The sequence below is a fragment of the Carcharhinus amblyrhynchos genome, chromosome 11 (assembly GCF_965287045.1).
Source record: "Carcharhinus amblyrhynchos chromosome 11, sCarAmb.v2.hapA, whole genome shotgun sequence".
Taxonomy (NCBI): domain Eukaryota; kingdom Metazoa; phylum Chordata; class Chondrichthyes; order Carcharhiniformes; family Carcharhinidae; genus Carcharhinus; species Carcharhinus amblyrhynchos.
This window is the reverse complement of record NC_137334.1, coordinates 47,148,859-47,392,321: the sequence shown is the minus strand read 5'-3', so window position 1 is coordinate 47,392,321 and position 243,463 is coordinate 47,148,859. Positions and strand designations below refer to the sequence as shown.

The 243,463-nt window shown below is 40.9% G+C and overlaps 6 protein-coding genes across 13 annotated transcripts; 2 read left to right on the top strand and 4 right to left on the bottom strand.

Moving 5' to 3' along the window:
• Nucleotides 1–13,464: 13,464 nt before the first annotated feature.
• LOC145349705 (putative phosphatase phospho2) lies at nt 13,465–17,770 on the bottom strand. Of its 2 annotated transcripts, none has more exons than XM_080198238.1 (2): nt 17,609–17,770; nt 13,465–15,381 (listed from the first exon to the last, which is right to left on the bottom strand). In XM_080198238.1, the coding sequence occupies exon 2, from the start codon at nt 15,362–15,364 to the stop codon at nt 14,636–14,638; it is 729 nt and encodes a 242-aa protein (XP_080054364.1). In that variant the 5' UTR covers nt 15,365–15,381; nt 17,609–17,770; the 3' UTR covers nt 13,465–14,635. The 2 variants fall into 2 exon arrangements, with proteins under 2 accessions (XP_080054364.1, XP_080054363.1); XM_080198237.1 differs by having other exon boundaries at nt 17,661–17,770.
• Nucleotides 17,771–17,956: 186 nt separating this feature from the next.
• On the top strand, nt 17,957–62,167 carry cfap210 (cilia and flagella associated protein 210). The gene is made up of 10 exons (XM_080199017.1): nt 17,957–18,161; nt 28,476–28,553; nt 34,797–35,020; nt 38,768–38,941; nt 43,300–43,505; nt 47,707–47,863; nt 51,946–52,085; nt 53,640–53,832; nt 55,206–55,370; nt 61,385–62,167. The coding sequence occupies exons 1-10, from the start codon at nt 18,095–18,097 to the stop codon at nt 61,745–61,747; spliced, it is 1,767 nt and encodes a 588-aa protein (XP_080055143.1). The 5' UTR covers nt 17,957–18,094; the 3' UTR covers nt 61,748–62,167.
• A 22,856-nt stretch (nt 62,168–85,023) lies between these two features.
• Nucleotides 85,024–141,944, bottom strand: ppig (peptidylprolyl isomerase G (cyclophilin G)). 2 transcript variants are annotated; one of them, XM_080199007.1, is made up of 13 exons: nt 141,834–141,944; nt 124,055–124,136; nt 123,256–123,330; nt 111,896–112,003; nt 110,865–110,909; nt 109,768–109,855; nt 109,151–109,180; nt 108,912–109,051; nt 107,688–107,889; nt 96,011–96,160; nt 94,700–94,787; nt 94,035–94,177; nt 85,024–88,677 (listed from the first exon to the last, which is right to left on the bottom strand). In XM_080199007.1, exons 2-13 carry the CDS (start codon nt 124,113–124,115, stop codon nt 86,763–86,765), a joined length of 3,045 nt encoding a protein of 1,014 aa, XP_080055133.1. In that variant the 5' UTR covers nt 124,116–124,136; nt 141,834–141,944; the 3' UTR covers nt 85,024–86,762. The 2 variants fall into 2 exon arrangements, with proteins under 2 accessions (XP_080055133.1, XP_080055132.1); XM_080199006.1 differs by lacking the exon at nt 141,834–141,944 and adding an exon at nt 141,018–141,183.
• fastkd1 (FAST kinase domains 1) lies at nt 141,293–181,028 on the top strand. Of its 5 annotated transcripts, XM_080199010.1 has the most exons (17): nt 141,293–141,451; nt 144,252–144,397; nt 145,680–145,769; nt 148,402–148,868; nt 151,965–152,033; nt 161,800–161,925; nt 162,592–162,990; nt 165,375–165,485; nt 165,617–165,748; nt 167,490–167,976; nt 170,935–171,049; nt 172,696–172,824; nt 173,937–174,068; nt 175,424–175,537; nt 175,890–176,034; nt 179,593–179,707; nt 180,628–181,028. In XM_080199010.1, the coding sequence occupies exons 4-17, from the start codon at nt 148,420–148,422 to the stop codon at nt 180,718–180,720; spliced, it is 2,616 nt and encodes an 871-aa protein (XP_080055136.1). In that variant the 5' UTR covers nt 141,293–141,451; nt 144,252–144,397; nt 145,680–145,769; nt 148,402–148,419; the 3' UTR covers nt 180,721–181,028. The 5 variants fall into 5 exon arrangements, with proteins under 5 accessions (XP_080055136.1, XP_080055135.1, XP_080055137.1 ...); XM_080199009.1 differs by lacking the exon at nt 145,680–145,769 and having other exon boundaries at nt 141,294–141,451; XM_080199011.1 differs by lacking the exons at nt 144,252–144,397; nt 145,680–145,769 and having other exon boundaries at nt 141,294–141,451.
• On the bottom strand, nt 180,776–194,168 carry klhl41a (kelch-like family member 41a). Its single transcript, XM_080199014.1, has 6 exons — nt 192,848–194,168; nt 192,385–192,542; nt 190,185–190,292; nt 189,911–190,096; nt 183,047–183,193; nt 180,776–181,782 (listed from the first exon to the last, which is right to left on the bottom strand). The coding sequence occupies exons 1-6, from the start codon at nt 193,973–193,975 to the stop codon at nt 181,671–181,673; spliced, it is 1,839 nt and encodes a 612-aa protein (XP_080055140.1). The 5' UTR covers nt 193,976–194,168; the 3' UTR covers nt 180,776–181,670.
• A 9,349-nt stretch (nt 194,169–203,517) lies between these two features.
• Nucleotides 203,518–236,186, bottom strand: bbs5 (Bardet-Biedl syndrome 5). 2 transcript variants are annotated; one of them, XM_080199015.1, is made up of 12 exons: nt 236,057–236,186; nt 234,285–234,367; nt 224,586–224,651; nt 220,785–220,834; nt 218,852–218,979; nt 212,317–212,452; nt 212,088–212,183; nt 210,906–210,968; nt 208,101–208,235; nt 204,596–204,679; nt 203,883–203,906; nt 203,518–203,778 (listed from the first exon to the last, which is right to left on the bottom strand). In XM_080199015.1, the coding sequence occupies exons 1-12, from the start codon at nt 236,116–236,118 to the stop codon at nt 203,677–203,679; spliced, it is 1,029 nt and encodes a 342-aa protein (XP_080055141.1). In that variant the 5' UTR covers nt 236,119–236,186; the 3' UTR covers nt 203,518–203,676. The 2 variants fall into 2 exon arrangements, with proteins under 2 accessions (XP_080055141.1, XP_080055142.1); XM_080199016.1 differs by having other exon boundaries at nt 203,518–203,772.
• Between the last annotated feature and the right edge of the window lie 7,277 nt (nt 236,187–243,463).

Below are 243,463 nucleotides of genomic sequence, written 5' to 3'. Positions count from 1 at the left end.
CCTGAACCCCCTGATGGTCTGCAGTTTTGGCACCTCTAGAATGCCTTTCTTTCTGCTGGGATTCTCTTCATCCGCTGTGAGATGTGGTAGCCTAAATATACAAACTTGATCCGTCCCAACTGCATCTTCCTATGGTTGATCTTAAGGCCAGCTTGCCGTTTGGTTGCTAAAGTCCAGGTGAGGGCTATTATGTGGTCTTTCTTCCCCCTTGACGCTATCTGGAAGTCATTCAACATAATGGAGCATGGTGCTTTGTGTCTCCCTAAGGTCATTATGGGCTACTATCTGGGCCATGTATCTGTGGAATGTGGCCAGATTGTTGTGAAACATTTGGGGCAATCTAGTCCAGGTGTATTGGTCCTCTCTACTGTAAATGCCAATTTATCCTGATATTCCTCGCATACTGGGAGAGACCAGAATCTAATACCAGTGTCTAATACCAAAAACACATTCTGCTCTGAGTGAAGGTTATTCCATATCGTGGTTGGGTTTGCCACTATGGGATATTCCCTTACTGCCTGTTTGAGGCTGGTGTAGTCAACTGTGAGTGGTAAGAGACGTTTGGTTTTTTCACTGGCCAGCTCAGGGAGTTGGTGGATGAGAGGATTCTCTTCATTATTTCCTGCTCCTGGAGTTCCTGCACTATGACCTGTACTGCTCTATGGCCTCCTTTTTAATAGGGTACTGCTGGTGAAGTGAATGTGCATCTCCCTTTACAGTAATGGGGGCACCTCCAACCTCCCACAATCTTGCTTGCCTTGTGCCCATGCTGCATGGTATGCCTGTGCAATTATTCCCACATTCCCTGTTATTCCTATAGTAACATGCGATATTTCAGACATAGTGTCGGATTTTCCTTCCCTATTGGTGCACTGAATAAGGCTTCTGCCACTCAACGCAATGGGTTTTGTTTTGATTACTACCTCCAATTGTCCTAGCCAGTTTATCCCGAATATAGTTCCCTGAGTGGTCATACCCAAATTTGGACTTTTACCATGAAATCCTTAATTTCTCACTCAATGCTGCCACACAAACTCCATCTCCTACTCACCATATCGGGTAGTTATATAGGTTAAAGGCAGGTCTATATCAGTTATGGATATTGAGGCCTTTGTGTCTATTAACATTGTACACTGGCCCCCTAACAGCTTGTCAATAAATATCCAAGAGTCCCTCTCCTCCCCTCTAAGGGCCAAGAATTATCACTGCTTCACCATGCCAAACATCTCTGTCAGGTCTTCCGCTAAGGCCTGTATCACCGACCTGGGGTTCCAAACCCTCCCTGATATTCTTTACGGTGCTGCATCCCTGACCTTCCTTGCCTCCCCCTTTTGACCGGCAGTCCTTCTGACCATGCCGACTTCTGGCAATTCCAGCATCTCAGCGGGCCCTGCTCCTTCTTGGCCCTGCATTCTCTTGCAAAATGCCCTTTCTTCCCACAATTGTAGCACTGCCTTTCTCAGTCTATCCTTTCCATAGGGCTCACCTTGTGCCCCTTCCCGGAATTAGTCTCTGCTTTCATCGCCCAGGTGAGAACGTGATTATAAGTATTCCCTACCCATCTCCGCAATTCTGGTCAAATGTGGACCCATTTTGTCAATTAGCATTGTAAAAAAAAAAATTTTGTTGTCCCGGTGTGGGACGGCTACCCCAAATGGTGTTTGTATACCTCGAACTTCCTCTCTGCATAGTCCTCTACCCTTTCCTTTGGCTCTTGCTTAATCAGTGATCAGTGTCCAGTTTGGACTGCCCCTTTCCAGGGAGTTTTTACTGCTAATTTAAAAGCCGCAAAGTGGGCATCTTTGTTCCCCCCTCCCCTCTGGGTGATCCACGTGCAATCTCTAAATCATTATAGCATGTCTGCCCAAACCAGTGCAAGGACATTTGCCCTCAACAATAAATGAATGTCATCATTAGTCAACCCATGGGCCTCGCGTAATTCATCTAATTTATCCCAAAAAGGTCCATTGTCATTCTGTCATTTCATAGGGGGTAGTTCGTTTAGAATCATCTGCTTTTTCCCCTGCTGTAAATAGTGTTTGAATCTGTTGCTCGGTGGTCTGTCCGTCCGTGGTCTTCCTTACGACGAGCAAAGTGGCAATGGACTGTGACTCACCTTCATTCTTGTAAAGAGGAGGAAGCGGGTACTTGTGCCTATAACGTCCTCCCCTGTATATCCCTTCCTCTAAATTGTCCTATTTGGCCTGGTTGTCACTGTCCTCAACTAAATCTGGCACTGTTGGTACCACAGCCCCCACCAATTGTCCGTGTGGTTAGTTCCTGTTCCCCTCCTGCGCACGTCTCACAGCTGCTACTCTCACTTCATGATGCTTTCTTATTCATTGGTTTTTCAATATGGCTGTTACAACTATTACTCTCTTCTCATATTGTTTTTAATTTGCCCCCTTCACTAGGCCTTCTGCTCAGCCATGGAGGCATCTGGATCAAATCCTTTCCCTATCATTTTCTTAATCAATTTTACATTATAATCAACTATAGTTTGTATGATAGATCCCTTGGGTCCCCATTGTAAATACCACTGTACCGGCGCCTGTTTTGTTACATCCGGCCATCTCTCAGCCACTTTTGCACTCTCACTCCTCTCGCAGGTTTGTTTTTTTCCCTCCCTCACAGCTCTACCCTCTCGCGGTATTCTCCCTCATTGTTACTCCTCCTTGTTGTAAGCAAGACCCATCAATCCTTTCTGAACGTTCTTCCCCGGTGTGGGTTGTATATCCAAACTTCGTTAAAACTTCTTTTTTAAGTTTTCTTGTCAATTCTATGCCCCAGCACACAGTTTTACCCTTCGATTTTCTTCAAGCTCACACAGTCAGACTCTTCCTCTATACAGTTCTTAAGTACTGCAACTCACAGCCAGCTAATGACTAGCGTGGAATCGCTCCCCTAACTATGGGTGGTACTCACCAGATTTGGAGCCACATAGTCGCTGGTCGTCTCGTATGGTACCCTGCTCGAAGCGCCAATCTTAGGGAAATAAAATGAGTTGAGTCTTGGAGACCATGTCCAACTTCATGAAAAGTTTTTATTCCACATGCACGAGGGAGAGCTGGACTCCAGCCTGAAATCTCAGATTTCCTGCAAATCCTTCTCTGCCCCTGGTAGGTTGGTATAGATTAATAAACTTTTGAGTCACAAAGGTTTACATTGGTATATTCATTCCTCAAGTTGGATACAGGATGGTTCTTCTAATCTTGTTATGTAGACTGCATTCACATGGATCTCATATCACAGAGTCCTACAGTGCAGAAAGAGATCATTTGGCCCATCGAGTCAGCGCTGACCACAGTCCCACTCAGGCCTCACCCCATAATCCCACGCATTTCCCTAGCTAATCCCCCTGACACTAAGGGGCAATTTATCATGGCCAATCCACCTAACCCACACATCTTTGGACTGTGGGGAAAAAAAACCGGAGCACTCGGAGAAAACCCACACAGACACAGGCAGAAGGTGCAAACTCCACACAGACAATGACCAAAGATGAGAATTGAATTTGAGTCCCTGGCGCTGTGAGGCAGCAGTGATAACCACTGTGCCATCATGCCTAAGAGATTGTTCACTACAACTTTGTTAAAAAGTTCTTGGATAGTTCTGTTTAGCTGCTTATAATGTTAAAGCGTTGTATTTGCCCAACCGATTTCACTGATTTTATTCATTTATCCAATTCAATTCACTCAAGTCCAATTCAGAGTCTCAACAAGTCAAGATATTCCCGACACAAGCTGACAAGACAGGGCTCTCGTCTCCTTTTCCTGGCTTGATCTATGTGAGTGGGGAGTTCTGATCACAAACAGGGCATGTAAAGGCACACACTCAGTTTATAGGATACTGATTAGAATGTGAGTCTTTACAGCTATTCAAGTCTTAAAGGTGCAGACAATGTGAGTGGAGATAGCATTAAGCATATGTTAAAGAGATGTGTATTGTCTCCAGACAGGACAGTTAGTCAGATGTTGCAAGCCCAGGCAAGTCATAGGGGTTACAAATAATGTGACATGAACCCAACATCCCGGTTGAGGCTGTCTTTGTGTGTGGAACTTGGCTATCAGTTTCTGCTCAGCGACTCTGCGCTGTAGTATGTCGTGAAGGCCTCCTTGGAAAACGTTTACCTGAAGATCAGAGGCCGAATGCCCGTGACCGCTGAAATGTTCACCAACAGGAAGTGACCTTCAGAGCACCCCCTGTGCTCTCATCCCACATACTCCCTGTGTTGGAGATCTCTACTACCTCCCAAAGATACACAAGGCAAACACACCCAGCCGTCCCATCATATTGGGCAATGGGACTCTGTGCAAGAATCTCTCCGGCTATGTTGAGGGCATCCTGAAACCCATTGTACAAAGAACCCCCAGCTTTTGTTGTGACACTGCAGACTACCAACAGAAACTCAGCACACATGGAGCAGTTGAACCAGGGATACTCCTCGTCACAATGGATGTCTCAGCACTCGACACCAGCATCCCCCACGATGATGGCATTGCTGCAACTGCCTCTGTACTCAACGCCAACAACTGCCAGTTTCCAAATGCAGTTTTACAACTCATCTGCTTCATCCTGGACCACAATGTCTCACCTTCAACAATCAGTTCTTCATCCATTCACATGGAGCAGCCATGGGGATCAAATTTGCACCTCAATATGCCAACATCTTCTTCAGCACAGGCTCGAACAAGACTTCTTCACTGCATAGGATCTTCAACCGATGCTATACACTAGATATATCGATGACATTTTCTTCCTTTGGACATGGTGAACAATCACTGAAACAAATATATGATGACATCAACAAATTCCATTCCACCATCAGACTCACCATGGACTATTCTTTGGAATCGGCTGCATTCTTAGGCATACACATCTCCATTAAGGACGGTCACCTCAGCACTTCACTGTGCCACAAGCCCAAGGATAACCTCATGATGCTCCACTTCTCCATCTTCCACCCTAAACACGTTAAAGAAGCTATCTGCTATGGACAAGCCCTCTGTATACACAGGATCTGCCCAGATGAGGAGGATCGCAACAGACATCTCCAGATGCTGAAAGATGCCCTCATAAGCCCAGGACATGGCGCTCGACTCATCGATTGACAGTTCCGACATGCCACAGTGAAAAACTGCACCAGCTTCCTCAGAAGACAAATACGGGACATGGTGAACAGAGTACCCTTTGTCGTCCAGTACTTCCCCGGAGCGGAGAAGCTATGACACCTTCTCCAGAGTCTTCAATATGTCATTGATGAAGATGAACATCTCGCCAAGGCCATCCCCGCATCCCCACTTCTTGCCTTCAAACAATGTCAAACAGACTATTGTCTGCAGCAAACTACCCAGCCTTCAGGAGAACAGTGACCACGATATCACACAACCCTACAGCAACCTCTGCAAGACATGTGGGATCATCGACACGATGCCATCATCTCACGTGAGAACACCATCCACCAGGTATGTGGTACATACTGTTGCAACTCGGCCAACATTGTCTACCTGATACGCTGCAGGAAAGGATGTCCCGAGGCATGGTACATTGGGGAGATCATGCAGGCACTACGACAAAGGATGAATGAACACCGCTCGACAATCACCAGGCAAGACTGTTCTCTTCCTATTAGTGAACACTTCAGTAGTCATGGGCATTTGGTCTCTGATCTTTGGGTAAATATTCTCCAATGCGGCCTTCACAACATACTACAGCACAGAGTTGCTGAGCAGAAACTGATAGCCAAGTTCCACACACATGAGGACGGCCTCAACTGGGATCTTGGGGTTCATGTCACACTATTTGTAACTCCCATGACTTGCCTAGGCTTGCAACATCTCACTTATTGTCCTGTCTGGAGACAATACACATCTCTTTAACCTATGCTTAATGCTATTTCCACTGCACCTTTTAAGACTTGAATAGCTGTAAAGACTTGCATTCCACTCAGTATTTTGTAAACTGAGTGCGTGCCTTTATATGCACTGTGTGTGATCAGTACTCCCCACTCACCTGACGAAGGGGAAAAGCCCTGAAAGCTAGTGGCGTTTGCTACCAAATAAACCTGTTGGACTTTAACCTGGTATTGTGAGGCTTCTTACTGTGTTTACCCCAGTCCAATGCCAGCATCTCCACATCTTGATCTACATGATCCAAGCTGATTGGAGTAGGCATCGCACCTCCTCCAAAGCTTGATCTCATTTGCATCTTAGCCAAATGATGCCGCTTTTAAAAATTGCTTCAAATGAAGCTAAAACGTAATCTAATGACTTCAACCAAGTACAGGCATGTCGATACTATGCTTGATCTTAGCCAAAAGGCCGATAAGTGATGTGTTAATCGTTACTCCCCTCTGCTAGATGATCGTGTTTTACAAAAGACTATACTCTCCCTAGACTGGCTGTCTTAATGCTGGTTGTCCCAATGTCATGATAATTCAGAACGATCTGCACATCAGAATTTGATAGCATGTGTTAATCATTATCTGGCAGAGCAGCCTGCTAGCTGTCTGTATTAACCCTTTCCTTCTGTCTGGTGAGGCCTGGCTCTCTGCGTTTGTTCCATGTAGCTCTGCACATATTATACTGAAATTAAATAAAATATGAATGGACATACAAATTAAAATATAAAAGATCCGATTCCTGGTGTTTCCTCACAACAGTCCTAATGGAGGCGAAGCCTAATGGGGCACAGCCTCTGGGGGCAACCAATGGGGTGGGTGGGGGGCCCCACTGCCACTCTGCATTTGGGTTGAGTGACAGTGAGGGAAACCAGTGATCGGGGCTGGCCATCAGGGTGGAAACAGTCAGCCTGCTGGGGGGCTTGGGACTGTAGTGGGGGCAGTGATCAGGGTGGGAGGGATCAGGGTTGCAGGGGGTGTGGAAGGATATGCTCAGGCAGCCAGTGTTCAGGCTGGGGGGGAGTCCGTTGATGCAGGGGTTGTGGGGCTGGCCAATGATCGAGCTGACCAGTGATTAGGAGGCTGGCAGTGTGGGCAAGCTGTACATGTGTCAATTTCAGCGCTAACAGTTTGGCACATGTGCCATGGCCTGCTCTGCGCTATGCTGTCGGTCTCTCCAGTGGGAATAGGCCCCACCCACAGCCTTTTAGACATATTCGCGCTAATGCATTCTGCAGTGCATGGCGTGTGGGAGTTTCATTTTCAAACTCAACTGAAAAATCTTTTTGAGAGAATCACCCCCGTATTCTTTGCACCAACCTTTGAGGAGTACCAATGTCTACCATCCTCCTAGTCTGAAAAAACAAACATTTATCCAGTACTTATTATTTTCTGGCCTCAAGCTGACACTGATCTTAATATTCCATGAGTCTTGATTTTGTTAACCAGCCTTTTATGCGATACTTTGTCAGACACTTTTAAAACATTCACATAGGCAACATGCTCTGCATTCTGTTCATCAACCTTCTATGTTACTTCATTAAAAAATTCAATTAATCAATCAAATTCATGCTGGCTATCTGTAATTAACTCAAACCTCTCCAAGTGCCTTTGATTTTTTCCCCCAATAATTGTTTCTTAAACTTTTCCCACCATTGATGTTAAACTCACCAGCCTGTAGCTACCTGGAATGTCCTTGCATCCTTTCTTTCACAATGGTGCCCCATTTACTGCTCTCAATTCTTTGGTATCTCCCACATATCTAGGTACAATAAGTAGTCTCACAACACCAGGTTAAAGTCCAACAGGTTTATTTGGTACACAAGCTTTCGGAGTGCTCATCAGATGAGTGAAAGGGCAATGCTCCGAAAGCTTGTGCTACCAAATAAACCTGTTCGACTTTAATCTGGTGTGAGACTACTTATTGTGCTTATAAGAACATAAGAAATAGGAGCAGGAGTAGGCCATCCAGCCCTTCGAGCCTGCCCCGCCATTCAATAAGATCATGGCTGATCTGTCGTGTCTCAGTTCCACATTCCCGCCCTCTCCCCATAACCCTTAATCCCTTCGCTTATCAAAAACCCATCAACCCGCGTCTTAAAAATATATAGCGAGGCAGCCTCCACCACCTCAACGGGCAGAGAATTCCAGAGATTCACCACCCTTTGAGTGAAGAAGTTCCTCCTCAACTTCATTCTAAACCACCCCCGCTTTATCTTGAGGCTGTGCCCCCTGGTCCTACTGTCCTTTCTGAGCGGGAAGAGCCTCTCCACCTCTATCCTATCCATCCCATTCATCATCTTATACGTCTCAATGAGATCTCCCCTCATTCTTCTAAACTCTAACGAGTACAAGCCTAGTTTATTCAGCCTCTCCTCATAGCTCAACCCCCTCAACTCCGGTATCAGCCTAGTAAACCTCCTCTGCACTCCCTCCAAGGCCAAAATATCCTTGCGTAAGTACAGCGACCAAAACTGCACACAGTACTCCAGCTGCGGCCTCACCAATGCCCTATACAGTCCAAAACCGGCAACTCCACATCATGCATATCTAGAGAAGTTTGGAAGATTACGGCAAGCCATTGCTCTTACTCACCCTTCTTTATCAATTTTGGATGCAAGCTATCTAGACGAGGCAACTTATCTATTCTAAGCAGAGATAACGTTTTCAGTACATCCTGCTTATTACTTTCATCTTGTTCTTTATCTTTACCATGTCCACTTCCACTGATATTTTGTCAGCATCTTCTTCCTTGTTAAACATCAATACAAAGCACTCTAAGTATTTAAAAACCTTTTCAAAGCACATCTTTGACCAAGCTTTTGAATACCTCTCAATTTTAACTGTTTGTGTACTGCACTTAACATTATGCCTGACTCTTGCCAGACATCATGATCTACTTCCTCTGGTGAAGAAGCCCTGAAATGTTTAAAAGTAGGTAGATTCTATTCATTTCATGCAGCACTACTTCTGTTATGCCAGCTGTCAAAAGGCATTCCATCATCAGCTCACGTATTAGATTTAACACAACGAATGAGCAAGGTTATGGGTATTGCTGGCCACTTTTTTTTTGCCCTAAACTGTATGTCGTAGCATGAATATTTTGTTTAGAAATTAACAAATTTTACTTTATTTCAGCATATAGAAAATGCACTTTAAATACTGACATGGATGATCTCCTACTTTTAGATAACTAACCGCATCTTCTCTGTAAAACATTTTCAATTTAGAATTCCAAAGACAGGCTTATAAATGGTGTTGTCAATGGAATACTACCAACAGCCCAAATGGTACCTGAATAGTTATTATAGCCACCCCACTACCACCCCCATCCTCACCACCACCAGTTGAGTAAGTTTTTAGAGACAGTGATGCCTTCCGAACTAGTTCTTGTTCAGCCATGAGTTGAAGGAGTTATTGTCCCAAGTTATTGTTCATGAAACTAGGTTATCCAACTGTGTTTTCCTTCATGTTTGGAAATCTGAAGGTATTTGAGAGATACTTGTGGATTCATGCTTGTCGGTAGAAATCGAGAGATGCTCTTGCTGAGGTCTCTCAATTGTTGGGCTGGGACCCTGACATGTAGCATCTGAGAAGAGGGAGTACATTTATTATTACTGAGTTTCCCCTTTACAGGAATAAAATGGATAGATTGTTCCATTTGTTGATGTTGGCTTGAATATTGGCCGTGGTGGAGAGGAGTATGTGTTTCATAGGTTGAATTTGGGATTACATTTATCTCCTTAGTATTTGAAACCTAATTGTGAGCACTCAATGTTAGCAACAGGTCGATGGGTAACACCCTTCCTCTGAATCAGACGTCTGTTAGTTCAAGTCTGCTTCAGTGCCTTAAATTCAAAAATCTTGCTTGATGTTTATGAGGGAATACTGAGGGAGTTCTGCACTAAGATGTGCTGTCTCTTGGATCAGACCTTAAACCAAAGCCCTCTCATCCTTCAAGTGGTACTATTTCAAAGAAGAGCAAGGGAGTTATTTTCCTAGAGTCCTAACCTAATTTACCCCTTAATTGACATCACCAAAACAGACTATCTGGTCTTGTGGGAGCTTGGTGGGTGTAAATTGGCAACTGGAACTTTTTAAAATTTGTTTTTAGGATGTGGGCATCACTGGCTAGGCCAGCATTTATTGCCCTTGAGAAAGTGGTGGTAAGCTGCCTTCTTGAACTGCTCAGAGTGCTGTTAGGGAGGGAATTCCAAGATTTTGACCCAGTGACAGTGAAGGAACAGTGACACAGTTCCAAGTTAGGATGGTGGGTGGCTTGGAGGGGCACTTCCAGGTGCATTACACAGTCACTACATTTCAAAATGCTCTTCATTGGCTGTAAAGTGCTTTGGGACATCTGAGGCTGTGAAAGTCACTCCATAAATATAGGTTTCTCTTTCTTTCAAAGTATAATAGTGCTTGGAGGGATTTTTGTGCAAGGCACATACCCAGTGTTTTGCAGTATTTCAGTATGCACTATGACAATCAATCAACTTCTTGATCTTCTGAAAAATGTTTGAAAATTAGTGAAGTAAATGACATAAAGTAAGATTTTATCACATCAACAATATTTTGTACTAAGTGCTCCCAAACTGAATCTGCCACGGCAATGTCTTGAGCAATCATAGTTGACTTGTCAAATAATCAACATCCATTTTCTCAAGTGGTACAAGTTGTTTCTTCCTTTGAAATTTGGCATTCTTGCATCTGTCCTCATGACTGCATAACTAAATGCTTTGATAGCATGTCTCTCTTTTTTAAAATCAATATTCAAGTTCTGTACTACCAAGCAACTAAACTGAATTCTGTGAATGTTTTACATTCCTATGACACTTGTTGCAGGGCTCTTGGGAGAAAGAAAAGAGAAAATAAGGGTACCTGTGGTTAAATTTCCATTAAATTGGGAATGCTTGAGAGCTAAGCAGTGTTGCACATGGTGGATGTAACTTTACCTTGTATAGGATTATAATTCACTTCCTAAACATAGTGACAAAAGCTATTTGCTTGCATCATGAGCTGAAAATCCCACTTCTAAAGTGAAGCATCACAGAAGGTGTCTGTTTCTTCCATACTCATAGCCACTCATTGGGGTCAACAGACCATAGCCTTACTTGGACATGTGTGACCATAGGTGCCTCAAAACATAGATCTAATTTATACATTTAAGTGCTTGCAGATTGCTTTAAGAACAGATCACATGATTTGACAATTATGTCATTAGGATGTTGCAGAGGCTGCTGTTCTACTTTCAGTCTGTCCTCTGTACAGACAAGAATTTCTAGAATAAATCTGTTGTTGTTAGTTTGAATTTACGAATGCAAACCACATCTTTTTTTTGTTAAAACCCACAACCCCTACCACAGTTAGGACAGATAATACAGTCTATTAGCAAAATATGATAATTGCTGGCTTTAAGATCTGCAGCTACCAGGAGAACAGTACTGTCTGAACCAGTCAAGGCCACCAGTACCTCAAATTTCTTTGCAACTGGAACTTTTTAGGCAATGGCAGGTAATCTTTACCACGCTAACAGTTTCTCACCTCAAGAAGATCACTGATTTTGATTCAAGAGGACTGTGCAGTGGAGACAGACAGGGGAAAAATAGCTATCCAATTTCACATAGGTCCCAAGGGCAATTCACATATTTCTTGTGCTATTTAAATTTCCATATGATTTTTCAGTTTAATGAATAGGCAAGATCTTCATTCTATTAATGTGCAACTAGTCATAAGTGTTAATACTAGAAATCCAGGAAGCTACTGTGGCATTTTCATTGTGTAATAATATATCATATAAATCTTCAGAACTCCACAGCCATGTATTCAGATTTTGATTGGTGTTCGAGGTCAGGCTTTTACACAGAGAAGGGCATCATTCCATACAGATATAATAAGGACCTTTCAGAAATAAAGGTATGGATTTTTATCACCGACCTGGGTAGTGGCAATTGGTAAAATTCCCGACTTGGCCTACCCATCTTGGAAGAAAGTGCCCACAAAGATAGGATCATCATTGTGAGGGGCACGCTTGCAAGCTGGAATTAGGCCCGCTGACCCAGAAAAGAGGCTGGAGGTAGCCCCCACAGGGCCTGCCATGTGCTGAGGAGGGAAGTTGTAAAAGGCTGCTGTGGGACTTTGTCCCAGTTAAAATGATAACAGGAAGGCAATGACCCAGCACTCATCGCCGCCCCCCCCCCCCCCACCCCCACCCCCACATAAGCCCCATGTTCCATCCATGACAATTCATGCCAGACCCATCCTCTATGGCCCTTCATACCCCAATACCAATCTATGCTCATACACCCACTCACACACATGATCCCTCATGCCACCATGCCAAGCCATGGCACTTCCATGCCCATTTATTCACTGTACTGTACAGAACCATATAGTTACAATTTCCACTTGTACTATACATAAAGAACAGTGACATTTAGAGCAGGCTGAAGTTGTGCCCTCCAACCTGTGTACCCATTGAGAGCAGTCTAGGGCAGTCAACATAATAAGGCTTGGATAAGAGCTCAGACATCCATGACTCTTATTAAAACAGCTGTCCCACAAGGAAAACATCGCTTAATTAACAGCTCTAATTTGTCCTTATGTTTTACTATCAGAGAACATATCTTTGTTCTACTATTAACATATTCTGTTGTCCGTTAGGTGTATTAGCTATGCCACGTTCTCCCTTAGTGTACCCAAACAGCTGCTGGAGTGTGGGGACTAAGGGATCTTCACAGTAACTTCATTGCAGTAATGTAAGCCTACTTGTGACTTTACTTTTATTTACACCGTCCTTAGTCTTTAATGCTATCATTAACACTCGCTTTGTTGTGCCCATTATATCTTTGTCAAATTTCTCCGAGCACCCACCTATCCCTGACCTTCTATTTTGCTCCTCCTCTTCCAGAGTACAAAATCCATCACATTTCTACTTCTCTTCAGCCCAGAAAGAGTTACACAGACTCGAAATGTTAGCTCTATTTCTCTTCCACAGATGCTGTCAGACATGTTGAGTATTTTTTTCACAGCATTTTCTGTTTTTATTTCAGATTTCCAGCATCCACAGGATTTATTTGTGATTGTCCTTGCTATTTGCCCTGGACAGCTCTCAATGGGTACACACAGGTTGGAGGGCACAACTTCAGCCTGCTCCAAATGTCACTGTTCTTTATGTATGGTACAAGTGAAAATTGTAACTATATTTGATCACTCCTTTAGTTTGCAAAAATTGGTCTAATGTTCTGCTACCTTTTCTCATTAGCTTGAAACAACAGGAAACCTAGATTCTCCAGTAAGGAATTGACCAAGCTTGTAACTGTCAGATTTGGGCTACGTTCAATCAATGTACTTTCCTTCATAGAAGATGTCGTCTGCTTTCAAGAATATTGTCAAACCATTTAGATACAAAAAAGTGTGCTTTCACAAAGCAAAGAACCAAATTATTATAATGTATTGTTACAATGTATATGATAGAATTAGCATGTAATATGAAACTGTAACACATTTCTGTTATTCTGTAACACAAAATCTTATTCTGGAAGCAAAGCGTAAAAGTAAAAAAAAATCGACATAATTTAAAAAATTTATTAATGATCTCTCGTGCTATGGACCATTTTCTAAAATCCAGTGCATCATTTTTAAATGGTAAACAATGTTGAAATATTTCACTAAACTGTGCTACCCATTTAAAAAAATAAGCCATTTGTAAACTCAAGTTTAAAGTTTAAAAGACAAAGGTATCAAACACACAAAAGAAGGACGTTTTAGTTTTGCATGGGCTGATTTTAGCTGTGGTTCCCCTTTGAATTCAGTGGTTATAGTAATTTAGGAGTATAAAAGTATTTTTTAAATCACTAATACACAAGTTCATTTAGGGAGTAAGAGATTCTCCTCTTATGCATACAGAATGTAAATTTCTGCCCGTCTGAGAAACACACCATAAAACAAACCAACAGAAAACTCACTGTAAAAACTTCCTACAAATTGCTTTGCCAATTCGAAACACAGCATTAATTCTTTGCAACTCCTCAGCAATTATGCAATAGCCTCCCATGCTTAACTGATGTCCTAATGTAATTTGAGTTTGTCTAGTTGGTTTGACCTGAAAGAACCCCCCACCCCCATGCTTAACTGATAACAAACTTACATCATTAAATACACATTTATGAACAGTTGCTATGAATGACTATTCTTAATATGGAAAACAAGACAGTCCACTAAAATATATATCTACTTGTTTCACAATGGTTCCAAACTGTTCCACGATGCTGATTGAAGTAGTTGAAATTTAGTAGAATTGTGGAACAAGTCCTGAGTAATGCACCATTTTCTAAGTGCAAGGTCAGTCTTAATGTGAGCAACAAGTAATTATATTAAAAAGTACAATCTCATTATACATTGGTGTGTGTTCAATTTACATATTGTTCCAGAGTATTCAGGGGAAATATCATGAGGCAAAATTTAAATAGCAAACTTGACTAATTCAACTTGTTAACTTTTTAATAGTATAAAGGTCAGATCTTCTGGAAAGGATGCAATGGCTACACTGTGGGAAAGCTGTCAATCCACTGCTTAATCATTAGCTATTGATAGCTTGCTGAAATTATAGTGTCCAAGAAAAGTGTTTTTAATTCCACAATTTTGCAATAATGTTTTTGGATTACAATCAAATGAAAATAAATAGTTTTTGTTTGTTTGCACAGGTTTATAAACAAAGCTGTGAATGAGATTTTCTTAAATCTCCAAACATTTTTTCAAATAAGACAAGATTTCTTCACCTGATGACCATATCACAATTGATGCCTGCAAAGAACCAGAGTTTTCATCAACCAATTTCTGAATCAGTTTTTCTAATTTGTACCCTTTTCTGACCATAGCAACATCACTCTCTTTCAAACCTGTAATGGGGCACAAGTCATTCGCTCCATCACCTGTATAAACAATTTTTTTATACTGCACCCCTGCTTTAAGTTGATCAGTAACAAAGTCATCCAACGCTTTCTTTTTGCAGAGATTATCAGGGCAATGCGGACAGTGGTGAGAATGAAAACTCTCAATTGTAAGATGATTTTGATCCACAAAATTTGCTGGGTTTGTAAGAATGCTATTAAATGCTAAGTTGCTATTTGTTACTTCTAAGATCCAATTGATGAAAACTATATTAGAATCAGAAAGTATTATGCAGTCAACTTTATCCTTGTTTTGGCAAATGAACTTCAGGAGATCAACCATCCCTGGAGTATATGGCATGGATTGCATAACCTGCTTCATTTGAGATTCCTTGATTCCTTGGTCTCCAATGTAGGAAAAGACCTTTTGCATGTATTCATTCCAGTGTTGTCCATCATATGGTTTACGAAGCCAGTCTGGACGTTTCTTTTCAGGTACACATTTCACAACCCAAGTGTCACTGTTCCCATTTACAATTGTGTGATCAAAATCAAAAACAAGCAAACTCTTCATTCTCTGGATAATTTATTCTGTTTCAAAAAAAAATGTATAGTTTAGCATGACTGAAACTCTCATGTTGACTATAATAGAAAATTATGGACAGGTCCAAAGATGTGTGGGTTAGATTGGCCACATTAGGGGGATTAGCAGGGTAAATATGTGGGGTTATGGGAATAGGGCCTGGGTGGGATTGTGTGGTCGGTGAAGACTTGGTGGGCTGAATGGCCTCCTTTTGCATTGTAGGGATTCTAGGATTCTAGATCCCCTACTCACACTGAATTACGATGTTGGGGAATTTCACAATCAAGAAGATAGATAACTTGATGCACTCCAGTATTTTTCCTCTGTCAACGAGCTCACACTGGAAATATAAAGTTGAGGTCAAACCCATATCCTACTTTGCTTTTGTGTACTGCAGAAGCAAACTAATAAATTTGTAATCTATGACAGAAACATATCTACTGTGCTTCAAATTTCTACATCTGAGTGTGGAATTATAGTGAAGCTGAGAAATTGCAATTTTTAAGATGGGATCATAATTGTTAGGTTTTTCTTTCTGACTTGTGGGTCTATCAATAATGCCAAAATACAGATACCAGAGTACAGGTGTCAGGAAATCCATGATAATATGAAAATTAAGGAAATACAGTAATGGAAATGTTTTCTGGTGGTTGTATGTTTTTAAAAAAAACTACTTAGAAATGGAAGCTGTGTAGTGGTAGAGACAGCTGATGGGACTAGTGCTTTTGATATGTTGCTAAGTCTAGCAACACTGCAAACAGATGGTTATCTAAGATAAATTGATAACAATAGAGAATAGAATATCAAGGGTTTGAGTAAAGATATTAGGGTTTCAAAGGAGGAGATGAGATGTAGACTTCACAATTACGTTCTAAAAAGTAGACTCACAAAATTAAGGTAATTAAGAATGACTTCATAGAGTTAGAGATTTACAACATGGAAACAGGCCCTTTGGCCCAACTTGTCCATGCCACCCCTTTTGTTAACCCCTAGTTAGTCCCAATTGCCCATGGGGTTCTGAGCAGGTTAGTTCAGTTAAGGGAATATCAAAAGGATAAATGGTATATCAGGAGCAATTTCCACCTATGCAAATGAGCTGTTTTGAAAACATAGCCCACAGCAGAGAAAGCTGCATTCAGTCCCAGCAAGCTGTGTCTATAAAAAAAAAAGTTTGTTTGAACACCCAGTTATTCTACCCTGTCAGAAGCAATCCCAAACAATAAAAGGGCCAGTAAAGTAACTATTACTGGATTTGGCCTGCTGTTCTGAGGAGGTTTGACCTGATGGATGCTGAGAATATGTTTCCTCTTATGTTTAAAATGTATTTAGTGTCACAAGTAGGCTTACATTAACACTGCAATGAAGTTACCGTGAAAATCTCTTATTCGCAACACTCCAGCACCTGTTCAGGTACACTGAGGGAGAATTTAGCATGGCCAATGCATTTAACCAGCATGTCTTTTGGACTGTGGGAGGAACAGGAACACCCGGAGAACACCCACATTGACATGGGGAAAACATGCAGACTCTGCACAGACAGTGACCCAAGATAGGAATCAAACTCGGGTCCCTGGGAGAATCTAGAATTAGGAGGCACAGTTTAAAAATAACTGGTCTCCCATTAAGATGATCAGGAGTAACTTCTCCCCTCAGAGGGTCTTTAAACTTTAGGATTCTCTTCCTCAGTGAGTAGTGGAGGCCGGGTTATGGACAGGCTGAGTTAGATTGACAAAGGAAGCAATGGTTATTGGGGGTAAACAGGAAAATGGAGTTACACCACAATCAGTTCATGCATGATTTTATTGAGCACAGCAGGCTTAACAGGCTGGCTGGCCTATTTCTGCTCATATTTCCTGTGCGGTATAATGAACCTTTCCATGTGTCTAGTAGACTCATACATTGTTCCCTGCACATGACTGCAGCGCAGCACTAAAACATGGCACTCCGGGATACATTCACTTTACAATTAGTTCCTAGCTCTCCACGAATAATAACAATAAATCGCCCGAACAATTTCCACAAATATTTGAGTGGATTTGGTGACACACATTTCTCTCCCAGCCGCTGATTCTGGGTAGGCGCAGACAAGGATTTCCTTGTATAGTTTTGCTGAAGAGATAGATCCAGTGTAAAAATAGACCTGTGCAACTGAGGGTAAACTATTAATAACCCGGCCAATGCCCTTCCATCTACAGCGTAGCCTTTATCTTTCTGAAATATTTTTAATTGCTGTACCTGGGGAGGGATCATCACCGCTTAAAGGGCCGGCAATCCGAGCATGCAATACCTGTTTGAAATGTCCACAAGACCTTCATTGAGCAGGGATTCTTGGCTCAGAATCACCACACATTCAATTGCCAGCCTCCACTCCCCCACAGCGGCGAACGGCTTGCAGCGCTCCAGTCGCCGCTTCCGCCACGCTGGCTCCGCCCAGCGGCGGGTTGCCCTGGTAACCGAGCAACAGTCGAGTGGAGGGGGCGGAGCCTCGGTCTCACTTCCGGCGTGGTTGCTCCGCCCGGCGGCTGGTTGCCCTGGTAATCGAGCAACATTCGAGCGGAAGAGGCGGAGCCTCGGCCGCACGCTTCCAGCGCGGTTGCTGGGCAACTTTCGAAAGGGAACACAGCAGCCCCGGGGGTTACGGGGTGGTTGAGTGAGATAAGCCCACCGATATGGGCGCTCCGGAATTAACCTCTTGATGCATGGTTCCCGCTTCCTCGGCGAATGGCGGCAGCGGCAAACCTCACGCCTTCGAGCAGAAGACCGAAGAGTACCAGCAGCAGCGCTTCCAGTGAGTTTTTACTGAAAGGGACCAAACACTCGTTGCTGCATTTGATACCGGGCACTTTCACTCGGCGCCGATCCTATCACTCCAAGAGTGATGATAACGTATTCGGTGCCTGAGATATGGGGCATAGAAACAAAGAAAATAGGAGCAGGAATATACCATTCGGCCCTTCGAGCTTGCTCCGCCATTCATTATGATCATCAAATTCAATCATAGAATCCCTACAGTGCGGCAGGAGACCATTAGGTCCATCGAGCCTGCACCCACAATGGTCCCATGCAGGTTCTATTTCTCCCAACCCTGTGTATTTATCAATATGCTGATCCTGCTTTCTCCACCCCATACCCCTTGATCCCGTTAGCCTCAAAAGCTATATCTAATTTGTTCTTAAAAATCACACAACATTTTGGCCTCAACTACTTTCTGTGGTAGAATGCCCCTCCCCTCCCTGCCCCATGATGGGGCACAGATCTGGGGCTGGCACACACTGTAATGGGCACTCTGCTTTGAGTTCCCATCCTTTCACTGGCCTCATCAAGGTCCTGAAAAATATCTCTCTTAATTGTACCATGTTTTGGTGGTTAATGATTGCAGGCAAAATTTTCTTCTTTCTGGAGACACAGGGAAATGGGAATCAATGGGAGGCCCAGGAGGAGAGACTGTCTGAGGCCTAGGGGTGGCTTGGAACATCCATGGAAATCTCTGGCCTAGAGACTGTTACCAACTATCAGAGCAACAAACAGCCCCAACTAACATCAGCATTGGGAAGAAAACCCTCACTCCAAAATCTCCCATCATTCCAAACACCTGAACCATTCCTTCAGCCATGAAGCAACACCTTTTGATCTTGTGGGTCAAACCAAATAAACTAACTTAAATTACGTTCGGACAAAGAAAAAGGGGGCAGCTCCCCAAAAGGAGGGGGAACGGCCCGAACGGAAACAAAAAGTACAAAGGAAACTTAAGACACGTCAAATCAAAATGTGATTATCAGGGTCTATAAGGCACCTCAGCCCCTGCGGTGCCCAACAGGCACGGAAGGCCTCGACAGTGCCCGCGGACACCGTGTGCTCCCTCTCCAGGGACACCCGGCCGCGAACGTAGCCGCGGTAGAGGGGCAGGCAATCGGGACGGACGGCCCCGTCGATCGCCCGCTGCCTGGACCTGTTGATGGCGCGTTTCGCCAGGCCCAGGAGCAGGTTCACGAGGAGATCGGCGTCCCGACCCTCCCCTCTCTGCACCGGGTGTCCGTAGATCAGGAGCGTGGGACTGAAATGCAAACAGAACATCAATAAAAGGTTCTTCAGAAAATCAAAAAGAGAGTGCAATCTATAACACAAAACATAGACGTGGTCCACGGATTCCACAAGGCCACAGAAAGAGCAGTCTCGGGAGCCCGCAAACCAGTGAATCCTACTGTTGTGCGGAACTGCCGCGTGCAGCACCCTCCACCCCAGGTCCCCGAGGTAACTGGGGGAGACCCCTCTGTAGAGGGACCTCCATCGGGGACCTCCGCCGCCCGGCGGAAACAAGGCCCGCCAAGGTGTGTCCGGGCGACGGGCGAGGACGTGGTAGTGGAAGGTGTGCAGCAGCAGCCTGTACAGGAAATGCCTCCGCGCGCTGGAAAAAGGCACGGAGGACATTTCCGCGAGGCGGCTCGTGCTGTGGGGCACCTGACCTGGGGAGGGGGGTCTCTGCTTCGGGCCAATGTGAAATTCCGTCCGAACAGGGGACCGCTCGGACGGGATCCCACCGCACGCCCGAGCCGCCTCGAGCTGGCGTGTGCTTTTGGGGCCGAGCACGACCGTCCTAAGGTCTTGGATGGCTTTGGCCGCGTGCCAGACGGACACCCCCACGCACTCAGCCAGCACGCTCCTCTGCCGTCCAGCACGTCCCCGATCCTGGTCACCCCGGCGTCCACAGCCTCCCCCTCCGTCAGCCACCTGAAGTTATACGGCTGGAGGTGCGGATTCCTGAGCAACGGCTCTCGCACGAGAGCCGCTACTCTTGACGGGGGAGAACTGCGTCGCGAGGCGATCGCGTTCCAGACGGTGAGGAGGTCCTGGTAAAAGACAGGCAGCTTCTGCAATGAGGTCGGAACGCACCCCAGATTGATGTGCAGGAGCTGCACGTCGTAATTGAGGCCGCGCCACTGGCGGAAGAAATACATCGCCAGGGCGCACCATTGTGGAGGAAGCTCGACGTAAAGGTATCTCTGCAGGGTCTGGAGGCAGAAGGTCGCTATCTGCGTGCGGAGGCACACCAGACCTTGGCCGCCCTCCTCAATTGGGAGATGCAGAACCTCGGCAGCGACCCAGTGTAGTCAGTTATTCCAGAAGAAACGCATGAGGGTTCTCTGGATATTGGCGACAAAGCCAGGGGGAGGGGTCAAAGTGACCAGCCGGTACCACAACATGGAGGCCACCAGCTGGTTTATGACCAGAACTCGCGCCCTGTAGGACAGCACTCGGAGCAGTCCTGTCCAGCGAGCCAGGCGGGCGGTGACTTTGGCCTTCAGCTCCCGCCAGTTCTCTGGCCAGGCTTCCTCGGCTGGGCAGAGGTGGACCCCCAGGTAGAGGAGGTGGGTCCTGCTCCAGGTGAAAGGCCTGAGCTCCTCCGGAAGGGGGTCCGTCTCCCAAGGACCGACCAGGAGTCCGGAACACTTGGCCCAGTTGATCCTGGCGGAGGACGCGGCGGAGTACACCGCCTGGCATTCTCGCATCCTCCGCAGGTCAGCTGGGTCCGTGAACACGAGGAGCACGTTGTCGGCGTAAGCTGACAGGACCACCTCTACGTCTGGGCCGCGCAGAGTCAAACCCGACAACCTCCTCCCCAAGAGGCGCAGGAAGGGCTCCACGCATACGGAATAGAGTTGGCCGGACAAGGGGCAGTCCTGCCGTACCCCTCTCCCAATGTGAAGGGGCGCCGTCAGCGACCCGTTAACCTTAATCAGACACTCTGCGGCAGAGTACAGTAATCGGATCCGGGCGACAAAATGCGTCCCGAACCCAAATGCCCGCAGAGTTCCGAGTAAATACTCGTGCTCCACCCTGTCGAACGCCTTCTCCTGATCTAAAGACAAGAAGGCGCTGGACAGACCAGCCCTCTGGGAATGATGGATCAGGTCCCGGACCAGATGGATGTTATTGTGGATGGAGCGGCCTGGGACCGTGTAGGACTGGTCAGGGTGGATCATGTGGTCCAGCAGGGATCCAAGGCGCAAAGACAACGCCCTGGCAAAAATTTTGTAATCCGTGCTGAGGAGGGAGACCGGGCGCCAGTTTTTCAGCAACCGGAGATCCCCCTTCTTGGGCAGCAGGGCAATGACGGCCCTGCGCCATGAAAGGGGCATCTCCCCGGTCGCAATGCTCTCCCCCAGGACCCCCGCGTAGTCGCTCCCCAGGACGTCCCAGAACGCCCTGAAGAACTCCACGGTCAGTCCGTCCATTCCCGGGGTCTTGCCCCGTCCGAGGCCGTTTAGGGCGCCAGTCAGCTCGGCCAGGGTGATATTGGCCTCCAGCCGACCGACGCCCTCTGGGCTGACCTGTGGCAGGTCCTCCCATAGAACTCTGCGGGCATCCTCGCTGGACGGATCCGGAGAGAAGAGGGAGGTGTAATAATCCCGGGCGACGGCCTGGACGCCCTCCGGATCCAAGACGGGGGAACCGTCGTCGGCCAGCAGCGTAAGGAGCTGCTGACGGTCAGCCCGCCCTTTTTCCAGTGAGTAGAAGAAGGGAGAGCCGTGGTCCAGGTCCACTCGGAACTGGATCCACGACCTCACGTACGCGCCGCGGGACCCAACGAGTTGCACGTCCTTCTTCCCCCTGTACTCCAGACGCAGGGCCGGGTCCGCGTCGGGCCGACCGAGACGTGCCTCTAGGTCGAACAGCTCCTTCTCCAACTCCTCGAACCTGGATTTCCGCCTCTTTGTCGACCCCCTCGCATACTCCTGACAGAAGGTACGGACATGAGTCTTGCCCACGTCCCACCATCGCCTCAGGGAGAGGAAGCCTCCCCGCTTCCTTCTCCAGCTGGCCCAGAATCGACAGAACGAGTCCAGGAAGTGCTCGTCCTCCAGCAGCGAGTTGTTAAAGTGCCAATACGCGGACTCCCGCCGGATGCGGGACAGGACCAAGTCCGCCCACACCAGGTGGTGGTCCATGCTCGGCACCTGCCGCACGGAGGCCGAGGAGGCGCCGGACACGTACGCCCTCGAGACGTACAGGCGGTCGATTCTAGACGCTCCAGCCCCAGGCCTCACGTAAGTGAAAGCTCTGGAGCTGGCATGGAAATGTCTCCAGACGTCCACCAAGTCGTGGGTCCCGAGCAGGTCCTGCAACTTCACCATCGCCGGGGTATGCCACCAGGGGCCAGCGCGGTCTCGTGCCTCGAGGGTACAGTTGAAATCTCCCCCGAGGATGATGCATTCGCCCCCCGCGATGGTGTCGAGATGAGCGGACACTTTCTGGTAGAAAGTCGTTTGCTGCAGTCCGGCGCTCGGGGCGTAGATGTTCACCAAGTGAATGACCACAACCCCCTCACGGACCGTCAAGTGCAGCAACCGGCCTGGCACCGGCTCCTTGACCCCCAAGATCTCCGGCTGAAAATGCGGGGCCAACAAGATAGCCACCCCGCTGGAAGTGAGCGTGAGGTGGCTTATGTAGACCCCCCCCCCTCGCCATTCCAGGAGCCACAGGGCTTCGTCCCGCGGAACGGTATGGGTTTTCTGCAGGAAACAGACCGCATACTTCCCGTCACGGAGGACCGAGAAGTTCTGGAACCTGTGGCCTGGCTCACTGCTGTCGTTGATGTTGAGGCTGGCTATGGTCACCTTCATGGCAGAAGCACCGTGCCACCGTCACCACTTATCTAATTATCTAAGGGGGCGCTGGTGCAAGACACGCCAGTCCGCTCCCCGCTGAGCCCGTCGAGGAGCTCCTGTTCCCGACGCTGCTCTTTTTCAGTCAGGCCCGACGCGGCCTGGGAGCAGGCCTGCGCGGACCGAACGAGCAGCACCGGGTCCGGCCGACGGTCGAGGGCCAGTCGGGCACTGGCAGGACGACCAGAACAGTCTTCAAAAAAGGCCTCGAGTTCCCCAGTGGGGGTGAGGGGCGACTCGGTGGTGGGCACGAGGGAGTCCCCCGCCTCGCTCAGGGTGGACTCCAAAACAACCCCCATGCCCACCATCGAGCAGCTTACCTCCTCGGGGCTGTCGCCCTTCGACTCCGAGTCCCCCGCCGCAGGGTGCGCCCGCCGACTAACCCCGGCTCCTCCCCAATCCCACCCCCAGGATCGACGGAGGAGGGGCTCCCCCCGGGCTCTCTATTTTGAGCTTTTGGGCCCGTGGGCGACGGCGGCTCAGTCCCCCCCCCGCCCCAGACGCCTGGGCACCCCACAGGTCCGGAGAGTCTCCCGGTATGAGGTCAGGGGTGCCCAACATCAAAGGTTGGGACAGAGGGGAGGGGCCCTCCTCACCGCTGCCATCTAGGGACCCAAACAACTGGGTGCCACCGCAGTCCCCCAGGAGCTCAAGGAAGAACTCCTCGGTGTTGGTGTAGGATACCGGGTGGAACGAGACCGCGGGGGTCCCGCTCTCACCCAGCCCGGGGGAGCTCCACCTGGTGGACTGCGGCAGCACGTTTAAGGCGCAAAGACAGGTGGGGGTGGGGCAGGCAATGGTACAAATTGGGGGAGGGGTGTGGGCGCCACAACCTCTGAGCTGGGGGAGGGGGTGTGGGGAGTCCCACCGATCTCAGCTTCTCCCTCCCTTGAGGCATGGCGTCTCTTCTTGAGGGGCAACCCCTTGGCAGGGGATGCCCCTCGCACTCTGCCCCTCCCCTTCCTGCCCCATGATGGGGCACAGATCTGGGGCTGGCACACACTGTAATGGGCACTCTGCTTTGAGTTCCCATCCTTTCACTGGTCTCATCAAGGTCCTGAAAAATATCTCTCTTAATTGTACCATGTTTTGGTGGTTAATGATTGCAGGCAAAATTTTTGTTTGCACGCAGTCATCCAAGGACAAACATAGGTATTGCATATTTTTGAGGATGCTTTCAACCTGCACCATGAATAATGTAGATTTCACCCTGTTAGTTGATGATGGCAAGTGAAACTCAAATTAACAATGTTATGGTCAGTGATCATAGCCTGAATGAGGCATTTGAGGAACCCAAATAAGATGAGATTTGTGTTTGTAGCCTATAAACAAAGTGTTAGTGGAATGAAAATTACAAAAACAAATAAACAAAACTGATTTACCACGAAGGATTTGCCTGTTGCAATTTCCAAGCAAAAATCCATTTCGCGGACCAGCTTACTGCTGGAAACAAAGTTTGTTGGTGGCTGCTGAGGGGATGCAAAAAGCAGTCAAGTATCACTCTTATGACATTGTTCATTCATGGGATGTGGCCATTACTGGCAAAATCAACATTTATCACTGAGTTGCTCTTGAGAAGCCTTCCTGAACAGCTGAAGTCTGGGTAGTGAAGGTACTCTCACAGTGCTGTTGGGTAGGGAGTTCCAGGTCTATATTCATCAGTGTTAGACCAAACCTTGGTCTAACACTAATGAATATATGTCAGATGGTGAATAGGTGGGGAACTTGAAGGTGATGGTTTTTCCACGTACGTTCTGCACTTGCCCTTGGTTAAGATTATGGGTTTGTGAGGTGCTGTCATGGAAGTTTCTGCAGGTCAGTGTGCTTGTTTTAACTTGCAGTTCCAACAGAAATCACTTTTACTATTTTCCTCGTGTGTAGTGGCCTCTCCCACATGAGGACCTGATGTTAGTAAGATAACTAAAATGGGACAATCTCTAAAAAGGCATTGCTCCTGCATCTGCTACACGTGGGTTACATGCATGTTGACTTTTTGTGAATCATGTACAAGGGCAGTCAGATCATTCTGCACTGCAGCATTTTGCAGTCTCTCTCCATTTAAATAATATTCTGCTTTTCTATTGTTTGGGCCAAAGTGGACAACTTCACAATTTCTCACATTATACTGCGCCGACCAAAGCCCAGTCATTTAATTTATCCGTATCCTTTTGTGGTCCTCCTTACTACAAGCAAAAACTGTGAATATTTTCTTGTATGTCTTTGTATCATGAGCAAATCTGACCACAATATAGTCTGTATTTTTATCCCATTCATTAATATAGATTGTATATTAATCTATTACCTAACAGTAATTCTACTAGCTACAGTTTGCCAACCTGAAAATTAACCATTTATTCAACTTTCTGTTTTCTGTTTAAACATTTTAATATATCACCCCCAACATCATGAACTTTTACTTACTAAAACCTTTTATGTGGCACTTACCAAACACTTTTTGGAAATCCAGAGGCACTTTATAAACCCTGCTTGATATATCCTCAAAGAATTCTAATAATCTTGTCAAACACAATTCTTCAATCAGGCTTGTTCTCAAGCAGAAGTTGGAGCAGGTCACATGATCCCTTTCTCTATTCCATTTTACCCTAAATTAAAGAAACAGACCCAAATATATCAGTCTTACAAACTTTATATCAAAGACAGTTGGAAGGTTAATGTAATTGTGCTATGCAGCTATGGGATGAAGATATAATCAAATTTATCTTTGTTTTTGTAGTTAGTTAGATAATTCGTGCTTAATATCACCTTTTGCATTGTTGTTGACTGTAATCACTGATACCAAAGTTTAGTCTCATTTGCATCATTAAATAAAGCAGTTATCTGTGGCAGTGGTGACCCTGCGGAACCTATCCTCCAATGGGCAGCTGTACATTGTGTTCATTAGCGGAGCCATTGTTCAAGATTTTCTTAAGATTAACGTGCAAATTCAGTCGGCAGTTAGGAAGGCAAATGCAATGTTAGCATTCATGTCAAGAGGACTGGAATACAAGAGCAAGATGTACTTCTGAGGCTGTGTAAGGCTCTGGTCAGACCCCATTTGGAGTATTGTGAGCAGTTTTGGGCCCCATATCTAAGGAAGAACTTGTTGGCCTTGGAAAGGGTCCAGATGAGGCTCACAAGAATGATCCCTGGAATGAAGAGCTCATCATATAAGGAATGGTTGAGGACTCTGGGTCAGTACTCATTGGAATTTAGAAGGATGATGGGGGATCTTATTGAAACTTTCAGGATACTGCGAGGCCTGGATAGAGTGGACGTGGAGAGGATTAATTTCCATTAGCAGGAAAAACTAGAACCAGAGGGCACAATCTCAGGCTAAAGGGAAGATCCTTTCAAACAGAGATGAGGAGGAATTCCTTTAGCCAGAGAGTGGTGAATCTGTGAATTCTACCACAGAAGGCTGTGGAGGCCAGGTCATTGAGTGTCTTTAAGACAAAGATAGATAGATTCTTGATTAATAAGGAGGTGAAAGGTTATGGGGAAAAGGCAGGAGAATGGGGATGAGAAAAATCTCATGAATGGCGGAACAGACTTGATGGGCCAAGTGGCCTAATTCTGCTCCTATGTCTTATGACCTCTTCTGAGAGAATGGACAATTGTGAGGCTTACATTAAGGTGCAGTTTTCTTGTATGGCAGTGGACTGCGCTGGAATCACTGTTATAGTTTACTTCTGGAAATGAAGGAAGAAGCTTTTAACTTGGATTTAAAGGTTAAAATCTTTAAACCTTATCAGGTTTTTATATTTTTGCAGGTGAGCTAAATTCAAATGCTACTTCAGCTTATATTATATGACTTTCCAGTTGATGACCAAACTTTGGCTTGGTATTTTATTTGAAATTGATCTATGTTGGAGTGGAGCACCAGATATAATAATCTGTCAGGAAGATTTTCAGCATCTCCTGCAGTAGAGCTGGTACCAAACAGTACTAGTTTTGTCTTTTTCTTTGGACGACACTGCTGCAGAAAATGGGCTGCTCGAGTGGACTGCTGGGTATAATTTATTTCCATGGAAAAATATAATTTCATTAGTTACAATGAAAACTTCCAAGATCTTTCAAAGTAAAACAGGGCTGCTTCCTGGTGACAAATCCCTTTATTCTTTGCTGCTATTGCATGCTTTCAGTGACTCTTGTGTGAATATCTACCTGCATGCCAGAGCTGGTGGCAAGCTGTTCAACTTGGCAAGATTGTGCACAAAGACCAAAGTATGTAATATCCTATTTTGTGAGTTGTTGATGACACTGCACTGACATCCCATACTGAAATTCACTTGCAGTAGCTTATAGATCAGTTCTCCCAGATCTATAAGGGGCTTGGACTAACAATCAGCATCTGGAAGACCAAAGTGATGGACCAGGATGTAGACGTTCCACTTTCCATCAACATTGACAGTCTTATTCTGGATTTTTTTGACAGTTTTATATATCTTGGATCAACAATTGCCAGCAAACTGTCTTTTGATGATGAAATCAGTGACAGGATTGTCAAAGCCACAGCTGCCGTATCAAAGCTGAGAAGCTGGATATCGGTCAATAACAAACTAACAAAAATACAAAGCTCTTGTGTACCAGGCTTGTGTTATCACCACCCTCCTTTACAATAGTGAGACATGAACAAATTATAGAAGCCAAGAAAAGTGGTTGAACAGCTTCTGCCTCCACTTCCTCAGAGAAATGTTAGGTATATCCTGGCAAGACAGAGCACAGAATATGGAAGTACACCATTGTGCAGGGATCCCCAGCGTGTTTGTCTTCTTGATTCAATGGCGATGCCATTGGCTGGATCATGGAAGTCAAATAGATGAAAAGCACATATCCAAAGACATGCTCTGTGGTGAATTTGCAAACAGGTCATACACGTCTGCGATACAAGGATGTGTGCAAGCAAGACTTATAGTTGGCTGAAATCTGAATCAATGCACGTTGTTAACCTGGATATCTGTAAAACAAAAAGTAGTCAGAAAGGGGATTGAAAGGTAGAGAACAAAATAAATAACCAAATGGTGAAAAAGATCTTGGGCCAACACTTTTCATCTGTGCCAGCTGCAGAACAGACTGCTACTCATAAATTAGCCTCTGCAGCCACAATAGACAGTGTTCAACACAGAGGTGATATGCATCCTTAGTGCAGTCCATTATCTCCTGAGATGGATGGATGCAAGTTGGACAATGTTGGACAATTCAAGGCTGTGTAAAGGTATTGAATACAAAACAACAGATATAAATAGAATATTGTGGGTTTTTTCACTAAAAAAAATGTGTTTGATAAAATTCGTGACTAAAATGATAGCTTGCAGGATTAAACTAGTATTTGGAACACTGACAGGAGCCTAAAGATGGTAATTAATGGTAATTATTATAATTATGCAATTTTGAATAGTCTTGTCCTACTATTTATATCTATTATATATGCATTATAGGTAAAATATCTTCAGTTCAGAACATCAATGCATGTGTGCCATGGTGTCAAGAGGAGAGTGATCTTGGGAGAGTGAATGGTAAGTTGCATTTAATACTGCAAAGTATATGGCAATACACATCTGCTAACTTACAGAGTAACTTCAAATTGTTCAATAGAATGTAACAGTAAAACTGATTTTGGGTAATCATAAGATTAGAAAAACATACATTCAATGTCAATTAATGAGTAACATATTGAATTGTTACTTGATACTACCTGATTTTGGATAATGTCTGAATATTCAAAAATAAGTACATTCCAGATCAAGTACAGACCAGGAGGGACCAAAAGGGAAAATGCTGGAAAATCTCAGCAGGTCTGGCAGCATCTGTAAGGAGAGAAAAAAGCTGACATTTTGAGTCCAGATGACCCTTTGTCAAAGCTGGAGATTCTCCAGCAGTTTCTCTTCTGGTTTCAGATTCCAGCATCCACAGTAATTTGCTTTTATACAGAGTAGGAGGAGTTAGAAGTATAGAGATTTTTTCTCAATGCTGGTTTAGATGAGGAAAGTGGTGTACAGCACACAGACTATACAGCCGGTTTTTCACTACATGGTGACACAGTGGTTAGCACTGCCGCCTCACAGTCCCAAGGACTCGGGTTCGATTGTTGACCAAGGGTCACTGTCTGTGTGGAATTTGCATATCCTCCTATGTCTGCATGGGTTTTCTCCAGGTGCTTTGGTTTCCTCCCACAGTCCAAAGATGTGTGTATTAGGCTGATTGGCCATGCTAAATTGATCCTTGGTGTCAGGGGCATTGGTGAGGAGTTCTGGGGATAGGACCTGAGGAGAATTATTGTTGATGCACACTGAATGGCCTCCTTCTGCACTGTAGAGACTCTATGATATTTTCAAGCACTTTAGTGAAAAAAAAATTGGTGGTGTTTCCCACACCATGTCACTGGTGGGCTGACTCTGAAACAGCCCACCTTGCCAGCAATGTTGACATCAGGATGCCATTTTTAAAGGATGCCCTGATCTCTAAAATAAAAGTCCCCCCCATTGTCATGGAGAACCTCCTCTCATGCACAGCAACCTCCCCCATGCACATGGGAACAATCACTGCACAGCCCACCCCCCCGCCACCCTTATGGATCTCCCCAGAGTGTCTCCCCAGCACTGTCCCTCTACAAAAGCCCCTGTGTGATCATTGTGGTGATCGTTCTTTTGAGGTCAACAAGACAGAAGAGGATCTGGTTTGAGGGACCAATTCTGACAGAGTGGGTAATCACCCAGGGAGTGGAATCCTATTGTGGCCAGAAGACAGACATGTAGGGACTGGGGCAGCCAGTGGGTTTCCCTAGAGCAGCCAGTGGTCAGGTGGGGGCTGCAAGCCTCTGTATAGTTTTACCTTATTAATAAATATTCTTTGTGTCCCTAACAAAATCTGAGTGTGCATCATTATGTTGACGATGAGGATGGGACAGATTATGACTGTAGCCCAGCATGCGTGAGCATGCTGTTTAATCTGTGACGTTGGTATATTTTTAAGAAATGTCTTTTTTTAAAATCATGTTCTCCCAGCTCACAGCCTCAGCTGAGCTGTCTATCAGAAGTCCTTTTATTGCTCCTTAAGAGGCTTATATGGTGTTGTTTGTTTTTACTGTGCAATCTTCTACGGTTCTGCATTGTTAGAAGAAAAACTGGTTGGCAGGTCAGGCGACAGGACCTCTTTCATTTTCAGTTCTGAGCTGTAGGTTTGAGTTTTTAGAAGGAACAGCAATATGAAAAGAAATGTTTCTCTCTCCCCCTGTTTTATTTGGAAATTCTGATGGTTATCTGAAAACAATCTTCTGCCTTTCTGGAGTAGAAAACCTGCTGTTAGCTTGTCCAGAGTCAAGGTCCTGGGTTTCTGGGAAGTTGTTCTGACTTCAAACTGTTGTGGGAGTGTTAAGAGGACTACTAGAACTTACAAGACTGAGAGTTTCCAATTCTCTAACCAAAAGACTCAATTCCAGTATCACATGAGCATTACACTTTGCTGGTTTGAACTTGTTTAAAGAGCTTTGTTTATGGGATTCGTTTGATTGGAACATCTTAGATATATTCGTTAAGGGCTATACATTATCATGGTTGTTTTGTTTTTGTTTTGTAATTGATAAAAAGTATTGCTAATTTTCTTTTCATATTATGTTAACTACATTCCTAAATAAACTTTGTTTGATAAAAGCTCTCTAGTGGATTATTTGAATCATACTGAAGTGAAACATATCATGCCTATCCTAGCCAAATTCAAGATGCAAAATTTATGATCCAGACGATCTCCATAAAACACTTTAGAGCTTCTGACCTGAACCATAGCAAATCAAAGTCTGAAAAAAAGTGCTCAGCGAGTACCTGTCTTTGGGTGAATAGACCTGAATAATTTCCAGACCCTGATGATTGGATGCAGAGCACATCTGAATTGATGCAGTCAAAAGTTTAGAAACATATAAAAGAAAAACAATCAAGCAGATAACCCTCAGATGCAGTGGCTGTGACTTTGATATTGGAAAAAAAGTGGAACTTAAAAAGAAGTTGCTGCAGAGACTGTTTTTGGAAGAGCAAAAGAAAGAGAGCACAGAAAGCTGTGTTTCAAGTGTGAAAAACATGCCCCAAGGAGCTGCAGTACCTGTTTCAGATATGAGAGTAAATATAGAAGCTAAGATTGTTGGGCTCTGAAGTTTTAAAGTAAAAGTTTATTAGTGTCACAAGTAAGGCTTACATTAACACCTCAGTGAAGTTACTGTGAAATTCCCCTAGTCGTTACACTTGGGTGCCTGTTTGTGTCAATGCACCTAACCAGCACGTCTTTTGGACTGTGGGAGGAAACCAGAGCATGTGGAGGAAACCCATGCAGACACGGGGAGAACATGCAAACTCCACACAGATAGTGACCAAGCCGGGAACCAAACTCAGGACCCTGGCACTGTGAGGCAGCAGTGCTAACCACTGTGCCACTATGCTGCCCTTCTGCCACCATGCCATCCTGTGGCATGGTGGAGGGATCTGGGTATTAGTTCCTACACTGAGGGACTGCACAGCAAAGTTCTGGCATTTTGCAGAATAGAGAATTTCCCAATCTGTTTACAAAACAGTTCAGGGCTTTTTTAAAAAGGTCCTGAGTGTAACATGTTGGATCTCCCATTGAAGTTGACAAGGGAAACCAGCACACTGGGGAGAGGAAGGATAACAGACTCTCCATGCAGCCAAAAGGGGAAAAAAAGCTGCATAGATTGCTGGAAGAGCTTTCTACAGTAAAAGAGAAGTTTTAAAAAGGTTCAAAAAAGAAGCAGCCAAAACTTCAAAAGAGTGAGAGAGAAGCACATAGAAGGAATCGGCAGCTGCTGACAATTTTAAAAAGTTGACAGTCTTAAAGAAGTAATGCTTTTAAAGTGGTAATAATTTAAAGTAGCAATGCACCTAAAGCGCAACCACAGGAACAACCAAAGGGCTATGGACTAGAAATTTGGAGAAGACCTCAGAAAGAGGTCAACTCTCAAAAAGATCCATGAGCAATGAAGACCTCAAGGAAGAGGCAACACAAGAGCTTGCAAGAGGCAGTGAAAATCACAGAGGAAGCAGTGAATGACCCTAGAAAGAGGGCAATGAAAGACTCCAAAAATAGAGCAACAATGAAAGGCCCCAAAAAGAGGGCAGCGAAAGATCCCAGAAGGAGGGCAAAAAAGACACCTGAAGACTAAATGGAGAGCAAAAAGAGAATTGCAGAATAGAAACAACACTTCATTGGAGACAGACGCCACCCCCACCCCCAACCAACAGTGAAGCCAAACGGATTTAGTTGAAGTTAAGACAAGTAGAAATGAAGATTCGAAAGATGTGTGGGTTAGGTTGACCATGTTAAAATTCTCCTTATGGTCAGGGAGATTATCAGGGTTAATACGTGGGGTTACGGGGTTGGGGCCTGGGTGGGATAGTTGTTGGTGCAGGCTCAATGGACCCAATGGCCTCTTTCTGCATCTTAGGAATTCTATGATTGTGAAATGTATATGTTGAGTCAGAACGTGGTGGATTCACCTCGGAATAAATGCAGGAATTAAAAACTTTAGAAAGATAGGAACTATTGAACCTAAAGGGGAATCAGCCAAAAGTATTAAAACTCTAGAGAAAACAACAACATGAAATGAGTGGCAGCAAATTTGGAAAAAAAAGTTGCAAAAATTGACAAAATGAAGCAAGAAGGAGAATTAATGAGACAATGGGGAATAAGCTGAACTCCATGAAAAGCAACCAGAAAATAAGAATGTGTCTAGTGAAGGATGGAATCAAGAGAATAAGAACTTGAAGAAAGGAAGCTTGACAATGAGAAGTTAACTGAAGGGATAAAAACATTGAAATTGACAGCACAATCAGCAGTTCTGACAGAGAAAAAACTGTAATTACATGGCAGAACAAGATTGCTGAATTGGCCAAGCAAATGGAAAGGCAGCAAGCCTGCAAGGAAGAGTTCCATGCAAGACCACATTTTGGAAATGTACATAGTTAAAGTCTACCAATAAAAGTATTTGTTTTAAAAACATGCAAGCCAAAAAAAAGCTATGAAAACATAACATAAGAACATAAGAAATAGGAGCAGGAGTAGGCCATCTGGCCCTTCGAGCCTACCCCGCCATTCAATAAGATCATGGCTGATCTGTCATGGCTCAGTTCCACATTCCCGCCCTCTCCCCATAACCCTTAATCCCCTCTCTTATCAAAAACCCATCAACCCGCTTCTTAAAAATATTTAGCGAGGTAGCCTCCACCACTTCAACAGGCAGAGAATTCCAGAGATTCACCACCCTTTGAGTGAAGAAGTTCTTCCTCAACTCCGTTCTAAACCGCCCCCCCTTTATCTTGAGGCTGTGCCCCCTAGTCCTACTGTCCTTTCTGAGCGGGAAGAATCTCTCCACCTCTATCCTATCCATCCCATTCATCATCTTATACATCTCAATGAGATCTCCCCTCATTCTTCTAAACTCTAATGAGTACAAGCCTAGTTTATTCAGCCTCTCCTCATAGCTCAACCCCCTCAACTCCGGCATCAGCCTAGTAAACCTCTTCTGCACTCCCTCCAAGGCCAAAATATCCTTGCGTAAGTACGGCGCCCAAAACTGCACACAGTACTCCAGCTGCGGCCTCACCAATGCCCTATACAGCCGCAGCAAGACCTCCCTACTTTTATATTCAATCCCCCTCGCTATGAAGGCCAGCACCCCATTCGCCTTCCTGACCACCTGCTGCACCTGCAAGCTGGGTTTTTGCGACTCATGCATAAGGACCCCGAGGTCCCTCTGCACCGCCGCCTGCTGCAGTTTTTCTCCACGTAAGTAATTATCCTTCCTACCATTATTCCTACCAAAGTGGACCACCTCGCACTTGCCAACATTAAATTCCATTTGCCAGTTCCTAGAAACAACTTGCTGAGAAAAGAAAAACACAGAGTCATAAGATGTGTAATAAGGTGAGGATGTGGGTTACTGGCTCATCTCCTAGATTCAGGGTGCTTACTCAGTCCCCTTACCCATTTGAGAGTCAATGCAAGTGTATCATGGTATGAGTTGTTGAGGATGAATGAGAACCCTGATACTGGGAGTGAACCAGACTTATGGAAACACTCATCCAGTGCTCTCAGCACACTCAACATTTTTCATCATCCCATCCCCAACAGTCTCTTAATGTCCCACACACTGTCTACCTTTTCATACACACTTTTTTTTCCTCTCCTCTCACATTGTGTGTGTGTGTCTCTCTCTCTTACACTCTCTCAGATGCAAGATTGTCCTGCTCCTGCTGCTTTATTCTCTGGTCCTTCATGCCTGGGCCCTGCTATGGAAGCCTGAGCCCTGCTGCAAATGCCTGGGCTACACTCCCTGGCACTTGTGTTCCCTGGGCCCCATGATCCAGTCCCAGTTCCCCAGTTCACTTATCAGCCACAAACGTGGGCAAGAAATGACCTGTGATTGTAGGAGCAGTTCCATGTAGATTCTTCCATTCATACTTACCTGTTTGATTGGCATTTTGAAAACTGGTTGCAGGCGCCGCTTTGAGAGATTTTGAGGGTTGCATTTGAACTTTGGGCTGCACATTGGACAAGCCTGGTTTTAAACTATGCATATTCTGTTCCTGATCATAAATATAAGAAATTGACAATCAGTTCTTACAGAATGAACTGAAGATTGGTTTTACCCGCCACCATTTGCAGCTGGTAAATCATATTAGTAACAATGGTTTTGCTATAAGGCTGTACTTAGCTTTTATGAAACTTTTATGACATAATTAATATTTTGGGAATTTTAGCACAGATTTATGAGAAACCCAGTGACCCTGGTGACTTACATTTTCCAAATTTGGTGGACCTTCGACAAGTTACAGTACTTCCAAAAACAGAATGGCAACGAATCCAGGATGATCTGAATGGCATAAACAGAGGGGCAGACTTTATACGTGCCCAAAAAGAAGAAAGAGAAAACTTACACTTAAAATCTAAAGAAGTGACTAAACACTGGTCAAACACCATCGCAGTAAGCACATTTCAAATATTCTCCACTTTTTCCTATTTTTATCATGTTATACAACATTATACCACTTGACTGTTTGTTTGTGTTTATCCATTATTAAAGTAGAAACAAAACAAGTGCTTATATTCCTAGAATGTTACTATACATACTATATTGTAGAACTTCATTTCTACTGCATTCCAGACTATTATCAAGTTATTTATTCAGTCCGTTATGCCTGACAAACAGATGTAAAGTGAATATGACCAATCAGAAATAGAGAGGGGAGAATGTGACATTTATGACTTAATTCTGCAGTATACCTAATTCCCCAGTAACAATCTTGAGTATCATCCTCTAGTTTAATGCAAAGCAGTCCATGTGACATCACCGAGATGTGCATGTGATTTCCAGATTGCTCAGGTTGTGTTGGAAATGAGTGCAACTCATTTCATTTTAAATGCCCTCCACCTGATTTCTGGCAGATGGGAAAGTTGAAGTTGAACCCATTATATGATACCTTGACTGTGGACAGATTGTCAGAGAATTTCAGCATCTGATTCAATATTTGAGGAAATTACTATTTTAATGGATGTGGGTGGCCTGGTTGAGACTATACTTACATTTCTTAAATCTTTTGCAATACTACATAATGATACAGACTAGTGGCATTAGTAGGCAAATTTTGGATTGGATGAGAAATTAGTTTGGTTAAAAAAATGTTCTTAACTCCAGTGGTTCTGCATAGAAACCAGTTATTAATGCAACCTGTAAGGGGATTTTCTTGGTTGTCCCATTGGTGGGGAGATATTATATTCAGCCAATCTCAGCAAACACAAAGACTTGCGAAAGACAGTATGTAATTGAAGATATTCTTTCTTTGACCAACACATTGGGAGAGAGATAGTGAGAGGGTTCCAACTTCTCTCTGACCTGACCAATCTATCAAGCAATCTGGATGGTCCAATTACATTAATACTCTTCATTTATTTTTGCCAACAGCATTATACCTTCCAGCAGAATTAGGAATCCATTGGTCAACTGAACCGAGAAATTCTTCCCCAGTTGCCTAGTTACCTTACCTACTCAAATCCAGTAGGTTCAAGGGCCATCCCTAACACCTGCAGTCTTGGGAACCAGAAGGGAGTCATCTTTTTCTCTGGTCTGTTTTCTGTCCCCTTATCAGTGGTGGTTAAATTTAAGTTATTCATTACAGCTAGAAGCTGAATGCTTCAGTACATTTCAATAACCTTGGTTGCTTATAGTTGCTTGGCCTACTCTTGATAATAGGATATACACTCTATGCTTCATTGTTCCAAAAGAATGTCATTGAGTCATAGGGTTTACAGCATGAAAACAGGCCCTTTGGCCTAACTTGTCCATGCTGCTTTTTTGAAACCAGTAAGCTAGTCCCAGTTGCCCATGTTTGGCCCATATCCGTCTATACCCATCTTACCCACGAAATGGTCTAAATGCTTTTTAAAAGACAAAATCCGCCTCTACTACTACCTCTGTCAGCTTGTTCCAGACACTCTGCACCCTCTGTGTGAAAATTGCTCCTCTGGATCCTTTTGTATTTCTCTCCTCTCACCTTAAACCTATGCCCTCTAGTTTTAAACTCTCCTACTTTTGGGAAAAGATGTTGCTAATCTATGCCCCTCATTATTTAATAGACCTGTATAAGATCACTCCTAAGTCTCCTATGCTCCAGGGGAAAAAAGTCCCAGCCTATCCAGCCTCTCCTTGTAGCTCAAAACCATCAAGTCCCGGTAACATCCTAGCAAATCTTTTCTGTACTCTTTCTAGTTTAGTAATATTCTTTCTTTAGGGTGACCAGAATGGTACACAATATTCCAAGTGTGGCCTTATCAATGTCTTGTACAACTTCAACAAGACATCCCAATGTTCTAGTCAATGAATCCAAGCACACTGAATGCCTTCTTCGCCACCCTGCCCACATGTGACTCCACCTGTATCCCTAGGTCTCTCCATGCTATAACTCTCTTCAGCACCCTACCATTAATTAAGTCCTGCCCGGGTTCAATCTACCAAAAAGCATCACCTCACATTTATCTAAATTAAACTCCATCTGCCATTCATCAGCCCACTGGCCCAATTGCTCAAGATCCTAGTGATAACTTTCTTCACTGTCCATTATGCTACCAATCTTAATGTGTTCTGCAAACTTACTAATGCCTCCTAAATTTTCATCCAAATCAGTAATTCAAATAACAAATAATAGTGGTCCCAGCACTGATCCCTGAGGCACACCGCTGATCACAGTCCTCCAGTTTGAGAAACCAACCATCTACAACTATCCTTGGTCTTTTTTATCAAGCCAATTTTATATCCAATTGGCTACTTCACCCTGGATTCCGTGAGATTCAACATTATGCAACAACCTTTTATGTGATATCTTGTCAAAGGCCTTGCTAAAGTCTACACAGACAACATCAACTGCACCGTCCTCATCTACCTTTCGCTTACCTCTTCAAAAAACTCTAACAACTTCTCCACTACAAACATTAGGCTCACTGCTCTGAAGTTCCTTTTCTCTGCAGCCTTTCTTAAACAAAGGCACAACATTTGTTACCCTCCAATCTTCAGAACCCTCGCCTGTGGCTGACAATGATTCAGATACCTCTTTTTGAACCTGCAATTTCCTCCCTAGCCTCCCCCAACGTCCTGGGATACACTTCATCAGATCCCAGGGATTTATGTACCTAGATGTGCTTTAAGACTTCCAACACCACCTCCTCTGTAATATGTATACTCCTCAAGACATCAGTATTTATTTCCCCAAGTTTGCTCATAAATTGTTCAATTAAATTGAACAACCTTACACTACTCTGTTCTATAATTCTATATAATGTCAATGGTTTATTTAATAATCCATATGTGGCTATCCTTGTGCATATTTAATAACAGGCAATGTCTTGAATCTTGATCACATTGATGGTGTTGATCTTCAGTGTTCTGATCATATTTTCCAGAAAAACTGTAAATACTATAAAATTATCAGATTATTTATTTCACTGTTACAGGTTTCAGATAAGTAGGTAAATGAAAGTGCCACAATTTGTAATCTTTTGTATCCCAATGGCTAAGGTAACAAACTAAGTGTTTTTATATCAATTTTTTCTTCAAGTAATCAGCATCATTGTGATAAAAACAATACATACATACTGGCTGTTCTTTCTCCTCAAACAAAATAAGTTTACTAAATATTTTGAATTTGTAATATTATCAATCAACGACTCGGAACTTAATCTTCACTAAAAGGTTGCTTGAAATTTTGTATTAGTTAATTGTAGAATACTCATGCCCAATATTGGATTCTTGGAATTGCTGTAAAAATCATTTTACATTTTATGCAAAATTACTAGATTGTCATTCTAGAACAAGACATTGTTGCTTAGGATCACATTACATGGAAAGTAGATGGAGTGTTCTGTATTTCAACAGTGAATATGTTACATTAACAATGTTTCAATCAGCATCAAGTACTAAGTAAAACATAAATCACACAACACAAAAATAAAAAATGCCGGAAAATCTCAGCAGGTCTGACAGCATCTACGGAGAGAGAATAGAGCCAACGTTTCGAGTTAGGCTGAAGAGTCATCCAGATCTGAAACATTAGCTCTGTTCTCTATCCTCAGATGCTGTTAGACTTGCTGAAATTTTCCAGCATTTTCTGTTTTAGTTTCTGATTCTAGCATCCGCAGTATTTTGCCTTTACCTTAACAAATCACACAATCTGTATCCTAGGGTCAAAGACAAAAAAGGCTTGATGCAGGAAAACTACGTAAAGCAAAGGAAGAAGAGGAGAAGAAACAAATTGATATAGAAGAAGCAAAGTATATGGCACAGAAAAGAAAGGAGAGCCTGGAACGAGCTAAAACCTTGCTTTTCTATCAGATTGATAGAGTGAAAGGATTTAATGTACTGTATGATTTTTTTTGTTTAAATTTTATTTAATTCTTCTGAATTTAAAAAGTCTTTAGTGATAGCATTACTATTTATTTAGAGATAATACAGATAATGGATTTGTATTATATTCTTTAAATTCTGCTTCACAATTGCAATATGATCCTCTTCTAATAGTCTGTCACAACAATATCAAACAATAATAATGTAATAACTGCTTGCCGTCTGCAACTGATTTGATTTCACTTAACTATCATATGAATCATTTTCATTTATTTAAGGAAACAATAAGGTTACATATCTTGTGCAGCCTTCCTCAATTTCGATCTCTGGTATCCTCCATGTAATGCACAAGGAAGCCTAAGCTGCCAAGGATGAGCACAAACACAGTTTGATTCTTTGCATGTTTTTAGCTGTCATAAAGCTGAGACATATGGGGCTGTAACTTCTGAGCTCCAGGACAATGTATCTGAGGCAGTATTCCAAAACTATGCTGGGGAAGCACCCCCAGAAATTCCTAGGTAAGGATTGCATTACAAGTGCCCAAGAAGGTTCAGACTTCTAATTGGAAATTGCCCTCCATTGGGAACTATCTGAAAATGCAACAAAATTACAAACTTTAAATGCTTCCAACTTTGGGACAGCAATAGTTACCCAGAAACAGTTCTTAAAACCATTTCCAGCTCCTGGGTAACTAAGCACTGAGCATCCATGACCCTTATCAGAACTCTCTGACCATTCTTTCCACCCCCCCCCCCCCCCCCCCCCCCCCCCGGAGAGTCTCTCCCATGCCCCATTATCACTCCAAGACACCATCCTTCCCCCCCACCTGGCCACACATGCAATTACATCCGCAGCCCCCCACATGCCTCCAAAACATTCCAATATCCTCCCTCAGGTCTGACCCTACCCAACCCAAAATCCCGCTCTTCCCATCTTCAAGCTGGACATAACAGCCCTGCCTCACTTCCCCGACGTCAACTCAGGGCCTAATGCAAACCTCTTTCCCAGACCCTCACTTCACACTCCGACACAACTCCTGACTCTGTCCCCCCAGCCTTTAAACCTGGTTAGTAAAATAGACAATGCAGCTTCCTTACCTGCATTTGAGCTGCCTTCAATTTGGACCCCAAATATGCACTGCAATATACAGATCTTGCCTACCTTGAGTCGAAAGCTCAGGTGAGAAAGGAGTGGCTGGATTTCAAGGTATGTAACGACTAGCACAGTGGAATTTTAACTCAATATGCTACTCTGCTTGACGTTATAGGCCATGATGTTTCCTTCTTGTGACATAAAGGTATAATTCCCAGTTAATTAATTGGAGGAATTTAAATCTAGGGTAGCAACTTACTGCCCCCTGAGATTCTACTGCCAGAACAGAATAGGATGTAACATTCCATTTTCAGCATCTGGCAGAACACCTACCAGAAGGCAGCAGCGTCTTGCTGCAATTGTAGGTTGGATTCCCGTGGTGCCCTTAGGCATGATCTTGCAAAAAACATTCTGAGCCCAGGACGAGCATGAAGACTGGAGAGTTTTTGGTCCCTGATCATGGAGAAACAATGGTGCTTTGCCGGCCAGACTGGATCTGTTGGGGCCTGTTTTGATGGCTAACAGTCGCATGGTAATGTTTTTTAAGGGTTGCTTATAAGCCAGGAGGAGCAGGGGTGCCCTTTGGGCCCCACAAAGAAAACATGAGTCACTTCTGGCCTGGAATTTCCTTCTTAGTTTTGTTAACTCTCTCTCTCCGTAGAAGTTACTAGATCTGCTAAGATTTCCAGTATTTCCTGTTTTTATTTCAAATTTCCAGCATCTGCAGTGTTCTGCTTTTATATTACCATTTATAATATGCTTTCTTTTCATATTAGTCCTCCCTTAGTTTCAAATCATCTGCAAACTTCATAATGTGTCTCTGTACGATCAATTAAAACAGAAGACTATAATTGAGTCAAAACTGGCCTTCAAGGCAAGCTACATTTCTGTCTGAAAAACATTTGTCCATCGTGACCTTTTGTTTTCTGTCTCTAGACTAATTTCATACCTGCATCTCCATTTCCCCCTACTTGCATGGGGTTTCATCTTAATAAAAAGCCCCTTACATGGCACTGAGAAAAGGAGACCAAAATACTCCAGGTGCAGTCTTACCAAGTGTCTATATAATTGCAGCAAAACATCTTTCTTCCTGTATTCAACCCCCTTTTAATGAAGACCAACATACCAATTTCTGGCCAATAGTGGACTACCAAGTCAAAACACACCATTGGGGTGGGGGGAGAAAAATCCCATCTATGGATTGTGAACAGCTGTGGACCAAGCAATGATCCTTGCAGTACCCCATTAACAATAGCCTTCCATCCTGAAAGTGACCCATTTATTCCGACTCGGTTTTCTGTCTGTTAACCAATTCTCAACTTGTACTTATGTTTTTCCCCCAATCCCATGTGCTCTAATTTTATTTATTCACCTCCTGTGTGGGACCTTACCAAAAATCTTCTGAAAATCCAAATACACAAAGTGCATCCACTGGCTCTCCTTTATCAATGCTGCAAGTAATATCATCAAAAACACCAACAAGTTTGAGAGACATGATTTCTTTTCATAAATCCATGTTGACTCCACTTTTACCATTATTTTCTAAATGTCCATAATATGGTTGATTGGTAGATGAGCTTGAGGGACTGAATGACCTACTCCTGTTTCTGTGTACTCATGTCGGAAGATTATTTTTTCTTCTGTGACTAAATCCACTCTTTCCTTAACTATTCTTTCAACTTGCATTTAATGCTTTGCTATTTGTCTATATTAATTGATTTCCCGTGGCATTGCATATTGCGATTTAAGAAAAAGTATGGTTTTCAGGTAACTCATGTTTACTGAACTGGGAATAATTGGATTGACCATACAGGCATATTTTATCTCCATTTTAAAACCATTCATTCTATCCTTTTTTTTTATTTCCACTATAAATTTTATCATGAACAGGTACAGGAAATAATCCAAAAAGCTTGTGGCTCTCATATCGAAAAGTCTAGAATACAAATGGATATTATATAAACCAGAGTTGTATGCTATGATATTTAGGACATTAACATTGATGTGATTGAAATTTTCAAAATATTAAGGGGAATAGATGGAACATATAGAGAGAATCTACTTTTGGTTGGAGTCTCGGACTTAGGGGCATAATCTAAAAATTACAAATTATGAAACGCTTCTATATGTCAGGAGTAGCAGAAGTTTGGAACTCTCCTAGAAATGGTAATAGATGCAGGATCAATTGTTAATTTTAAATCTGAGGTTGATAGATTTCAATTAACCACATGTAACTAAGGGACATGGGGCATGGAATTGGTAGGTCACAGATCAACCATGAGTTTATCAAATGATGGAACAGGCACAAGGAAATATTGGCTTTTCCTGTCCCTATGTTTCTAATATTAGCTTTAAAAGTAATTTAGGGAAAGAAACTGAACAAAAACTGCTGGGAAAAATTGATCTGTTCTTGAACTGTACTGGACCAATTTGCACAATCCGCATCCAGTATGTGTCAAAACTTTGAGTACAAATATCCATTCTGAGCCCAAGCTTTATGGGAAGGTTGAAGTCTCCAAGTAAACATATTAGCTTTACAAGATTCAGTGGATTCATTTAATCTTGTTATTATGAAATATGATATTTGTGAGGGAATTATACAACTAAACCATAAACTGAAAATTTACAAGTATCTTCTTGTCTTCAAGCTTAATTCCAATTGGGTGCAAACTTGGGCATATTTACAGGAATTGAATTTAATGGTCTAAAAGGGACAGATTATCTTTATCACAATTCCATCTCAATAGCAGAATAATATATTACATTTTTAAAAGTTCATTTATTAGTGTCACAAGTAAGCTTACATTAACGCTGCAATGAAGTCACTGTGAAAATCCCCTAGTCACCACACTCTGGCATCTGTTCGGGTACACTGAGGAAGAATTTAGCATGGCCAGTGCACCTAACCAGCACATCTTTTGGACTGTAAGAGGAAACTGAAGCACATGAAGGAAACCCACGCAGACATGGGGAGAACACACAGATACCGTACAGACAGTGACTCAAACCGGGAATTGAACATGGGTGCCTGGCACTGTGAGGCAGCAGTGCTAACCACTGTGCCAGCATGCCTCTCTGTCTTGTGTAATATAGCACTACTGATATAAAACTGCTGGGCATCCAAATTGCCATGTACTAGTAAAATGGGTGATCTGTTTGTAATTTAGAATTAGAAGTGATGAAGCTAGATTTGAAAGCTGTAATTCAGTTTTGGAATTCAGCAGATATTGTGATACATTAGCATTGATTACTTGTTTTAAACACATATTCTTTTGTAGGCTGCACTAATGCTCACTGAAGCCATGAAAGAACAAGAAGCACAGATTGAACTAAAGCGAAAAAAAACAAATCTTCTAGAAAGACAAGAAAAAAGCCAAATGGAGGAAATGCAACGCCGAATAAACATGGGTGAGGATGAAGAGTATAAAAAAATGGTAAAACAAAAGGAAAAAAGAAAGGCTCTTGCTGATTTTCATCAACAACAGTGAGTATATATCTCTGTTACATTATTGAAATAAATTTCTTTCCTAATACAATATGAAACCTCAGGTAAAGTTGGATGCAGACAAGGAATATGAAAATAAACTTGCAAGGTATGCAAACTTGCAATGAGGAAAAAAGATAGATGAAAAACAATGTACAACCCTTGAAAACTGAGAATGGTGATACTGTTAATGAAATTAAGGAAATGCAAATATGTTCAGTAAATAAGGGAGAAAAGAAAGGAGGAGGGATGTCAACATTGAAAAAGGAAAAATATTAAAAGAGAGGATGCCAATGACAGAATCTATTTGATTAGATTTAAGAAATCATAGTGGTCCCATTATACAACTGGATATATTCAATAGGCCACCGAAAGTTGAAAAAGATATTGAGGTGGAAATTTGCGGGGAAATTGTGTTGTAGTGCAACAATAGAGTAATAAGAAGAGAATCCCTATAATGCAGAAGGAGGCCATTTGGCCCATCGATCTACTCCAATGGAGCATCTTACTCAGGCCTCCCACCCTAGTCCGTAACCTCACACATTTATCCCATTAATCCCCCTAAGCTACACATCTTGAGACACTAAGCAGCAATTTTGCATGGCCAATCCACCTCGCTTGCACATCTTTGAACAGTGGGAAGAAACCAGAACACCTAAGCAGACATGGGGACAATATGCAAACTCCACAAAAACAGTCACCCAAAGTTGGAATTGAATCAGCATCCCTGACACTGTCAGGTAGCAGTGCTTACCACTGTGCTGCCCTTGAAGGACCTCAGTTACCCTAATGGGACAGTAATAATGTAATAAGCAGAGAGGGTAAGAGTTTCTGATTATATGTTCAGAATTTTCTTGATCAATATATTCCTTGCTCAAAGAAGAAGGAGGCAGTGCTGGATCTACATCTGGGTACTGAGGTCAGTCAAGTGAATCAAGTATAAGTGAGAGAACATTTAGGAAACAGTGATCATTGTATCAAAAGGTTTAGTTTAGTTATGGAAAAGAACAATGTGCGATCTAGAGTAAAAATACTTAATTGGAAAAGGGCCAGTTTCAGTGGGACGAGAACAAATTTGTTCAAGGTAAGTGAAAGATTGGCACCCACAACTGTAAAGGGATAGTTTACTTCCTTTAAGGAGGAGACGGTTCAGGTATACTTGAGGTACATTCTCAGGAGGGGGAAGGTAGAGCAACCAAAGACAGGGCTTCTTGGAAGACAAAAGTGGAGGATAAGATGAAGCTGAAAAAAGGATATGTATGACGAATGCCAATTTGATCATTCAAATGAGAATAATGCAGAGTATAGAAAATTCAGGTGGGATGTGAAAAAGGAAAATAAAAGAGGCAAAGAGAAAATATGAGAACATATTGGGAGTTAACATAAAAGGGAATCCAGAAGTTTTCAATAGGCTTTATAAATAGTAAAATGATAGAAACAGGAGGTGACGGACTGATTAGAGACCCAGAAAGAACATGTTCAATGTACTAAATGAATACTTTGCATTTGTCTTTACCAAAGTCATAGTGAAAAAGAAAGCAGTTGAGATACTGGATGAGCTAAAAATGGTTAAAGAGGAGTATTAGGCTGTTTGAACTTAAAGTTGATAAGTCATAAGGATCAAATGGAATTCATCTGATAATGCTGAGATTAGTAAAGGTTGAAGTCAGAGGTACTGGATGTAATCTTCCAGTCTTTAGAACCTTGGTTGGTATCAAAAAACTGGAAAATTGCAAATATAATGTGCTTATTCAAAGAAGGGTGTAAGAATAAATCTAGCAACTACAGGTCTGCCAGTATAGACTTGGTGGCAGGAAAGCTTTCAGTTATGATAGTTTGGAACAAAGTTGATAGTCACTTGGACCAGTGATAATTAATTAAGGAAAGCCAGCACTGATTTGTTCAAATTAAATAGCATTTGACCACCTTAACTGAATTTTTTGAGGTGCAACAGAGAGATTTGATGAAGGTAATGTGGTGAATATAATGTGGACTTCCAAAAGATGTTCAATAATGTGTCATATAGTAGGCTAGCCAGTAAAATTAAATTTCATGGAATAAAAGAAACAGCATAGTTACCAGTGGAATGACAGGAGCCAGAAGGTAGTGATGAATGGTTATGAACTGGGTGTAAGTGGGCTTTGATTTGATTTGATTTATTATTATCCCATGTATTAACATACAGTGAAAAGTATTATTTCTTGCTATACGGATAAAACATACCGTGCATAAAGAAGGAAACCAAAGAGTGCAGAATGTAGTGTTATATTTATAGCTAGGGTGTAAAGAAAGATCAACTTAATGCAAGGTAAGTCCATTCGAAAGTCTTAACAGCAGCAGGGAAGAAGCTTGAGTTGGTTGGTATGTGACCTCAGACTTTTGTATCTTTTTCCCAAAGGAAGAAAGTGGAAGAGAGAATGTCTGGTATGTGTGGGGTCCTTAATTATGCTGGCTGCTTTGCTAAGGCAGTGGGAAGTGTAGACTGATTCAATGCATGAGAGGCTGGTTTATGTGATGGATTGGGCTACATTCATGATCTTTTGTAGTTCCTTGCGGTCTTGAGCACAGCAGGAACCATACCAAGATGTAATACAACCAGAAAGAATGCTTTCTATGGTGCATCTGTAAAAGTTGTTGAGAGTCATAGCTGACGTTCCAAACCTCTGAGAAAATAGAGGCATTGGTGGGCTTTTTTAACTATAAGGTCGGCATGGGTGGGGCGGGGCGTGGGTACCAGGATAGGCTGTTGGTGATCTGGACACCTAAATACTTGAAGCTCTCAACCCTTTCTACTTCGTCCCTGTTGATGAAGACAAAGTCATGGAGAGCAGATGAAATTGGCAGACATATGACGGATGAAACTTACTGCAAAGGAGTAAGAAATGGTATATGTTGCAAGGAAGAATGAGGAGGTGCAATATTAAATAAAAGGTATATTTCCAAGAATAGAGACTGAAGGATAAATGTGCACTAATTATTCAAGATATAAGGATAGGAGGAGAAAATGGTTAAAGGTACCTCTGGAATCTTGGGCTTTATAAACAGAGGTAGAGATTACAAAGCAAAGAGGTCATGATTAACCTTTCTAAAACACTGATTCAATCTGATTCTGAGTCTGAGCACCACCGCGTAGGAAGGTCATGAAAGCTTTAGAGAGTGTGCAGAAAAGATTTATGAGAATGGTCCAGGCATCAGCAACTTCAGTTACTATGTGGATAGATTGGAGAAGTTCATGTTGCCCTCCTTAGAGAAGAGAAGATGGAGAGAAGATTTGATGGAGGTACTTAAAATCGTGACAGATCTGGACGTAGTCTGTCCCTATTGTCTGAGGGTTGAAAACCGGAGGACATTGATTTTAAACTGATTGGCAAAAGAACCATAAGTGACATCAGCAAAAATCCTTTTTGCATAGCTTGAGTCAGGATCTGAAATGCACTGGACGGCAGACTCAATTGTGAATTCAAAAGTGATAAATACCTGAAGAGAAAAGTGAAAGGGTTTGCACAGCTATGTGAAAAGGGCAGGGGAGTTGCTTTTGTAGAGATCTGGAACAAACATGGTGGGCCAAACCACCAGCACCTCTGCTTGTAACCATTCTATATGGATAACTATTTTCTGTTAGTATTTACAGTGGAAGGTATCATGCCAGACATGCTAAGGAAACTAATATTCAATTTGGGACAGGGACCCACCAAAACTAATGTAGGCAGAAAATCTGCACTAAGTAATGACAAGTCCCCAGCATCAGATGATTTTCATTTGATACCCCAAGTTCTCTTGAATCAGGAACTGTTCCTTTAGTCTGGAAAACTATGCATTTCATCCTACTACTTAAGAATGGTGAGACGAGGGATTGGATTTTACTCCCTTTTCGTCCAGTGATGGATCTACAAGAGTGCATTGGGGGAGTACATAAAATGCATGGGACATCATGGGAGTGATGGTGCAGGCATCTGAGAGTGGTATTAAAATTAGAAGATGTATCTTCTCCTGACACCACAAACTGTCAGCAGTTATACTCCCCACCTCTTTGACATTTGAAAACCTGGTTCATTAAAGTATCTTAATGTTTCCATTGAACTATATTAACATATTCAATACCAACCATTCACAATGTTTGTGAAGGGATGTCTGTGAAAGTTGTGCACGCTTCTAATTTTATTTAAAAATGATGGTGTTAACATAATTTTTTTGATGCTAGGATCAAGGAAAATGAGCGTTTAAGAGAACAGGAGAAACAACAAGATATAAAGGAAGGAGAAGAAATCAAGAAATTAGCCGCACTTTATCAATGGGAACTCAATAAAGTTGAACAATTAAAGCAGCAAGAGAAACATAACAATATGTTGAATCATAGGGTATGAATCGTATATTTTTTGACCAAAGGAGTTGAACAACATTGGTTACAGGAATCTGGATGGTTTGTTATTGTGAGAAACTTTATTCTTGATTTATGATATGCATTTTTAGTTTTACATTATTACCTCAAGTTTCGTTTGATGAAACTGATTCTTATATGGATTAAGATTACAAATATCCTGGTTGTTGCAGATATTTTAATTGTAATTAAAAACAGTGGTTCAACTAAAAAAGAAAATTCCTGCATATCACATTCAGTCAAATACTTTCACCAAATATAGACCTAGATTTTCTGCTCAAATGTAGGTCCAAGGGAAATGTGGTCAGCTAGTGGTGTACTGGCCTTGCTATATTTTGGGGTCAGTTTCATTATCATGATATCACTGAGCACCGGTCATGGAAAACCTTTGTATTCACGTTTGTTGCTTAAAATCCTTCAGTAGATGAAAGGGGAAAGTATTTAGATACAAAATCTCAATCAACTGAAGGCAGTGCTAGTGGAGCCAAACGTCCTCCTGGGGGTGTGTGCTATCTGCTGGCTACATCTGGCACATGCACAATCATGAAAAAAGTACTTGCACGGCTGGCCTTATGAGCTGGAACTGGCAAGATCATGTTGTCAGATAGCCATATTGAATTTACACCGTGCAGATTCATTCAACAGATTTGTATGTCACTCAACAATGATCAAACATTCAGCTGTGGTATGAATCCTGCATCAATGTTATTTAAAGAACCTAGTAACAGATTGCAAGCAAAATGGTTTTTGATTACTGCTATTTGACAAAAAATCATTTTTGGAAGGGGGAAAGAGAGTTTTTTTGTTCCCTTACAGATTCTTACAAATTTTCTGGAAAGATGCAAGATAGCGGAAAAGGATCTTTCTGGTAGTGAATATCCTAGAACAAGTAACTTGATAGAATGGAAAATGATGTATACCAATTACAATGGCATGCACAGCATCCTGCTTTCTTGGAGACAATGCAGGAAGAACTTTACTGACCTGTGTAAAGTCAGCTAAGATTGAAGAAAATATGTTTATTATGAAACAAGGTGCACTTTGAATCACCACACTTCAAATCTAACTGTTCTGTCACTAACATCCTTACATTCTTTCAAACCAAATGGCCCCTACTATGTAATATAGCTACATGGTGCATATAGATCTTCAAGTAGCCACATTGGCTTTTGTACTTGGGAATAACTGCATGTCATCATTCTACTTCTCAGCAAAGAACAAAGAAAATTACAGCACAGGAACAGGCCCTTCAGTCCTCTAAGCCTACATCAACCATGCTGCCTGACTTAACAAAAACCCCCTACCCTTCCGGGGATCATATCCCTCTATTCCCATTCTATTCATGTACTTGTCAAGATGCCCCTTAAAAGTCACTACCGTATCCGCTTCCACTATCTCCCCCGGCAATGAGTTCCAGGCACCCACTACTCTCTGTGTAAAAAAAAATCTGCCTCATACGTTTAGACCTTGCCCCTCGCACCTTAAACCTATGCCCCCTACTAATTGACTCTTCCACCCTGGGGAAAAGCTTCTGACTATGCACTCTGTCCATGCCTCTCATAATCTTGTAGACTCCTATCAGGTCTCCCCTCAACCTCCGTCGCTCCAATGAGAACAAACCAAGTCTCTCCAACCTCTCCTCATCGCTAATGCCCTCCATACCAGGCAACATCCTGGTAAATCTTTTCTGTACCCTCTCCAAAACCGCCACATCCTGCTGGTAGTGTGGTGAATTGAACACTATATTCCTAGTGCGACCTGTGTAAGATTCTATAAAGCTGCAACATGACTTGCCAATTTTTAAACTCAATACCCCAGTCAATGAAGGCAAGCATGCTGTATGCCTTCTTGACTACCTTCTCCACCTGCATTGCCACTTTCAATGACCTGTGTACCTGTACACCCAGATCCCTTCGCCTGTCAATACTCTTAAGGGTTCTGCCATTTACTGTATATTTCCTATCTGTATTAGACCTTCCAAAATGCATTACCTCACATTTGTAATTGCAGTTGCATAGAAAACAAAAGCGAAATAACATTGTTAGGAATCTTCAAGCCTCTTGAAAGCCCAAATTATTGAGTGGCTTTAGAGAGGGGTCAATGAGAAGACTGTCACCAAATTAAGGTTCATGATTACCTTCTTCTAACTTGCCTTCTTAACCTATTCTCTCACTTACTGACCAGGCAGCATATAATAAGTCCTTTACACTGACATATGAAGGTTGTTTAGAAAAACGTAATTTTAACTTGTATTTTTCTCTTTAGGTTTACCATAAATAGTAGATCCAGGCATTTCTAAAATTTATTTCTCTATGGAATATGGGCATTGTAGCTATCATTTATTGCCCATCCTGAATTGTCCTTGAGAAGGTGGCAGTGGGCAACCTTCTTGAACTACTGTGGTCCCTGTGGTGTAGGTACATCCTCAGTATTGTTAGGGAAGGCATTCCAGGATTTTGACCCAGTGACAGCGGAGGAACAACAATATGTTTTCAAGTCAGGTTGGTGAGTGACTTGGAGGGGAACATTTTTGTGATGGTGTTCTCATGTGTCTGCTGCCCACATACTTGTAGATGGTAGCTGTCATGGGTTTGGAAGCTGCTACCTGAGGAGTCTTGGTAAGCTGCTGCAGTGCATCTTGTAAATGGTACTTCCTGCTGCCGCTGTTCGTTAATGATGGAAGAAGTGAATATTTGTCCTGGATGGTGATGAGCTTCTTGGTTATTGTTGGAACTGTACTCATCCAGGCAGTTGGAGAGTATTCCACCACACTCCTGACTTGTGCCTTATAGATGGTGGACAGGTTTTGGAGTGTAAGGAGGTAAGTTATTTGCTGCAGGATCCTTAGCCTTTGGCCCGCCCTTGTAGCTACAGCATTTATATGGTTCATTCAGTTCAGGTTCTGTTCAATGGTAACCACTCCCTAGGATGTTGATATTGTGGTATTCAACAATAGATCATAGATCATAGAACCCTACAGTGCAGAAAGAGGCCCTTCAGCCCATCGAGTCTGCACCAAACACAATCCCACCGAGGCCCTACCCCCATATGCTTACATATTATCCCCACTAATCCCTCTAAACTACACATCCCTGGGCACTAGGGGCAATTTCTTAGCATGGCCAATCAACCTAACCCGCACATCTTTGGACTGTGGGTGGAAACCGGAGTACCTGGAGGAAACCCATGCACACACGAGGAGAATGTGCAAACTCCACACAGACAGTGACCTGAGCCAGGAATCGAACCCAGGACCCTGGAGCTGTGAAGCAGCAGTGCTAACCACTGTGCTACCGTTATGCCATAGAATAATGCCATAGAATGCCAAGGGATGATGATTAGATTCTCTCTTATCGGAGATTGTTGTTGTCTGAACTTGTGTGGCATGAATGTTAGTTGCCATTTATTAGCCTTTCTCTCTCTGTCAAAACAGTTGAGATCATTTGCACTATAAAGTCTCTTCCCTTCTTCATGACATGATTCCTGCCCCAGTCAGAAGCCTGTCCAGCTTTCTCTTGTAGTCTTGCAGGCAATCAGTATCCACTACACTAGCTGTTAACATATTCTAAATCTTCACAATTCCCTGGGAAAAGAATAACGGCCGAACACCCAGTCTTCTCCTACACATAACATTTAAATTAATATCTTCTGGTCCTCTCCAATCAATAGTTTGGTCCTATCAATCAGTAAGAACTCTATCCAACCCTTATATTGGACTGTAGATTCCTATCAGGACACCTGCAAGTCTACACTGCTCTATTACACCAAGGTCTTTGATCCTATCTGGGTGGCTGAGGTTCTTTTTAACTAGGATCTTTCTTGTAGCTTTTCTCTGTACCTTCTCCAAGATCACTATGTCACCTTGTGGGTATAGCAAAATTGGGCACAATACCCTAGATACTGTCTGAGCAGTAACCTGTGCTGCATCGGTGTCCTTTGATTTATGCTGACTTGCACTTTTGGTTTTCTCTGAACAATTAAGCTGAACTAAATAGATGATTGAAACTTTGGAGTAATGTTGATGTTAATATATTACTGTAAATGTGTGATATTCTATTTCAGGCATATGTTGCAAATATGAACATCATTAAAGCACTGGAAAAGCAAAAAGAAGAATTACAAGATGAGGATATCAGGTTATTTGTTTCAGCAAAACAAAAAATGTTAAAGCTTAGGAAACAAAAACAAGCAGAAATAGACAAGTAAGCAATTTTCTTTCTATTTCTTTCTACTGCTTGGGTAATTTGCTGAAGTGCATGGGTCCTTTAAAACTTTCTGTGTATATTACTAAACAACATCTCCCTAACCCACAATTACTACCATCTAGAAGGACAAGGGCAGTAGATATCTGGGTTACACCACCACCTTGAAGTTCTCCTCCATGTCACTCAACACCCTGATTTGGAAATATAATCGCGCAGGCACCATAACCTAGTTGGGCCGAATGGTCTGAATCATAGATTTGTTACACTGCAGAATGAGCCCCTTCAGCCCATCATGTCTGCACCAGCTCTCTGATGGCACTAGGTGTATTGTTTATTCTCCAACCTTCTTTCTCCTTTACAGATAATTCCCTTAAGAATGCCTCAATTGAACCTGCCTCCATCTGAGTACTCCCAGGCAGTGCATTCCAGACCTAACCATTTGTTACGTGAAAAGTGTTTTTCCTGAGGCTAGTTTTTCCTCCTTTTGCCAATTTACTTAAATCTGTGCCTTCTTATTCTCAATCATTTCATGAGTGGGAACAGTTTCCACCTATCTACTATGCCCAGATCCCTCTTGATTTTGACTATTCCATGAAGTCTCTTATCTGTCTTTCTCCCCAAGAGAAACAGCCCCAATTTCTCCAGGCATCTACATAACAGATGTTTCTCATCCCTAGAAGCATCTTGTGAATCTTTTCTGCACTTTCCAATATCTAGTCTTAGATCTTCGAGATTGCTGCACAGTTTACTGGGATTGGGAACATTGTAAGCAGTGAAATGGACTTAGAAAGTGTGTTGAGAGTAGAAATTCACAGGAAGTTAATTGAATCCATTCTATTTTCTTTTTTTTATATTGGCCTGAGATCTGTGCAAGATTCCATGAGTGAGATAGTTTTTCTCCTTCCTTATGAAGAAAAAGGCTCTAAACAATCATGAAATGTGTTAATATGTTTTCAGCATCAAATCTCTGTATTCTTTTTGTAGAATTGAGTGGTGTAACAATGGAGACAAAATAAAATTGTCAACCAACATATTAGCTACAGATTTAGCTGAAATCAGCTATTACACGTCTCACGGAAGTGCCATGATGTAATCGAGCCAATCAAATCAGACACAAGGAAACATCTTTGTTTTTCACAGTCCATACTTTCAATCATTTCATAAGTTTTTGAATTAACAAAGCTCTACTCAAGTAACTATTTTCATGCCTGATTCACTTCGACACTCAGGAATTTGTGTGAAACCTTAGGTATAGTGCTATCTGTTTTTCTGAAGTAATGCCAAGATAGTCAATACCTTGAGCCTATCCCACCAATCAGTGAGATCATTAACTCTATCCACCTGCCTACTTCCACATTCATAAGTATTATTTGACAAAAGTAAACCAGTGCATTACAGACTTTTATTGCCATTATAAATATTATGGCTTATTCATAACCATTGATTACCCATATTTTATACGTATTTGTTTATTAAAAGCTTTTCATTAAATGGCAAAACTTGAAAATATCTGCTATAATAGCTGATTTTGTGCTTATCTCATCACTCTAGGGAGAAAGAGGAACATAGAAAACTGATGGTAAAGATTATAAGTGAACAGATGAAAGAAGAAGTAAAGGATGAAATGCACCACATTGCCAAGGCTGAAGCAGAGATTGAAGCTAAAAGAGATATGGCAATAAAAGAAAAGGAAGAAAAAACAATGGCAGATTTGAAGGCAATAGAAGAACACAGATTAATGACGGTAACCTGCTTGTATGGTTTGATGTTACAGATGATTCTGTTTTTACATATTCTGTGTTTTTCCCATTGCGATAACTCACCTATCACATAACCGTACAGGCAAAATTCAATTTGGGCAGGAGCCAAAATGCGCATTGATCAGCCTGCCATCTGCTAAGCTGCTGCTTCTTGAGTTTTCTGCCTGAAGACAGGCTGATTCTTAGCGCCATAACCTCTTCATAGGTAGAGCAAAGAAGCAGGTCCTGAATTAATCCCAGTCAAAACAGAGATCAAACCCCATGCTGTTGCCACCAATCTGACCAGCCAATACACACATCCCACCTCCCCATCTGATTCAGAGTCAGAGATACTACCCACTACCTCACAAGGCCTCTACTATCTATTATACACCATACTCAAGTTACTTTTAAATTATTTGTACCACAACATTGTGCTTATCTGTACAATACCAGGGGAAGCATTTACCTGCACATGTATAACTGACAGTGCGTCCTTGGCAGCTTCCTGCATCAAAGGTGACAAAAAGTGAACAAAGAGAGAAGAGAAAATTCCGTTCTGGTTCCCTTCCACTTTGTCACTCACCCTCACTCTTCTTTGCTCCCTTGAGCACTTGCCTCAGTTCTCCCCTTGTTGCCTTCACCTACAGCCCATTGTCCTGCTCTTTGTTACTAGCTCACTGCCCCCTTCTCTTTGCTTCCCTCACCACCTTACACCAACGGCTTTTCCCTACTTCCTTTGTCATTCCTTCGCATTACCCTGTTTCCTCCTGCTTCCCTTGTGGCTCCTCGCCTCACCCTTCACTGTTGGCTCACTTTCCTCCTCCCATTTCCCATTGCTGCTCCGTCCCACTTCTGTCACCTCTCCTCTCTACTTTGTCTGTGCCTTTGACTGCTGGCTCACTTATATTCCATTTCCTACTCACTCTTTTTGAGTTCATGAAGGGAGTACATGGTTGATTAGCTACATTGACTTTCTCACCAAATGCCTGTTCTATTGCCATCTTGTGTACTTCATTCCAAACATTTACCATTCTGAATCATTTGTTTACCTTCCCTCATCTGAGCCATGCCTATTCATTGTTAATTTATCAAAATGTATCATGATATGTTTGCTATTATTTTTAAATTAACCACATAAATATTTCGGCCTTTATCAATTCACAAGTTTTGCAAGAATATTTTCAGAAATTTGAACATTATATTTGACTAAGGAAAAAATAGAAATGAGAGCAACTTAAAAATGTATTATGTTACATTGGAGAGCATAGTGATGATATTAAAATATAATGGATCAAAAATGACAGTTGATTAAATTTATGATCTTTTATGAATCTACTGTGGTGTAAAGTGTCTGAATTAAACAATGTGAATTCAGATGAAAGAGCACGAGGAGAGAGCAAAGGAAGAAAAATTACAAGCAAAGGAAATTCTTCATGCCAAGATAGAAGCAGATTATTTACACCGTGAAGAAGAAAGAAAGAAAAAGCTAAAACTCCGAGGAGAGCATGGGAGTGTGCAATCCTTCCTCATTGAACAAATGGTAAATGTTTTCCTTGCAACTTCCTGATTGCATTTCTTCCCTTGCTGAAAGTAAGAATCATTACAGATGTATCATTCCATTTCTTCATCAAGTGGCCATTCTGCACCTGTGAGTTTGGATAGTAAGCAGCAAGATCCCAGGCTAAGACTTTTCCCTTTCCTTACTGTGGTGCTTCCACAAGTGTACTAAGATTACAAAGCACCAAAACATTGAGTAAATACACGCTTAAGGAATGCTAGAAATATGTGGAGCAATGTGGTTCTCTACTGATTAAAATACCAGTTATACTCTTTTACACAGATTGCCAGCCAGCACAACAAAGAACTAAAATTACCTTGCCTAATCGCTGGCAGCACAACTGAAAATTCTTTATTAGCAGTATTCACAGGCTTGAATACTGTTTCCAACAGATTCTTGGGGGGGGATTTTTAGCCAAATAAATGGGCAGTTTGAGCCATGTGGGGAATTAAAATTCTCATAAATTGTAAACCCTACCCAACGCTTCCAACTAGTCTACATAAGGCTTTAACTGAAGACAGGTGGGTGACAGACATTCCCCCTAGGTGGCAGATTTGTAACACTTAAAATCTGGAGCTGTAAGCCCAGCTTTTACTCAGTTTTTAATTTAACTGTGGGATCTTGTTGGGATCCAGCAACTGAATCCAGGTAAGGCCTGGAGATGAGTGCATTGCCCATACTTGCTGAATCCAGTATGCCTGCCAGGGCAGTCCCTGTGACTAGACAACTTCCCCACAAGACCAACTCTCTCCCTTGCCCAGACTCCCAACCCTATTCTCAGCTCTGTAATCCATCTTGCCAAGCCTCTGATTTCTCACCATGTCCAAGGCTTCCAGTCCCTACCTGGGCCTCCAATTCTTCTCCACTGGCCTCTGCACCACTCATACCCCTCACCCTCTTCCCACCCCGAAGGCATCAGCCTCCCCAGCCAAGTAATTGGCAGCACCCTATCCGGCCAAGATTGTACCCCCACTGGACTTTTCCATCAGTTTCCCTGAAGTGCATCAATATCATTCCTGAGATTGATCAGATTCTCCCATTCTCCTCGCCCCAGATCAACTCCCTTCCTTCCTCACAAATTGATTCGCCCTGAGATTGATCCCTTCCCTGCAAGATCAGCCCCTCCCATGTCCTGGGCATGGAGTTCAGCTGTTGCTTACTGTCTGACTGGAAGCCAAGTTTATCAGTATGGTTGGGTTTTGGGTGAGGAACATTCTGATGATGCTCTGCACCTTTCTCACCATTTTCAAACCCTGCCCCCCCAACCCCCCATCCCCCCCACCGCCCCTCCACCTGCCACCACTTTGATGATCTGTTAACTAAATCAGTTATCTTTAGTCAAGTTTTGTTATTCTCAACCAGTATATTGGATTATGCAACACATGGTGGTAGAATACTCTATCTGGAAGGTAAAGAAAGTGACAGGAATAGGAAAGCTGCCTTACTTGTAGTGATTAATATGGAACGACATTAAAAGCAGCAGTGAATAAAATAAAGTGATAAAGGCAGCAGATTCTGGATGTAAAAAGGAAAATTGATACTTAAAAAAATCTCCGCTCCTGATTTTTTATTGTCAAGTAGCAGCTGTTTGACTCTTGTAAAGAATATGGATTTATCTTATAAATGACAATCATTTGAATGGTCAACTAGAAAATTTAAGTAACTATCAATAGAAATGCATAATTGATAACCCTAAATAGATGTGTTGGACTTTATTAATTATAAGCTATTTTAAAAGTACAAATACTGGGAACTTTAATGATATCGATATTATGATATCGAAACAATGAACATCTTGAGAAGCAAGGGACTACTTACGTTGATCATATAACCTGATGCTTTTACTATTAAAGATTGAGATTATGATTATTGCAAATTAATATTTAATGGTATTGATCCAGATATTCTTCATTCTTATAAAAGGAAAGGACAATATATTAAACTTATCTAACAAATTAGTACTTTCAAAATATTATTCTACAATAATATTGTAGACAAAAAGACAAAAATTCACATTCATTAGAACAGACAGGGATGAGATTTACTTAATTCTTTAACAACCTCATAGGACCAGAAAACAGCAGAAAGATATTTTCTCTAATGCCAATTTTACAAGAACTGATTGTTGTACAAGGAGAGATTGGGTCAACTAAGCCTTGTATTCACTTGGGTTTAAAAAAATGAAAAGGGATCTCATTGAAACTGGAGGGGATTTTTCAGAGGTGAAGTATTGATCTTAACTTTAGCCACTACAAAGACTCGCGACTACAGTATCCTGGTGAAAGAGGTTTCTTTATTGACCAATACATGCTGGGAGAGAAGGGCTGGGCAATCCAACTCTTCTATGAAGTTACATCACAGTGGCAATACAATTATACAACTTCCAAAATACATTTTACCTGCCTTCTGGCTCACCATGAGCCAATCATCATTAGTACAGGTTAATCATCAGGAGTAAATGTCATATACCTTGGCCAATTACAGATATTCTCTGACAGCATGGGAACAATAAGTTTTAGTGGTTTTTGCCTGACTTTCCCTTGGCCACCTGTCCTAAACACTCATCTGGCATAATGCTTAGCGTATTCATGAGCTATCTGGAATCACTAGCTTGTCCTTGTTCAATTAATGTCTTGTTCACTGAACTGTCTGGTACTCATGCTGATAACAGCTATGCCTCTATGGGTGTATTGTTATAAGGAATGTGGTTCACTTTACTGGCCTATTTCCCATCATGCCTTAGAACCCTGTGCCTTTAGCGAAGATCCATGCCTGTTCAAAATACATTTTCAAAAATGCATGTTTAAATTCTCTAACTGTGGTTTATGTGTTTTTATGCAGACAGTACCTCTGTGCCATAGCCCAGTCACAGCTCCCATGACAATTCCCAGCCTGCCCCCACTGCCCCTGCCAGAGCACCCTGATCTCCCCCTACCACAGTAGTGGTGATTTCTCCCCTCCTCCTCACTACAGCAGACACCCCCCGCAATGGCAAACCAACCCCCCCGCCCCCCCCCCCGGCCCACCCCTGGGCAGAGCAACCCCCCTGCCCGCCCCGATTGCTGGCCTTCCCACCCCCACTAATTACCCTCTAGGCCCCGCACAATAAGCCCTGTCCTCTTGGCACTGCCCGATGCCTGCTGGGCAGTGTCAAGATGCCCCCTGAGCTTTGTCAGGGGCACTTTGACACCCAGGGGCTCTGATTTGCCCCCCCCCTTAACTTCAGTGGGGTCTCCTGCTAGTTCCTTGAACATGGGGACCTACTCTAAAGCCTGCCGGAGTGAAATACTCTTGGCGGGATGGAAGATGCAAGTTCCATGCCGGGTCCAATAATGACATTTAAAATAGATTAAAAATAATTTTAAAACAGATTAAAATCACTTACCTCTCTTCCCACTGGTTTCCAGCGCGGTCCTGACTACACCTGTTCCTCTGGCGTTGGGGGAAGCGCATGCGCGAATCCTGTGAAATGGCCAACACGCACATTTCCTGACCATCAGAAAATCTGTGGGTTGCGATGGGAGAACCGCCCCAAATGTTAGTCCTGGTTGGAGAGTCCAGATCAAGGGATCACAGTCTCAGAGTACAGGGTAGCTAGTTAGGAGTAAGATGAGGAGCAATTTCTTCATTCATAGGGTGGTGAACCTTTGGAATTCTGTACCACATGAGGTTGTGGAGGCCAAGTCATTGAATGTATTTAAGAAAAAAAGGATAGATTTTTAAACATTGGGCACTAAAGACATCAAGAGGTATGGGGAAGGAGCAGGAGTATGATGTTAAGATAGGGGATCAGCAACAAACGCACTATATTGAAGAACAGGCTTGATGGGCCAAATGACCTACTCCTGCTCCTATCTTCTCTGTTTTTATGTATTGTAACATCCATTACTTGGTGTCCTCAAGAGACCTTACAAATAGTAATTTTTTTCTAAAAGTCCTGTATGCTGATAATGACCTTTGGAACCATAGCATGAATTACATAATCAAACTTTCCTTCATATCATTTTATCTTGTTAAGTGAACATCTAAATAAGGATACAACACCACTCATTATTCCAGTGATGAAAATGTCAGGTATATATCTATTTGTAGTTATTAGTTAGGAATCATTATGCTTCCCCTTTCAAACAGCTTTCTTTAATCTCAGATTTGAAAAGGATCAGTGTCACCCTCGCATAAAATAATTTAAAATTTAAACATCAGCTCATACATGTAACATTAATCAAAGAAACATTCATGATGATCAGGACATCATGTAAAACACACAAAATGAACTGACCTCTAATAATAGCCCATTAAGTGACCAGCCATTCTACTTAAAAAGGGAAATAAAAAGGAGCAGTTGGAAATTAATTTTCACTTCTAGTCAATCTTGATGATGATCATTAGCTGCTAAGATACCAGCTGCAATGACCATCATTATGGTTTTGGTGGCATTGTATCTTTCCTGTCCTTTGTGACACATCCATACATTTTTCAGGGTTGACTGTGCCCTAATCACATTGTTTTTCTACCAGGTTGTTTGTTTCACTTTGCCTTTTAATAAATTATCTTAATTGCATTGAAATTCATACTTAAATGTTAATCATCTTAAATGAAAACATGAGTGTAATTGATCATCATAAAGATAACATTGCCCCAATGTACACATTGCTGTTTCCAGTGACATACATCATAATTAGCAATTAGGGAGTGCAAATGGCATGTTGGTATTTAATGCAAATGGATTGGAGTAAGATCTTGCTACAATTGTACAGGGTTTTGGTGAGGCTACATCTGGAATAGTTTTGGTCTCCATTTTTAAGAAAGGATATATTTGCATCAGAGGCACTACAGCCACATTTTACTAAATTGGTCCCTGGGATGAGGATGGGAGTTTTGAGTTGGGGGTTGTTATATGATGAGAGATCGAGTAAATTAGACTCATATTCTCTGGAATCATTCACTTCGGTTAGTAATGGAATAACAAGAAGCAAGAAAAAAATCACGTGTTTGAATCAGTCCTTTTCCAAGATGCAATTTTGCAGGCTAGGATGGGTTCTCCCACATGGTTCTTTAGAGATGAATGCAAGTTGAATGTCTCTGAGTTTCCAGGCAAAACTGTGGCTGAGTTTCTGTAAAGATCAATCCTTGCAGGTGAAGCTAGCCCCTCTTTTATTGCCTCGATCGACTGGTTATATTAAGCAGTGTTCCTTTTTTTTATTGGAGGAATGGTCCCTCTTTTGTCCAGTTGGTTTCCAGACTGATGTGTCTCTGGAATAATAGAATTTGTTACCTGAAGTCAGTTTCAATCATACATCCAATGATCAGTACTTCTATTTTCCACAGAAATTTTTCTAAACTAGAAGCCATGCTACACAGGGGAATGAATGGTGGCAGTTCACACCTGCTAATTGATTTCCCCACAACTCGCTTTGTTAAGTTTCAAACTTGTAAACTCTAAATCTGGGGCATCGATTGAATTTGAGTTTTGGTAAATACCCAGACAATAGAAGGTGTAAAGTCACAAGTAGTTTTGTAGCAAGCGTGCCTATTCAAGGGAGGGCACTCAATTCACTGTACTTTACATTTTAATCCCAAAAGATCACCTTACCTTCGGAGACCATCTTTGCAGCACATTTTCCACTTTTTAAAGGAAAAATCTCTTTCATCAGGTCCACATTGAAGTGCATATGTTGAAAGTTAGAAGTGTCATATATCCCTCCTGGGCATAACACACTCTGACTGTTGTCAATTTTCATCCTTAAAGTAGTGTTGGGAATACTAAGCATTGCACGAAAATATAATAGAATAATTGCACAATTTGAAGATATTTTAGAGCAACTGAAATGATCAGGTTAACATGATTCCTGCGTAGCTACTTGAAATGGATCACTCTTGCAGCTTAGTTTTTATTTTTTTCTTATTTGCTTAATTGACAACAATGTACTCTCTATTTAGCAAACCATAATAATATCAAGAGGCATCAGGCTTGATTTTTCTTGCTTCATTTCCAGGCTGAAAAGAAAGCCAAGGCTTTACATAATCGTGCTGCTGAGCTGGAACATGAGCAAAAAGGCATGGCTTTACTTGAAATCGAAAAGAAGCAATTCGAAAAGTATGCACAGGAAGTTATTGATGCAGCTGCAAAAAGAGGCCGAAATGTCTATCCACTTATTAAAGCAGCTCACCAAGGCATTGGTGGTGGACGCGGTCCTGTGTTTACTGAAAAAGGTGGAATTAGACCTAGTTACCAAGCCAAAGACACCTTTGGAGTTCAGCTTCCATATTATAAACGTAGTACAACTGATGAAATTAAGAACATACATGATAAATGTGACATTGAGAGATCTAAGAAATCGCTAGGTTTTATATGGTAAAAGCTTTGAAAATTACTAAGGTACAAATTGATTTTAATTTTTGCAAATAGTTTACATTAATGAAAACTAAAATTAACCTTTCTATATTATCATCTACGTACTGGCAACTGTGTACTGTCTAGATTTGATAGAATCATTCTATTACATGTATTTGAAACAAACAGAATGTTTGAGTAACCATTCCAGTAGCGTGTTTCACAGAGAGAGTAAGTAAAATATCAAGGATTGAAGTATAATAGCAAATTGGAAGAGATTAATAAACTCCATCCGAAATTCTCTACATCAGCACAAATAGATTCTGAACTTTAATAACAAAGTGCTGACAAAGAATATATGGTAATTGAATGAAATAATAAATCAAAAGAGATTAAATTTGATGCTCATGTATCATTCTTATACTATGCATATACATAAAGGGCCAATAGTGTTATTAACTTTTGACATTAACCACAATAATATAGAATCTTAGTCCTTAAAAAATAAAAACAGACTGAAAGAACACGTGCAAATAACTATTTTTTTTCCCCCATCTGGGACCTTTGCATACGGGAGACAAAACAGGGCACAGAAAGACCAGTTAGACTACCAGACACAGATGAAAGCCTTTCTTTGAAAAAACTACAATATACAGTTGATTTTCCATAGTTGTTTTGATTGAGTAAATTTATCTGTAGTAAACTCAAGCAAATTCAGATAAATCAATCTCCCACAAACTACAAACTACAAATGAAATAGCACTAGTTTTGAAATGAAATTGGCCAATTTACCAGAAAAGTTTTAACTTTTTGAACTCGTGGTATAAACTTGTTTGTTTCTTCCTCAATTGACAGAGAGAGATGCCTATTACTTCACCTGAAAGCTGACGTCTCGGACAGTATAGGACATCTTCCTTAATGCACTAACATGTCAGTTCAAATGAAGCTTCCTTAGCTTCTTTCACAAAGGAGCCGGCCTTCAGGGTTATCCCCCACAGCAACTCACAACTCTGTTAAACTTCCTTTCCTTAAATATCTTTTTTCCCTATCATCTCAGGTTCCATTGTCCTTAAACACCTATTTGAATTCAATTTCTCCAAATACAAAAAATTTTCACGTTTCCTATTTTGCCTTTACTTTCATGACAATGACATGTTCCCTTGTTTACTCATTGAACCCCTGTAAGATGCAAATGTTCCTTATCATCTCTGAACTCCATTTGGAAATTCAACTGCTGAAAAGCCAACTTTTCTACTTATCTCCCAATGCAAATTTCAGATTTATTTGTAACTCAAACCCACCATAATCTTTCATTACAAATGCATAAACTAAACACCTCTAATCTTTCACCCCTGAAACCTCCCAGACAAACTGTCTCAAGTAATCTTGCCCTGTTCAATTAACTTATTTGTAACTCAAACCCACCATAATCTTTCATTACAAATGCATAAACTAAACACCTCTAATCTTTCACCCCTGAAACCTCCCAGACAAACTGTCTCAAGTAATCTTGCCCTGTTCAATTAACTTTAATCACATACATACAAACAGTTTTCTTAAAATACACAAAATATAATCACAAAAATATGCAAGCATATCTCATCACACGAGGTCAGAATATTATTACATTTAAAATAAATTTATATTAAATATACAGTAAGAGAATATCTTCAAGACAATTTTAAAAGGTGGATAAATTTATTTTTGTGCAACATACTTAAATTTTAGAGCATAATTAGAAGTTAAATTTGACATTTGATCTTTACAGATTTTATACTTATTTTGAAGATGCAGAACTTTAATAATAACCATTGTAACTATAATTTTGATCATCATTTTAAAGTTCAGGGATTCAGGGAGGCAATGGCTTAGTGCTATTATCGCTAGACTACTAATCCAGAAACTCAGCTAATGTTCTGGGGACCCGGGTTCAAATCCTGCCATGGCAGATGGTGGAATTTGAATTCAATAAAAAAATACCTGGAATTAAGAATCTACTGATGACCATGAAGCCATTGTTGATTGTCGAAAAAACCTATCTGGTTCACTAGCGTCCTTTAGCGAAGGAAATCTGCTATTCTTACCTGGTCTGGCCTACATATGACCAGAGCCATGGCAATGTAGTTGACTCTCAACTATCCTTAGCAAATAGGGATGGCCAATAAATGATGGCCAGCGAGCGGCACCCATGTCCTGTGAATGAATTTTTAAAAATTCAAAAGTATAAGCTGGATAGGGATATGGAGAAAAAAGGATGTTTTTAACATTATTGACAAATGAAGTCTCTTTTTTGTTTGCAATCCTATTTGGTGTGGATTCTGGGAATCTCTTGTCTGTAAGCTAATTTTTCTCATCTGGGCAACTAATTCCAGCTGCTTTATCCTAATGGCAGAACCATAGACCAAGGGTTATGTTTTCCGGTCTCATGTGTTACAGGTGGCGTAGCGGGTGAGATAGGTAATTTAATAGGCTAGCAAAATGTGCTTTGACTTTGGGTGGGAATTTCTGTTCCTGCAGCAGGAAAATCCTGCCCTTTTGTTATTGGCCCACATTCTGCTTTTTTTTTAAGAAAGGCAAATTTAATATGTAAATGCAGGGCATTGGCACACTGATGCCAGCCTCCTGGAATCAAAATTAAACAAAAGACTTTATAAAAGACATTTTAAAGACTTCAGATTTATTGCAAAACAACTAATCTGTGTAATACAACAGCAAGATAATATAGATTTTAGAAATCAGATTCTAGAAATCAGAATCTGGAAAATTTCCCAATTATGTCCTTATCCACAAATAACAGAACAAATCCAACCTGGTCAATTACTGCTCCGTTGGTCTATTATTGGCCATCAGTAAAGCGATGGAAGGGGTCGCAACAGCGCTATCAAGCAGCATTTACTCAATAATAACCTGCTCATTGACACTCAGTTTGGGTCACTCTCCATTAGTTGGAGTCATACCTGGTACAAAGGAATATGGTTGCAGTTGTTGGAAGTCAATCATCAGTCTCAGGACATCGCTGCAAGAGTTCCTCAAGGTGGTACCACAGACCCAGCACCATTGTCTATTTCATCAATGATCTGTCCCCTATGATAAGGTCAAAAATGGGGAGGTTTGCTGATGACTGCATAATGTTCATAAAGATACAGATATTAAAGAAGTCTGTGTCTAAATGTAGCAAGACCCAGACAACATTCAGTATCGATACATACATATGACACAATGATAATCTTCAACAAGAGAGATCTAACCATCTTCCCGTGATATTCAATCCACTACCATTGTAAATCTCCCAGAATCAGCATCCTAGGGTCACCATTGATCATAAAGTTAACTATTTTAGCCGTATAAATAGAATGGCTACAAAAGCAGGTCAGAGGCTGGGAATTCAGTGGTGACTAGCTTACCTCTTGACTCCAGAAAGTCTGTCCACCATTTAAAAGGCACAGGTCAGGAGTGTGATGGAATACTCTGCACTTGCTTGGATGAGTGCAGCTCCAGCAACACTTAAAAAGGTCAACACCATCCAGGATCAAGCAGCCCCACTGACTGACATGACAACACCGCCTAAACCTGAGAGCTCCAACACATAGATTGATAAGGACAGCAAATGCATGGGAACATACCAAATGCCCCAAAGCCATACGCCATCCTCTCTTGGAACCATATTACCGTTCCTTCACTATCACTGAGTCTAAACCATGGAACTCCTTTCCTAAAAGCACTGTGGGTGCATTTATATCACATGGAGTCTGAATCATTGAATGGTTTCAACAGAGAGATTGACACATTTCTAATAAAAAAAAGGGAAGGGGGATATGGGGAACAGGTGGGGAGGTGGACTTGGTGACCAGGGAGAGATCAACCATGATTTTATTGAATGGTGGAGCAGGCTCGAAGGGCTGAATTTACCAATTTCTGCTTCTAATTCCTATGGACTACAGAAGTTCAAGGAGGTAGTTCAGCATAATCTTCTCAAGGGCAATTTGTGATGGTGAGAAAATGTTGGCCTAGCTAGCGATACCCACATCCCATATAATAACAGGAAAAAATATAAAAACATTAAATGTTGGAAATACTCAGCAAGTCTGGCAGCTTCTGTGGAGAGAGAAACAGAGTTCAGGTCGATGACTGATGAAAAGCCATTGACCTGAAATATTAACCATTTCTCTCTCTTCATTGTTGCGGCCAAATTTGTTCCACATTTCCAGCATTTTATGTTTTTTAACTTCTAATTGATTGTACTCCATGCTGAGGAATTTTGATTTTGATCCAGTTTATTTTCGCTCATGTTATTGTGCTGTGCCAGATTACCCATTTTTATGTATCAAGTGGGAGTTTCAGTCATGCTTCACTTCCAACACTTTGATTTATCTCATCAACTAGCACCAGCATATCTACTGCTTGGCTCTAACTTCTTTCATCGGCTGTCAATACTCTATACCTAAAAGCCCAGTAAAACACAATGGGGATGAATTTCCTCAACGTCCCAGTACATTTAATTCTGCTCAAACCCTGTAGGAAACCTTGTTGTAAGAAAAATCGTGAAGTCTTTTCCATCTGATTTTCACATTTAAATGAATTCCTCTAGGTTTTCTTGTACTTCTACAACTTTTGCTATCTCAAAGTGAGAGCCATTGGTAAAGGAGTGCAGCTGTGGGCAAAATTAAGGTGGGTAAGGTGCAGCAGCTGGCAGGATTTGATATTCAAGATGGAAGTGGACAGTTCCTGAAACAGAAGGGACTGGAGATCTATAAATTCAGCTTTCTGCAAGTAGGAAATGATTCATCCTACACTTGTATTGGGTTACTCCTCAAAGGGAAAATCTTTGGTCTCTTACTCCCCATTAGCGCTTCTCAAAAGCAGGGTATGGGCACCTATTTCACCTCCTTGGAACTGGGGAGAGAGAGAGAAGGAAGTGGAAGATTCTGACTCTGTAATGCATAACAACAATGCCAGAGCTACTTTTGTGTAGGTGCATAGTGTGAAGTCTTTGTAGGTAATGGAGTTTAAAATGAGATTGTTAGTTAATTAAGTAGATTAATTCAAATTATCTAAGTTTAGAAACCAGAAAGATATCAACTTGATTTTATTTGAAATATCAAATTACAGATCAGTCTTCACAGCTATATACTTGCAAGTAGGATATTTAGAGGCAAGTTCAAAAAAATTTGGGTGAGCGCTCAGTGCAAAATGTCAAAGAACCACAAACAGTTATCTTACAAATACAATGTAAAAGCTGTTTCTTTGCAATGCCAAGAGACTTGTTCTGAACCAGATAATTATCTTTGTTATATGCTCCCTTTGCAGCAGATGGCAATGTTGTAATGACATAAACTTAATTCTCACTGTGGGTAGTATTTCATCTGGAATATAGATGGTCTTTGTTAGGGTTTCCTTTTGATACACCTTGCCAATGATTCATCAGTAACCCATAATAGTGGCAGCAATTAATTTAAACAGTACAGGCAAGACTTTATACATTACTGCATCAAAGCAGGAGTGTACAAGATATAATTGAGTGATATATTGCTCCATTTATACCTTGAATAAAAATTGTGGTAACAAACTAACAAATGCCTCCAACCCCAGTTTGGCTCATCCTCTAAGTGTCTTGGCAGCACTCACTGGCCTGGCCTTTTCATGTCTGCTGACATTTCTGTTCAGCTGTCATTTTATACCACTTTATTAAACAATATCTCAAGATTACACAAGATCAATTATTGAATAACAGTCAACAACTTATTGTCTCATTGATAAAGTCCCACATAAGAGGTTAATGTCTGAAATTAAAGCTCATTTGATTGGGAATAATTTATTGGCATGGATTGAGGATTGGTGAGCAGAAAGAAACAGAGTAGGAATAAATGGGTCTTTTTCAAAGTGGCAGGTGGTGACTAGTGGGGTCCCACTGGAATCAGTGCTGGGGCCTCAGTTATTCACAATATACATCAACAATTTGGATGAGGAAACTAAAAGTAATATTTCCAAGTTTGTTGACAACACAAAACTTGGTGGGAATGTAAACAGTGAGGAGGATGTTAAGAGGCTTAAAGATAATTTAGACAAATTGAATGGGCAAATATGTGGCAAATGCAGTATAATGTTGATAAATGTGAAGTTATCCACTTCTGACAGAGAAGCAGAATGGCAGAGTATTATTTAAAAGGAGATAGATTGGGAAATGTTGACATACAAAGAGAACTGGATTCCTAGTACACCAGTCATTGAAAGCAAGCAAGCAGGTAGAACAAGCAGTTAGAAAGATAAATACTATGATGGTCTGCATTGCAAGAGAACGTGTAAGGATGACCTATTGCAGCTACATAGGGCCTTGGTGAGACCACACCTGGAGTATTACGGGCAGTTTTGATCTCCTAATCCAATAAAGCATATACTTGCCATAAAGAGAGTGCAACAAAGGTTGACTAGGTTGATTCCTCGGAAGGCAGGATTGTCATAGGAGGAGATATTGGGTCAACTGGGCTTGTATTCACTGGAAGATAGAAGAATGAGAGGGTATTTGATTGAATTGTATAAAATTCTGACAGGTTTGAACAGACTTGAACATAGAACACAGAACATAGAACACTACAGCACAAACAGGCCCTTCGGCCCACGAGTTGCGCCGATCACATCAACACCTACCAATCTATAGACCTATCTATAACCCCCGATCCCATAAAACCCCATATACTCATCCAGAAGTCCTTTAAAAGACCCCAGCGAGTTCGCCTCCACCACCACTGACGGCAGCCGATTCCATTCACTCACCACCCTCTGAGTGAAAAACTTACCCCTAACATCACTTCTGTACTTTCCTCCCCGCACCTTAAATCTGTGTCCTCTCGTAGTGACCATTTCAACCCGGGGAAATAGCCTCTGAGAATCCACCCTATCTATTCCTCTCAACATTTTATAAACTTCTATCAGGTCGCCTCTCAACCTTCATCTCTCCAGGGAAAAGAGACCCAGCTCCCTCAACCTAACTTCATAAGGCATGCCTCCCAGTCCAGGCAACATCCTTGTAAATCTCCTCTGTACCCTTTCAATAGCTTCTACGTCTTTCCTATAGTGAGGCGACCAGAACTGCGCACAGTACTCCAAATGAGGCCTGACAAGACCCTTGATGTAGGGATGTTGAGTCCTCTGGCTGGTGGGTGTAGAACAAGGGCTCACAGTCTCAGGATACATTTAGCACTGAGATGAAGAGAAATTTCTTCATTTAGAAGGTGATGAATCTGTGGAATTCTCTACCATATAAGGCTGTGGAGGCCAAGCCACTGAATATGTTTAAGAAGGAAATATGTAGAGTTCTAACTATAAAGGTGTCAAGAGGTTTGGGGATTGTGCAGGAGTATGGCATCGAGATAAAGGATTAGCCATGATCATACTGAATGGTGCAATAGGTTCAGAGGGCTGAATGGCCTACTGCTGTTCCTATTTTCTATATTTCTATGTATCATGATATTATGCACAAGATCATGACTTTGCTCAGGTCTAATCCCTGGAATGAGTTGTTTTCCAATTGCTGAAGTTATCAGAGCAGTTGTAGCAATAGAAAGGAGCATCTCTTACACTGGTCTGACATTTTTAACAAAAGTCTTGAATCAAGAAACCAGTCTTACATTGTTCTGATTACATTTTAATGTACACAGTCTATATTCCCATGGGAATAAAACCACCTCTGCTTCTTAACATAGAAAATAGGAACAGAAGGAGGTCATTCAGCCCTACAAGCTGCTCTGCCATTCATTAAGCTCATTATCCAACTCAACAACCTGATCCTGCCTTTTTCCCATATCCTTTGATGCTCTTCGCCACAAGTGCTGTATCTAACTGCTTCTTAAAAACATTCAATGCTTTCACCTCAACTACTTTCCATGGTAGCGAATTCCATAGACTGACCACTTTCTACTCATCTCTGTCCTAAACCACATATGCTGTATCCTCAGACTGTGACCCCAGTTCTGGATATCCCAACCATCGGGAACATCCTTCTTGCATCTACCCTGTCTAGTCCTGTCAGAATTTTATAGGTTTCTATGAGGATCCTCCTCATTCTTCTGAACTCCAGTGAATACAAATCTTATCTCTCATCTCTCCTTATACGTCAGTCCTACCATCTCAAGATGGTAAAACCAGGTTGGGGGATATGCCGGTTCCTAAACTTACAGATTGCAGTTGAATACAATTCTGCTGCTGCTGCTGCTGATGTCCCACAGTGTCTCATGGATGTCCCACTTTGAATTGCTAGATCTGTTTTAAATGTATCCCTTTTAACACAGTGGTGATATCACATATTGAGGGGATCCTCATTATGAAGACAGGACTTTATATTCACAAGACTGAGAAGTGGATATCCCTCCAGTACTGTTATGGATAGATGCATCTGCAATAGTGGAGGATAAGGATTAAAACACTTCAAGAGAATCAGGCTGTCTTTTTTAATTGACATCCACAAAATAGATCCTGGTTTGTAGGGATTATCTTAGTCAGCACATTTTGAGGAGGAAACAGAAAAGTTTCTGACTGTGTGGGACCCTTATTTAAAACTGAAACAGGATATAAATACCTTTGAACTATCATGGATTTGTCTATGGGATTTCCAGAAATGATTCCCTTTAGAAATATTAATTTAACTATTGTAATTGAAGGGTTAGATCCATTTTTCAGTAAGTACGGGTTGCGTGAAGAACACAAGTAGTGTCACATAGGTAGGGTCCTTACTTCTGGGCCAGAAGCTCTGAGCTCGAGTCCCACTTCAGGACTTAATAGCCATGGAAGAGGTGTTCATAATGTGCCCAAACAGGTTCTCAGCTTGTAAATCCTTTTGACATAGCAGGGATTAAAGAATGGGAATGTTTCCTGGTCAGCCATGCTGTACAAGGAAATGGCAAACCACTACAGTACTTTGCCAAGCGTAATCATGGACCAATTAAATGGAAACCTATTCCCCCTATAGGCACGGTAACTGCAGGAGGAGGATGGATTGTGAGAGATTTAACTTAACAAAGGGTCAAATTTTATGTCATTGGTATTCCAGAAAGCTATGTGCAATTTAGAAATGAAATAAGCAACTGCCTATCAGTCACATTTACAAGGGCAAAGGTGCCATCAAACCATAATTGTTATAATCATGTCTTGAATATCCAGAGGATTGGGACAGTGTAATTGTATTTTTATTGTTTGTAGTTGGGGAAAAAACTAACAAATCAACAGATTTTAGTCCTTTTGAGTTAGCATATGGACACGAGGTAAGAGGACAATGTAAATGTATTGAAGAAAAATGTATGGATCAGGAATAGGAAATTCATTTCTTTGAGTAGATGTCCAAATACTGAGGCAGGCTGTCAAAAGCGTGTATAATTGCTCAAAAATATTTCAAGGTTTTTGAATAGGTAATGACGAAACATGTCGATAAAGCAGCTGAAAGAATCTACTTTTAAACTGGGGGGATAAAATATTGGCACTGTTACCTGTGCCAGATGAATCATAGAAGATTGGATTTACTGGACACCATTCAGTTTCATGAGGAAACAATGTCATTAGCACAGCAGAAAGAAGGAGAATTCAATGAGTTTGTCACATAAATAAGCAAAAAAGGTATCACGGGGCTAGCCAACCATGGAAGGTACTTCAGAAGTAGAGAAAGAAAAGAGTGATATTACTGTACCTGAGGGTCCAGATAATGAGACAGAAATTGAGTTTTCAAATCGAACCCCCAATAATAAGACTAGCCAATAAAGCAATTCCATAGAATTTGGATTAAATGTTACATCACCTTCCAGAAAAGTCTCAGGGTGACAAAGTCAAATTGCTAAAAGAATACGAGAGACTGTGAGGAAATAGATCAAGATGAACTTCTGAAGCTATGCACGAAGTACTCCATATGTTAAACAACATTATTTTAGATTGAAACCTGGGAAATTGGCTTATGTTCATGTTGAATAATGATATAAGTGAATGGAGTCAAAGCAGTTGGAATTCATCAGTTATATTGGTATGAAAACCTGATGGAACGCAAAAATTTTGCAATGATTATTGTAGAATCAATGCCATAATAAAAATGGATTCTTATTCTATACCACAAATTGAACATTGCATCAATAGAGTTTATCAGCAAGATTGACTTATTAAAAGGATTTTGACAAGTAGCACTAACAGACCGAGCTAAGGATATTTCTGCTTTTGCAACTCCACATAGAACCATAGCATCCTACAGCACGGAAGTGGCTATTTGGCCAATCAAGTCTGCACCAACTCTCTGACAGGATATCTTACCCAGACCCCCTCCCCTGCCTTATCTCTGTAACCGCACACATTTATCACGGATAATCCATTTAACTTATACATCTTGGGACATTAAGGACAATTTAGTATGGCAAAACCACCCAACCTGCACATCTTTAGACTATGGGAGGAAACTGGAGCACCCAGAGGAAACCCACAGACATGAGGAGAATGTGCAGACTCTACACAGACATCCAATGCTGAAATTGAACCCAAGTCCCTGATGCTGTGAGGCAACAGTGTTAACAACAGTGCCGTCCCGACATGGTCTACATCGTATAAAGTGATGCTATTTAGAATGAATGTACTACTTTTCAAAGGTTAACGTCAAGTTATTATTGCAGTATCAAACCGTTGTCTATATTAACAATTAATTGGTCTTCAATGCCACTTCAGAAAAGCATGTAAAACACATTAGTAAATTATTTGAGAGAGTACAGAATTTTGCTTTAATTATAAATTTGGTGAAAAGTGAATTTGCCAGGGACAAAGTCATTTATTTGAGACATGTCATGGAGCAAGGCTGAGTGTTGCCCAGAGAAATAAATGTTCAAGTGATTATATGGATGGTTTGATGATGCAGTGGTTAGCACTGCTGCCTCACACAGCAGGAACCCGTGTTCAATTTCCGGCTTAGGTCACTGTCTGCGTGGACTTTGCATATTCTCCCCGTGTCTGTGTGGATTTCCTCTGGGAGCTCCGGTTTCCTCCCACAGTCCAAAGATGTTAGGTTAGGTTGATTGGTCACAATAAATTCTCCCTCAGTGTACCTGTACAGACACCAGAGTGTGTCAACTAGGGGATTTTCACAGTAACTTCATTGCAGTGTTAATATAAGCCTACTTGTGACTAATAAATAAATGATAAACTTTACAGACTTACCTGTTCCTAAAACTAAATGAGACATAGTGCTGTTCCTTGGAATGTATGGATTTCTGAATTGCTCTGAATTTCAGTACAATAGCCCCTCAATTTACATGCATAATGAAGAAGAAAGTCTTATTTGACTTGATGGAATCATTTGCCTGGCTGCCTTTGAGATATTAAAGGCTGCCTTAATAAGTGGAGCACTGACTATCCAAATTTTAATAAAGCATTCATGATAGGAATTGATGCTAGTGATATCGGCATCAGAGCAGTGTTGTTACAAGATAATGATGCTAATTTCAAGAAAACTTAATCCTTGTCAACAAAAGTACTTCACAGCTGAAAAGGAAGCATTAAGTCTTCTTTTGGTTCATCAGTTCAAAATATATGTTTCCTGAAATGCCAAAGAGACTTATTTACACAAACTATAATCCACTGGTGTTTTTGAAGAAATAAGAATGTTTGTTTTGCTGAAGTCTAATACTGCAACCAATTACTTTAAAAATCATTCATGGCGCAGCAAGTAACAATGTAAGGAGGTGTGGGATAGAAGGAAATTTGGGCGATTGGATAAGTAACTGGCTGTCTCATAGAAGACAGACGGCAGTGGTGGAGGGAAAATTTTCAGACTGGAGGCCATTTACCAGCGGTGTACCACAGGCATCAGTGCTGGGTCCTCTGCTATTTGTGATTTTTAACAATGACTTGGAAGAGGGGCTGATGGGTGGATTAGTGAATTTGCTGATGACACCAAGATTGGTGGAATAGTGGTTATGGTGGAGGGCTCTTGTAGGCTGCAAAGAGACATTGACAGGATGCAAAGCTGGGCTGAAAAGTGGCAGATGGAGTTTAACCCTGATAAGTGTGGGGTGATTCATTTTGGTACGACAAACTTGAATGTGGATTACAGGGTCAATGGCAGGGTTCTGAGGAATGTGGAGGAACAGAGAGATCTTGGGATTCATATCCACAGATCTCTGAAAGTTGCCACTCAGGTGGATAGAGCCGTGAAGAAGGCTTATAGTGTGTTAGCATTTATTAACAGGGGGTTTGAATTTAAGAGCCATGGGGTTATGCTACAATTATACCAGACCTTGGTGAGACCATATTTGGAATAATGTGTGCAGTTCTGGTCACCTCACTATAAGAAGGATGTGGAAGCATTGGAGTGCGAAGGAGATTTACCAGGATGCTGCCTGGTTTGGAGGATAGGTCTTATGAGGAAAGGTTGAGGGAGCTGGGGCTTTTCTCTTTAGAGTGGAGGAGGATGAGAGGCGACTTAATAGAGGTTTACAAGATGATGAGGGGGATAGATAGAGCTTTCCTCAGGTGGATGAGGCTCTTACTAGGGGGCATAACTATAAAGTTCTTGGTGGGAAATATAGAAAGGATGTCCGAGGTAGATTCTTTGCTCAGAGAGTGGTTGGGGTGTGGAATACACTGCCTGCTGTGATTGTGGAGTCGGACACTTTAGAAACTTTCAAGCGGTTATTGGATAGGCACAGAATGATAGGGAGTGGGATAGCTTGATCTTAGGTTTGGGCATAGCTCAGCACAACATCAAGGGCCTGAACTGTGCTGTACTGTTCTGTGGTCTATGTTCTATGTAATCGCTGACACTTTATCCACAGTTTGACTACTCATTTAAATAACTCATGATTGCAAAAAGGAGCTTATAACCTTTATTGGCAAGTCAAAGAATCTCTCCATCTGTTTAAATGCCATCATCATTAGGTCAAGGACTTGGGATCGCAAAATGTTGGACATTTGAATTTTGACTGAACTATGGATGAGGGATTATTGTGGGTGTTGTATGCAATAAGGTAGTTACTTAAGTGTGCATAATAAGAAATGGTGTAGCATTTTGAATGGTTGTGAAAACAATCCTTCCTTTAGTAAGGAATTTTTCTTTTGAGAAAGAGCATATAATGATCCATGTGCTTTTGGGGGGAAAGCTGTGTCCTATTTGGGGTGATGGTGCTTTTAAGTACAAGGATGTGATGTGATTTCAGGCAAAATAAAAAGAACCTCTTTTCGAATAAATCATCATATGATCAAGTTGCGTGGAAGATAAATGATAGAAAAAGGTCAATACGTTAATTATATGCTGTGTAGATTGAGGTTGTGTTTGTGTTCAGAGTTTTTTCTCACCTTAGCGCTGTCTAGAATGAAGGAAACATCTGCATCAAGGATTCAGTTGTAATCTGGTGCAATGGCTAAAATAATTTAAAGCTCATGTTAAATTAAGGACTGCTCATGGTGAGTTGCGCTTCTCTTATAGCCAAGTTATAACTAAGTATAAAGAGAATAGCATTTATTGTACTTGCCACTGTCTAATTAATAATGCTCCAATTTTCACACACACATGTACTCAAAGTTCACACACACACAAAAGGGGAGGATAGGTTAGGTAGTCTGAGCCCAATAAAAGTTAAAGGGGTCTTCAAGATTGATGATTTGGATTGTTTGAGGCTGAGCTTGATGGTTCCTCTGGTTTCAGCATTGAGGTGATTTAATTATGTTGACAAACAACTAATACTCGTTCTTACGAAGTCAGCAGCTTTTGGGTTGATTCTTAAAACGATGTGTTGTATGGATAGCAGACAGACTCAGCCTTGCAAGTTGGACGGAGAGTGAGATGAGGTCTTGTTGTTTCTTCAGCTTCCGTCATGCAGCCTGTAGAAATGAAATTTATTAAACACAAAAGAGGGTTAATGACATGATCTGTTCTCTCCAACTGACCAGTTACCTAAATGTGGTTATGGCCAGTGGATTCCATGTCCACAGTTTAATGAGTAAATTATAGCTGGGTGAATTATTTTCTCAACCAGAGTTCATTGTCTGAGGTGATTGCGATTCATGTTTGATTCCCCACCCTGATGAATACACAAGTGATTGTCTGGGTGCCTTGTGAATGTGTCAGGAGATAGTCCATTCACACTCCTTTAAGGTGATTGTTTCTGATGGGGTTTTCTAGACAGGTTGATTCCACTGTCATTGTTTTGGAAATTAAACATACAGTCATGCAAATGTTTAGCCATCTTAGAAATTGCTGTTTCAGGTCACTGGAATGCTGCTTTGGTCTTTTAGAGCTCAGTTGTTTTCTGCTGGTAAGTATATAAAGTAATTTTTGATATAAAGCATGGCTTTAGAATAAACTATGCGACAGCTGAAGGGAATTTGGAGAGTCAATCACTCGGAAATAAAAGAAGGCCCAAGAAATTTCAGCACGTATACAAATTTTTGAAACAACACTTAGATCAAGTGGTTATCTTCCAATATATTGAGGGTGTATCTTTAATGGGTGTAGAAGGAAACGTGATTTAAGGGATTAAGTTTAGAGTATAAGGAGTTCATTGTACTTTTAATATTTTTAAGGTAAATTACTATTTAAAATAGTGTATTTATTACATGTTCTTTGATTTGAGTAGGGTAAAATTATTTCAACTTATACCATAAACTTTTTGGCTTCATTCTTTTAATAAATATCTTAAGTACATTGACCCGAACAGGCACCAGATTGTGGCAACTAGGGGAATTTCACAGTAACTTCATTGCAGTGTTAATGTAAGCCTTACTTGTGACTAATAAATAAATTTTAACCTTGGAATTAGGATTTTTAAAGAGCTACTGGTTTCTACAGCGGATAAATGTGAGGTTATCCACTTTGATAGCAAAAACAGGAAGGTAGATTATTATCTGAAAGGCTATTGCGGTGATTGTCCCTTTAAGATCATCTGCAGACTATGGGTCACATGATTGAGTGAATCGATCGGGGAAAAGGTTGAGAGTTTGGATTTCTGTTCCAGAATATTCTTGGAAGCTGACTGGCAACTATAAGGCTGCAAGCTTCTATTATATAGTTAAATGTAAATAAAGATTGCAGTTATTATTTAACTTACTGGTGAAAAGAATTGGCAATGAAGAGATAAAAATGCGGTCTCAAGATCATGAGTATAAAGTCATCTTGAAGTTCAGTTCAAGTTAAGAAACAGGAGAGTGTTTGTAGATATGCCCCTATTTGGATGGATAGACTCTTTTGATGCTTCTGTGGAGGATTGGACACAATTTATTGAATGTTTAGGTTACTATTTCCAGGCCAAAGGAATAGAGGAGGGGAAGAGAAAGGTATTCCTTCTGAGCACATATGGGACCGAGGCCTACAATATGTAGCCTCACATCCCCAAGCAGCTTGGTTCCAAATCATTCACTGAGATAACTGAACTGATAAAAACACACTACCACCCATAGCCATCAATAATATTGTAGTTTAACTCTACTGGGAGAGCCCATGGGGTAACTATTACAACTTATATTGCCAAGTTAAGACAGATCTCAGACCACTGTGACTTCAGAGTCATTCTCAATGATATGCTACAGGACTGTTTAGTCTGCGGGGTAAGTAATGAGGCCATCCAAAGGAAGCTATTAACAGAGGCAGTGATAAATTTATGAAGCTGCTGGAGATAGCCCTCGTGATGGAGAGTGCTGAGAAAAGCACACAGGAGCTTCAAAGTGTGCAAAATGGAAATTTTGAGTGGGAAGTTAGAGTAGGAAGCTGCAGTCAGTTGTGGCACCAAAAATCAAGATGTTAATTTTAAAACAGGAAGCAATTGCATCCATGAATTGGGCAAGAAGATTTAAAAGTGAAAATCAATCACCTAGGATTGAACAGAGTGTTAGCAGTGTGGGGATAATCATGCTCCTACAGCCTGCTGGAATAAAGAGGCTGAAAGTTTTTTTCTGTTTCAGTAAAGGTAACTTAAGGCAACAATGTAAAAGTAAGTCACCCAGTAACAGAGTTACTGATACATCACAAATGTATAACATGGAAGAGTTCAGTACTAAGGATTTAAATGTTCATTGCGAGGTGAGCAAAATAGCCCCTATCATGGCGATGCTTTTGGTAATGGCAGGCCCTTAAAGATGGAAACTGATAGGGGAGTCTCTGCCATGGTGATAGGAGAACTCACATTTTTACATTCACAAGGAGTCCAGCCATTGAGTCTGATTGGGTATTGCAGCAAAACTAACAACTTACACAGGAGAAGCCACCAATTCCACTCAGCTCCCAGTAAGAATAGTGTCAGGCAAAGAGCCAAGTTTTTTGGATCATGATTGACTCAAGGTAATTAAATTCAATCAGATGGAGATCTTCCAGTTTCAGAAAGGGGGACTGTTTGAGTTAATGAAGAAGTACGAGAATGATTTTTGTGACAAGTTAGGTAAAATAAGGAGCCTCCAGGCAAAGATCTACGTAGATCCACCAGAGGCAACCTCTCATTTCTTTAGAGCAAGACCAGTACCATGTGTCTTGCAAGAAATGTTGGATGTGGAAATGAAGAGATTGGAAGAACTGGATATTATCTAGATAGTTCAATTCACAAAGTGGACAGCATCCATAGTCCCCTTGATAAAGCCTGACAAGATTGTCTGCATCTGTGGAGACTACAAATTAACAGTTAATCAGGTAGGTAAGTATCCAATCCTGTACGTTGAAGACTTGTATACAAAGTTGGCCAGATGTCAGTTTTATACAAATCTGTATATCAGCCATGCATATCAGCGACTTGGGTTAGACAATGCTTCCTGAAATTACGTTATGATGAACACTCAAAGATTTATTTCAGTATACTCTTTGATGCGTCGTTGGCATGTGCTATTTTCCAGGGAACAATGGAAGATCTATTGCAGGGACTCCTATGAGTTGTAGTATAACTGGGTGATGGTTTAATAATCAACAGAAACTGAGCACTTAGCTAAGTTACAGGAGATGCTAAAGAAATTTCAAGACGCTGGGATTTGCCTCAAAAAGAAATGCACTTTTGAACTACTGAGGTAGCCAATCTGGGGTATTGTGCAGCTGGATAAGGACTGCACTATGCAAGACAAGGTTAGAACAATATAAGAGGCATGGCCTCCAGAAACACATCAGAGATCAAGTCATTCTTATGACCCCTTAACTAGGGTCATTGTTGGAGGAGTAGAGGTAAACCTTTTAGAACTGAGATGAGGAGAAATTTCTTCACTCAAAGAGTGGTGAATGTATGAGATTCATAACCACAGAAAGTATGAGGACAAAACATTGTCTGATTTCAAGAAGAAATTAGATATAGCTCTTGGGGCTAAAAAGTTCAAGAGTTATTGGGAGGAAGGGGGTAATCATGACTTTGCATTTGATGATCAGTCATGATCATAATGAATGGTGGAGCAGGCTTGAAGGGGCGAATGGCCTACTCCTGATTCTAGTTTTTAGAAATGGTGAAGTACAATGGTTGTTTTCTACCAAATTTGTTGACATTATTGGCTCCTTGCATGTACCGCTAAAGAAGCATCAACATGAATTTTGAAAGAAGGCCCAGAGAGAAGTTTTTAACAGAGTAAAGCAATTGTTACATTCATCAAGTTTATTGTTGCATTTCCATCTGAATAAGAAATTGGTATTAACCTGTGATGCTTCTCCATTTGACGTTAGTGCAGTATTGTCTCATAAAATGGATGACGGCCCTGAAAACCTTATAGGGTACAACTTGAGAAACCCTCTGAGGCTAAAAAAGGCTTGCCAATAATGTATGGAGTTCTACCAGTACATGGATGGGAGGCATTTTACCATTGTTACAGACCACAAACCACCCTTGGGAGTGGCCTGGTCGGCTAGGTGTATGAGTCCACATTGATTATGTTGGTCCATTCATGGGTATAATGTCTTTGTTCCTTGTTGTTACACATTCAAAATGGATGGAAATGTTTGAGGTGGAATCTCTGACACTGCACCATACAGTTGAGAAATTATGCCAATGTTTTTCTATCCACGAAATACCTGAAGTCATACTGTCTCATAAGGAATGCTGAGTTTGAGAACGTCACACCCTCAATGGTATTAAGCACATCTAACAGACAAGCTGAATGAGCTGTCCAAACCTTTACGTCTGGTCTAAAGGAGCAGTCAGGAGGGATACTGGAGACCAGAATCTCTCAATTTCTTTTGGGCTCTTGGACCACTTCATATGTAACAACGGGAGTTCCGCCAGCTGAACTGTTAATGAACCATTGTCTCAAAATGAGACTGAGCCTCGTGTTTCCAAATTTGCCGTGGAGGGGAGGGGCCAGAAGACAAATTCACGCAAGTCAATAAGGTACTTTTCAGTGGATGAAGCCATGAATGAGACGAATTTTGGAAGTGGGTCAAGTTGGATTTCTGGAGTCGTATCCAAAACTATATCGTATCCCCTATATTATCAAGTGAACGTAGAGGAAGAATTGTCTGGAAACACATAGACCATTTTGGGGAGTGAGAGTTGCTCTCACAATCAGTATTGCCACCAGGAGCTATATTGCCAAATAGAAATGTTGTCGACTATCCAAATACAAGTACTGTAGAATCTGGTCATGCCTATTTTCTATGCTTCTATGTCCTGGGGCAGGCACAACCAATGTTCCCATGGAAATGGATAAAACTGAACTGCCTGTGCCTGACAAGGCCCCGTTATTGCGAATTTGACTGATAGCAATTCAGTGGAAGCACCTAGATAGGAGTTACACTGTTTCACAAGGGTTCTGAAATTTATAATGGACTAAATGTTAATTATCTTAGACTGTGTAAATTGAGTATTGATGTTAGTAAAAAGGACAGGGCTCAGGGGCCGGGGTGGGGCGGGACACAGTGATGTGGTGATTGTTTCTTTAAGGATCCATCTGAAGAGTGGGGTGTCATATGACCTGGGAAACCAACTGGGGAACAGGGAGGGAGATTACCCTGGAAATTCTGTTCCAGAATCTTCTCGGAAGCTGACTGGCAGCCATGAGGCTGCAAATCTCTGTGTGTTATTGTTATATGTAAATAAACTTTGCAGTTATTTACCTAACTGGTGAACAGGAATTATTACAGCTATAGATTGAGCAGGGAAAATGTGCAACGAGACTTGATTGTGATGATCTGCATCTCAGAATGAGGTGGCTGTAGTGATGGACAATTTTTCAAAATTCTATAGACTCTAGAATGGTTTCTGCAGATTGGAAGATGATAAATGTAACACCACTATTTAAGAGAGGGAGAAGAAACAGGGAACTGTGGACCTGTTAGCCTGACAACAGCAGTAGGGGAAATGCTAGAATTTATAATAAAGGATGTGATAACAGGGCACTTGGAGAATAATGGGGTAAAGTTAACATGGGTTAATGAATGGAAAATCATGTTTAACAAATCTGTTGGAGTTTTTTTGAGGCTCTTACTACCAGAATAGATAAAAGTTGAACTGGTGGACACGATGTATTTAGATTTTCAGAAAGCTTTTGGTAAGATCCCACATAAGAGGTTAGTAAAAGAAAAATGAGAGCACATGGGATTTGTGAAATACGCTGGCATGGATTGAGAACTAGTTAACTGTCAGAAAACAGAATGAGAATAAATGGGTCATTTTCAGGCTGGTAAACTGTGACCAGTGGGGTACTGCAAGGATCAGTGCTTAGGTCAAAGAACAAAGAAGAACAAAATCAGCCCGGGAAACAGGCCCTTCGGCCCAACGAGCCTGCGCCTTCCTATAAAGGCTAACATACCATAGGCTTTCTTCACCACACTCTCCACTTGCACTGCCACCTTCAAAGACTTGTACACTTGCACCCCCAGGTCCTAGTTATTCACAGTCTATGCCAACGATGTGGGGTTAAATGTAATATTTACAAGTTTCCAGACCACATAAATCTAGGGGGAAGTGAATTATGAGAAGGATGCAAAGTCGCTTAAGTGATTTGGAGAGACTGGGAGAATAATTTGGCAGATAGAACACAATGTGGAGAAATGTGAGGTTATCAAATTTGGTAGGAAAAACAGTATTTTTTAAAATGGTGAGAGGCTGGGAACTGTTGAATTTGTTCATGAGTCACTGAAAGGTAACATGCAGATACAACAAGCAATTACGATAAATGGCATGTTGGTCTTTACATCAAGAGGATTTGAATACAGGAGTAAAAATGTCTACTGCAATTATATATAGCCTTGGTGAGACCACATCTGGAGTAGGATGTGCAGTTTTGGTCTCCTTACCCAAGGAAAGATACTTGCCATAGAGAGAAAAACAAAGATTCACCAAATTTAATTCTTCGCATTGAGGGTTTGCCTGATGAGGGAAGGTTAGATTTGGCTTTTATTCTCTGCAGTTTAGAAGCACAAGGGGTGATATCATTCAACCATCAGGGCTCAACAGGATAAATGCATGAAGGATGTATCCCTTGGCTGGGACATCTAGAACCAGAGGACAGAATATCAGAATAAGAGGTAGGCCATTTAGGATTGAAATGAAGAGGAATTTCTACACTCAGAGGGCAGTGAATCTTTTGAATTCTTTGCTTTAGAGTACTGTAGACTCGGTCACTGAGTACGTTCGAGGCTGAATCAATAGATTTCTACATATTAAAAACATTAAGGGATATGGGGATATGCAGGCAAAATGGGTTTGAAGTTAATCTCACTGAATGGTGGAGTGGGATTGAAGGGCTGAATGGCCTAATCCAATTTTTATGTTTGAAATCTGTAATCTCTGGCCACTGATCTTTGTCAGAGGAAACGTTTCTCCCAACTTTTTCATAATTTTGAATATCTTTAAATGTTCTTTACTCTTAAGAAGAACAATCTCAGCTTCTCCAGCCTATTCACGTAACTAAAAAAACTTTAGCATCATCCTGGTAGTTTATCTGTGCCCTCTCCATGGCAATGACAGCACTCCTTAGATGTATTGTGTTATACACAATACTTTTGCTGAGATCCAAATCAGTAATTTGTAATGATTATATTTATAATGCTTAATCAAGCACCTTATTAAACTGTTCTTCATCCTTCACCTCAGAGAATTGGTCATACACTGCATCTCCTCAGATTCTACTGCTCTTTCACCCCCTCAAAATACCATTTCATTTGCAATATGCTACCTCTTCAGGTTGTTCCTACCAAAGTGCATCACTTATCCACATTAAACTTCCTGTGCTACATGTCTGTCCATTTCACCAGTCTATGTCCTCCCGAAGTCTACCACTATTTACTATATTGGTAAGTTTTCTGAATCATCTGTAAACTGGGAAGTTGTACTTCTCATATAAACATCCTATATATTTATAAACAAAAAAGGTAAATCAATGGTCCACCTTTGCACATTTCTCTATAGTCAATGGGGACAAAGTAGAAATGATCGAGAGCTTCAAGTTTTTAGATGTCCATATCACCAACCTGCCCTGGTCTCCCCATGCCAACACTATAGTTAAGAAAGCCCACCAACGCTTCTATTTTCTCAGAAGACTAAGGAAATTTGGCATGTCTGCTGTGACTCTCACTTTTACAGATGCATCATAGAAAACATTCTTTCAGGTGTTTCACAGCTTGGTATGTCTGTTGCCCAAGGCCGCAGGAAACTATAAAGGGCCGTGAATGAAGCCCAGTCCATCACGCAAACCAGCCTCCCATCCATTGACTTGTCCACACTTGCCGCTGCCTCAAAATAGCAGCCAGCATAATTAAGGGCCCCAAGCACTCCACACATACTTTCTTCCAATGGGAAAAAGATACAAAGATCTGAGGTCATGTACCAACTCAAGAACAGCATTTTCTCTGCTGTCATCAGACTTTTGAATGGACCTACCTCACATTAAGTTGATCTTTCTCTACACCCTAGCTATGACTGTAACACTACATTCTCTCCTTTCCTTCTCTGTGAACGGCATGCTTTGTCTGTGTAGCATGCAAGAAACAATACTGATATGTGACAATAAATCAAATCAAAGAAACATCCATTGACTACTACTCTGCTGCTGAAACATGCATCTAAAGTTATGGCATGTTTCAAACAAATCCTAACTTTTTGTTCAGCAACGAATAGTCTTTTAATTTGAGTGATAGCTGAGAACATTAACTCACCAAAGCGATATACCAAACCTGTCCATGTTCTTCCATCCAGGACGTGGTTGCATGCTCCTTACCCACACATGACATGCCCTACTGGAACAGCTTGTTGTGGTCGTGTTTACTTTCTTTTGATCCGAAATGGTTGTTCCATTGATTCAGCTGATCATAATAACAGCTTCCATGTTCCATATAATGTTGTTGGTACTTCCATGGTGTTTTCATCCATTTGTTACAGACATTTCAGTAAATAACCAATATGACGTAACCAAAGTAAAGCAATCTCAAAAAACACGGACTCTGCTTTTTGCATGCCCATTGGTAAAATAGAAAATTGTACATGTATTCACCATACAAATAGAAGCATCACCATCATATGCTGAATGACAGAATCTTTTACTTATTTTCCAATTGTGTGTATAAAATCCAATCAATCACATCTTGACTCGCAATTAGCCAGGTGGCAACTGGCTAATATACTGGTCAACATTATTTCTTCAAAAATTGAGGCTTCCAACTGCTGCTGAATATTGCCTTTAGAAAAAACAGACTGATTACAATCTGTGCAGCAGACTTCATAGCAAGTGTAATGCACGTTGTGGCAGAGCAGAAAGATCCCTGTCACAACATTTAATCTCACTGGCTTCAGACTTGGGAATGATTCTCACAGATGTTATAAGGATAGTTAGGCTCAATACTTACGTAACCTCCCCCCCCCCACTCCCCCTTACCAACATTTGCAGAACTGTACCTTAGCATGAATACCCAGCTTTGCTGCAAATAGGAGGAGGAATATAACAAAAACAGAACAAAAAAGTAGCAAAATAGAGAAACACATAGTGCACAAAATAGAAATCTGGACTTAAACTGGACGTACAAAGGTAGAAAAGTGGCAGTGTAATACTAAAGCTTGGAGGGTGGGCAACACACTAAAAACGAGCAGAGGCATCAGTTCCAGTAGGCTGTCTCATAACTTACATTTGGCATCAACTGGAATATAAACTCTAGTGCACAACAACAGTAATGTTATGTAGTCTGTTTCTTTTCTTCACCAGTTAACACTGGCAATCCAAATTCCAGTGAGCAATTGGGCGATGCCCCAGATGAATCAGTAACTGATAAGTAGCATATGTCAATAATGTTTGTGCTCAATGAAATAACTCTTCAGTTTACAGAGTTAGTATCGAGTACTGCTGTTTTAAATAATCACGAAATATACTAATAAATGATTCTCATTTATAAAATACCGTTTGAAGATTTTAATAATTTTATTGAAAGGTAGAATTTGTTATACGTTTTACAAATAAAATGTTTGCAATATGATTTTATTGCATGATAGAACTTTGTAAAAAAAAACACAAGGGCCGTACACTGATAACCATACATCTGTTGAAGAAACAACCTCTTCCATAAATTTACTACAGAATTTAATTACGTGGAGAAACAAACCTGCTTCCATGAGTTCAGAAAAAAAGATTTTAATCTTTATCTTTTCATACCAATTTAAATCAGAAATATTCAGACGATCCTTGAAGACGGAATCTGAGTAAGACAATTTTCAAACAATTGCAAGAAAAAATATGAAATAAAACATTAAATGTTGCCTGCCCCAAACATTAAGACTCCTGAAAAAAAAGGAATCAAAGCCTGGTTGCACAATTGGTGCATACAACTAGAAACATTTGTTATGTCTTAGACAAAATATTTAGCGAAGATCTGTTAAGAAATTCCATTTTGCCAAAAAGTTTAGAATTACTAAGGGACGAGGATACTAGAGCATCTGTTTCTCCAGATTAAGAGCCTCACCAGAATAAGAAATGTTTGCCCAAACAGAAAAGTTTAGGACATGTCATAGCATGACATTTCACTTTATGAAGCATGTTTGTTCGGTGTTGTGGTTGCAATGTGCAGAATATACAAACAATCACAGAGAGAAATAAATTCCACAGGAGTCTTCAGAAATACTATCTTTGTACTGGTAATTTGGTGGAGCTCCCTTGATTAATGACCGAGATCCATTACTACTCTGTATTAGATCACACAAACACGTGTAATTCTCAGTCTAGTCCAATTTAAAGAATTGATAACAATTCGTGGTGCTTGTATTTATGGAAATTGAACACAAGGGAAAACATGAAATTAAACCCTTGAATAAGACCCTACATTAAGTGAAAATTTCAAAGAATCTATTAGAATTTAAACTTGAAACCGTATTTGTCTTTTGTCATTTGTCGTAGTAATGTTATTACGACATCATAGCGGAACTAAAATAAGCAACTTTAAAAGATCCTGCAATACTTCGACCTGATAAAGGAAAATCAAATTTATATGTACAGTCAAGCTGAAAATAAAATATACAATATTAGTAAATTTCTGCACTCATCAAGGTGAGGCAAAGTCTTTACTATGATATGAGTCACTTCCAGGTCATGTGTAATGTAGGCTGAATGCAGAATATCAGTTTCAATACAGTATCCCCATCTCCCAGCACCAACCATCCAAATGGTCTCGGCCAAAAATTGGGACTGTTGCATTATGCTGTGAATTCAACACACGAGGAACTGGTCAAATCTGCCATAACTCATATAACAGAGGATCTCAGCTACTCAGATTTCTGTGAAAAAGCAGCAATTATCCCGTTCAAATATACTATTCCCACCCAAACAGAAAAACGTTAATGGTAATTATCACTATTGAAAACACTAAAATAAAACTCCAATAAAAAGTTATTTATTGGTCTGCTTCAGAAATGTCAAAAAATAAAATTAAAAACCATATGCTCCAAAAACTAAAACATTAAATGAAACCATCTTTTGCACCACTTTACAAATTTATTAAAAGTCCAGTAGTACAAATAATCCAGGCTGCAGATTGTCGAAAAAAAAAACAAACTCAACTTAAATTCAGGTTTAAAAGACATGTCCCAAACATGTCTCTGAAAAAAAAAATCACAGAAACATTTATTGGCAATTGACTGCTTGTCCATAAAGCACAGTTATTCACTTCTATCTTCATCTGAGCTAGGGGCTGAATCACAGTTTGAGTGCTGCTCTTTGTCATGGTTCCGATTTTTTATTCTGCTGTTTGACTTCTTAATTTTGTCATCACGTTCACACAATCTGCTTCTAGACGCAGACTTCTCTTCAGGCATTTTGCTTTTGCTATTCTCTCTTTTCTTCTTTAAACTGGGACTACTGCTTTTTTCCTTCTTATTCTTGCCCTCGTCCTCTTTATGACTCTCAGAGCTACTGCTACGATCCCTGCCCTGGCTCCTAGTATGGCTTTTCAGTTTTTCATTCTCCCTGTTGTGTACTATTTTCCCATTTGAACTTTGATTTTCAGCAACCTTTAACTCTTTCTCCTTATTTTGATTATCTCCAGAACTTTTTGATTTTGCTTCCTTCTTTGAATGGTCATACCTCTCTTTTTCAGGGGTTTTTTTGTCTCTACTCCTTGATCGTCCTCTTTTTTTCTGTTCTTTATCTCTGTTTCTTTGACCTTCTTTGCTCTGACTTCTATCTCTTTCCTTGCTTTTGGATTTTGTTCTTTTTTCTTGATCTTTGCTCTTGCCGCGTTCCTCATCATTACTACTGGATTTAGCCCAGTTTTCTTTGCGTTTTTCCCTGCCTCCACTTCTTGAGTTTGCATGTTTTTCTCTGTCTTTACTTTTCTCTTTTATCCTATCTTTACTCCTAGATTTGTCTCGCCTTGATCTTTCTTTACTTCTACTCTGTTGTCGATCTTTGCTTCTGGATTTGGCCCTTTTCCCCCTATCTTTGTCTTTACTCTCTTCTCGATCTCGGCTTCTAGATTTTGATTTGGCCCTTTTTTCTCGCTCTCTGCTTTTACTTCGTTCTCGACTTTTAGATTTTGATTTGGCCCGTTTTGCTCTCTCCTTGCTTTTACTCTGTTTACGATCTCGACTTCTGGATTTCGACCTGGCTCGTTTTCTCCTCTCTCTATTTTTACTCCGTTCTCGATCCCTACTTCTTGATTTTGCCTCTTTACCTCTCCCTTTGTTGCTACTCTGATCCCGATCCCTACTTCTTGATTTGGCCTCTTTACCCCTCCCTTTGGTGTTACTCTGTTCTCGATCCTTACTTCTGGACCTTGACTTGGCTCGTTTCTCCCACTCTTTACTGTTACTCAGCTCTGGGTCACGTGTGCTGGATTTTGACTTAGCTTGTTTCTCCCATTCTTTCCCATTACTCTGGTCTCGATCCCTGCTTCTGGATTTTGACTTGGCTTGTTTCTCCAACTCTTTACCGTTACTCTGTTCTCCGTCCCTACTTTTGGATTTGGACTCAGTTAGTTTCTCCAACTCTTTACCGTTATTCTGTTCTCGATCCCTACTTCTGGACTTGGACCGTTTCTCCCTCTCTTTACTATTACTCTTTTCCCGATCTCGAGTTCTAGATTTTGACTTTGTATATTTTCCTCTCTCTTTACTTCTACTCTGCTCTCGGCTTCTTGATTTTTCGCGCTTTCCTTGCTCTTTATTTGATTTTGTAGATTTATCCCTCTCTTTGTCTTTTGCATGCTCCCTATCTTTATTTCTTGAGTTTTCCCTCTTTTCTTTGTTTGGTTTTGGCTCTCTGTCCTTGCTTCTGGTTTTGGCGTGTTTTTCCCTATCTTTGCTTCGGCTTTGATTCCTTTCTTTACTCCTTGATTTGTTTCTCTTTTTAGATTTGTTTTTATCAGATTTGTCATCTTTGTTTGTTTTCTTCTGTTCTCTTTCTTTAGTTCTAGATCGATGACTCCTTCCAGTTTCTCGTTCTGTTTTCTTATCCCTCTCTCTGCTCCTTTTTGGACTGTCCACTATGTCCGGTTTGTAATCTGAAGTCATTCGCTCTCTTCCTCTGCCTGGGCTTCTATTGTTTTGGTTTTCTCGCTTTTCATTCACTTCACCCCTTTAAACAGCAGTTGGGGGGTGGGGGGGGAGTAAAAAAAGGAATTAGCAAACACCAAACTAAAAAATTGAAGCAAAATAATGCAGATGCTGGGAATCTGAAATAGAAATCGAGAATGCTAGAAATACTCAAGTCAGGCAGTGTCTGAGAAACAGAATTAATGTTTCACTAGAACGGTTCTGGTGAAATGTTATCACTGTTCTCTCTTTGAATAAGTATTGCCACACTTGAGTATCTCCAACATTTTGTGTTTCTATTTAAACAAAAGTACTTTTGAATCTAGCTGGAGTTGATAACTGTTGATATTTAGTGCATACAGAAGAACATTTATTTAATTTCATTCCTTGAATTGGCAATTAAAAAAACTTAAGAATGCAAAAATGGATGGAACACTATCCAGAATAAAAATATCGGCAATATAGTCTACAGTTAGTCTGCATAGATGCAGCTATTATATGTCACTAACAAATGTACTTTAAAAGGAACAGGCAGCAGTAACATTTCCCATTACTTGTAACTGAGTAATATCAACTACTTAGATTGTCTCAATGGATTTAAAGATTTGAAAATGCAAGCAATTCCTGAGAATTCAGGTGATGAAAAGTAAATTGAAGACAGAACACCGTGGATCAAGTTACATCATATATTCAGTAAACTTGTATGAACAAAGTGTATACAAAAAAAATTATCAAAGAAAGCCAATGCATGTCAAAAAGGGATAAAACAGACAAAACATGTTGTAGATAAACTTCTATTCTCAATTGATGCCCATCTTTTTGTTAACTGTTCCAGAACTCTTTGCCATACCACAAAATGAGCTTTATTATTTTTTTACAAGTTCAGAAAATACTTCTATGTTCATCATTAGGCATAGCAATTTACTTAGCATCCTCATTTGAATTTTTCCAAATAACATAGTATAAAAATTAAGGAATACAAAAATATCACATAAGTTTAATCTAATATTTTGCTTTTAAACACCTATTTGATTCAATTCCAGTTTAAAACATTGTTATAGCAAATTGCTTGACTGAATATTGACTTTGCTAAATAACTTCAAAATGCTTGTAATTAGTATTCTTTTCAGTATTTCATAATGAAAGTACTTCAAGCGTACAGCTACACTTGATTATCAGGAGTGGATTTAATTATCATTACAACAATAACATGTTAAACTCAATCCAACATTGTTTTAGAAGGGGATGGTCCTGTCCTGTTGATCACCTGGACTTCTTTGTGAAGAACTATCTAAGTGGGCTGTTGGGAAACTGCAAAATTATAGATCTGAATTTCCAAACAGCAGTTGAGAAAATTCCACATAGAAAGGCTATTAACTATGATCAAAGTTGTAGACACAAAAGTTAAATCCTCAAAATAAATAAGCAACTGTCTGAAAGGCAGGAAACAGCAAGTGCTTCTGTTGGTGTGAAGCACTGAACATGGTTTCCAGAGCTGTGTCTAATTTACATAAATGATGAGGACACATAAACAATTAAACTATCAGGGGTAGTGAAATCCATGTGATTGTTCAGAAATTACAGAAGGCAATATTTGAGGTGCAAACTCTGGAATAATTCAGGAAGTAATTAGGTGCTGAGCAAGGTGTGCGGAATTGTGGGTTTTTCAGGATGAATTAAGGTAGACCTTATCTGTAATGGTTGATATTAAATATTTCACATAACAGGGAAGGAATTACTTTGCTTCTTATTAGAAAGCATTCAAAATCAAAAGATAACCAAGAATGAAAGTTAATGGAAGGCAAAGATATGCTGGGAAAGTTGCCAAGAGTTCTTTTCACTTTAAAAAAAGTCTATTTTTTCTTCCACTATTTTGCTTGTTAAGCAGTTTATTGTTCCATCCAGGTCCCCTATTAGATCTGCTCAATTTCTCTTTGATAATATGACTGCACCATTACAACAACAATCAATCATGATCAACCAAGGCAACCTGTAGCCTCACAAGACATTATTCCTGATACAAATAGCCTATGTGACTCATAATCAAAAAATGAAAAATTCTGCCCTAAGTGTCACTCAGGTGAGAGAAGCAGAGTATACTCGCTGGTTTCACTGCTGGCTTTTCCCGGCGTATTTTCTGAGACTCGTAAAAAAGAATCCTGGAGGTAGATCCTAAGATGTCACACTGACAAGGCAGGCTCTAAACGAGCATGCCCCACTATAAACTTTCGCAAGCAACAGATCAGGAAGTACACATATGTGAAATCCCACTCACCTCCCCCCCAACACTTCTTGGACCTCGAAGGGTCGATAAGTCCTAAGTGATGGATCAACATTGTACCAGGCAACTGTTTTTCACTAAAAGGAGAAATTGTTTGGGGTATTCTTGCACACTTTATTAAGTTGAATTAACAGAGATCTACTTCCTCTCTCAGCAAAATATGTTCATGTGATATGGAGAGCAAGAGAGGGCAAGTGCAGAAAAAATATTATTGGAAGATAAAGTGAGATGAGAAAAACAGGAAAACAGAAATAACAATCAACAACTGGAAAAATCAATTTCAATGCAAAAAGGTGGATAGAGAAACTTCTCTGAAAAGTTATTTTCATAATTTGTTTTGAGTAAAACATTTTGTGCAGAAGGCCAATTCTGGGATTTTCTGCTCCTGATCATGTTGGATAACAGGAACAGAAGATAACACAACAATCAAATTGTATTTTACATTGGTTAAGTTAATGATTGTCTCTTCACCCAGTCAGTGAACAACATCAGGAATATCATTTACATTCATGAACACATCATCCTCAAGTTACTAAGTTCCTAGCGAAGTGGGTGAATCAGAAGCCAACTCACTATCAATATACATTGTGGGATCCGGAAGCATGAATCACCAATGGAGCTCATTAACTTTAAGTATAAATAAGCTTTACAACAATGATCCTACAGATAGGCTTTTGAATGTGTAATGGAGCATACTACCTTCACTGAAATCCTCAGAATTACAACTGCATTTGAAGTGAATTTTATTGATCAATAAACGTCTGAATTAATTTTGAACTTATTTTTTGGTTTTCAGATAATTTGCTACAAAAGGAGTACACCCACAAATCTCTTTAATTTGCATTCGCTATAGAAGGCAGTTTCCATAGGAGACCCACATTTCATATAAAGTAGGACTTATAATCTTCCACATATCATGAATGCGACAGTGTGCCACAGACCCGTGTGGGTTGCTGTCCATGGCTGTCAACACTGAATGGCAGAAATACCACAAAACCAGACTGTGGTGTCCAGCTATAACTATTAAAGCAAACTTACTTACAAGAAAAATAATTGCATAAAAGCAAAGGAACGCCATATGTGGCTAGTTTATTCAGCCTCTCCTCATAGCTCAACCCCCTCAACTCTGGTATCAGCCTAGTAAACCTCCTCTGCACTCCCTCCAAGGCCAAAATATCCTTGCGTAAGTACGGCGCCCAAAACTGCACACAGTACTCCAGCTGCGGCCTCACCAATGCCCTATACAGCCGCAGCAAGACCTCCCTACTTTTATATTCAATCCCCCTCGCAACGAAGGCCAGCATCCCATTCGCCTTCCTGACCACCTGCTGCACCTGCAAGCTGGGTTTTTGCGACTCATGCACAAGGACCCCAAGGTCCCTCTGCACTGTCGCCTTCTGCAGTTTTTCGCCACGTAAGTAATAATCCTTCCTACCATTATTCCTACCAAAGTGGACCACCTCGCACTTGCCAACATTAAATTCCATTTGCCATTTCCTGGCCCATTCGCCCAGCCTATCTAGATCCTTCTGTAGACTCTCCACACCCTCCGCACAATTTGCCGATCCACCAATCTTGGTGTCATCAGCAAATTTCGACACCCTACACTTGGTTCCCTCCTCCAGATCATCTATATAAATGGTAAATAGCTGAGGCCCCAGCACCGACCCCTGGGGCACTCCACTAGTCACCAACCGCCAATCCGAATAGCACCCATTGACCCCCACTCTCTGCCTCCTATTTGACAACCAATCCTCTATCCACGCTAACACCCTACCCCCAACTCCATGTCCCCTGACCTTCTGCAATAACCTCTTGTGAGGTACCTTGTCAAATGCCTTCTGAAAATCAAGAAAGACCACATCCACCGGCTCTCCTCTATCCACCGCCCTAGACACATCCTCATAGAACTCCAGTAAATTTGTCAGACACGACTTCCCTTTAACGAAACCGTGCTGCGTCTGCTCTATCAAGCAGTTCCCCTCAAGATGCCTCGCTATTTCCTCCTTGATGACGGATTCTAACGTTTTACCTACAACAGACGTTAAACTAACCGGCCTATAATTCCCTGCCTTTTGCCTGGCACCCTTCTTAAACAACGGCATAACATTAGCCGTTTTCCAATCTTCTGGCACTTCCCCGGAATCCAGCGACGTCTGGAAAATAACCACCAAGGCATCCACTATCACCTCCGCCATTTCTTTCAGAACCCTCGGATGCATTCCATCCGGTCCTGGCGACTTGTCCACAATCAGCCCCTCCAGTTTGTCGAACACCGCCTCTCTAGTAAGAGTAATGTCATTAAGACCCTCCAGTCCTACCACCTTTCCATCTCTAACACCCGGCAAATTATTCACGTCCTCCTCCGTGAAGACAAGTGAATTAATCCAGAATCTCAACAATTCACCAGTTCAGTGGTGAATGTTAGAATGAGACCCAATCAATGCAGGTAACCTTGCCATGTGCTTCCTACCATACCCATTTGGAAACAGGCATGAAAATACAAACAGGAAATAAGAGTTTCCAGCACATATACCATTAAAGCTGCCATCAGTACATCGCAACAAAAATGCTCATTCTCATTTGGGAAAGCAATCATACTATAATCAATTCTACCTTTCAAGCAGATAAGAGCATGAAAGCATAACTCCAGCTATTTGCTGGACTTCATTTGTTTTTGAAACCTGTCTTACATTTCAAAGTTTTCCCTTCCCAAAGGGCCAACTGATTCTGAGAATTTCCAAGTATTAACAATTGGAAAATATTAAAGGAATTTTTGATGCAATTAACATGAGAACAGAGGGAGCGGATTCCCTTGAGGAAACGATCCTACCTAATCTTCAGAGAATTAGAGATATCTTTACATTTGGGCATTATCTCTTTCCCCGCAAAATTAACAGAACATGTACGAGTACATTTACTTTGTCATCTTTTTGAAGTCAGTAGCATATCACGTTTCATTTAAAAGATGTCATTTGAATTTTACAGTTAATAAGCGTCCATCAACCAGCTAATAACCTAATAATTTTCATGAGATACTGCGAGCCTATAAATTAAATGACATTTAAAATACTCTTTTCTGTAGACAATACAGAACACATTCACTTTGTAACGCTTACTTGTCTCCTTTGATCCATCGTTCTCCACTTGAAACCCTCATTCTTTGTGCTCGTTGCATTTCCTGTCTCCAGTGTGGTGGGGTTTCACTGCGCCTAAATCGATCTCTTGACCGAGACCTTGACCTCGAAGGTGTTCGATATCGCTACACAAAATAATTTTTAGAATGCATGAATGTGTATAGACGAATTATATATCTTATAAGAATGAACAAATGTGTATCTATATAGCATCATTCACAATGTTAAAGTCCCAAAACATTTTACAACCAATAAACTCGTTATTGAGGTGCAATGTGGGAACATATGGCTGTCAATTTACACATAGCAAGGTCTCACAATTAAACAAATGGTTCATTTGTTTAGTAATGGTGATGGTCAACCAGGACACAGAGAACTCCCCTCTTTTATTCAAACACTACCATGGGAACTTTTATATCCATTTCAACAGGCAGATAAAGGTTCTGTTTACAATTGATCCCAAAGGTGTTCTCACTTTGTACTGGGATGAAGTGTCCAGCCCATTCCTGAAGTGTCTTCTGGAACTTGACTAAGAATTGAGAATGTTTTCACTCAGTCAAGCCTGTCAGTCAAGAATTAACTTTCTAACTTCTTTCCATTAATAGCTTTAGAGCAAAAAAGATTCTTTATGTAAAGCAACTACATACCCGAGGTCCTCTTCCTTTAATTTTTCGGCCTGACCTGGTTACTAAGAGCCGTCTTTGATATGTAGACATTTGAGAATTTGATACATTGCTGTTAAAAATAAAGACAATTATTTCACAGCAATATTTACTCATGACTGAAATCAAAAGCATGGGCAAAAGTTAATTCTCCAACTTTAGTTTAACCTCACAAGCTCAAAATGGCCACTTTCAACATGATATATATAGTTGATGTAGAGCTGGCAGAATTATTGAGATAGAGGCCAGAGTAGAATTTTGGATGAGCTCAAGTTCACAGAAGGTGGAGGTCAGCCAGAAGAAGACTGGGATTCTTAACTGCTTGGAAATATTAAAATTCATACAGTGCTTTATTAGTACAAATTTCGGGTGACATAATTTACTTCCTGGAAAGCAAACAATTAAATACTGACACAGGACTGTCATTTCTTTTCATAACCAAATAAGATGGTTCCACAGGCCTCAACACAAAACTGAATAGGCCACGCTCTTCTATCCAGTCACGGTTGTTTCATTTTAGGGATCACTCATCAGGAAATGCTCTTTGAAGTTCTGCCGAACATAAAATTGATCTCCAGGCAAGACAGCATATATTTGCCATTTGTAGTTGTTCTAAAAACAATAAGAGTCAACCATGAAGTGTGGGACTGGAGTCACATGTTGATCAGACCAGGTAAAGGTGAGAAGTCATCTGCTTGAAGGACATTAGTGATTGTTAGATTTACAGAAAGTTAAGCAGCTTTCACAGCTATTTTATCTGGTGTCAAGATTTATTAAATTGAATTTCAGAACTTGCCAAGTGGGATTTGAACATAAGAACATAAGAAATAGGAGCAGGAGTAGGCCAACTAGCCCTTCGAGCCTGCCCCGCCATTCAATAAGATCATGGCTGATCTGTCGTGGCTCAGTTCCACATTCCCGCCCTCTCCCCATAACCCTTAATCCCCTCTCTCATCAAAAACCCATCAACCCGCGTCTTAAAAATATTTAGCGAGGCAGCCTCCATCACTTCAACGGGCAGAGAATTCCAGAGATTCACCACCCTTTCAGTGACTATCCTGGCAGCATCCAGAGTTTCTGGTCTAGTAGTTTATCCAGTAGGCCACAGTACCTTCTAAACTGCATTCATCAGCCATTCGCAGAATAAAAGTGTGGATATAAAATCTGCACGATGAACGGGTGTCCATGAAAGCAAATGTCATGTAATATCTCACAGACCTAGAGGTGGATGGGAATTAATTTCACCTACATAAAATCTGCTGAAAATTGCTCCACAGCCCATACAATCATACTAACCTCTCCTTTTTCTTCTCTTTCTCTTTTTCATCTGTCTTGTGAGGGCTCTTTCGCATTAGGAATCTGTTCTCTGGTACAGGAGGGATTTCTTCAGCACGGACAGTGGCAACTGTCTGCAGTGTGGTACTTTCTGTACTTTCATCTGATGAACTTCCAAAACAAAGTTAAACAAATGAACACTCTAATTACTGAAGAAAGGGTATACTTATTACCTAAATAAACAAATACCTAATTCCCCATAGCATTGTACACAGGGTTGTGAAAATGAGGGTTGATCAGATAATAAAATAAAGTTGGGGGAAACGAGGAAACGGCTGAGGAAACAGAGGTAAAAATGGGGGATTAGCAAGGGATAAAGTAAAGTAATGGTAGGGTGAAGAGACTGGGAGAGACAAATCAGTAGGGTTAGTGACACTGAAACATGGAATATGTGCACTTGCTCTGGATGGAAAATGCAGCTATATGCATGTACACACAGGATGGGAAAGGCAATCATGCATGTATGTGTTTTAATGTTAAAATGGAATTCAGACAAGGAATTGGTAGCTTGAGGCTAAAAACATGCCCAGAGAACGAAAGGTATGGGGTGGAATTCTCCCCCAAAACATTCGAAGTGTCAAATTCACGTAAAAGCTGGAGTAAATCCCACTGGTTTTCTTAGCAGGACTTTCAAAATGAATCTCCCACACTCTGTGCATCAGAGTGCCCTACTGTGAATCAAACAAAAAATCTGTGGATGTGGCCTACTCCCACTGAAGAGCATAGTACTGAGCAGGCCACTGCGCAGATGCTGATCTCTCAGTGCCAAAATCAGTGCACATGCATAGTGGACCACACTGCTGGCTTTGCGCTCACTGAGCAGCTTGACTACTGGCCGTGCGAAACCCCACTCAACGATCGCTGGCCTCCCGGATGTATCCGAGCCACACTCGACACCCCTCCCACCTCCTCAGTCCTGATATTCCTGCTCCAACCCCCGGCAGGTTGACCACCTTCTCCCACCCCGATGGCCAGCCCATCTGTCGACGCCGAGTACAGAGTGACAGAGGGACCTCCCCCGATCCCCACCATCCCCATAGGCCCCTCTGCCTCTGGCCCCTTGTCACTGCCTGACGCCCAATGGGCAATACTAGGATGTCCCCTTGGCATTGTCACTTTGCCCCTTGGGCAGTACCAGGGAGCCAAACTGGCACTGCTAAACTGGCTCCCCCTTCACTCCAGCGTGGTCGGACCACCAACTCCCCATTTTTGGGGAGCTGTTGTAAATCCCACCAGGGTGGGACAGTCCTGGCAGGGGGGTGGGCTCGTGGGCCCGGAGACTTCAGCCCCGGCCCACTAACTAAATATAAATGATATTAAAATCGCCATTAGTATAACTTATTCAACTCTGCACCAATTTAGTCAGCAGAGCCAAAAATCTGGCAGCCGATGACGTGCTGATGCCGTGGTGCCCGGCAGGAAGCCGATTACACAGCCTCCATGAGTCTCCTGGCCCCCTGTGCTGCTAGAGCTGGGAGAATCGCCCCCATGATGTCTTTGAGCTGGGGATTTGTTCAGTGTGATCGGTGGTGGGAAAGTGAAGAGTTTTTCTCGATTCTGCGTTTTCTACATTCAAATGAAATACGTGCATAAAAATAAGTATTACACGGCGGTAACTAGTTACCGTTATGTGTGAATATTACTAATACACACTTTAACCCTCCATGATTCCATAATCACCTGCCAACAGACTGTTATTTTAGCTTTCGCAATGTTTTCATTTTCTCAAATAGCCAACTTAAAAGCTGGAAGTATTAATAAATACTAATTAGTTAAAGCTGAAACTCCACTCAATGGTTTCTTTCCATGCCCACAGTTTTCCACTCTGTACCCAATTCCTTCATCTTTTTATTGCACATCTGCAATTTCCCTTGAGAAGGTGGTGATGAACCATTTTTTTGAACTACTGCGGTCCTGGTGTATAACAGTAGTGCTGTAAGGGAGTTTCAGTATCTTGACCCAGTGACAGTATAGCTGCTGCAATGTATTTCCAAGTCAAGATGGTGTGCAATTTGGGTGGGATCTTGTAGACAGATGCATGTTGCTTTTGTTCTACTAGGTAGCAGAGGTCAAGAGTTTGGAGCCTTCTCCAGTAGTTGTGGTGCATCTTGTAAAATAAATGTTGCATAATGTGCCATCTACATCAACCTGTCATGTTTTACAATAAATCTGATTTTTTTCCAATATAGGCAGCTAATGTTGCAGGCTAGGAACAGCATTGGGGTGCTACATACAACCCTTAAAGGGCAGTTTGACCTATCAAGATCGATAAAGCATGTTGCTCCAGACTTCGTTAATAACAGAATTGAACAGAATATTAAGGGTAATTAAAGAAACATCGAACGAAAGTAATAAAACATTAGGCTTTACAAAATAATTGAGTTACTGATAAAACAGATTTTCAAGTAAGTGAAACGTTATTGAGAAATGAACAGTAAAAGTAGTAGAAGCTTACAACAGGTAGACCATTGCAATTGGTTAACCAACGTTAGTTATCAGAGAACACCTACAGCTGCAAAGGTAAAGACTAATTTACTTAAAGAATTATTTCTACTGCAATAAATTGCTTGAAACTCAAAAGGCCACTGGACATCATATAAGAAATTTAGTGATACAGAATGAATTTGTATCCAAAGAGACACTGAACACAGGGAACTTGTTAAGTTATTGCAAAAAGAATACAATGCCAAGGTGTCAATAAAATATCTAAAAATGCTCCCATTTGTCCATTGAAAAAAGATAAACCTGTCCTTCACATATCAGAAACATAAACAAATCTGGTCATACAATGCCATGTAGTTGGAGAAATCATTCTTTTGATCATTTCAGATAAAGTGAAGTTCATAATTCACTTTATTTGCACAAAAAAGTTATCTTTACAGTCTTTTTAATGGTTTCTGACCTTTCAGTGCCATTAGTCCTCTTTAATGATTGGCAATTTACATGGTGTACAATCTTGGTGTCAATCATTTAAAGAAAATCCTGGCATGCACTGTATTACCCCAGCTCCAAAGCATGTCAGAGGTTGTTTTAATTTACATTCAGGGAGATGTGCGCAGATGGTTTGTAGAGCAACAGTGATACTTTCCAGGTGCTGCAATTTTCACAAGTTGTCATTCAATTAGTAAAGTGATTGCTTGGGGAGGATTCACAAACTCGCTTTGTGAAGATAAATTTTGAACTGAAATGTAACTGCAGATCAAAGCTTATTAACATACTTGACAACGCCGTAGATTTTTAAAATATTTCTATATTAGAAACTTTACTTCAGTATTAAATCTCCACATTTGGCCAAATCTGTTCACTATTCCGAGATCATTCATGAGTGGAAAGATAGTTCCTAGCTTCTTTCCTCCCATATAAATTGTTCTTAAGCTCCTCTCCTTGAATCCTCTACCCTTACCTGCAGAGTCAAGTGCAAAGATCTAACGGCTTGAAACTGGATACAGCCGCACGGCTGTATTTCAATTACAATCTGTAACCTCAGGGCCAAGCATATCCTTCACTCTACCATTACTATCAAACCCAAGGATCTTAACTCAATTCAATGAAGGGCGCGAGCCTGTTGGGAGCAACACCAGGCATTAAAAATAACGTGCTAACTCTAGTGAATTCTTAATGGCAAAAAGCAGAAGCAGCATGCAATAGACAGAGCTATGAGATCCATAACCAATGGATGAGATGGAAGTTCTGCACGCTGCCATATCGAGTCGTGAATAGTGGTGGACAATGAAACATTGAAGAAGGGGATTTCGAACCAGCTAATAAGATTCATAGGCAGAGTGCAGTCTTTCAGACGACAAGGGATTGGTAAAGAGTTAAATGATTATTAGGCAAGCTAACACAGTTTACACATACCTGAATGCAATAAGTGAACCAGAACAAGTAGTTATGATTTTAAAACATATATGCTGATATTTCAAATGTGCTGTTCACTTTAGTCGAGCAAAGTTACCGAAAGTCATGATGGTAAATGTTATTAATTTAAAACGAGCGGTCTGGAAACCGGCTAGTCAGTGTAGAGATAATGGGAATTTCTATGAAGGAATGTATTCTGCAACGTTAATGAACAGATGTATTCACTGCCAGATACAAGGGTAGATATGTCCCTGGGCGCAGGAACACATGTCTATTCCACTTGGCTATGAGCAGTGGGAATGTTCACTTTGGCCTTACGGTAATGTCTGCTGTTATCAGGAAACAGAGATTCGGTTAGAGCCAAGAAGGGTGGTCACAGCCGATCTGAAGGATGAATAAAACTCACTATGCTATTAAGTATCATATGGTTGGCTGAGGTACTTGACAGAGGGATTTGTATTAATGTATGCTTACTAAATGAAATTGATTTTAACCTAATGAGAGACAGAAATATTGATTAGGAAAAACTATAATTGATCTGTATTTGATGATGTGATTCAGATTTTGTAGTTAGCACTGCTGCCTCACAGCACCAGGGACCCGGATTTGATACCTGGCACGGGTCACTGCTTGTGTGGAGTCTACATGTTCTCCCCATGCCTGCAAGGGTTTCCTCCAGGTGTTCTGGTTTCCTCCTACAGTCCGAAAGATGTGCTGGCTAGGTATATTGGCCATGCTAAATTCTTCATCAGTGTACCCGAAAAGATGTCCGAGTGTGGTGACTGGGGGATTTTCACAATAACTTCATTGCAGTCTTAATGTAAGCATACTTGTGGCACCAATAAATAAACTCTAAAAAAATCCTAAAACATCCTGACAAAACTCTGCATCCTCTTAAGGAACTTCACATCTTTCCTGATGTTTGGTAAACAGAACTGGACACAACACTCTAGTTGGGATGTAATCAGAGTTTTATATAGGTCCAGCATAATGTCTTGCTTTTGTACTCAATACCTCAAAGCCCAGTTACCCATATGCTTTCCTAACCATTTCTTTGTCATGTCAACGGACACACACCCCCAGGGTCCTTCTGTTTCTGCACACTTTTTAGAATTGTGCCAGTCTGTATTGCCATTTCCCATCCTTTCTGCTCATATGCATAAGCTCATACTTCTCTATTAAATTCCATCTGCCACTTGTTTGCCCACTCTGCTAACCTATGGTCTGCCACTCCTCTTAAAATTGGCATCATCGGCAACTTTGGAAATTTTACTCTGTATTTCAAAATCCAAGTCATTTACATATAGCAAAAACAAAGCTGTCATCCTTGCACTCACCCTTAGACATCACTGTCTACCACTTTCCAGTCCAAAAAACAACCATCTACCATAACTATGTGGCCTTATGTCCCACCCAGGACTAGGAGGATAATTAACTACAATTTACTGCTTTCTGTCCTTAAGCCAATTTTTTAATCCAATTACACTTGAACACTGGAGCCCATAATGGAACTTGGTATAATGTGGGTCAGTCTTGGGACTCTAAAATTTTAATTTAAATGTATTCTTCCAGAATGTCTTTCTCACGAGGTATCAAACACACTCAAGTTGTAAATGCTCCACAATGCCAATCCTCTGCCAGGTATTACTTAGAACCATCCAACAAATGGAAATATGAATTTAAATGAGTATGATTGACGTTCACAAATATGTTCTTTATTAATAGCTGGTTTATAGGTAATGCTTTTGTTGTTATTTCAATACATTTTTTGTAATAAAGTGCATGGTTAGATTTAGAACCAACCAAATGAGATGCAAGCCTTGTGCCTAAGTAAGAAGCTCATCTAATGAAATGTTTTCATTGTAACTGAATGCCATTTTCTCTGTACAACTGCAAGTCAAATTTAGAACAGGACCATCTGCATAAACAACCTATATGAAATCACGTCTATGAATCACAAAGGAGAAAACCTTACACCATCACAGAAAAACTGAAAATCATCGACTATATCAAGGAAGGTGCTCTGCAAGCTTCCATTTTGAAAGGAATAATTGCTGCATTAATGCTTAGTGAGGGCATAAAGATGAAGCTAAGGAGTTTGTCAATCAAGATGATTGAAGGAGGTTCTGTGGGCAGAGGCGTGACTCCAGGATGGTGGTCTGCCTCCCTGGAGCAGGGGTACAGGACGTAACGGAAAGGGTAGAGGGAATTTTGAAAGGGGAGGGGACCCAGGCAGAGGTAATAATACACGTAGGGGAGAGGGACGTAGGAAGGAGGAATAGGGTAGATGTCTGTAGGCAATTTAGGGAGTTGGGGTCCAAACTGAGGAGCAGGACCTCCAGGGTGGCATTCTCTGGGTTGCTGCCTAGTTCCAGCAGGGCTAGGAATGACGAGATCATGCAGCTGAATGCATGGTTGAGGGATTGGTGTAGGGTAGAGGGCTTTACTTTTGTAGACCACTGGGAGGTATTTATGAGAGAAGGGCAACTGCATAGGAGGGGTGGGGAGAATGTGAATGGGAGGGGAACTAGCGTCTTAGCAGGGAGGTTAGCTGGTGTGTTTAGGAATGGTTTAAACTAATAAGGAGGGGGGGTGGGGATGTGGCTGATAGCTCATTAGACGCTGGGGCCGGGAGAGAGTTGGGTGAAAGGAAAATTATCAGGGAGAAGGAGGTTCCGAGGGACACTGGTGGGTTGAACTGTGTCTGTTTCAATGTGAGGAGTGTGACAAGAAAAACGGATGAGCTTAGGGCCTTGACGTTTGTGAGGAAGTTAGATGTGGTGGCAGTAACGGAGATGTGGTTACGTGAAGGGCAGGACTGGCAGCTGAATGTTCCTGGGTATATGTGTTTTAGGTGTGATAGAGGAGGGTTAAAGAGAGGTGGAGGGGTGGCACTGTTAGTAAAGGAGAACATCACAGTAGTACAGAGGGAGGACAATATGGAGGAGTTAGGGATTGAGTCGCTGTGGGTGGAGTTGAGGAATAAGAAGGGAGAGATTACGATGCTAGGGGTATACTATAGGCCACCCAACAGCACGAGGTCAGTGGAGGAAGGCATTTGCAGGGGCATTTTGTATAGGTGCAGAAAGAATAAGGTGGTCGTAGTGGGTGGCTTTAATCTTCCTGGAGTGGATTGGAAGGTGCCTAGAGCTGGGGGTACGGAGGGAGAGGAGTTTGTAAAATGTGTTTTGGAAGGGTCCCTAGAGCAGTACGTAACTAGCCCGACTAGGGAAGGGGCTATACTGGATTTAGTGTTGGGTAATGAGCCGGGGCAGGTGGTTGAGGTTGAGGTAGGCGAACGTGTGGCTAACAGTGACCACAAGTCCATCTACTTTAGGATAAAAATGGAAAGGGATGAGTGCCGTCCGAATGGGAGGGTGCTGAACTGGGGGAAGGTGCGCTATGGCCAGATTAGGAGGGAGCTGAAGGACACTGATTGGGAGGGACTGTTAGCTGGCAAGTCCACGGTTGGCAAGTGGGAGGCTTTTAAGGGCAAACTGAAAATGTTGCAGGAAAGGCATGTTCCGGTTAAGCGGAAGGATGGGAAAGGTAGGATTAGAGAGCCGTGGATTACAGGGGGTATCGGAGACTTGGTTAGGAAGAAGAGGGAGGTGTACGTTAGGTCGAAACAACTGGGTATGGAGAGTGCGCTGGAGGAATATAGAGAGAGTAGGAAGGAGCTAAAAAGGGGAGTTAGAAGGGTGAAGAGAGGGCATGAAATGGCTTTGGCTGATAGGATTAAGGAAAATCCAAAGGCATTTTATTCCTATATTAGGAGCAAGAGAGTGGTTAGAGGGAAAATTGGTCCTCTTAGGGACAAAGGAGGGGAGTTATGTATTGAGTTGGAGGGAATGGGGGAGATCCTGAATGAATACTTTGTGTCGGTATTCACCAAGGAGAGGGGTTCGGTGTCGTGCAGTGTCTTGGAGGGAGCTGTAGATCAGTGGCAGGAAATATCCATTACGAGGGAGGAAGTGCTAAGGCTTTTAGGTAGCGTAAAGACGGATAAAGCTCCGGGGCCTGATGGTATTTATCCCAGGCTGCTTAGGGAGGTGAAAGATGAAATTGCTGGGCCTCTGGCGCAAATCTTTGTCTCTTCTTTGGACACAGGTGAGGTCCCAGAAGACTGGAGGGTAGCTAATGTTGTACCGCTGTTTAAAAAAGGTAGTAGGGATAACCCTGGAAATTATAGACGGGTGAGTTTGACATCGGTGGTAGGAAAATCAATGGAAAAAATACTTAGGGGTAGGATGTATGAGCATTTGGAGCGTTGCGATCTGATTAGGGATACGCAACATGGCTTTGTTAGGGGGAGGTCTTGCCTTACGAATCTGGTAGAATTCTTTGAGGAGGTGACAAAAACGGTTGACGATGGGAGAGCCATTGATGTCATCTATATGGATTTCAGTAAGGCGTTGGACAAAGTCCCTCATGGTAGGCTGGTAGAAAAGGTTAAGGCGCATGAGATACAAGGACAGGTAGCTAGGTGGGTTGAGAACTGGCTGGGCAATAGGAGACAGAGGGTAGTTGTTGAGGGGACTTTTTGGGCTGGAGGCCAGTGACCAGTGGTGTGCCGCAGGGCTCAGTACTGGGACCTCTCCTCTTTGTAGTATACATAAACGACTTGGAAGAGAGCGTACGCGGTGTGGTCAGCAAGTTTGTGGATGACACCAAGATGGCAGGATTGGCGGATACTGAGGTGGAATGTCAGGTGATACAGCAGGATATAGATAGGTTGGTACATTGGGCAGATAGGTGGCAGATGGAATTTAATCCTGACAAATGCGAGGTGATGCATTTTGGAAGGAATAATGCAGAGAGGAGCTACGTGATAAAAGGTAGACCGATTAGGAGTATAGAAATAGAGGGACCTGGGAGTGCAGGTTCACAAGTCTATGAAGGTTGCGACACAAGTAGAGAAGGTTGTGAGGAAAGCTTATGGAATGCTAGCCTTTATAGGAAGGGGTATAGAGTATAGGAGCTGCCGTCTAATGCTTCAGTTGTACAGAACGTTGGTTAGACCGCATTTGGAGTACTGCGTCCAGTTCTGGTCACCTTACTACCGGAAGGACGTGGAGACTCTGGAGAGGGTGCAAAGGAGGTTTACCAGGATGTTGCCTGGCATGGAAGGACTGAGTTATGAGGAAAGGTTGGAGAAACTGGGACTTTTCTCCTTGGAAAGATGGAGATTAAGGGGAGACATGATAGAGGTATATAAGATACTGAAGGGAATAGATAGAGTCAATAGTGATAAGCTGCTCCCTAGATTGGGTCCAATTACGAGAGGTCATGATCTAAGGGTGAGGGGGAAGAAGTATAATTTGGGTATGAGAGGAAGGTTCTTCACGCAGAGGGTCGTGGGGGTATGGAACGCGCTACCGAGTAGGGTGGTGGAGGCAGGCACGTTGGATTTGTTTAAGGTTTACTTAGATAGACACATGAGCGAAGCAAGGATGGAGGGTTATAGTAGGGGGTATTAAATAGGGTCAGAGCCTCGGGAGACACCGGAAATGCAGACTTACGTGTTAACGTTTTTGTCTTTTTATTCCGCAGGTGGCGGTCCACCTTGTTGTCAAACAAGGGGCATGCACGCGGTGGGTCATGCGTGGGCTGCTCTTGGAGGTTCCGGGAGTGGCCTAGTACTTCGTGTCGGTGTGTGTGCTTCATCCTGGACCAGTATACGGGCGCCGCACCAGCTCAGTGACTAGCACTGCTAGCCGTGCAGATACATGGATTTGGGCCTGGGTCTGTGGGAGTTTGCGCATTCTCCCTGTGGTTGCGTGGATTTCCTCCGGGCGCTCCGGTTTCCTCCCACACCCCAAAGATGTGCTCTTAGGCTGATTGGTTTTACCAAATTGACACTATTCTCCCCTCAATCTGGCTAAGTTAGGGGTTCCACTTGCATACACGCAGGGCAGGGTAGGTGTAGGAGGCTGCAGCAGCGCGGGCTCGTTGGGCCGAAGGGCCTGTTTCCCATGCTGGGTTGTTCTTTGTTCTTTGTAAGACAGCCAAGCCTAAATTCTTACAAGACAACTCTTGACAAGGAGTGGTCATATACATGTCTGGAATTTTCTGGTATTTTCCGGTCCCACTGATGGCGCACCCCCACTGTGGGTTTCACGGCAGCATGAAGGGCGGTTAATGGGAAATCCCGTTGACAATGATGGGACCAAAAGATCCACGAAACACATGGCAGAATGTGCAGTAAATGCCGCCCAGACAGATAACTCAGCAGAGAGCTGAAGGTGCACCCTTAGCCAGTCAGGTTATTCAAACTCTGGCTACGAGCTTTATTCAGCAATTTTTTCTTCTTTATTCTTTCATGGGATGTGGTCATCACTGGCATTTGTTGCTCATCCCCAATTGCCCTTGAGCTGAATGGCTTACTTGGCCATTCAAAGGGCAGTTAAGAGTTAAGCACATTTGTGTGGGTTTGAGAGTCACATGTAGGCCAGACTGGGTAAGAATGATAGAACTAATTCCTAAAGCTTATTTGTGAATGAGATGGATTTCTGTGACAATCGATGATAGTTCACAGTCATCATTACTGTATTTTAGATTTTATTAATTAACTGAATTCAAATTCCACCACATGTTGTGCAATTTGAATCCATGTCCCCACAGCATTAGCTGGATATCTGAAATACTAGTCCAGTGTTATTACTACTACACCACCATCACAAATGAAATAACTAGCATTCCAGTACAGTTGAAACACAAAGGATGTTTAGAAAGATTCAATACCTGGCACAGCATAATACAGCCTCGCTTATAACTCAGTGTCAAGATACAATCCTTATGGTCTGCGTTATAACAGAGCCCCCAGTATATTTATTTGCTGGCTTATTTGGATTTAAAACTGTTATCTCCTTGGTACATGAATTTTAAATCATGTTTTGCTATTCACAGCTTAAGCCAAACAATGGGAACATGAATGTAAACTCTACCTGGTTGCAAAAGCTCTTTGGTATATCATTACTCAGATCTTAAAATCAAACAAACTCCACCTTCTCTGACACAGACATTTTGCTCAGGCGAGCAGTAATAATAAATTACATCAAATTCTACGTACCTTCACAGTACAAGAAACCTACAGAATTACAAAGTAAGTACTGAATACACTTCAGAGCAATAATATGTGTATTTCCAAGGAAGTATCAAGTGGCATAGTAAAGCGATATGGGATTGTACTTCTAGCACCGATACAATAAGTTACTACTCTTAGGTGTACAGACATGAGGAAGTATTGAGCTGAGAATACTCACTTGTCCAGGAATTTACAGTGCAGTGAGGGTTGGAATGGCAAATTAGTTGCATTGGACAGCCACCTCTTAGCAGCCAGTTACAGAATATCAATGGGAAAAGGCTTCTAACGTATCAGCTTAGTTTGGGAAATGTACGACATGGAACAACAGGCCAGATTCTCCAACCTAGCCCACAGCCGGGATTCTCCTGTCCTGCTGCATTTAAAGGAGATTTGGCTATGCGCCAAACTCTCCATTTTCACTGGCATGATTAGCTGGAGAATTCCAGCCAGCATCAAGTGGGAAACGCAAGGAAATAATGACAGAAGTAGCTGGTCAGGTAATAAGTTAAAAACGAATGACTGGGGAAATCATTTTCACTATCACACTGGTTTCTGCATAGAAAGAATTTAGCTTAAAAATACTAAAATGATTCACGCGTTTACATACAAAAGTTTTAGTGTTAGTATAATGCTATGAAGCTACGGCAACGTAAAGGGTAAATAACTCTCTTATATATGAAAATTGTTACCAACCTTTTCTTTTCCAATTTCTTTCTTCGCTTCTTCTCTTTCTTACGTTTTTTGGACTCTTTCTTGCGCCGTTTCTTCTTTCTTTTCTTAGAATCTTCATCTGTTTCGCTTTCTGAATCCGAGGAGGAGCTGGAGTCAGTTGAACTCTCAGAGTCACTTGAAGAGGAAGAAGAAGATTTCTTTCTTTTCTTCTCTTCTTTTTTGGCTTAAGTAAAACACATCCATTCATTAAAATGTATGTCATTACTGAAAAATCATCTGAATCTACGATTTATGTACAAATGAACAGAAAGTGAATTAAATGTACTTTTCAATGAAACATAATTTTTGAATTAAGTTGCAAATGAGCAATGTCAGCATAACTATAAAATCAAACATATTGCAAGGCACCAGTAATACTAGTATTACAATAGCAGTTTAAACATTTTTCCTACAGCTAAATGCTACTATCTCAATATTCAATCAGTAAATGCATTAAAGAAGTTTTATTATCATTTAGAAAGCATTCTTCCTATATAACAATAACATGAGGAAGATTGGGAAACTTTAAGAGAAACGTTATGCAATGCAAGTTTACTGTAATTAGTGTAAAACCACTGTTTTGTGGCCGATACTTGCAGTCCTTCTTTGTGCAAATACATTTTCACATACTGCAACACTTTTTTTCTTTATGCACTCTGGCTGTCACTGAGTATGAGAATTATAACAATTTCACACACAACTTTTCCATAATGGCAACAATCAATTCACCAGTTACTTAATTTATTTCACAGCTCCCAGATCTATGATTATCACCAAAGCTCTGTTAATAATCACTTCCACTTTTGCAGCCAGCAAACTCAACAGAGGCAAAGAAAACAAAATAAGGTGGAAAAATATTAAGGCAGAAGAGGAAGCCTTTAAATTTAACGAAATCTATTGCCAATTTCCACTGTGCTCTGATAGTACCTGATTCAGTTTGGCCTTGAGCGAGAATTAGGCTTCGTTTGTACTTGAACAGGAGACTGAAAATCAACTTCATTTTCTAGCTGGTTGCATTGAGTCACTTATATTTTAAAAACATGATTAAAAGTCCCCATTTTAGAATAATAATTTAAACATAAAAATCTATTACAGATATAATTGTTTTACTTATCAGTAAGAGCTCTCAGTCACATAAAAATTATAAAAATGCTCTTAAATCAAGGAAACAAAACCTTTTTCCTTTTTCTACCCACACACACCTACCTTTGGATTTCGGAATTAATTCTCCACAGTTCAAGATTCGCACTTCTGCATAAGGTTTACTATTTGCATCCGTTTTCTGGTTTTCCACATCTCTTATTAATTCCTGTCCTGAAATAACTTGACCAAAGACCACGTGTACACTAAGAGAATGAAAAAACAATTTTTATATTGTAATTTTTCTGGTAGTATAAGCAACATTCTGAGAAGGATACCAATAGATATTTAGAAAATATACTCACCTATCTAAATGAGGTGCAGGCTTAGTAGTTCTTTACGTTTAATATTCATGAAAATGAATGTTTATAATATGAAATCAGAAAAACAAAATTAGACAACTTATACAATAAGGCTGCAGTTAAAAATATGCACTTCCAAACAAAGTCAGCAATAAAGTATGTTCTTTGTAAACTATGATAAAAGCAAACACAAGAGTCAATTACACAGATAGGCCTGGAACAACCAAAAAAAATGCTTTGCTATGTAGACATTTTTGATACTAATCTCTTATTTTTATACAAGTGTGGATAAGTAGTCTAATAAGTACAGTTCAATAATATATTATGAAATTCTAAATTGATGTGTTTATTACTGTTTCAATATACAGAAAATATTTGAATGAAATGCATCTCTGGTCTCAGAGACAGGACATATGAAGAGAGACAGCCACAACAAGTACACGTAAAGGAGGAAGAGATAGCAAGAAAGGATTCTTGTTATTTACATATAGCTTCTTGTGTGTCCACTAGAGGCAGGTTGTGAACATGGCATAACAATCTCACAAAACTAGTTGAAAGTGTAAACCTATTCTGTAGAGTCCAAATTAGATATTTTCTACAGGATAATAAAAAAAACTTACATGAAGAATTGTGAACCATTAGTATCTTTTCCTCTGTTAGCCATAGACAACAGGAACTCCTTGTTGTGTTTGACTGCAAAACTTTCATCTATTTTTAAACATGGAAACGTGTGATCATTTTACAGAACTGGAACTAATGACTTAAAAGAACAATTTTTCACAATTCCCATGACAGTAAGTAGAATTAACAGATAAAGCATTACATAATCATGAGAAAATACTGTAATTTCACAAAAGTAATCACCTTTTTATCTTACTATATAGTAACATAGGAAAATACAGGAATATTAAAAGTCCACCCTAGCCCAAACAGTCAATTTCAGTGAAAATGCACACCCTACAATTTAGTGGTCAAGCATCAATTTGCATCCTACAAGAAAAACAAGATAGTTGTGCTATTGCAATGTGTTGGCATGGCCCCCACAGAAATCATATTCCAGCACCTTCAGACTGGAATTCAGAGAAACATACAACTCAGAGAAGGGCATTTCAAAAAACTTCTTTTATTATATTTCTCCTTAACCTCCGTTCCAAAAAAAAAGTCCTTGCTCCTCTGGTCTCTGCATATAATTAAGTCATTCACCCCTGAACTAGTGACGCCAGAAGGAATTTGTGTGCTCTTTATACTCCTCTGTCCTAGCAGCTACACTACCAAATATGCATTCTCGTACAAAACTTGCACATAAATCCATCCTTAGTCTTAGGGAAATTACCACTGAGCAGAACTTTCCAATGTTTCTCTTACAAACATGACCTTCATCATCCTTAAAAATTGTACTTTTAATATTTGCCAATTAGAAGTGCTACCTAAAGTACTGAAAAAAATATTTTAATATTCTGGGTACCGTACAAAATTTAATAGAAGTAAAATAAATCTACTCAAGTTATCAGTAGCATGAATGCACAGGTTCAGATACACAGCTAGCTTGTATCATGCAATGCCTAAATGGCATTTAAAAGATATGGGGATGGTGCAGGAAGAAACCAGTCATGATCTTACTCAATGGCAGACCAATCTCGAAAGGCCAAGTGGCCAAACCCTGTTCCTATTTTTTACATTCTAACATATTTTTTACATTCTAACAGAAAGAAATTACCTTCAAAAAACCCTCCATAGATAGATTCACCTCCTCGGCCATTTCCTAAAAGTACAGAAGAGTGTTCATAAAATTCATCAAAGCCCTATCAGTATATAACATTATTTTAGCTAAAAGAATGGCAATTACAATATTATAAAAAACATGCTCTTGTTGACTAAACATGAAAAGATAATAGCAAATGTAAATGTTGCTTAAGACTTGTCCTATTGTCTCAACAGAAGACCTGATGTATGCCACTGCAGGGATGTGATCAAAACAAAATTTCCCACAAAGGAATATTTCAGCAGCAATCAAAGCACACGTTAAAACCTCCTCACTAAGATTTTGTTTTTGGATGTGGGAATGAAACAAAAAAATGCAGAAATGCATCCCAGTATTATATGGAATGAAGCAGTGGCCATATTTTGCATAGGTCCCAATTCTGACAACTGTCTGTGGTTAAAAAATTTAGAGGGTTTTCAGAGCTGTTAAGCACAAAAGTGGTGGATATCAAAGCAAAAGAGTACGTTTTAAATAAGAGCCTAAACAGATGATTTATTTCCATTTTACCACATTGAGCTCCTAAATGCATTGAATGAAGATTGGGTCTGATCTACAATAAAGCAATATACTGTGCTATACATTTATAAAATTACAAATCTGGGTAAATCAAACAGTTAGGTTCATTTAAGTAGAAAGTTGCAAATTTAGATCTCATGGCTCATTAATATCAATTTGCTCCCTGAGCTGCATCAGTTTTAGATTTGCAACAGAGGGGGAAAAACAATTTATGGTGATTTAAATCAGTTAATAAAACATTCAAAACAGAGAAGCAGGCCATTTAGATCCAAACGGTCTATGCAGGAGATTATACTCCATACAAGTCTCCACCCACCCTAATATTATGAAATAATCATATACAGCTGTGGAGAAGCAGTTAGGCTAAAAAGTCATACAAACTAAGAGACATAGAAGGAAGAAGAGGCTTTGAAAGGGAAGACGAGAACAGCAAATTTTAGGATGAACGTTGCAAATTATGAGTCTCATACCTTCACTGAAGTCACCTCCTTGAATCATAAAATCCTTTACAACTCTGTGAAATAGGCAACCTTTATAATGCAAAGGTTTTTGAGTACTCTTTCCTACCCCCTTTTCACCTGTAAAGAGATCAACAGCATAACATCACTGATAGCATGTGTACAGATTACCAATAATAGCTACACCACACCAAACAGTGGTGCAATCTCCTAAGACTGTACTTCATTTCAAATTAAAACAGACATCCCATCAATATCTGTGGGTGGTTTCTAAGAATGGTACAAAAAATGCACATACAGAGACAGAAAATAAATTAACACTGGCCCATTTTCCATTGCATAACAAATGAATAATTAAAAAAAATAAAGAACATGTATTTAAATAATTATTTTCAGAGTTTTAGTGAGATATTAAGGGATTAATATCTCATGCAACTACGAGCTTTTGTAAAAACCTGCTAAACCAGCAGTGGGTATGAAAGGCATAAGTAACTTTAGCCTGCTGTGTTGATTTCAAATTTACAAGCTTAAGACATCTGTGATTAACAAACTTACCCATTAACAGTTCTCTTTCTTTCAACGTAACCATATTATAACCTTAGATATGGTTAACCTGACTAGAACAAAGGGTGTTCTGTGATTAGCTATATTGCATCAGACCGCATGTGACCATGAGGATTGTAAAGCTACTTAAAGGGGGACTGTCCCATTATATAGCTCATCTTTGCTAACTGACTCCCAGCACTGAGTGCAAGTTGGGTAGCAAAGTCTTGCCATCTTGCATATGTAAGAAGAATAAAGAACTTTTGAATCAGACAGTGGTTAGCGCTTGCCTTTGCGTCAAAGAGCGAAGAGTCTTGCAAAAAACAAACATAACAATTGGCACTGAAGAGCAGGACTCCAACATATACAGATGTCCTCTGAGGTGGAATGAATAAGCAATCGTCTGGGTGTCGGTAGCATGAGATGGACAGGCCCACAAGGTAAGGTTAATCTTGGCCTCTTTCACTGATCTAATATTCAATCGACTCCTCTTCCCCCGAGACCCTGTATTGACAGAACCCGGAGACAGCTTACATCCTTGAACACCAACTAGTTCTTCTCCGGATGGTACGAGTCCCCTGGTTGCCCTGGTGGTTAGAGTCCCCAGGTTTATTTGTTAAGGCACCGAGTGGTTAGAGTGCCCAGATTTGTTCACTGAAATAGTGGAGGGTTCAAGTCTCCCACGTCTACCTGGGGGTTAGAGTCCCTAGGGTTTTGGTATATTAAATCCGGGAGGTTCGAGTCCCTCAGTAGGGGCTCGAGTCCCTAGGTCGGTAGAATTTGGAGTGAGTGTCCTCGGTCGGTAGAATTTAAGGTTCGAGTCCTCTGACACACGGTAAAGGATGGGAATTAGGTGAAGTTGGAGACATGGTTACTTGTGCTAATCGAAAGGAAGTGCCTGTCTCAAACGCGCAGCCTTAGACCAGTTGTTTAGAGGAGAAATCCCCCACACGAAGGTCAGGACCCTGAAGTGGATGTAGGGAAACAGGCCACTGAAGATCATGAAGCACAAGTGGTCAAAGTCTTTTAACAATCGGTCAAACTTTGGGTAAGTCAGGGAATGGGACCCCTTTATATAAAATGTGTTATGAAAACCCAAAAGGACGAGGAGTGACTCAGACGCTTCTCAGAGTGTTTAAACAAAAAACTGGGGAAGGAGAATTGGCTTTAGGGGGAACTTAGGATTTGAATAAGTGTATTATAGCAGAAGAGGCTATTTAGAAACAATGTGGAAAGTAGATGGAATGTTTTAATATTTTTATGGAGAAAGAAAGCCGATGAACTAACCGTAAAATCAAAGTTGGCCAGCTGGAGGATAATGCATGTAGGAGAGGGATCAGCGAATGTGATGATGAAGGGAAACCCAAAACTTGGGAAATGTTGAAGTAAGAATGTGAGAAGTATGAGAAAATGCAGAACAAGAGAGGTTGGAAAGGGAGAGAGAGACTGAGAAAAAGGGCAAGAGCGAAAGGCCAAACAAAGGAAAGATAAAAAACCGGAGGTACCTCTTGACATAATCTGGCATGCCACTGTTGTTCCCAAGTAGTGACACCGGTGAACAATAGGAGGAGGATTGGAGAAGGCAACCTAGCACTCCAACCCCTCCCCAACTTCAACCCCAATCTATCCAGGTCCAACCAACTCCACCACCCCTCCTCCGCCTTATGTCCCAAAGTCCGAAATTCCCACTGAACCTCCTGTTTTGCTGACCCCGACAAAATCACATTTCTAACCGCTCCTCCTGATGAACTCCCGGAGCCCCCACATGATTGTTTTCTAACCTCCCCTCGTCCGGATCTTACAGACTTTCCCCTCCCTTCCCCTGACCTTAACATGTTTGTTGATGGCAGTTCCTGCCTCTCGCCCCGGGGACACCCCTTTCTGGCTATGTGATTGTGGACCCTGGAATTGGCTGCATTCGAACCTTCCATCTCTGTGCAAAAGGCTGAACTCTTTGCCCTTACCCGCGCCTGTATTCTGGCCGCTGGAAAACGTGCAAACATCTACACCGATTCCCATTATGCTTTTGGTATCTCTCATGATCTTGGCCAACTGTGGGCCAAAGAGGTTCTTCACATCCTCCAGAAGCCCCATTCAAAATTGTCCTTATGTTCGCAATCTTCTCCAGGCCATCCTCCTCCCTGGACAATTGGCTGTGATTAAATGTACTGCCCACGCTGCTGATGATTCTACAGTAACTGCATACAACACTGACCAGGCTGCCAAACGGAGGGCAATGAACCAGACTAACTTGGTGCCCTCCAAGAACAAGCAGATGGTAAACACAGCGTCTTCTTTGAGCACATTGGGCATAGTAAAAAGTCTGACAACACCAGGTTTTAGTCCAACCGATTTATTTGATAGTAAACTCACAAGCTTCCGAGGGGACTCCCTCTTCGTCAGGTGAATGGAGAGTTCTGGCCTCGGACAGAGCATATAAAGCACAGACAGTTTAGAGATTACTGATTAGAATGCGAATCTTTACACCTAACCTGCTGTTCAAGTCCTAAAGTGGCTGACAATGTGAGGCAAAACCTCACTCACTGTGCTGTCTGGAGACAATACACATCTCTTTAACCTGTGATCAGTGCTCCTTCCACACACATTGTCAGCCACTTTAGGACTTGAACAGCAGGTTAGGTGTAAAGATTCGCATTCTAATCAGTAATCTCTAAACTGTCTGTGCTTTATATGCTCTGTCCGAGGCCAGAACTCTCCATTCACCTGACGAAGAGGGAGTCCCCGCGAAAGCTTGTGAGTTTACTATCAAATAAATCGGTTGGACTAAAACCTGGTGTTGTCAGACTTTTTACTGTGTTTACCCCAGTCCAACACCAGCACATCCACTACATTGGGCATGCCAGATATAGTCACTATTCAGCTCTTACAGGGGGATGCCCCTGCTTCTAAAAAAGGTCTTTGGAGGATGCATGGATGTTCGCATTTTGTGTTATCAGGCCTCTGGGTCACTCCAGCTGTCCAAGTTTGCATTCCAGATGCATTGCTGCCTTTACTGCTTGATTGTCTACACTTTGACACCCACCTTGGGAAGGAGGGAATGAGTGGAATATTGCTTCGTACCTGATGGCACTCCTGACTAGCCGAGGCTGCTCAGTCTCGGGTAGCATCATGTGTAACATGCCAACAAAATAACGTTGGCCAAGGCATAAAGCGCTTGCTAAGGAAAACACCCTTGTGGGGTGGCCCAATTGATTGTATTGAGTTAGATTTTATCGAATTACTGCGTGTGCAGTGTTATAAGTATTGTCTTGTAATTGTTGATGTGTTTAGTAGATGGATAGAGGCTTTCCCAACTACAAATAACAAGGCCTTGACAGTAGTAAAGTTGTTATTGACAGAAATAATACCGAGATTTGGTATGCCCCAACAGATTAGCTCGGACAACAGCCCCCATTTTGTAGGGAAAATTAATAAGGAACTATGTCACATATTACACATTCAGCAGCAGTTCCACTGTGCCTACTATCCTCAGGCAGCAGGGATAGTGCAAAGAGCTAATGGGGCCCTTAGAGCTAAGCTAGCCAAGCTAACATCTGAAACCGATCTAAACTGGTTAAAAGTCTTACCCTTAGCCCTCTACCAAATGAGAATAACACCCCACTCTACCATTAGACTAGTGGCTGCGGAGATAATCTATGGTAAACCAAGCAGGACGCCTTCGGATGCAAATACAAGCCCATCCACCCAGACAGATTTAAATGTTATGGGAGAAGTAATTCAGAAGTATTTCTGACAGCTAACCTCGTCTTTAAAGTTTCTTCATTCAGAGGTACAGTGCGCCTTTGGATCAACTCCACGGACATCAGATCAAGATTCTGACCCACAGAACTACTTCCCTGGACCACAGATAGGAGACCTCGTGCTAATAAAGAACTGGGATTGACCCAAACTGGGCCACGGTGGAAAGGACTGTTCCAAGTTCTCCTCCAGACTCCAACTGCAATCATGGTTCAAGGACAACCTCGCTGGATACATCTGAGTGACTGTAAACGGTGGACACCAATATCTACTAATAAATCATGAGGTTTATCTTCACCTTCTTCAGCCTTTCAGCTATTTTCCTGGCACCAGGATAACCAGATCAATGGAAAGGGAGCCTGAAAGATGGACAATTTCACTCTAACACCTTTTTGTACATGCCTTATGAGTATGCTGTAAAGTTTAATGTAACCAAGTGTTCAGTCTACTCACACATGCCACCACATGCTAAAGAAGGGATTCCTCTGTTCCCTATGCCTCTCAACCCCCAGGAAATAACAGAATGGATTTTGCATCAAAATGGGACTAAAAATGGAATGAGGGCTGTGTTCAATCCTATTGGCTTCACAAAAGTTAATGGACAGGACGTCCTTCTAATGGCACCTATGGACAAAATTATCACTCAACTTGTAGAAAGGCGTAATATAATGAATTCTTTTAAGAACCATTACCAACCCAACTCAGCGCCCAAACTCCTCTCTAAAGGTTTAAGTTATTATGAAATGATAAAAGGAGGGAATGAGATATTAAGGCGTTAATATCTCATACAGCTACGAGCTTTTGCAAAAACCTGCTAAACCAGCAGTGGATATGAAAGGCGTAAATAACTTTAGGCTGCTGTGAGTTGATTTCAAAATGACAAGCTTAAGACATCTGTGATTAACAAACATAGCCATTAACAGTTTCTTTCAACTTAACCATACTACAACCTTAGATATGATTAACCTGACTAGAACAAATGGTGTCTTGTGATTACCTTTATTGCATCAGATCGTATGAGATCATGAGGATTGTAAAACTACATAAAGGGGGACTGTCCCATTATCCAGCGTGCCTTTGCTAACTGACCATTAGCACTGAGTGGAAGTTGGGTAGCAAAGGCTTGCCAGCATATGTAAGAAGAATAAAGAATTTTTGAATCGAACAGCAGTTGGTGTTTGCCTTTGCATCAAGGACAAAGAGTCTCATGAAAAACAAACAATACAATAGGATTTGATTTATACCCAATTAAGTATTTTGAAAATGTATGGCTGTATTGCAGAAAACAGCCATATCCATGCAGCAAGGTCTCAGACATAGAAACGTGGCAATGACTGGATAATCCGTTTTACTCCCGTATTCATTTTCCCTTTATTCTCCAAAGTCCTTGACTATTTCATCATCTCCCAAATTTGTGATCATCTTTCTTGCAACTCCATGTTTGAATTCCTCCAATCACTTTGGCTGAAAAGAGATTTAGCAAAGTAAAATTGGGCGTCCCTTAATTTAGAATCTTTTCTCCTATCTTAACGTTATGCTTTGCCATCACTAGGCTAAACCCAACTGAATATGATTACAACTCAACAAGTGTTTTCCCACTCATATTTGTTCCATATTCTCAGCTTTGTTCCCTAAAGCTAGATTTAGAATTGCACTCCTCCCCCTCTGCCTCATGTTGGGCTTGCCACAAACTGGCTAGTAAGGCTCTCAGAATGCAGTTTAGGAATTCTGTACTCTCTGAACCTTTGACAATTGTCCATCCATCGCTTCAATGGCCCATCATTAACTTGTGCTGTAGTAATAATAAGTAAATCTTCCTCATACTGTAGTAAGGTGAAGTCGCCATAGTCCCAGCTGACCTCCCCTTTTGAAGGAGAGAATTGACTGGTGGTGATCTTAACCTGAGGATCACCGTACCTCAGGCAAGGGATAAAGTTGAGAAGACAGTCCTTCATGAATAACCTCAGTTGGTACTGGAATTGAACTTGCTGTATAGGCATCGCGCTACATCACAAACCAGCTGTTCACCCAATGGATTCGATTTGACCTAAGCTGATCCTCATACTCTAGTATACCAGGAAATCTCTCACCCCCACACTCTATAACTTGAATAACTTTTTTGTTTCGGTCATCACGGAGGAGGACGTGAATAATTTGCCGGGTGTTAGCGATGGAAAGATGGTAGGAGTGGAGGGCCTGAATGACATTATTGTTACTAGAGAGGCGGTGCTCGACAGACTGGAGGGACTGATTGTGGACAAGTCCCCAGGACCGGATGGAATGCATCCAAGGGTTCTGAAAGAAATGGCGGAGGTGATAGTGGATGCCTTGGTGATTATTTTCCAAACATCGCTGGATTCCGGGGAAGTGCCGGAAGATTGGAAAACGGCTAATGTTATGCCGTTGTTTAAGAAGGGTGGCAGGCAAAAGGCAGGGAATTACAGGCCGGTTAGTTTAACATCTGTTGTAGGTAAAATGTTAGAATCCGTGATCAAGGAGAAAATTGCGAGGCATCTTGAGGAGAATTGTTTGATAGAGCAGACGCAGCACGGTTTCGTTAAGGGGAAGTCGTGTCTGACGAATTTATTGGAGTTCTATGAGGATGTGTCTAGGGCGGTGGATAGAGGAGAGCCAGTGGATGTGGTGTTTCTTGATTTTCAGAAGGCGTTTGATAGGGTGCCTCACAAGAGGTTATTACAGAAGGTCAGGGGGCATGGAGTTGGGGGTAGGGTGTTAGCGTGGATAGAGGATTGGCTGTCAAATAGGAGGCAGAGGGTGGGGGTCAATGGGTGCTATTCGGATGGCGGTTGGTGACTAGTGGAGTGCCCCAGGGGTCGGTGCTGGGGCCTCAGCTATTTACCATTTATATAGATGATCTGGAGGAGGGAACCGAGTGTATGGTGTCGAAATTTGCTGATGACACCAAGATTGGTGGAACGGCAAATTGTGCGGAGGGTGTGGAGAGTCTGCAGAAGGATCTAGATAGGCTGGGCGAATGGGCCAGGAACTGGCAAATGGAATTTAATGTTGGCAAGTGTGAAGTTGTCCACTTTGGTAGGAATAATGGTAGGAAGGTCTATTACTTACATGGCGAAAAACTGCAGCATGCGACGGTGCAGAGGGACCTCGGGGTCCTTGTGCATGAGTCGCAAAAACCCAGCCTACAGGTGCAGCAGGTGGTCAGGAAGGCAAATGGGATGCTGGCCTTCATAGCAAGGGGGATTGAATATAAAAGTAGGGAGGTCTTGCTGCAGCTGTATAGGGCACTGGTGAGGCCGCAGCTGGAGTACTGTGTGCAGTTTTGGTCGCCGCACTTACGCAAGGATATTTTGGCCTTGGAGGGAGTGCAGAGGAGGTTTACTAGGCTGATACCGGAGTTGAGGGGGTTGAACTATGAGGAGAGGCTGAATAAACTAGGCTTGTACTTATTAGAGTTTAGAAGAATGAGGGGAGATCTCATTGAGACATATAAGATGATGAATGGGAAGGATAGGATAGAAGTGGAGAGGCTCTTTCCGCTCAGAAAGGACAGCAGGACTAGAGGGCACAGCCTCAAGATAAAGGGGGGACGGTTTAGAACGGAATTGAGGAGGAACTTCTTCACTCAAAGGGTGGTGAATCTCTGGAATCCTCTGCCCGTTGAAGTGGTGGAGGCTGCCTCGCTAAATATTTTTAAGATGCCGTTGATAGGTTCTTGATAGGCAAGGGGATTAAGGGTTATGGGGAGAGGGCGGGAATGTGGAACTGAGCCACGACAGGTCAGCCATGATCTTATTGAATGGCGGGGCAGGCTCGAGGGGCTAGATGGCCTACTCCTGCTCCTATTTCTTATGTTCTTATCTCACTTGTGAAATATCCCTTACCGTAAGTAACATCCAATGTGACTGATCACAGCAAATGATTACTTCCAATTTTTGTTGACCAGCCTGTAGATTTTAGCACAGTTCACCTCAATACGCTCTTCTAAAATCTCTCCTCCATTATGCATCCCTCACAGGTTCCATTCTGATTAAACTAGTCATGGCCAGGGAATCATCTGTATTCTCTTCCTGCTCCTGCAACACTACCTCTGGTCCCTGAAGGACCTACTCTTGGCCTATTCTTATTTCTCATCCATAAGCTGCCGCTCAGTGACATCCTCTGAAAAACCATCAGGTTCCAGAAGTATGCCGATGGCATCAAGCTCTTCCTTATTTATTGGATTTCTATGAGGTTGTGACTAGTACGGTTGGCAGAGGGGAACTGGTGGATGTGGTGTTTCTCGATTTTCAAAAGACGTTTGATAAGGTGCCTCACAAAAGGTTGCTTCAGAAGGTTAGGTTGCATGGAGTTGGGGGTAAGGTGTTAGCGTGGATAGAGGATTGGTTGTCTAATAGGAGGCAGAGAGTTGGTATCAATGGGTGCTATTCTGATTGACGGTCGGTGAATAGTGGAGTGCCGCAGGGATCGGCGCTGGGGCCTCAGCTATTTACCATTTATATAGATGATCTAGAGGAGGGGGCTGAGTGTAGGGTGACAAAATTTGCTGATGACACAAAGATGAGTGGAAAAGCAAATTGTGCGGAGGGTGTGGAAAGTCTGCAGAGGGATCTGGATAGGCTGAGCAAGTGGGCGAGGACCTGGCAGATGGAGTATAATGTTAGCAAGTGTGAGGTTACCACTTTGGCAGAAATAATAGTAGGAGGGATTACTATTTAAAGGGCGAAAAGCTGCAGCATGCTACAATGCAGGAGTCTGCAGGTGCAGCAGGTGATCAAGAAGGCGAATGGAATGCTGGCCTTTATAGCGAGGGGGATAGTATATAAAGCAGGGAGGTCTTGCTGCAACTGTACAGGGCACTGGTGAGGCCGCAGCTGGAGTACTGTGTGCAGTTTTGGTTGCCGCACTTGTGCAAGGATATTTTGGCCTTGGAGGGAGTGCAGGGCAGGTTCACTAGGCTGATGCCGGAGATGAGGGGGTTGGACTATGAAGAGAGACTAAATGGTCTGGGTCTGTACTCGTTGGAGTTTAGAAGTATGAGGGGGGATCTTATAGAGACGTATAAGATAATGAAAGGGATGGATAGGGTAGAGGTAGAGAGATTCTTCCCGCTTAGAAAGGATAGTAGGACTAGAGGGCACAGCCTCAAGATAAGGGGGGGGGCAGTTTAGAACGGAGTTGAGGAGGAACTTCTTCACTCAAAGGGTGGTGAATCTCTGGAATTCTCTGCCTGTTGAAGTGGTGGAGGCTACCTCGCTAAATCTATTTAAGTCACGGGTAGATAGGTTTTTGGTAGGCAAGGGAATTAAGGATTATGTGGAGAAAGCGGGAAAGTGGAACTGATCCACTTCAGATCAGCCATGATCTTATTGAATGGTGGGACAGACTCGAAGGGCTAGATGGCCTACTCCTGCTCCTATTTCTTATGTTCTTATGTTCCTCACCATCACCTTTCCTGACTGTGTCAGAATGTCCGATTTACTAGGTTTCCTGTCTGACATCCAGTATTGGATGAGCAGAAGGTCTAATTAGATATTGGAAAGACAATGGCCATGATTCTCCGATGCTGCTAAGCTAATATTTTGGCACAGCAATTCAGGAGTTCGCGTGAGCGTTAAAATGCCCTGCTTGCATTTCCCAACGCCAGATTTCCGGCCAACTTCGCAGTGTCCCACGGCTGGAAACGAACATGAGTCACTGGAGCTGTGAAGCAGCAGAGTTAACCACACTGATATTAATGTGGTTTGATAAATAGAAGTTGTTGTTGGCTGTAACCCTAAATTCCAGTTTTACGCCAGAAATCAGCGAGGAGGTGTGAAGACCATTTACATGATCATTCTAACTGTAAGATGATTTAAATACAACTAGTGGGCCCAGGACTGAAATCTCTCAGCTTGCTAGCAGGGATCATGACTGGACCCAAGAACGGTCGAAGATCCAGCAATCGGGCCGTGGGGGGGAATGGAGAGCCCACGTTGCAGGAGTTGTGGGGCTGGCCAATGATCAAACTGGCCAGCAATTGGGACACCTTTAGTGGGTGGCCAGTGAGCACATGCTGATCTTGGCATTGACAGATCAATGCACACGCAGTGGCCCGCTCAGTGCACTGATTTTAGCCTCTCCACCGGGGATAGGTCCCGCTCCACACTGTTGGCCTCTGCAATGAACTTTGAACTTCCACTGAAAAAAACCTTCATGAATTGCCCCAGTTTTCACGCGAATTCCACACTTAGAATTTTTTGGGAGAAATCCATCCAATGTCTTCAATTCCCACCACAAACTCTATTCCTCAGCCACCAGATCCATTCCTAACACAGTCTACAGCTGAATCAGACCATTTTAACCAAGATATCCTATTTGACCCTGAGCAGGGAGGGTTAGAAAGAGCTCTCTGCTCTTCTTAAAAGTAGTGCAATGGATTCTTATATCCAGCAGAAAGATTGAATTCCACATCCAAAAGTCAGCACCCCTTCCCCCAGTGCAGAACTTATTCATCATCACACTGGAGTGTTAGACTAGCTTTTGTGCTAACTGCCTTCTAACTCAAAGGCTAGAGTGCTACCAACTGAGCAATCAATGGTTAAAAGAACAATTGTAGTCTTCAGAAGAAGTGCAGCCTTTCTACAATACAAGCTAAACAGCAGGCAGAATCAAATCAAAGGTTAATATCATACCATTACTGTTATGAGGTCGCCATTACATTGTGAAAAGTTGCAGAGGCCATTTCCATTATAAATGCTGAAGTAGCAAATAATGGCAAAAAGTTGACGGAAGGATGACAAAAATGTGATAATTAGATGCAAGCTTTTCTGTACAGGAAATTAGTATAGACAATATTTTCTATATGAGTAGACTTTATCAACTTTCAATAGAATTAGAATGACAGCCACTCCACTATTATGTAACAATTTTAAATTGTGGCTCTTTAAAAGCAAGAACATGTTACTCAATGGTATTTAGAGACATTTTTATATAATCAAACCCAATCACGTAAAATATGTTAAAAAAAACATAAAAAACAATATCTAACAAAACCAAAAATCTTTCTTGGTTCTGCATCAAAAAACTATGAATGATATTTTACAACTAACCTGTACAGAGACAGCGAAAGTTCTCACAAGTCTTTGGACACACATCTGAAAACAATTCAAAGACAACTCTGCCCACTGTGGAAAATAAAATATCAAGAATCAATTATATCTTAAAAGTTCTGAAAAAGATAAAATAAAAATTCTATTGTTACTTTAATGTTTTGCTACACTCATTTAGTTACTAATTTTATCAACAATATGCAAAACTATATCAAAATACATCAAGTCAGAAAATGACAATTTTATTCAAGAAAGGCCATTTGTTAGAAGTGGAAAATTAACACAAACTGCAAAACGTCTTCTGGAGCTGGAGTTAATACAACTGGCTAAGAACAAAAATGGAGCTTACCTCTGCATCTGACCTGTGCTACAATTAACCTGAGATTGCGTGATGCTGTCACAAAATATTCTATTCCTCCAAGCCAAGATGGAAGTATGCACTAAACACTTAAAATAATTGTATTTTAGAGGTAAGATATTGGAATTCACTTTTTTAAAAACCCTGTTTTTCCAGGAGAGTGGTTTCTCCATCCTTGCACATTGTCATTTTTAATCAATGTTTATAATGCTCTAAAATTGTTAATGGATTTCCAGTAAATGTATGCATTCCTACCACAACTTGAACTTGCAACAAAGTTCCAACCTAACAGCAGATTCTTAAAGAACAACGTCACTAACGTGCTTGTGATTACAATACAACAAAATAAACTCAAAAAGTTTAACCTGAACCCATGGTCAGTACATCAAAAGTCTGTGTTTTCACACAAGTAACATAATTACTGTAATACATTTCCCTTACCAAGCAGATTATTGACAGTTATGTCAAAAAAACATCTAGGACGCTGTGTTTTCACCCCCATGCTTTTCACAAGCTGTAGTTACTGCAGAAGAAACAGATATCATAATCATTAAAATGTTCAGCATAAAGGATTTGTTCACATAACAAACTTATCAACAAGGTCATTTTTTTACCCCTACATCTCATTTAATGAGATTTAATTATTTTATAAGTTAAGGAGTTGCATTTTTTGTTTGCAGGGAAGCAGAAATTATCTTCTTCTTGAGTTCTTTGACCGAAGGCAGGTCCAAATCTCTGCCACAAACTCCATAATGGGTAGGGCAAGAAGCAGATCCCAAATCCACTCTCACCAGAATTGGGTTTGAACCCAGTGTTGCTGGCACTAAATTGATCCACACTGGCCAACTGGCCTCCCAAGGAGTCTGTGTTGCTGTGGCAACATACACTTTTACAAGTTGTAGCCCAGAGTTACAGATAGCAATGGTAGAGGTTCCAATTTATTTCCATCTGACCAAGAACCCCTCCTGCTCTCACTGCCTGCCACTGGTGCATGTTGGTAGGATTTACTAATTGGTACTCAACCAGTTTAGCCATATTATGGACAGATCTTCCTTGGCCCTCAAGCCATGGTGGCACTGCTGCCTGACATCGCCAGGAACCCGGGGTTCAATTCCCAGTTTGGGTCACTGCCTGTGTGGAGTCAGCACGTTCTTCCTGTGTCTGCATGCTGATTAGGTGCACAGGCCATGCCAAAATCCTCTCTCTGTGTACCCGAACAGGCGCCGGAGTGTGGCAACGAGGGGACTTTCACAATAACTTCTTTGCAATGTTAACGTAAGCCTATTGTGACACTAATAACTAACTTAAGTCCTGGAGTGTGACTTGAACCCTGACATAGAGGTAGGGACGCTATCCACTATGTCACCTCATCCGGAAAATATTCCTGTAGCCAAAGACAGCAGTTTTCTGAAAGAAGAAATCCTATGTGTAATCTGATTATCTGAAACTCCCACGTAACAAATGCCCACTCTGGAATCCTCACTATCTAAAATTAATTTTTGTGGGTGAAATAATTTCAAGCCACACCTTGATAAAACATGGTTAAAAACTGGAAATTAGCCTGATAATATCAAGGAGAAAAATCATAATTTGGGTCAACGGTCTAACAACATTTTTGGCGTGCATTCTTGGAAACCTAAAATGTCAACTGCTTTTTCTGCCCACAGATGTTAAGTGGCCTGTTTCAAACTTCTGATTCAAATTTGTAATATTTTGCATTCAATAAATGTAATCTTACATTTTATATACTGGGCGGGTCCAGACTATAATACCAATGAAATAATGAAAACAGAAATAGTTTTTAAAGACTTCTTTTGGACAAGAATGTTTAAAATATAGATATTACCTGAACAAACTCAATTAAAAATCTCTGCATACTACTGCTCAGTTGATAGTTGCCAATGCCCCCTTTGGGCATGGTGCCTGAAATGACAGAGAGCGAGGCCTGCTCAATGGTAAAGAGAGATTGAAGAATAAACCGGAGAACCTCAAATAAAGCTGGGGGTTATTCATGAAATGCATTGTTTTAATCCCAATATGGGTGGGTGGGTGGGTGGGTGTGTGTGTGTGTGTGTGTGTGTGTGTGTGTGTGTGCGCGCCTACTGAGCACAAGTCAACAGCACAAACAGCACAGCTATGAGCATAAAGCATGCTTATGGCTAGCAAAAGTTAGCAACCTTCTTCAATAACGGATGGTGGCAAATGAAACGCACCAAAACACTATGTTGTTAAATCTAATGTTGCATCATGTCCAAAAATCATGGTATTCCTCATGACATTGTTCATTTAAACATTCATTTTATTTGAACAGAAGCTTAATATGTATCTCATGATCCAATTATGCTTTATGCTTATTTATTCTCAGATTATTAGTATTTGAGTCTAGTATTGAGTATGGCTTGGCTCCATTCCTTGGACATCAGATACAAACAAACTGAACAAAATCCGTAATTATGTTAAGCTGATTTATAAAATGTCTACTAGCTTTTAATTCCTTAACATTGCAGAATGAAAGATGACAATATCAATGCTAAAATCAAGAAAGAAAATTCCTTCTTGATGAACATAAAGTAAGTTTTTTAAAAACAATGTTTTTATTGGAACCACTCTACATTGTACCACAAAAAACAAATACAGTAGAGAGTAACCATTATTTCACATAACATACAGAAAAGACCAACGAATACCCATATTAATGATTCTAATTATCAATCATTGCAATTGTCATAGTTGGGATCTCCTCTTATATGGATAAGGAAAGGATACGAGAATGAGTGGGGGATCTCAGGATACAATCATGAAAATACACGGCCCCGTGGTGCACAACCCCCTCCACAGGATAACAAAGACAGAACTACACGATATTCGGGTTAGGTTACCTTTGGAGGAGTAATATATAACCAACTGGAGTCTATCTCAGAATCCCAGAACCTCCAAGCTGTGAAAGGATAAGGCAGAAAAGGGGGGGCCTCAGGACTATAGGTGCAGGAAAGGATTCATACACCTTACCTAGACTTGCAACACAATAAACCTCCCTCTTCTCTAGCCACATTAAAGGCACTGATCAGGCGTCCCATCACTGGAAAATTTAAACCATTTTTCATTAACGAAACCCTATCAGTGTCATATGGGGGAAATACGACACTCCTCCTCCTAACAACATAACAGAAACCTTGTAGGGTTAACCATAACAAATCAGAGCTGATATCAACACCCCAACTATCTGGGTGAAGAAAGGAAGCCCCAACGCCACTACTTTCTCAGGACGCTGAGGAAATTCAGCATGTCCGCTACAACTCTCACCAATTTTTACAGATGCACCATTGAAAGCGTCCTTTCTGATGTATCATAGCTTGGTATGCTCCTGCTCTGACCAAGACCACAAGAAACTGCAAAAGGTTTTGAATGTAGTCCAGTCTATCACAAAAATCAGCTGCCCATCCACTGACTCTGTCTACACTTCTTGCTGCTTTGGAAAAGCATCCAACATAATCAAGGACCCCATACACTCTAGATTTACTTTCTTCCGCCTGCTCCATCGAGGAAGAGATACATACAAAAGCCTGAGAACATGTACCAATTGACTTAAATACAGCTTCCCTCCTGCTGCCATCAGGCATTTGAATGGATCTACCATATAGCAAGCTGATCTTTCTCTACACCCTAGCTATAACTGCAACACTACATTCTGCTTTATCTCTCCCCATGTACTGTATGAATGTTTTGTTTTGTCTGTATAGTGCTAAACCTAGAAAACAGATTGACAGATTGAAGTCCCATATAAGTCCATTTGGAGGAGACAACCTATTCCTCCAATCAGCCTAATCTCTAATCAAAGAAAGACATGTTGAACAGAAAGTTCAGGCCCCGCATCCAACAGGACACAACACCTCCAGGCGAACCAAGTCTCAGGAGGGAGAGCAGTTCAGAAGCTCCCAAAAGGGCCCGTCTTTCTGGAGGGCAGCCTACTCCTTCATCCAACATACCCTCCACCTGACCCGAATAAACACAGTCACTAATGCCCCAACCTGCTCAATGGTATCCTAAAATAAGGGTCAACAAACCAATAATACTCACATCACTCCTATACGTTGAGCAAAACAAACCACCCCTTTATCTAGGTACCCCAAAAGCACCATTCAGGCCCCAGTATCAATGGGATTTAATCCATTTCCCCTCAGGGAAACTTCATCAATCAGATAATATGCCCACCATCTATTTCATGAGCCAAGTAATCAAATAACCATCGCCACTACCAGCACAAGCAAACCAAATAGAAGATCAGTGTAACAAGGCAAGATATCCAAGGATGAGTCAGCTACGCCCAGTCATGCACCAAAACAAAATTCCTCAATTCCAACCACACCAGAACCGCCAATGACAATTAAAAAGGGCCCAGTCTTTTCTAGGATGCACACTCTGTCTGTACTCTCTCTGGAAGCAAGCAATGATTCCCTAATCCCAAGATAATAAAAAAAGAAAAGTATGACCCCAATAATTCTAACATATTTTCCTCACCCACACAGAAGACTTATGAGGCCAGACCAACCATCTCTACACCAAACCACCCACGCACTATCCTGCTGTGGTACTATCTAAAAAATTGAAAGTTACTAAAAGTTGTACTCTCTCAGTATAAGTGCGAGGATTACAGCACATTAAAAGAAAAAAAATCCACAGGTAATCACTGCATTACCCTAATATCACACAACCAACTCAGCATATTCCCCAAAGGAAAGGAGGCACACAAATAATTAAACCATGGCTGCCCTTGTTCCACTGTTGAAGCATGCCAGTGGATGAATACCAAAGAGAAAAATGAAAAATCCTGATTTTTGCAGTATAATAGGATAACAGGCAACAAATGCCTCTGTGCTCATATATCATAACCCTTCTCAGGATAAAATACAGAATCACAAAATCAGGATTATAATCTCAAGGGAACAAAGGTCAGGATTAATAATGAACTGCAGAATAATACAACCACCCATGGAGCCTGAAAAGGCCTAAGCCATGGCAGGATAATTGAACAACACCAGGATCCATTCAGAGTTTCACCAAAGCCCTTGCACCTCTGCCAGGTTGTCGCCTGAAGCTCCAACAAAGAAAAGCCTAGGTCCCAGCAGGTGGCAAAATCCTGACGCGGCTCGCCCTTCTTGATGAACACCGAGGACAAGGCAATGAGGAAAAGACAACATATGGCCAGTGGTCAGAGTCTTTGACTGACCTGAAGCCTGGAAGACAGTTACAATGTACTTCATTAAACTTGAGACACCCAGCCCGCAATATGAGGTCATGAAAGCATGGCAACCAATTCTTAAATTTGGCCGGGGATTCATCTCAAGCGCCACTTGGGAGACTGGGCACACAAATAGTCCTTTTCCGGCCTAATCTCTCCAGTCAGCCGTGCTGTATGACACATCATGCAGCAGGACTTCAAGAACTGAAGGTGAGCCTTCACTGAGGAGACTGCCATCTCCATTGACAGATAGCAGTTTCTCCACTTCATCCATTCTCTTTCGGATATCTTGCAGTTCATCAATATGAGCACCAAAAAGCAGTGTGGGGGAGTCAAGACCGTCGCCCACACCTCTACACAAAGGCGGCCATCATTTTAACGCCAACCTTATTACTGAAGCATTGGCCTGCTCACCAGTGAAAAAGCCACTGCGTACTGAGCCTCACTCTAGCCATCTCCAGTCACAATAACCAGACAAAAATGTTCTCGACTTAAACTTTGCTCCCCTTTGCCAAAATTTAGCCAGGATCATAACACGGTTTAGACACACCAGGAAGTTTGTGCATCAGGGTATAAAAATGGATTGAAAAGTAGCACCAAAGCTCACAAAAACGTAACTGCTCCTGCACTTACATCATGTAAACCCCCCCACCCCCCACAAAATAAGTTGTTAAATTAATTTTAGCTTAGAACTGAAGAATGGCACTGCATTTGTTCACATTAAATTGATGTGCAAAGAAGCTTTCTGTGGGCTCAAGATCGCACCGAAACAATATGACTTGCTTGGTTAACTTCATCTTTCAGCAATGCTACATTTCAGTCATAATATAAGAAAATGCACTTCAAGCACTGACACTAGCCTTGGAATTGGGTTTGCAACATGTACAGAGCAAAGAGCACTTAGTATTTTTCTTCTAAGCAAACTGCACCCATCATCTTTATTACTCAATAAAAACTGTTACAGCATTTATATTTCTACAGACTGTACTCTCCCCAACACAACATGAAAAGGACTTCACAGAACACGTTGAGAAATAAGGTCATTAAATTATTCTTGCAAGTGTGTATGAACTAAACCTACAAAAACTCACTTCACGGTCATTTGGCCAGTGTTTTCTGCATTAATCACTAACTACACGTGATTAACTGGGCACTCAGATGTGGAAACTTTCAACTCTGCTCAGTAAATAAAGAGTAATAAGAAACTATTGTTTGACATATGATTTCATTAATTTTTATATGATACATGTATATTTTTTACATTTGTTGATAAAACAGTAAAGTGAAAAATGGAATGCATTTGTGTCTGCTGTGAGCTCTTATTAAATGACTGTAGACGTTTGTTCAATAGACATATACATGAAGTATACTTACCTGCATTGAGAGACTGAATGCAAGGCATTGCCTAGATGCTATGATTTATATAGCATCTTTCATCCTCAGGACATCCCAAAGTGCTTCATCGCCAAATAACTATTTTTGAAAATAGTCATGGTTGTAATGTAGGAAACATAGCAGCCGATTTGTAACAACAAGTTTCCACAAGCAGGATTATGATAATGACCAGATCATCTGATGACTGGATAAATAATGGCAAGACCACCACGATAACTCCTATTCTTTGAAATGGTGCTCTGGGATCAATTACGTCCACTTTACAGAGTAGACAGGGCCTCATTTGAAAAATAGCATCTCCAAAAATATAACATTGAGGTGTCAGCCTAACATTTGTGCTCCAGTCCTTGCAGTGGAACTTGACGATGTTAAAGTCCCGTCTGGTGCCTCATAGCGCCAGGGACCCAGGTTCAATTCCCGGCTTGGAGTTTTTTTCCGTCTGTGCGGAGTCTGCACATTCTCCCCGTGTCTGCGTGATTTTCCTCCAAGTGCTCTGGTTTCCTTCCACAAGTTCGAAATACGCGCTGGTTAGGTGCACTGGCCATGCTAAATTCTCCATCAGTGGCGACTAAAGGATTTCACAGTAATTTATTTACTGTGTTAATGTTAGCCTATTTGTAACACTAATAAATAAACTTAACTGAACCCACAGCCCCCTGATTCTAGAGGTGAGATTGTTACCAACTGAGCCACACTGGTGCACTCTCCTAAAATTAGTGCATGAAGTTAACGCTGTAACTGAGGCTAATCAGTAATTTCTATGCACAAAACAATTTTAGCCCACTCGCCATGGGAAATATCTAGCTGACAACTTAAATGTGTACTTAGTTTTACACTAATATTTTCTTCAATAAGAATTTCTTGAGAATGGGCACATGAAATTCAATAAAAATTGTTAAAGAAAAATATACTCATCAGGCAGGGGCATCAGTTTGGAAGTATTATAGATCTGTAACTAATTTCACATAATTCTCTACTATGGGGTGCCTAACTCAATTCAGGTGGTTAACAAATGCTGAACATGTCATGTGCTTATAAGTGCTTTGAAATAATTCTATAGTCAGTGAAAATCAATTATTGCACTTGCTGTTAACTATCAAATTGCAGTGCAGTACATCAATCACACGAATGATTGGATCAATTATTTACTTGCACATTTACAAAAATACAAGCGTACTGGATTAGAAAAGACCAAATGTTCTACCCAATCTGTCCTTTATAGCTGCAATGCCTTATGCGTCGCAATACAGACATTCTATATCCAAAGTCACAGAGCAAATTACCAGATTAAAAACCTTGGCCTATTAAGGGGGAGAAGATCTAGAAAATTCCTATTGATTTCTTAAGGCTTTCAAGACTAGTTAAAAACAAAAAAATGAATCTTGATTTAATATAGAAAAAGGTTGGTATTTTGTAAAGTGATTTTCAATCTATCCAGAAACGAGTCCAGGTCTTGCTTGAAGAAATACGTCAAATCAGCATTCAGTGCATGAGCCTCCAATCTGTTCCACAGAACCACTAATCTCTGGAGAAAGAACTACCTAACTAGCATACATTCTAGTTCTGTCCTTCCAAACACATGGTTCTCACTAACTTGTACAGTAAATATAATTGTCCCACAAAAACATATCCTAGTTTGTCCTAATTTTATTAACCACAACCAAATTCCAGAGGCTATGTTTTTCTAAAATATACTTACTCAATTCTTTGTGTCTATTGAAGATGCTTTGAACTAGGAAGTTAAACTTGTGGGCCTCTTTCTAGCTTCAATATCCTTCACTATGAAAAAAAAAGAGCTAGATGCAATAAATTAACTTTTTTTTGGACACCAACTGAATCAGGGATTGGACTGTAAACTGCAGTTGAGATAGATGAGCCATGATCTTATTGAATAGTGGGGCTGGCTTTGAAGCAGTACATTCTTCTCCTACTCCCATTTCTTATGTTCTTAGTCAAGGCTTAGCCAAAATCTTGAACAATGGCAAGGTACTATGTTTGTTTTGTGGCGAATCATCTTGTGGATCACCTTGTTTGAACAATAGCTTAACAGCACTGGTTATGAAAATGATGCATGCAAACAGCCAGATCTTTGCTTTCATCACTTGCTTCAATTCTGTCCCCGGTAGGGTAAATATGTATATGTGGCATTAGACCTGTGACAGATACAGGTATGTTTTCAATGGTTACTGGACACAAAGTGTTTCCCTTACTAGTGTGTGTAAGTAAATAATGGTATTTAATTTCATCAGTGTGTAATTTGGAGAGAAACTCTTTGCTGTCCAATGGTTAATGTATGGCTTTTGTAGTGAAGACAAAGAGCTATATATTTTGCATTTTCCTTCTTTGCCAAATATCTCTGCAATAGTACTTAATGCATTGAAGCAAATTATTTTTATAAATAATTTTTGGAATAGCAGGATTGAAATATGAAGAAAGACTGGATTGTCTGGGCTTGCACTCACTGGAATTTATAAGAACGAGGGGATCTCACAGAAACATATAAAATCCTGATGGGACTGGACTGGCTAGATGTGGGAAGAATGTTATAAGAACATAAGAAATAGGAGCAGGAATTGGCCATCTAGCCCTTCGAGCCTGCCCCGCCATTCAATAAGATCATGGCTGATCTGAAGTGGGTCAGCTCCACTTTCCCGCTTTCTCCCTATAACCCTTAATTCCCCTGTCTATCAGAAACATATCTACCCGTGACTTAAATAAATTTAGCAAGGTAGCCTCCACCACTTCAACGGGCAGAGAATTCCAGAGATTCACCACCCTTTGAGTGAAGAAGTTCCTCCTCAACTCTGATCTAAACTGCACCCCCCCCAACGCCTTATCTTGAGGCTGTGCCCTCTAGTCCTGCTATCCTTTCTAAGCGGGAAGAATCTCTCTACCTCTACCCTATCTATCCCCTTCATTATCTTAAACGTCTCTATAAGATCCCCCCTCAGCCTTCTAAACTCTCACGAGTACAGGCCCAGTCTATTCAGTCTCTTTTCATAGGCTAGCCCCCTCATCTCCAGTATCAGCCTAGTGAACCTTCTCCGCACTCCCTCCAAGGCCAATATATCCTTCCGCAAGTGTGACGACCAAAACTGCACACAGTACTCCAGCTGCGGCCTCACCAGCACCCTGTACAGTTGCAGCAAGACCTCCCTGCTTTTATATTCTATCCCCCTCGCTGTAAAGGCCAACATTCCATTCACCTTCTTGATCACCTGCTGCACCTGCAGACTGGGTTTTTGTGATTCGTGCACAAGGACCCCCAGGTCCCTCTGCACTGTAGCATGCTGCAGCTTTACGCCTTTTAAATAATAATCCCTCCTACTATTGTTTCTACCAAAGTGGATAACCTCACACTTGCTAACATTATACTCCATCTGCCAGGTCCTCGCCCACTCGCTCAGCCTATCCAGATCTCTCTGCAGACTTTCCACACCCTCCACGCAATTTGCTTTTCCACTCATTTTCGTGTCATCAGCAAATTTTTCACCCTACACTCAGCCCCCTCCTCTAGATCATCTATGTAAATGGTAAACAGTTGAGGCCGCAGCACCGATCCCTGCAGCACTCCACTGGTCACCAACTGCCAACCAGAATAGCACCCAATGATTCCAACTCTCTGCTTCCTACTAGACAGCCAATCCTCTATCCACGCTAACACCTTACCCCCAACTCCGTGCACCCTAACCTTCTGCAGCAACCTTTTGTGAGGCACCTTATCAAACGCCCTTTGGAAATCTAAAAACACCACATCCACCGGTTCCCCTCTGTCTACTGCACTAGTCACATCCTCAAAGAAATCCAACAAATTTGTTAAACACAACTTCCCCTTAACGAATCCGTGCTGCGTCTGCTCGATCAAACCATTCTTTTCTAGGTGCCTCGCTATTTCTTCTTTGATGACAGGTTCTAGCATTTTTCCAACTACAGATGTTAAACTAACCGGCCTATAATTCCCTGCCTTTTGTTTGCTACCTTTTTTAAACAGCGGCGTAACATTAGCTGTTTTCCAATCTTCTGGCACTTCCCCGGAGTCCAGCGAATTTTGATAAATAATTACTAAGGCATCCGCTATCACCTCTGCCATTTCTTCCAGAACCCTGGGATGCATTCCATCCGTTCCCAGGGGCTTGTCTACCTTCAGTCCCATTAGTCTAGTGAGCACTACCTCTCTAGTGACAGTTATCGCATTAAGGCCCTCATCTCCTGCCATCCTTCTATCTTTAATATCCGGCAAACTATTTGTGTCCTCCTCCGTGAAGACTGAGGCAAAAAACTTATTTAAAGCCTCAGCCATTTCCTCATCGCCCACTGCTAAATCCCCCCTCTCATCTTCCAAGGGTCCAACATTCCCGATGTTGGGGAAGTCCAGAAGGAGGGGTCATATCTAAGAATAAAGGGTAAGCCGTTCAGAACTGAGATGAAGAAGAACTTCACTCAGAGCTGTGAACCTATGGAATTCTCTACCAAACAAAGCTGTTCGGGCCAGTTTGTTACGTATGTTCAAGGGGAAGCTGAATGATGCCCTTGTGGCTAAAGGGGTCAAGGGGTACAGGGAGAAAGTGGGAGTGGGATACTGAGAGTGCATGATCAGCCATGATCATATTAAATGGTGGTGCAAGCTGGGAGGCTGAATGGCCGAATCCTGCACCTACTTTCTATGCTTTCTGTATGATCTCAAGATTTCTAAAGAGACCCCCTAATCAATTAAACTTTAACAACAGGTAATCTTTCATGTTTCCAGAAGCTCTTTCTTATTTAGATTTGAACTTAAAATTGAAAGCTTTTTATGTTTTAAAATTTATTTATTAGTGTCATAAGTAGGCTTACACTACCACAACAAAGAAGTTATTGTGAAGATTCCTTAGTCGCCACACTCCAGCAGCTGTCTGGGTACACAGAGAGAGAATTCAGTCTGGTCAATACACCTAACCAGCACATCTTCGGACTGTGGGAAGAAACCAGAACACCTGGAGAAACCCACGCAAGCACAGGGAGAACAAGCAGACTCTGCATTGACAGCGACCCAAGCCGGGAACTGAACCCGGATCCCTAGCACTGTGAGGTAGCAGTGCTAACCACTATGCCATTCCTAATGGTAACATGGTGCAAACAATTGTTTGATCACAATAATTCAAGAAACAACAATATTATTCTAAACCAGCTGAAGGGTTAATATATTTGCTGGATTTTGATGCCTTATGTTAAACAATTTACTTTTCTTCCCCTAAAAATAATTTTCAGGTTTTCTTTTTAATGGGGTACTTGTTTCAATAATGTAGCATCAGAATGGGTGAAGCTTACGAAATTCAAACTCAGAATTTTTTATTGAACAACAGGACTGTCAGCTATCAACTACAGATACATGCTGCAAACTGCAACTTTCATCATGACTTTAGCTGAAGGTGATGTTTAAGTATCAGCATGTGCCTGTACACTCAGTTCAGACTTCTTATACAGGTGCAGGATTCCATTAGAAACAAAATGTTACATGCACTAACAGGGGAAATTATTTTGCGTAGATAGGGAAAATAATTTTATGTTAATCTACTGTTTTTATCGTATCAACCTACTAGCAGGGTCTACCGTTTAGTGCAAATCCAAGACAGTTGAAACCATTTTTATAAAGTGGAGCAATATGATGGGTTAGTTTTTTTAAAAAAGCACTCTGACAGATTTTGCTAACTGCCCATCCTTGAAATTCAAGTTTAATGTTTCCATTTCTGTTTGTTCCTATCTGTTCAAGTTGTGATTTGTTGCTGTTTTATGAATATTGAAATTTTCAGCCCATCAGAAACTAATATGGCAGACATTGCATACAGACAAGCAAAACAGGATACTACACACACACACACACACACACACACACACACACACACACACACACAAAGGACACAAGAAATAGAAGCAGGAGTAGACCACCAAGCCCTTCAATCCTGTCTTGCCATTCAATACAATCATGGCTAATCTATGCTGGCCTCAACTCCTTTTCTGTGCCATTTCCACAGAGCCCTCTTTTCCTTGATCTATCAAATATTTATCCACCTCCACTTTGAATACTTAAAATAATTCAGCCTCCATCACTCTTTGGGGCAGGAACACCGGAGGTTCACCACCCGCTGCGAGAAGAAATTGCTATGCACCTCAGTTTTAAATTACCAGCACTTTATCTTGTAATGACTGGCATTTTATCTTGCAGCTATGTTCCCTTGTTCCAGATTCTCCCACTAGTGAGAACATTGCACCATCTACCCTGTCAAGCCCCTCCAGGATCTTTTATGTTTGAAAAAGGTCACCTCTCACTCTTCTAAACTTCAAGGAATGCAGACCCAGACTATTATGTCTCTCTTGATAGCACAACCCTCTCATCCCAGGAATTAAGCCTGATGAACATTCTTTGAACTGTCTCCAATGTTACTACATTCTTTTTTTCAGGTATGGGGACCAAAACTGTATCTATTATTCCAGGCAAGGCCATACCAACACACTGTACAATTGCAACAAAACCTTCCTATTTTTAAATTCTGATCCCTGCCTTCTTAACTACTTGTTGGACTTGCTTGCTAGCATTTTGTGATTCATGCACTACAATACCTAGAACCATCTGTATTTCACTCACCTGTAGTCTGTCTCCATTTAGTTAATGTTCTGCCTTTTGATTCCTCCTATCAAAGTGCACAATCTCACACTTTCCTACATTAAACTCCATTTGTCAGGTTTTCACCCAATCTATCCATGTCCCATTGCAGAATCACTACCCTCATCACAACATGCCCTTCCACCTACCTTCGTATCAGCAAATTGGAAACCTTACATTCTGTTCCTTTTCCAGGTCATTAATGTAAATAATGAACAACTGTGAGCCAAGAACCGATTCCTGCAGTACACTAGTTATATCTTTGCAGTCTGAAAAGGACACATTTATTCCAACTGTTTTTTATGTGACAGCGGTTTTCACCTCCTCAAATTCCATGGTCTTTCACTTAACACACCACTGTCTTAAGGGGATTTTCAGAGTAACTTCATTGCAGTGTTAATGTAAGCCTACTTGTGACACTAATAAATAAACTTTAACTTTATGCATTACCTTGTCAAATGCACACACATGCAATAATATCCAAAATATCACCTCGCATGTCAAAATGGATAATTTACAACATTAGTATGTTTTCCATATTAATCTACAAAATAGTATGAAATCATTAAAGAAAAGGACATTTTATATCAAAATTGTGACTGCGCATGAAAGCAATTAAGTTGGCTCTGGCTAGAATCTTCCAAAGCTCCATGGAAAGAATGTGCCAAAGGGTTTGAAAGTAACAATTATGACATTTTAAAAAGATCAACTTAGAAGTAGTAGGCTTGTTGTCAGTGTCTGGTAAACTAATGAAGTCCATAGTATCTGTTGGAATCACTAAACACTTGGGTGAAAAGATAATTAAGGTTCCTAAAGGATAAATAGAGTTGAACAACCTGGAACTCTTTGAAGAAACAACATGAAGTGGTAAAAGTACCACTTGAGACTCTCAACAAAGAAAACGGCCACTGGAATTAGGTAGTGTGGCCAAATGAATAAAGAAGCGATTGGAGGAAAGAAAGCAAACAATAAGGGTAAAATGAAATGAAATGTGTTTGCTGGGAATAGAGTCAGTGGCATTCCAAAGGTCGTAAATTATCTGCATTTAATAATAGAAGGAGCAACACTTAAAACTTGCCACTGAAACCAAGTTTGGGCATTTGGCAAATTATGACTACAATTGTGAATGATTATGGGGGGGGGCGCGGTGTGGACAGGATTCACAGGAAGACTAGGTGTAGTTCAATGTAGAAAGCATTTTTTAAAAAATTGGAAATTGAAATACACCTGAAAAGCAGAGATCTTAAATAGATTGACTGAGCCACAGGCCTCAACGTGTAGGTGTGCATAAGACGTAGATACAACCATAATAAAGTCAAACAAAAATGATTTTTTTAAAAAAATCAATATTTTAATTACAAACGCAAAGAGATAAAATGAACTTGCACAGGTTGTTAGAACACAGTCATAACATTTTGTAAGGTTTGGGCACTCTTTCTTGGAACAATATAAAAACAATGGAATGGTGCAGTACAGAAAATTTACTAAATGTTTGGGAATGAGGGGTTAAAATTAAGGAGAGCATGTTGGATTTGGTTTCTTAGAGCTGAAGGGGTCAACTGACAGAGCTGACCCCTTACATAGGTGCAGAAAACTATAGACACAAACTGTTGGCAGTGAGGATAGAAACTGATGAACCATTTGAATCGAAGGTTAGAAAAAGCTTTAGGAAGTGACCGAGCGGCGGAATTTAATCCGTAAATACTTTTAAGATAATTAGATACTTACTCAAAATAGAGGAATATATTATGGGTTAGGGAGAATGTTAAGACAGTAAAATTGAACAAGGTGGTTCATCCAAAGTAAGAGTCATTGCAAACGACTACCGTGTTATAAAATTCTGACTATTTTTGGAATAACATCTTGGAAGTTTAGTCACATCTGAAACCTAGGCACTGCACTCAACCAGATTGCAGTAATCAATTCAAATCTTTGTAGAAGGCTTCTTTATACTACACTATCTCAACAATTTCATATAATTTGTGACCATGATATATATATTTACAGAAAATTAACTTTAACAGACAACTGCACATTGTTATAATTTGTACACACACCTAACTCTACCTTACCATCTCTCTCAACTCTTCCACTGTTTGATTTGTCACACTGCTAATCTACCATAAAGTTCTGAGTGAGTAAAGATTTGCTTTGTTCCTACGCCATTAAACTCTATCCTTCTCCCTGGCCATTGTCTTAAGATTGAATCAAACTGCTTGTGACTGTGGCACTGTATTTGAATCAGAAATCAGCTTCTAATCACATATCCAATCCAACACCAAGATTGTCTATTTCCACATCCAGTACACTCCACCTGTTTCAGAGAGTTAGCATAAACACGATTGGCCAGATGGCCTTGTCCTAATGGCCAGAATTTCCAGCCCCTTCTGCCAGTCAGATCTTCTGGTCCCCCCATAGTAAATGGAAATTTGAACGACTCACCACGTCCGCCAGAAGAGAATACACCACATCTGCCAAAAGGGAGCCAGAAAATTATATGATTCGGCTCCTGCTTAGTTTGGTGTTGAATCCCATTCATGCTTTTATTACCTCTAGATTTGACTATTTCAATGTGCGTACAATCCTTCCAGTGGAAAAGGCGGCAATTTAACCCATTGAGTCTAACTGACTCTCTGACAAGAGTATCTTACCCAGGCCCTTTTCCTGTCCTATCCCCATAACACCACACATTTACCATGATTAATCCATCTAATCCACACATTTTGAGACACTAGGAGACCATTTTACCATGGTCAATCCATGTAACCTGCACATCTTTGGATGAGAGAGGAAACTGGAGCACCGAGAGGAAACCCGTGCAGACACAGAAAGAATGTGCAAACTTCACAGTCACCCAAGGCCAGAATTGAACCCATGTCCCTGGCCTGTGAGGCAGTAGTGTCACCATCCAACCTCCAGGTCGGCTCCCAATCATCTGTAAATGTGAGGCAATTCAAAACCTGCTGCTTTATGCAAACTTAGATCAAGTCATGTTCATCCATCACTCTTATTTGCTGATCTACCTTAAATCCTGGTCCAGCACTGACTCAATTTTAAATTTTTCTTCATTGTTTCCAAATTTCTTCATGGTTTCACCTTTCTCTACTTTTCTGTAATCTGCTGCAGCTTTCAGCTCTCTGAGATTTCTTTGCTGCCCAAATTTCATTTTTCCATTACTAGAACCGTAATTCAGCTGCCTTGGCCCCTAGCTCTAGAATTCCTTCCTAAACGTCTCCTCGATATGTACCTCCTTTGACTAAGCTTTTGGTCACCTATGTGAATACACGTGGCTTAGTCAAATTTTGTTCACACTTTTGTGAAGTGCCTTAAGATGGTTTTGTATGTTATTATACAAATACAAGTTGCTCTTGGAATAGTTGAAAACCTCACCATGTTACAACTTAAAAATAAACTTTGACCAATATTAGACTCACTCTTATGCCCGATTTGCATTGAGGAAAATACGTTAGTAACTCTATTAAAAGTAGCATTTTTAAAAAATCCTTTAAAAATTGTATTAAAAGTTTCAATGTCATTGAAGCCCCAAAAAAGACTTCTTCAACAAAATTAAACACAACGATATTTAATGATGGAAAGTAATTCAATTTTCAATCTCATGCTTAAATTTGAGCAATCTGATGGCTGAATTACTAAATGTAACTCTAAGAGGTAATGTTATGGATTTAGTGTCAAACCATGTATGTATGTATATTAGAATGGTTATCAACAACCTCTTCTCCACAATCAATCCCGACAACCTAAACCCCAACCGAATTCCATTCGTTTCCAAGAAACATTTAGCTGTTGAGCCTGTGGTGAACTCTTGAGTATTATCTCTGGGGCCAGCCTGCATCCAAATTGAAGTAGCACTCGGATGGGACTGGAATATTTTGGTTAGGCTGCCAGATCAGTTCAGGTCGTTCATCACACGAAGTTTGGAAATGGAAACGAAAGCAAACGCGCTGATGGAATAAGACATTTATTTAGAACCTTTTTGAGTTGTTTGCGCCCAGTAAATTAAAGACGTTTTTTTCACATGAATTTTGAAACGTATTTCAGCAAATGCAGACGCTGTAGGAAAATACCAGACAAGACCCCCGTCTCCCAAGCCAGTTTTTAAAAAAACTCACATTGTGGCCCAAACAACGTTCGCCCCACAGCTCCCCAGACCGGAGGAGGGCACCGAAAGAGGCAGTGGGCCGTTGTCCGGGCACCGATTTGCTGGTTTAAGCCGCTCACGATCTCACTTTGGGCCTCGGTTGGTACCAACGTTGTCCTCATTCAGCAGGCAGCCAACCGCTACAACCACACATGATTCAGTCAGTCCCGCGCCCGCAGCTCCGATTGGCCTACACAGACATCCCCGCCCCCTTAGGATGACATTCCATCCCTCTATTGGTCGAGGTGGATGTCAATCATGTCCTGGTGTCCGCTCTCTCGTCTGCTAGCAGGTTAGGTTACGCGGCAGCCGCTCTCTGGTGCTGGCGCACGCGCCATGCGGGGCTTTCAGCGTCTACTCGAGGCCCCGGATTGCGGCCTAGCCCAGGCTGGCCGCAGCTTTCAGGTAAAAGTCAGCACCGGGACTGCGTGGAGGACCCCTCAGATTTCAGGCTGGGGACTCGGCTATGGTGGTGACTGACTGTGCTGCGGTGTTTGGCCGCCGGAGTTGTGGTTAAACAGGTCACCACCAGCAGCTCGCTGATCCTTCCCGGCCTCCAAAGATGGCGCTGTCGCTAACGCTGCCTGGGCGCTAGGAGGTGGCAAGGCTGCGGCCGGGCCGGGGTTGGGGTTGGGACTGGGGCCCACTGTCTGCCTGTGGGGGGCAGAGCAGCTCCCTGTACCTCCGAGGGAACAGGCGCTTGGCTCAGATGGGGCAGCCCGCAGCTGGGCCATGTCTCCGGCTAAACTAAACGCTTTTGCTGCCGGGAGGGGAAACAGCGCTTTACCCTGCATGTCCAGCATCCTGATCCTCTGCACCGTTTGCTCTCCGTATCTGAGCACGGGGATGAGCGTAGGCAGGGAACAGTGTCCAGGTCCTGGGTGCCAGTGTGAGAGGACAGCTTGCTCAAATCACTTCACCCGGAGAAGAAGCAATTAAAGTTTGACCTGAGCTGTCTAAAGTCCTGATGCCACTTCACTGAGGGCCCAAGTGAATGGGGAACAGAACATTTATGACGAGTGCTAAAGACTCGAGAGCCCTACTATTGAAATACATTTTGTATTTCTGTGCCCCATCAAGGTCTTATGATAAACGGTGGATAAATTCAGTTAGAGCAGTTTTAAAAAGGTCTACATTTCAACAGAATTTACACCGTACAAATATATTGTCGGGAGGAAATACCACAAGATAATTATTGAATCATAGGTTGGTTACAACACAGACGGTGGCTGTTTTGCGCATCATGTTTATGCTAGCACTCTTCAAAAATAATTTAGCTAACCCTACTCTTCTGATCTTTCCCCAGAACCTGTTTTTTTTTGTTCAGGTAATTGTATAATTTCCTTTTGAAAGCTGCTGCCAAATCTCTCTCCACTACACTGTCAGGCAGTACATTCCAGATTTGATCACTGATTGCATGATGTGTTTTTCCTCAAGTCATGTCTAGTTCTTCTTTCCTATCACTAAGTTAATGTCCTCTGATTCTCAACCCTTCTACCAATGGGAACAGATTCTTCCTATCTACTCAGCCCTGATCCCTCATGATTTTGAATATCTGTATCAAATCTCCTTTCAGCATTCTCTTCTCAAAGGAGAACAACACTAGATTCTCCAAACTGTCCTTGTTAGTGAAGATGCTCATCCCTGGAATCAATTCAGTGATCATAGGTGACTTTAATCTACACGTAGATCGGACAAATCAGATTGGCAAAGATAGCCTGGAAAATGAGCACATAGTGTATATGTAAGATTTCTTATAGCACTACATTCTAGATCCAATCAGGGAGTAGGCTCTTCTAAACCTGGTAATGAGCAATGATGTGGAGACGCCAGTGTTGGACTGGCATAAACACAGTAAGAAGTCTCACAACACCAGGTTAAAGTCCAACAAATTTATTTGGTAGCAAAAGCCACTAGCTTTCAAAGCGCTTGCTGCCCCTCACCTGACGAAGGCAGCAAGCGCTCTGAAAGCTTGTGGCTTTTGCTACCAGATAAACTTGTTGGACTTTAACCTGGTGTTGTGAGACTTCTTACAATGAGCAATGAGACAGAGTTAATCAATAACCTCATAATAAAGGAGCCTTTAGGCGACAGCAATCATAATGCAATTGAATTTCATGTTCAGTTTGAAGAGAAGAAATGTGGAACTAAGAATTTTAAAATTGACTGAAGGTAATTGTAAGCATATGAAAGCAGAGTAAACTGGGAAGCTAGGTTAAAAGGTAGGCAGTAGAGATATAGTGACAGACTTTTAAGGAGATATTTATCCCACTGATGAAGAAAGACAGAAGATAAGAATAGTATCAAATTGAAAGAAATGCTGCATAAATCTGCGGAGATTAGTGATAGGTCAGAAAACTGTTTGGATTTGAAAAACCAGCAAGGATGGTTAAAAATAGGAAAACGTTGGATATGCGAGAAAACTAGCTAATAATATGAAAAGAGATAGTAAGAATTTCTAGCATTTAAGTTGGAAAATAGTGTGACATTAGTGTACCTTTTTAAGAGTTTTTTTAAAATCATGATTTCTGCAACTCACAGCCTAAATTGATGCCATTACTGTTGCTGGGCGGGCTATCAGATGTCTTTTTTATTGCTCCTTAAGTGGCTTGGATGGGAGTTGTTTGTTTTTATTTTGAGATTCTGCATTGTTATGAGGGAAAAAACTGGTTGGCAGGTCTGATGACAAGTTCTTTCCTTTTCAGTTCTGAGCTACAGTTTAGTTTTAGAAGGGACAGCAAGCTTAAAGAAAAAGGTTATCCCTTTCTCCCTGCTGGTTATGGGAAAGCAAGGTCTTACTTTCCTGCAGTAAAGATTCTGTAGTTGGTGGCTTGATCAGAGTGTCTCTCCCTGGGGTACTGAGAAGCAGTTTTGGCTTCAGCTTATTCTGACTGAATCCAGAGGACTGCAGGCTTCAACCAAAGGACTCAATTTCTAGTATCGTGTGAGCCTTAGGCTTTATTGTGAACTTATTTAAAGAGTTTTGTCTGCGGAAGGTTTTGGTTTTGATTGGAACACATTAGATATATTTGTTAAGGGCAATACATTATAGTAGTCATTTTCGTTTCTTGTTTGTAATTGATAAAAGCTCTTGCTAATTATCTTACTATACATGTTAGCTATATTAAATAAAGTTTGTTTGATAAATGCTCCCCAGTAGTCATTTGAATCATGCTTTAAGTGAAACACCTCATGCTTATCCTAGCCAAATTCAAGATGCAAAACTTCTGATTTTGACGGGCTCCATGCAACACTTTGGATTTCTGACCTGAACCATAACAATAGTAACTCAAACTACAGTTGGTCCTCTGAAGATTGAGAATTGATCATGGAAAACAAGGAATTGATGAGGTAATGAACAGATATTTTGTCTGTTTTCACTTCTGAAGGCTTAGAAAACTTCCCAAATATACTTCAAAATCAAATGGTGAATCGGAGAGAGGAATTTAAAATAATTACTATCACTAGGGAAACGTCATGGGAATACTATTAAATCCAAAGTCTCACCAGTTCCAGGATCAGATGGCCTGCATCTTAGAGTCTTTAAAAAAAGTGGCTGCAGAGATAGTAGATACATTGGCATTCCTTAAATTCTGAAAAGACCCCAGTGGTTTGCAAAGTTGCTAATGAAATAGCAGGGAAACTGCTAGAATCCATTATTAAGGAGGTTACAGCAGGATATTTAGAAAATCATGAGTTCAGGCAGACTTAATATTTTGTGAAAAGGGAAATAATTTTTGAGGAACTAACAAGCAAGGTGGATAACATGTATGTTAAACATATTAAATGAATGAGCAAAAATTGGCACGTGGGAGGAAAATGTGAATTTGTTCTTATAGGTAGGAAGAATACAAAGGCAGCATATTTTTTAAATGGATAAGAGATTGCAGAATTCTAAGGTATAGAGGGACGTAGGTATCCTGGTATATAAATCACAAAGTTAATATGCAGGTACAGTAAGTGATTAAGAAGGTGTTAGATTGTTGTTGTTTATTTCAAGAGGAATGAAATATCAAGTAGGGACATTTTACTGGAGAGGGCATTGGTGAGACCACATCTGGAATATTGAGCAGAGTTTTGGTCTCATTTGAAAAAAAAATATAATTGCATTAGCAGTAGTACTGAGAAGGTTTACTCAACTTGTTCTTGGATGGAGGGCGTAACCTATGAAGAAGGATTGATTTGGGTGGCCTATACCCATTGATGTTTAGAAGACTGAGAGGTTATCTTATTGAAACATAAAGATCTGAAAGGACTTAATAGGATAGATACCTGAAGGATGTTTCCAGTTGTGGGAGAGACTGAGATTAGGGGGGACAGTTTCAGAATTTGAGATTTCCCAAAATAATGAGATTAGGCAAAATCATTTTTTTTGACGATCATTAATTAATTAATTAAGAATTCTCTTCCTAGGAAAGCAGTGGAGGCTGAACCTTTGAATTTATTCAAGGCTGAGTTAGACAGATTTTTGGTAGATGAGGGTGTGAAGGCTTATGGGGGACAGACAGGAAAGTGGAGTTGAGACCACAACCAGATCAGCCATGATCTTATTGAATGGTGACACATATTCGAAGGGCCAGTGGCCTACTCCTCCTATGTCTCATGTTCCTATTTTTGTAACTATTTTCTGCAGCTTTGCCAGTGTCTTCAGCTCCTTCCCTAAATGCGATGTCAAGAATTGGATGCAGTACTCTAGTTGAAGAAGAACCAGTGTTTTATAAAGGTTTCCAATAACTTCCTTGCTGTTGTATTTTATCTCTGTTTATAAAGCTCAAGGTCTCTCGTGCCTTTAATAAGCATCTACCCGGCAATGTAGAAAATTGCTCAGCTATGTCCTAGACACACAAAACAGGACGTGTCCAACCCAGTCAATTACCGTTCCATCAGTTTACTCTTGATCATCAGTAAAATGATATAAGGGGTAATCAGTAATGCTGTCAAGCAACACATGCTTAGCAATAACCTGCTCGCTGATGCTCAGTTTGAGTCCTGCCAGAGTCATTCAGCTCCTGACGTCAGTTTGAGTCCTGACCTCCTCACTCAGCCTTGGTTCAAACATGGTCAAAAGAGCTGAATTCTGGAGGTGAAGTGAAAGTTGATCTTGAGCTCAAGGCAGTATTTGACTGAGTGAGGCATCAAAAAACCAGAGCAAAACTGGAATTAATGGGAATTGGGGGAAACAAACTCTGCTTTTATAAGAATGATGCTGGTTGGAGTCATACCTGGCACATAGGATGATGGCTCTGATTGTTGGAGGTGAATGATCTCCATTCCAGTATGTCACTGCAGGAGGTCCTCAGGGTAGTGTCATAGACTCAACTATCTTTAGCTGTTTCATTTTTGACCTTCCTTCCACCACAAAGTCAAGAGTGTTCACTGGCGATTATGCAATGTTCAGTACCATTTGTGACTCCTCATTCTGAAGTATTCCGTGTCCAAATGCAACAAGGCTTGGATGACATCCAGTCTTGGGCTGCAAAGTGGCAAGTAATAGTCACACCCAGCAAGCACCTGGCAATGACTATCGCCAACAAGAAAAATTCTAACCATCGCCACATGACAATTAGTGGCATTGCTATCACTGAATCCTCCACTATCAACATCTTGAGGGTTAGTGTTGATCAGAAACTGAACTGGGCTAGCTATGTGAATACTATGGCTAGTAGGTTGGAGCCTAGGGATCCTGTGGCGAGTAACTTGCCTCCTGACTCCCCAAAGCCTGTCCACCATCTACAAGGCACAAGTCAGGAGTGTGATGCAATACTCTGCGGTTGCCTGAATGTGTGTAGTTCAAACAACACTTGAGAAACTTGACACGATCTAAAACACCCCATCCACAAGTAGTTATTCCCTCCACCACTGATGCACAGTGGCAACAAGTGTTTACCACCGACAAGATGTATTGCAGGAGCTCACCAAGTGTCCTCTGTCAGCACTTTCCAAACCCACCACCTAGAAGGACAAGGGCAGCAGTTGCATGGGAATGCCACTTCCTGGAAGCTCCCCTACAAGTCTCACACTCTCATGCCTTGGAACTATATTGCTGTTTTTTCACTATTACTGGGTCAAAATCCTGGAACTGTGGGTGTGCCTATCCGACGGAATGTGGTGATTCAAGGAGGCTGCTCAGTACCACTTCAAGACCAATTCATGATGGGCAATAATGCTCACATTTCAAGAATTAACATAAGAAGGATTAGAACTATATAAGTAAGATGTTACAACAAAGGCATTGCTGGATTGAGAGCAAATGTGGATCTATGAGTGCATGACAAGGGCTGTGGATCACCTGAGTCATGCTGGGATCAGAGTCCTGACATCATATAATGAGGGCTGTGGATAGGGCTTTAAACTAAGTATGGGTGGTGGAGGGGAGTTGGGGGAGGATGGTTCAGTCACATGGAAAATTAGAAAATCAAAATTAAAGAAGAAGGTATGAGTTCAGGTTAGTGATGAAGCAGATTGTTACTAGAAAATGAAAGGAAGGGACAGCTTGTGTGAATGTCATTTTGCAATAAAGAATTATATAAGAGTAGGGAAATTTGATAATAGAAGAAATCTAAAGGCTTTGGTTCTGAACGCACAAAACATTTGGAACAAAATGAACAGGTTAACAGTGTAATTAGAGACAAAGGCATATGATTTGATGGTGACTGCTGAGACATGGTTACAGGGAGACCAGGTCTGGGAATTGAATATGCAAGAGTACTCAGTATTTCAGAAGGATAAACAGAAAGGCAAAGGATGTCAGTGCTGTAGTGAGAAATTACGTAAACATAGGAAATCGAGTTTGAAATCAGCCTGGGTAGAAATAAATAGAAAAAGGAAAATAGTTCCTCATTGGAGTATTCTGTAGGTCCGCAAACAGTTGCTCTACAGTGGGGGCACAGTATAAATCAGGAAATATTGAGGCATGCAAGAAAGGTACAACAAGAATCATGGGTGATTTAATGCTTGCTTTGACTGGATTATTCAAATTGGCAAGGGTAGCCTCAAGGGAAAGTTCATTAAATGAGTTAGAGATTGTTTCTTAGAGCAATATGTTGTGGAACCAACCAGAGAGTAGGCTGTCTCCTAGTGCTCCGGTTTCCCCCCCAATCCAAAATGTGGCAATTGGGTGCGTTGGCCATGCTACATTTCCCTTTACTGTCCAAAAATGTGTAGGTTAGATGAATTAGCCTTGGTAAATATGTGGAGTTATGGGAATAGAGTAGGGGAAACAATCTGGGTAGTGTACTCTGTCTGAAATGTTCAGTGTAAACTCAATGGGCTAAATGGCCTCCTTCTGCACTGTAGGGATGCTGTAATAAACATTTGTTTTATGCAAATTAACTCAAATTCTCTTATTTTTATAGGGAATGAATATATCCTAAATGGAGTCCTCAGGAATTGTGTCCTTTCTGCAGATGTGCATTTTCAATATACAACAGAAACATTTTAGCAGTTCTTTTTGGTCACTTAGAAAAAAAGACATGCTGCTATTAAAAATTCTTCATTTGAAGCACATATGCCAGCCTTCAATAAGATTCTGCCACCCTCGGATTATGGGTTGTGATTCCTTGCTAGATCAGTTGGGCAGCTGCACAAATGAGGATGAAGTATTTGATGTTGTAGGGAAGAACAAAGCCAAGCTTTCTGTGAAGCATGTGGGGCATGCAATAAATCTACTCTGGCAATTTCAAAAAGAGAGGCCTCAGATGCTGAGGACCATAGATTTCATTAGAAAACATCCACAATTCATGGTTCTTCGTGTGTTAGCTGAAAACAAGATTGAACTGATGGACGATGAAACGTTGGTGGATATGTTATACAATGCACTGAGGTAACTACAGATACTGAAGCTAGTTAAACTATTGAAAAAAGATGAGGTAGAATCATTTATACATACTATAGTCCCTCTTAGGATATTAACATTCACCATTAAAGCTCATTATATACAATGGCACAGAGTTACAAAGAATACACAGCACAAGAGCAGGCCGTTTGTCTCGACCAGCCCATACTGATGGTTGCATTCCATTTGAGTCTCTTTCCTGCTTTATCTAACCAACAGCATAACTCTTCATTTCCTTCTCCCATGCTTACCTTGTCTCCCCTTAAATGCATTGTGTTTAATTACTTCCTTGTTGATACAATATTGTACAAAATACTGTCTTCTTGTTAGTTCCCAATATCTGTGCACTTAACAGCAAGTACATCAAGTAACTGCAGGCTGAGAATTTGACCATATGGATTTGATAATTATGGATTCCCACCCATAATTCACAAGTTACACAATTTTATTTTTAAATGTATACAAATCATTTACACTCGTGAAATGTAAATCAGCATTGCACCTTAACCACATTTAGAAGCTAGAGTTTTGAGAAGAACTATTGTTTCTATTGGCAGGTATTTTTCCTTTTCAGGCAAGATCAACTATCAGATTGAATCTCTAATTACTTAAAGCAGCTGATTGTCTTAATTTAAAGTAACTTGTAAGTGTTATAATTCTAGTACTAATTTACCTTGGGGAGAGGGGAACCCTACATGATCTTTAGAACTGCAGCATTCTTACTGTTCCTCTGTGATCATCATTTTATAAGTCAATGTTGTGTATTTTGTGGCTGCTTTTCCTATAAACTGACAAAAGCAATCAGAATCTAGTATTGATTCAGTTTAAACAGACGAGATGAATGCAGATTGAAACCAATTTTTCTGGGTGACTATTTAAGCATAAAATAAATGACTTTGAGAAAGGAGAGTTCACTAAAATTGCAATAACATGCACTAAGTAGGTGAAAGTGATCTCCAGCCCATCAACCATCCAGGAAGATCCTACAATTCTCCCTTCACTCCGCACAACTGTTTATTAAATTAATGGGTTGTTGCCTTCTGCACCTTGAAACCTATCCCATATGTTGATCACAACTGGTGTGAAAAACTGATATCAAGTCAAATTTTGTCTTTTACTGGTTTGAAACTGTGTCTTTTTGTCACACTTTGGCAGTTTAAATTAGTGAATTAGTGATTATTCCATATTTCCATGTGACTGGAAAGCCCACGTTTTTTCGGTGTTTCCTTGGATCTCATCTGATGCTAGGATCAGTTGATTGGTATCAATATCTTCCTTCAGTTACAAAAACTGCAAACAAGCTGCAGAATGATCAGAGTTTGAACATAATTTTCTCTGACTTTGGTTTTTACTTTTTTGAATGCACTCTGTGTTGTTGAATGCTCCTCCAAAGTGACTAGACATATTCAGCGTCTAATCTACTCATGCTCTGCAATCTTTTTCAACTTAACCCGTGGTCATTTTGACGCCATTCATGATTGATATTTGTATTGCTTGGTAAATTCAGTTGGTTATGTTGTTCCAATTTAATATGATTATTAAAATGGTTTGTTCAAATACTGCCACCATGAATTAGAATTATGATTTAAATATATTCAGATGATTTCTAGTATAAAGTTCCCTCACTCCTGTAAAACTGCCGTATTCTCATGTTTATGAGTGGAGCATGTTAACTGCTTGGTCTTTGAATGAATTTTATAATGTTAATGAATATCTCAAGTGGTTAGTAGATAGAATAAATATGAACTCTGTAAGATAGTAATACGATATGGAGCAGGTCATGGGGATGATATATGTTTTTAAAAAAGTGAAGTTTTAAAAAAGAATGAACGATTGAGAACAATTACATTGATTTGTTCGATTTCATGGTTCACGAAGGTAATCTGTTGCAAGCTACATAGGAGTACTATCTCCAATCCACATGTTGGAGAGAATACAGAGCCTGAAGGAATAGACCATCCAGATAAATATATGGAATATGACTTTTTTTTAAAAAAAGTTGTAGCATCTCAATCTTGCTTCCAGTAATCTATGTTTGCAATTCTAAATTGGTATTGGCTCAATTAGCATTAGTCCAGAAATCCTGGTAAGGTGTACTCAGGAATAAATAGAATAAGGTTAATCGAAGTGTCACATTGACTCAATAGGTGCGGTCATTATGAAGCTTTTCTGCATATGCTGTTTTCTAAAAGAATTAAGGTTTTTCAGTCGTTATTGGTAGACAGCCTTTTTGTGGCAGATGTATCTCTATCACTGTATTAGAATGTATATCACAACATTAAAGTACGTGTTGTAAATCATACTACAGGCAGAACTACCCTACGTACCCATCTGTAAACTTGTACGAGTAGTTTTTTTTTCATTTTCTGATTGTAAAAACCAAAATGAAGTGCCCATAACGAAGTGTTAGAAGAGCATGTTGAGATTGAAGCAGTGACAATTGGACAGAATGTAGAATCCCAAAATTCATCTGTAGTGACAGGAAGTCAGTGAACAGCATCAGTATGGAATGAGTGTCTATTTATCTAAAAACCTAAGTGAAATTCTGATAAACATCGGAATCCATTCTCCAATCCTGGATGTTCGGTGAGCCACATCAATCTTTTTTGAATTTATGAATGAAATTGAATCGTTTAAGAACAATTAAAAAGTTTTCAAAGGCCAACAACACATGCATCTGCAGAATATTAAATAGATGGAATTCTCTGCCCGTTGAAGTGGTGGAGGCTGCCTCGCTAAATATTTTTAAGAAGCGGGTTGATGGGTTCTTGATAAGAGAGGGGATTAAGGGTTATGGGGAGAGGGCGGGAAAGTGGAACTGAGCCACAACAGATCAGCCATGATCTTATTGAATGGCGGGGCAGGCTTGAAGGGCTAGATGGCCTACTCCTGCTCCTATTTCTTATGTTCTTATGTTATGTTCTTATAAGCATACGTTTGCATATTTGTTCCATGTTTGCAATAACGTGGTTTTCAATTTTAGAATCTAAATGCATACATACATTTGAACTTATTCATGTTAAATCAACATTATTTCAAGCATAATGGTTCTTATCTGATGATATATTTCCGTATTTTACTAAGATTGAATGTCGAACCTCATGATTCTATGGTGCAACAGCTCATGGTTGAAGCATGGGGGCGAATTGAAAGGTAAATACAGCAGATTTTATAACTTTAGTTTTGGACAAGTAATGTTTTTTCTTGCATTTAGCTTATTTTTTATAAAATTTAAATAGCATTTCGCCTTGGAAGTGCTACAGTATGAACAGAGCAAACTACTGGGAAATAAATGCACAGAAGAATGCAAATCTATAGTAAATGCTGACTTAGTAAAATGTTCATATTTGATGTTGTATTTTCAATATTTGTGACGAGAAATGGTGTGCAGTTTCCTCCTAGTGATTCAATGTTTCTTTTCAGTGGTTACTATATAAGGCACACGTGTAGAATAAATTTACAGTGGATACAGCCAATAGATCATCTGAATTATTTTACTTAAAATTCATGCCTCCTCTTCTACATTGCCAGATATGAGCATTTTGATGCAATGTCTCTCTGCAGCCTTCTCTGTGGGAGCTGTAAATAAAGTTAGTTCAATAAAAACTGCCTGTTGAGCATGTTAATCTTATTCCATGCAATACTCAACACCTAGAATCCCTACAGTATAGAAGAGACTGTTTGGCCCATCAAGTCTCTACTGACTCTCTGATAGAGCATTTTACCTAGGCCCTTCTCCTGCCCTGTACCGGTAATCCCACACATTTCCTATGGTTAATCCAGATAACCTATACATCTTGGGATATAAAGGGGCAATTTAGCATGACCAATCCACTTAACCTGCACATCAAACTGTTTTACAGTCCATTGGAGGCATTCCTAGTCAATCTGGGGCATGGGCATGGGTATTGGTAAAATGTTATCCAAATGGAACTTCAGGAATATTAATTTGTTTGAGCTGGATGCTGGTAAACTTTTAAAAGCTCAACCTGTACATTTTGTTTGTTCATGGTATATGGCCATTGCAGGAAAGACCAGCATGAACCCAATCTAGGCTTTTATTCTACTGAAGTACTACTGTATTGATGTGTACTTTTGGATGAGATGTTAAACCAAAGGCCATTTTAACTGGAGTTCAGAGCATCATGGTTTATCTGGAACCCTGGCTATTATTAACCCTTCAATGAACAACATTGATGCCGATTTTCTGGTTGTCCTATTTTTATTTGAAACCTTGCCTTATGCAAAAAGCTATCACTTTTCCCTTAATTACAATCATGCCAATGTTTCAGAAGTCATTGACTGTAAAAAGTTTTTGGCACCCTGACACCACATAGTCTTTCTTTATACAAAGTTAACCTGAAATGATGGGAAAATTATAATAAAAGAAATTAAAGAACTTAAAAGCCACACATGTATGAATAACTCAGAGTGGAAGGAGGGATTGTCGTAAGCTCCAGTCATCTTAGAAGAATCTAGGATGGACTAAGACTAGAAGACACCACAAGAAATAGGAGTAGAGTACTTTGTCTATCAAGCCAGGTCCATGATTCAATAAGATCATAGTTGATCTGATGTAGCCGTAACTCCACATTCTGGCTGTTGTGAGATGGTCCTGTTATCTGTGGATTTTAGGCTTGGTACTTGGTTATTGGACACACTGTAACCATACGCTGGTATCTGTTTAACGTTTGTTTATTAGTACTATATCTAAACATCTAATCCCCCTCCTGAGTCCTCCTGTCAGTGGTATATTATCTATGTCATACATTAACATCTCCCATCTGTTAACTCTTTATACTATGTTGCCTGTTTCCCCAGCACAACCATAACTCCCATGTCGATGGAAAATCTGTTCACCTCAGCCTTGAATATATTCAGTGACCCAATCTTCACTGCCCTCTGCAGAGCCACATTCCAAAGACTAATAATCTTCGTACTTTTTCTCCAGTGATTGTGATTATCTCCTCTCTTATATTTTTGGTGTTCTACTATTCTTGGGATGTTTTCTATGTCTTCTACTGTGATGCAAAATATTTGTGTCTCATTATTAATTCTCACTTTCTAAGGATCTAATGTTTCCTTTATTCTCTTCGTTTTTATATATTTGGAGAAGTTTTACCTGCCATTTTATATTTCTTATATGTCTTCTCTCATACTCCATTTTCTCTTTTTTTTTTAATTATCCTTTTCTACTTCCTAAAATTTTCCTAATCTTTTGGGTTACCACTAATCTTTACATTTTTTCAGTTTGATTCCTTAATTAGCCATGGATAGTTTATCCTTTGATCCTTCTCATTGTGTCTTTCTTAACAGAATTTTTGTAGTTATGCAATATCTCTTTAAATATATTCTGCTGCTTCTTTCTTTTAGCCTGTTTTCCCATTTTGCTTTAGCCAGCTCTGAACTCATACCCTTGTAATTGCCTTTGTTTAAGACGCTATAAATTTCTTGTGCTCGAACTGAATGTGAAACTCTCACATTATGATCACTCTTACTGTGATGATCCTTTACTGTGATGTTTTAATTAATCCTGCTTGATTACACATTAAGAAGTCTGACAACACCAGGTTTAAGTCCAACCAATTTATTTGATACCAGGTTTAAAATAGCCTGTTCCCTGGCTGGTTCCTGTAGGAGTTTTTCAGAGATCCATGTATTTTGCTGGTTTCATACAGGAGATTTCTCTTTATTAATACAGCTCAGTCAATACAAATAAATCACTGGAGACAATAGTTTCTGGTTAAAGACAAACTTTATTGAACCAGGCCTGGTTCTACCATGTGAGGGAGAGCAACTTAAGACAGCTCAAATTACTCTAATTAAATTATCAAGACATTCTGTAATTATACTCCTTCAGAAATCATCTGCCCACCTATTCTGTGCAGCTTTATAGGATGAATCAATCATGTTAATGTGGATTATTTAACTTGGCCAATTACATCCTATACTCTGGCAACGTGAGAATTCATTGGTCTGTAGAATCTGGAAGTTCCCACCCACTTCTCTTAGCCACTTCAATTATGTAGGTAATAGAGTTCAAAATTAACTTTCTCACTGTCTGTCCTTAGAGTTCAAGAGTTGTTGTTCTCACCGCCTGTTAAGTATCCCTTATCAGAAAATTAATTGTCCCATTCATTTAATGCCGTGGTTCTGCACTGATAAAAACTATGCTCTGTGGTTGTGTTATTCTTAAAGAATGTGGTCCATCTTACTTAGCTTTCATTCCAATATACATTGGGCCAGTCAGTATTTGGTTAAGATGTACAGAATACTTCCAAAAATACATATTTAAAATCTCTAACGGTGGTTATATGTGTATCTATGCATCTGTACCTTCTGTAATTCATACATTTTCTGTACTATATTCATTTCTAAATTAGTCTACCCTGATTTTACTAATCTTTCAGTACCAAACTACCCTTATTTCCTTTCTCAGTTCCAGTTGTATTATTCTAAGGAACTGCCCTGAATGCACTCTCTGAACGCAACCTCCAGGCTATTTTTGTCAATTTTAACTCATCCAATTTATATGAAGATTAAAATCACCCAAGATTTTTGCAATTCCTTTTTTACAAATTTTATTAGCATTTTCCCTCCATTTCTGTTAATGCTAAAAATACTCAACAGGGTCAGGCAGCATCTCAGCAGAGAAAAACAAAGTTGCTGTTTCAATTCTGTGATCTTTTATTGGAACTACAACTCTATCTGCACCTCCAGTTCTAATGAATATTCACAGAGAAATGTCTACTGTCTTCACAGATACTACTTGGCCTGCTGATTTTTTTTTTGCATTTTCTGTTTTTATTTCAAATGTCCAGCGTCTGCGGCATTTTGCTTTAGCAATAGCAATGAAACTAGGGTAGAACATGAAACGACGTTAATGAAGAGCAATAATTTCAAATCTCTGTCCTGTGTTCAACAACTTTCTCAAGCCATTTTCTGTAGTAGTGTTATTAACATGCAAGAAAATTATGGAAGACACCAAGGAGAGAGAGGAAAGGAATTTGATGTTTAATAGTAAAAATGAATTCAGAATTTTCTTTCATCAGTGAACATTGAAAAATTTCCTCACCTTCACCAGGGGATACATTATTTCACATTTTTATTAGTATTTTCCTTTGTGACCTCGATCTACCACAGATTTACAGAAAAATATTTTGAATTTAAAAAGGTAGACAATTGCTAACATACCAATACCTCATAGATTTATGTTATTAAGAGAAGTGGATAAACCATTGGAAAAGGAAACTGTTAAAGGTTTAAGAAAGTTCAGGACATTAGAATTAAGTGAATGGCTCTTTCATAAAGTCATTAAATATGTGATAGGCTTAACTATTGTTTAATTACTGTGAAATCTGAGGATATTTTTTATCTTTTCAGGATTCAGAAATCATTAATGTGGTTGGGAGAATGGAAAATAACCAGTGTTTAGACCAGCAAATGTCATTTAAAAATCAGCAGAACCAAAATCTCACTTATCAAGAAAGCAGGCTATATTAATCCTGATTGAGGGTAGGTGGCAGAATGAGATGACACTGTTTCTTTAGAGCATTGGAGGGATAGGTTTCTCTGTCTCACCTGCTCAGTGCATAGAGAGGAAAGTGTGCTAACCCTGTCTGATTTGACTTCCCAAATGGAATAGTTCTTGTACGGTACAGGCAAAAATCTACCCATCCAATGTGGAAAATGCTATGGGGTCTCTGGATAAGTGAAATCATGAATAGGATTTTATAGAATTAGAAATGATAGAAAATTTAGGACATGGCAGACCATTCAGTCCATTGTGTCCATGTCAGTTTCGGGGTGTTAGGTACAATGCTTATTTTCAGGCTATACTTCAACTTAGGAAGCAGGCCAAATCTGGTGAGGAAAGAAGTTTATTATGTCACGAAAGAACGGATGCATACCACTTAGCCCCTTGAGCTTGTTCAGCCACCATTCAATAAGGTTGTGGCTGATAGAGTCATAGAGGTTTACAGCATGGAAACAGGCCCTTTGGCCCAACTTGCCCATGCTGTCCAGTTTTTAACCACTAGGCTACTCCCAATTGCCTGCATATCCCTCTATACCCATCTTACCCATGTAATTGTCTAAATGCTTTCTAAAAGATAAAATTGTACCCGCCTCTACTACTGCCTCTGGCAGCTCATTCCAGACATTCTGTGTGAAAATATTACCCCTCTGGACCCTTTTGTATTTCTCCCCTCTTATCTTAAACCTATGCCTTCTAGTTTTAGACTGCCCTACCTTTGGGAAAGTGTTGACGATCTACCTTATCCATGTCCCTCATTATTTTATAGACTTCTATAAGATCACCCCTAATCCTCCTATTCTCCAGGGGAAAAAGTCCCAGTCTAACCAGCCTCTCCTTATAACTCAAACCACCAAGGCCTGGTAGAATCTTAGTAAATCTTTTCTGCATTCTTTCTAGTTTAATAATATCCTTCCTATAATAGGGTGATCAGAATTGTATGCAGTATTTCAGGCCTTACTAATGTCTTGTACAACTTCAAGAAACGAGACGTCCCAATTCCTGTTATCAATGTTCTGACAAATAAAACCAAGCATGTCGAATGCCTTCTTCACCACTGTCCACCTGTGAAGCCACTTTCAAGGAGCTATGAATTTGTACATCTTGATCTCTTTGTTCTATAACTCTTCCCAATGCCCTGTCATTAACTGAATAAGTCCTGCCTCAATGTGATCTACCAAAACGTATCACCTCACATATGTCTAAACTAAATTCCATCTGCCATTCATTGGCCCTCTGGCCCAATTGATCAAGATCCCATTGCAATCCAAGATAACCTTTTTCACTGTCCACTATGCCACCAACCTTGGTATCATCTGCAAACTTAGTACCCATGTCCCAAAAATTCTCATCCAAATCATTAATATAAATAACAGTGGACCCAGCACTGATCCCTGAGGCACACCACTGGTCACAGACCTCCAGTTTGAAAAACAACCCTCCACAACTGCCCTCTGTCTTCTGTCATCAAGCCAATTTTGTATCCAATTGGCTACCTAGCCCTGGATCCCATGAGATTTAATCTTGTGCAACAGACTACCATGTGGTACTGCCCTGCCCTCATCTATTTTCTTGGTTACCCCTTCAAAACTTTGTAAGACATAATTTTCCACTCACAAAGCCATGCTGACTGTCCCTAATCAGTCCTTGCCCCTCTAAATACCTGTAGATTCTGTCTCTCAGAATACCTTCTAACAACTTACCCACTACAGACATTAGGGTCACCATTCTGTTGGTCCCTAGTCCAGGCTTTTTCTTGCAACTCTTCTTAAACAAAGGCACAACATTTGCTACCCTACATTTTCAGGCACCTCGCCTATGGCTGCCGATGACCTGTTATTTCCTCCCTAGCCTCCCATAACATCCTGGATACATTTCATCAGATCCTGGGGATTTATCTACCTTGATGGGCTTTAAGACTTCCAGCATCTCCGTTTCTGTAATATGTACGCTCCTCAAGACATCACTATTTATTTCCCCATGTTCCCTATTATCCACGCCTTTCTTAACAGTAAATACCAATGAACAATATTCATTTAGGATCTCACCCATCTCTTGTCGATCTGCACATAGATGACCTTGTTAATCCTTAAGAGGCCCTACTGTCTTCCTAGTTACTCTTTTGCCCTTTATGTTTTTGTAGAAACTCTTTGGATTCTCCTTTGCCCTATCTGCCAAAGCAATCTCATGTCTCCTTTTTGCTCTCCTGATTTCTCTCTCAACTCAACTCCAACAACCTCTATACTCTTCAAGGAATCCACTTGATCTCAGCTGACCAAGTCATATGCCTTCTTCTTTTTGTCCAGGACTGTAATATCCCAAGTCATTCAGAATTTTCTACTTCTACCAGCTTTGCCCTTTGCTCTAAAGTGAATGTGCTTACCCTGAACCCTGGTTAACACACTTTCGAAAGCCTCCCACTTACCAGACATCCATTTGTCTGCCAACACACTACCCCAATCAACTTTTGAAAGTTCCTGTCTACCACCATCAAAATTGGCCATACCCCAATTTAGAATTTTAACTTTTGGGACAGACCTTTCATTCTCCATAGCTATCTTAAAACTAATGGAATAATGGTCATTGGTCCCAAAGTAATCCCTCGCTAACACTTCTGTCATCTGCTCTTCCTTATTTCCCAAGTGGAGGTCAGGTCTTGCTCCATCTGTAGTCGGGCCATCCACATACTGAATGAGAAATTCCTCCTGAACACACTGAACAAATTTCTCTCCATCCACCCTATCTAATACTATGGCTATCCTGGTCAATGTTGGGAAAGTCCCTTACTTTTACCACCCTATTTTTCTTGGAGCTATCTGCAGTCTCCTTACATGTTTGCTCCTCAATTCCTTGCTGACTATTTGGGGATCTGTAGTACACTCCTATCAAAGTGATCTCTCCCTTCTTGTTTCTCAGTTCTACTCGTATAGACTCAGTGGGTGAACCCATGGACGTATCCCCTTTCAGTACTGCCATGATGTTCTCCTGATTCAAAAATGCAACTCCACCTCCTCTCTTTACCTCTGTTCTATCTTTCCTATAGTATCTGTACCCTGGAACATTGAGCTGCCAGTCCTGCCCCTCCCTTAGCCATGTTTCAGTAATAGCTATAATATCCCAGTCCTACGTAGCCATCCATGCCCTGAGTTCATCTGTCTTGCCGGTCAGGCCTTTTGCATTGAAATAAATGCAATTTAATCCAGACTTCCCTCGCTTTCTGCCCTGCTTTCTCAGACCGTCTGTCCTGTCATGTTTTGTACACTCTCCATGTTGTATTTCTTTTAGCCTTACTGGACCCATTCACCGAGTTCTCCATAGTTTCTGTACTCTGTAGTGTTGCCCTTTTTGATTTTAGTATTTGGTTTCTCTGCCTTCTACTTTTTCCCTTACTGTCTTTCATGTCTGACCCACTTTACTTCCCTCTGACTTCCTGCATCAGTTCCCATCCCCTTGCTACATTAGTTTAAACCCTCCCCAACAGCACTAGCAAACACTACCTCTCGGACATTAGTTGCAGTCCTGCCTAGGTACAGACTGTCCAATTTGTACTAGCCCCATATCCCCCAGAACCAGTTCCAATGTCCCAGGAATTTGCAGCCCTCCCTGCTGCACCATATTTCAAGCCACATATTCATCCTGACATTCCTACTCTGACTAGCCCGTGGCACTGGTACCAATCCTGACCTTTTAGACCCTACTTTTTAGTTTAACTCCTAACTCCCTAAATTTAGCTTGTAGTGCCTCATTTCATTTTTTAAGATCTATATCACTGGTGCCTATATGCACCATGACAGCTGAGTGTTACCCGTGCTCTCCAAAATGTCCTGCAGCCAGTCCAAGATACCTTAGAACAAGAACACCTCAGAACAACCTTGACCAGGGAGGCAACATCCATTCTGGAGTCTGGTTTGCATCCACAGAAACGCCTGTCTATTCCCCTTACAATTAATCCCCCAACACTACAGCCCTGGCACTCTTTTTTTTTCCCTGTCCTTCTGTGCAGCAGAGCCACCCATGCTGTCATGAACCTGGCTGCTGCCACCTTCCCCTGGTGAGCCATCTTGGCTAACAGTATTCAAAGTGGTATATCTGTTTTGGAGGGAGATGACTGCAGGGGACTTCTGCACTGCCTTTCTACTCTTCCTCCGTCTGGTGGTCACCCATTCCCTATCTCCCTCAGTAATTTTTGTCTGCAGTGTGACCAACTCACTGAATGTGCTATTCACGACTTCCTTAGCATGGTGAATGCTCCAAAGTAAATCCATCTGCAGCTCCAGAGTCATCAAGCAGTCTAACAGGAGCTGCAGTTGGATACATGTTTTGCACGTGAAGGAACCAGGGACACTAGAAGAATCCCTGAATTCCCACATTGCACAAGAGGAGCATGACACAAGTCTGGGATTTCCTGCCATGACGTAAACATTAAGCTATCTGACAACAACAACAATGCCAAGTCAAAAAAAAGAAAAACTACTTACCAGTTACCAGCCAATCACTGTAACAACACAGTTTGATTTCTTTCTACCTCTCTCTTGCCCTCAAGTCTCCCTAGCGGGTTCGCCTCTCCTGGAGATGAGCACCACTTCCTCTTCAGCACCGAATTCCCACTCGGCTTAAATTCCCGATATCCTTACTCTGGCCAATTCTCACTCCGGCTGCAGGCTCTCTCCCTTTGGCTTGTGCAAGCTCACTGGTGACCTAACTCCATATACCTACCTTTGCCCCATTCCCCATTATATTTGATTATGAAAATTTATCAGTCTTGGATTTAAAATTGACCTATCATCAACTGACATTTGCAGAAGACAGTCCCAAACTCCTATCAACTTTCCAGGTAGAAGTGTTTCCTAAGGTCTGGCTCTTATTTTTAAGTGATGTACTTTAGTCCTAGACCCAGCAATCAGTGGGAATAGTTTCTTTATTTAACTTTGATCAACTCGCCCTGTAATTTTCTAAATTTTGGGTAATTTAACCCCAGTTTCTGTAATTGCTTGTAATTTGATCATTTGAAGTCCAGGTGATATTTAGTAAATCCACTTCCTCCAGGGTGGTATATATTATCTTTTCTAAGATGTGGCACCCAACACTGAATCCAGTGCAATCAGTATGATCTAATCAGGGCTTTGTGATAGCTATAGCACAACTTCTATTCCCTTGAATTTTAGCCCTCTGGATGTAAAGGTCAGCATTCCATTAACCCTTTTGATTGTTATGGAGATATGCATATTATTGGTGCTGTTTAACATTGTTGCTCTGCCAGTTCATATTGCTGTGATCGTAGCCAAAAAGATAAGTTAACACCTAACTCTATTGAATAAAATATTTACATTTCTGTAGTTTTTTTTTCCCAGCCTGTAAGTGTTAAAGCTGTTTCTGTTGTGACAGGTTTAACATGGCTACATTATCCAAGTTTGCTGTATGTTTGACTGATCAGCATATGTATCACAGCCCAATAATGGGAGAAATCACAGATATTGTTAGCAGGAAAATGGAATTCATACAGGATGCAAGGTAACATGAATAGACAAGAAGCACCATTGTTATTTAATGGTCGCAATGCTTTATGTCACTATTTGTGCATTGTTTTCAGGTTTGCTTACTTAACAGCAGGAACTGCACTCCTGTGTGTGAAGTGTATTGAAATGATTCTGAGAAGCATAAAATGCTATACAAATATAAAATGTTTTTGAAATGCAAAGTAAAGCTGCTATGGAATTTTGTGGAATAAAGTATTCATTGATGAATTTTAAAACATTTTTTATATGTATGTTTCCTGAACTTGATTAAAGGATTGATGTATGTTAATTATAGATCAGTAGGTGCTGTTGTATGCTACCAAGTTGTAAGTAATGGAAATAGTTATTTTTTTGTTCCAAGTATATATTTTTCAGATGTTTTAAATGCGATCTTACAAAATGATATGATTAGACAGCAAAATGGTTTGATTTCAATAGAATTGATTTTTTGAAGTGGCACACAGTACTAGTCATATTAATATTTATCTGTGCAGTCTCCAATTGGTACTTACTCAATCTGACAACAGCTGTTGAATTACATACTGTAGTATCGGAAAAATAGGTATAACTTTTTTTACAATGTTAAATATAAATGCGCAAAGCAATTAATGATTCTGAAAGCATTATTTATCACTGATAATCATGTTTGTCTATTGAATAGGATACTTTCATCATTAATGTTGAGTATTTCTGGTATGATCTCCCCACGCCTTCGAAATTGTCTGATAGAAAAGGCAGAACTTCTGCTGGAAACCAGGGATTCTTCTGAATTTAATACGTCACGCCGAATCGCACAATTTTTACGCAATATCAAATTCAGCTATCGTCCTCTGTTGGAAAAATGCAACAAGATTTTTCTTCAAAACATAAAATGTCTGGATGCTGATAACATAAGTATAATTCTTGGAGTATACCAGGCTCTACATTTTAACAATTGTCACTTTCGGTTAGCTGCAAAATGGAGACTTACTGAACTTCTGAATACTCACACTGACCCTGCCAGTTTTGCCAAGCTGTTTGCAGCATTAGGACCTTTATCTGGGCCGGTGGTTAGGGAAAGGTACGTTACTAACTTTGGTGGCTTTGACATCTGAAGTAACTTCTGACCTCCTTTTTCCTTGTTGTAAAAGAAATATGTGAAGTTGTACTTTGTTTGCATGATTTAAAAGAAATTCCTTTAAAAAAATCTGGGCGGCACTGTAGCACAGTGGTTAGCACTTTTGCTTCACAGCTGCAGGGACCTGGGTTCAATTCTGGTTTGGGTCATTGTCTGTGTGGAGTTTGCACATTCTCTTCGTGCCTGCGTGGATTTCCTCCGAGTGCTCTGGTTTCCTCCCACAGTCCAAAGATGTGCTGGTTAGGTTGATTGGCCATGCTAAAAATTGCCACTTAAAGTCCTGAGATACATAAGTTAGAGGGATATGGAGGTAGGGCCTGGGTGGGTTTGTGGCCAGTGCAGACTCATGGGCTGAATGGCCTCCTTCTGCAGTGTCGGAATTCTATGATTCTGTGGATTCTATGAATCCAATAAATGCAATTGTTTTGAAATATTAATTTCATGATCTTCATCCATTTATGAAATAATGAATTAAATCCCAGTAAAAACGATTGGAGGTCATTAATATAAACTTAAGCATTTAATATGATTAAATCCAACTTTATATTAATGATTTTGGGTTGGATGGGAATTTAGGAGGCATGGTTAGTAAATTTGCAGATGACACCAAGATTGGTGGCATAGTGGACAGTGAAGAAGGTTATCTAAGATTGCAACAGGATTTTGATCAATTGGGCCAGTGGGCTGACGAATGGCAGATGGAGTTTAATTTGGATAAATGTGAGGTGCTGCATTTTGGTAGATTGAACCAGTGCAAGATTTACTGAGTTAATGGTGGGGTGTCGGGGAGATTTGTAAAATAAAAAAATCTAAGGATACAGGTTCATAGCTTCTTGAAAGTAGAGTCACCGGTGGACAGAGTGGTGAAGAAGCATTCACCATGCTTGCTTTCATTGGTCAGAGCATTGAGTGCAGGAGTTGGGATGTCTTGTTGAAGTTGTGCAAGATATTAGTAAAGCCACACTTGAAATACTGTGTACAGTTCCTGTCACCCTGTTATATAAAGGATATTATTAAACTAGAAAGTGTGCAGAAAAGATTAACTAGGATGCTACTGGGACTTGATAGTTTGAGTAATAAGGAGAGGCTGGAAAGACTGGGACTTTTCTCCCTGGAGCATGTGAGGCTTAGAGAGGATCTTATAAAAGTCTATGAAATAATGAGGGGCATGGATAAGTTAGATGGATAGTCAATATCGTTTCCCAAAGGTAGGGGAGTCTAAAACTTGAAGGCATATGTTTAAAATGAGTGGGGAGAGATACAGAAGTGTCCAGAGGGGTAATGTTTTCACACACAGGGTGATGAGTATCTGGAACGAGCTGCCAGAGGCAGTAGTAGAGGCAAATACAATTTTGTCTTTTAAAAAGCATCTAGACAGTTACGTGGGTAAGATGGGTATAGAGGGATATAGGCCAATTGTGGGAAATTGGACTAGCTTAATGGTAAAAACTGAGTGGCATGGACAAGTTGGGCTAAAGAGCCTGTTTCCATGCTGTAAAGCTTTATGACTCTAAATGTTTTAAAACTATTTAATTTAAACTAATTGCAAAAACTGAGCTGAATTTTAATCAGAAGTATGTGTTGCATATTTTTGTGTGTTATCTGACCGAAATAATTACAGGCCCATTATTTTAATATCACATTGGTGCAGTGGTTAGCACTGCTGCTTCACAGTGCCAGAGACCTTGGTTCGATTCCAGCCTTGGGTGTCACGCTGTGTGGAGTTTGCACATTCTCCCTGTGTCTGCCTGGGTTTTCTCTGGCTGATTTAATTTCCCCCTACAGTCCAAAAATGTGCAGGTTTGGTGTATTAGCCATGCTAATCTGCCCTCAAATGTTCAAAGGTGTGTAGGTTAGGTTGACATATCTTGGTAAATGCACAGGGTTACATGGATGGGGTTGTGGACCTGGGTAGAATGCTCTTTCAGAGAGTAGGTGCAGACTCAATGGGCCGAATGGCTCCCTTCTGCATTTTAGGGATTCAATGGGATCAAACTGAATAAAGTAATTGAACGTATTCTGCAGGCCTAGACAAGAGTGATAATTTCTAAGGAATCAACATGGATTTAGAAATGAATGATTCTGAATGATGAGGCACCTCAATTTCTTATTGAGCTTATTGCAAACAGATAATATTACTCAATGTAGTTTATTTGGATTTTTGAAAAGCCCTGAAAATCACAATCTAGCTTTGAACATGGAAGTAAATAAGAAACTAATTTAAAAAAAACAGATATATCAAAACTGATAAATCTAAACCCATTACGATATAATTAACTTGCAGCAGAACTTTTTTTCCTTCTCACATGCTTACTCCATTTGTATAGGCTTGAAGCTGCTACCTTATTAATGGTCGAAGAATTTAACCCATCACAGACATTAGCAGTAATAGAGACCATGGAAGAGATGGATTGCAGGAATCTGCAACTAATTCAAAAGTAAGTATATATTCTGCTCGCAAGAAAATGTACTCTAGTGGTTGTAAGAAATACTCCGTGCAATAACATTGTTACTTTTTGTATTAGCCTTTGACCGGAAAATCCTTGATTTTATCTCTCTCCTCACTCAGAGTTGCATCAATTTTGCTCAAGCAATTGGATCTATACAAGCCAGTGGATATTGCAAGGATAACACAGGCATTGTTATCACTTCGCTGTCAAAATCCAGAGTTATGTGCAGAACTGAGACGACTGTTAGTAAGGTAAAATTTTTAGTGGGAAAACTAATCATAAATACTTGTCACAGAAACAGTGTTATCATGTTGCACTTTAATGTACTGAAAATAATCAAACATGTGTTTTAGTAATTTTGAGCTCTACTGTGCAGTTTTTTCCCAAACACATTCAAAACCGATTTTCTGTAAATTTTCCAATGAGTGATATAGAATCAGGGAGGCGATGACCTAGTGCTGGACTATTAATCCAGAAACTCAATTAATGTTCTGGGGCCCTGGGTTTGAAACCCGCCATGGCAGATGATAGAATTTGAATTCAATTAAAAAAACTGTGGACTTAAGAATCTACTGATGACCATGAAATCATTGTCGATTGTTGGAAAAATCCATCTGATTCACTGGTGTCCTTTAGGAAAGGAAATCTGCCGTCCTTACCCAGTCTGGCCTATGTGTGACTCCAGAGCCACAACAATGTGGTTGACTCACATCTACTCTTGGGCAACTAGGGATGGGCAATAAATGCTGGCCAGCCAGTGACACCCATGTCCCATGAATGAATAAAAAGAATAGAATTTAAGTTTATTGAAATACTGAGCACTGAATTTTCTGAATAAACTTAATGCCACTAGAAGTTTCAGCTGTTAACCTTTGTTATTAAGCATTAGTCAACAATACTACTGAATTATTTATGCTATATTTTACTGAAAATGATGTGCTGCTTTGGGAACTGAGATTTTACACGCCTTGTAGCAAGTACCCAGTATATTTTCAGAAGCTCATTGCAAATCATGTAGCAGTTGGGAAAAACAAAATTCGGTACCTTCAAAAAATTGCCTAACAAATAAAATAAGTTGTTTGATCTTGATAAATTTAGTTCAAAGTTCTTTTTTATGCTGACCCATGTTTGCAGCGCTTATAGGCTTGTAAATAAAGCAAGTTTTGGACTGACAAAACTTGCATTTATATACCACCTAAAACAGCTTAAGCGCAGAGCTCCAAAAGGAGATTGAAGTTGGTGAAGAAATGGTTTGTAGACAGCGTTATGGAGAGCATTCCAGAGCTTGGGCCTAGGCAGCCAACGGCATAACATCAATGGTAGAGCAAGGAAATTTGTGGATGTGCAAGGAGCTAGATATATAGCTAAATATTGGCCAGAATGCTGGAGAAACCCTGCTCGTCTTCATTTATAGTACCGTGGATCTTTTACATTCATGGTTACACTGAGTAAGTTGGGCAGAAGCTTGTGTAGCGTGTGAACAGTAGCAGAATCAAATAGCCTATTTGAGTTGTGAATTTAGTGACTGAAGATGAATCTTGAATACTCTGGTTATTTTACAGGATAGCATGCTTTTGATCTTGCAATGCAAATTCAGATGCAAGGCAGCCTTTTCTAATATTTTCTTTTCATAATTAGGTGTAGAGTTAATTATTGATTAAGGCACACAGGAAGTATGGTAATTATAGGTTAGTCTTATAAGCTATTTTGTGCATTGTATGAAGAACCGTGCCTACATGCTAAGATTCCTGAATTGCCTCCTTTCTCATTAGTATAAATATATTATTGAGCTCCTAGTAAATCTTAGAGCTATTTTGTTTTGAACCTGCCACCTGAGTTGCAGTTTATTCATCTTTAATTAATGTGTAGTCTAAATCTTATTCCTATCAGATATGGTGCATAATGAAAAGTTACCAGTGGATTTGGCACTTCTAAATACTAATTTTGTCTCTTTTCTCTTGCATTTGCCACCCCTTCGTTCCCATCCACCAGTTATCTTCATCGCAGTGTTGTGCCCTATGAGGTGTCCATGTTAACTCGGGTTCTCTCCCTCCTTCCCGCTCCAAGAATTGACCACTTGATCATTGCACGTATTGATGCTGTCTTGCCCCAGTGTAATTTAAGTGACCTGAATGCATTGGCCATTGCCATCACAAAATGGGTACGAATGGGTTCCTCATACCAATCTGGCACAGCAGCAGTGCATATGAAGCTGCTACAACGGCTAAATGATTGTGGTTTAGAGAGACTGCAGAAGGCAGACTGTATGGACCTGCTACTGGAAGAGCTAAAATACATCTCTGGAGAATGGTTTGAAGAAGTACTTGCTGAAGAAACTATGGCAACATTTAAACGACTGATGGATCAGATGACTGGATCCAATGTCCCAGATTTTGCGTTGTTTTTAACCAAAGCAAATTGCCTGCATACTGGTCTGCTGGACCAAATAGCATCTGTCACACTTGAAAACATCAACAAGGTATGCAAAACATAGTCCCTTATTTAGGAAAAAAGCTTTATTTTTTTCCTTTCTTTTAACCACTTAAACCGGTAAACTATAATGCTATCCAAAAGTGAGACTTTCAACTTTGTGGGGGCTTTAAACAGGCTTGTTACACAATTACACAACCTGCCTGATTTTATTTTTCTTTTCCTTGCTTTAAATTGAAAGGAAGTAATATTAAGGTGTATTAATGGGTGGTCAGTTTTCAACTTCTGGTGAAGCTTAAGGTGGTACTAAAACTGTTCTCTAACACTACTATAACTTCTCCATCCTCAAAATTTTATACACAGTGTCTTTATTTGCTGATTCTGACTCAACTGTAACCAAGTTCCAGTTTAAATGTTCCACAATTCTCTGTATGAATCAGTAATCTTAATTCCCAATTTTGTTTCACATACTGTATCCATTAACAGTCAATTTTCCCTTTTGCTTTGCAGGTCCATATGTTTTGTTGTTTGTATAACGTATTTTGTTTATACTTTTAATCTTTTATTACTTCCTATCTAAGTACATGTGATCTACTGCTCTGCCAATTCTATTCTCTTTTCCCATTCTTTTTGCCATATTCATTTAAATTCACACCTTTGAACTCAAAACATGCACACTAACACATACCTAATTACATTTTCTGGCCCCTGTTTTGTTGTGATGTAAACTAACCTGTCAATGCAGCTCACTTCTGCTCTGGAGGTGACTCTAATGCCTTAGAAGTCTGTTTTTCTGTCCTCCAGCCATATACTTTCTTCCCTAATCTGGCTGTTATTGTGCTGGCTAATGTGTAGTACTGGTAGTATTGCTGCTAGCCTCATGAATCTATTTTTTTTAAATGTACTTCCTAAGTGATGGAAGTTTTTTGCCTTTTGACCTGCAACTCATTTTTCCCTATACTTGTTCCAATGTGAACTGTGGTTCCTACTAGATCTCCTACAAGAACTCCTGCATGTGCTTCATTATGGCTCTGACCCTGATCTTATGATACAAAGACTGTTTGATATTCGAGCTTGTGATTACAAAGTTGACAATTTATTCTTCACATCAATTTTTCCGCTATCACTGATTCTGCACCCCATTTTTGATCATTTTTCTCTATCCCTGAAACCATTATTTCCATTGTACCATGGACTTCTCCTGAATTTACTGCCTTTGTAACAGTCTAATTGGTAACACTTGCGCATGACTTCCTACTTCTTTTCCAATCTTGATTGTTTCCTGCTATAAATCCTTATCAGCCTGTGAGGTGGCCATCTTTTGGAACATGAGCTTCACAAACCTTATATGGATGACCAACTGCTCCCTGCTAATCCTTGAGCCATCTAACTTTTGAATCTGATTCAGGATAGCTGGTAACACGTTTTGCAAGGGTGTTTGTCCTAGATGCTCAAATCATCCAGAAACACTCACGTCCAGCCAGGTTCACAAATTACAGCTGTTCTTCCATTGTAGCTTTTTTAATGTTAAAGTTACACAAAATATTAAAATATGCTGTACATATGTACACAATGGTTAGCACTGTGCCTCATGGTGCCAGGGATCCGGGTTCGATTCCCGACTTCAGTCATTATCTGTGTGTTCTCCCTGTGTTTGCGTGGATTTCCTCCAAGTGCACTGGCTTCCTCCCATAGTCCAAAGACGTGCGAGTTTGGTGGATTGGCCATGTGAAAGGGACCCTAGTGTCATGGGAACCAGCTAGGGTAAATACATGGGTTTATGGGGATAGGGCCTAAGTGAGGTTGTGATTGGTGCAGACTCAATGGGCTGAATGGCCTCCTTTTACATTGTAGGATCCTATTCTATATTTTCAATGAGTTACTATGATCTGGAATCCACTGCTTGAAAGCATGATGGGGGAAGGTTCAGCAACTTGCAAAACAAAATTGGATATTGACTTGGAAATATTTGCACAGTTCTAAAGCACATTGGGCCAAATATTGTCCTGTGCTGTATGAATACATGGAACATGTAGACAAACAATACGGTTCACACAATGAAGACAATATACGCTAGTTACTATACTACACATAGTGCTAATTTTGTAAATAAAGCCAGTCCTTGCCCTGTAGCTTCACACCAAATGACTTTTAGGTGCTGAAATTTGAATTAGGACAGCTTTGCCAGAAATAAATATTTTTATTTTGGTGGGTTAATGAAGGATCAATCCAATAGGTTTGCTGAGGTATTGTTGGAGGGGGGAAGAAATTTACATTTACTTTCACCTTCTGTCAAATAAATAATTGCCTGCTGGGATGAACTGTCAACATTTACCTGCTTTCTCAACTATCAGAAGAGGGAGGTTAACTGTTTTTCACACTGCAAGATTGTTAGAATAAGAAATGCTTGTCTACAAGCAGCCATTGAGGAAAAGTCTATGTAACATTTAAGATAATGGGATAACTCTTTGAAAAGCAAGACTATAAAACAATATGAAGAATAGGCACTGAGGTGGGGCTAGAATAAATTTAACAAATCAGGACTGAGGATGATGGGCCAAAATAGCCTATTATTATGCTGTAGTTCGTAGTGTTTTCCTGAATTTGTACTAATTCTACACCAGATCGAGCAGATCTCTGCCTAATCAATAGTTTCTAAGTTTATATATGAAGAATAGCCACAGGAGATAACATGAAATTTGGAACCACTTTTCAAGAAATGTCAAAATCAGGAATGGAGAATGGATAAAAATTACTACAAAAACTTGATTTTGATTTCACTTTTTTTGTCGGTGATTTCTTGCACAGTGGAATGCAAGTTTGTATTGAGCTATTTAAAAAGGAATTAGATTTTTTTAAAATATGAGGAAAGGAGGAGGGAAATGGGAAGACAAGGTAATAGTAGTTGTGGATAATCTGACCTTGGTGAAATGTTGTAGATTTATGGAACAGTATGTGGCTAAAATCTTTTTGATAAGTACGATATGACTTTTTTTTAATAATCTAGATCCATTATTCAGCCATATATGCTGCCCTGCTTCCATTCACTATCCTGAATTATGATCCTCCACAAGCTGAAGAGTTTTTTGAATCTTGTATACAGCGTATCAGGCCTTATTTGAGTGAGTATTGTAAGGCACATCATGGGAATTTAGTGTCCACAGATACTAAAGTCAATGAGTTTCTTAACTTCACATATACAAACAGTGAGTTATTCTTGATACATAAATGATTTGAATGCATGACCTCACATATACTAAACATGTAAAACTGAATGCCACAGTGGTGATTGTTGTAGTATTGGATTTTTAAATTACAGAATTTGGTTGAAAGCCAGATGTCTTGTACAAGTTCCTTTCTTTGTCTATTATTTTAAATAGCACTTGGGGAATTGGAAGAGTTGTGGTGGCTTGAGCATTCTGCCATTGTGCAAATTGGTAGCAAAATTATGAGTGCCTAGATCAATTTCTGACAACTATTAGCTTAACCCAGTCTACTGCATTTGATGGTAAATCTAACTTTGCACTGAATTGGGAATGCTGGAATAAAGATTTATGAGGACAATGAATCTGTAAACCAAGATCAATTTTGGAATTGTTGTCCTTTTTCAAACATTAAGACCAATGAATTATTAATTTTTGTATTAGATCTACTTGTTAATGTCAGAGTATAAGCTGTTTAATAATTTTGTATTATTAATTAGAATTCCCAATTTACATAATATTTCTAGCTATCTGTTCTAAGATAACAATTGTCATAATGAACTATATTTTTTGAGTACAGCTTGATGCCAATGATAACAGCAGGAATCAAGATTGGATCTCATTTTCCTGAGTTTTTACTTAATTACACACTTAATGTGTGGCATGATAATGCCTGTCACAACACCAAGGGTGAAGCATTTCATAGAATTATCCTTGGATAGTGTATGTCTAAGTAATATTGGTAGAAACTTGAAAATATCTATCCTGTGCATGAAAAGATGAGAGAAGCTGAGATGAAATTGGATTTTTGATGACCTGTGAACAAAAAGTTTGTGCATTTTCAATTCTATTGCCACGATGCTACAATGAGTACACTTCAGAAGTGCTTCATTGGCTCTGAAGCACTTTAGGATGCTCTAAGCTCCATGAAAGGAGCAACGTCTTTCTTTTTTCTAAATAGGCATGACTTCAAAAAAGAAGCTGCAAGTGGGAGTGCTTCCAAATTGCTGATACTTTTGAAGGGAAACACAATGTTAATATTTACAATAAAAAATATACCATTTGAACTAGATCCATGACAAACAACAAATTCTTTTTGAAGACTACATTGCTATCCCTAATTTACTCCTTCTCATCTTAATGACATTGAAATGTACTGCCAAAGATGTCTGTTGAGTAATGAAGGATATTTTCCTACAATTAATTGGGATATGTTAATATTTTTCCCATAAATTTTCAAATTCAAATCCATTTTTATCCTGTAACTACATCCCAAATGCATAAGTTATTTTTTATTGCTCTTACCAATAATGTTCAAGATTTAGAACTTTGGACTTGTTAAAACAATGTTAATGACAGGAATACAAAATCATTTATTTATAATATATTTTTGAAAGTTTAACATATTTCATATTTTTATTATTACTAATTCAGTGATATAGTGGATTTCTTTCTGCCTACATTATGACAGTAATTATACTTTGTAAGTACTTAATTAGGTGTAAAGTGCTTTGGGACACCCAGAGATATTGAAAAATGCTACATGTCTTTTTTTCTTTACATAGAGTTATGTGACCCTCATCTCCTGGTGCTATTTGGTTACTCACTAGCTCTTGCAGGCTACTTTCCTGAAGATATAATAAAGACTATTTTTAGTGTGGATTTCCTAGTGAAGCTGGACTCGCAACTGGATAGTAAGTTCCACTTGTCATTTAAGTATTGGTATATATAGATTTTAAAGACACCTGTATTTGACTATCCTTGATTTGGGTGTGCAATTTTCCCAACACCCACACGCGATAACAGCACCATCCTCCCCCGCCCTCCCCCAGGAACAAAGCAGACTTTTGATTAGTTCTTTTTCCAGATGAGATTTAAAGCATTAATTACAATTTTGGATGTCACACCAGAGCTTTTTGGCACATATGTGGTGGGACAGGCCTGAGGCTGGATCTGTTACATTTGGATGAGGGTGAATTTTTGATATCTCAAATGTATTAAATATTTTAAGAAACAAAAGAAATGACCTGTGAGCATAAGTTATCACCACATAATGCATCATTGACTTATAAGAAATCAAAATTAATTCCTATCGTTGGAATGAAACCTGTCTTCTTTAATCGGGCTAGCCTAAATGTGACGAATCCCACACCAACATAAGTTGACTCTTAACTACTTTCTGAACTGGTCAAGCAAACAAATAAATTGTATCCAAAAGATTACCAGTACCTTTTCAGGGCAGCAATGGTGGGCAATTAATTTCTGGAAGACCTACATAAGGAAAGAAATGTCAGTCATAACCTGAAATGCTATTGTTACCTTATTTTATCCAGCAGTCAAAATCTGCTCATCATTTTTTTGAGCCAATTGGATTGCTCATTTTCTAAGCATCCTGCACTGGGATATGATTAGTTTTGGGACTCTTAAATGTGTTTCGTGTGCTGCAGTTTGCTTACATTATAATCTCCAGGCTAGTGTCTGAAAGGTGACTTTGGATTCATGTAGCCCATGTACAACCAGACCAACTGACTAAGCCAGTTAACAACTGATGAAGGTTTTTTCTAATATTATTGGTTAATCTTCATTGTATAGTACAACATTTTGCCTTGATGCTCCTGGGTAATGGACAAAAAAATCACACATCTGATTGTTATCTGTTAATTGCATGTGGCCATTGTGTGAGGATCCTATCAGACTCAACCGTAGTCAAATAGCTTGTCATTCCCGGTGAAGACTGTTCCTTAAGAAAATTGATGGAAAAGGAAAATGCTGAAATCTGTTATTATAATATGGTTTCTAATACCAGCACTGCCCGATGCTCTGAATATGCGGATTCGGTTACGTTTAATGGAGCTGAACAGAGCTGTCTGTTTGGAGTGTCCGGAATTCCAGATCCCATGGTTTCATGACCGTTACTGTCAGCAGTTGCTAAATAAAGGTTGGTGATTGCTACAATAAATAGAACTGTATTTTTGAACCTTTTTGCTCAGCTTTTTCCCTCTTCCTTTAATGCTTTTTCACCTGGGTCTATGCTACCATGGCAAGGACAGCTAATAATTGCAGCCTTTTGGCTAGATTGTGTCTGGTTGCATGAGCCAAATATCCAGTATGTGCCTATCCTCTTCATTCCTTGAGGGACGTAAGGCTGTCAAAAATCCAGTATTGATCCGAAATAAGAAACTTTATCTCTTGGGAATATCCATAATCACACTTACAGTGCAAAGCGGGACAAATTCAAAACACTGGTTGCCAGATTTTCTACATCTGTTTTATCAACACATATATTGGGCTGCAAGTTTGCAGTTATAAGTCCCATTTTAATGTACTCTTACGATTCATCCTGTAAACAGATTGAAGATTTGCTGCGTGGCATTATCAGTGACACATGCCATAAATTTAATTGTTGTGCTTTCTGATCTTCCAGTGGCAAACTGCTAGGAAAATAATTGAAATATGCCATAGTGAGAATAAAAGCAGTGCAGCCAGGGTTTGATGAATAATCAAGGCACTGGGTATAGGCACAAAATTGAGCATCAGTGTATTTAGCAGGAACAGATGAAAGTGCATTGGTTCCAATCTGATAATGTGGATGGGAGGTGGGTGTCACAGCATGTATGAATAGACTGTCCAGATTTGCTTTATTGCTTTAATACCATTGAGGCTGTACAATGTTCTGGTTTAAGAAGGGATCCTATATGGATAAAATTGTCTTGTCAATCACACGTGATGTGTTCCCATGCTATATTTCATTACAGATTGCAGTACATATTCAGCATACAAGTTCAATAAATGGAATATTAAAATATTAGGACAAGATTGGCTTTTATATTTTATTACATAATTAAAGTTTAAAATTCCAGTGAAGTTCTCTCAACATGTCAGTAAAAATGTTGTCCTAGAGTGAAAATTGAATTGAATATTTTGCTAATTATTAAGCTACTTGCAATACTATTCTTTAATAGTCTTAAGTGGTTGTAGTAATCACACTTGAGTTGATTCAGCAAATTTGATGTCTCCACTGATTTTAATCAGAGGTGGAACAATGATCATTTCTGTTGTGAGGGAAAAGATTACTGTTCACACCTCCGTTTGGACAGTCAACTGTCGTAACAATGGGTGCTGTAAGTGGTGGTGACTGCCATCGTTTTATTTTTTGATCTTATATTTTCAATAAGTGTGTTGAAACCTCATTTGGTACATTTGAATTTATACATTTTGTATACTATGTATTCAAATATGCCAATTTATAAGTACAATACATTGATATTATGCAATATGTTATTTATTTTAAAGGCAATATTTCGGTCAGTCCGCTCCAACAGCAAATCCAAGAAATATTAGGACAGTTACTGGGAGGAAGTATCTATGCCAAAGCCTCTGTATACACACCATATTATTATTTCATAGGTATGTTATTTAATCTTTTGCAGCCTCCTTTAGTTATAATCATTGTATTTTGTCTTTTGGAGGAAAGATAATATAAATTTCTTGTTGCATTAATTTCTGGATTCTGTGTGTTCTTGGATTTTGATGTGACAGTTCATTATTTTTGAGCACATTTTGTTGTTAATAGGACCACTAAGTCTGCAATTGGTCTTTCATTTCAAAATTTAAGCAGAGATTTCCTTCTGAGTCCAATGTTAAGCTCTGATTCAGCAATACTTAATGACAGCTAAACTGACAATTATTTTCATATTACAAATCTCCAAGTTGGTGGTGATTTTTTTTTTAATTGAATTTGCTATATTATTTCCTGCAGACTTTGAATGTGTCCTTGACAAACACCAAAAACCTCTTCCATTTGTGGATCAGAGTACAATGCTACTTTCTAAAAAAGAAAGAATACCTTGGGAACCAGACAACAAATTTATTGGAGAGAAACAATTACCACCAGGAGCACAAAGGTTTGTGCACAGCCAGTTTGTGTGTTTTCATAAATATATTCCTGAAATATCCCTGTGTTCTCAAACCATACTTCTTAAAATATTTGCAAAAAAGGTCATCCTTTCAAGGTATAAAGCAGAAATTTCCTGTCCCACGCGCCTTAGGAATTGTAGTGGGTGGGGGCCGACCATGCAGAGGTCCCTTGACGTTGGGTCAGAATTTCTGGCATGGGGTGAGCACAGCCAGAAAATCCTGCCCGTAATCTGCACTTTTTTAATGAGTTTGTAATTGCTTAATATTTAAAACTTTTGAATGTAATTCACTTTCCATGTGCTCCTTTCTAACTGAAGAAACTAGTACAATAGCCGGAATTGTGAAACCTTATGTATGATCACTTCTCTATAGCCTCTTTCAGTATTGCTCTCCAATCTATTTTATGTAATAAATTTAGTTTGCCAAAGAATAGCAGTGCTGAATTTTTTCTCTTTACTATGAAATAGAGTTCTTTGTCACAAAGGTTTTATCAGATGGCTGTGTCTGCTTCTAATTCACATGTTTGTAAGACATTCCTTTAAAACCTACCATGCTGACCAAGCTTTTGGACGGCTGTCCTAATGTTGCGTTTTTTAGCTGGATGTAAAATATTTTGTCTAATTATGCTCCTGTGGATTGCCTTGGGATATTTTACTATGATATTGATGCTGTATAAATGCAGGTTGGCGTAAGTGGTGCACTGCTTCTGCGCACTTTAACTTTCCTCCCTTTATTTCATATAAAACTTGCACCTCTTTTACATAACACCAGAATGTCAATTTGGCACAATGTCTTCTCTTAAATTGAGATTGTCTCAATAAGTATTTTATTATAGACTTATTGTAGCTTTAGTTGGTTTTGAAATTATGCTCAATTCCAGAAAGTGTTCTATGTTAACATATGTATGTTTTAAACCTTACATTTTAAACAGAACAGTAAATGGCCTATTTTGTGTGTTTGGTGTGAACATTTGTATCACTTGTTACAATCCAAGCTGATGCTACTGAATTGTCAGGACCAGGCTCATTTTATTGTTTTTATTGTTTAGAGTCGTGGAGGTACAGAGTAGTAGCAGGAATCTGATTAACTTGTTAAAAAAGGAATAAAATCTTTATTAAACAAGAAAAGTTTAACTATAAAACCCTACTCGTCACCCCACCTATATTTTACAGCTGTACATGGATTGTTAAGGATAACATAAGTTAAAAAATAAATCTTATGCCCTAATGTTCTCAGTAAGCACACTGAGCACACATGGACATGCCATGTGATCCAACAGGTGAGCTGTGGTCAGACACAATACGCTCTGAAACTAAGTGGCAGATGCCACCTATTACAACTTCTGGGTATTTCTCATCTACTCCCCCCAGATGTTTGTCACACTGTGAGGCAACTGGCCTCATTGGAACTCTGACTTCCACATGAGTGTTTCCTAGTTCCACTCTTGAAAAAAACATGCCTTTGAATCTTCTGCCAAACAATGTATTTTTTTTTTGATGCCTTCGCCAAGACTTCACTCTAGAATTTCAATCTCTTTTTCAATATTCCTGTGCCTTGGATTGCATTCCAGCTTTCACAGAATCTCTCGGTTCCATGCCAACAGAACACCACTGCTTCAAAGGCTGTATTAAAGTGTCACCAAATTTTTAAATTGCCTCGGATATCTGCCGTCTCAGTTAACTGATGTTAACTCTGGTTCTTGCAGCTGTTTCTATAACTCAAAGCACTTTCTTTACTTTTTACTTGAATTTTCCTGAAAGGATCTTGTTCTAATTCTTGTTCTTCATTCTTTTAATTTAACTGTCTTCCTGAGACATTGGTTTTGACCCCAATCCCTGTTTTTTTTGGACTGTTGTTCATTTGGGAAGACTGTTTTCTGCAGCTCCTTTGTCCTGGAGCTTCTCTTTGGCCTAGCTTATAATTAATCCAAAAATTCTTTGACCTAGGATGGAGCCTTGTTCCCTTTTAAACCTGAGGGGGAATTCTTCGGTCACAATGCCAGTGCACCCCCTATCGCATTTTTCACGGTGGCTGGGACCAGAGAATCCTGCTGCCAGTGAACAGTGCACCAACAAGAAACACGCAGCTGGGAGGCTGGAAATGCCCCCACCCACAGTTTGCTTTTATATCATAAATCCTCATTATCATACAACCAGATATTATGGCACACCAATCCATGCACACCACATGTAATAGGGACAGCATGCTCCTTTCTGTGAAAGGCATGGTTTATAATCTCTCACTTTTCCCCCGCCTCCTGATTAATTTCTATTTGATTCATACTCGTGAGCTATGGCTCCATTGGTTATACTCTTTGCCTGAGTCTCAAGTTTTCCAGTACCACTCCAGGACTTGAGCATAAAATTCAAGAATAGCCAGTGTAATGTGAGAAGCGCAACCCTGTAGGAAGTGTCTATTTTGGATGAGACACCGGTCTGTTCTCTCAGGTGAACATAAGAAACCATTGCACTATTTTGCAGAAAAGCAGAGGAATTATTCCAGGCATCCTGCTCAATATTTATCCCTCAATCAGCATCACAAAACAGATTACAAGGTCATTATAACGTTCCTGATTGCAGGCTTTTACTATGCGCAAATTCGTTGCCACGCTTCCTACATTACAACTTCAATAGCATTTCCTCCAGCTTAAACCTGATTGGTTAAGATATTGCCTTGAGGAATGAATCAATGAACGGCTGTCACTGGTAGCAGGCACAATCTCTGTAAACTTCCTTTCTGAAAAGAACAGGGGCGTCATGTATGTAGTTTCCAGAACATGCAGATGTGCTTCACTGCAAGCCCAACTGACGATCTTAAATTGGTTGTCAGTGTATTAGCATTCTGAGGATTATTTAGTGGAATCACATTTAAAATTGGGCACAGGTTTGGGCTTTGCAAGCATGGGTTGGTTGGCTATGGTTTGTACCTTGTCTATTGCAAACAGTGGCTGGGATGTGCTGCTTGATATGATACGCCAGTCTTTGGGACATACGGATTGCATATCTAGCATCACACTGGCACTGAAATTCACATGCTGCATTATTCAATTTTGGGATGACTCAAATCTTTTTGGTTTGACAGCAAAATCCTGTTAAAGATGAATACCACTCATGTTGCTGCTGTGTAGTGGCAGCGTGAAACAGCTAGCTTTACCTGTTTGCTCAAAGTTAATTTAGTAAGCTTCAGTATATAAATTTCAGTAAAACATAATGATGGATCAGCTAACCTCTTTGTATAATTCTTCTCGTCAGTTCACTGCAGAGCCTCTATCTGGGGCAAATGTGTCTTTTACTAACTGAGCCATGGAATCCCAGGAAAACTATAAGTCTCTTGCACCTGACCGTCTGTCTGAAACAGAATTATCGTGGTTAGCAGTTATGTAAATTGGGATGTTTAGGTCAGGATTAGTTTGGACAAAACTAAACGTACGTACACATATTGTCTTTTTTAAACCACAGTACAGAAGGCTCATGCTTAAATGACAGAGTAATTTATGGCGTTATATTATGACTTAAAAATAAACCATGGTGTTGTCATTCGTACAGGGTTGCAATAGAATTTCTTGACTCCAAAGCTTTCTGCAAGAACTCTCATCACATTAAAGGGGAAACTGTTATGAAAAAGCGACACTTGGAGATTTTGGGGTACCATGTAGTACAGGTACATTGCAATTTCTGTGAGACAATGACTTATATGCTAAATATATATATATTTTTAAAAACATGTAATATCATGATTGGCCTAGATTTGCCACCATTTTGCAGCAGTTTCTAAATGAAAATGAGCATGAAATGCTGCAGAATGCCTCCCTGGCTTCATCCATCTTTTTCAGAATTTTCCATTGGAAATGACTAGATTCAAAATGTGCTTTTTATATTTTTGGTGAGCTTGGTAAAAATGAAATAAGAATATATTATCCAGTGAATCTTCTATCTGTAATGCGTGAGCAGTTGTCAGCAATGAGATGCATGCCATTGCTAAGGCAATAAAGTGGGCCTCAAAATTTAAAAGACCGCATTGCATGGTACACTTTGCACCAGGCAAAGTGTGACTTCAGCTGATAATTGCTGGTATTGGTGAGCTGGCAAGACCAAAATCTATCAGGAACAATTTAAATCAAAATGCATCAGGTTAGAATATTGAGACACAGCTCTAATCTGCAGGATTGGCAAAATGAGGTGCTGAATTATGGCTTGTTACATTCTGTGAACTTTGAAATTTGCTGTGATGGATTTATCACAATTGTCATCAAGAGCTTTAGCTTAGTTTCCATTTACTAAACTGCTAAATTAATGAAATGCTTCTGATAGAAGATTCGGGTAATTTTATTGTTTCACCAATTATCATTATAATGCCTTGTCTGTACATTCTTCATTTTATTTTTATTTGAAGCATAGCTTAGCTAATAAGTGATTTTAAAAAAGTAAAATTGACTTTAATACTTTGCAATGTAAAAGGTTTCTTTCATCCCGTTTTTATTAATATTATTCCAGTTTTGTAGCATTATTTCTTGCAATGCAATTTGTCAATAAGATATATATTGTAGTTTTATAATGTCTTCTTTGAAATTATCTTTATAGATCCCTCATTTTGAATGGAATTCCATGGAATTTTCAACAAAGGATGCATGGGTAGAATACCTTAAACAAAAGATATTTGCAGAAAAATCTTGAAATCATGAACCAAATCAAAACAGAAGTGATTATGAAATGATCCATTGAAAATATATTGAATGTTTTAATAAAGCCGTTTTATTCTTGTACTTTTTTTTAAAACAATTTCCTAAATCCTGAATCTTAATTCAATTGTTGAAGACATGGAAATTACATACCAGTATTTCAAAGTAATATAAGCAGAGACGATATTTAAGGAATGTATCCTATATCAGTAAGAAGCTCCAAGATTGGACGTTGGCCATATTGAATATTCAGTATCTTGGTTTAAATTTCTGTACACTGTTGGAGAATAAAGTATATCGACAAATGTACTGGAGAGTAATGAGTTGTTTGATGTTCTAAAAAGAAACATAGACTTTTTAATCAAGGGAATTTTCACGAACAATTTAAGAAAACCCAGTGAATTAAGTGTTATGAATAAAATTGCTAACAGGTGGAACTTTAAAATCACGAGTTGTGCTGCAAATATTTTGGAATTTTCAAAATTGGAAAGGAAATTCATTTAGTGAATGAAAAATAGAGAGGAAATATAATTTTACAAAAGGCTTGTGAAAGCCACAAATCCTATTTTAAACAAAGTCACGGCCAATAGAATTAATAAGGCAAAGTGTAGGTGAACTGTAGAGGGAACAGGTTGAATCTACATCATTTAAATTAACTTTCATAATTGCCGAAATATTGTATGCATTTGTTATGTTGCATTGCAAATAATCTTGTACTCTAGTGTTTTCAGCCTCTACAGCATGCATATATTCTGCACTCCTTCAGTGTGTCACTACCTGATATCTTCACGGGTTCATTGGGTATGGTGCAACATTAACTCATTTAATTATCACACTGGTTTTATATAGAGTAAACTTAAATGGAGTAATAATTCCAGTTAGTACCATACACCAATTATGTTTATCTTTAACATAGCAGCAGTATTAATAACTCTATGGAGCTATTTATAATTTGGTAAGTCTGAACATGTTGAGACGCACAGCAAGACATGTGGCTCCTGCAGCATAGTTAATTTCCTTCACCATGCCACACCATTCCTTCTTGTCATCTTCATACCTAAACAAAAAGTACAATTTACATTTTAGTGCATTCAAAGGCTTAGGTTTTGTATAACAATTCATGTAGAATTTAGAAAAGTATGTACAGCATTATAGATATGCTTAATTTTTTTTCTACCTTTTAAATCTTTGTTATAGTAAGGGATTTCATTTTGTACATAATCTAAACACTTAATTTGGATCTAAGAACCTTGATATAACTAGAGAAAATAGATTTGAAGTTTCAAAAAAATTTAAATATCAAATTTAATTAAAGTTACTATTTTGAGTTTTGGTAGGATTTTTTTTAACTTAGAAACTTAGACAAGATTCCCAAATAAAAACAAAATGCTGGAAATACTTAAATCAGGCTGGATTCTAACCAAGAGAGGGGAACAAGGTGTGAAAGTTACCTTGGACCTCCATCAAATCTAAACCTACGAATAAGCAAATACATAAATTGGGATTTATAAACATTAAACGAAGTTGCGTTAAGCATTGAGTAAATCATAGACACTGATGTATAGTTTTGGATGTCCTATTACAGAGAGAGTATCAAAACCATTGAGCATGTACGGGGTAGATTCATCAAGATTTGTTGCCAGGAATCGGAATCTATTGAGAAAATATTGGTTAGTTCCGCTGAAGTAGAGAGGACTGAAGAAATCTACTCAAAAGCTTAAAAGAAGAAATGTGATGTAAAGAAGGACAAAAATCAGCCCGGGAAACAGGCCCTTCGGCCCAATGAGCCTGCGTTGCCATCTCAACACCACCAGTCCCCCTCTCCACCCACGACCCCTGTCTAATGTTTTATGGCCATCCAGATTGAGGGAATCTGATTTAGGGACAATTTATTCCTGCCAATCAGCCTAACAGCACATCTTTGGGGTGTGGGAGGAAACCGGAGCACCCGGAGAAAACCCACACAAGCACGGGGAGAATGCGCAAACTCCCATAGACACCGGCCCAAATCCATGTGTCTGCACAGCAATCAGCGATAGTCACTGAGCTGTCATCTTGCCCAGTATCTGGTCCAGTTTAGGCATGTAGGCTTGGAATCAGATAAAAATGATTTTTTTCCTGAGGAAAATTTGAAGAGTCTCAAACTGTCATTCCTGAACAATCTTTTCCAGCAGCCACAATAATTTTCAGAACAATTTTATTCAGAGCACTTGTCCACAGTTGACCGCATCTGCTCCAGAGCAGTTAAACATTGCAATTATTTTCTGAACTATCTATGCTGAAAGAAATGCAGGGCCGGCAGTCCTTCAATAAAGACTTACTTCCATACATCAGTGAATTCTGAGGGAGCAAATTCTTTATTTTCCAACTGAATCATAGCAAAACCTCCAATAGCATAAAGTGATCCAGCCATAGTGATGACATTTATAGAACTTCGCTCTTGCGGGAATTCAGGCATAGTTTCCCATCTGTGATAGCCAAACAATAGAATAATATATTACAATAGTACATGTACAAATGGATATGATCACTTTCTATGAACTCTTGCATGGCTTTTTAGCTTCTCTGTTCCTAAGATAGGCATCAAAATCTATCTGAACATCTTTCATTTAGAGATGTATGAAGATGGTATGTAGTTTAAGAATTTTTATTTGTACTTATTATTTCCTTCAAACTGATCAACCAACAGAAGTGCACCGATTGTAAAGTTGCACCAGCACATGCTAGTTAAATCATTATTTGTAACAAAATATATTAATGACCCTGTCTGCTAGTGTATCATGCAGAGTGTAGTATAAAGTGTAGCTTGGCAGAGAAATTGATTAGTATTCAGATGTTACTAGAGGGCTTTTTTAAATGCAACAATTTTTTAAACTTCATTATAAATGTTGATACATGTGCAAAGTATTTTTACACATTTGTAGGTTTCCGAAAGCATTTATACACTTGTGTATTTTGCTGAGCCTTTGCCCCAGGTGGAGGCAACAGCAACAATGCCAACAACAATTTTAATTTGTATAACATAGGGGTGTTGTCAAAGTTTGACAGAAAGCCACGAGTAGCTGTTACAATAGGTGGCCAAAAGATTTTAAGAGAAAATAGCAGAACAATTTAGGGAAGGAATTTCAGAGCTTGAGGCTTGGGCAGCTCATGGCAAAGTGGTGGGGTAAAATTTGCTGTTGGCTGGAACCCAACAGTGACCCAGAATTTATATCAGAGGAGAAGTGATGGTGACCTTAAACTGCCCATAACGAGCCAGTGTTCTCATTGGCAGAGATTTTATCTTTTCTAACGTTAAGACGATGGGTCAGCACTGCTGCCTCACAGCTCCAGGGACCCGGGTTCAATTCCAGCCTTGGATGACTTTGTGTGGAGTTTACACATTCTACCTGTGTCTGCATAAGTTTTCTTTGGGTGCTCCAGTTTCTTCCCACGGTCAAAGAAATGTAGGTTAGGTGGATTGGCCTTGGTAAATGTGTGGGATTACTGGGATAGGGTGAAGGAGGGGGGGTTCTGGGTAAAATACTCTGTCAGAGAGTTGTTGTAGACTTGATGGGTTGAATGGCCTCTTCTGCACTGTAAGGATTCTATGTGAAATGTGAATTTGATTTAATAGGGGATCTGTGTGTCTAGCAACAATGATGTCACTAAGTAGACTAAACAGCAATCACATTAAAGAATTCTTACAGGACAAACCAGTAATTATCCTCTTAATCATTTTCCTGAGTGAGATAAAGATCGAGACATCCATGTGGCATTAAGAAGAAGCTAAAATATGAAACTTTTTGTAAAAAATTGATGATGAGGCTTACAAGGGCTTTTAGACAGTTTGTGTGAATGGACAAGAACATAACAGAAGACACTGGTGAAGTGTTTATCCATTTTGGTAAAAAAAAGCATGTTTTGATTGGTGAGAGACTGGGAAAACTGGTGGATGTCCTAGGAATTACAAAGTTAATGTTTAGGTACCGCAATTGGGCAGGCATGTGGCATGTTACAAAGGGATTGGGATATGACTGTAAAGAAATCTTGCTGCAGTTACACGGGGCATTGATGAGACCACACTTGGAGCACTGTGTGCAGTTTTGGTTTCTTTTATTTGAGTAAAGACTGGAGATTTCCTCTCCTTAGATTCATTAGACTAGTTCCTAGGATGAGGGGATTGTGCCAAGAGGGAGATTAAGTAAACTAAGCCCATTTTTCCTGGAGTTTTCAAGAATGGGAATTGCAACAAATAGCATTCTTAAGGGTTTGACAGGGTGTGATGATGTGAAAATGTTTTCCCATCTGAGAGATCTGAGATTCCCATGTTCTAATCTCAGAAAAGTAGGTTGACGATTTAGGACTGAGATGAGGAAAAATGTCTTCAGTCAAGAGAGTTATGAATCTTTGGAATTCTGTATCCAGAGACTTGTGGATGCTAAATTATTGAGTATATTCAAGGCAGCGGTCACAAGATATTTGGGTTCAAAGGACATTAAGGGAAGGTAGAGTTGAGGCACAGATCAGCCAAAAATTTATTGAATGGCAAAGCAGACAGTAAGGTCCAAATAGCTTACTCCAGCTTCAGTTTTACATTCCACGAATATAAAACCAGTTTTTTTCAGGGTCACAGAGTTTATGAATTTAGTATGCTAGCCCAGATACACATTACTCAACAAACCTTAATTCTTTTAAGGATCTTTACAGCAGAAGTGGCAATTAAGCAGAAGTTCACATCAACTTAAATGATTCCAAAATAATTCCACCTACCGGGTCTTCGATAGAGCAGCCTATAAAGGAGCTGGGAATCCTTGACTGATTTCTGTTGGAGTGCTGCTGATAGTCCCACAATGCCTTGTGGGTGTCTGGTTTTGAATTGCTGAATCTGTTCTGAGTCTATTCCATTTAGCATAACTGTAATCTCACAGAGCAAATTGGAATGTGGCCTTTGTATGAAGATAGGACTTTATCTCAACGTTCGTGCTGCTTTGACTATTGATGATGAACACTAAAATCTGATATCCAACATAAATTCTATGCCCTTGTTTACCCTGAGTGCTTATTCCAAATGGAGAATTTAATTTGTGATTTTTGATAGGAACTGTTTCATTGTTACAACAGGGAGGAATCCTGATTGAAGGGGATTGAATTGTGAAGCTGTGAGAAAGATGGGCATGAATTTGGGGGATGACAACACCTTCAAGGGCTTTGAGACAAAAGAGTAGTTTGCAAGAGCACAGAGATGAAGAGTGTTTTTTTCAGATTAATATGGCAGATTAGGAGGAAGGGCCACACTACCTGAGGGAAAGGAACCAATAAAATTATCAACTGATGTGGAGGTAGGGCAAGGAGTTTAAGAAGATGGTTTGTTGTGGGAAAAAGAAGCCAAGGACCATCTCACCCTGAGGTAGTTAGCAGTTTTGGCAAAGAAAAGCAGGACACAAGAGTGCCTTATAAAATCCAGTCAAATATGGCAATGAATAGTGAAACCAGTTGCTGTAAATGTTCCAGTCTTTATCCATTGAACTTAAGGAAACCAAGCTAAGAGTTGTTTCTGGGCAACAATCAGGTTGTGTGTGTGTGTGTACTGGTTTTAGTGCAGATTAAGACATGAGAAGTGGAGACGCAAGTGTGAATGAGCAGATCAGTAGTTGCAGAAATGCCTTGGTGAATAAAGGGCAAAGTACCTATCTGAGATACAATGGGGGAAATCAGACATTTATTTCAATGATCAAAAAATTATAGGTATGCTGTTGTGATTTTCTTTGCCTTTGCTGGTTGTGGGGCAGGTACAACAGGTGAGGACTTGAAAAATCTACTCCATGATTACAATTTATTTCTTAACCTTAAGACCAAAGGCAGGGCCAGAAAAGGAAGTTTTTAAATCATGCTTGACCATGACCTAATATTAATATCACTGCAATAAAGCTGCTCAATATGGAATAGCTTTTACTGTCAAATTTAAATTAAGTATTTCTCATTTCTATCTTTTCATTTTTTTTAAAAGCACTTAGTCCTATTAGTAAGGATTTCCCAGGATTTTGACCCAATGAAGGAACAACAATATGGTTTCTAGTCAGGATGCTGTATGGGTTGGATTGTGGATGGTGGTGTTTTCGTATCTCTGCTCTCCTTCAAGATGGTAGGGGCTACAGTTTTCATTGAATCCCTATAGTGCAGAAGGAGGCCTTTTGGGCCCATCGAGTCTGCACCGACAACAATCTCACCTAGGCCCTATCCCCATAATCCCCCATATTTACCCAGCTAATGCCTCTAATCTATGCCTCCCGGGACACTAAGGGGCAATTCAGCATAGCAATGCTCCTAACCTGCACATCTTTGGACTGTGGGAAGAAACCGGAGCACCTGGAGGAAACCTACACAGAGATGGGGAGAACATGCAAACTCCACGCAGACAGTAACCCAAGCCAGGAATCAAATCCAGGACCCAGGAGCTGTGAGGCAGCAGTGCTAACCACTGTGCTGCTGCAAAGTGCTGTCACAGAAGCCTTGGTAAGTTGTTGCAATGCATCTTGTAAATGGTACATACTTCCTCCACCATTCATGCACAATGGCAAGAGTGAATATTTAAGGTGATGGATGGAACACTGATCAAGCTTTATCTTTGATGTTGAAGCTGCATTCATTCAGACAAGTGGAGAGTATTCCATCACATGCCTGGCTTGTGCCTTGGTGAACAAACACTGGGGAGTCAGGACAGGATTGACTTGTTATGGAATTCCAAGTAGTTGAAATGTTCTTGTATTCAACAGTATTAATATGTCTAGTCCAGTGAGGTTTCTAGTCAATGGTAACCCCCAGATGTTGATGGTGACCAATTCAGTGACGGTAATAAAGTTAGAAGCCAAGGGGAGATTATTAGATTCTCTCTTGTTGAAGATGATCGTTACCTGGCAACTCTGTGACACAAATGTTAATTTCCACTAATCAGTCCAAGCCTGATTGTATCCCAGTCTTCATATTTTTAACATGAATTTTCATTTCCAAGATTATATTCAACAGTTACCATGACCTCTTATAATATTACATGGCAGGATCAAGGGTAATATGGCAAATGACATCGCATTATCCCTCTCCTTAGTTTAGTAGCCTGAGTATTTCACCCCAATTCTCTTTGAACATAAGAAACAGGAGCAGGAGGAGGCCATCTAGCCCTTCGAGCCTGCCCCACCATTCAATAATATCATGGCTGATCTGAAGTGGATCAGCTCCACTTACCCGTCTGCTCCCCATATCCCTTAATTCCCTTATCGATCAGAAATCTATCTAACCATGACTTAAACATACTCAACGAGGTAGCCTCCACCACTTCAATGGGCAGAGAATTCCAGAGATTCACCACCCTCTGAGAGAAGAAGTTCCTCCTCAGCTCTGTCACCCCCCCCCCCCCCCACACTTATTTTGAGGCAGTGCCCTCTCATTCTGGTTTCCTTTCCAAGTGGAAAGAATCTCTCTACCTCTACTCTATCCAGCCCCTTCATTATCTTGTAAGTCTCCATAAGATCCCCCCCTCAGCCTTCTAAACTCCAACAAGTACGGGCCCAGTCTATTCAACCTCTCCTCATAAGCTAACCCCCTCATCTCCGGTATCAGCCTGATGAACCTTCTCTGTACTCCCTCCAAGACTAATATATTCTTTCGCAAATAAGGGGACCATAACTGCACACAGTACTCCAGTTGTGACTTCACCAGTGCCTTGTACAGTTGCAGCAAGACCTCCCTGCTTTTATATTCTATCCCCCTCGCGATAAAGGCCAACATTCCATTTGCCTTCTTGATCACCTGCTGCACCTGCAGACTGAGTTTTTGCGATTCGTGCACAAGAACCCCCAGGTCCCTCTGCACAGTAGCATGCTGCAACTTTTCACCATTTAAATAATATTCCATCCTACTATTATTCCTTCCAAAGTGGATAACCTCACATTCGTTAACATTATACTCCATCTGCCAGGTCCTCGCCCACTCACTCAGCCTACCCAAATCTCTCTGCAGACTTTTCACATCCTCCATGCAATTCGCTTTTCCACTCATCTTCATATCATCAGCAAATTTTGTTACCCTACACTCAACCCCCTCCTCCAGGTCATCTATGTATTTGGTAAACAGTTGAGGCCCCCACACCGATCCCTGCGGCACTCCACTAGTCACCAACTGCCAACCAGAAAAGCACCCATTTATTCCAACTCTCTGCTTCCTGTTAGATAGCCAATCCTCAATCCACGCTAACATTTTACCCCCAGCTCCGTGTACCCTAACCTTTTGCAGCAGCCTTTTGTGAGGCACCTTGTCGAACGCCTTCTGGAAATCTAAAAACACCACATCCACTGCTTCCCCTCTGTCTACCGCACTAGTCACGTCTTCACCCCGCAACATGGAATAATTTCCTTCGTTCTATTTCAGAACCCTGATTTTTAACCCCAATGTTCTACTGTTTCTCTAATGTTGTTGACATCTATTATTAAAAAGTAGTATTTTTAAATTAAGTTTACAGTATAATTAACATTTTTAGAAAGATGCTACAGTCCCACCATTGCAACATTCAAATTTTTTTTGCCTTCATTACTTTTCTGTAGAAATCAATTGATGAGAAACATTTAAAGCAGAGGACTGGTTTAGTTATTCATCCTCTGTGTCAAGAAAAATTTTGGACATCAAGTTAAATGTATCTTTTTTCAGTTTAAATCAGTGCTTCTCTATATTTCTCTCATAATTTAAATAGTATTTCAGATCCCAGTCCTTTAACTACTTTACTATGGGAGGTGATAACCTAGTGGTATTATCATTAGATTATTAATCCAGCTAATGTTCTGGGGATCTGGGTTCGAATCCCACTATGGCAGATGGTGGAATTTGAATTCAATAAAAAAAAAATCTGGAATTAAGAATCTACTGATGACCATGAAACCATTGTCGATTATTGGAAAAACCCATCTGGTTCACTAATGTCATTTAGGGAAGGAAATCTGCTGTCCTTACCTGATCTGGCCTACATGTGACTCCAGAGCCACAGTGATGTGGTTGACTCTCAACTGCCCTCTGAACAAAGGCAACTAGGGATGGGCAAGAAATGCTGGCCAGCCAGTGATGCCATGTCCCACAAATAAATTAAAAAATCACATCTCAGGTATTCCCTCTGCAGGTTGAAAAGGTCATGTTTTATAACTCTTTTTTGCTTCACTCACTTATTATTCATGATGTTATAAGCTTCAACCGCAGCTGTCAGACCATCATCAGTGACTCCTCCAACAACCCAGATTTTGCTTTGGTGCACTGCAGCTCCAAACATGGCACGTGCTGTCTTCATTGCTGCGAGCTCCCTCCACTCAGACTTTTTAGGATTGAAGACAAATAATTTGTTGATACACTTACTGTGGATAAATTTAAAAATATGATTGAAATGATCAATTATGCCTGCTTGGAATTAATCCTCAATAAGGAAATGTATATAGTACTTACGTGTCATCAGTTTTCCCACCAATAACATAGATTAATCCATTATGTGAAACAACACCGTGGCCATAAATCTTAAGTGGGAATGCTTTGGATTCGTTCCATTTTAGTTCGCTGAAAAAAAAGTAAAATTTGCATCAACATTAAATTCTTATTGTGCAATTCAGCAATCAAGATAACATGTATCAGATTTTAAAATTACAATATTAGTTCCTGAATATTGCTCAAAAGAGACAAGTCACCAAAATTTTTCATCTTGCATTTGACAGGAAGAGCAAATTTCAAAGGATTGCAACAGTTAATACCACAAGAGAAAAGAATGCTTATTGGTTGCTAAGTTGACTCTGATTGGCTGAGGGAAATAAGGAGGAACTATAATGGCCAATCTCCCAGATAATTCAAAAAAGGCACAAAGTTGGAGCCTATTTGTTTTGTTAGCAGAGAATGGAACTCTGACTATCACTTTATGCCCCTTCCAGCAAGTGTAATCGAGCCATCTTAAGAGTTTGGCTTAAATTAGTTGTTAGTGTAGCTACAGTAAGAAGTCTCACAATACTAGGTTAAAGTCCAACAGGTTTATTTGGTAGCTAAAGCCACTAGCTGTCAGAGCACTGCCCCTTCATCAGGTGAGTGGGAGTTCTGTTCACAAACAGGGCATATAAAGACACAAAACTCAATTTACAAAATAATGGTTGGAATGCCAGTCACACTAACTGTAACTCCCATGACTTGCCTGGGCTTGCAAAATCTCACTAGCTGTCCTGTCTGGAGACAATGCACATCTCTTTAACCTGTGCTTAACGCTCTCTCCACTCATATTGTCTGTACCTTTAAGACTTGATTACCTATAAAGACTTTCATTCCAACCATTATTTTGTAAATTGAGTTTGTGTCTTTATATGCCCTGTTTGTGAATAGAACTCCCTTCACCTGATGAAGGGGCTGCACTCCGAAAGCTAGTGGCTTTTGCTTCCAAATAAACCTGTTGGACTTTAACCGGGTGTTGTATTCTTACTATGTTTACCCCAGTCCAACACTGGCATCACCACATCATGTTAGTGTAGCTAGCAGAGCAGGCAGGATTGTTGCTCTCCCTCTATGGTAAATATATCCTTTATTAGGTAAGGAGACAAACTATATGCAATACTCCAGGTACAGTCTCACCTGGATTTTGCAAGCACAGACTAGTTGAATAATTTCTGCATCCTGCTTATTCTGAACAACCCAAAGACTGCTGTTTGAGTTGACCAGCCAGTCACATATCTGGCATTGTACCTGCACTGAAATTCATACACCCGCGTTACCCTATAGTGTGGTAGACAGCAGGTCTTTCTGGACTGGTGGCAGCGAGCGTTCAGTCAGCGGAAAATACATCTGATGTAGCCATTGCGGCATAGCAACTTGCCACGGCTTCTTTAGCCTATTGTTCAATTGTTTGAGTTGCTTTGTCAGTTTAATTTGAGGGAGACGGAGCAGGTTAAAGCTACTGGTCCCAACGGCAAAGATGCTCAGAGCTGTATCTGAAGGACTAGCTTTCCCATTGCGGCTCACCTGTTTTTCTCCCGAACTACACCTTGTGTGAATGCCACATAAAATACAAGTCACGCAATTTAAATATTGCAGTCAATTCCCCAAACTAACCAAACACACCCCATAAGGGCAAATCACTACAGATGCTGGAATCTGAAACAAAAAACAGAAAATGCTGGAAAATCTCCGCGGGTCTGACAGCACCTGTGGAGAGAGAATAGAACCAGTACTGGGTCAGGATGATTCTTCATAAACTTTGAATCTATTCTCGCTCCACAGATGTTGTCAGATTTGCTGAGGTTTTCCAGCATTTTCTGTTTTTGCAACCCATCCGATTGTCGACTTGACTATTTAAATATGCTGATCGAGGATAAAATAATCCTATTACGGATGGGTGGGGCTCGCGTTCTCAATGTCAGTGTTATTTTATACGGACAGGTCTTCTCACTCAATGTAATTTACTCTGGTAATATTAACTTGGGTTGGGGAATGGGGCAATCATATGAATGACAGCCAAAAGTATACGATCTTTCATTGAAAAGAATGGCTGTAATTGGCCACCAGGATTTTGTAACAGCATTTTGTTACACGTCGTTTTATGCATTAATAAGTAATGCCCATAAAAAAAGTAATTCAAAGATAACATTTAGGTTAAAAAAAAACAATCTGACTTTACTTCATGTCATAGCAAAATACGGAATCCAGCGGTTGCTCATTTGGAAGATCCTTGCCACCAATCACATAAAGGAATTTTTCTGTTTCGCCAATCCCGAAGAGACACCTTGCTGAAGGCAGCGGCGGCAAACCACTCCATTCACCAGCGATGCTGTCAAACTGAAGCGTCAGACAATTCACTTTTAACTTGTAATCTTGTTCGCTACAGATTTAATTCATTTACACGCGTATTCAGAAATACGATGAGCTTTGAAAGAAGTTGGGGACGCGACATTTCTATTTCACTAAATTTTACTCAAGATCTTTAAACACAGCCAATTATTACAGAACGCGACAGAATAAAGGGGGAGAAAATGCTTTGGTCGCTTAAAAATATGAATAAACTTATTTTGCGGAGTTTTGCTAGAAAGCTTTTGAAATAAATTAACATTCACGAACCAGAAAATGGGTAGATTGGTGTATACCTCATAGAAGTAGCAATGATAAGGATGTTCCTTAACTTCTTCATCCATATATAACCCACCGACTACAAAAATTCGGTTTCCCTTAGTGACCAGACTGACATGGTTTCTGGGAATCTGATCATCCATGGCAGCCAGAAAGCACTGATTGAGGTTTGGATCATAGGCCACCGCCACCGTGTCATTAATGAACATGATCATCTCCTTGACGAACATGCCATGCCTGGGAATGTCATTCAGGAAACCAGGGAGCAGATCTTCATCACCCACATCCCCGTTGACCAAATCTTTACCGCCCTCTCCTTTCTTTGCGTTTTTGTCCCCTCCTTTGGCGGACGTGGGGAGTTTCCCAGCAAAGGCATCCTTGATGGTTTGCACTTTCTTCATCAGATCTGGACTGGCCTTGACAATGTCGTTTTTTTCCACGTGCTCCTTGATATATTTCTCAGGCATCAGACGGAAGCGGACGCAGTCGAAGATTTCCCCTAAACTTTTGACCCTGTTCTCCTTATCGCTTCGGACCCATCTGATCACAGCTTCGAATACAACCTCTTCCTTCTCCACGTTCAAAGCGTCATTGGCGACGAGGCCGATCAGCTCGTGTGGGGCAAGTTGCAGAAAATCTTCTTCTTTGCAGATGCGCTCAAAGCGAGCGGACGCGTACTCGCGGGCAGCAACAGCAAGCCGGGGGCAATCCAGCAGCAATCCCAGCCTGAATATAGCCAGGCAGTTATTAACTGATAGCTTCTCCTGAAGGTAGGTGACACACAGTGTGAAAACCGAGGGGATCTGGAAGCGGCTGGCCGCAGCAAAGATATTCTGCACGTTCTGGTCTGTCAGTTCTATCTCCGAGGAATACAGGTACTTGAGGATCAGTTCCATTACATTTTCTTCCACATCTTCCAAAATCACTTCGCGTTTCTTCTCCTCACTTTCCTCCGAAAAGAAATACTCGCGGAAGTAAGGGCTGCAGGCTGCCAGGATTAGGCGATGGCAAGGGAAAGACTTATTGCCCACCTTCAGGGCACAGTCGACAAATTTGTTCTCATCCAGTAACCTTCTCAGTCCATCCTGGAGAAGGGTGGTTTGATAAAGCCGAGATTCTTCCTTCATGTCTTTAGTAGGATCCATGGTAATGTCACTTTGAAGGCGAGCAGGTGGCGTTTGCCGCACTCGGGTCTGGCTGAAGAAAAGGCAGATCGCAGTGGCTTGCTGCACTTGAAGGGCTTGTAATTTAACTCCCCCAGTCTAAATATATAGAGAGAGGCTGCACGCTGGAATTCCGATTAACCAATGTGGAAAATAAAGCTCACTTTGGCAGCTGCTGCAGACGGAAAGAGACAACTGTGATCAGCTTCGGAGTAAAACGGGCAGTCACTACTGGGGGAATTAAATTAAGTTATTTTTATCATATTGAGGCAGCGTCATAGCCTAGTGTATATCACAGACACGAATATCACACATTACTGAATAAATCCTTCCACAAACTTCTCGTAGGAACTGACTCATACAACTGACTCCCATACAGCTGCCACCAGTTAATCACAACTGCTCTTTGGGTGCTGATTTATGATTTTTGGAGTTCTTAGTATCGATTTTAACATTTGCAAACTAAATTCTGAAAACACTAGTCGCGACTAGAATGGAATGTAATCTGCTCAGATTTATCGTTTATTGATGTAAAATTTAGTCTTCAGGTAGCTGGAGCTTACAAACATACTTTTCAATTATTCATCCTAAATATTTATAAACCTGACTAATAGCGTGATGTTTGTGGATTGCTACCGTCAATATTAAACGAAATAAAAATATTAAATATTTCAATCCACAGATAAAATCAAGCTATAGAGAACTCGTTTTGAAAACCGGATCGTAACAGATGGTGTATACATACACAGTTGCCATTTGTTATTTGCCTATATTAGGGATACCACTTTTTTTGTCATGGATAGAATAGATTTTTAGTTAAATATGTTTACATTTCTCAAATATAAATACGGAATGACAAGTTGACATTAGACGCGAAGCAAAATCATTTGCCGACACCCTATTGTGGAACTCAGAACTCATCCGGGAAATATTTTGAACTTTTATAAACCAGCCCCCCCTAACCCACTTAAAATACATATTGCTTTTTATTTTAGCTCTGAAATTGCTCTTGTGGTCACCCTGTTTTTATCCTCAAGTTACTTACTCACTGGAGTTTTCTGGAAGCAAGGTCAATTGGTGAACAGCTGAGGGTAGTGATCACCTCGGCTCATGTCCATTTTTAGGTTTAAAACTTGATCAATCTTACTCATTAGTAAAATTAACATTTATCTCACCACCTTAATAGAACAGTATGTCCAATTTTCCCAGCACACCATATATTTTAGCGTCCTCATGCTTGGCAAATGTATAATGTAACTTTCATATATGTAATTATTTTATAAATAATTTAATAATCAAGAGTATAGTTGGAAGACAGTGCTGTGAATTTCACAAGCTCAGAATGAACCATCTTTTTTAGTGCTTTCTACTCAGTAATTTTGAAGTGAATAATGTCTTGTTTGGATCTTAATTACTGTATATGCTGCACCTGACTTCAGAGATTCAACTATTCCGAAATTGCAGGCTGAGAGCAAACTGGGCAGCCTGTACTGGGGCTATCAGGTTGACAATGATCTGATTCCCTTTTCATCAGCGCTTTAGTCTAGTCTTGTCTTTTCACTCCACTTCTTTCCCAGTTCAGCCTGGTGTATCAGTTCTGGTGCACAGACAGTTTTATTTGCTTTTCCATTGTAATTGACTGATAGTAGTTGGGATTATAGTCAGAAAAGTACAGAACCAAAGTTTAAAAACAACTGAATTATTGCCTGCTGCCTTCCCCTCTGACCTTCCAGATTCCTCAGTTCCATTTGTGCTTTTCAGTCCATTTGCTTGCAGCCCAAAGCCTTTGTTACCCTGCTTGCTGATCCTCCCAGGAATGATTCTCCATTCACCCACTTTGTCCCCAGTGTGTCACTTGGCACTTACCTTCCTCAGTGTTTTTTAATCCACCTCCCATGTTTACAAATTAATCTACTCACTCAACTACTCAGCCTGATGAATGATGAAAGAGGATAGAGAGCTGAAGGAGGCTGTGAAAGAAAAGTGGAAGAACAAGAAATGAAGGATAAAAGCAAGGCAGTGAAAGTAAGTATAGGAACCACTTGAGATGGGAAAAAGAAAGAGCGTGTGTGACTGGTTGAAAGAAAGGGAGATTCACTGATTCTAGCAACCAGTACCTTCTCCTATTTTATTAGTCCATCTTAATGCTTCCAGTTTCCCTTCTCAATACTCCCAAAACCCATCTCAGTGCTTGCAATTTCTAACATTACCTCAAACTCACATAACAATCTGCATATCTCAGCACACTGTATTTGTTCTATATCCTAGCCATCCCTCATTGATCTTTCAGCCTGCCAACACCCAGTCTCTTGACTGTGCAGAAATTCAGAGTGCTCAGGTTTACTCTAGTCTTTGCCTGCACCAGGCCTTTTTCTCCCATTTCCTTCAGATCTAATAACATCCTGCTCCATAATTATTCCTTAGCTCATCACTCCTCATGAATGCCACCAGAGCTCAGTCATGTCCATGTCCTCCCAAATGAAGACTGCAAACCAATGTTGTGTTCTTGGTCTCTAGAGCAGTCAAAGTCCACTCTCTTCTAAATGCCCCCAGCCCTAAATCAATCTCTTTACTCAGGATGTGAAACATGGAGTGCTTGAGGCATTTAGTACTGATGTACTTCAGAGGATACTAGATGACGGAGATCTGGTGGGAAGAGTTCAAGTGGAACATAAACATTGTCATATTGCCATGTTGTAAATTCCATGAGAATTTGACAATAATTATTAATTTTGCTACTTGATCAGAGATAGTCTCCTCAAAAGTTGCATCTTTTATGGACATATTTTTCTATTTGAGCAACCCTGCTTTTTTCAGGCAATTGAGTGATATTTCAATATAGGGAAACACTTGTTTTCTGAGAGTAAATGTCGATTTGCAGTAGGATCACTGTAGGTATTTGCTGGATATTCCAATCTTACATTTAAAATTTTTCACCCTTGCTCATAAATCCCTCTTCACTCTCTCTCTATCTCTGTATCATCTTCTGGACTAATTCACATCATGGTTTACTGTGCAATAATGAGTTCATTTATGCTTTGCAGGCTTGAACTATTTACCATTTCGAAGCACTGGAGCAGTATCACCAGCAGTGCCCTATAAAGATTCTACAAATCCAGTGGCAAGAAAGATGGTCCAACAGCAGCATCCTCACCCAAAACAATACGCCCAGCATCAAGGCACTAATCACACTGCTGGATGGCACGTGTCCATTGTATGTCTGACACCAGATTCTCAAAGTAACTACTCTTCTCAGAACTTGGCTGTGAGGAAAACTCTCAGGATGATGGCAGAAACACTCAGAAATGTCCTTGGAGAATCCTTGAAGAGATCAAGCATTCCCATTGACTCATGGGAGATCCAAGCATGTGACTGAAAAAGTGGTGAAGGCTCATTTTGGAAGGCATTGAACAAATGGTGAGACTTTGGAACAAGAGGTGAAGTTATTATTACTTACGTGGCAAAAAACTGCAGCAGGCGACGGTGCAGAGGGACCTTGGGGTCCTTGTGCATGAGTCGCAAAAACCCAGCTTGCAAGTGCAGCAGGTGGTCAGGAAGGCGAATGGGATGCTGGCCTTCATAGCGAGGGGGATTGAATATAAAAGTAGAGAGGTCTTGCTGCGGCTGTATAGGGCATTGGTGAGGCCGCAGCTGGAGTACTGTGTGCAGTTCTGGGCGCCATACTTATGCAAGGATATTTTGGCCTTGGAGGGAGTGCAGAGGAGGTTTACTAGGCTGATGCCGGAGTTGAGGGGGTTGAGCTATGAGGAGAGGCTGAATAAACTAGGCTTGTACTCATTAGAGTTTAGAAGAATGAGGGGAGATCTCATTGAGACGTATAAGATGATGAATGGGAAGGATAGGATAGAGGTGGAGAGACTCTTCCCGCTCAGAAAGGATAGTAGGACTAGGGGGCACAGCCTCAAGATAAAGGGGGGGCGGTATAGAACGGAGTTGAAGAGGAACTTCTTCACTCAAAGGGTGGTGAATCTCTGGAATTCTCTGCCCGTTGAAGTGGTGGAGGCTACCTCGCTAAATATTTTTAAGACACAGGTTGATGGGTTCTTGATAAGAGAGGGGATTAAGGGTTATGGGGAGAGGGCGGGAATGTGGAACTGAGCCACGACAGATCAGCCATGATCTTATTGAATGGCGGGGCAGGCTCGAAGGGCTAGATGGCCTACTCCTATTTCTTATAAGTTGATGCAGTGAAGAAAGAGAACCAAACTCCAAACAACTTGTTTACCAGCCATACCCAACCAGCATATGGCAGAATTTGCAGATCACACATTGGACTCATCATCCATCTAGGAACCAATCTTGAGGGACTGTCTGAGAAGAAGAACGTCCTCCAGTATTACAACCATGGGATCTCTGCAGTCCTGATTCTACCATTTGTAACTTCCCCATCGTTGGTGGCTGTGCCTTCAATTGGATAGGTGCATCCATTGAGCTGGAGGCTGAGCTGCAGAGTCTGCAATGCAACTGGGGTGAGATAAGTTACCTGGACACTTTGTAGTCACATCCCTTAGGATAGGATCTTCTGATTTGGTCAGTGCTCAGGGACAAAAGGGTGTGAGTAAGGCAAGTAAGGGAACCCAGAGGGCAGGAGTTCAGCCTTTGCAGTTGTCTGACAGGTTTGAGGTTATCTCAACTTGTTTGGATGAGAGTGGGGGCTACAAGGTGGATGAGCTGACTGACCACGGTACTGTGCTATACAAACCCATTCAAGTGAAAGATTAGAAAGAAATGAATTGGTTGTAAGGTACAGTACAGTGAGGGGGATTGTCACTATTTTCTGCAGCAAAGAGCAGGAGCCCAGAAGGTTGTGTTGTCTGCTGGGTGCCAGGATTCAAGACATCTGCTCAGGGCTTGGAGTGGAACTTGCTGAGTAGAAGAGGGAAGATTGTTGTGCATCCTCTTTCTGATCCTTGTCTTTATTCCTGCCTGTGACTTTCTCCTGGGATCTCTCCCTGTTCATCCATCACTGGTGTCCTACTCCCTGGAACACCTTCTCTGGGATGACCCTCTGGTTCTCATCACCTGACCTGCAATTTCACTTCCTTTAATCTTTTCCTTCTATGCAGGTGCATGGAGCCACCCCCCAGCCCCAAGAACACAAAAACCACTCACTTTGAATGTATGCCCATTGTGTGGCTGACAGTTATGTAGCAGACCTAAAATCATTAAAAAAAGCCCAAACTATAATTTCTATTCAGAACTAAGGTAAGTATCGGATTCGGATATACCTTTATCGTAAGGTTTCTTCACAATGGCTTTATACTTTCTTTACAAGAACTTCGCAGCATTAACTTCCAACAAGTATCTAATGATATATTAGGCAGATAATCTTTTCATTTTGTTTAACAACTACACATCATACAATTATAAAGGTTTAACCAAAACATAGATCAATACATGTAATAAGTATGATTAGCAGAATTTAAACGTGATAGGATTATCATAACTCGGAGTTTGCCTTTTCTCCTATACCTTTTCTTTGCATTCTGAATAGAACACCAATAATTTCATGGTTTTTGGCCATAATTTTTTCATGGTCAACCAAAGACAGTGAAGATATGTTTTCTTTGCAATATCATGGCCAGCTTGTATTTCTATTTTATACCAGGGTTTTCAATCTAACAGGTGTGACTACAAACCAATACTCTGGTTTTCCACTCTTCAAATGTGGATACATGTCAGCCATATCATGTGATACAAATTACTTTTGCCTAGATTTCTCAACTTTAATACAGAAGACCATGGGATATTTCTTATTCTCTTCCTCAGTTCATAGAAACACACCTTCAATTTGTCCTTTGTTTGTGATGGACATCCTGTAAATCTGACTAGCAACCTCAAAATTCTTCTTTTCATTCATTTCTTCCATAACAGATATTTTTTCATTGTTTTGATCATCAGATGAATAAACATGCAATGACCTTTCCTCTTTTTAGTCAAATAATTTTCTACTTTATCCATGAGACGTTCCGGTCTTCTGCACATATTCATATTCTTCCCATTGACATTTCAATAGTGGAACTTCTATTTCTGCTTCTTTCACAATTCTATCAAGTGTTGTTTACTCTCTCATTTTCCAATTCTTGTCAAAGTTTGTCAATCTTTTCACTCAGCTCAGCAACTACTCAGGTGATTTCAGTTAATTTTGCTTAAGAATCATTTGTGGAGCCCTTAAACAAGATTAACAACTTCACATAGGAATTCAATTCATTTTAGAATCTCTCTTCCATGGTCATTGACTACTTTTTAGACTTCTTCAATGAATGGCAGAGCCAGCTGGCAGGGTTAAGTGGTCTACTCCGCTCTTAATTCATATGTACGTATGTATTTATGTATGCATGATTAACATCATGAGGCCCTGAATTCTTCATTACAAAATGGAACTAGGTTACTAGGAGCTCATAATTCCATGGAATCACATGGCCTCTAAGAGTGTGATTTAGTTGCCCAGTCATTTGTAATGAGGAAAAAAAATTCCTTTTCAATAGCACTGGACAGTGTACAACTGTGTTACCTTTCAGGTAGTATTATGCCTTTGCAAAGGAGAATCAGCTCCAAAAATATTTGGGAAAACACACATATTTTTCACATGCTGAACATATAATAACTCCCACCAATAATGGCAGAAGCAAATACATACAATATTTCAGCAGTTATGAGCTTAGTATTCCCCTAAAAGCCCGGTTACATTGCATTTAACAAAGTTTAACTTTTCCAAGAATTTTTAGAGTGAGGCTAGCAGGATAAAAGTATAAGTTTTCTTCAATTACTTAATTGCCTAGGAATGCACTTGGAGGGTGGGGGAGGGGGGTATTTTTCGTAGCATGGGGGAAGCACAGACACACACACACAAGAAAATCATAAAACCACCAAGAACAACCTCTGGATTCTTGTGTTATTCTGCACAAGTGTAAACTTCCAAAGTTGCTGTCAGTTTCACTGCAGTAATGATAAATGTTGACAGTTTCACTGTCATTACCACTACAAAAGTCAGGCCATAAAAGGACAGAAAGGCAATCATGTGACTTAGCTGTGGTTGCAGGACCACAGTTTAGCAAGAGTAGAATGTCATTTTAGCCATATCCCAATGAGTTTTTTTTAAATTGAACCTTTGATTTCCTAACATTTGGAAAGTAAACCTACAATTTAAATGATTAGACAGATTTTTAAAACTTTTTTTTTTGGTCTCTCTAATGCTGCCTTAATCAGATGAAGTTTCCTTCTATTATCATTCAATTCTGACTTGAAAGCTTTGGGCTGAGCATTTTCAAATATTATCTAGTGTTCACAGCAGCTAAATTCTTATGAGGGTTTCGAATCATAGAATCTACAGGACAGAGACAGATCCTTCAGACCAAACTGGTCCATGTCAACCAAAATGCCCATCTAAGCTAATGCCATTTGTCCGCATCTGGTCCATATCTCTCTAAACCTTTCTTATCCATGTATCTGTCCTAACGTCTTTTAAATGTTGTCAATGTCCCTGCCTCAACCTCTTCCTCTAGCAGTTCATTCCATATACGTACCACCTTCTGTGTAAAAAAGTTGCTCTTCAGGTTCCCAATAATTCTTTCCCCCTCTCAACTTAAATCTGTGCGTTCTATTTCTTGATTCCCCAACCCTGAGAAAAAGACTGACTGCATTCCCCCATCCATGCCTCTCATGATCTTATACACCTCTGTGCGATCACCTCTCAGTCTCCTATGCTCTAAAGAAAAAAATCCTGGCCTGTTCAATTTCTCCCTATAACTCAGTCCCTCGAGTCCTGGCAACATCCTTGTAAATCCCTTCTGCAATCTCTCCAGTTTAATAAGATCTTTCTTATAGGAAGGTGACCAAAACAGAACACAATACTTGAGGTGTGGCCTCACCAACATCCTGGACACCTGCAGCATAACCTCCCAACTTCTATAGTCAATGTCTTGACTGATGAGGATCAGCATGCCAAAAGCCTTCTTCACTGCCCTGTCTACCTGTGACTCCATCTTTAGAGAATTGTGCACCTGAACTCAAAGGTCCCTCTGTTCCATGATACTCCCTAAGGTTCTACCATTTACCTTGATTTGCCTTTCCAAAACGCAACACCTTACACTTACCTGTATTGATGTCCATTGCCATTTCTCGGTCAACTTTCCCAGCTGGTAAAGATCCTGTGCAATTTTTGATAACCTTTTTTACTGTCTACAATACCACATATTTTAGTGTTATCCACAAACTTACTGATCTTGCCTTGTACGTTTGTATCCAAGTCGTTGATATAGATAACAAGCAGCAACGGGCCCAGCACTGACCCTGAGGCACACCACTAGTCATACGCCTCCAGTCCAATAAGCATCCTTCCACCATTACCCTCTGCTTCCTACCATCAAGCCAATTGTATATCCAATTTTTCAGCTCTCCCTATATTCCGAGTGACCTAACCTTCCAGAGCAGCCAACCCTGTGGAACTTTTTTAAGGCCTTACTGAAATCCATATAGACTATGTCTATCGCCCTGCCCTCAATCAACCTTCTTTGTTACTTCTTCAAAAAACTCTTAACAAGTTTGTATGGCATGATCTCCCATGCAAAAAGCCATGCTGACCACTTCTAATCAAACTCTGTCTTTCCAAATGCCTGTATATCTTATTCGTCAGACTCCTTTCTAGTAACTTACCACCACAGATGTTAGGCTTACTGGTCTATAATTCCCAGGCTTTTCTTTGCAGCCTTCTTAAATAAGGGTACAACATTTGCTACTCTCCAGTTTTCTGGTACCTCACCCATGGCTAATGATGATGCAAATATCTCAGCAGGACTCCCACAATTTCTTGTCTAGCCTCACGCAGTGTTCTTGGATATACCTGGTCTGGGCCAGATTTATCCAACTTTATACTTTTTAATTCGTCCATCTCCTCTTTGGCTGTAATGTGAACTGTCCCCAATATATTGCTACTAACTTGCCCAGGTTCCCAAGTCTTCATGTCTTTCTCCACGGTCATGATGTGGGTATGCCGGCGTTGGACTGGTGTAAACACAGTAAAAAGTCTGACAACACCAGGTTTTAGTCCAACCTATTTATTTGATAATATTCTCACAAGCTTTCGAGGGGTTACCCTCTTCGTCAGGTGAATGGAGAGTTCTGGCCTCAGACAGAGCATATAAAGCACAGACAGTTTAGAGATTGCTTTATATGCTCTGTCTGAGGCCAGAACTCTCCATTCACCTGACGAAGAGGGTAACCCCTCGAAAGCTTGTGAGAATATTATCAAATAAATAGGTTGGACTAAAACCTGGTGTTGTCAGACTTTTTACTGTGTTTCTCCACGGTAAACAGGGAGGAGATATATTAATTGAGAACCTCAACCATCCCCTGCAGTTCCACACATCTGTGTCCACTTTGGTCCTTGAGGGGTCCTATTTTCTTTCTGGTTATTCTTAAAATTTGAAATTATTCTTTAAACTTTAAAAAGACAGCAAACAGTAATTGAATAAGGGAAAGGTGACAGAAACTTACAACCAACATTAATCTTGATATTTTTAATAATTATGAAATAGAAAGATAGGAAACCAATTTTTAATTGTTAGATTTTAGTTTTGAATAGCAATGATTACTGGAATTTGCAAGATGTAATCTGTGTAATAACTTCCCAAAGTAAACTAATAGAAAAATGAACTTGAAGCTCAACCCATCACTTCCCAAAGTCCTTGAAGAGTGAAACCATCTTTCAATTTTTCGATTGCAATCCCCAGTTCCTCTGAATAAACTGGCTCACGATCCTGTTGCTTATGGAAAGAAAATATATAACATTATTAAATTCAGTTCCACAAAATATAGCAAGCCATGTTTAAGATATAATTGCGATAAGATCAGAAAAAGATAGCAATACCTTATTAGTATCAGCAAAGTAAGCCTAGAAAAGAAAACAAAAATTAAATTTATACCATAAAATGTTATAGTAACAAACAGAAAAATAACTTACATTTATGACTTTTTGTCCTGAAGAAGGGTCACTGGCCTGAAACATTAACCTGTTTCTCTCTCTGCAAGACCTTTTGAGCATTTTCGACATCTTCTATTTTTTTAACCCTTTTTTGCAGGTTGACACAATGCAAAATAAGCTAGACCTGCATAAGGCTTCCCGTGGTTTTGGGATTTGTACATATGAGTGGCAGAACTACCTGCACACATTCTGGCCATAAATTAAGGAAGAACAAAAACCTGTAGCTCACCTGAACATACATTATTTTAATTGCAAAATGAAGGAAAGAGTTACAATGGATAATAAATACTTCTCATTACGAGGAAGAGTAACACACTTAGGCACTTTTCTTATCTTTGCCTATTTGCAAAAATGATCTTAATACACAGAAATCACACTATTTTATTAAGGAATTGCAAATTGAAATATACACGACTATTGTAATAGAGGGCATTTTTTATATTCATAACACCAAGTATAACATTCAGCCAATATTTTTGTTTTCAATTAAAATATATATTTTCCAAAAATTTAAATTTAACATTGAATAATATAAAATTCTACATACCCTCCAGACTCTTTTCAAGCATTAACTACATTTATTTTGAATGAACACTCACCACAAATGCATCAGTCTGTTCCTCTGCTTCAATTTCAACATCATCTTGAACTTGCTCAACTGTCAAATCTTCAAGTGGCTCAGGCTGTAACACAACCATTGACACAGTACATACAGATCCATGATTATATCTGTATCGTTTAGCCATTGAGACATCCGAGAATAAATTAGTTTTCAATTAGTTTTGTTCTGTTTCCTCAATAATCAGTAGAATGAAATCCAACCCAATGTCGACAAAAACAAAGAAATATAGCCATATTTATATAAATTATTGTGATTTTACCAAGCAGCAGCTGGATTTACCTTAAACTATGTTAATTGTTCAACCATATCATCTTTGACACCTGTAGTTTTACTGCACATTGGGTACAGGCTCCCTGCTTCATGGGCACTTAGATTCTAAACTGAGAGAATAAGGGACACATTGCTACCATAGTCTTGGCTAAGTACGCTATTGGAATCCTGGATCATTGATCAGATATTTGCACGGCTAAGGATGCTCACTTTTCCTGCAGATAAACTGTGGCATTGAACAGGCTGCAGGAAGTGCAGGCAGTCTCAGCTAAGCTCAGTTGATGATATCTAGATAGAGTCAGATGTCTTCCCAAACAAGTGCTCCATCAGTTTTACTTATGTTACGATTTGGCGTGGAAGAATAGTATGGCTCATACTCCTTTGACCCCTCCTCTTTTGACTGCAACAGGGTTTTTTTTAAAGAGGACACGCTTGCCACTGAGTTTTGAACTGTTTAAGTGCTGTGACTATAAAAAATACACATGGACAGGTTTTCCTTGAGTTTTTTAAAAGCAAAGAGGATAGTATTTATTATACTTAACCCCAGCTAAAGGAAAATAGTAAAAATGCTCTCACTTCCACATACACACATTTTCAAGGTTCACACACCAGTAAGCTATAAATTGAGGAGAATTGATCAATTACTCTTTTTAAAGTCCAGTAAAAGGTAAAGATATATGCATCTTGTCGTTGATAATTTGGATGGTTTCAGATGGAGTTTGGTGGTCTCGCTGGATCTGGTGCTGAGATTATTTAAGTATGTTGACAGATGATCTTTTCTTCCGGTGACAGCAGATTTAAAAATAAACTGACTGTGACACATAGAACATTGAACACTACAGCACAAACAGGCCCTTCGGCCCACAAGTTGCACCGATCGCATCAATACCTACCAATCCATAGACCTATCTATAACCCCCAATCCCATTAAATCCCATATACTCATCCAGAAGTCTTTTAAAAGACCCCAGCGAGTTTACCTCCACCACCACTGACGGCAGCCGATTCCATTCACTCACCACCCTCTGAGTGAAAAACTTACCCCTAACATCACCTCTGTACTTGCTTCCCTGCACCTTAAATCATGGATAGTCAAACAACAGAAAGAGCTCAAGCTTGCAAAATGGGAAGAGGGAGAGGGTGAGAGAATCCACTTTGGGACTTTCTATTCTTATCTGGGCTGTGGCTAGGGGAAAACAGTGTCTTATTCACAAAATAGAGTTAGTTGGCTTATTGCATTAATCCTCCCTCTTTCCAACTGACCAGTTACTCAAATATGATTTGGCTAATGGATTCCAAGTAAGTGGTTTTAACATGACTAGAATATGGCAAAGTTTTTTTTCCTCAAACAAAGAGCCCTTCATCTGAAGTGTTTATGTCTTATATGTGTTCCCATTTAGGGTCTATCCAGATGCTCTGTGAATGGAGATTTGGCTCATTTAAAATTTCTCCAGGGTAATTGTCTCTGATAGTGTTTTCCTAAACAGGTTAGTTCATTTATGGCTTTGGAATTTATGACATACAGTGATGCAAATATTTTTGTCATTGAAACTACTCTTTCAAACCATTGGAATGCAGTTTCAATCTTTTTAAAACTCAAAGTCACTTTTGAACTAAAGCAGTACTTTATGGCACTGACAACATGTTTATTTCAATGCATGACACAGCTAAAGCACAACTATACTGAATTTTCTGTATATACTTAACACCTTAGTTAAATAAAAGCTTGACTCCATTGCTCGGGCCTTAACAATGGAAACGTTAAATTCATTCTCAGTAATTACCTTAATCTGTCTCAAAGGAAAAAAACTCTGAGGACATAACAAACAGCTATGAAAAGTCATTAACTTCAAATGAAGAGCACCACAAATAGACGGTATGAGTTGAGAGTAGAAGTATATTACCATGTAGCTAATTCTCCAATCACTTTCGCTTTGTACAAAAATGGATGGTCAGATTTTGTACCTATTGTAATTTGTAAAGGATAATAGAGTGGCATAGACATATGCTTTACATGGAATGTATTATCAGTCCCAAAATGTATTTTGATTCCATAGCTGTATAGGCCTCTCTTGTACATATTGGACAGAACTGAATTCCCTGGCTCCAGAGAGACAGGCTGGGTAGTAGAAATCATAGAAATCCTACAGTACAGAAAGAGGCCATTCGGCCCATCGAGTATGCGCCGACCACAATCCCACCCAGACCCTACCCCCATATCCCTACGTACTTACCCACTAATCCCTCTGACCTACACATCTCAGGACACTAAGGGGCAATTTTAGCATTGCCAATCAACCTAACCCACACGTCTTTGAACTGTGGGAGGAAACCAGAGCACTCGGAGGAAACCCACGCAGACAAGAGAAGAATGTGCAAACGCTACACAGTGACCCAAGCCAGGAATCGAACCCAGATCCCTGGATCTGTGAAGCAGCAGTGCTAATTACTGTGCCGCCCCTGTGCTACTGGTATTTGGGGTTCCATATCATTGGGTGCAAAGGCATGGGTGGACCTGAATGCCACTGATTAAGTCATAGACAGGGACGGTCGAGGACCACCTTCATGCCTAGAGGCCAACCAAGGCCCTTAAATGGCCAGCTAATGGCTAATCAAGGATATCACCTCACTATCCCTGGTCTCTATCAAAGGTCGGGGCCCACATCACATGGGGAGGCCACGGGATATTCTGGTAGCCCACTTCTGGGCTCCAAGGAGGGGGAGCTTCTTTCCAATTGGGCAGCCGATGTCCCACAAAATATTTCCCTACTGATAAGTGCCAGCCCAGTAGAAAAGCCCCCCTCATTCCTCCATTTGCCAGGGCTACCTAACAAACACCGGCAAATCATCCCCATTGACCTTATTCTTAAGGCTTTATTGCCTTCTGTTGCTCCAGATCTCCTGCAGTCCCAGCAATAGTCACCATGCCTGGTTGCGCTGCTAGGACTGAAGAATTGCTGACCCTCAAATTGGCCAGCAACTCTGAGAGGTGGGCTCATCTTTAAAGGCATGAGAATTCCAAAGGCAGTCAGGTGAGTTCCTAATTGGCACTTAATCACATCAAGGTTCCTGGTTATGGCTGCAACTATGTCATTACCTTCAGCCCACTGCAACAATTAGGTTTCTCTTTTAAACTTAAAATTAAACACAACTTATCAGATCTAAATTATAACTATTATATATTTTGATATTAGAATTTAACATATAATCACCTTTTCCTCCATTTCATACTGAACGCCAAAGATAGGACAGGCGGAGTAAACTTTATGCAAAGAATTGATCTCCTTTATTGCCTCTTGAAGTTTCTCCACAGGATCAATTTTAAAGCCAAGCACATAACCGCCACTCTAAAGATAATGAAAAAGGCACTACATTAACAACTCTGGTTGTGTTAGGGCCCCAGACCAGAACCTAGGTATGCTGTGAAGCAAGACTCCAGCAATTTTTCTATTTTAGCATAAATGTGAGGAAAAGATACTTCAATCCAGGAGTAATTCCACTGACAAATCAGGGCCCTTTTATCAAAACAAACTTTATTAATAACACAGTTTAAGTATAACTCTAACAAAATGAAGCAGCTTAACTCTTAACAGTTGAATAATCTTGAAACATGGAAAGAAACAACTCTAATTTTGAACTTATCACTATTTAAGTTCCAAACAAGCAGAAATTTAAAACACATTTTCAGTACAGCTGGCTATCATATATATACTTGTATAATGAGTGTAGGCAGCTTTGGAATTTTCAGAGAGATATGGAGCTTTCAGAAGCCTGTAAAATTTTCCTAACTTCAACAAGAGCAGCCAAACCCAACTCCTTTCTGCAAAAAGCCTGCTTCTTTCTTTGCTACACATCCAGAACAGCACATAAACCACAATATCACATGACCCTGTCAATCACTTTAATCTGATGTCCCAGGGAAACTTAAATAAACAAAAGTCCATTAACCCTATTTAACATAATAATTTGCAAAGCTGAAATGAGTAATTATTCTGCTCTCCCAGCATCTAAAGCTCTATTCCCCTCAAACATACTAGCTACCTGTAGAAAAAAGCTGAATATTAAAACATTCACCTGAAACATCAAAAAAAATCACTGGCATACTTTCATCACACTTGTACTACAGAAATTGAGTATCATTGAAAATGAGACAGTGTGTCAACGTTTTTCATCTTGCTTTTATCAGGACCAATTAAGGATTGCTTAATTTCAAACGGAGCAACAATTTATACTGCATGAGAAAAGAGTGTTGATCAGCTGGTCAGTCAGCTAAGATTGGTTGAGGCGTTGCCATAGATAATGCACCAGGTAGCTATTGTCCCCTATGCTTTAGTTTAATTCAAAAAAGTTGTAATGCCTGGACATATTTCTTTTGCCTGCAGAGGACAGGTCCCCACACATGAATATATATAGTGTCCAGCATACTGATAATAATGTCATGGCTATGTGTTCAACATTGAGAGATTATTCACTAATGTGCTGCGCAAGGGAGCTATAGACATTTGTGCCATGTCACTATAAAGGCAATCCAGACCTGTTGCCATTTTCTGATACTGTATTTATTGAACTTATGAATTTGCCAATTTGCACAGTTGAATTCAGCTTTAATATCACTGTCCCCCCCAAACCGATTATGTTGTCAAGCACTCACTATCACAGCCAGCTCTCAATCATATTTTCCAGGAGAAATGCGTCTTCAATAGCATAGCTACTAACCTTCCTATCTCTGAAATACAGATGACATGTTTGCTATATTTGAATCTGCAGCTACATGCAAGAGTTTCCTTATATGCCTTAATAGGCTCCACCCATTCTCAAATTCACCTTTGAAATGGAGGAGTCTAATGAGCTCCCATTCCTCAATGTGCTAGTTGAGAAATCTGCTATTAGATTCTCTATTTCTATCTAAAGCCCACCTTTGTCTGTAAAATACATGTTGGAGTGCCTGCAGCTCCACACATTATAAGATCAGCCTTGTTGGCAATCTTGTAAATAGGGCTTAAGCCATTTGTTCAGTGTGCAAACTTGACACCAAAATAGGACACATCAAAACTATCCTGCTGAATAATAGTAATCCTGATCAGATGATTGTTCACAGTATATTGTGTATACATGTGGCCTTAAAGCCACCACTTTTGGACCTGAAAAGTGCCCAGTACACTTCAAATTATCCTGGAAGGTTAAAGAATATAAAAAATTTGAGCTAGCTGTTTCATGCTGCTACTGGGGCAGGAGCAACACCAGTGGTATTTTCCACTAACAAGATGCTGCCATCAAGCTAAAAGGCATTCTGTCTACCAAGCAAATGAGTAAAGGAGAATATGAATTTCAGTGCTTCTGCGATCCTAATGACTGGTGAATTGTATCAAATAGCACATTTCTTCTACTATTTACGATATGCAGAATATTGACCATATGCAACTGGATTGTGCTTGCGAAACTCAGAGCATAATGTCTAACTTGAGATGTAATTTGGCAATTGGGCAGTACTTGCTGAATAATCCCGATTGTTCTAAGAATTACATTAACCACTAATTTAAGACTATCATTAGATCTGATTACATCTCAGTTATGCTTGTTAAACGTTACATATATTCATATGCAGGAATCTTTCCTTTGTAGGAAAAAAATACGTCCAGGCATTGAATCTTTTTGAATTGAAAAGTATGGGAACAATAGTCCCTTGATACATTCTCTATGGAAATACCCTGACCAATCCGAAATGACTTATCAACCAATCAGCACCTTTTGCTCATGAAATATACATTGTTCCTCCCTTTGAAATTTAGCATTCTTGCATTTGTCCTGATGAGTGCTAGATGAAATATTTTAACACTATATCTCTTTTTTTTAAGCAATACTTAAATTTTCATTGTCTGTATAAGCATTTTTAAGCAAAATTTTCTTTAGTTATTTTGTAAAAACATAAATAAATGTAGATTTATGCAGGAAGAATAGCATATAGTATATAGCTTATTTAAATACATTTAGCAAAATAAATATTTAAAAAGGCTTACCTGTTGTGAACTTTCAATAACAAGTGCTAGCCCAAACTTTGAGTCCCTGATTTTTATTGATCGCTGGAACAAAGCAAAATAAACTTTATGCATGCATGCATTAGAGGATAACAAAAGTCATATTAATAACTCTGCAGATTTTAACCATATTGATCTAATTAACGATTACTGATTATGAAAAACGTTGGTGTAAATATTTGGGACATGGAATATTCTGTAGCTAGTGCAGAAAACAATATTTCTTGACAGATCAATAGCACTGTTATTATTATTGGTTCCTTTTCATAAATGTCAACTAGAGTTCAGACTGTAGAACACATTGACAACTGTAGAAGACACCATACTGAATCAAAATTCTGTATACTCTTCCTCCCTTATGCAATTGAAGCAATAAGTGCTGCTTTCATGGTTCAAGTTAATTGTTTACGATATCACTTCAATATTGTTATTACGTTACAATTTTTCAATTCCTTCTAAGAGCACGTGCTTGCCACATGATTAGTATTCGCCTGCAGGTCAGTAGGTCCAAGATTCCGGTAGCCTGACAAGTGGAGGCTAGAGTTATGGATCTATATTCTGGGCTGATATGCAGTGGTATACTCACATTTGGTGGGTGTGAGAGACCCACATCATCAATTGGTTAAAGAATCCCTAAAAAAATTATCAGAGGTTGTAAACTTGAACCAGCCTGGTTTGAAATCATAGGATCCGGGAAAGTACTACCTGCAGCAAATAAAATCCATTGGATAAAAGCAAATTATTGTGGATGCAGGAATCTGAAACAAAAAGAGAAAATGCTGGAAAATTTCAGCAGGTCTGGTAGCATCTGTAGGGAGAGAATAGAGCTGATGTTTCGAGTCCAGATGACCCTTTGTCAAAGGTGTCATCTAGACTCGAAACGTCAGCTCTTTTCCCTCCTTATCGATGCTGCCAGATCTGCTGAGATTTTCCAGCATTTTCTCTTTTGAAAATAAAAACCACTCCTTGGGGCTAACCGCCCAATTTGCTGTTATAATCTAGCTATGAAAAATACCAGTGTGAAAGCTGGTAGCAGCAACATATTCTCCAATCAGAATACACTCCTGCTTCCCACAAACCCCTTCCAGGCACTCATTAACACAAATTTAGTTATAAAATAGTTTGAGAATGCATGCATGATTGAAAAACAAACCAAAAACTTACAATTTGCAGATAGGGAATGCTAACATTAAAACTATCATTCATGTTTGCATGCCATACTATTCGGACATTTGTAATGAAAAAGGTTCCCAGATTGCCCTGTAGGGGAAGAAAAACATACATGAATATTATTTAAAGTAACAGAGAACCAAAAGCAAAATGTGCAGACATAAGTTAACCATAGCCAGTGTTGGCACTCTTTACTTAACATAAGGTATAAGCTATAAAGTACCTGATCACTCGATAGATTCCAGACACCATTAATTTTATCATACACCTGTTCCTGTGGCAGAAGTCGTAACTGCTTGTTTTGAATGAGAGCTCCTCTTAATTTAAGATCCCTGTAAATTTTCGATGTCTCATACGCCCTATAAAAATTGAAATAGTTCAGAATTCTTAAAATTAAGTCGGGTCATTATAATGGCAGTTTTAACTCAATAAGGTCATCTTAGAAGACCAAGTGAAGAAGCAGACCAATTGAACACCAATTCACTCATGTTCGTGGCGTAGCAATGACATAAAACACTTCAAAAGCAATAAGCTTCTAGGAGTCTCATCAGATCATTATTCAAAATTTAGACTTTAAATTGTTCAAACTTTGACAAAAATATTTCCATTTTATAACTATTTTGTTAAAAGCAAAATTTATAGCTTCAGGAAAATCTCTTGCATCATTGCAAAAATAAAACTATATCAGAGACACAATCTCTACCACCCTTCTCCCCTCCTCTCTGCTTCTGAAGGATATATTGGGGGGTGTATCTTCCATCCCATTGCGCTGACTTTGTAGCGCAGCAGGCTGGGAGACTGGCAGAGATTGTTTCACAGGGCTGGGCGCTACGGCCTAGCCACATTTCTCAGACCTAGATTTCCAGCACCGACAGCTCCGTGCCAGAAATCAGTGCGGAGCTGATTAATATATGCAGACACTGATTTAAATATACTTTAAATGTTATTAACGAGCTTGGGACTAAAATTTCCAGGCCTGCCAGGAGTATTTCACTTCGGCAGGGTTTATATAGCTCCCCACTTGCGGGCAGCTGGTATCCCAATCCGCTTGAGTGAAAGGGGAGCATTTGAGGCCTCCAGAGGGTTGGGCACTGGGGAAGGATGCCCTCTGGGCATTGGTACCTTGGCAGTGCCAGCCTGGGTCCCTGGCACTAGCCAAGGGGCAAAATGCCAATACCCGGGGGCATCTTAGCACTGTCCACGAGACATCACGCTGTGCCAAAGGGGTGAGGCCTAATGGGGTGTGAAGCCTGATTGGGAGATGGTGATCTGTGGGGCCAGGTGGGGTGGGGGGGAGGAGGTGAGGAATGGTGGGGTCCCATTGCCACTTTGCAGTCAAGCTGAGTGACAGAGGTATGAAGGCTAGTGATTGGGGCTGGCCATCGGGGTGAGGGGCAGCCTGCTAGGGGGGTGTCAGGACTGCAGGTGACCGCATGGCCAGCGATGCGAGTTCGCAGAGCTAGCAAATGATTGAGCTGGCCAGCGATCGGGAGGCTGGCAGACAGGGGCCACTGACATGCGCCGATCTTGGTGCTGACAAGTCAGCGCATGCGCAGTAGACCGCTCAGCACTATGCTGACATCCTCTCCAGCAGGAATAGGTCCCGCCCACTGATTTTTGAACTGATTGACACTAGTGCACTTTGCAATGCACAGAGTGTGGCAGATACATTTTGAAACTCCTGCTGAAAAAAAACAGCATGATTTACTCCAGTTTTTACACAAATCAACACTTAAAAATCTTCTTGGGAGCATCGCCCCCTACCTTTTTGATGCAATTCTGTAATTGTGTTCCTGTGCCTTGTGTAAATGCTCAAGCTTTATGTGCCAGTTTACACAATGAATGTCATCAGGGTATTTGATGCCAAGTCTGAATCTGTTCTCATTCAAACTTTATACATGAGCAGAGTGATTACTACAATGATTAGCAGTGGAAACCCTGCCCAATTTTTCCTTCTTTAACTCAAATGCAGGGACCAAATGAAAACTTGTCCTAACTGAGTCCACTTTAGTCAGTTAAATCACTGGTGGAGCTATCAAAGTTTGGTTTACTTGCAAAAAATAGATTACTTTCATTCAGAAGAGGTGGGATAAAATAAGAAAGAATAAATCGATTCAAACATTTCAGAAACGTTGACATGGCATACTTTTTCTTTTAACACACACTGGGTAAATTGGTCACTGCCAATAAGTATAGCAGGCTGATAATGAAATAGTCGCATTATTTATAGAGTGCCCAACTCTTTTCCATAGAATTCCATTTTGTGTTATTGGCATTTATCAGTGTCACCTCCAAAATATCTAATTTCAGTTCACAAAACACAACAAGAGCATTTATAATACTAAATTTTACATCATATTTGTGAAAATGGAATTCATTAAAATGCATGCAACAGATACAATATATAGCACCCTTATTGCAAAGTAGCTATCTCAAGACACAATGGGGGCAAAGGTGAAATCTGGATAATGAACTGAATTTTGATTAGATTTGGACAGACAATTGAAAATAAGGGTGAAGAGTTTTAATGAGGTATTTATAGATAGGGAGAGATGGTGCAAAGCAGAGTTTCTAAAAAAAACAGAGAAAAGAAGCAAGTGCATAAAGATTCTGCACCAACAGTAGGGTAGATGGAGGATTGGGCATAATAAACAAGAGTAAGAATAATGGAGGAAATGAGCACAACGCAGAGCCGGAAGAATTTGCAGAAGTAAGGCCATGGAGCAATGTAAGCGAGGATGAGATTTTATTACAATTTAGTTGAGGAGGATTAGCCAGTGGCTATTAAATAGGATAGAATAATAAGCAAGGGAGAATTTAGTACAAAAAAGGATACGAGCACCAGTGTTATCGATAAGAACATAAGAAATAGGAGCAGGAGTAGGCCAACTAGCCCTTCGAGCCTGCCCCGCCATTCAATAAGATCATGGCTGATCTGTCGTGGCTCAGTTCCACATTCCCGCCCTCTCCCCATAACCCTTAATCCCCTCTCTTATCAAAAACCCATCAACCCGCGTCTTAAAAATATTTAGCGAGGCAGCCTCCACCACTTCAATGGGCAGAGAATTCCAGAGATTCACCACCCTTTGAGTGAAGAAGTTCCTCCTCAACTCTGTTCTAAACCGCTCCCCCCCCTTTATCTTGAGGCTGTGCCCCCTAGTCCTGCTATCCTTTCTGAGTGGGAAGAGTCTCTCCACCTCTATCCTATCCATCCCGTTCATCATCTTATACGTCTCAATGAGATCTCCCCTCATTCTTCTAAACTCTGACGAGTACAAGCCTAATTTATTCAGCCTCTCCTCATAGCTCAACCCCCTCAACTCCGGCATCAGCCTAGTAAACCTCCTCTGCACTCCCTCCAAGGCCAAAATATCCTTGCGTAGGTATGGCGCCCAAAACTGCACACAGTACTCCAGCTGCGGCCTCACCAATGCCCTATACAGCCCAGCAAGACCTCCCTGCTTTTATATTCAATCCCCCTTGCAATGAAGGCCAGCATCCCATTCGCCTTCCTGACCACCTGCTGCACTTGCAAGCTGGGTTTTTGCGACTCATGAACAAGGACCCCGAGGTCCCTCTGCACCGTCGCCTGCTGCAGTTTTTCTCCACGTAAGTAATAATCCTTCCTACCATTATTCCTACCAAAGTGGACCACCTCGCACTTGCCAACATTAAATTCCATTTGCCATTTCCTGGCCCATTCGCCCAGCCTATCTAGATCCTTCTGTAGACTCTCCCCACCCTCTGCACAATTTGCCTTTCCCCCAATTTTGGTGTCATCAGCAAATTTCGACACCCTACACTCAGTTCCCTCCTCCAGATCATCTATATAAATGGTAAATAGCTGAGGCCCCAGCACCGACCCCTGGGGCACTCCACTAGTCACCATCCGCCAATCCGAATAGCACCCATTGACCCCCACTCTCTGCCTCCTATTTGACAACCAGTCCTCTATCCACGCTAACACCCTACCCCCAACTCCATGCCCCCTGACCTTCTGCAATAACCTCTTGTGAGGTACCTTGTCAAACGCCTTCTGAAAATCAAGAAAGACCACATCCACCGGCTCTCCTCTATCCACCGCCCTAGACACATCCTCATAGAACTTCAGTAAATTTGTCAGACACGACTTCCCTTTAACGAAACCGTGCTGCGTCTGCTCTATCAAGCAGTTCCCCTCAAGATGCCTCGCTATTTCCTCCTTGATGACGGATTCTAACATTTTACCTACAACAGACGTTAAACTAACAGGCCTATAATTCCCCGCCTTTTGCCTGGCACCCTTCTTAAACAATGGCGTAACATTAGCCGTTATCCAATCTTCCGGCACTTCCCCGGAATCCAGCGACGTCTGGAAAATAACCACCAAGGCATCCACTATCACCTCCGCCATTTCTTTCAGGATCCTCGGATGCATTCCATCCGGTCCTGGGGACTTGTCCACAATCAGCCCCTCCAGTCTGTCGAGCACCACCTCTCTAATAACAGTAATGTCATCGAGACCCTCCAGTCCTACCGCCTTTCCATCTCTAACATCCGGCAAATTATTCACGTCCTCCTCCGTGAAGACTGAAACAAAAAAGTTATTCAAGACCTCAGCCATATCCCCATCCTCTACCACTAAGTCCCCCTTCCCATCCTCTAAGGGACCAACGTTCACCCTAGCCAGCCTCTTCCTTTTTATATATTTATAAAAACTCTTGCTATCCTTTTTTATATTAAGCGCTAGCCCAGCTTCATAGTAACACGAGTGTTTACATGAGTGTGAAAGAGACAATTGAATAATTTGAATTAGAAGTCAACCAGCAGCTGGTTGAAATAAGGAGGTAGGTGAAATAGTTCAGATATAAATTGTGGTAATGAACATTACAGAACAAGCTTTACAATTAATTTCGCATTAGTAAAAAAAAAACTTATGTCTGATTTTGCAGCATTTTGCTTTTATTGCTAAAGCTATTTGAATCAATTCTGGTTTTGCACTGATATACAAAATGGATTGGAAAGCTAGTATTTTGATATTTAAATACGAATACTATGGTTTTAAATTCACTTTATGATTGTAAAAAAGACATTTAAACTTTTTTTCAAACTCTCAGCACGTAGTATTTATGCCCTTGGTTTAAGGCATTCATATTGCCATTAGTTTTTATATGAATGGTATAAAGGGGAAAGAAAGCTCAGTAATTCAGACTGGACTGGGAGTCGGCAGAACTCAAATCTTAACCAACTTCCACCTGCCGCATGTAATGTTTTCCCCAGCTCTGAGAGCTTTAAAACACTTGTTCAAATTTACAGTCCTTATTAAATTGAATGGGACTACACAAAGTTAATCTACTGTTAATGGCATTTGCAGAAAGGCTTCCTTCATAACTCTGGAAGGGAGATGTCTCATGGGAGGTCTCTGTGGCAGGAAATTGAATGCTGTTTTGAAAAAATATTTTTGCAAGGATACAATTTAGACAAGACAATGGGGACACATTCTAACCAATCTACATCCCTGAACTTCTGTTCTGCTAGAATGAATATTCTTGACTCATATTATTTACACGGGGTACAGAAACACTGTAAACAAACAATATTCTAGATAATATTTTTATTATTGAAAAAAGGGTCTTTTTCTGCATGGAGGTCGGTCACCAGTGGAGTGCCCCAGGGGACCCTTGCTGTTTGTAATTTTCATAAATGACCTGGATGAGGAAGTGGAGGGATGGGTTGGTAAGTTTGCTGATGACACGAAGGTTGGTGGTGCTGTAGATAGTCTGGAGGGATGTCAGAGGTTGCAGCGTGACATAGATAGGATGCAAGGCTAGGCAGAGAAGTGGCAGATGGACTTCAACCCGGATAAATGTGTAGTGGTCCATTTTGGCAGGTCAAATGGGATGAAGGAGTATAATATCAAGGGTAAGACTCTTAGCAGTGTAGAGGATCAGAAGGACCTTGGGGTCTGGGTCCATAGGACTCTTAAATCGAACTCGCAGGTAGAGGATGTGATTAAGAAGGCGTATGGTGTACTAGCCTTCATCAATCGAGGGATTGAGTTTAGGAGTCGGGAGATACTGTTGCAGCTTTATAAGACCCTAGTCAGACCTCTCTCGGAATACTGTGCTCAGTCTGGTCGCCTCATTACAAGAAGGATGTGGAAGCTAATGAAAGGGTGCAGAGGAGATTTATAAGGATGTTGCCTGGATTGGGTGGCATGCCTTATGAGGATAGGTTGAGGGAGCTCAGTCTTTTCTCCTTAGAGAGACGAAGGATCAGAGGTGACCTGATAGAAGTGTATAAGATGTTGAGAGGTATAGATCGGGTGGATTCTCAGAGGCTTTTTTCAAGGGCTGGAATGGTTACTATGAGAGGACACAGGTTTAAGGCGCTAGGGAGTAGGTACAGAAGAGATATTGGATTAAGCTTTTCACTCAGAGGGTGGTGGGTAAGTGGAATCGGCCACTGTCAGTAGTGGTGGAGGCAAATTCGATAGGGTCTTTCAAGAGGCTTCTGGATGAGTACATGGAACTTAATAGAATTGAGGGTTATAGGTAAGCCTAGTAGGTATGGATATCAGCGGCGCAACTTGTGGGCCGAAGGGCCTGTTTCTGCTGTAGTTTTTCAATGCTCTATATTTAATAGAACTGAACACAACATTTCTTCATACAAGGAATGCCTTAATACAAAATTGAAGATTTAAATAAAAACTGATTCAGAAATGGTCTGTTGACATGTTCTAATCCATCATAAATTCACAAATAGTCTTGCAATACTACCTATGCACTGCAATGACAGTGGTGAATAGTCGAGGACTTCCTGGAACCACGCTGGTAAAGATGAACTCAAATCGTGTGTTGTTACATTTTGTCAGGATGTAAAGAGCTTCAGTTTGACCCCGAAGTTTCTGTAACATCAAATTTTAAATGTCAGTGCACTTAAAAGTATCTGTGAGGCCTTCTATTATGGCTCAGTGAGCAACCATACTGTATGGTGTGGTACTCACCATCAAGGCCTTAATATGAACCATGCTCTGTGAATTAATTGATCACAGGAGGAAGGGGGGAGTTGCACTGTAGCCAAGTTTCATATGTTCTCAAAAGGTACACAGTATTACTTTCCAAAGATTACTATAGCGATCAAGAGAAGTGCTTTTTCACTTTACCAGCCAAAAGTCATTAAGATCAATTGAAACGTGTCCACCACCAGTTCAAGGATTTCACTGTCTGAAATTATCAAAATAATTTTACATAAAAACAAACAATGCTGGAAATACCCAGATCGGGCAGCATCTGTGGAGAGAAACAAAGTTAACATTTAAGGTCCCCTTCATCAAAACTCCTGAGAATGGAGTTCATGATAGGAGGCCCCAACCCTTCCTGATGAGGAGTTCTGATGAAGAATCATCAGCCTGAAATGTTAACTTTGTTTCTTTCCACAGATGCTGTCTGACCTGCTGGGTATTTCCAGCACTTTCAGATTGTATTTCAAATTTCCAGCATCTCCAGTATTTTGCCTTTGTAACTCAATAGATCCTGCAGCGGCTGGTAAGCAAGGCTGGCACTTCATCATCAAACTGTTTCTCTTGATTATTCATTGACTTTTAACTGTCTTTCAGAGGAGATAAGGGCTTTAAAAATTAATCAGGCAAAACCAGTAGTGAAGGCTAGGGATCCCGGGAGGTCAAATCAATAATGGCCATGCAAACAAGGGAATGGAAAAATGAGGATGTGAAATTTTTCAGACTATGGGTTGAATTCTCCCAAAAAATGTCTTAAGTGTCATAACGGCAAGAATAATGGAGCGATCCATGCTGATCTCTCAGGTACGCATCACACCCACAATCCTCCCACACTCAAGTCACTTTTCTGGAAAGTTGAGAGTTTTGTGCCAGTACTGGGCAAGGAGATAAACACACTAATGAGCCTGGCTTCAGAGTGCTCGAGCGCTGATTCGTAAGGGTGCCCCAATCTCACAGTGCACTGGGAGACTCCTCCTCTCCCCCCAAAGACATCGTCCACCCCGTACCCCACCTCCAATCAGCGGCGGCATGTTCCCCCATCCCTTCCCGACATGCGTCAATAGCAGTGGGGCACCTAGGCCCTCCTGATGGGTCTCTCTGCCTGATCCCTGATATGCCTCCCATCATGACCACCTGCCTTCGTGATCCACCTCTGCAAAACTTTCCCCATCAGACACCACCCCACTCATATAGCACCCTCAGATTTCACATCCTCGTGGGCCCCACTCAGGCCCCAACTCCTCGGCACTGCCCCTGGCACACTGGGAGTGCCCATCTGGCTGATGGAGACCAATAGTGATTCTCGTCATTCTCGTGCTATGCCTGAAGGCCGGAGAATTCTGTGCACTGGGATTCGAACAGGGTACACATAGTTAAATGCTACTTTAAATATGCCCTCATGCTGTTTTTGGGTGTGATCTGGTTTGCGCCACTAGAAAGGGACTGGGAGAATCACAAAATGTTTGGCTAGGTGCAAAACCGATTTTTTAGGTTCATGCACTATTCTCTGGAAATGGCATGATTTACGTCGGGGTCACTGAGGTCAGAGAATTGTTTGGCATCATAAAACATCTTAATAGGACATTCCAATGATGTGCAGAGGGTGCAGATTTGATAAGACCATAAAATTCCCCATTTATAGAACGTATACTTCACTTGCTTTAAAGTACCAAGTTTTAAAATAATCTTACCGAATTGGCTGTTCTGGTTGTAATGTTTATAATGCAGTTATAGCCAACAGCTAAAAGAGAAAAAAAGGACAAAATAAATAATTTGGCCATTTTACTAAGAATTTACGAAATTAGCTCAGTACGAAAATTAACAGATGAATTTTATGTAGGGTTGTAAGACATTTGCTAACTATAAATTTTACCCTCAGCATGTAACAAATGAGTTGAATTAACAAAGAGAGTTTTGCCAACAGGTTACAATTCTTTCTAGCACAAGCTTTTGGTTCAGTCCCTCTCAGGGCAGTTCTGGAGTCCCATCTCTCTCAATCTCGAGTTCCACACATCAAAGGCGTAAATACCTCATTTGTTTTTGATTTTCCTGAAGGTTATAGAAGTTTTCACGTAGATGTAAAATAATGCATGTTCAGGTTACAGCTCAAAAAGCTCAATAAATTCTGAAAAAAGTAGAGACCGAGAGTGAATGATCCTCTGAAGTTGTTCACAACTCCCAAACAACGTCTTCTTGGCTTAATTATAACTGAGCAAAATGTCTAAATTTATTCTGACTTAAATTTAAAGTTGTACAAAACACAATAAATAGCCAAATGTAATACTAAACCTGCATCTATATACCTTTATAAATGAGAAGATCACTTCATAGAAACTGGTGATTTACTGGCAAGTACAATTGACAAAGTTGGTTTGAGAACGTTAAATGTGAATTTATGTAGACTACTAGACATCGGTTTGAAGCTCTTAGATTACTTTTAACCACTTAGATAAGATTATAGGAACTTGAGAACAGAAGTACATCTGAGCTGTTTGAGCCTGTTCAACCGTTCAGTTAAATCATGGCTGACTTTTACCTCAACATCACTTACCTACCTTTTTCTCCATATCCCACGATACTCGAGAGAACAAAAAATATCTCTTCGTCACAGTTTTGAAATTCCAATTACTCGAGGTACACGGCTTTCCAGATTCTTACTATCCATTGTGTAATAAAATGCTTCTTTATTTCAATTCTTCGTGGCCTAATTCTTGTTCTGGATTTCCCCTATCGCAGGAATAACTTCCATTTGTAATTTTAAACATTTCAATGAAATCACAAAAGGAATATGCCCTATTTCCACTTTATTTAAATTTTTCCCATTTTTTTAACTTCATATATGGTATGTCGTTATTAGTTAGTTCTTGCTTTTTAATGGGATCAGTTCTCCTGAATTCTGTCGATCACAATTTTAAATGTTTTCCACTGCTGTTCAATTTCTTTTCTTGTAAGTAAATGTTTCCATTTTATGTTCCAAGTATGAGAAACTTTGGGTCCGATTCTCCCATCCCGATGCGCAAGTTTTTTGTGCATCGGGATGGGAGAATCCTGTGTTGGCCATTTCGCGGGATTCGCACATGCATTCCCGACGCATGCAGGTCTCCCACAGCCAGAGAGCAGGCGGAGTCAGAACCATGCTTGAAATCGGCAGGAAGAGAGACAAGTCATTTAAATCTGTTTTCCATGTATTTTAAATGTCATTATCGGGCTTGGCATGGAATTTTCCAGGTCCGATAGCATCTCCCATCCCACCAGGAGTACTTCACTCTGATGGGTTTAGAGTAGCTCTTCACTTGAGGGGAACTAACAGGAGGCTCCGCCAGAACGAAGGGGAGAGCAATCTGTGCCCTCCAGTGGGTCAGGCAGTGGGGGGTGGCGCCCCCTGGGCAGGAGGCAAAAATGAGGAGGGATTTCTTCAGCCAGAGAGTGGTGAATCCATGGAACTATTTGCCGCAGAAGGCCAGCAATTGAGCCGGCCAGCAAACTGCGATCTGATAGATTCTGATCACTGCACATGCAGAAGCTCGGAACTATCAGGCTCTGGCATGAATAGGCCCCATCCCCCTAACCTTTTCATGGTATTCACAATTGTGTCCTCTGCAGTGCACAGAGTGTGGGAGATTTGAGTCTAAACTCGCAATAAAAAGAAATCCTGATTTACGCCAGTTTTCTCACCAATTCAGCGCTTAGAAATTTTTTGGGAGAATCGGGCTCTTCAGTTCTGAGATAACAGTGGAAAGTTTGGGACAGTTCTCCTTGGAGAGAAGAAAGCTAAGAGTAAATTTGACAGAGCTGTTCAAAATCATGAGGGGTTTGGACAGAGTAAATAGGGAGAAACTGTTCCCACTCTAAAAGGACCAAGAATGAGAGGGCACAGATTTAAAGTGACTTGCAAAAGAAGCAAATGTGATGTGAGAAAAAGTGTTTTTCAAACAGTGAGTGGTTCAGGTCTGGAATGCACTGCCTGGAACTGTGGTGGAGGCAGATTCAATCAAGGCATTGAAGAGGGTGTTAGATGGCTATTTGAATAGAAATAATATGCAGAAGTATGGGGAAAAGGCAGGGAAATGGCACTCATTTGCAGAGCTGGTGCACATGATGAGCCAAATGGTTTCCTTCTGCGGCATAAAATTCTGCGATTTGTTTTCCGTACTCTGTTCTCATCCCGTTAAAATTACATCTTTTTCCAATTTATTATTTTGCGCTTTGCCATGGTTGCGCACATTTCAATCTTCATCATAAGCCTCATTATGTTATGACCACTATGGATGGAAATTTTAATTCATTGGAGATTTGGTATTCTGATGAAAAGTCTTTTCACACTAACAAAATGTTGGACAAAAGCCTGAATCATAAACGCTCCCAATGACAGCATTAGTGTCACTAGCAGTTCAGTAATGTGGGACATTCCTGATGTGAGTTCACGTCGCACGCAGCACATCCAAATTACAAAACTTTGTGTAATCTGTAAAAACGGGAGAGTAAAACGTTGCTCTGATTTTAAAATGACCTGATATTTTTTAAGTTGCACTTTTTATTTGTTATTAAATCTTCATTGCATTATAGAATTTCAAATGTCACCTCACCTATTTTCTTCTTAAATCCAGTTATCATCACATCAGTTGCTTCTCTTAATCCTTTTATTCAGTCCAGTTTATTTGACATTATAAAGTTTGTTCTATTCCAAGTTTGTTTTTGATCTATTGTTTTTAAATATTAGTAATTTGTAATACTGCATTTAATTTATGCTCTTCATTTTTGTCGATGTATCACAGTCATTTTGTATTATTCATTATGCCACTATGGCAAGTAGATAGATTTACAAAGTATAAAAACATTTTTAACAGAAACATAAAAATTAAAACATTAAAAATTTTGTTTAGGATATATTAGCCACTGATAGTGTTGCACAGAAATCAACAATTTAAGCAGGCAGTATTGCCAAGAGTAAAAAGGATTTCAATGAGGAATATTTTCATGTAATAATATGCAAGCTGACACCAATTCCTGATTTTTAAAACACTGGAAAATAATTTTGTCTAGACTGCAAATCCTACTTATGGAATGGAGAGCAAATTCAGAGTTCTATCTTGTGAGAGAACTGCAAATGGTATTAGTTATATGCTTTAAGACTCTCTGATGATTTACAAGGATGACAGTGGCACTAAATAGTACGACCAGGCTTGGTGCAAACCTATTGCAGCAAAAATTTACTGTTCAAACATATCTGAAAATCAATAGAAGATTTAGAAATAAGACAGAACAAAAGATTTTTTTAATATGAAAATTTAAACTTAACAATTGTAGTTTCTTGCACTTCAAAACATTGCAGGTTATGCCGCTATTTTTAAAATCTAAATGCTTCTCCAGTATTTAAAAATTCAAATCATGCAAAGAATCACAGAGAACAAAATAATTATCCTTGTTTCCTTTGGTTTCAGGTTAATTCCACAGCAAACCATTTTATTAAGTCAAAACATAGCTTTACTTACATAAGTTAACACGTGGAAGAGCCAGTGAATGCCAGATAATTCGCAAATTGGTCACAAGCAGTCTACCTAGAAAAGAAATAGCAACCATAAAAGCAAACTTGGTTAAATGAATGTCAAAACTATAATTAAACAATAGCCTAATTCTATATTTTGCATCATGGGACATTTTATTCAATTATTGTAATATCAATAGTTATTGTAACAGTTCCTTTAGTTATTGAATGCTAATGTTAATGTCAAATGTAGCATTCTGACGAAAAGACTGGAAGGGGGCATGTGAACAATGGGAAGGGGAGGTGAGGAAGCAATGGAAGAGGTGGGCTGCAGCACAGGGGGCAGTGGTGGCTTCAGATTTAAAAAAAGGCTGTTGATGGAGGCACCTGCTCCTTCATACTTGAGGCCTGAACAGTTTTACTTTTCAGCCTTTCTCCCTGCCCTGATCTCCTCCTGCTAGCCCAAAAATTGAGGCTTGGCAGGAAGTTGCCATTAAGTTATCAATAATTGGTCACTTAACAGCTTCAACCTGGGCAAAGGCAGGCAGGCCGAACTAGACCTTGCTTGTTCCAGCATAAAATTGTGGAGAGGTCAGATGGCCACGACCCCACTGGAAGGCCATGTAAAGAATTCTATGTCCACCCTACACCTACAAATTCAATGGCAGAGGAACGTAAATTCTGCCCCACCTCTCTTGTTCCCTCCACTGTCTCTGAATTGCCAGACTGTTTATCTGACATTCAGTACTGGATGAAGAGAACAGAAATTTCTTCCAGTTAATTACTGGGCAAGCAGTTCCCGTCACTGATTCCATCTCTCTGGCAACTAAGGCGGAGCCAGACTTCGTAATCCTTGTATAATATTTGTCCCCAAGATGAGATTTCAACCACATAATTGCACCTTCATTAGAAGCATGAATTTCCAAACTGTAGCACTGCCTGCCCCTGTCCCTACCTCAGGTCATCTGCTACTGTTTTCTTTTATTTGTTCATGGAATGTAATCTTCGCTAGCAAGGCCAACATTTACTGCGCGTGCCTAATTAAGAACAAAGAACAACACAGCACGGGAAACAGGCCCTTCGGCCCAACGAGCCCATGCCGCCATTTTAACATTATGAGTGCCCTCCTCTACCCATGACCTTTGTCTACACCTCCTGGGGAAGATTGAGGGAAGACTAATTTAAGGACAATTTGTTACACCAATCAGCACATCTTTGGGATGTGGGAGGAAACCACAGCACCCGGAGAAAACCCATGCAATCACGGGAAGAATGTGCAAACTCCCACAGACACCGGCCTAAATCCATTTATCTGCACAGAAAACAGTGATAGTCACTGAGCTGTCATGTTGCCCATCAGATGGTCCAGTTTAAGCCTACACTAACGATGTGAAGCACTAGGCAACTCTCGAAGCAACATCCAAGAGCAGCCCTTGCACGACCCACCGCGTGTATGCCCCTTGTTGGTCAACAAGGTGGACCGAATCACCTGTGAAGTAAAAGAAAAGACATCAATAAACATGCAAAACTTAGACAGACATTTACGGAATCCCCAGAAGCGCAGAAATAAAGCAAGTGAGCCATGAAATATGTTGGATGGTCCATAGGAATCAATTGATTCCCAGGGACGTCCCAAAGCTCTTGATCTTTATTTAGAAAAGTCTCCTGTATCCCTCCATCTCTAGTCCGCTCATGTGCCTGTCTAAGTAAGCCTTAAACAACTCTAGCGTGCCTGCCTCCACCACCCTACTTGGCAGTGCATTCCAGGCCCCCACCACTCTCTGTGTGAAAAATCTTCCTCTAACATCCGAGTTATACCTCGCCCCCCTCACCCTCAGCCCATGGCCTCACGTAATTATTGTATCCAACCTAGGAAAAAGCTTACCATTGCTCACTTTATCTATACCCTTCATAATCTTATACACCTCTATTAGATCTCCCCTCATTCTCGGCCTTTCTAAGGAGAACAGCCCCAAATTGCCCAATCTTTCCTCGTAGCTCAGTCCTTCCATACCAGGCAACATCCTGGTAAACCTCCTCTGCACTCTCTCCAGGGTCTCCACGTCCTTCTGGTAGTAAGGCGAGCAGAACATAAGAACATAAGAAATAGGAGCAGGAGTAGGCCATTTAACCCTTCGAGCCTGCCCCGCCATTCAATAAGATCATGGCTGATCTGTCGTGGCTCAGTTCCACATTCCCGCCCTCTCCCCATAACCCTTAATCCCCTCTCTTATCAAAAACCCATCAACCCGTGTCGTAAAAACATTTAGCGAGGCAGCCTCCACCACTTCAACAGGTAGAGAATTCCAGAGATTCACCGCCCTTTGAGTGAAGAAGTTCCTCCTCAACTCCGTTCTAAACCGCCCCCCCTTTATCTTGAGGCTGTGCCCCCTAGTCCTACTGTCCTTTCTGAGCGGGAAGAGTCTCTCCACCTCTAACCTATCCATCCCATTCATCATCTTATACGTCTCAATGAGATCTCCCCTCATTCTTCTAAACTCTAACGAGTACAAGCCTAATTTATTCAGCCTCTCCTCATAGCTCAACCCCCTCAACTCCGGCATCAGCCTAGTAAACCTCCTCTGCACTCCCTCCAAGGCCAAAATATCCTTGCGTAGGTATGGCGCCCAAAACTGCACACAGTACTCCAGCTGCGGCCTCACCAATGCCCTATACAGCCGCAGCAAGACCTCCCTACTTTTATATTCAATCCCCCTCGCTACGAAGGCCAGCGTCCCATTCGCCTTCCTGACCACCTGCTGCACCTGCAAGCTGGGTTTTTGAGACTCATGCACAAGGACCCCAAGGTCCCTCTGCACCGCCGCCTGCTGCAGTTTTTCGCCACGTAAGTAATAATCCTTCCTACCATTATTCCTACCAAACTGGACGAAGTACTCCAAATGCGGGCGAACCAACGTTCTATACAACTGCAACATTATACGCCAGCTTTTATACTCTATACCCCTCCCTATAAAGGCAAGCATACCATAGGCCTTCTTCGTCACTTTCTCCGCCTGTACTGCCACCTTCAAAGACTTGGGTACTTGCACCCCCAGGTCCCTCTGCGTTTCTATACTCTTAATAGACCTACCATTTATCGTGTAACTCCCCCCGACGTTATTTCTTCCAAAATGCATCACCTTGCATTTATCTGGATTAAATTCCATCTGCCATTTCTCTGCCCAATATACCAGCCTATCTATATCCCACTGTATTGCCTGACACTGCTCCTCACTATCAGCAAGTCCAGCCATCTTCATATCATCTGCAAACTTGCTGATCACACCACTTACTCCCTCTTCCAAGTCATTTATGTATATTACAAATAACAAAGGTCCCAGTACTGAGCCCTGCGGCACACCACTAGTTACAGACCTCCAGCTAGAAAGGACCCTTCCACTACTACTCTCTGTCTCCTATTACCAAGCCAGTTCTCAATCCATCTAGACACCTGTTCTTGTATCCTATGAGCCTTAACCTTTTCCATTAACCTACCACGAGGGACTTTGTCAAATGCCTTACTGAACTCCATGTAGACGATATCCACGGCTCGTCCTTCGTCGACCGTTTTTGTCATCTCCTCAAAAAATTCTACCAGATTCATAAGGCACGACCTCCCCTGTACAAATCCATGCTGTCTATCACTAATCAAATTGCCACACTGTAAATGCTTATACATCCTATCCCTAAGAATCCTTTCCAACAACTTCCCTACCACTGACGTCAAACTCACCGGCCTATAATTACCTGGGTTATCCCTACTACCCTTTTTAAACAACAGTACCACATTTGCTATCCTCCAGTCCTCCTGGACCTCACCTGTGTCCAAAGAAGAGACAAAGATTTGCGTCAGAGGCCCAGCAATTTCATCCCTCGTCTACCTAAGCAGCCTAGGATAAATGCCATCAGGCCCCGGAGATTTATCAGTTTTAATATTACCTAAAAATCCTAACGCTTCCTCCCTCGTAATAGATATTTCCTCTAACGGGTCTACAACTCCCTCCAAGACAGTACCTGAAAACAGGCCCCTGTCCTTCGTGAATACTGACGCAAAGTATTCATTCAGGATCTCCCCCATTCCCTTGGGCTCTAGGCATAATTCCCCTCCTCTGTCCCTAAGAGGACCAATTTTTCCTCTAACGACCCTTTTATTCCTAACATGGGAGTAAAATGCTTTTGGATTTTCCTTAATCCTGTCTGCCAAGACCATTTCGTGCCCCCTTTTCGCCCTTCTAACTCCCCTTCTAATTATCCTTGAGAAGGCAGTGGTGAGCCAACTTCTTTAACCACTGCAGTCTATGTGGTGTTGTTAGAAAGGGAGTTCCAAGATTTTGATCCAGCGACAGTCCCAATTTGACCATTATTGTTATATTGTTACAAATATCAAAGAAAATTAATATAGGCAATTAGCATATTGTTACAAGATGTCATTCTCACCAGAACATCCTTTAGTGACAATGTTAATTTTCTAGGGTGTTTGCAAAGGTGACTGCAAAGATCGATTTATGTCTGGAAAGTTCTACTGTAAACAGGACGGAATGCTACCAAATAACTAGAAGCAATTATTCTTCTGCATTCTCAACAGGTGAGCTGTCTGGAGCAGACAAGACGGCACCATAAACCAGATCTGAACTTTAAAATATTCTCTTCGTAAGAAACATGACATAAATACTTTTCTTAAAGACACAATATTGTCACAGTACACACTGCTGTCGCTGTCCATCTGTGGTGGAGGGATTGAATATTTGTGGAAGTGGTAGAAATCAAGTGAGTTGCTTTGCCCTGGATGTTGTCAAACTTCTTCAGTGTTATAGAGCTGCACTCACCCAGACAACTGCTGCAGAGTATTGAATCACATTCCTGAGCTGTGCTTTGCAGAGTCAGCAGGCAAGTTACTTACCACAGGATTCATAGCCTTTGTCTTGCTCTGGTAGCTACTGTATTGATGTGGCTAGTCCAGTTCAGTTTCTGGTCAATGGTAACCCCCAGGATGTTGACAGTGAACTAAGAAATGATGACCACCTGGTTTTGATGCTGACTTGATCGGTTTCAACAGCAGCACAACCCGTCTTACTACTGGCTCAGTGAATCTAGAAAATGATGGGTCAACGATGGGGTCCCACAATCACAAAGATTTTAAGAGGCGTGGTGTAACTGATAAATCTCAGGATTGATGTGAATGGGGAAATCTATGAATTTGCCTTTGAAATGAATAGATCCCTTGATTTCATACTTGCTTCAATTTAACAAGGAAAATTCTCATTTGTGGCTGGACAAATATCTTAGTAATGCTCCTTAAATCCCAAATAAAAAGATCACATTTTCCATTTCCCAGTTCAGTTACTTTTAAGCCAAATTTTGTGATAATGTGTTGAAAATTTTGGCTTGAGGTTTTGCATCCACTGGAATCAAGACAAGGCTGTCTAGAGATGGCCATCATTCATACAGAATTTGTCAGCAGGGACAACTAAGGCTAAAATATACATATTTTAAAGTTAATTCTCTTAACCAAACAAAGAAATATTTTTATATTTCATATTTTACAATTGTATTCACAATTACATGACAATATCTCCAAATAAATAGGCAAATGAATAGATTAGACATCTTAATTATTAACTGGCATGGACACAAGTCATACAAATTGGGAGCAGATCATTTGGCCTCTTGAGCTTGCTCTGCAATTTGAGAAGACTGTGACCTCAACTCTACTTTTCGATACATCCCTGTTGATTTTCCAGTCAATCAAGAATCTATCTAACTCAATCTTAAACATATTTACTGACCTTGCCTCCACTGCTTTGTGGGGAAGAGAATTATACAGATTAACATCTCTTAGAGAAAACAATTCTTATTTATGTCTTAAATGGGAGGGTCATTTTTTTAAACTGAGTTCCCTAGTCTTAGTCTCTCCGATTAGTGAGAACAGCTTTTCAGTATCCACACCTATTGGACATATAAGATCTTGAGGTAACATATATGCCAGAATTTTATGACCTTGCTTGAGCGAGGCTCGTAAAATCCCACTCGAGACCAACGGAGAATTCTGTTTTGCTGTAACACTTCGGCCATAAGATCACCTCTCAGGCTCAATGGGCCAAAAGGCGTCCTCCTTCTGTGTTACACTTTATATTTTCTATGATTTTAAGTCAAAATGAATGACTTGTAGTACAAGGGGTTAATTCTAATTGTACGTTATGCTAATTAGATACGGTGTACATCATCACAGGAAGTAATGCAACATCACATCCACATCAGAGCAGAGAGACTCATTCAAAAAGAGAGTATAGGATGGTATGGTGGTACAGTGGTTAGCACTGCTGCCTTACAATGCCAGCGTTCGATTCCAGCCTTGGGTGACTGTCGATGTGGAGCTTGCGCATTCTCCCTGTGTCTGTATGGGTTTCCTCCAGGGGCTCTGATTTCCTCCCACAGTCCAAAAAAGTGCAGATGTGCCCTTAATGTCCCAAGATATGTAGGTCAGGGGGAATAGTAGGGTAAATATGTGGCTTACAGGGGTTGGTTCTGTGTAAGATAGTTTGTCAGAGATTTAGTGCAAACCAGATGGGCTGAAAGGCCTTCTTCTGCACTGCAGGGATTCTATGATAGGGCCAACATGTTCCTGTAAAGGGTGGGATCAAAAAATCCAAAGAATCTTGGATGTCAAGGTATATACAGGATTGGATAAGGGGAAAAAAAAGAGCTTTATGACATATTCAGGGGGCTGAAAACAGTAGATGTCTTAGAGGGGTACAGAAAGTGCACAGGGGTACTTAAAAAGAAATTAACAGAGGAAAGAATAGGCATAGAGACATTGGCAGGCAAAAAAACAGAAAATCCCAAGTATTTAGGTATATTAAAGGCTGGAGGGTAACCAGGAAAAATATACAGCCTGTTATGGATCAAAGTGGCAATGTGTGCATGGAGTTTCAAATGAGTATTTTGTAACCGTGTTCAATATAGAGAAGGATAATGTAGCTATAGAAAGCAAGGATATAATTAAACAGATTCGCATTGAGGCGTAGGAGGTAGATGCGGTTTTAGCGGACTTAAAAGTGGATAAATCCCCAGGTCCAAATGAGTTTTATCCTAGGCTGCTGTGTGAGGCTCTGGCACTAACTTTCAAATTTTCTCTCGCCACAGGAGAGGTGCTAGAGGTCTGCAGGACAGCTGATGTTGGGAAGGGAAGTAGGGGGCAAAAAAACAGGTAATTACAGACCAGTGAGTCTAACATCACTGGTAGGGAAATCATAGGAACAAATTCTGAGAGACAGGATTAATTGTCATTTGGAAAGCCGAGGATTAATCAAGAATTGTCAGGGAGTGATCATAGCTAACAAGTTCGATTGAATCTTTCAAGGAGGTGACTACGTGTGTAGATGAGGGCAGTGCAGTTAATGTAGTCTATATGGACTGCAGTAAGGCTTCTGACAAGCTCCCACATAGGAGACTGATCAAGAAATTAGGAGCTTATGGGATCCAGTGCAATTTGGCAAATTGGATCCAAAACTGGCTTAGTGGCACGAGGCCGAGGTGATGGTCTAAAGTTATTTTTATGACTGTTAGCATGTGTTAAGTGGTGTACAGCAGGGATTGGTGCTGGGTCCCTTGTAGTGTAATGTACATTAATGATCTATGAATGTGGGAGGTATGATCAGTAAATTCACAGATTACGTCAAATATTGATATGGTAAATAGCGAGGAGAGAAGCCTTAGGTTACAGGATGATATAGATGGGCTGGTCAGATGGGTAGAACAGTGGCAAATGGAACATAACCCTGAAAAGTGCGAGATGACACATTTTGGAAGAACTAACAATACAAGGGAACAATAGGTTGCTAGGAAGTACAGAGGGCCAGAGGAATCTTGGGTGCATGTCCAAAGACCTCTGAAGCCAGCAGAACAGGTAGATAAGGGGGCTAAGAAGACACATGGGATACATGCCTTTATGAGCCAATATGATCATCTATATCAATGATCTGGATGATAATGTGGTAAATTGGGTCAGCAAATTTGCTGATGATACAAAGATTGGAGGTGTAGTGGACAGTGAGGAAGGTTTTCAAAGCTTGCAAAGGGCCTTGGACCAACTAGAAAAATGGGCTGTAAAATGGCAAATGGAATTTAATGCAGACAAGTGTGAGGTATTGCACTTTGGAAGGACAAACCAAAGTAGAACATACAGACTAAATGGTAGGACTCTGAAGAGTGCAGTTGAACAGAGGGATCTGGGAATACAGGTACAGGATTCCCTAAAAGTGAAGTCACAGGTGGATAGGATCGTAAAGAGTGCTTTTGGTACATTGGCCTTTATAAATCGGAGTATCAAATATAAGTTGGAGTGTTATGGTAAGGTTATATAACGCATTGGTGAGGCTGAATTTAGAGTATTGTGTACAGTTTTGGTCACCTAGTTACAGGAAGGATGCAAATAAGGTTGAAAGAGTGCAGAGAAGGTTCACAAGGATGTTGCCGGGACTTGAGAAGCTGAGTTACAGAGAGAGATCGAATAGGTTAGGACTTTATTCCCTAGAGCGTAGAACGACGAGGGGAGATTTGACAGAGGTTTATAAGATTTTGATGGGTATAGATAGAGTGAATGCAAGCAGGCTTTTTCCACTGAGGCTAGGGGAGAAAAAAAACCAGAGGGCATGAGTTAAGAGTGAAAGGAGAAACATTTAAAGGGAATATTAGACGGGGCTTCTTCATGGAGAGAGTGGTGGGAATGTGGAATGAGTTGCCGGATAAAGTGGTAAATGCGGGGTCACTTTTAACATTTAAGAAAAACTTGGACGGGTTCATGGATGAGAGTGGTGTGGAGGGATATAGTCCAAGTCCAGTGGGACTAGGCAAAAAATGGTTCGGCACAGACAAGAAGGGCCAAAAGATCTGTTTCTGAGCTGTAATTTTCTATGGTTCTATGAGAGCAGGGAAATTATGATGTAGCTGTATAAAATGCTTGTTAGGCCACATCTAGAGTATAGTGTGCAGTTCTTGTCAACACACTATAGGAAGGATGTGATTACACCAGAAAGGGTGCAAAGGAGGTTCACCGGGATGTTGCCGGGGCTGGAATGTTTCAGCTATGAAGAGGCTGGTTAGGCTGGGATTATTTTCCTTAGAACAGAGAAGGCAGAAGAGGGACCTGATTGAAATGCATAAGGAACATAGATAGGAAGAAACTTGTCCTTTTAGCAGAGAGATTAATGACCAGGGGGCACAGATTTAAGATAAGGGGGAGGAGATTTAGGGGGGATTTGAGGAAATACATTTTTACCCACTGTGTGGTGGGAATCTGGAATTAACTGCTCGAAAGTGTGGCAGAGACTGAAACCCTCACAACATTTAAGAAGCATTTAGATGAGCACTCGAAATGCCGTAGCATATGAGGGGATGAACCAAGTGCTGGAAAATGGATCTAGAATGAATAGGAACTTGATGGCTAGCGCAAACATGATGGGCCCAAGGGCCTGTTTCTGTGCTGTAAATCTTTTATGTCTCTGACTGTATCAAATGATCTTGCACTCTCTGCACAACTTTGTGATAAGATGTAGATGTAGCCTGCAGTTTGTTAGTAGTTTACATACCACAACAGGCTCAGCAAAGCATTAGTTTAATAATTCAAGTATATTATAGTGCTAACAAAACTTAACAAAATAAAATATGCTGAGAAAACTTTTCATTTCTAATATATATATATTTCTACCTTTATCTCCATTATTTCCTTTAGTATCTTCAATGGAGTCCAAACAGTCAATTAGGACCTCTCCAGGTCTCATCTTCATTTGTCTGAAGACAAAACAAAAATATCACCAACCACAATCTATAATTCAGTCTGGATATGTTGCCATATCATTCTTATATGTATTATGACCAGCGTTACTAATTGTCCCGGATTTGGCGACTGACAGCCCTCCCCCACCCCAGCACTCACAGACCCTCCTCACCAGCCCCTCCTCTCCCCAGCACCGACTGGCCCTCGGCCCCCACCCCCAACACCAACAGCCCCTCCTCCTACACCCCCAGCACCAACAGCCTCCCCCCCACCAGCACTGACAGCCCCTCCTCCCCCATCCCCAGCACCTCCTCCCCACTCCAAGCACCAACAGCACCTCTCTCACCCCAGCACTGACAGCCCCTCCTCCCCCTCCCCAGCACTGACAGCCCCTCCTCCCCCTCCCCAGCACTGACAGCCCCTCCTCTTCCCCTCCTCCAGCCCCTCCTCCAGCACCTACAGTCCGTCCTCACCCACCCCCAGCATCAACAGCCCCTCACCCTCCCCAGCACCGACAGCCCCACCTCCCCCCCCAGCCCCTCCTCCCAGACCGAGCACTGACAGCCCCTCTTCCCTCACCCCTGCCAGCCTGTCCCCCACCCCCGGCACCGACAGCCCCACCCACCCATACACCCCCCCCCAGCACCGACAGACCCATCCCACCCACCCCCCAGCACCGACAGCCCCATCCCCCCCACCCCCCAGCACCGACAGCCCCATCCCCCAGCACCGACAGCCCCTCCCCACCCCCACCAGCCCCACCCACCCCCCCACCAGCCCCTCCCCACCCCGACAGCCCCTCCCCACCTCCCCACCCCCACCCCACCTCCCCACCCCCACCAGCCCCTCCCCACCCCAGCACCGACAGCCTCTCCCCAGCCCCGACAGCCCCTCCCCACTCCAACACCGACAGCCTCTCCCCACCCCCCCACTCCCCGCCCCCAGCACTGACAGCCCCTCCCCACCCCCAGCACCGACTGCCCCTCCCCACCCCCAGCCCCAGCAGCCCCTCCCCACCCCCAGCACCGACAGCCCCTCCCCACCCCCAGCACCGACAGCCCCTCCCCACCCCCCACCCCTCACAGCCCCTCCCCACCCCCACCCCTCACAGCCCCTCCCCACCCCCCACCCCCAGCACCGACAGCCCCTCCCCACCCCCTACCCCGACAGCCCCTCCCCACCCCCCACCCCTGACAACCCCTCCCCACCCCCTACCCCTGACAACCCCTCCTCACCCCCTCCGGCACCACTTAGCTGATGCCATAACGTCTTTCAATTTTTGTTGCCTCCAGCATTCACCAGTGAAGGCAATCGATCTGAAACGTTTATTTCTCTCCACAAACACTGCCAAAGCTGAAGAGTATCTCCAAGCACTTATTCTTAAAATGTTGGTTAGTTTTGTTACATTTACTTTCGCGTCCCTGATTTTATTTTTGAAGCAGCGCAGTGTTCCTGTGGTACAGCAGCGCCAAGGCTGCAGTCTGTAAAGTTTTATGCTTCAAAAACAGAAAATGCCGCAAATCTCAGCAGGTCTGACAGCCTCTGTGGAGAGCGAACAGAGCCAATGTTTCGAGTCGTAATGTTTCATTTGATAAATATTGAGGTGCGTCGCAGGCGGAGTCAGTTAAAGACTGGACGCTGCAGCCGACCTCCATCTTAGACTCTCCGACAGGACATTAGCAGACACCGCTGCAGATACTCACTGAGGCGAAATGTCAAATCTAACATCCCGATCCTCCCAAAGCGCATCCAAAACGGGCACCATGGCTTCAGTTACCGCTGACCGGCCTCAGGCCTCGCCCCCAGCCAGTGTCACCACAGCAACAGCAGGAGCGCTTCACAGCGCCGCCAATGACCGGAGGGAGAACTGCAGCACAACGCCGCCAGTGACCGGAGGGAGAACTGCAGCACAACGCCGCCAGTGCCCGGAGGGGGAAACTGCAGCACAGCGCCGTCAATGACCTGAGGAATAACTGCAGCACAGCGCCGCCAGTGACCGGAGGGGGAAACTGCAGCACAGCGCCGTCAATGACCAGAGGAAGAACTGCAGCACAGCGCCGCCAGTGACCGGAGGAGGAACTGCAGCACAACCCTGTCAGTGACCGGAGGGGGAAAACTGCAGAACAGCGCCGCCAATGACTGGAGGAGGAACTGCAGCATCCTGCCGCCAGTGACCAGATGGGGAACTGCAGCAGAGGGCTATCGGGTACTGGAGGTTGGACTGCAGCACAGCGCCACAGGTAGTGACTGCAGGGGGAACTGTAGCACAACGCCGCCAGTGATCAGAGGGGAACTGCAGCACAGCACCGCCAGTGAACAGAGGGGGAACTGTATCTCAGCGCCATTGGGTACCGGAGTGGGACTGCAGCACAGGGCAAACAGTGACCTAAGGGGTACTGCGGCAACAGCGCCGTCAATGTCCGGAGGTGGGACTGCAAGACAGTGCCACGAATGAGTCGGGGGGCGGGGGGGAGGGAGAGGAGGAAACTACAGCGCAGCACCCGCCAGCGACCAGAGATGGGACTGCAGCGCTGGGAGGTGCCTCTCCTCAGTTTTCGGGTGACCACAACAGGAAGTAGCACAGAGTAGGAAGATTACAGCCATCAAGTATGTTTTTTTTCTCAACGTAATCAGTTAGTAAAATATACAGTATCCTAAGCTACATTAATAGAGTACAAGAGGTAGAAGGTTATGTTTAACTTGTATAAGTCCTCAATCTCAGTTGGAGTATTGCATCCAGTTCTGAGGGCCACACTTCAAGAGAGATGCCAAAGCATTGGAGAGAGCACAGATTCACCAGAATGGTTCCTGGGATGAGGAACTTCAGTTATGAAAGTAAATTGGAGTAGTTCGAACTTGTTCTCCTGGAGAGGGCAAGGCTAAGAGGAGATTTTCAAAATTATGAGAGGTCTGGTCAGAGTAGACAGGGAGAAAATGTTCCAACTTATGAAAGGATAGAGAACGAGAGGGCACAGATTTAAGATAATTGGCAAAAGCAAAATGATACTGTAGTATCGTTTGGAGTCTGACTCCAAACTTCCAGTTACCTGTCATTTTAATTCTCCACCTTGTTCCACTTTGACCTTTCTGCTCCATATCCTGCTGCAATGTTCCAGTGAAGTTCAACACAAGTTTGAGGAACATCACCTCATCTTTTGACCCAGCACTTTACAGCCTTCTGGACTTAACACTGAGTTCAACATTTTAGATCATAACCTTTGGCCCCACTTTGATTCCATTTTCTTGTTTTTCTTTTTGGTTTGCTTTAAAATGATACATGATTCTGCCTTTTATATCCATTCCAGACAGACCCTTTAATTGCCTTTACTTGTCCCATTACCACTGGCCTTGCACCATCTGATGGAATCTTCCCTGTCCCATGGAGGCAGGCTTGAAGGAAGGACCAAGAACAAGGTAGAATGGGAGGGCATTGGGTTGGTGCACCAATGAGTTCCTGCCCCATGGAGGAGAAGTGTGTGAGTCCAAGGTTATCCATCCAGTAGCAGGAGTCAATTTGAATATTTACCGACCCACTTGTGGGCTGATTGGCAATGTCATTGAAATCTTCCTGGCAGCAGACAGGTCCCCACCTCCCACTGCACCCCCAACCTTCACTCCTGCACGGCAAAACCCAGTTGGTGGCACTTGCACCAGAACTGCATCTGTCACAGAGCCAGAGCTGTGGTTATAACCATCCAGTGGAGAAAGTTCCTCCACCAATGAAGGCCTGGCAGCTGTGGCCACAAACATTTTTAAGCACATATTCTAAGGGGCATATCCATTTTGAGGTGCCCTTGAGTTTTCCTGCCTGCTGCAGCGTCTTCACTTCTCCTGGTGGCTTATACAAGCAGGACAATATTGCAGGCCCTCCCATTAGGCCAGCTGGATGCCTACCCCACTAGCCCTCTCTAATTTGATGTTTCCCCTGTTAAATCATCTGTCCACAGTAAGATTGAGAAAGTGAGAGACCCAGCTGCATCAGTGGAGTTGAGATATGCTTTTAGTCTTGACCCTAGAAAGTGTTCAAAGGTGGTAAGATTTCGCCCATCATCTTTGTCACCTATTAGATTTACCTGCCTTTCACCCATCATGCTTGATGTTGAGGCCTCCAGTTCCACTGGCGAGGCCAACATGACTGCTCCTGTTCATGGGGAGCACGTGTATTCCTTGCTGGAGAGAACCTCTCCCGGCCAGGCCATAAAGACAAGTGAACGTGGATAATTGAGCGCTGGGCTCGCTAAGCACATGTAAATCCTTATTTAAATACATTTGAATAAATTACTCAGTCTCTCACCCATTTTCTGCTCTCGTAAAATTGCGAGAGTTGAGAAATCAGGCGTGATCCTGATTTCTCAGCTCTTGCGTGATTTTACCGGCTCGTTCAATCCATCATTGAATGGGGCGAGCCAGTAAATTTTGCTCCCCCCATGTTTGCAAAAACTCATCAATGACAATAAACTCAGGAGAGTATGAATAAACCACATCTCCTGTCTCCATCAGCAAGACAACATCCAGGAATTCAGTTCGTACAGATAATCGATTAAACCTATCACTTGGACAATGGGGCTTCTGGCTGAACTAACCAAATTACAATGGAATACACTAGTCACAACCATGTTTGAATTCCTGATCATTTAGAGAGAGATGGTTATGTGGGAAGCCCATGCCTTTGTGTCATTTAAGCATGGTTCCTTTGCAGTACAGCACCAGCAGTCAAGATGCTTAAAGAAGAAGACCCAAGTAAGGTCCTTCCTTCTCGCTATCCAGCCCAACTTGCAAGCTTTCCAACCCATTTGATGATTGCAACCAACCAATCAATGTTGATGTCTCCACTGATAAATCTACACAGAAATCACAGTTAAGCTGTAAATCTATGATAATTACTTAATACTATTGCATGAAAGACAGATGAAAAGCTTAAGCATTATTAAATCATGAGCAACTGTTTTTAATGTTGTAGTAAGTCTTCATTACTTCTAAATAACCTTTCAGGTCATGAAACAAAATAATTATGGAGTCTCATTTTTTCAGAAGAAAATGAATGTTACAGTTTAAAAAGTAAATTTGTTTAGAGTTTCCTGATAGTTCAAAGTTTAGTAGGAACATAAAGTGCTGCAGGCAGAGATTTCTAATAGGAACTTAACCCTATACTGCTATCTCTAGAAGCACAGACAAATCACCAGACAACATCTTTAAATCATCTCAACGAAGAAGAGCAACAGGACCACTGAACACAACCTCAAGCCAGTCACGTCACCAATTTCCACAAACTATAACCCTGTAATTTTTACTGGATTCAAACTTGCTTTATTAACCCTTCCCCATTTCGTAATCAATTTGTGTCAGTGTGAACTTTGTGTGTGTGTGTATCTATGCAAAGAATAGCGTATTATGTTATTTCCCTTAGACCAGGTTAAGTACAGTAATAGCTATTTTTTTTCTTTGTCAAAATGCAGGAAAACTTGTATGATTGTGTGTCTTATGATCACAGCATGTAAACACTCACTGAATTGACAAGTATTCTTTTTCTAAAATCTGTTGTGGTCAAAAGAGGAATGGGAAAAGAGAGACATCTACCCTCCCTCACATGAATGTGATAATATTTTAATTTTCAAAATTATCAATAAGCACAAGAAAGTTTTCGATGAGTTATCACCATAGACAAAAATTTAATTTGCCATAGAGCTCTGAGCATTGCTTAAATCTAAGGAATTAGATCCTCAGTTTTAAGCAATAACCCCAAGAAATCAATTTATATTTAAAGATAAATGAGATAAAAGTAACGTTCTGTTCCTATTACAAGGGGCAATCGAGTGGTATTGATTTTTTTAATTACTCTGTCTTTCCTCATCTTTCTCTTCTATCTCATTTTCTTTGTATTTCATTCTCTTTTTTCCCAATTCATTCGATCTGTGATTTATAAGTGTTTTGTTTGATAGATTAGGAGGCACCTTTGAAGGAAAGGTTATTCCAGGCAGGTATAAGACCAAAACGGAAGTGTTGAAGTTGAGGCATGTATTCAATTTTTTCGTTTTCAACTTCAACCACCATTCCCATAAATGGGTGTATACTCAACAGTATTGTAATTTTATAAGGTTACACTTATAAAGATTACACAAGCTGCATTTAAGTAAGTCTGACATGGTGCTTTTTTCCATTAACTCTCATCACACTTAGGAAATCTTAAGGATATGGCACAAAATGTAATGGATTACAAACTACTTTATTTAATTACATCAACAACACCACAATTAATGTCACTGAGCAACAATAATCATTTTAAAACTTACTTATATTTAGTATAGTCAACAGAATCTGACAAAATAAAATAGTATGGGCCCCATTTTACCATTGCGTCATGCCCGTTTTCAGGTGCGAAAACGTGGTAAGTTCAGGTGTGAGGCCATTAACGCGATCTGCGCCCTCGTTTGCTTAGATTGCCGCTTTACCAAAACTCAGGAATGGCAGCAATCTGCTTCATGCCCAAAACGGATGCAACGGCAATTAAAACGCATTTGCATGAATTTAAATTGAATTAATGAACTGCCCACTTTTATCATCATTTCTCACTTTACCACTGCGTTTGTCAATCTGGAACTACGCCACAATGAACCTGCTAAATAAAAGTCTGAATCAGGCGCTCCAGCTACTGAAGAGCACGTTCAGAGCTTCCAGCGGCTGTCTGACTCAGATCAGTGGCGGGGGCGGGGTGGGGGGGGGGGGGGGGGGTGCGTGGACGGGTCAGATCATTCTCTGGTTGCAGGGTGGGGGGAGGGAGGCTAGATCGTTGTCAGGTTGGAGCGGGGAGGAGGAAGAGGTGGGTCAGATGTATTTCTGGTGGGGGCGGGGGGGGGAAGGGCCGATCGTTGTCTAGTGGGGAGGGAGGAGGAGGCGAGTCAGTGTTCCTCTGGGGGGTAGGGGCTGAGTGAGGCCAGACCATTTTTTTGGGGTGGGAGGGATGATTGAGGCCAAATTGTTGCCTGGAGGTGGGGGGAGGAGGGAGGTGGGTAAATTGTGTCTCTGGTGAGGGGAGGCCCAATCACTCACTGTTGTGGGGAGGTCAGATGGATCTCTGGTGGGGACGCGGGAGGGGCAGGGGGGTCCACTGCCACTCTGTGGGCAGTCGGTGAGGGTGGAGGGGGGCAGGGATGGCGATCAGTCTGGATGGCGGGGGGGTTTGATAATGGGGACAGGGATGTGTGTGGGTAGTGAGAGGGGTGGGTGAAGGGGACAGTGATGTCTGTGGGGGGGGCCATCGCTCCCATGTTTCGCTGCTGCTTTCTGCAGCCTGGGAGCGATCTGACACGGGTGCTCTTTTACAATTTGTTTTCGCACTGCACATGCGCAGTTCAGAGTTCTGATCATTTTGGCCGTACTAAGCCCCGCTCACAGCGCGAATGGGACTGGTGATTTTTTTTCAGGCTGAGTGCGTATGGGGGCGTCTGAAAGTAGATTTCTAAGTCGGATCTACATTATGCCCAGATTCAGCACTTAGAGTGAAAATGGTAAAATCGGGCCCTATGAGTGGTGTTTAACTTAATAGTAATATTACAAATTAATTTTCAAGGTTGCAGCACGTTCTTAGCAGAGCTGAAACAACACTAATGTGCTTTTAAGTCTTTTTCCTGTCGGAACAGACTAATTAGATCATCAGATGGTTCAATTGGTTTCAGTTATATCTTTTCATCTTCCTCCAGCTTGCCAATTTTCTTTCTGGTCTTCCAAGCATTCATTTTTAAGTTATTGTTCCAATAATGTTCTTTAAATTTCTTCCAAAACATATGCGATTTCTTTGTAAAGCTGTCTTTTATGTTAACCTTGGATACCTTAGGTTGCCAGAATTATCACATCACCTCACAGAACTTGAACAATTATTGTTGTCAATCATTTTAAAAAGATGATTAAGTTAGAAAGCAATGAATTAATTTAATAGTATAATTTTACAGATTAATTTGTCTGTTTTAAGGATATTAACACACCGTTATCAGTTTCAAATCTAAAAAGAACAAGTTCCTTTTGTTTGTCTCATTGACCTAGACAATTGTATGTAGCATATTAAATTGTATTTAAATAAGCTTTAATGTTATAGCCAGAAGACCAAATAACCTCCTTTGCATTTCATTGAACTGTGCATATAATTCCTGAAAAAGTCAGAAGTTAGTCTTATCTATATAGCCATCCCTACAATGTGAAGTGACAAAAGCAAGACTGCTGAAATAAAACATTTGTTTTAGTTACTTTGCTTGTTCATCGTTCTTGTACACATTACAGTTTTAATCTTTAATTACATGGATTTGGAATAATCAATCCATACTTCTAGCTGTTTCTAGAAGCTTCTGAGTCATTTGAAATTTTTCAGTTTGATTTTAACACAAAGATGTTAACACAAAAATGATGTGATTTTGAAATGAAAGGACCTGAAAATTTAACGAGCCACTGATGGCTTGTTAAATTTACAAGATAATTGTAAATCCTTGTAGATTTACAAGGATGTTGCCCGGATTGGGTGGCATGCCTTATGAGAATAGGTTGAGGGAGCTAGGTCTTTTCTCCATGGAGAGACGAAGGATGAGAGGTGACCTGATAGAGGTTTATAAGATGTTGAGAGGTATAGATCGGGTGGATTCTCAGAGGCTATTTCCCAGGTCTGAAATGGTTGCTACAAGAGGACACAGGTTTAAGGTGCTGGGGAGTAGGTACAGAGGAGATGTCAGGGGTAAGTTTTTCACTCAGAGGGTGGCGGGTGAGTGGAATTGGCTGCCATCGGTGGTGGTGGAGGCAAACTCGTTGGGGTCTTTTAAGAGACTTCTGGATGAGTACATGGGATTTAATGGGTTGAGGGTTATATGTAGGCCTAGTAGATAGGGATATGATCAATGCAACTTGTGGGTCAAAGAGCCTGTTTGTGCTGTAGTTTTCTATGTTCTATGGCGATATTGTGCCCCAAACAAGGCATTTTTGCCTACTGATCTCTCCAGTGTTAACACTGCAATAAATTGCTCATTTAAATAATAGTTGGTGGTTCCATAGCACAACTTCTGTACAACATGGAAATAATGCAGGGGAGAGGCAGCAATATTAGGAGTGAAGCATTTAAAATGCTGTGAATT

Coding starts and splice junctions, on each gene's coding strand:
- klhl41a (XM_080199014.1), bottom strand. CDS start 193,975: ATGGATCCTACTAAAGACATGAAGGAAGAATCTCGGCTTTATCAAACC. Junction 183,194..189,910: donor TATAACATCATGAATAATAA/GTGAGTGAAGCA, acceptor TGGCTATCACAG/ATGGGAAACTATGCCTGAAT. Junction 181,783..183,046: donor GAATTCACTGATGTATGGAA/GTAAGTCTTTAT, acceptor CTTTTTGTTTAG/GTATGAAGATGACAAGAAGG.
- cfap210 (XM_080199017.1), top strand. CDS start 18,095: ATGGCGGCAGCGGCAAACCTCACGCCTTCGAGCAGAAGACCGAAGAGT. Junction 35,021..38,767: donor ACTGGTCAAACACCATCGCA/GTAAGCACATTT, acceptor TCTGTATCCTAG/GGTCAAAGACAAAAAAGGCT. Junction 55,371..61,384: donor CCTTCCTCATTGAACAAATG/GTAAATGTTTTC, acceptor CTTCATTTCCAG/GCTGAAAAGAAAGCCAAGGC.
- LOC145349705 (XM_080198238.1), bottom strand. CDS start 15,364: ATGAAGAGTTTGCTTGTTTTTGATTTTGATCACACAATTGTAAATGGG.
- fastkd1 (XM_080199010.1), top strand. CDS start 148,420: ATGGAGTCCTCAGGAATTGTGTCCTTTCTGCAGATGTGCATTTTCAAT. Junction 162,991..165,374: donor GGGCCGGTGGTTAGGGAAAG/GTACGTTACTAA, acceptor CCATTTGTATAG/GCTTGAAGCTGCTACCTTAT. Junction 174,069..175,423: donor TCAGCAGTTGCTAAATAAAG/GTTGGTGATTGC, acceptor TTTATTTTAAAG/GCAATATTTCGGTCAGTCCG.
- ppig (XM_080199007.1), bottom strand. CDS start 124,115: ATGGGGGTGAAAACACAGCGTCCTAGATGTTTTTTTGACATAACTGTC. Junction 112,004..123,255: donor CTTTCGCTGTCTCTGTACAG/GTTAGTTGTAAA, acceptor ATCTCTTTACAG/GTGAAAAGGGGGTAGGAAAG. Junction 94,178..94,699: donor TTAAAGGAAGAGGACCTCGG/GTATGTAGTTGC, acceptor TATTTTGTGTAG/CGATATCGAACACCTTCGAG.
- bbs5 (XM_080199015.1), bottom strand. CDS start 236,118: ATGGTGCCCGTTTTGGATGCGCTTTGGGAGGATCGGGATGTTAGATTT. Junction 212,453..218,851: donor ACTGTCATTGCAGTGCATAG/GTAGTATTGCAA, acceptor CAATTTTTATAG/GGCGTATGAGACATCGAAAA. Junction 210,969..212,087: donor GCATTCCCTATCTGCAAATT/GTAAGTTTTTGG, acceptor GCTTTGTTCCAG/CGATCAATAAAAATCAGGGA.